The sequence below is a fragment of the Hippocampus zosterae genome, chromosome 9, assembly GCF_025434085.1.
Source record: "Hippocampus zosterae strain Florida chromosome 9, ASM2543408v3, whole genome shotgun sequence".
NCBI lineage: Eukaryota > Metazoa > Chordata > Actinopteri > Syngnathiformes > Syngnathidae > Hippocampus > Hippocampus zosterae.
Genome location: NC_067459.1, coordinates 14,257,261 through 14,516,551, shown reverse-complemented (window position 1 = coordinate 14,516,551; position 259,291 = coordinate 14,257,261). Strand labels below are relative to the sequence as shown.

General features: G+C 41.6%; 2 protein-coding genes and 4 long non-coding RNA genes across 27 annotated transcripts in view; 3 read left to right on the top strand and 3 right to left on the bottom strand.

Moving 5' to 3' along the window:
• Positions 1 to 80,647: 80,647 nt before the first annotated feature.
• LOC127607268 (receptor-type tyrosine-protein phosphatase gamma-like) lies at positions 80,648 to 184,314 on the top strand. The gene is made up of 29 exons (XM_052075411.1): positions 80,648 to 80,997; positions 116,053 to 116,157; positions 138,343 to 138,522; positions 142,952 to 143,100; positions 149,319 to 149,414; positions 152,168 to 152,234; positions 153,938 to 154,095; positions 155,637 to 155,829; positions 159,367 to 159,551; positions 161,858 to 161,966; positions 162,853 to 162,902; positions 162,994 to 163,732; positions 164,751 to 164,889; positions 167,603 to 167,694; positions 170,303 to 170,394; positions 173,829 to 173,925; positions 174,064 to 174,146; positions 174,223 to 174,357; positions 175,262 to 175,396; positions 175,506 to 175,678; positions 175,781 to 175,916; positions 176,677 to 176,823; positions 178,181 to 178,274; positions 178,598 to 178,674; positions 178,770 to 178,898; positions 179,638 to 179,784; positions 179,855 to 179,997; positions 180,471 to 180,606; positions 182,843 to 184,314. Exons 1-29 carry the CDS (start codon positions 80,910 to 80,912, stop codon positions 182,981 to 182,983), a joined length of 4,215 nt encoding a protein of 1,404 aa, XP_051931371.1. The 5' UTR covers positions 80,648 to 80,909; the 3' UTR covers positions 182,984 to 184,314.
• LOC127607337 (uncharacterized) lies at positions 160,001 to 160,278 on the top strand. Its single transcript, XR_007964064.1, has 2 exons — positions 160,001 to 160,098; positions 160,131 to 160,278. It is a non-coding gene; the product is annotated as an uncharacterized LOC127607337 (long non-coding RNA).
• cadpsb (Ca2+-dependent activator protein for secretion b) lies at positions 178,534 to 257,343 on the bottom strand. Of its 22 annotated transcripts, XM_052075422.1 has the most exons (31): positions 256,741 to 257,340; positions 242,173 to 242,286; positions 238,690 to 239,022; positions 230,022 to 230,102; positions 229,473 to 229,706; positions 226,895 to 227,016; positions 225,990 to 226,101; positions 224,374 to 224,513; positions 224,032 to 224,098; positions 222,953 to 223,061; positions 222,658 to 222,870; positions 218,517 to 218,528; positions 215,011 to 215,147; positions 214,753 to 214,940; positions 212,953 to 213,054; positions 212,806 to 212,869; positions 211,581 to 211,704; positions 208,137 to 208,205; positions 205,008 to 205,114; positions 203,455 to 203,484; positions 201,169 to 201,325; positions 200,893 to 201,034; positions 200,067 to 200,228; positions 197,974 to 198,129; positions 197,555 to 197,723; positions 197,011 to 197,085; positions 196,862 to 196,945; positions 195,988 to 196,020; positions 195,778 to 195,885; positions 190,628 to 190,732; positions 189,267 to 190,524 (listed from the first exon to the last, which is right to left on the bottom strand). In XM_052075422.1, exons 1-31 carry the CDS (start codon positions 257,071 to 257,073, stop codon positions 190,348 to 190,350), a joined length of 4,059 nt encoding a protein of 1,352 aa, XP_051931382.1. In that variant the 5' UTR covers positions 257,074 to 257,340; the 3' UTR covers positions 189,267 to 190,347. The 22 variants fall into 22 exon arrangements, with proteins under 22 accessions (XP_051931389.1, XP_051931382.1, XP_051931393.1 ...); XM_052075429.1 differs by lacking the exons at positions 189,267 to 190,524; positions 190,628 to 190,732; positions 195,778 to 195,885 and adding an exon at positions 178,534 to 178,566 and having other exon boundaries at positions 256,741 to 257,341; XM_052075433.1 differs by lacking the exons at positions 200,067 to 200,228; positions 218,517 to 218,528.
• On the bottom strand, positions 184,083 to 184,456 carry LOC127607329 (uncharacterized). The gene is made up of 2 exons (XR_007964056.1): positions 184,419 to 184,456; positions 184,083 to 184,386 (listed from the first exon to the last, which is right to left on the bottom strand). It is a non-coding gene; the product is annotated as an uncharacterized LOC127607329 (long non-coding RNA).
• Positions 188,285 to 189,357, top strand: LOC127607321 (uncharacterized). Its single transcript, XR_007964045.1, has 3 exons — positions 188,285 to 188,552; positions 188,639 to 188,771; positions 188,863 to 189,357. It is a non-coding gene; the product is annotated as an uncharacterized LOC127607321 (long non-coding RNA).
• A 1,912-nt stretch (positions 257,344 to 259,255) lies between the features above and the next one.
• The window catches only part of LOC127607324 (uncharacterized), a 6,814-nt gene continuing 6,778 nt past the window's right edge, over positions 259,256 to 259,291 (bottom strand). Inside the window, exon 2 of the long non-coding RNA XR_007964048.1 lies at positions 259,256 to 259,291. This exon is cut by the window's right edge and continues 554 nt beyond it. This is a non-coding gene — a long non-coding RNA (uncharacterized LOC127607324).

The following is a 259,291-nucleotide window of genomic DNA, read 5'->3' as shown; positions in this document are numbered from 1 at the left end:
TTCACCTTAGACAGCTGGCCAAAATAAAACCTCTCCTCTCTTATGAACACTTTGAGACAGTAATTCATGCCTTTGGCACATCCCGGCTCGATTACTGCAATGCCCTTTACTTTGGAGTCAGCCAGTCCTCCATTAAGCGCCTTCAGCTGGTCCGGAATGCCGCTGCTCGCCTCTTGACTGGTACTCGTAAGAGGGAGCACATAACTCCTACTCTGGCATCCCTTCACTGGCTCCCCATTCATTTTAAGGTTATTTTCAAGATCCTCCTCTTTGTTTTCAAATCTCTGCATAATCTCACGCCACCTTACCTCTCTGAGCTCATTCGCCCCTACACACCTGCCCGGCACTTCAGGTCTGTGGACCAGACATTTTTAGAAGTACCAAGGACTAAACTGAGGCTCAGAGGGGATTGAGCCTTTTCTGTTGCTGGTCCCTCTCTCTGGCATGACCTCCCACTGAATATTCGGCAAGCCTCCTCGCTGCCTATCTTCAAAACCCTCCTCAAAACTCACTTGTATTCTTTGGCATTCGACTCAGCATGACTTAGTTTTGTTCTTGGTTTTACTGTTTGGTGCTTTCTACCGCCTTTATTACCGATTTGTCTTACTGTTTATTGTGCATGTTAAATTGCTCCATGTACAGCACTTTGTATGCAGCGATGGATGTTTGAAAGTGCTCTATAAATACTGTTGACTTGACTTGACATCTTGGGCTGTGAATTCTCAGTGAAAGACAAATGTCTTTGCATCTTGCCTTGTTGACTTCCAAAATGTTCTTATTTCCAAACTAAAACATTTCCATGCCTGTCATAAGGACACAAATTAACTTTGTGGAGGCTATGCTAGAATCCTGTTGAAGAAATCGTTGGATCATGTGGATTGTGTTGTCTGCTCATTCTCAGGCTAGTCGTTTGAAAGAATGTTTTGGGCAATGTTATTTTTTTATTTACCTTTCCCGGACACAGCGCAGGCTTGATTCCTAACCACTGCCTCATCATTGTCGATCCAAACTGGATGAAAAACGGGTGGGCTTTTTGCAGGAAAGGCATTCAGCATGAAACGGTGCCAAACAAATCATTGCGAGTGACTTCCTTTGGCAACCTCCTGACGGGACAATCTGCATTTAGCTATTTAGCTCGCTTCCGCTTGCTAAAGTGAGAACATACACGTCATTGATATTTGTCGCTATCAGTTACATTTATTATATTTAATCACAGAAACACAAGAAAAAAAAGGAAAATATATACATATCTTTATATATTGATCATATACATGCATCGTGTTTGTTGTTCCAACTGGGACTTGGAAATGCTTGACTGACGAACCCATTAATGAAAACAGTTTAATCTCTCATGCTCTTTTCACATTTGCATGCATGACTTCGTCGAGTGCACTTTAAAACTGGAACTTTTGCAATTTAGAGTCAGCTTAAAGCTATATGGAAATATGAAAAGCCCAACCTTGACTGTGCGTCATGTATTTCTGGAGCGTCGAAATGAGTAGAGTGTAAACTTCACAAAGACACATGGTTGTAATCGGGGTCATTCGTGCACCTCGTTCTCTCGATCAGCGGCTCGCAGGACAAACTTTTAACTACTCTGACCTCCTTTTGAATTCCACCAAGTCTCTATCCTTACTTTAAATGAAGCTTTGCACAAAAGGTCCTCATTCATTACGTTCGCTAATTTGCCCCCACAAGTCCTTATTTATTGGATACGGTGTCTGACCCAAGCACTCTATTCATGTCTCATGATTATCACCAAGGTAGCTCCACCGAAATAACTAAACCCCAGCAGACAGTCAGCTCATAGAAAGTCCAGCTTTTAATGAAAACTTTTCCACACAAAACCAGAAAATGTTTAAAATATTGCGTTTAACCAACCCTATGCTCAATTCACCCCAAATCATTGAAATTGTGAAAAACATTCCGATGTTCTTTTTTTTATCTTCAATTTTTATTTTTGCTCCACTATTTCACCGAATTTTTTTCTCACAGTTAATTAGTCTTACGTACAAAATCACGTCTATTCTGGATGTAATTCTATTCGTGACCACTAGATGGTGGCACACAATTTACTCTGAAACGGTGTATATTTCACAGAAGAAGAATGTGAACCCAGAAGTCATCAGCACAGCCTAGTTTGTGCTGACAGTTGTTTGATGTCATCTTCTGTAATGCTGCTTTAAAGCGCTACGGCAGGGGTGCCCATTACGTCGATCCTGATCTACCGGTATATCTAAGACAGGTCCGAAGTAGATCCGAGGAGTGTCGAGGAGAAAAAAAAGAACAACAACCATTTTTGTGTCTTCGGTCCAAAAAGTTTGGGCACCCCTGCGCTACGGAAAGCAACGGCAGAATGTTAATTGTATAATGTAAAGGTATTTTATGAGATGCTAAATTTAATTTGTTACCGTGTCAGAAAAATGCATTGCTTACAGTACTGTCAACACAGAGGGATCGGTACGCTGTTACGCTGTACTGTAATATGTTTTATGTTATTATTTTCTCTTTCTTTCACTCAATAAATTATACTTTTAAACGTGTTTGCATTATGTGTGTTTAAAGACTTCAAAAGTGCCATAAATGCTACAAAAATGTGCCTAGGGAGTATTTCTCAAGGTTGAATCTATATCAGGGATTTTACTTCTTGTATTGGGAGTCTTGAACATAACCCATCAAATGACAGTAGTTGTTGTTACCACAGCAATCCAAGATCATCAACTTTAGTGGTCCGTGTAATATTGATCGACGAGCCTGGACACATCCTATTTTAGCACGAGCCAAAATGCTAACGTTCCTTTTTGGAGTTTGACTGGATGTATTACGCACAGTCTAGTTTAGAATTGGTTGATTTTCTCTGGTGTCATGTAAACGTATTAAATTACTGCATTGTATTTCTGTCTTTGTTCTTACTGGGCTACTTTAGCAAGCTCTTTCTTGCCCGACCCATCAGTTTGAAACTGATATGTTCTGACATGGACCCTGTTGCCCTGCGAGAGCCGCCTGTCAGCTGTCGACTGTCAGAATGTCATCCTGGGATTGTGTTCCGGTGCTGGGTCTTCCAGACCTTCTCCTGATAGAGTTGCATCTCATTTTTAAGAGCTTCCCAAGGCTTTTGTTGAATGTCTTTAATGATCTGTCTTCTTTCAGCCAGTTACGGCTTTTGTTTTCAGGCCATGATGATGGCATATTCCATTTGCTGTGGTGAAACGAAACACAAACATTTAGTGTTGATTTTCGATATGAGATTTATTCATTCTGTCACCACGCTCATGTCTCAAAAACCTGTCTCTCAAATCACCTTTACCCATTGAAATGAATTTAAATGCGATTCATATGCGCAACACAATGGGATGTATTTAAGATGGGGCCAAATGCAAAAACAACACCCTGGCTTCTGCTGTTGGCCACGATACGGCAAGGAATACTAGTGGTTAAAGTAAGTTATTTTCAACTAATAAGGAAAATCTGTAGAATGACACGTCACTGCATCAAAATGATGGCGTGCACTAAATGTAATGCTCTGGACAACGTGTGGTGTAGATAAAGCGCTCTATAAGTGCTCTACATTTACCATTATGATCCAACTACAGTTTTTATTTTTCAGATAGTGATGTGTTTTTCGCAAAAGTACAATTAGTAGCCCATTTGAGTGGGTTCAGGGCTCGTTCTTTAATTCCAAAAGGAATAGTCAACGCAGATGTTCGGTGTGAGTCCGAGCTTTAGTATTAACTACTGTATTTTCCATACTATAAGGGGCATCTAAAAGCATTCAATTTTCTCTAAAGCCGACAGTATGCCTTATAATCCGATGCGCCTTATATATGGATCAATATTGTGATTCCTTGGACGTAGTATTTTAAATGATCCTTAAAGCGCTTGGTTACAGCTGCAGCACTTGTAAAAGCTCTATATAAAGATCGCTGTATTGTATTGTATTCTTTTTGGCGTAGCTCCATCTAGTGGATGCATAATGCAACCACAGCCACTATTGTAGTTTCTATTCAATGCGCCTCATAATGCGGTACGGTGCGCACTGTATATCAAAACACTTTAAAAATAGGCCATTCTTTGAAAGTGTGCCTTATACTCGAAAGCGCCTTACAGTGCGGAAAATACGGAAATACAATTCAAGAATAACAAATTGAGTTATTCGGGTTGTAGGCCACAGTAGTGTTAGAAAATGATTTTGGAATGATTCATCTCAATCTAAATTTCTTAGATGGTAAAAACCTGACATCTAAACATGGGTGTGGAAACTTTTTATATCCACAGTATGTCTTTACTTGTCCAAAACCTCATCCTATAAAGTGGATCACACCCTTAACCCCAACATGTTGCATCTCTGAAACGTGCCATGGAATAATTCCAATACACTGTTGGAGGCACAGAGGCTCCTATGGTAAATGGGTAATCTGCAGAATGGCGTGGACCACGACTAGCGTGAGGAAAATGCTGGATATTGCCTGTCTGATATGTGTAAAGATAGCTTGAGAGCTGTGTAGCAGGTTGCAATGGCAGAGCTCCAGAAAGGAAATGATGGGGGGGGGGGGGGGGGAATGGACTTAGCCGTATCATGTCACCAATGCTCAAGAATTTCGAAAAGTAATCTGATATCATTTTCTACCAGGCGGGAATTGAAAATAGCAAAAGTCAAACATGTTACAGTGTGTGCCCACGCCCTCAGCTCAGACAGGGCCTGTAGAGGGAATATAATCATTTTGCTGTCTGATTTGAAATTCAAAACCATTTCCAATATATTATAGGGGCAGATTAAAGATTGATTTGATTAAAGTTCTCCCCCCCACCCCTCTCCCTGCATTTACAGCTGAGGTGCTTTTGAGCAAGGCAGCACCTCCCCCCCCTCCTAGCATCTTAATTCAGTTATTGAAGGCACGATATTATGAAAAATTGATTTTTTAATTTCTTGTATACAAATACTTTGGTCTCTGGAGTGCTTGCCCACTCCATCAAGTGTGAAATTAAACACCAGACTCAATCTTTGGTTCGCTGCCTATTTCTGAACATGTCCGCAAGCCGCTCTGAACGGATTGTCTCCTATAAATTAAGCTAATTTACATTCTATCACCCCATCCCGAAATTCTCCACCCGTGACTTGTCGTGCGGCCGCTGGACTACATAGCGGCACTATAATGTCAGAGCCAAAAGATAAGCAGAGCTGCAGTGTTTTCACAGATTATCATTAGCCAAGCGCATTGTTGGAAATAGATTCTGATACCCGGCGAATAAGGCAAAGGCATCAACATTGTTGTGTTAGGCAATGTGTGGAATCGGTTGGTTTGTTGATGAAGTGGTGCCTCCACGAGTAAAAACACAAAGTAATGCTTTTGCTTTGGCCACCTGGTGGCTCACGTTTCTGTTCCAATATAGAATTGAATTATTAATATCTGCTTTGTCGATTGCACAATTCAATGCAAATAGTTGTACACCATTTTTGACTTTATTGTTATATTGCAGCTGAATGACTAAACATGACCTTTTTCTCATATCATTCCAACATTTGTCACAACTGTCTTTTTCTTCTAATACAACTTTTTTTTCTTCCAACATTACATATTCTTTATAACTTAAGCAGAAAATGCATAACATATTTTCCTCATTCCTGGATGAGTTTTATTTTCTGTAATAAAACGATTTGCATAAAATTGTGTCATTCTTCTAATATGATATGTTCGAGCAAAATTTGCTGATCACGTTTAGATTTTATTCTCAGCATGTTTTTTCTAGTAATGACTACTCCAATACTTTTAAAAATCACGTTAGCTTTTTTTGTTAAAGAACTATTATAACTTTTTGGGGGGGTTTTGTAAAGTGCTCTATAAATCCAGATGAGTTGAGTTGAGAGTTTTTTGTTATTGTACAATTTTCTTCTCATAACATGAGGATTTCATGCTTGTATGTACATCGTACTTTCTCATTAACTACACAGGATGGCCTATGTATACAAATACATAAAATTACAACTTTAATCCTGCAATAGACACTACTTACAAAAGAGATGAAGATATTTTGGTGAGAGTGCATTTTAGGTTCCTACCCATTCCTGAATTTTAACCAGGAAGCAGAGCAACGTGTTTACTTTTTTGTGTGACTTTTTAAAATGTATTTCCCTTTTCAATCTAGACCAAACACTCTTTAATATGATTCAATTGCAGAGATTCTGAATTGGGGGGGGGGAAAAAAAACACCACACTCTCCTGGATCGCATGTGTTTGTACACAAGAAAGAAGGTGCCACTTGTACCTTTATTGGCACCACTTTTTACACCAAGCAACGGCGTGGGAAACATTTCACACAGGCTGCTGAAGAGAGAAAATCTGCTACCTTGGACTGAATGCGATGTATCCCACCTCATAGTGTTGGGTTTGACAAAAAAAAGAAGGAAAAAAAAAAGATGTACCGTAATTGTATTCACAGTTCTTACTCCCAAAACTCACTCGAAATGACAAGTGCTGGCAACCGCCAGAAGATCGTGTTGGCAAGGCTAATGTCAGGACCTAATTTTTTGGTAAACAGACAGCTAAATGGAAGAACTACAAGTGATTTTGCACATTTTAACTGTTGGCAGTGTCCCACCGGCGTCTTTGTGCATAATCAAATTCACAGTCGTACGTTTAATTGTTTTGTTTTTTTGTCGTTTCAAATGTTTGTTTGACACTTTGTTGTTGCTCAGGTGCACTTCTTGGGGACTTGAATCTAACTGGCTTACATTTGACTCAGACTCTATCCTCAATACAAAAGCTCATACATACTGTTGTAGGCTCTGCGGTCACAACATTAGGCACATCTTCACAGTTTGAAGGCGGCCATTTTTCACGAACAAGCTCACGATATGTATTTTTTGCTCAGCAAAATGGAATCAATGTTCAATCCGTCAGTTTTTGAAGCAGTCTGAAAATAAATAATTGCTGCTGGAACACCCCCTTTTTTTTTAATCATCAAAAGCGCTACACACGCATGTCTTGGGTGTGCACATCAGCGACATACTCTTCAAAGCCACAAACGGCACAAGATATATGACGAGCTCACTAAACCCGTTTATATAAGCGCAAGTGAGACTCCCCCGTTGACGCCTGATGTTACTTTTAGCCAGCGAATTTGTGCTCTCAGTGATTCCGTCTTCATACACGTGGGATTTTGCTCTTTATGCACGACAGTGATCGGTTATAACAAAACAAGCCTACTCAAATGTATGCATCCTCACTATTTGCACTCATTATTATTTGGGAAAAAAAATAAACAACTAACACCTCGACGTTATGTTTGTGAGACATTTTTTTCAGCGTTCAAGAGCATTGAAACTGCATATTTGTTCCCAAAACTTTGGGTTCGTATTGTATGAAAAGAACAGCTAAAGTGAGGGGCACATATCCTGCTGTGGGGAAACAGACTTGAATTCTGCCTCAGACACCAGTCTGAGGTTACAGTTTTCACCCGAAATTTGGCCTTTTCAAAATATGTCCCCTCCCCCAAAAACAACAAAAAAAACAAACAAACAAAAAAACAATGACTAAAAATCTCACCCTATTGAACTCTTTCAGGGACAGCGGTTACTACAGTGGATAACTTCTCATGTTATCCGGTTATAGGGTGCATGAAAGGGTTAATCTGTCATCTAATTCGTCGGTCAGGCAAGTAAAAGATATGTTCAATAATTCAGTGCTGGTTGGTAAATTTCAAAGTCGAAATGATTTCAAGTTTTACTTTTCAAAGACAAGAGACTGCCTCTCCAGAAACACTGCAGTTCTACACTATGTTTAGCATCAACTCGGTGTAGAGTTTTAACACTTTCCCATCTCATCACGATGCGTTCACATACCAACCCCGAGTTTGCGCGTCACCTAAAACCGAACAAGAAAGTGCACGGAGTTCATTGAACGACCGGCCTGCAAATGGCAGACTTCTTTGAATAAAACAATACAGCAACAGCGACCATCACACCATGGCCATGTTTGACCTGCGAACGGAGAAGAAAGAAGAGTAGGCGCCGTTGCCTGCAGCAGTGGGTCATCCGTCAAACCGGGAGAAGAGACTGGCCTCGACAGAGAGAAGCTGCGACCGGCTCTCTCTGTAGCCGCACGACAGGACCTGAAGCGCGCCGGTCACTTCCTACAGGGCCAGCGCCGACATGCTGCACCAAGATCCAGACTGTCCTGCTGGGCCTGCTGGGCCGGATGGGCCACGGGTCAGAGGGGGGGGGGCGGGCTGATGGCAGACAGTGATCTCCCCTAAAGGGAGTCTGGACCTCAAACAATTGTCTAAAGTCATTAGGGAGAAGTTTGGACAAGTGTGCTGATTCGCAGACACACTTTGTGCTATTTACACAAAGTGTCTAGTCTCATATGGAATCTACTGCGTGCTATTTGCTTCGAACTAACAAAAAAGTACATGTACACATTTTTTTTCTCAGTTATTTATAAATACAAGTTACGTTTTTTCAAACTTTACAGTTACATGTGATGTAAAAAAAACTGATTGGGATTTTGAATAATTGATTCTGTCATTGATTGATTGATTGTGATTTTGGTGACTCGTAAAGTGTAAAAGAACAAAACATAACAGTAACAGAAGCTACAGAAATGTAAACCAAGGAGCAATAATAGACGGTTTGCATGGAGACCTTGTTTGTCATTCTGATTAAAATCATTGCGATTGAAGAGCTCTCGTCAGCTATTTTCGTGTGATGTGATCTATTCCGATCTGATGTGACATACGACACTCCCATAATCAGAACAGCTGTTTTACATCCCTGTAAGCTGTTTTGCGCTCAGATCAATGTAAACATCACGTGATTTATCAAAATGGAGCCCAGTTGTCTATTTAGCACATTAGCCGCAATTGTTTTGTTCTTGTTTATTGTTTTATTTTGTATGATAGCAAAAGCTTGATTAAAAACAAGTTAGAAGTCATGTAAAATGAGCTCTCTCGCAGTCTAGCTTTGGTCGGAAGCTGTCATTTTCAAGCGTGTTTACGACAGTGCCACTATATATGGACTTCAAGACAGAGCAGACCGAACGGGCCTGCGGCCTGGCTCTTCCGATTCAATCTCATACATGACGTCTTCCCGCGCTGGCAAAAGGAATGTGCCACACCAGTGAATCGGAATGTAATTCCATTTGGATTCAGCCTATTTTTTCTGACTGGGGTGTTTGTATCGAACTTTTTAATTCTAGTTGGTCATTTGCTTTCATTCTAATTAGAATTCAATTATTCGTCGAATGTCAAAGTACACGGCACATTTTCAGGCAAGCAGCTGAAATGAAATGAAATGTAAAAATATAACATTTTGTCATATGAGGGGAGGAAATTCCCTGGGTTGCTGCATTGATCAATTTTCAAGTCATTTTATAACTGAGTATGAGCCTCTGCTGAAGCAAGCTACTTCTTGAGCACACATGCAAACACAGGGGCTAATTGTCCTGTCCACAAAGGGATTTCTTCACTTAAGAGGCTTGCACTGTCCCAAATGTTTGTTGTAATCCTGCTAATCCTAAATGGTGTAATGTACCAGTGGCACGGTGGTCAACTGGTTAGCAACCTCTTTCTCATAGTGCAGAGGTCATGGGTTCAAATGTGGTCCTTCTTCTGTAGAGTTTGAATGTTCTCCCCATGCCTGTGTATGTTTTCTCCCACATTCTAAAAACATTATATGAATGCTCTATATTGTCCTTAGGAGTGATTGTGAGTGCGATTGGCTGATGACCACTTCAGGGTGTACTGCCAGAAGGCAGCTGGAATAGGTTGTGGCATGCTCGAGACCCTCGTGAAGATGAAGCAGTTCAGATAAAGGATGAATGTATTTTAAGTGGTTAAAAAAAAGTAGTACTTGAAGAGAACATGAAGGTTTGAGAATAGACAATTGAAGTGTGACCTTGTAGGAGATTGGTTTTAAATCCGTGGCTGTTCCGAGTTTATAATGTACAATCTTAGGAAAAACCTTTGGGTTGGGAGACAACCACCGACCGCCGAGCCATGCCGCCCCGTTGAATACCTCTCTAAAATTGTACCTAAATAGAAACCAAGCATGATTATTTTTGCAAAGTACCGTATTTTCTGCACTATAAGGCGCTTCGGAGTTTAAGGTGCATTTTCAACGAATGGCCTGTTTTAAAATTGTTTTCAAGGATTGGGCGCACCACATTACAAGGCGTATAGGATAGAAGCTACAATAGTTGCTGCGGTTGCATTATGCATCCACAAGATCGAGCTACGCTAAAGAGAATACAATACAATACACTAACAGCTTTATTTATATAGAGCTTTCACTACCGCTGCAGCTATAACAAAGCCATTATAACACGCACTGTCGGCTTTTGAGAAAATCGAATGCTTTTCGATGCCCCTTATAGTGTGGAAAATACGGTAGTTAATGCTAAAGCTCAGACTCGCACAGACAATAGGCGTCGACTATTCCTTTTGGCATTAAACAGGCATATATATATATATATATATACTGTAAACTGTGAGTTCACACCAAGTCACCACTGAGAAATCATTAAGAAATCATTAAGGTGGATGTGGATTACAGATTGGAAACATAAAGGTCAGCTAATATTAGGTTTGAAGCTTTGAAACACACAGAGGGCAGGCAGTAAGTGCAATAGGTGAGTGGTCGAAGCAAAACAGGATCAGGACTGGTAATGAAAAGACAGATTATGGCCTGGCTAGCAGAGCGGGCCTTCCGGTCCATTAGCTTCTTCTTAATTGGGCCAGAAGACCCGAGGAACCAAGGTCCAGAAAGCAGAAAGACGGTTTCAGGTGTCCAGTTATTCCTGTAATACATTAGTGAGCGATCTCCTCCCTGCCAGTAGGAGACCTTAGACCACAGACAGCGGTCCTCCTTTCATCATTAACCTTTACCTCTCTCTGAAATGACTGCATAATCGAGAAAGGTAATCTTTCGCTCTGCTTAGAAGACCTTCTGCACTGCATTTAGTTCATCAGTTTCTACTCGCCGTGATAAAAAAAAAAAAAAAAAGTAATTTCTTCCTCACAGAAAGATAAGACCTGGCAGTAACCCTTTCATTTTCTGCTTGGAGACATTTACCACTTCGAATATTTATTGTTATTATCACTGAGTCAGTTATGAATGAGTATTTCAGCCACACTAACAAGAGAAACAAACCAGCGCATTAAGTGATGTCATCCTCAGCAGTCCTCTTTTTAACAGCGGTAAATGTGTATGCTTATAATTTTAATATTACCGGTAACTCATGCTCTGACATGTGCTGATGACGATTTTTGGCAGTATAAAAAAATACACATTGCCAATTAATCGGACGGTGAATTTAAACAATTTCTACGATTGTGATTATAAAATTACAGCTTCAATCTTGTAAGATTCCCTTTTTTTTAAATAATTTTTTTTAATAATCTACAGCTTTCCTTGAAAAATATGACTTTTTCTTAAAAAATATGACTATTTCTTTAAAATAATGCATATGACATGCTGTGGAATAAATGACACATTTTAGAGTGGTCTTTTGGCCTGGACAGTCGAAGGCACTGTGCGTAAATCATGTCGTCTAACCGGCATCTGTGAGGTGGAGAGATTATTTTGGCAAGAAAACGTTCACACTAATACAAGTTTACACAGATTCGTGAACAATATTTGAGAGTTGAAATTGTCCTTTTGAGTTCAGCGTATCATAAACAAGTGTTGCATTTATATTTTGGTTCATTATTTTACTCTCTTCATTATTTTACTTACTTAATTCTCCCAAGATGAGACTGTTTGGTCTCGTATGATTTTATGACTGGCCCTATAATCGTTTCTATTGGTGCATTTATCAATCGCGCCCTTCTTCTCGCTTTTCAGCCGTACCTCCACATGCTGCCCGGTGTTAAATGTGACGGTAATGATTCACTAACTCGAGACCTGAATAAATCACCGCCACAATAAAAGTGATGTATGCGCTGTCATTTAATTTGAAAGAAGGGAAGACTCCTTCTCACAGCTCTTAAGGTTAAAGACCGCACGTCTGACAATTTGCCAGCGCCTTCAGCCATGACAGTATTTTCACGTAGACCTCAAAGTGACTCGTCAGGCCGCGAGCCTGGCAGACGCTTCTCATACCGACTCTTCCTCTAGGAATAGAGTGTAACCACTGGAAAATGACCAAAGAGCCCGAAAAGAAGCAACCCCCCCAAAGCAAGAATAATGTTAAAACAACCTTTGTCGACACTTGGTTGAGGCAATATTTGATTGACTGACTTTTGCTGAATTGAGTAGACAAGGGGGGGGGGGGGCAAAAAGTCTGTACATAACCGCGAGGAGCGTGTGGAACCTTGCAGGCACACAATTTAATTGGCATACATACAAGGGCTCACATGTGGTAAGGTAAAGTAGAAGCGACAAAACTGGAGTGAGCCACGAGATTCGTCCAGAATTAGCTCGGAGATCTGGCTTTGAAATGAAAAGGCCGGACTACAAAATAAACTCAAAATATGACCTCATTAAAAGTATTCGCACAGAAAAGCTCCAAAGCTCCAGAGTGTTCTTGTACATTAAATATTCTTTCTTTAAGTGAACATTTGCCGCAATCGCATTTCCCCATAGGTCATGCAATAATGTGTTCAATCCATACAATGCCGCCTGAAGGTCTGACAAAGAACTTACTTGTTTTATTTAGTTCTACTCCTACTACCAGGAACGAACTTGGATCGGTGCAGACTACTGGGTGTTGTCCCAGTCAGGAAAGTCTATTAGTCAGATCAAATCAGCCGACTACAGTATGTACTAGAAGTTGAATGACTCAGGATTTTTTATATTTTTGCAGTCACATGTGATGCTAAAGTGAAAGTTGATTAATCAATAGTGTCATTGATACGCATAGCAACGCTGTCGCTCACCGTTCTTTGGTGGGACGATCAGTATCACGTAAAGACGTATGTCGACGGAGAGACATAAAAACAAATAAAATCAAATGGAAGAAAAATACATTAAATTGTTCTGCTAACTGTAGTTCGTAGGAGTCCTGTGCTTGTTTCTCTTCAAAAAACCGCCTGATCTCGTCTTGTGTTCCACAATATAGCGTGTTTTGAAATGATGAATGCTTGGCAACCTGTGAGGGGAAAAAAAAGCGACTTCACTTGTGTTTGTATTGGATTTGAGGATGAACCTTTAGTGAACCATTGTCACTGACATCATTGTTATAAAGCTGCACAGTCTACGCTTTCTGTGTGGTAAAGCGACCCAAGTGTCGCAATGTTGGTGTGTGTGGTATCACACCTTATCTGTAAGGAATAATATTCTTGTTATCACACCGTTGTGACATTATTGGACTTAATATTTTGGCAACAAATATGGCCATGTCCCCATTCCTCATCGCCTTCTCCGAGATACCGCACGTATGAATCTGTTAAGACGAGCGGCGCTCAGAATAGCCCAAGCTAGTGAGACAAACCGCAATGCTCTTCCACCACCATCTTAGTTTATACTCTCGGTGCGACACAGATGTAATGAGGAGTGTGTTGTCTTGTTGTCCAGGCATTTAGCACGTCCACAGAGCGAGAAGACGAAATGCAAAAAAAAAAAAAAAAAAAAAAAAAACAAAGCCCATACAATTACTTCTCTTCCTGGACCTTCCTATGATTTCAACTCAAATTATTTACATGGTCGATCGTTACTGCATAGCCACTCGCACCACACACGGTAACGCATACTGGCTCCCTAACGCCTATCCTGTCCTGTCCCATTGTGTCCTGGCCTGTCTCGTCCTGTCCTATTTGCTCTCCGTCAAGTGTCTTCCCTACAGGGTGGAACGCTGCTTTCTCAAGTCATCTATATCACCTCAAAAACTGCGTATTCAGTCCGGGATTTTCTGCCTTTTCCCCGGATTGCCTCAGCGCTCAACTTGCCAAAATCACATGACTAAACTTGACGAACAAATGAGCCGTGATTGATTGTTACTTGAGCCCTTAGTCTTTGTGAAGTCATTTGCAGTCGACAGCAAGTAGCAAAATGGCAGCCCCTTGAGATTTATAAAAAGGATGGATTTTGCTGTATTAGTTCATAAACACAACATTAATTGATGTTTAGACACAGAACATATTCAAAGACTTTCTTTTTTTTTTACCTGACTTCTCCTTCAATTTGCGTCACAATATTACCTCTTCATGCACAGGAAGTCGAGTAGCGCATATAAGGTGGTCACACAACATGAGAGTGGGCCTGGCTGTTCCACCCTTTTCACCCAGCCACCAAAATAGCTAATCTAGAGTCACTATGGCAATGACAGTCGTGCAGCATTTCTTCATTGTATATTGTGCAGTGACTTGCTGTTGCAGCTATTTTTTTCCTCCAAGGGCAGTTTTCAATTCACTGTTCACTTGAATTTGTTGTCACAGATCTGATCGTAATTGTGAATAATGTGAAGCCATAATGAGGAACAAGCTAAATCATCATTATTGCTCTTGGAATACAGGACGGTAGGCTTCATGTGTTTCCTAGTCTGAAGCATGTCCGCTGTCCAGTTGCACACACAATCATTCGAGCACCGTTGAAATCACATTTATTAGCACAATCAGTTACCACTTAAAATTTGTGTTGAGCTATTTCAATTGTCATTGTGTTGTTGGTTGAGTGGAAAACACTGCACGTTTGTACACTCTGCGAATAGAATTTACAACAAGGGTTAAATTATTCTGAGGACAAGGAGGTGTCACTTGTGTGTTTACAGGAAACACGATCGTGTAAACGTGAACAGTATCTGGTAATGTCGTAGCCCTCGTAACTGTGTGCCCCGCTCTAATTGATAATATTCCTGGCCCAGCTTCCTAAATATAGCGGTGCCATTTGGACCAGTATTTCATGTCCACTTTGGGGCAGTTACCTCGAAATTGCCTCTGTGGCCGTTCTCTATCTGTTCTCATCGCGTTTAGCAAATGTAATAAGTGAGATGTCTTTTTTTTGCACTTATTCTTACTCTCGTGCTTCCTTTAATCACAGTGAACTCTTGCCTGATCAGTCCAGTCCCCAACTGTGATTTCACACTTAATACCAAATACCCCTCCCACACCCACCCCCTCCCCGCCACCCTTGAATGGCACTGACTGAGTGCCCCATTATGGCTTTCAATCCTCCATTCTGGTTGCACAAATGAATGGCCTCTTATCGTTTCTGCTTTTGGTCTATCCCGTGGACCAGGGGGGCCAAACAAATTTTTTTCATGGGCCACATTTTGATTCGCTTTTCCCTTGGAGGGCCGTTATGACTGAAACCATATAAAAAAAGTCAATAATAACGGTTCATTTAACTATTGTCTAAGTTCCTGTAAAGAGGGCTTTGGTAACAATAAAAGGTTACAATATGTCTTTTATTCATTACATATGAGAATTTTCAATGTTAGTCGAGATTTTAGCACGCATCAAAGTTGACACGTTTGATTTGCTTTCGCGGGCCATATAAAATGATGTGGCGGGCCAGATCCGGCTCCCGAGCCTTGAGTTTGACACCTGTGCCGTCAACTGTACGTCTCACCTCAACCACCCGCTTGCAGAATTTACTGACATTTTCATATCTACTCCCCCACAGGAAAGCTAATCACCGCTGACATTTCGGCGTCAAATACAATAAATGCAAGCTCGCTTTGTCTACCTCAACAGTGCTCACGCGCAATCTCTTTTGTGCGGCACATTTTGGAGGCACAGTCCCATTATATTTGTGACACGGCTGTCATCACGCAGAGTGTTTTGCATCTCCTCCCATATGGTGCCAGTTTTTATACTATTACTCTTGTTTTTTTCATGTACTTCCCTCCTTTCTGACTCGATCAACGGATTCTGCTCTTTCACCATCAAGAGACATTGCTGCCATCTGCTCCCTCTATTCTTTCACACTGTGAGGCGAATTTCAACGCGCAGACCACTTTCAATTCAGGCCCTTCCTGCAGTCATTCATCACTCCATCACTTCTCGCGTAGCCTTGCTCGGAATTGGCCCCTACCTTTGGCCTGCGTGCTGCACCAGCGAAATTGCCATGGAAGGCTGCACAGAGGGTTCAAACTCTTTCAAATTTTGGCTTTGGTTGCTTCTGACCTTTCAAGATGTGGCTCACAAAGTAACAGCTGTACACAGATGGAGCCAAGAGGCTTTTACACATCAGTAGCCTCGGCTCGTGTCAATTTTCCATCACATGGAGGAGGCCTATAACATGTGCACCATTACAATCCAGTGAGGGTTAGGTAGAGCTTGCACTTTCGGCTCACTTTGGTCGTAAGATGGGCATCTCGTTCATGGTAATGGCAAGGGGCAAACGCTACAAGTGAGAGACATCTTCATGAATCAAACCCTTTCAGGCACAGCGGTTACTACAGTGGACGGTTTATCAGGTGATCAGGTTTATGGGTTATCATGATTGGTGCATGAAAAGGTTAGATCGGGGGTGTCAAATATACGGCCTGCCGGCCGGAACCAGGCCCCAAGGCGGTTCGATCAGGCCTGCAGGACCATTTAAAAGTGAAAAAATGCATTAAAAGACACGGAATGAATGTTTTTAATACAGTGCAATTCCTCCTGGATTATCCGCTAGGGGGCACGCTGTTTTGATCAGAGTAGAAGACAACATGTGGTTTTGATCAGAAAAGAAGACAACAGCAGGGCAGCCTCAGTCTGTCGCTGAGACAGACCCAACACAGCAGACGCTATCAAGGACATGTGAATACTTTATTCTTTACACATTTAATAGCACTCTCCTTAGTTTGTAAGGTGTAGGCAGGAATTACATTTGGATTTTGAATGCACATGTGTGAATGGTTTAAAAATTCCTTTTGTTATCAATCTCGTTTAATCTTAAAGTGCATTACTATATTTTTCGATACCAATTACTTGTTAAGGTTTTGTGCCTTTGCAAAATTAGTGGGATCAGTTGCACTGCATGTACTGAATGTGAATGATAAAAGTAAATTGCACATTTGTCTAAGGAAATCTGTTTCATGAAATGTTTTGTAAATGATATGTTCATTCAATTTCAACATTTTCCTTATGTTCTTGTGCTTCTTCTGACCAAAACAAAGGAAAGGATATTTTGGTTATTTATAGGATAGTATGGTATAATATTAATGGTCCGGCCCACTCGACATCTACCGAGGCCGTATGTCGCCGACAATGTGAAATGAGTCTGACACCCCTGGGTTAGATGAAGAGCGTTGAACACCACTCGTAATGAGCAGGAAAAGCAGATTGGAGTAAAAAAAACAACAGGGAATGAAAATAAACTTCACATCATGTGTCACATGCATTGTATGGCTGTTAATGGAAGAGGCTCGCTAGTGTTTATTGATGATGTGTCTGCTCACAGAAATAACAAGTTTGTGAGATGTATCGAGTTATACTGTACTCCCTTCTCACATTTTGACAAATGCTACAACGTTGAATGGATAATGACTCAACTCAAATAGTTTTTGAAGGCTAAGAAATGGAGGACACCAATGAAAGCCAGAGGCTTGATCACAATTCAGTCCGAAAATCTTTACACTGGCTTCCTGTGTGTCAAATAGGAAAATCTTATCAATATAATCATTCCACGCAACTGTGAATGGTCTTTGGATCGGAATATTTTTCCAAGACCTTTTAGCTCTCGACGAAATTTCCAGAACCCTCAGGTCATCTGGTGCATGTTTACTGAGTGCGTCCGTAAGCACAACCAAACAAAGTGAGGCAGCAAACAGCTCCTCAACTCCAAGGGGAAAAAGAAAAAAAAATCTTTGAATGCCTGAGACCTTCTCAAACCGTCGGTCCATTTTAACCTGGCCTGAAAGTTTCATAAATCGTTAACTGTGGCTTTTTCATACATCCTAAATATTACTCCTTGTTTTCACAGTCTTGCTTTTGTGACTTTGTTTTGTTATTTTACCTGTTTTGTTTTCTTTTCACTTATCCTGTTTTTATGTTGGGATTTTATATTGAGTTGCATCTTTTCATCCAATCGTGTTTGTAATTATTATTTTTTTGCCTCTGTTAAGTGCTATGGATTTGCCTCGCGTATCATTTGGTGCCATACAAATAAACTTGCCTTGGCGCAGTTTTGTAAAACTTTTGATTGGAATCTGGGATTCTACTTTTCGATCACATCTTAATTGTTTAGTGGTGTAGATGAAGGGACTTCTTCTTCTTTCTTTCTTTTTTTTAATCTCCTTTGTATACTCCTGAACTTAGCATGTATGAAGTAAGGCAGCCTTGGTCACTTTTGAATTGGGCCTGATTTCAATTGCATCATGTCATTAGTGGTGCAGTAAACGTGGGAAATCAGGAGCATTTGGTTGTTCCCGACAGGTCCTACGACGATGGATTCTTGCCAAGTACGTATATGCGTGTTATAAACCGTATGTTCTGGCTCGTCTAATGACTCTAATGAAAGAAACAACTATAGAAAATAGATGTGTGGATGGATGAACTTGCCCATGTCCAAAAATACTCATTCATTCAATACCCATTCATCGAGTGTGAAAATTATCAGCCACCAGAGACAATAAATCTTTCAAGATCTGCCTATTTTCAAATATGTGTCTGTGAGTGAGCCAATTTGTTAGATAACAGTCAAGCTAATTTACATAATATGTCCCCTGCACACCGAGTTTCTCCACCCATCGCTTGGCAGCTCGTTTTGCCCACAGAGCCTTCATGCTGTGGGGGTCTGGTACAATCTGGACAGGGAGGTGTGCACTTCTGCTCTGGAAGGGGCCCCAGCATCTTCAGAAGTCTCAAATAATGCAAAACTTATTTGAGACTTCTGAAGATGCTGAAGATCTTCAGAAGTCTCAAATAATGCAAAAAAAAGGATGAATTTGTTTCTAGTCACTTGTTTGAAACATGGTTGGTGGAGATGTCAGTCAACGTCAAAATCACACGATAAAGTTGGCAACACCGAGTAGCCTATACTTAGCCATAGCTACGCCCGTAATTGTCATAGTTACATAAGATTTACTCTTTGTATGATAGACAGGAGTCATTTCAACAAGTGTGGCAAATGAGTCTGAATTGTGCTGTAATTCTCAATTGTTTGTTTATTTTTGACCGAAAAAATGTCAGAGAGCTTTTATCAAGACACTTGAGAGTTGTTTTAAATTGGCATGGCTCTTTTGTCAACAAAACAATCACATCATGCATACCTTTCTGGCTCTTTTTTTTGTTTTGTATCATAAAACTATATATAAATAAATTAAGAAATACTCACCATATCAGGCGGCCCGGTAGTCCAGTGGTTAGCACGTCGGCTTCACAGTGCAGAGGTACCGGGTTCGATTCCAGCTCCGGCCTCCCTGTGTGGAGTTTGCATGTTCTCCCCGGGCCTGCGTGGGTTTTCTCCGGGTGCTCCGGTTTCCTCCCACGTTCCAAAAACATGCGTGGCAGGCTGATTGAACACTCTAAATTGTCCCTAGGTGTGAGTGTGAGTGCTAATCGTTATTCGTTTCTGTGTGCCCTGCGATTGGCTGGCAACCGATTCAGGGTGTTCCCCGCCTACTGCCCAAAGATAGCTGGGATAGGCTCCAGCACCCCCCACGACCCTAGTGAGGATCAAGCGGCTCGGAAGATGAATGAATGAATGAATCACCATATCATTACAGCTGTTGGCAGGCTGCTCTGGTCATTTCCATGCGAGTCATTCCCAAATCAGCCATTTTGCTTTTTTGCTGTTTGTATAAGCATCTACTTGTCAAAACATTTTTGCGTATTTGTAATTGAACTAATAATATTGTTAAGATTGAGTTGAGAAGCCAGACACTTGACTATGCCAGGCATCCTTTTCTGCTCTGTGGTTATCATCATACTTTTCTGGCTGGTCATCGTGCATTGGGCCAACATGAGTGCACTTGTCGTAGTATCTGGCACCATGAGAAGTAGAAACTCTTCTTATTTATTTTTTTTTAATCTCTCTCTTCCATAAGTAACCCAAAAACATGGCCTGCGAGCCATAACCGAAGGGCAAATGTAATGACAGTCAAAAATCACCTTTCCACAAAGAAGTAATGGGAAGGTATATTATGTGAGATTTGCTTTTCTGAATTTGAGCATCAAATGATATTTTTTGTAATGAGAAAACCACTTAAGAGACCATCATGGCACTCTCCATATGTTCATCTACCTCGCATGCCACACAGTGTGTGGGTGATGAAGAAGCCCATCAGCAGCGGATGCTGCCGATGCCTCATTGCTACAGCGACACAGGCAGTGCTACAAACATTCCATTTCCTTCAAATAATGTGCGGTGGAAGATGAACTGCAATGTTTGAGCCAGGGTACTTTTTTATACTCCACCAGCTTTCTCTCTCTCTCTCTCTCTCTCTCTCTCTCTCTCTCTCTCTCTCTCTCTCTCTCTCTCTCTCTCTCTCTCTCTCTCTCTCTCTCTCTCTCTCTCTCTCGCTCTCGCTCTCTCTCTCGCTCTCTCTCACTCACTCCCGCCCCAACCCCACACACACACTTTCTCAAGACAACAAATAGAATCCACACCTGTCCATGGAGACATTTTAGCCCACCTGGCTTGCACAGACGTTAAAGGCAGCTCACCTAAATGAATATTACTTTTGGACCACTGTAGGCCATTATCCTTATATACCGGTATATATATATATATTTTTTAAATTGGAATTCCAGTAAAACATGAATCACAGGGACATTTATGTTTATTTATGATGTGGAGTGAACCTGGCCTGTGGGTAACAGAGTCCGCAAGCGCATTTGATATAACATGCCCCCAAAACATTTACCAGGTTCAGAATATTGACCATGATGAACACTTTTTTGACCATTGCGCCATATATTTTTACATATTTAGTTTGGTCCTATGACTCCCAAGTGGTCTATGTTCAATACATGCCACTGAATAGATACTCTCTCTGCAGTATCAATATTACAAGAGCATTCATTCGACTTTAATTACTCATTTCCAGACTTGGAGAATTAGTTGATTGAAATTTTCATACATATACAATGAGTGAGAGGTAATATATTTAGAGAGGTGCGTGATGAAATGAATACATCTACGCCCTCACTGACAGCAGGTTGTGCTCAACAACAAAAATATTAATTTTCATTTCCTTGAGGTGTGATGGCAGGTTGACAGGTTCCTACCAGGGTATACTAATCTAAACATATGCAGTCAAATGAAGACCATTATGCTTCCAGACTGGGGAAAAAAATACTTTTTCATCAGCATTGCTCCATTTACTGATCAGTTCCTCATTTTAGTTCTGCTGCATGATTTCTCTCTGCATAATTCATAATCTGCAGTTAACATTTGTTAGTAATGATTTTTCATTTTGGTCTCATTCTTTCCACACAATGGAAGCGTGTGTGTGTGTGTGTGTGTGTGTGTGTGTGCGTGCATGTGCGCCTGTGTGCGCATGCGTGCATGTGTACTGACAAAGCCAATTCCAATGAAGATGGGACGTTATGTTAAACATAAATACAGACAGAATACAGTGATTTACAAATCATATTCAAGCTATATTTAATCTAATACACGACAGAGACATTTCATGCCCAAAATACAGAGAGCGAGAGGTGTCTGAAAATAGCCAAACTCCAACCAGCCCATCGACAAAGAGTCTGCAGCATTTGCTCTGTTAGTGCGCAGAAAGATGCAAGAGACAAATTGCGGCTGACTCACTGTGACAATAAGCCCGCACACATTGCCCTGAGCATCTGGCACTTCCTGGCCGACAGTAACATAGCCATTGGTGTGCTGGAGCAACCTCCCTACTCACCTGATCTGGCTCCGTGTGTTTTTTTTTCTCTCCACAAGCACAAGGTGGTTTTCAAGGGGACCCGCTTTGAAGATGTGGGCAATATATAGATGGCTATGACAATGCAGCTGCAGAGGATCCTGTAAAAACCCTTCAAGGAGTGCAGGAAGGTGTGGCAGAGAATGCTGAGAAAGTGTGTTCCACTCCAGGGGGAGTTCTTCAATGGTAAACCTTGTACTGTGTAGATTGGGATTTGAAATATATTATTTATGAAATCAGTTTGGTAACTTTTCTCACACACCTCTTCCAGTATTTCTGCATATAATGTACACACATACCAGTGGCGTGCGGTGAGGTTCGAGGTTGGTGAGGCACTGACTCTTTTAGTGTCAGATTTACAAATATATAAAGCAAAAAGGGTAGCTTATGCAATTGACTAAACATTAAATTTGCGACATGCAGCTATACGGCAAGCAGTACGAGCCAGTTGCATGTATCAACCCAGTTTGTGATGATTGCGCAATGCAATGCGCATTCATATATGCTGTTCCTATTTCTTCATTATAATGCCTTGAAGGGAAATATAAACTCACACTTTTCTGTATGTGTTGCTCACCACACTGAGAACCGAACGGTGCACACGCAGGCATGCAAGGGGAGGTTTCAGAGCGAATGGGTGTCGTTTGGGTATGTCCTAAAAATATTATTAATGAGCCATGTTAAAAAAAAAATACACTAACAGCAATAGTTATGTTGTGATTATCGTTAGTTCAAAAAGTATAATCATTTTGATATGCCAAATAAATCATCCATAAATGAATTAAAAGGCCAAAAGGTCAGACATTACTTACCGCTGAGTGCGATGTGGGATCCACCGCATAAGCCTTGGCAAGTGTCACAAGTGAATGAATGTAACAGCTGCTGTGCTTTATTCGTAACGCTTTTCCATTTCCTGTTTTGCAAGTAGGAAATGAATAGTTCTGGCCATATTTGGGAAATAATATTGTAATGCATACCCACAGCACTGCCTGAATTCAGATGTTTGTATTCTGAAGCTTTGGTTTAATGACAACTCTCGCACTTAGCTTCATTAATTCCAATTTAAAGCTGCTAATGGATGTGTTAGCGCAGCGGGAGATACTTTCAGAGCATTGGTGTTGTTTTGATGTTTCGCCCAACGTTGTATACACACATTTACTCCATTTCTTCAGAGCTAAACATCTGAAGGAAAGGACAAGTGTTCTATTGACATAAATGTGTATCGCGAAAATAAATTCCTAAAAATGACACAAGAATCTAAGTTTGTTGATATTTTTAGCATCAACAAAGGAGTCATTGCAGTTTTACTTGCAATGACTGACTCGTTTACTTGCTCGATTTCACATTCCGGTACCTTAAAGCCTCCACATGAGGACGTCTATTTGCGACCAACCTTCAGCCACCTTCGTACTCGGGCCTCCCCAATGTGTTGTAGCATCACTTTCGCCATTCCGTACAGATTCTTTCCTGTAAATATGACAGTTCGTGAAGTTTAGTGACTTACTGTCACAGAAGTCACAAGGTGTGAGGTCAAGTGAGTGGAGAGCCCATCCAAGGGGAACTCTTTGACCATCAGTCAGGAAACTTGATGTTCGGAGAAATCATTCACTAACCTGGCAAAAATGGAGAGGGGCTCTTTATTGTTGAAGAAAAAACAAAATGTGTGTAAGGTCAGCGGTCCTCATGATGTTTTTTAGTAACAGCAAAATCCTGCAATACCGCGAAGGTATTTTTGCCCCCTCTGTCATGTTATTGGATGCAGTGCAGAAGAGAAATGGTCCAGTCAGCCTGATTCTGCACATGCCAGATGAGCAGCCTTGGCCGGTCATATTCAAGAATTCCTGAAGGGTATGATTTTTTTTTCTTCACTGAATTCAACAGTTGTGTCAATTTCCCTGACTAGAAAGATGAATAAGACTTGTGAGAAGTCGAAAAGTGATTGACACATCGTGAACTTTTGTTGATACCCAGGTCAAGTGCATCTACCTGAATAGATTTGCACTTAGCACAGACGCCAGCTCTAAGAGTTCAATGTTTGGCTCAGTGATGGTAGTAGCGGGGCTTCTGCTGCAGGATTTGTCAATGGAACATGTCCAGTTTTAAGCAGTCTACTTTGGATAGCGTGAATTTTATGATCCAATGGAGCAGTGTGATGGCCATAAAGCTCCTGAAACTGGCACTGGACTGCAGTCAAGGGCAGGAAAACTTCCTGCCAGGCGGGAATTTTGCAACAATGCTCCAATGTCAATTGGTGAGTTATTGCTCCTGACAGAAACGGAAGATCTTAAACTGTCAAATGCAACCCCCCAGTGTGTTGTGTACCCCGCCTTTCATTATACCCTGGTGAAGAAGAGTGCTATAGAAAATGGATGGATAAATGGAAGTTGAGGACGTAAATGTCGTTTTATTGCATTATTTCTAGGCTTCCCCCGCTTGACATGCGGCGCGTCGTCTCCTTAACCGTTTTATTTATTTATATATTGGCAATTGCCTCTCATTGTTATTTTGGAGCCGCTGTTGTGTGTCAACCAAAGAGAAGTGCAGTGATAGTCAGGCTGCAACTTCCCAATGCAAGTCAGTAAAAGTCACCGAAAAGCAGGGTAATCCACTGAATTGACTCGCTAATGACTCTCCGGTCACAAATGATGTCTTAACGTCACCCCGCTGCCATATAACCTCCCCAAATTAGCTCGTGGGGAGTCATCCAATGGTAGAAATAGTCCACTGCTATCATTTGCACTACATGCCCGCACACCTCCTTAATGACACAAACCAACAGATGCTTTTTGATAGGACCAACAGCACCGAATGCATGTAAATGTAGGCGTGGGCGATGAGCGTAAACAAAACAGAGCACAGCGGGGATTACAGCCTGGATGCTGTTTTGAGGAAACGGCAACGCGGGTGTGGAATGGTCGCAGCGTTAATTAAGTGGACTGTGAGGTCACAAAGTGTTAGCGGAAAAAGTAAAAGAATCAGTGCAAAGACTGGTGAATGCACAGGGCTTGATGTACTGCTACCGGGTGGCAGGTGTGCGTGGAGAGAGTGCGTGAGCAGCAGCAGCATCGGAACCGCACACATGCGTGCAAACATATTGTGTACAAAAAGGTAGTGAAGTAGGAGACACAAGGGAATGGTAAACAAACAAGGAACAATGTGTCACCGGTGCTCCTCCAGCAATAAAGACATCCTTGTAAATCAAATAAATGAGGTGAGAAACATAATTCTCACACTGGGTAGCAAAGTATTTGTAATAATATCCTGTTCCAGTTTCTGGCTCCTCAATGCTTGCGAGGCTTATTATTAGCTACTTTTAGGTATGTGATGGATAGACACGCACAAGAGTGTCTGCTGCGGTTCAAACGGAGTACAGTGGAATCTTGTAAGTCTACAAAAGTTGTGCAATTTGGAGTTAACCAATTTCTTCTGGAAAGATCCGCCGGAAAAATCCAACATCACTAAGTTCAAACTATCATCGGGTGTGACTTCATATAAGCTGATGTTGCTTACAACGAACAACTTTATAACATAAACTTCATGCTAATGACCAGATTTTTCTCACAAAATAGTGAAAAAGCCTTCGTTTCAACGAACCGTGCAAGCTAGCAGTTGCCACGATCTTGATTATGAACAAAATACACAGTGTGGGATTCCCCGTCCGTTGCTTAGCAATGCTACTGATCGACTCATACATTGTTGTACTTCCGGAGGCACGGCGCGGTCCTGATGATATGATTCGAAAACATGACTGGTAAACAGAAGCAAATCTTGCTGTCTATGAAGGCAGAAATTGTCTCTCACTTTCGAAAAGGAGTCTCCGAGACAAAGCTCAGTCAAGACTACGAATTGGCAAAGTCAACTAATTCGAAAATCATTCGTAATGGCAACAAAATCACGGCAGAGTTCGAGGCCAACCGAAAAATGATCGTAAACAGCTTCGTGGTGCAGCACATCCTTGTTGTTTGTTTCATGTCTTTTAAAATCTTTTTTTTTCTTCATACTGTACACAAGTATTTGCAATTGACATGTTGATAGTTTAATACATGTTCATGTTTTTACATCTATAAGTGTTGATTATACATCATATTTGGCGGCCATTTTATTGGAAATGGTTACAACGAACTACAAACGTACATATTCATTCATACAGATTCAAGGTGAAGACCTTGAGGTTCGATTGTATATGTTCAACTTGTGTGTAGAGTAGGAAGATGCCTACTCATTTCTTAGCAAATGATAGCCAATGTTTCCTTCCCCATTGATGTTCAAGACATTAGCTTTGGTCAACTCTTGCTGGATGCTACTTTGATCTACAAATAGTTCCTCAAGCCAAGAGACGTTACACGCTTGATCAGAGATCAAAGATGTGTTGTTTTTTACGCCAAGCAAAATATGGTCTCCTCTCTTTGTGATAGAAAATCTTGCTTTTGTTTCAAGCAGCATTGATTCACGGAGTGCTTTGTTTTGTTTCTTCGGGGGCCCCACAGCCAGTCCACAGGTACTTTTATTCTTGCCTTCCGGCCATGTCTCATCCTTTAAAACAGAAAAAAAAATAAACACCCCCCTCCCATTCTCAACATTCATATTTTACAGCATATTCCCTCCTCTGATTTCAGAACACAGAGCTCGTGTCTGTGCATGGAGTTGCAAAGGTCAAAAGCCTGTAGGGTCTTTTTCTTATTGGATCTTCCTGCTGACATCAGGCAGTTTGATTCAGTTTAAGCCATTTAAAGGGGAACTTTAATTTGTCGCTCATTTCTCGAGGCTCAGTACCCTTTAAACTCCCAAAGGAGTGTCCCCAATGAATTTATTAAGCCAAAGTAATTAAAGGTATGTCCTTAAACAGAAAGTAGTACCATTTTCCTGATAATAACTGAATTAAGACAACCTTTGATTCATCAATTATGAAAGAAACGAATTCATCCTGCTCCTCTGGAACACCGTTGAATTTTCATATGGGTAAAATACTTGCTTCATTGCAAGACTCAACTACCGCTGTCCCTGAATCTGTACACATTTATAGTTACACCATCATATCCACAGGAGCCAGGCAGATATGGACACATTTTAAGGGATCTGGATCAGCTCAAATTAAGCGGATCAAAATCCAATCCTGATTCATGTTTATACTCAACAGAATTGTATCCCCCTCAGCCAGCTAATGTTCCAGTAGTGCGGTTCAGAATGTCACTATGGCAGAATTATGTCGTTGTTTCGTTTTGGCCGCCTGCGTCACAGTTGGTATAAGTGGGTCATCCAATGACCGAGAGGTCGATGGTCTGAATCTTTCGAAGGGTCCTTGGGCAGAACACTGAACCTGAATGCCTCATACTTTTGCAACACCTCGATACATTTTTCCGCGTGATCTTTAACTCATGGTCTAAGTTGTAAATGTTGCTCTCATGGTATTTCAGTAATTGTCTTGTGTGTAACAGTCATGTAAAAACAAGCTACGGATGGGCCTTTTTCTAAAAGTGACTTTGTAGACTATGATAAAAAAATGTGAATAAATTGTTTACAAATATTATTTGTAATTATATTGGAGAAATTCTCTGCATTTGACTGCATGATTAGTTCAAAGCGGCCCTGTGGTTAGCACGTCGGCTTCACAGTGCAGAGGTTCGATTCCAGCTACGGCCTCCCTGTGTGGAGCTTGCATGTTCTCCCCGGGCCTGCGTGGGTTTTCTCCGGGTGCTCCGGTTTCCTCCCACATTCCAAAAACATGCATGGCAGGCTGATTGGACGCTCTAAATTGTCCCTAGGTGTGAATGTGGGCGTGGATGGTTGTTCATCTCTGTATGCTCTGCGATTGGCTGGCAACTGATTCAGGGTGTCCCCCGCCTAGTGCCTGAAGACGGCTGGGATAGGCTCCAGCACCCCCCACGACACTAGTGAGTATCAAGCGGTTTGGAAAATGGATGGATTGATGGATCAGTTAGAAGGGGTAAACCGTGTAGTTTACGTTGTGGTTTTGAAATACAATACAGCTTTTGCGATAGAACTCCCAAAACCTTTCCCACCTAGCATAGCCCACGTGTAAATAGAACGGATGTCGTATTAATGGAAACTTCCAGACCTGCTCCATATTTTGTACAAGTAAAAAAAAACCCAATAAATTCATCATTTTCTAATGACTTGTTGAGTTAGCAAAACGCGGTCTTGCTGTTCTTCTTTATCGTCAATCTCCTGCTATTTTTACAGGAGCAAAAACAAACAGCGAACGATCCTATGACCCACCAAGTCACAGAACTGCTCGCCAATGTTAGTTCTTGACATGGTTAGACGTGCGTGTTACGAAGGGACACGTCTATGTTCATCTGTCGCTCACCATCCTGACGAACACACTGGCAAAGGTGACTACACCTCAGCCGTTTAGCGTCGTCTCCTTTTCCAGAGTGATGCAACCTGCTGAAATATTCCTCAATTAATTAAAAGGCCAATCTGAAACGCGATCTATTTGATGTCCGTCTTTAAACATGTTCAAACAATCTAGAAGCCTTCAGAAGTTCTTTTGGTTGGAGGCTATGGCAGCATTATAAAGAAACCTACTCGCGCATAGACTTGCTCCACTTCATTAGGTACACCCTCTTTTAATGTGACTATGCTTACTGCACTGCACTGCATCATAGCGAGATCTGCTTCTCGGAAATGGGCAACCTTATTTAACTTGAGATGTGTCAAGTATTGAGTTGGAAACACCACCGGCACTATGATAGGCTCCATTATTTGTATTTCGATTGTAAAAGCAGATTTTGTTTTCTTTAAATATCATTTGAAGTAATAACAGCCGATTAAGAATTTGATTAAGATCATGTGGAATTGATTGTTGATTAAAAAGAGGCATCCGGATCTTGCATATTTATAGAGATTATCCCATTCTTGAAAATACAGTAATTGCTTGATTAATGTGGGGATGCTCTGGGGGGTCTCTGGCTTCCTCCTGTTTTTCAAAACCATACTTCATTCATGCCCATAGGCACATGAGTAATATGCTAGTGTGAATGGTGCATTTCCCTTGTGCTTGACTGTCAACCTTTCTGGACTTAGGCTTTCACCCAAAGTCAGCTGGAATAGGCTCCAGCTCACCCATGAACATGACCCTCGATGGAATAATGGATGGGTGGATGGATGTGTAATTTGTTGACTGTCAGTTTTTCTCAGAGAAATGGAGAACCCACTCATTAGATTGTTCTGGTGTATTGAATAAGGAATTCTGCGAGTGTAAAACATGCATGAAATGTAACAACGCAAACTATTCTATGTATTTTCTTACCCTTGAAGGCAGGGCTCCACACTCAAACAGTGTAAGAACCGTATTTTCCGCTCTATAGGGCACACCTAAAAGCATTCAATCTTCTCAATATACATTTTCTAATTTGTATTTATTTGTTTTGTTTTTTAAGTGAAGCAATTCTTTCCGAATGCCGAATAAATGGAAGAATAAATCAGGCTTGAATAAAAGGTGATCTTCCACCGATTTCTTATTTAGTTGCGAGGACCCTCAGTAGCTACCATGTAGACGGCGGTGGCCTGAATGTTGACCCTCTCCCTTGATTAAATGTGTCAGGTGTTTGTGCGGCCGCAAGGCATCCGTGTTGGCTTGAGATTGGTGACAGCTGCCTGATCCACTTTTTCATGGCCATGAGCTCAACATTTGCATTATTGGACAGTAGCGGCAGGATGCTTAAAGGAAACCTGCTTTTGCTTTCAAACCTGTCACATTCCAACGCTTTGTCGGGGGCTTTGTCTATCAAATTAGCACTTTATGAACCCCTTAAGCATAAGCAGAGGTTGTGCGCAAATTGTAACGCTATGTGGGGGGTTTTTTTTTGTCATTTGAATCAGTTTTTTAACCTGATCAGTGTAATAAATATCTAAACTGCAATTGTGAGCTGAAAGAATTCCTTCGTTCGTTTCTGGTATCCCCACACTGCTGGGAAGAGCAATTTCATTCTAAACTATTGTGTTAAGTATATTTGGCAAGTGTAAAAAAAAAACTAAAATGGCGAAAACAATGATTAGAAGCCCAGAAAGTGGGTCCTCAATAAACCATTTTACGGTGCACCAATATTTATAAAAAACAGCACATAACTAACTCAAGGTCCTTAAACATATTTTGTGTCCTTCTTTTTCCCTTTTTCAGCATAACCTCATAAATGAAAACGCAAAGCTGTGGTTGGTAAGCAATCCGACTCGGTTGATTATCTTGTAATCTTGTCAAATCGGCTTCATTGCCGGATCGCTTTCTCACATGACCCAAACCACCTCAAGGCTGGCTTGCAACTTGTTGTAAGCTGTCTCTGACTGTTGCGATTTGTGGTTGTCGTGTTGTTCTTATTATAAGTCATCAAAATGGTTTTAAGATCATTTTACAGGAAGGGGAATTTACGACATGTTCACATTGAAAGAGTATCTTGTTTTCCGAACACATCTTGCCTGCACGCAGCTCCCAGCGGGCATAGTTTTTAAGACTTTCTCGTCAAAATGTTGCGTTTATATGATCGGTTACACCTCCAAATAATATATTCAGACAACTGGCTGGCCAGTAAATCATAGCCAGTCTGATATTCCAGTGCCTGGTAGAAATTATGTGCATATTGGAGGGCCGGCCTTCACGTTGTGCGTGACGTTGAAGGGGTACATACGCTTTGCAAGGATACATCTTTTCTAAATGACTTTGCCCGTGAACCGTAAATGAGATTATTTCGAATGTCTGACAAGCACTGACGGAGCAGGAAGAGAGAAGTATGGAGGGAAAAAAAAAATCTTACCGGTTACTGAGCAGCATCCATGAATCCCTTGAGCGAGGTGAATGTAGGACAGAATGTTTTCTCGCGTTAATAGATGTTTTCAACGCGCTGAATTTTAAAATGATACTTTTCGCAAGTTTGACTCAGTATGTAATGATGTGGAGCTCGTTTTTTAATTGACCCAACTTTACTTTTACCATCAATTAAAGAAGCATTTATGATACCTTATCTGATCTTTGGACAGTGATAAATGTGATTTTGCCGCCCTGGGCCGTAATTAACCGTGATGTGTATGAAAGCTTTGATGTTTGAAGATGAGTTCTACTTTCACATCCAGCCCATTTTCAGAAAGCCATGCAGCTCACGTCTGACATCACAAGCAGCACAGATGTTGTTGCCAGTGTTCAATACCTTACTCAACTCCGTATTAACTCTCCCAAGGTCTGATCGCATTCTTTATTGAACCACAGGAGTATTGTTCACATTTATTAAAGGCAATATTTTCTTCAGAAGATACAAAGTCTGATTAGTGTAAAATTCACGTCGGCGGTCACCGTTCCCAGGCGGAATCTCTCGATGGCAACTGTCACCAGCTGATTGAATTTCGCGAGGCTCATTCAAAGGGATTCTGGGAAAAGAAGGCAGCCGGGCATCTCCCGCTTTTCTCTCTCTTAATTATGCTCCCAGTACAGCAACCCTTCATCTCCGCAAACAATCCATCTGCCGTTGGAAGGCCTGTTTTGTCAAGAGTTGTTAGCCGCTTGGCCCCGGGGACGAGAAGTGCAGGCTATTATTAATCTTGTTTGTCCCGTGTTTTTCTGTCTCCGCGAAAATGGCGGGATTGAATGCTCTCGCGGACTTTTGCCTTGCAGACGTATGACGTAAGTAAATTCAGATTATCATTGAGACTTGTGAAGGAGGACAGCCTCCGGCCTGCAGCGGCGTCACCTTCTCAATGATGAGGAATGTTTACGGGAAACGGCCATTCCCCGCGTAGCTGTCATCGTTGGATTAGCGGTAATTAATTTTCATCAGATTTGCATCATGACATTTACAGGAGGTGGGAATCGGAATTACTCGCTTGAGGGTATTTCCATCATATTTTGCCAATGGTTTCACGAAACAGCAATAATAGACATTTATGAGGAATATTTTTTTTAATATCTGGAATGGAGGTAAAACAGATGACTTTCTCATGAGCACTTTGAAACAGTAATTCATGCTTTCGTCATATCCCGGCTAGATGACTGTGATGTACTTTACTTTGGAGTCAATCGATCCTCCATGAAGCGTCTCCAGTTGGGCCAGAATGTAAATGGGACAAAACTCAAGATTGCATCTGTATAAGGCTGCCTACTGTTTGTGTTACGGCGTTCAAATACTCGTTTTACATTCACTGGAAACCACCTGCACAATCTAATGAAATCCAGTCTTTACATTTTACTTTCAAAGACAATATCGTAAAAACGGGTTGACTTGAACCCCACATTTGTATATGTAATGAATGCGGACATGTTGATCCGGCTCTTGTTTGAAAATGAGGAACAGAGAAATAAAATTTTAGCTCACTTGAAGTATCTGGTTCATTTTAAGCCTTTCAGGGACATCAATCACTACAGTGGACAGCATATCATGTTATCAGGTGACACGTTATCATGATTGGTGCATTAAAGGGTGAATGTGTATGCACTAAAAGTGTTCTTTAAAAAAAAAAAAAAGCAGTAGTTATGAAACAACCGGGATGAATGTGAGCATCATAATAATGAAAACGTGGATTTAATGGTGGGAACTGCTGACGGCGTTAAATCCTTAATGATGGTGATCTTGACAGAGAAGGACGGGAGGCCAAAGGAGAAGGACATTGCTGATCCTACCTCCAGCTTTCATCTCGCCGCAGGCAGCGTCCATTTCTCAGCACTCATAATCAATCCCTGTACACCTATGTTTCTCATGTAAGTGAGATCTGATCTGGAATCAATTCTACTTTGGTGACGCCGATGCCTTGCTGACCTCATCTTTTTGCCATCGCATTAGCATTGAACATGTGAGCTTTGAATATCCCTCGCCGCCTTACAGTCCATCAGACAACAATCAATATGCATGTTGGAAATATGAAAATGGTTTATTTTCGTATGTCACTTCCCCCCCCCCCCCACACACACACACCCACACCTTCTATTGCGCAAATGTTTGTGTTGTCTGCGTTTCATTAAGCTTGCGCGGGAGATAACATCAGAAAAATAGCAGCACGTAATCTCACAAATCCATCTCGCTTTCTCGAGAAGTGATTGCGGCTGTCAAAAAAATGACCTATCAGCATCTTTCGATGAGATGGAGGCGGAGCTAATGGCATGATTTAGATGTGCCGAAAACCAGACGTGACCGGGCGCTTGTCAGCAACGAAGGGCATTCAAAGGCATTAGCGCAGTTGCTGTTTGACATCGCCAACTTACCTCTGGTGGATATTGGCAAGCATACAAAACTGAAAATAATTTATCAAAATGACTGCTTGTCAAGCCGGCGCTTTGGAGTATAGATGGGCAAAATAGTCGATGAGTTGATTGATTGTTTAGAATTCTGTCCACAGTGTGGAATTGACTCTTGATGAAGTGCATCTTAAGCAAGCGAAATGGAGGTTTGAGTGTCGTTCTATCTGCCGCTCGCTCTGCAGTTATTTTTCTTCCATTACAAAGCATCCATCCATTCATCCATCAAGCCATGCTTTTTCTGCACCGATTGTCCTGATTAGAGTCGCATGTGATCTAGAGCCTACCCCAAATGTGTGAGAGGCGATTTGCAGCCCAGACTGTTTACCAGCCAATCAAGCAACCATTCACACTCACTTTTAGATCAATGGACAACTTGGGGTGTCCAAACTTTTCTTTTTCTCTGAGAGCTGCATACAGAAATATGGAAAGATGCAAGGGCCACTTTGACGTTGTCCGTCTTCATAAAAAAAAATGAAGGAAATAAATAAATAATTAGAAAAACAGCCATTACACAACTATGTATAATAGTTCATCTAGAATTGTTTGGGGTAGTTGTTGTATTTTTAAAAATTTCTGACACCAGTGAAAGGTGATGGGGCAAACACTTTGTGATGTTTATTTTTTTTTCTTTTTAATGATTAAGGGGTGGCCCACCGCCCTGTATCCCACCAGAGTAGCTCCGACCCTGCCATGAGCAGACATTCACATTCAGAAGCAGTGCAAGAATAGGTAAAAAGATATCCTATTTTTTAAAGCAGGTGTTTTACTTGAGGATCTGAATCAATCATTAATTTGATACCTTCGCAAATCCGACCTTGGCACAGACATGAGTAAGTTTAGGGAAACATGTTTTGCTTCTGAAAGTGAAGTATCTTCATTCATGAGGCATGATAGAGAAATGTTGCAATTTTAATTGTCAATAGTTTCTTTGCTATTTTCGCGAAAGCTCTTGAAGTGACATTTATTAGGATAAGTCGGCGGTAGGTGAGTCGCACCACTGAAGGACGTGGGTGTCGTAAATCCCACACTTGTTCAAGAACCGCACCCAATTTGGTTGCAGACCGTGTCAATCATTATTTTTCAAATAATGTTGAGGGATGCTCAAAAAAGGAGAGCGGGCCCTAAATGGCCTGTTCATGCTTAAAATAACAATAAAGAACATCAGGTAGCGATACTCCTCTCATATTAGGTGTGAAACATTTCAATTTGATTCCAGTAACGTTTGCAGAGCAATTTTGAGTGTTGGGTGATGATCCCACTTTTTTTTATTTTGGTCTTTGTATTAAGCATATATTTATGCAGGGCCACCCCTGTGGGAGCCCCTGCAGGATACCTCATTAAAGTAGGTTTTGTCCAGGTCCCTGGTGCGGCGACTCGACGAATATTCACTCGCTGAACGCATAATAAAAAAAACATGAAAGAGCTTTGGCCAAAATATAAAGGCCTTCGAAAGCGATCGTTTCTGCTGCGCTCCTCACATGAAAGGCCTTTAATGCCTTCGTGTCGTGATGGCTATTGGAGAAACTGCATCAATGATTTTTACATGTCCTGATGAAGGTTGTGGCATTACTCAATCATCGTTTTTTGTGGTTGTTGACCCAGAATGTCACTTTAGAATGCCTTCATCGTGGGTGTACATGGGCAGGCATTTGTCTGGCTGCGTTCATGATGGACACGCTGAGTTGTTCTTTAAGTTGGCGATGGGATGGTGGCTCCCAAGTTATGATGGGCATCTTAATGATATCCCTGGTGATTTCTGTTGTTGTTGTTGTTGTTAAAGTGCATGGTGATTATTGGCGTGTTAAAGCAAGCGAGGCAAAGTGGAGTGCGTTACTGTTGCGCTTTTGATTCCGTCTCGAGTTTGCTGTCTCGAGCGCCGATTCCCAACCAGGTTGCCAAGGCACGCAAGTGCACCGTGAGAGATTCGGTGGTAGCAGGAAATGATCAAATTTCACATGGTTTGCGTGAAATAAATAAATAAAAGTTATTATAAAACAATTCTTCTATCTATGCCAGTGATCTATTGACAAGTCGAAGAAGCAAATACTCTCCCAATATTCAATGGACTGTACAATAAACCTGTTGCCATTCATACAGAAAAATAAATGTCTTGAGGGAGTGGATCAGCTTTGCGTTCAGTATAAACAGGTCCACATTTCAGACGAAACCAATTCGTGACGAAATCCTAATTTCTTTTGGGCTACTTTCACACTTCGGGGCATGACGGCCAATTCAGATTTTTTTTTTTGTTAAATCCAATGGTGATGTGACATGCGTGAGCACAAATGTGTTTCTGGAAAATGTGATATGTGCCGCATATCCCCCCCGTATACCCCCCCCCCCCCAAAAAAAGCTTAATTGAGGTGCAGTAAGAACGTCGTCTTAGTGCCTTTTTTGTGTCGTGTGCGTTTGGCTGAAAGGTTGGGATTCCAATTCCAAATCAGCTATTTTTCTGATTGTCAATAGTCATTAAAAATGATTGAATAAAATCGGGATTTTATGAGAATGTTTGAAACAACATTCCATTACAGCTACAGTCTAAAGCTACATATTTTCTGTATGTATTTCATCCAGGGTCAGCAGCTGTTGTGTCAAATCAATGTGGATGTGGTGCAGCTTATTTGGCGAAAAGTTGACACAGACAATCCAATTTAAAATGTTAATGAACTAAAATCTCATCAGATCAGGCTCTAATTGCTTGTGCTTATGTAGGATCTTGGAGTGCCTTTCTTGCACCCAGAAGACAATTGCAAAACTGGTTGAAACTTTACTACCTCATTTTACCTGGATCACAGCTGTTCCCTCATTGATTTCACTGATGTTGCCCGACGAGCGTTTGCACTTTAATTGATATGGATCGAGTGTGTTGTATTTGCCGCACTCGCCATCTTCCCTTGATATTATCGTGGCTGTTTGTACCGTAAAACAACTTGCTTGGAGCGGAATGCTTTTGGGATTATGTCAGGCCGCGCCTCACCAGCGCAAAAGTTTCTCGACTCATCATCGTGTACCTGCACACACAACCCAAGGCGCACTTTTAATGAGCATTTAGAAAACAAAGAAAAAGTTTACTGTCAAATGGAAAGATAATGTCCCCTCAAGAAATGAAATAATTTGATTTTGTTTTTGTTTGTTTTTTTTGGTGGGATGGTAGCCATACCAATTAGGCATTCACCAAAACACAGAGCCACGCATGACACATGTACATGATAATATATTAATCCTTTCTTGTTATGAAATAATAATGAATCAGTTGCGGTCTTATGGCTGTGGGGACTTTATATTTTCTCAGCACAAGACGAAGGAAACGCAAAGCGAAAGAACCACGAGAAAATATCGCTTCCATTAAAAAGAATAGATCATCAAAAGAGAAAAGTCCCCTAAAGTAAAAGAAAACCTCTTCTTTAAAAGAAACTCATTCCAGTGATTTCTGCAAAGAAATATTCTGGCAAAATTGGAAAGGTGTTTACACCGCGACGCGTTTGCTTGCGAGACCCGTAAGCCGAGCAAAGTAGATACCTGAATCACGTCATCCATCCATCCATCCATTTTTGAATCTGCTTATCCTCACAAGGGTGTCCTTGGGCGGTAGGTGAAGTACTCCTTGATTGGTTGCCAGCCAATCGCAGGACACACAACCATCCGCGCTCACAACCACACCTAGGGACAATTTCAAGCGTTCCATTAACGTGCCAGGCATGTTTTTGTGAATGTGGGAGGAAACTGGCGTACCCGGAGAATACCCACACAGGCATGAGGAGAACAGAACATGTAAACCACCGCACAGGAAGCCGGAATCGAACCCAGTCGCGCTACCCAGTCGACCACCGGGCGGTGGTGAATCAAGTCATCCCAATCATAACTTTCAAAGGGAAAGTAATGATTATGATCTTAATTGAAGAAAAGTCAATTAGGCTCTGCTTCATCAGATGATGTGCAAGCAGGTAGTGCATTATTGCAGGTGGATGGAAAATGGTTCCGGAAAAAATAGCATCTAATTCGTGGTGGATTTGGCATAAGCGTGGCGATCCCACTTACAGCATACTGGGCTCCTCTTCGAATGCTCTTAGTGATAACGTGAGATCCTTTGGAAACGATAAGACTTCCAATTTTGTTCCAGTCAAGCGCTAATGAGGATCCTCGATGGATTTAGCAGGCAGGCTATGCTCTCAAACATTCAACAACAATCCCCAATATTTTTTTTCTTCCTTAATTCGTTCAAGTCAAGTCAGCAGCAGCATAGACACACACAATCAGAATTGAGACAAGATAAACATCAAAAATAAATTCATCAAAAAAGAGAGAAAACGTGACCGGCGTTCACGTTGTCCGCCTCCCTCGTTGTGATTCATTATACATGCAGTGATTCCACCGTTACCATTTGGAGGATCGGCCCCCTCCAATCCCACCCCCATGGACAGCTGTGTACTCAGGGTCAATGTTAAAGGATCACTTTTCAGCGTTCATATTTAAGCAGACTACACTGCGTAGGTGGCGGTTGCTCATCTTTACGACTCAAACACTTTCGCTCACGTTGTAATTTTTCCTTTCGAATACTTTGATGAAATTCAGCTCGGAGTGAGTTAGCCAAAAGTAGCATCTAATGCGACATGATGTTGTGTTCATGATTCATTTTTGTTTGTTATATACTGTAGCTAAGTGGGCTTTAAAAAAAAAAGCCATCTGTCAACCTGCCTGCCAACATCTGTGAGCGCTCGACAATTATCATTACTTCCAGAACAATAAAAGAGGAACAAAAAAAAAATTCAAGATACGACATGGCGATGAAGCGAAAGCAGGGCCTGCTTCCTTTCTTTAAATGTGTCATTCGCAGATTTCCTCCGTCTTTTATTCCCGTTGTATTCTTACATCAAAAGGAAGCTCTCCATTCTTCTCGGGACTCAAATGATCCCTGTGATCAGTCCCTCTCTCGTCCTGCAATCATTTCTTGTTTTCTCGGGCAGTGTTTGCAGCATGAGGAAACTACTTTTAAGGGCTACGTATTGCTGGGCTGCTGTCCCTTCCACTTAGATCATTTGTTCCCCTGTGTGGGCACACATCTTCTTTGTGTCTACAGAGAAATAACTCAGAGCGGAGAAGGGTCCTGCCAGCTGACTCACTCATCATCCATCACGGTGTCTTTTGTGATAGCTCACGCAATGGGTGAGTCAGCAGCGGGTGACACGCGGAGGGTGTGTCCGTCGGGGGTTTTCAGAAAGTGGTCAGGCCGCCCTCTTCTTGAACGCTGCCAAACTCGGCGTGATATATCTCATCCTCGTTCAATACCGCTTTTCTTCTTCACGATGGCTTGGTGAAAACTAATCATTTGAATTAGGGTGGGAGGCGGGGTAGACCCCAGACCGCTCACCAGTCAATCGCAGGGCTGACATATGAGGGTGGGCAACCATTCACACCATCGAGTAAAGAGGAATGCATACTTTGGCTCAGTAAAAATCCATCCATCCATTTTCTGATCCGCTAATCCTCACAATGGTCGCGGGGCATGCTGAAGCCTATCCCACCTTTCTTCGGGGCAGGAGGCGGGGGACACTCTGAACTGGTTGACAGCCAATCTCAGCGCACGCATAGACGAACAACCATCCCCGCTCACACGCACACCTAGGGTCGATGTTTCATTAACCTGCCACGCATGCTTTTGGAATGTGGGAGGAAACCGGAGTACCCGAAGAAAACCCACGCAGGCATGGTGAGAACATGCACACTCTACACACGAAGGCCGGAGCCAGAATCGAGCCCTGCACCTCTCTGCACTGTGTGGCCGACGCGCTAACCGGTCGACCACCGGGCCACCCTCACTAAAAATCAAATAATGAAAATCACTTTGGTCATTCCTTTACCTCAGGGGTCACCAAGCTTTTTCAAACAAAGGCTTCTCTTTTGGGAGAGTATCACCATCACCAACTTGTACAGACTGCAAATTATCACCTTATTTGAATAGAATGGAAATTGTTTTGACAGCCTTTTTACTATTGCTGTCGGGTAGGCAATGGTTGGCCCAGTGAATTGATTACAGGTAATTCATCTTTAAAAATTGGATTGAATTGTGTGGAATTCATTGTTAATTGGGGCAGCACAGTGACCAAGTGGTTTGTCTCACAGCTTCGAGGTTACGTACAGGTTAAAAGTGCCTTCCCAAGCACCTTATTAAGAAGCTGGGGATTAGCATGACATTCATTTATCATTTAATTCATTTTATTCATATCATTTTATTCATTTAAAACATGAACTCCAGGACATTCAAGATACAAGATTCAAGATTTCATGATTTCCCCACATATTTGAGCAAGCTCGTGTTGTAAAATTCCCATCAAATTGAACATTGAAACCATTTGTCCAGAAAAAAAAAGAAAATCCTTACATAGACCAGACAGGGCAATCTGTTTGACAATGACACCTACAATTTAACCAAAATTGGCATGCACAGAGACAGTTCAAATAAAATCGGATGGCTTTTTCTACGAGGTGTTTGCTGAGAAATCCTTAGGCCGAGTCATATGCGCACACATGAACAGACGGTTATCATATCCCTCTTGCAACAGCCCCCCTCACAGCAACGTTATAATACAGTGTAAGCGAGAGAGAGAGAGGGGGAGGGGGAACAAGATCTTATTCTCGCACAAAAAAATGAAGTTATAATTAATATAGTACATTTTAAAATGTGAGGTTATAATTAGCAGAGTACAGTACATTTTATAAGTGCAAAGGCACTTTTTTTAACAACACATGGAACGTGTGACTCATCCATCCATTTTCCGATCCGCTTATCCTCACAAGCGTCACGGGGGGTGCTGGAGCCTATTCCAGCCATCTTCGGGCAGTAGGTGGGGACACCCTGAGCCGGTTGCCAGCAGGCCCAACAGAGAGAAACACCATCCGCACTCACGCTCACACCTACGGACAATTTAGAGTGTTCCATCAGCCTGCCATGCATGTTTTGGGAATGTGGGAGGAAACCGGAGTACCCGGAGAAAACCCAAACAAACTCCACACAGGAAGGCCGGAGCTGGAATTGAACCCGGTACCTCTACACTGTGAGGTCGACGTGCTCACCGCTGGACCACCGGGCCGCCTATCGAATGGAATGTCCATCTTAATTCATAAAGTATCATGTAAGTCAAATCCAGCCATGATTTTAGCTTTATTCATACACGTTCGTGGACTCTGCAAGGCAGTCTCAATGCCCCAAGAGAATCCATACCAGCACAAAGAGAAGATGTCAAAGTCCACATAAGCGTACACAACTTGAAATGATCGTATATCCCCACACAATAACTCTCCCTTCACTTGCATCAACAAATCATAATTTCACAGACTCCAACTGCTCCAAACGGCTGCTGGGCTCTTAAGCAGTCATGTCACATCACTCCTGTCTTGGCCGCTATACGTTAGCTTCCTCCTACAGGATCCAATTTAAGAGCCTTATCATCACTTACTCTGACATCCACGTTGAAGCACCTGCTTATATCAGTGATAGGCTGTGCCCTCGTGTCACCAGCGGGCCTCAGAGGGCCTCCAAAGCGGGACTTAGTCGATGTCCCCGGCAACATGTTTAAAAGTAAAGGTGACAAAGCCTTTCAAACTGAAGCACCCTTATTATTATTAAGTTTTACCTCCTGATTTAATGCCAAGGATTTGGTGTGATGCTGTTGTTCATATCGATTCAGTGGCCCCTTAGAAACGTGAACGGTTTGCTGGTCAAAACACTTGGAGGCCGAACACGTTAAAGGGGACAAACTCATTTTTTTTAAACAGCTCTGCCTGTCAAATGTGAATTTAAGATTAAGATATCCCTTATTTGTCCCGCAATGGGGAAATTACAATCAGAATTCAGAAAGGAAAACGTTGGGTAGGGAGAGGGAAAAAAACCCCACGCTCGAACTATCCTCCTCTGAAGTTAATTTAAGTCCAGGATTAAAAAAAAGACCCTAGCACATAAATAAGCATATGACAGTTACAAGTCACAAGACATAACATGTAATAAGGGGGAGGATGAATGGGAAGGGGCATCCTCCACGGACAGTACTGCCAGGCACACCCGGTCTCCACTTTCTCCATGGATCCAGGGCGTATCCGGCAGCAAGTGTCACTGCCTGCTCTTTTCGTTGAAAAAAAATTGTCGATTACATCGAGAGACCAGCCAACTAATTCCATGGCAAGTTCTTCGGATGAAAAATACGGTAGGAGCCTAGGAAAAAAGTTCGACAAAGACAGCACAAAGACTAAGTGGCGAGCAAGGAAAGTGTGGGGTGAGGGCAGGAGCAGTGCAAAAAAGCGCCCGCCTTCGTCGAGAGCCAAGCAGAAGAATTTACATCCATCATTAAATCAGTTATTTAGTCGTTCTGCCAATTCCCCAAAATTAGTCATAGCAAGTCTTTCTAAATGTTTACCCGTTGTGACACGGTAGTCGTGTTTGGCAGTTTATCTGCTGCATGTGCCATAAGCACAGATCTGCACATTAATTGTATAATTCACAAAGAAGCTTCTAATTTCTAATCAGTGTCTGGTCATCTGACTTCTATTGAACACAACTGCGCTGCAAGCTAAATTCTGACAAATCTGAACTGCTGACATTAAAAATATGGTGTTCACGATTCGCACATTCATAATAGCAACATAGCTGTAATTATTTGCTGGATCGGATCAATCACATCATTGCTCGATCAACAAATTATGACATAACAGCCGATCACAGAATTTTTCATAAATTGCAAAATATAATCCGAGCCGATCCAACCGATCTATGTAACGTCTACATTTAACCCAAGTGAGCACTGTTCAAACTGAAAATGCCCACTTGGATTACAGTAGGAAAGTATTTGTACTCTGTTAATTCCCACCACTATCAATCGATGACCGTTGCTACGTGTTTTACAAATGACAAAAGATACTTACAGCATATAAAATTATCTATGCACTTGGGATCATTACTTGTGCTGTATTAAAAAAAAAAAACATTGCGGGAAACTTAACAAACTGAAGGTCGAATAAACTACTGCAGCAGATGATGTTCTATTCTCAATTGCCCGCTCCATTTTACAGGTGATTTTTGACATTTGTGCAATGCCGACTTCTTAACTTCAGTTTGTAAAGCACTTTGTGACTGTTGATGTGTGAAAAGTTGTACGCGGATAAACTAGAGGACTTCACTAGCCTGTGGCCCAGCGTGCATGTGCCCGAAGCGACAGAGTAATCGCTTCGTGCGCAACAAACTGGAGATAAGTGGATCACCGAAATAGCAGACACAGAAAGGAACTTTGTCACAAAAATGATATTTATTACAACACAAAATCCCCGTCTTAACGGACAACAGAAAATGCTGGTCAAAAAGAGAACCAGGAAATAATTGTAACGAGGCAACAGAAAACGCTTGCGGAAAAAAAAAACAAGGAGAAAATTTAGGCAGAATACTATGATCACTCACGAGGGGATATCTAGGATCGCAACAATTTTCAATAGTCTTTAAGGCAATGTTTTAACCAAGAAGGAATAGGCAATAGCAATGGCACGGCGTGGAATACTTCGGCAGTGAGTTGACTGCCGGAGCGCCTAAATATGGCAGGTGCAATCGCCTACAAATGGGTGGCAAGTAAGAACGCCTGCCCCCTGCTGTCAAATACGGAACGTGATAGCATGGAATATTAATAAAAGCATTGTCGTTGTCGCCCGTGCTGAAATGTCGTTAGCGACGAGGCGTCATGCGTAGCGACATGCTAATCGCCACCATCTTGGAGAGGCTGCGTTGACACACCCATGCGGGGCAAGAGTGACTCGTGCTATCTGATGATTGTTGAATTTATTTCCGTCACTGAGCTGCTGCTGCACCTGAATGCACCGTGACAGAAAGCCCAATCTCTCATCCTGCTAAGCGGATTGATTATGCAGCTGAGGCAAAAGCAGGGGTGCGGGGGGCCAAGCAACAACACTGGTCGCATGCCCCCCCCCCCCCCCCCCCCCATTGAATGGTCACACAGCAGACCAGGCAAAGCAGTTTATGTGATGATTTGCTGAATAACCGATTTGTCACAGAATATCCTGCTGATCCAGGCTGGTTTATTCACTTAAGGGCTATATAGCTTCGATAAAGCCCCCTCCTGCATCGCACTCTGAATGATGTCTGCAAATGAGCATTTTTATTCAAAAACACCAGCGCAGCTCGCCAAACCTCCCAATGCTTTGCACTCTGCTGCCCTGCAAACATACGCACGCTCCGAGAGTAAATGTATACCAAATTAGCAATTTAGAATAAAAGAAAGTGTGTTCGATTTCATATTGTGCGTGGCTCATAATGGATAGTCACTGGGTTCATTTGGCACCACAATGATTTTTTTCCTTCCTTTAATTTTAAAACATGCTGCTTCAGGCCAAATTCGCAAAATATTTCATCTGTGCGATGATTAGGCACAATGTTAGTCAAAGATCTAATAAGCAGTATACGACTCATTTCTGGAGTCTCATCTGATGAACACCAAAATAAAGCCCATTTTTGCGAGGTTATTCTTGCTGTAAAAGCCATTCAATGTCACATTAACCTAAATCTACTGTTGCTGTAATGTAAACAGGAAGAGAAGCCGGTAGTTTCTTTGGCAGAGCTCTCCTCTTGTAGTTTATTTGTCATTTTGATGAGCGCAGACTGCCATTGATCCCCAATAAATGTGTCCACAAAACGAGGTGGCAGTAATGTTTGGCATTTTTTCTGGAGAGGAAGATATTAAATAACATTCCCGGGAGCTGATTGCGCGAAAAGGACAACATGCCGAGTAAGGAAGGCCCGGCTGCGTGTTTCAGTCAAGAAATACATTCAGGTTGCGTTGAATTTTTGATCAATACTGGTCAACAAAGTTGAACTAAAAGTTTAATCAGAGATCAAAGTTAACTTTTCTCGATTTTTTTTTCACTTTTATTTGCACTCTGAGTCTGCCCTTGTTTTTTTGTCCACCACGTTGGGTTTTCATAATAACAATAGCAATAATAATAATAATGATAATAATCAATTAAATAATATTTTTCAAATTGTACACATTTATTAACTGCCTAAGTAACACTATGTTTGATGATAAAAGAATGCTGAAAAACTTAAAGGAAACATATTTTGCATTTTCTTGTTATCATTGCCAGGTATCATAACCACATACCGGTGTTCTGTTTTGTCAAAATTCCCGAAAAATGAATTGTGCGCAAATTTGTACAGTACATTTCTTTTATTTTGGAGTTTTCGTGAAGGCCAACAGAAGAAGTGTTGTAAAAGGACACACTGCCATAAACAAACACCTCTGAGCACTCTGCACTTCTTCAATTACTTCGAAGGCGAAAATTGTCATAATGCTAATCTTTGCATTGGATAATACACCTTGCACAAAGCCCTCATTGTCTAATTTACACCTCCCCCACCAACTCCCTCGCTGCCACACACCCACACACACACAATTAATTGCATTAGCATTCGTGGAGACAACATTTTATGACCAAGTCGTCAAATTGCACTTGTCAATTAATGTCAGGCTCCAGGCACATGACATGGCCCAACACGAATACCCCCGTCCCTCCACCCCCACGTCGAAAAATTTGCCACACATTTGTGTGACAAACACATACATACCAGAAGCTAACGCTGGTAATGCTTTCAGCTAATGCCAATGCTAATTTGTGATAACACTACATCTCTGCTCACCTTTTGGTTTTAAAAGGACAGTTATTTGGCTTCTACGTTCAAGTGGTTCTCTTTCTCTGCATATTTGTTCATCCTTGCTGTCACTGACTAAGGAGCTCAGTGTGGGTTTGGTTGTAATGTTAATTAGCCCACCGTTGCCCGGGTTCACGCCAAGCACAGTCTTCTTTCTCTGATCAAATTAGCAGGTGCATCGGGGGCGAGGAAGCCCTGTATGCTGGAACACCCAGAGAGGCGCAACATGGCCCCAAACTCGGTAGAGCAGATTTGCATCGCCACCAAAATGAAGATGCGCCCACTTTTTTGGGAGAGTGCACGGGCGCCGTGCACTCGGCCAAAGTACGGCCGATTGTCTCGCGAGTCAGTTTTAACATTTGTCCTCACAATTGTAAAATGAAGCTAATCATCTTACAAGCCAATTGGCAAGGTTACTGTTGTTATTGAAAACTAATGAAATAACTAAAACTACACTTGTGATGGACAAATATAATATAAATACAAGAGTGTTTTTAAATGAAAAGATAAATAATTGAAACTACATTTTATGTTCATCAAAGTACTTAAAATATCAAAAATGTCATTTGTTTTCATCTTTGTCAATTAATTTCATCAAACAGCTTTTGGGGTTGATTTGAAAAGTATTTTTCGGTACTCCTGTTCAGCAGTACAGAGAAAAACAGTTGTTTGGGATTTATGGTTTACTTAACTTTATCACCCAATATTTAGTGACCTTGTTAAAATCATGCACTCCACAAATATTCCGCATTTGTTAAAAAAACGAAAACTAATACTTAGCATTTCCAAAATATCAAAACAAGAAAGTCAAAATGAAATAAAACCTAATGAAAATGAAAAATTATTATAACCCTGTCTAATAGGGATTAAAGTACATTGTAGACATTGTGAAATTGTCTGTCAACTCGCATCCTGTGTACGTATATTCCTCTTCGCCTTGCAAAATGCACAAAATTAATCCCTGAATGCTGTTTTTTTTTTTGCAATGTGCTCTCTCTGGATAATTTTGACCTTATTTTTTCTTTGAATACTGATGGCAGCACATTCTCAAGTGGTTCGCTTGTCTGCCTCACATTTAAGAGGTGTGGGTTCCAGTCTCAGCCCTGGCCTTTCCATGTGGAGTTTGCATGTTCTTCCCGTGCTGGCGTGCATTTTCTCAGAGTAAATAGTTCATAAATCGGAGTGGCAGCATGAATGGCCTTGTCCGTGCGTGCCCTGCAACATGGCAGCTGATCAGTCCTGCCAGCTGGAATGGGCTCCAGCGCAACCGCAACCTTAATGAGGACAAGCGCTATTGAAAATGGATGGATGGATCTCTGAATTGTACAAACTTGAGACCGTTTCACTTCTGCCGTTCCGACGTGGTCGACTTTGTGCGCATTGTTGTTCAATGTCGCCGTAAAACCAAATTGTGTGGACCCCAGACACTTCAGGCAATTGTAATGGGGACGGTGTTTACTGCGGAGTTCAGTGTTGACAAGTAATTCTTGATGCAGAACCAGTGCAAGCACAAAAGACTTCAGCGAAGGTTAAAGTCATTACTGTAGGTAACAACTGCTGCAAAGGTGATGAAGAGGATCCTGGCAGGGCCTGTGTCTTATTTTCTGCATACCAATCAGATAGTTAGAGTCGGAGAGAGCTTGTTGCAATGCCCTTTCACTCATGCAGATCGTTTTTAGCGTATTTGTCTTAGGGCTCGTGTTGACGCTCATGTAAATGGACTGTTTGGCTCCTAACTGAGACGCGCGGTGCCTTTCCCCCTGATTAGACCGGGCCCGGAGAGAGAGTGGTCGGTCCTAATGAATCGCAAACACGCAATCAAAGTCGGCACACTTGCCACCGCGTCGCCGCTCGGTCCCATTCATCTCAGCGCAACCCTTCAGCTTGTCGCCGCGATTAATTGGAGCAATCTGAGTAATTACATGTAATTAATAACTTGTGGAGCAACAGAATGTCAACCGCCAGAGGGGCGGGGGGGAAATGACGTTACATTTACATTTTTATTACCAGTAATATAAAATGTACTTGGTTGTTGTGAGTTTCCTCCCAGACAGCTACAATTATCAACATCTGCATTTACATTAATGAGCCATTATACCGCAATTACCACAACAGCAGCACTTCATAACTTAACGTAATGATCTAAAGCTGAAAAACTTCTCTCCCGTGTGGCTCGTCGTGTCCGTGCTCAGGTTTAAATCACGTCGATAAACACGTTCATAAATAATGGGCTAAGAGCAAGGTTGCGCCCATCGGCAGCTCTCGCACTTTTGCCCGTATAATGGCGCTTGCTTATGAGCAGGCACACTCACGGAAAGCCACGCTCCATCTGCTGTGGCGCTGAAGGAACACAAGCTGCTTGAAGCTCACGCGTCTAACTCGGGCACCTGTTAGCGGCCGATAGACGGCGGCTCCCGTTGGCAGCTCTCGCCGCACCATGAGTTAGCTTCCCGCTGCCTCCGCTAAATCCAATCCCCTTCATCAAGCTTACAAAGTAGCGCGGCTCTACTCTGTCATACTACCGTGATTCAAAATGGCACTGACCTTTAAACGGAATAACGTGTCACTTAGAATGTGTCGCCGATAAACTTTCTGCCATTTTCTCCAGCTGAGTTCCCGTGGTTACGAAGGAAAGCAAAAGCTTTTAACATTAGCGCCTCTAATAATTCCATTGTCACACACTGAACCACACGGGCAAGCTGACATACAGTATTTGTGCCTGTAAGCATTACCAAATACATGTTGTGTTAGTAATGCATTTGCTGTAATTTGCCTTGGGAAACATCTAATGTCATATCAAGGCTGGCGCCGTTTCATTTTTATTTATTTTTTTCAGCTGTGGCTGCCTTATCTTCCCAAAGTTTTCTGTGATGCAATTAGTCAAACTTTGAGCTGACGAAGCAGTGTAACAAGCGGAAATGAATCTGCGCTGAGGCTATTATCCTAGGGAGGCATTGTCACGATCTGGTTCTTGTGTGTCTCCTGTAGGTGGCAGTGGAGAGCCTGCCCTCCAGCGTGCACGCTTGCTCCCAATTTGGTCAAGTTAGCCAAGTATTTAAGAACTGCCAACATCCCACGTCTCTGTCGGATTATTGAAGCTCATGCTCAAGTGTTGTTTTCAAGATCTCTTGATCTCGTTATTATTATAACTGTGTGCCTTTATTGTTTTGAAAATTTTATTTGCCTGCGTGTCTCCTGTGCTGTACATGCGTGTAACGTAGTAATACGTTCTCAACGCGGATTGGCTGTTGCCGATGCTACTGTGCGAAGAAGAAGGGCCTAAAATTTAGGGAACGAAAGTAATTTATTAGTGATGGAAACATGATTCCAATGTTGTTTAAAAACAATGGTGCAGTAATTGACTGATGGCAAAAATAACTAAAATTAAAATTGAAAAAAAATGGTCGTGAATAAAATTTTATAAAAACGATAATGCTTAAAAAAGAAAACAAACTTAAACTACATTTTACATTTATAAAACGAAAACTAATTACCATTTGTTCTTTCTTTTTTTATCTTCCACTTTACAATTACTCCATATAAAAGAAGTAAAAAGTAAAACTAATAAAATGTCATCTGAAATCAAGGATTAAAATTTAAAAAAAGGATTTAATAAAAATCTAAATTAAATAAAAACAAACTATAATTGAAAATTCCGAATTATTACCTTGACCTGCATGCTTCTTTCTGTACCAAAACATATGACCATCAATTTTATACAAAAAGAGGCCGAATAAAATACCGGTATATGTAACCTAACTATTTTCACTTGCCGTCTAAAAAAACATTGACTTTCAATCTTGAGGTGGCAAAATGTCACACAGCTCCCACCAAGTGAGGAAGAGGCTGACGTTTACAGCACTTGTCACACAGTGTAGTAGGTGTTCAAGGCAGTTAATTGATTGCTTTTCAAGCCATTTCCCACACTTGAAATTGCTTAATTATGTGTAAAAATAGCAAATAACATAGTGACAGATCAGTAGTATTGATAGTGTGACATGGATGATACAGTGCCAATGTGTTTCGATTGAATAATTGGTTAATTTGTACTACTAAAATAATTTTACATGTTAAAAAAACCCCACACACTTTATTAACATTCGTATTGAAAAATATTCATGAATGAAGTACCTATTTATGAATATTGACCTGACCCATCTGCCCATTTTAAAAATCAAACGTGGCCGTCAGCATACAAAAATAAATAAATAAAATGCCACCCGCTGAGATTCCTCATTTTCCAATTTCTGGTTTTATGTTTATGTTTATGTTCATCAGACTTTTCCACTCTGCCGCCACTGGTACACCAGCATGGTGGCATCACCCCAAAAAAATGACAAAACAACCAAAGAAAAAGCAAAACACAGATCATCTTTTTGATATTCACTGAGCTGACTCTGCCAACTTCTCATCTGACAAGCTTCCGCCGTATGACTTCTCACCACATGTAACACATTCGTTCCACTGGAGCAAAATTACTTTTCTGTAAAACAGCAAAACCTTCACCAAAGTGGGTATTACGGCAGGATAAAGTCTCGCCAACTGCGGGGTTGACAGCGACTGAGTGAAGAGGCTGGTTTGATCTAAAGCCTTCAATAGTTTGTACGGCGTTACCTGACGACACTGTGGAGCAAATGTTTCTCATCCTCGGAGGCGGCGCTGCAAATGTTGAGACATGCAGATGATGCTGACAGAGCTAATTAAGCTGTGGGTGTTAAATGAGCTGGCTAAAGGGTCTAACAAGCAGGCTGTTTTGCGACTTCCTTCCTTCCCTTCGTGCACATGGTGGTGATTTTGAAGCGCTGACAATTAAACCTGCAAACATATTGTAAAACATAGGGAGGAAACGTCCATTGTAGCTTTTGGGCTCATATCGAACACATTTAAGGGGATTCCCTTCTCGTTCCTCTTCTTGCTGTTGTTGAAAACTGCTATGTGGCTCGATCATGCTCAGCAACATATATTTTTTTCCTCTTGCAAAATGTCTTTCTTCTGTGTGAGATATTTCATGTATAAGGACCGTTAGTCCCGTGCCTGCTCGATAGAAAAATGTGCCTTGGGGCAACGGCACTATATCAATATATAAAACTCTACTGAGTCAGAATTATAGTGCTCGTAGTTTGCAGTGGTGTCGGCCTGCATTGCGTCAGACTGAGCAAGTTTGTTTTGTTGACCTTTTGTTACACGAGAGGGTCATGCCTCCTTGAGTGTCAGTCAAATCGAATGTTTACAGTTACAAAATATTGCTTGCAAATTAGTCGAAACTGTTGCTGACCCTATTAACGGAATCTGGTCAACATTTCTTAAGGTACAGATGCTCAGGTGGAAACATCGTCCCCATTTTATATCAAACCGTTCTTAGATAATCATTCCATTACAAGCTGTCTATCCACCGTGGACCGCATAAGCAAATATGGACAGGCTCAATCTCAATTTTAAACCACATGTGCGCCGGAAGTGACATTATGTGGGCTTTGCAGGATGCAGACTGTCGAATTTGGACACATCCATGGATTGTCTTCCACAGTACAAAAAGTGTGACCTTTACTCCTTTACGTTCTCTTTATTTTGGCATTGTGATTTAAATATATTAACGACTTTAAAAAAGAAAGAACTGCTCGTCTTTCTATCCCAGTGGTGGGCAACTCCAGTCCTCGACTGGCCTCTTTCCATTCACTTTTAAATGTCTCCTTCTTCCAACACAACAGATTCAAACACTCTAGATCGTTATCAACCTTCTGCAGAGCTTGCTGATGAGCTGATCATTTGAATGAGTCGTGTTAGAGGAGGGAAGCATGTAAAACATGCAGGGTAGGGGCCCTCGAGGCACCGCAGTTGGTGACCCCCGTTTTATCCAAAGGCACAAAGCGCAGTCAGATTGAAGTGAGAGATGACAAGCAGAAATGGGCAATGAACGCGCGATAATGGTCTGATCTTAATTTTTCCAAATTACTTTCAAAAGAGATTACCCTCTTCCGTCTGGCTCTTCAAGTTCCCTTCTGTTACAGAGGCTCTCCATAAAACTGCACAATTACATTGTATAAGCCAAGATACTAACTACATACCTTCCTATAGACACAGGCGATTATTCCTGTAGTTACCGAAGGCATTGAGAAGCATAACCGTTCCATCAGATAACTATATTTTTCCTGTCTGGCCTTGTTGTTAATATCTCTCTTTTTTTGCATTTTCTAGCTAATTGCATTGATCTGCCCTGTTCCTCACTGTGACTGAAGCGAATGCACAGCAGACGCTTCACCAGAGTTTCAATTAAAATTGGAATATGCGAAGGTGCGTCGTGTTTCTTTGTGCAAGCGTATTCATGTGTGATGTGATCTGGCAAGCAGATTAGCATGGCGCCTTTTCCTTCCGTGATTAAGAAAAAGCAAAACGCCAACAGGGAGCGGGGCCTCCCATGTGTCCATCTTTGCAAAAACATTTGCGACTTATTCCAACTGTCATTCATATTCATCACGACGCACGAGGGAGCCTGGAATTTGCTTTGATAAAGGGAAAAATTCTCTATATTCTTTTGTGCTTGAGAGCAGATTGTGAGCGAATGAGAGCTATTATCTGTTTAAAAGTCAATAGAATAAGTTTCTTCAGGGAAACCTTTATCATCAGGCCAATGCTACAGCTTTGATGTGAGATAAAGGAAATGAGAATCACATTAATACCAAAACATGCTTAGGAGGATTTATCTCAACCAGCTAATGAGCCTGGGAATGTTTCCAGTCTGCATAATCAAATGCAGAGGAAAAATATGACGCATCATTAGCCCTATAGCATAGACGAGCTAAAACAAATCCGCCACTGATGCGACAAAGGAACAGGTAGACCGTGACACTGTGGCGAAGACGAAAGATTTAGCACGGTACAAAGCAGTCAAGATAAACATTCCTCATACATATTTAGGAGCCTTCCCTCACTTAAAACCAAAGGAAACAACGCAAATGAAGAAAGTTCATATTTACTCATTTGGGAAAGAAATGTATTCATTCCTCCTTCTCTCTTGAAGACGATTTTATAGATTTCATTCTTCTTGCTTTTACCACAACTCCGTCTACAAAGTTCATATGAGAAAACAAGCCATCCGAAGAAAAATATGATGACTTACATCATTTGACTTTTTTGACATTAGTGCCCCAGCTCTGGTTCATGTGGAAATGAAATTGGGAAAAAAACAAGTATAGTCTCACAGTTCCACAAATGACTATTTGAGCCAATATATAATAAAATAAGTAGTACCGCGGCTGTTCCTGGCTCAAATTGAGTCAGGGGTAATACCATTCTGATTATTGGCATACAGAACACCACTCCCACTCCTGTTATCCACAAATACTGCAATTGCAGTTCAAATAAAACCCAACTAGCGCAACGTTGGTCGAATAAAACAGTTTTCATGATATCAGAGGTTTTTGAATCTGGGGCGGCTCGCCACTAGCACCCCAGCTCTATTTCAAGTAAAATGACATGGGGGGGGGGGGGGGGGGGGGGGTTAGAAAAAAATCACATTGCAGTCCTGCAAAGAACTGTTGTAGCCCCACTGAAATTAAAATGAATAGTACCAGAGTTTTTCCTGGCTCAGATTGAGTCAGGTGTTCTTGAAATAAGTTGGAGGTGTCCAAAAAAAGTACAGTAAGTGGCAGTAAAAAAAACAATAATGGCAAGAGAGAAAAAAAGGGATTTCTTTGAAGAGAGTTCATAATAAATTGAGAATACAGTATATTAGCATTCCTCATCTTTTGCAGGTCTACAGCACACTATGCACATAACCTTGCATATAGGTGTAAATCCTGTGCGGCATATGGCGAGACTCTGGGTGGGGGTGAGTTATAAACCCGATGTTAGTGATTTCACAGACGAAAGCAAGCCAGCAGATCAGCTTTAGGGAGGGCTGCATGACTGTGGGAGTGGTCAATCATGGCCAATCAAAGCGGCTCCTTTCAATCCCTTTAAATAGGGCACACTAGTCTCGTGCAAAAGAGTCTCAACAATGCGGAAGCACATCGTGCCTCATTATTCTTGTGCCCCCACCCCCAACCACTTAGTTATTCATGCCAACCAGTGGGATGATTAAAAATATATAACACAATGATTACACAACACTACTATTCACATTTTCACGAATGATGTATGTTACATTCGAACAGCCGCCTACCCTGTGCCACCGTTAGACGTCATCTAAGTAGGTTTAATGTTTATTGTTTCTGCCACCAAATTGTCACTCCACCCAAAACAACTCCAAAACTCCTTACGCTGCGCCGGCCCGCCTTGCTTGTGTAGACCGGTCTGGCAAATTGGCAAACACGTGCTGATATGAAAATCAGGATCCAGCGGCATTTACAGATGCGTTGGGCCACATTACTCTTCAGCTTTGCTTGGAAGCTAGCGCTAATTTATCTGCTGGAAGTTAAATCAATCCGGAACAACAGCTAATCTTAAAGTAATATAAGATATCCTTTATTCGTCCCACACTGGGGAAATTTACAATATATATATTTAATAATATAATAATAAAATATAATAATAAAATAATATATTTCTTTCTGCGTGTTATTCCTTGTTGCGCAATGCAGTATTTCTGAAAAAGCAAATCTATTTCAAAATGATATTTCCAAATGCCAGCCGACGCCCTTGACTCCACCCTCCGATACTGTAGATACTTCCTTAAACCGTTGGCGTCAACGTGAATGTGTATGGTTGTCGAGTGAGCGCGTCGCAGTGGCGATTGACTGGCTTTCTGTCGAGCTTCCTGCGACCCTTGCACAGGATCAACGGCGCTGGCGATTAATAATGAATGAATTTTAATATATCATGTCAATAAATTATGCATTTATGGTCTTGAAAAATGTATGGAACTGTTACAGAGTTAAAACAACTTATAAGAGCTCGAAGAAATGAAGTGTGTTCAATGCCTTTGGCTTCTGACCGCTTTAAAAAAAAACATATTCTTAATCAGCATGAAATAGTTACTAGATTTAAACAAACAAATAATATTAATGATTTAATCTACTGAGACTTTGTCTATGAAGAGCGCAAAAGAGGGGCTTTTTTTTGTTGTCACAACCGTTATGTGCCATCATGTTGAGTGAAGGATGTAATTAGACTTTTGCTTGTTACTCGAATGCTCAATTAATGCCCATACTTGTCACTCTGTGTCATGCAAGTAACAGCAAGGGCTTTAAGATATTTCGTCAGATCACAAGTAACTTCTCGCCAGAGTGAGAAAACACATCCGAGTCATTGCAATGATTAGATTAGTAAATGACAGAGAAATGCTTCTTTCAATCAAGCATAAAAAAAGATGCAGCAAAAAACACTCAGAATTACTGATGATCCTGCCAGACATAATTAAGCTGTGGGTGTCGAGCTGCAGTTCTAAATGAGCTGGTTCAGATATTGTCAGCCGTAACGTGTGTAAAGCACAGAATAACAAATGAAAGAGTCTGTACGTCTTAAACGGAGCAAACACGTGTGAGTCTACTTTTAGACGTCTGGTCTTGGCATTGATTGAAAGAGTTGATGTGCTTCCGTTTTACTGCCAGCGTTGGTTGCTAGCTCATTGCAACATGAATCTCAACCATTTCTTCGTTTGTAGTATCATACCGGTGGTTGTGTTATTACTTTGGCTAATGGTCATAAATGCTGTCTTTCTATTAATTTTTACAGCATTGGAAAACGTTAAGAATGTTTTTGTCATGTTTGTCCTCCTACAGAAACCGTATTAAAACAAAACATATTTCCCTCCCGCATCTTTTTCCATTTTCAAAAATCTTTTTTAAAAAACTCCAGGGAGCCACTAGGACGGCGGCAGAGAGACGCATTTGGCTCCAGAGCCGCAGGTTGCCAACCCTGGACAATAACGACTACATTTCCCATGATTCTTAGACACAGAAGCAGGACGTTCTGACAAGAACATGGACGCCTGCTTCCAATTAGATGCGAATGAGTAAGAGAATGTGAAAGACGACAAACTGGAAAGCCGACATCCATCCAAACAAAAGGCACCCTTACATTACAGATCACAAGGCGCAGTGTCGATTTTTGAGGAAATTAAAGGATATTAAGTGCATTTTATGGTCCAACAAACAGTGAGTCATTGGTGTGTGTATGGGGAAGTCGCACCCACTGGTGATGCTGCCCTTTGTAGAAGAGATGTGAGACTTAGACGCAGTTAGCATATGCTTGTAACGTCAGCCAAGAAATACCCTGCAAGATCGAAATATGTCACTCCACACTTCCCTTTAATTCACTCCATATTCCTGGTGGCTTTTCCAACTGCAGTAAAGATATATAATTTGTTCCTTAAAAAAAAAGGACAAAATAAATAAGTATTGACATTGAAGAATTGTATTATCTGGATGCAAATGTACGTTGCACGCTGTACGTAGAGGCTTTTTAATTGAATTCAAGGGCAGAAATTTGACTTGCAAAAATCTCTCTCGCACAAAAGGGAAATTACATTGAGATGAAGGCTTTGCTGTTTATGGCAAACGGGGAGATGAAACATGCACCAAAAAGAAAGGACCATCCATCTGATGGAATTTGATTGAAAATTGTGTTCATTTCAGCATTATCAGCTCTCATTGGGGGATAGTCAACACGCACGCACCCTGCATCATAAGCATTGCTGTATTTGAAATTGTGTAATGCAATTTTCATAGACAAGAATAACACCACGAAATAAAACATGGTTGTACATCGGGATCCTGTAAACATCAAACCAACCTCATTAGCGATGCTAATAGGCGCACTCAGAGGTCGCAGTCGCTGTGACGACCACATTAATGCCGCACAAGAAGACACTTTGAGTCCTTTTGTGATCAGCACACGGCAGCAGGACACCCATCCGCATTTCCACTTGTTTTTATGACACATCTGTACACACTAATTCTTGTTGTGTTTTATCATTATTCTACTGAAGCCGGGGCAGCACGGTGTAACAGCGGTGCATTATTCTTTCCATTTTCAGGTTGAGGGTTCACCTTCAGCTCTGACCTTACTGACTTTGCATGTTCTCCCTGTGCTTTGCATGGGGTTTCTTCCTCCTATATTCCAAACCGTGTGGAGAAAAGGGATGGATGTGCTGATATTGGACATAAGTGCATTAATGGGATCTCTATGTGTATTTTCATCTGGCGCTATGTTTGACTTAAAGCATTAAACAGAAGATACACTGCCAGCACCTTTGTTATTTCAGCAATGCTTTAACATTTTCGTCAACCTGCAAGTCACTATTTACCATATCCTTTACCTGAGCTGCATTCAAAGGTTTTATGACTATGCCTTTTCCAGCTAACTTAAAATGAAAAGTTAATACGGAGTGGGACCTTAAAACATTCCCATAGGAAATAAAATAAGGTGGCTTAATTTGTTTTGGACTTAAGGTGACGACAGCATAAAATCAGCATAACTCCAGCAACAATGTTTTACTGTAACGTGTGGTATCGTATCGTAACTGTATCAAGAGAAGTTAACCACTGTATCAACGAAAATAAAGCACAACTTCTCACCCTGTAAAAATACCTGACAGTCACGTAGCAGAGAAGGGAGCAGGAGGGTTTGTGGGAGACAGTGTTTTGTATGCATAACCGAATTGATACATCTTGTATGTGTCTGTACTCAGGCAGCATACGACCACATTTTGAGCTTTGTGGTTTCTTCATCATTGGTGCGTATTGTAATTTGCTGGTTGAAAAAAAATAGTGCAGGAACAAAAGTGCAAGATATTTGCCATTAATATGTTCCTTGTTTGTCTTATGGATGGATGGATGGACAGCTCACACATACAGTACATACCTATGAATATTAAAAGCTTATTGAAACTGTCAGTATGACCTCACAGTAGTACAGTAATTTAGTTATATGATCTGCGAAAGCAAGTCAGTTCTCTGTGGCCCCATTTTGTACCTCAGATTATACTTTCAAGAAGCCCCCACACTTGAGGAAAACAAAAAAAACCCTACCAATCTGAGAGAGAAGGCATGGCCGATTGCTGTCAATCATTTGCTGTGGCCTCATTCCGAACTATTATATTGGGCTTTTGAAGCTTTGCTGAAACGATGGCGGAATATCCATGAACAAACACAAAATTTGCATTCCTGCCAACAAGTGGAAGGAGTTGGATAGATCCCAATGCCAAACATTATAATCACATAGGATTATCCACAGAATAAATATGTAAAATCTTCATTTTACAATGTTTATTATTGTGGGAGTAGTTTGCGGTGATGCACAACCTCACAGCATCACCCCTTTTCCTAATATTTTTGGTCTTATATTTTTAGTTTTCTCCTCCGAGAGAGATGCTTCTGGTCATTGAGACATGCAGCCAATCCCTTGTACGAACAACGTGCAAAGGAACAGTTTGACCTTCTTACTACCCCAGCGCAGTCATGTCACGTTATGCGAGATGAAAATCCAATAACCTTTGCATCATTAGCGCTGTTGGCTGCAGAGAGCGTAAGGGTGGAAATAATGTTCACCTGCTCTTGCACATCAGCGGCAGCTGTGAGTGTGAAAACATCGGCAGGCTTCAGATCAGCACAGTCCGGATCCGAGTCGCTGCAAAATCTCCATGAGATGTCAAAGGTGAAGCAAAAAGCTCATCAGTCTGGATTTTTTGGTGTAGATTCTAATTGGTTCGCCGCTATTGTTGAACTGTTTGCCAAGCTGTGTTGTGTTCTGGGTCTCTGGTACAATAAATAATTGGTTGGGTCTGTTTCTATTGTTATTTCTTGGAAATTTTGGTTGGGTGGAATAATTGCAATGCGTAAAAAAGATGAAGACAAATGGAAATTACTGTTAGGTGACCTAAACCTAGCATTCTGTTGTTGTTCTTGTGTGATACCGCTCATGCCATGCCTGTCACAGGGAGCTGAAGCTGAGAAATCACCAGCTTGTAGGTGTTTGAGCAAACCCATACGTATTGACATGTCATTTAACAATACTCACAGGCATATATTCCTAATCCTCTGAGAAGAACATGACTGTATTACACTACCACAAGTCGCTAAGGTGCACGTCAGAAGGAGCAGCACATTGTCCATTGAACCGAAGAAACAAATTGTGGTGTTGAAAAGAATGGTGTTCACATAAAAGCAAACCCTTTTTGTCTTGTTTTAAAGTTCTATAAACCAACGGACCTGTTTTGCCAGCCACTTCTTGTTGCAGACAGAGTCAATCACTGTCGATCTTTAATCATGAGACGACTACACATCAGCAAATATGGTCATGCTGTGCCACCCTGAAAAAGGTCCGACCAAATATGTGCTGCTCGGCGCAACTGCAAAAGTTGGTAGCACCGGTGCTACCAGTACAATAATTTGTTACGAGCCCTCGTAGGCCTTTTGTATACTTACTGAATTTTTGGATTTCTATTTCCATCCCATCAAACCATCCATCCATTTTCCAATCCGCTTTATCCTCGCAAAGGTAGCGGGGGGTGCTGAAGCCTATCCCAGCAATCTTCAGGCAGTAGGCGGGGGACACCCTGAACCGGTTGCCAGATAATCGCAGGGCACACAGAGATGAACAACCATCCACACTCACAAAATGGGACAATTTAGAGTGTCCAATCAACCGGCCATGCATGTTTTTGGAATGTGGGAAGAAACTGTAGTACCCGGAGAAAACCCACTCAGGCACTGGGAGAACATGCAAACTCCACACAGGAAGGCCTGAGGGATCGAACCACACACTAACCACTGCGCCACCAGGCCTATATATATATATATATATATATATATATATATATATATACGTGTGTGTGTGTGTGTTTTGTGTGTATATACAGAGAGAGAGAGAGAGCGTACGGGCCGCATACAGTCCACGGGTTGTAGCTTTGCCTACCGTGACCCTCACAATCTCAAAGTGCACCACATCTAATCTGCGAGGTGTTTTGCTAGCCTTATATAGCTACACACTCACCCCAGTCTGCTTTTAAGATTCTTATCACTTGTTTTATGCCTTCAGAATGTGATGATTTGAATTTGAGTTCTATTCATATCAGCCGCCTTCCTGGATGGTGAGAGATTCGGCGAGGCTGTGTCAGTTACTTCACAATGAATATGATAATGTCTAAATGTACGACTGTGACAATCCGCTGCACGACGATCTCAAATGCGGGCTATAAATAGTACTGTGATACAAACTGTTTACAATATCCTGTGAAAGAAAAGATAGCGGCTATTGTCTCTTAAGAAAAAACGTGCCAGATTGGTTTTGGCAGTGGGTTTCATCAGCGTGAAGCTCTATTTCTTCGAGTTACTGTCAGTGTGTGTGTGTGTGTGTCCAGTTTCTAACTTTCTGCCCAAGTTCTATCACCACTGACAGCTTCCCTGAGAATATATTCTCAATGCTGAACGGAGAGAAGTTCACCACTAATGAGTTGGGAAATAGACACTCGCATACACACGCTTAGTCATCTCCATCCGCTACAGTTAGCGTGATGTTGCTTTTCATTGCATTAGCACTCGCTGGGCTTCACGCTTGCATGCTGGATAGAAGGAGACTTCAAGTTTGATTCGTTTCTTAAAATATGCATAAGCTGTTTTTTTTTTTGTTGTTTTCTTTTTTCATAAATGCTTTTCACATTATCCTCCCTCGACGGTGCTTTCACCGCTATGCACGGCATCCCATTTGTTATTGTGCGGGTTGTGCTTATCTTATTTGGGTTGGGCTCATTTGGAAACACTTTGCAAGTGAAAAGAGATTTATTTCGACGCAATAGAAATTAAAAGAAGGGTAAAATGGTCTAAGATTAATTTAATGATAGCAGGGACGGCAACTCTCCGAGGTCATAATAGATAAACAGTTTTGTAATTAAACAAACGCCGCAAGTGTAACTTTCGAGACATTGCTAAATTTTGAGTCACTGCTCATTTAAGTCCTCTGACGTTTTTTTATTCGTTTAGCTGCGTGGTGGATTGTTCGTATTACATCTGCGTTTTCTTCACTTTTCAAGTTAAGCTATGAAACAATGCATCAATCCACTAAAATGCACTTGTTCTTATTCGCTATTCAAACTGACTTTGTGAGTGTGGAGACATACACACTGGACTGTAGGCCGCAGCAGAACTGTGAGGCGGTACCCTTGCCATTTATAAGGAGGGCAAGGCAGAACAAAAATGCACAAATTAACAGCTGCATATAATTAGCACACAAAATATTTTCACTCATAAAAAATTTCTGTAATTAAATTAAAAGTGAGAAGTGCAGACAATATATAGTTGTTTTTTTTTGTTGTTTTCCCCATGGCATTTAGAACCTCTAATCCATGCCTTCGTTACATCCTGCCTGGGATACTGAAATGCACTTTATTTTGGAGTCAGACAGTTCTCCCTCAAGTGTTTCCAGTTGATCCAAAATGCTGCTGCTTGCCTCCTGACTGGAGCTCGTGGAAGAGGGAGGACATAATTCCCATTGTGCCCTCTCTTCACTCTCTCCTTGTATATATTAGAGTTTAGTTCACTCTTATTTTATTTGTTTTCAAATCTTTAAATGCTCTAGTCTAGTTCAACCTAACTTCTCAGCTCTTCCACCATCTCGCACCTGCCCGGTACTCCCTCCCTTTGGAATAACCATCAGTGAAGCATTAGGCAAACCGCCTCCCTGTCTCTTTTTAACACTCGTCTTGAAATATAGTGATAATCTTTGGCTTTTGAATCCGCATGAGATTCGCCAGTGTGTTATGGTGTCTGCTTCATTTATGATTCATTTGCTGTTTTCAGTCTTGCTCGCGTGTCTTTATTTATTTATTTTTTTTACTCCAGGTACAGCACTCCATATGCAACAATGATTGTTTTAAAGCGCTATAATGTATATATAAAATTTATTTGCATATGCTGTATATATATCCTGTATGCCTAAAATCCATCAGTAGGATTCACTCGCTGTCCGAACTGTCAACTGCGAGAGCCATCTGCAAAAGTATTCATTCCAAATTATTGGCGATATGCTCAAAAACGGCCCATCTTTACCATGTTCATTTGTCCATCGCACTTGCCTTTTTTTTTTTAACTTTCAAGGGCACGTAAATGGCTGGTTGATGCGAGCAGCATCTGAATCTAATTATGCTGATGGTTGAAAGACTGTAAAAGCTGTGGGTCATTAGCTCTCATAAAGGTGGACATGGTGCCGTCCCCCTGCCACCCTTCCCCCACCCTCCTTGAGTGACGTACTGCCTGAGGACAGGGAGATCCATCTGATGCATTTTTATTATGGACTCTGCAATGACTGCATTGGGGGTTGGCGCACTGGTCGATGGAACTAAAGCTGAGGAAGTGTCTGGAGTGAATTGTTTTCTTCTTTTTTTTCTAGCTGTCATCCTACAGTTGAGCCAATTCTACACCCCGGGATTGTTTATCTGCATAGTGACGTGCCGTTGTCAGCGTAATGACCACTTTTTTAGCTCGGAAAGGAGCGAGCAAATAATACAAAACATGTCTTTGCCTACTTTATTGTAGTCCCGCAATGCTGCGAGACAGGGGTCAAAGTCAAGTCAGTGCAATTTTGCTCACCGCTCTGCCTGACATATTTTTCAACTGAATTTGCCAGGGTTTGTCCCTGCAAAGTGATGCCTTGTCGAAAGAGGTTTGGTGTCATCTTGCTGCAGACAAACTGACAAAAAGTGGATTCACTTCATTCTAATCATAAGGAATCTTCGTTGCTGGATTTGAATAATACTCGGTTCGAGGCGTTTCAGGGAGATGCTTTTGAAGGTCATTGATTTTGTGATTTTGTTATCATATAAGAAGTGGAACAAAAGACCCAAAATCTAGCCGAATTACACTACACTGTTGGTAGTTTCACGCTGCAGCACTGCATCCCGCTATCACGCAATTAAATGTGACACACCGTGGATATCGAAAGTCTCCACACCCTCTGTTCAAATGCCATTTATTTGTGACGTACGAAAACGAGACCACGATAACTTATTTCAAACCTATTTACACCATGAATATAACCGATAACTTGCACAAATCAATTGAAAAAAAAATTGCATTCATGATTTTGAGAAGAAAATGAAAAGTATTTGACTCCCTGAATGTGATTGGACACAAATAAAGTTCCAATGTTTTAGCAGTCTTTCCATGGCATTGTCTTGCTTTCTCGCTATATAAGTAAATAAATAAATAAAAATAAAAATACCTTTTAAAAATGGTTTTAAGGTTGTCACAAATTAATCCTTGTACAATCGATTATGCAGAGTTGGTCTTTTATTTATTTTATTATTATTTATTATTATTTATTTTTTCTTTTTTACCAGCCCTACTTGGTTATGCGATAATGCCGGCTGGTTTTGAACTGTTCATTATTTGCTCCACTTTTTTCTTTTTGGGCGAACATTTATTGTCTTTACTCCACATGTCAATATAAACCGTGTACATGTAGAAGACACTGCGACAGTCCTTGCATGCAGCACCAAGGATTACTCTTATTGACCCTTAAGTGTTTAAAAGAAATAAAAAATTAGCCTCATTAAAAAAAGTCTTAAGAACATTTTGATTTTCCAAATTGAAGATCTTACCTGGTCGCGAACCTGCAAGCCAAGTGTAGACAACAAGCAAAATATAAAATGGATGGATAAACTTGATTTTTCAATAAATGCTGCTGCAATGAGGAAAAACAAAACAAAACACTCTATCAGGAATAATATTGCGACATTTTTAATAAAAATCCGATTTTTGCTTTCCTGCCATGCAATCAGTCTTACTTACTCCAATGAACACGGATGGGTTTATTTTCATTTGACTGTTCGCGGGCAAAAATGTTGTTGAACGTCATTCAAGACCTGATCCTGGCACATACTGAAGGTAAGGAACACTTCTGTCTGCTCTTGATGTGCTTCCATCTTTTTTTTTCTCTCTCTTGGATGTGAAACAAAGCGGCGAGTTGGACGGGAGCCACTACGCAGATGAGTACCACAGAAAATGATCGGTCTGAGCATCAGTGCAGTGGTGATTCAGGTGCCGGAGAGGCTGACTGCAGCTCCTCTCAAATGTTTTCAGTGCAGAGCAAATTCAGACGTCTGGATAGTTACAACCCAGATTGAAACAGTGAATGTTGTCTTTAATCCTCCAAGTCAATACGCAATAATGTCAACGGTACAGTGTGGCTTTCGAAAAACCCGCCCGACGGTACATGAGTTGAGAGCACTGAACTCATTTATATGCTGATGTCGAATTGATTTTTGTCTTCCATCTACCGTCTAATTTTCTCATATACAGAAATCCAACATCATGCGGCAATCTCGCTTTTGGACTGCCATGTTTGCAACACAATCCTGGGTACAAAGGCATAAAGCATGTCTTGAAGACGAGCGACATATTATTATGACAACACCCGAGTTTTAAAATGATTCTTTTTTGAGGGCAGACCTACTGAACGGAAAGAAATATATCTCTGTCAAGTGTATATGACACAAAAACACAAAAACACTCGGAGCTGGGATTCTGCCAAAGATTTAAATTAGTTAATGATGAGGGACAAATTTAACAACATAAAGCGAACATGATTGTTGCGGTTGTCAATCAGAAGCACTACCCTACATTACATATTCATTTCCAATATTTTCGTTCCATATTTGTCTATTTGTGCCCTGTAATTGGCTGGCAACCATGTTATGAGTGTACATCACCTACTGCCCGCAGACAGCTGGGATGTCTACGGGCACGCCAGCGAACCTCATAAGGATAAGTGGCTCAAATAATAGATGGAAATTGTCATATCTTTTTTCCAATCAGGTTTCAGGTTGCTACGGTGTGAATCTTATCTGTCTACGATCTACAAAATCGGTACTACTATCCCATGCAAAGGAACCCATGAATGATGCAACCATTGGCGCTTATTTCATAGTTCGGTACTTAGAATTCAGGTCAGCAGTGCAAATATCCCTGAAAAAAATAACATGGCAGCGATTGGAAGGCTTGTTTTGTGACAGTATTCAGCAGTCTTAATAATGCCCACTTTCAAGGGAAAGAAGGCGTGGACCAAGCAGAGGACTGTAATTTGCAGCTATCATTTCAATGATTCTTACTTAGGAGCTGAAAGGTTTTGGACCGAGTTTGGCACACAAATCGAAGGATACCTGCTTTTTTGCTTTAGCTTTCTTTTTCTCGCTTTCTGTAGCATTTAAAAAAAATTGATAAGAGAAAAAAATGAAAAGTAAAAAAGAAAACTATTAACCTATACGTATGACATAATCTGACAAACATTGTGAAGCAATGTGCAAGTCGTTTTGTTTAGTGCTACTGAGTGTTTCAGTATCATGGTTGTAGCAGGGGCTCTCCAGGCGTTATGTGGATGAATGAGCATATGTGTGGCTTCTGTCACGTCATATTTAGCTGCTACTGATTTCGTTTTGGTATAGTTATACTTCGTGCTCTTCGTTCTCGTCCCAGGTACTGAATAAAGTCCTCTGTACTATTTTGACTGGTGTTGTATATTTAAGTCTCATTTGTTTGTGCTGCTTGACAAGAACCGCAAAATGAGTACTTCTCCTTCTTGTCCTGCTTTGCTAGCTTCTCGTGCTAGATGCCCGCGCGCAAATAGTTGTTACAATCGCTACTCTTGGATTAGTTTGACAGTCGGTGGTTACATGTTGTACTAATTTGCTAGCTGAATATGTGTGGGGGAGTGATGGTGAAGTGGGTCTTTCAAAAGTTTCCTTTAATTTTCTTTAACTTCCACAAGAGGAGAGAAATCTCATTGCGCCTAATCAGTCCTTTAAGCTGCTTGAATTGTCTTTGCTACCTTCATTTAATGTCCAAACACTGTGAAACACTGCCTCAACGTACACTTAAGTCTATTGTCATGGACATTTAGTTGGAGTTTGTCTGAAAAGTAATGCAGTCTAATTAGTGGAAAGCCTTTTATTATTTCTGTGCAACCTTCAAATTTGAAGGCTTCTCAGGACTGTGTTATGTTACATTTGTGGTTAACTAACCGGTTAAATGACTAGTATTATAACAGTGGCTAACTTCATTTTACACTTTAATGGTCAAGAATGCTACAATTTAACTTACCTTGGATGTTCCACTTCACTTTAGCAATAAAAAATTGATGTCAGTGATTTTGTCGAACCAGAATATACTCGTACAACAGTGGCCACTTTGAGGGTGCTCATGTTTTGTGACAGGGCTCTCTATTTTTAAAATGTTGCTGTGGGAGCATGTCAGTGGAAAGTAAACTTAATTAAAAGTTGAACTTTTGTACTATTTCCGACAATATTCTTAAGAGAACACTTATCACAGACATCTAAGACGTCATGTGTGAAAGCCTTCAACTTGAACTACTAATATAATAGCGTGAACATAATACATTCTATTACCTTGGTTGCGAGGACAGGGACAGAATTCCTGTTAGCAATCGTTTTTTCCTATCTGCATATTTCATTTTTCATAATAGATTTGCTCAAATGGAGCTACAGGCACCTGCCCAGCAGCGCTGCTTGGCTACCGCCGCTTTGTACTCTCTCTCTCCCCTGCATTCGGCTGCATTCCTATTCCTGGCAGTCATTTGTCACGAGCACAATAGAAGTTGAGAAAGCCGCAAAGTCCAATCTTCACTAGTCGCATGAAGCACATCTCATTAATAGCATGCAATGGTGTTAGTTACAGGCGTCATCGATGATACAGTAGATAAGTAATGTGACTACTTCCACTATGTAGGTTACTGCTGTGATTGCCTTTAAACGTATCTGGATGTAAGCACACATGCCAAGCAAAACGCAGTGATCTTGACGTTTTACTCACCAAGCATGTAAAGTCGATGCACATCACCAATTAAGTTTTCACGGACATTTTTTTTTTGTGTGTGTGTAGCAGTCGGATGCAGACTGGATTGAAGAAAGCGATCAGCTGCAGCGGAACGGTTCTGAGAACATTTAATCCAAAACGGAAAAATGTGGTCCAAAAGTCAAACAAGAGTCATGACTCGGCTTAAATATCTCCCTGTTTCTAATTATCTATGGTACTAAAACGCTACTAAAATAGAGACATATTATGCGTTCTTTAATTCACCGTTTTAAATGATGGCTGTCATTCGTGTGTCCGGGTCTCTGGTTGCCCGTCCTGCCCGCCAATCACTGAGCCCCACTTCCTTTTGAATTAGAGAAATGTATTAGTATATTCGACAATGCACCCAAATTAGGAGAGTATGCTTGAAATGCTGAAGTGATGCAACAAAATGTTGCGATCGAAGCGCATCGTACTTGAATTTTGAAGTGGAAATAAAATGTGGGTTTACTGTGAGGTAGGAAAAAAGGCCTGCAATTCTTTCTTGATGATTATTGTTGTGTCTAACAAGTGATCACTACCAACATTTTTACTGGAATATAAAATTATTCAACATGTAATATAATTGTCATTTTCAACCACTTTTTTTACTCGCATAGTTTCATATGACAAAAGAGCAAATACTGCATTGAAGCCTAAATGTGAAATTCTGAATTTACTTTGCTAGCGTCAATGAATTCCCTGCTCTTGAAATTAAAAATTTCCAATGAACGTTCATACCAAGTGAGGGTGGGAATAGTGACACAGGTGTCATTAAACTTTTTTTCAAGTCTGTAACTTTTCCCATATTCTGCCAGCAAAAGCAGTCGTTTTATTTTTTTAAAAAAAGTTGAATTTTCCGATTTACTACTTCAGAGGTGTCCCACTTCAGAGGATCCAGCGTGCGTGACTTGCAAAGGTGTAATAATGCATGTGATGTGCTCCCAGAAAGGATGCAGGCTGCTTTCAAGTTCTCTTTTCTTCTGTTTCTGCAACACAGTGTGGCCATGTGTCCTAACATCTGTCAGATCTGAGACTCTCTTTGCCTTAAACGACACCAGCGACTACCAGGAGGGCGGCGAATCCGGCAAATGTCTAAATTATTGACAAAAGTCTTCATTTTAATGAATCCAATACAAAGGGGACTGCGGGGATTGTCAGGGGGTTTGCCAGGAGTGAGGACACGAATGCATCATCTTATTTATAGGCGCAATTTGTCCAAACATCCAAACAAGCTTACTCCGGTCCCTTTTGGTGATACCACTTGGTCCCTCAAGAGATCACCGTGAGTCAGTGTAGCACGACAGAGCCAAACATGTCCCCGCATCTCCTTCCTGAACTTGTCGCTGCGCAGTGGCTGCAACACAGGAGGAAAGTGCAGCCGAGCGCCGTCACGCTACAGAGAAAACTCATTTTGGCTGTTTGTAGCTGCGTTAGCTCCTTCTTACTTTGAGACAAATGAGGGGAGGAAAATCAGTCAGTTGTTAAAGTGAGAGCTGCGCCTTTCAACCCGGCCTGGAAAAATTCAGCCTTTCCTCATGCCAAGAAATAGAAGTGAGCTCCACAACTTGGTGCGTACTGTGGCCCCTTTTGACTTTTGAGGTAGGGGGAGTATGAGGCACTCCTTTTAAAAGGACACTCTGAGGGCACGGACATTTGTCACCAATCCGATCTTCTGAATTCAAAGAAGTGAACAAATCCTACGTGAAAACCAAAAATGACACATTGATTTGGTTATGTAAGCAAATGAACAAGCCGCGACGACAACATTTTTATTGGTTTCAAATGTGGACATGGTTTGACATTATCGCTTAAGACCGATTTAACGTGAATGAGCTTTGAATCTGAAATTCCAAGATTTTTTAATCAACCCTTTCATGCACCACTAATGATAACCAGTAAACCTGATAACATGATCGGCTGTCCACTGCAGTGACCGCTGTCCCTGAAATGGTTAAATCTACAACATGAGGATGAGCGGCTTGGATAATGGATGATCGGATAGATGTTGTGACGGGATGGCATGGTACCCAAATGGAAAGCGCATCCGCTATGCAATTCCGAGATTAGGGGTTCGAATCTGGGCTCAGACGCTCCTGTTTGGTTTTTGCATGTCTCCCCTAGCTTGCGTGGGTTTTCTGTGGGTACTTCGGCTTCCTCCCTGGTTTGAAAAGCATGCTCCTTGGGTTAATTAACCCTTGTAGTCCACCGCTTGCGATAAATGTAAAATTATGTCTTTGAATCAAAGGCAAAGGCATTCGGAAAAACACCAGAGAGCTGAAACGTATGGGGGGGTTCTAAAATGGCCTAAATTTCATGACGTCACCGGCTGATAATTCTCAGGCATTGCAGCAATAATAAAAAAAGTTTTGATTCCGTAATCTTCACAATTTACAAATTTTGCACCATAGAGACCCATTATAATTCATATTTTTGAATGCATCGTAAACCTAATGTGTAAACATGCATTTCACGCGATTTTTACGTCAATCGCTTTGTTTTTGCTTGGACAGACGTATGCATGCCACATTGTTGGGTTGAGGTCATTCCAATTGTGCAACTTTTAGGTGGCGCCAGAGGATCGCAAATGAGTTTGCCTTTTTGCAGAAGGCTTCAAACCAATGCATTTTACATGAACACGTCCGGTCGGGATTGTTAGTAGGGCTTGGTTGGGACCTCCAGACACAATTTTTTTTTTCCTTTTGCAAAAAATAAGGAATAAAAAATCCCAAAGAACTAATAAAAACTATATATGTATGGATAGCACAGATGCCTCTGAACATTTTGAGTGTTTGAAAAAAAAAAAAAGAATGTTTGTATAACACAAAATGCATCATTACAAAAATTGTAAAATGCGTAACTTAGGGTTTTTTTCATTTGAAGGACCCAAGGGTTAAAACTCATTGAGTACCAGCCAATTCTGGACCAAGTCTGAAAAGACTTTTAAAAGCGTCTTTGGGAGTGAATGAGTTCACGACTTAACATTGTCCATCGGTATGAATGTTACTCCAAATGGTTGTGCTATGCAAATGTTAGGATCCTGCTCACCCTCAATCATAGTAAGGACAAGCGCAGTAAAAAAACTGGTGAATGTATTACGTTTCACGTTAATTCTCTCCAAAATAACACCTACCAAACCGTTTTCATGAGTAGTTTAGTCACAGTTTTGCTTCCCCTCCCCAAGCCACCGCAATTCTGTGATGTCCAGAGGATCAACATGGAGTTTACAAGTGCGGCAGAAAATCACCTGGAATAACATTCGTACATGAATATTCCCAGGATTTCCTGGGTGATATTATTCTATTCTGCGAGAGCGAGATGCACGCCTCAACCGATTTATGGCTTTAGGCAGTTTGTGGCGAGGTGCCGTGCTTCAAACCTCTCCGAAACGGACCGCGGTGCAGACTTTTAAAGAGGATCCGTACCCAAGACATGCTGGAGCAATTTCTGCATCATCGGGTCAAATTCGATTTCAACCCTCTGAGCTCCCTGCAATCTGACAGCATCTGGGAAGGGGAAATCAAGTGTGAAAGATGCTGTGAGTGTAGTACTAAGCAACAGATCTGTGCCTACTGCAGTTCTGCACGCAGCTCTGTTGGAGGTGCGAGGAATCCTGAATTCAACACTTTGGGGACTTACAAGTTACGCAAAAGTTTTCGGACCAGGTTTATAATCCTTTGAGATTTTCCAATGTATTTCTATGTATGTACTTTTCTTTTTCACATCAAGGATTTGGGGTTTGTTCCTTGTCTTACTTTTGTTTTTCTTACAATCTGATAAAGTCTTTTCTTATATGCGGTACAGTATTTGTTGAGTACAACATCAAGAAGAAAAGTCTCAATGAGTAGGGTGCTGTTCCCTCTGAGAATTAGCACTGTATTCCACTCCATGACAAGGCACTTGATTTTATTTGGCAGTTGATAAACAGTCAGATAGAAAGAGTAGTAGGAGTAGGCCAGAACATGTCAGAAAGATTCAGTGCACTGAACATCATTACTTCATAAAGAAAGCCAGAGTTTTGCCAGACAATTGGCACTGTACCATATGGAGGATGACATCTGGCTCACTTGAATGACACGGGCCCCTAAAATGGTCTCATTTCAGCAAAGCAAAAAAAAAAAATATATCGTATACCCGGCCCTAATTATCAATCCTTGTGGTATTTTGAATGTGTTACACATTTGGGAAATGTTCTCAAAATCTAAAGATTCATAATACGCCAAACGCAGCTTTGTCCCGGTCGCCTCTGCCCCTGATATGGTTCTGGTCCTCACTTCCAAGCCAGGAAATTGCTAGGTTGCCTTCTTGCCATAAGTTTGTTTCAGTGCCATTTGAAAAGAGTAAAAGGGCTTATGCTTTCAACTTTCCAATTCTGTGCTGCCGACTTTGTGGGGACACTTTAGGCCTTCTTCTGTTCCCAGTGAGCAAAGCAAGTTCCAGAAAGGAAAGCTTGGATGGGAACATTTAACCTCAACCTTATTAAAACACTGACCTCACCTAACAAAACTTCTCACACATACTTCAAATTCTTCCCAGAAAGAAATGGAAGATGTTATCACCACAAAAGCGGCAATGAACTCCATTTTACTTACATTTCAAATCCTATAAGTGCAAAGGTCAGGTGTCCTAATACTTTTCCACATCACATATCTCCCTGGTGGTTTACGATCCAAATGCTGTCATTCCGAGTTTGTCCCGATGTTGAGTTGCATCAGTCCCTCAAGCGGCACAGAACGCGGCCACCTGGCTGCAAGGAGATGGCGGCATCACGCCCCCAAACTTGGCTCACCATACACGTCTTTTATCAGCCGCCACCTGTTCTGACCCTTGACTGGCTCCTTGTGAGCGCAGATGCAGAAAATGATGACGTCTCCGAGCAGACGTTTTGGGAGCGACTGTCAAAGGAGCCTGCCGACAATTCGTCACGCCACCTCTCAAGCAGGGAATAAATAAAACATTCCTACCTGAAAGGAAGGCATATAATCCACTCATGATGGTGTTTAGGCTTGCTTCTCGTGCTACGTTATTTATTTTCAAGAACCGGTATTCCTGTTATGACTCTCTCTCTCTCTCTCTCTCACTCTCTCTCTTTAATTCCTCGCGTTTATTGCAGCTGCACAGATTAAACCAGAATCAAGAACCTAAAGTAAATAAGGGTTCCATTGCCATTTCACTCTGCTGTAAGGTCTCTGACAATCACTCTCTCAGTATTCCTCGAACAACCTTCGCAACGTTCAACCGTTGCTACAAACTATCAGATGAAAGATTAGAAATAAATTGAATACATTGGATATTTATTTATCAAAGAGCCATCACATTTTTTTTTTATTTTGATGCGATAGAGCAGTATTTTCAAAACCCACCTCTTGCCCAAAGTCGCCCTTATGGGCAGCGTTAGCAAAATGATTCAAGCTCTCTATTTAGGGACAAGCACAGATATTTGGATTCAAAATATTTTGGTAAAAGGGAAGTCCATCCATCCATTTTCCGATCCGCTTTATCCTCACAAGGGTTGCGGGGCGTGCTGGAGCCTATTCCTACTGTAGGCGGGGGACACCCTGAACTGATTGCCAGCCAATCGCAGGGCACACAGAGATGAACAACCATCCACGCTCAAACTCGCACCTAGGGACAATTTGGAGTGTTCAATCAGCCTGCCATACATGTTTTTGGAATGTGGGAGGAAGCCAGAGCAATCGGAGAAAACCCATGCAGCCATGGGGAGAACATGCAAACTCCACACAGGGAAGACTGAGCCTGAATTGACAAAATAAAAACACTGCCCACAAAATAATTTCCCAATTAACTTGCAAAATGCTTTTTCTGTAAATAAAAAACAAATATAAAACAGCACAGTTTTGCTGCAAAGCTCTGACAGGATAATCACGCTAACAGGTCCTGCATGATCCAAAATAAAACGACAACAAATGCTCAATTATCTTATGACAGCAACACAAAAAAAAAGCTCATGACGTTTAGACCGGCACAATTAAATGCCGCACATGATTCATGAAGAAGGCAAACTGAAAAAAAAAAAATCCCTAATCAAGTCATGGATGCGAACACAGTTTCTTGAGTTTTCAAATCTGTTGCATCATTGTTGTGAATGGTCCCTGGTTCACCTCCCGTCCTTTTTCAGGCTGATTAGTCCCCGAGATCTAAGTCAATGAATTAGTCAACCAATAAAGATCTGCGTGACTGAAAATAGGCAGCAAACCTTGATTTAAAAAAAAAAAGCCACAATTCACCAAAATGTTTTGCTGCTGTGAAAATTGGCTCTCTCGGATTTCACAACAAAGACTTCAGAGTTTACAGACCTAATTGTCCCTTGTATAGTCCTCCAGCTTTGACATGTAAGTAAAAACAACTCAGCAACTTGTTGGGGAGCAAACAACTTGCTTGCTCTGTAGCGCTAACAAACATTTTTTTGGAGCATAAACATCAATAATTGATATTTTAAAGTTGTTCGAACTTCAATGACTGTTTTAGGCTGGAAGAACTAGAAGGTGTGCAGTGCGGTGCCAGCAGGAACAGCTCACTAATGGCAAGATCACTAACGACTCTATTTATCTTTACGTGGCGGTGTTTACTGTAGTTACGATGATGGAGCAACACAGTGGTATCAAATGAAATACTGACAATTTTGATTTCTTTGCTTTCAAAGGATCGATTGATGCTGTTTGCGCTCTGATGAACGTATCTGTGGAGCCCGAGAGATTTATGGCAACATGATTTCCGCAGACGTCCTCAACAGGCTTCAAGAGGCAGCCATACAACACTGTCAACAGCCCGGTCATTACTCTTTTTTTTATTTTATTTTTGTATTGCTTCTCGCATTTATTTATTGGATGGTGGACCCCCCGCGTGGAAAGTCGTCCATGTTTCTCTCATGATCGTCGCATCACACAACATTATTACCCACCGTCAAACATTAGCACCGCCGCGACAACATGCGATACCGCAGTGAAAGCGTTCGCATTGTGAGAGCACATCATTACTTTGATGAATGACATCATTTGTGCAACAGTATGACTTAACTGGAAGAAAGAAAAAAAAAACACCATAGTTTGCAGTGAGGGACACATATGAGAAAAAATAATGCAATAAGAGGACGGGATAGTGCCGCAGGCGATATAGTTTCCTGTCTCAAGCTACTATTTGTTTTACTTGTTTGGGATTATTTGCATTATTACTTTTATTATTAGGGGGCTACGTTCTTCGTTGCATTTCGAGTTTAGATTCAAACTTCAAGAAAGTAACAAAAAATAAGAAATGTGCGCGGGCTTACATCCATCAGAGGAATTAGACAAATATTCAGTCCAAGCGCTAGTAGCCTGACAACACGGTTCTCCTTTGCAACCTCTGCCCATTGGCTTATTGACCATTTCATGGTTTCCATTCAGCATTAATTATGCATGTGTTCTTGTATTGCGCTGAGAACATATCACACACCGATATTTTTCATGCACTTTTTGCATGGCGTGGAAATTTTTCAACATAGCTCGGTACATCATTTCGCTCCGAAATAAAATGAGATTATACCAGGACATGGCATGGATAAGGGTGAAGAAACACACAAGTGGGATTTGAGTTATCTCCACACCTTGTGGTTAAAATTCAGAGACATCAGTATGCTTCTCAAATCTTTTCAGCGAAAGAGTTATACTGTACTCCAAAAAGTACTTCTTACATGAGACATCGGATTCAAACTGACTTGAGATGGCTCAAAGAGATGGATGCATCGATAGATGGATAGATTTTGGATACTTTAGAAACAGCAATACAAAGTCATCTTGGATGAAGAATAATGGAAAATAGAAATAAATAGATGTGTCATGATCCAAAGCATGAGACATCCACGCGTATCCGCCTCACAGTTCTAAGGTTGAGGGTTCGAGTCCGGGTTCCAGCCTTCCTCTCTGGGCCGCTCCTCGTGCTTGCGTGGGTATTCTCCTTGTTCTCCAACCGATTTGAAATTGCCAATAGTTGTGATTGTGAGCCTGAATGAGTGTTTTTCATTTGCCCCACCTCCAGCTCACCTGCCACCCAAGTGTTAGATTTGGCCTCTGAATAATTTGATAGATGAACTTTTCACAAATAAGGACACGTGCGATAGAAAATGGAATGATTCGTTTCCTCGTGACAAATTCCACTTTTCATCCATTTTTAAAAATTTATTATAAATATATATGTTTTTTTTAATCACATTGTCCTCACTCGTAGTGCAGGTGAACTAGACCAGCCCAGTCAATCGCAGGTCACAAACAACCATCCACAATATCCAAACCAATCTGAGGACAGTTTAGAGGAGGGCTGCAGGGCAACAGAAAATGAATTTTAAAAAATGTAAAATATTAAATAAATACCGTCTGTTCCTGCTGTGCACAGGTCAGCCCGATTCTGTGCATGCATTGAGTATTTGCTTACATTAAGATCATGTGAGTAGAAGAAGAATGTTGTCACTGATATAAATCAATTGTCACAGGTTCGGAAGAAGATATTCTTTTCAGTACTGTGTGTGAATATTCATTACTTGAAGCGGTAGAACTCCTAGAATTCTATGCTAATTTTCTTTTCGGCTGTCAATAGGATTTTAGATTGTTGCCAGTGTTAGCATTGGCAGAGTTTCTAAAAATAAGCATTTGTTGTACTTAAATATACAATGTGTGTAATTATTTGGGTGGTGTGTTTTGTTTTACAGTAAACTCCGACTGGGGTGTCATTAAAAAGCTTAAAGCACGCTTGTACATATTTCAGACAGGTGCATACATAGGAACTTGTAAACACACACCGCAACATTTGGCACATTCGTTTTGGGGTTTTGTTTGTTTTTTGTTTTTTTTTGCTTGCAATGTTTTAGATGAAAGCGAGAAGCCAAAATTGAAATCACAATTGAATTTCTATTACCATTGCCCAGCCCTAATTCAAAGTCTTCGATGAACCTAACATGTGTTCCCTCCATGCCACCGTGCCGCCCATAATAAATTTCACTTATGAATAATTTCCAACATAGTTTTGCTTTTCATAAAAAGATAATAGTCATAACCCTCCCATGGCGGCGGTGAGGGGGCGGCGGAGCATTTTCACAGTGTGGCCCTCTGGGAGTATGGATAAAAACATTTTGTGTCATCAAAGTTGCCCATCCCTGCTCGCTTTTTGAAGGCGAAGCAATGGAATATAATCAAGTGGCATAGTCGGAGGCCTGATTTCATTTCAGTCGAGCAAGCTACCACTTACTGAAGACGATAGTGAAGGCACCGAGTCCCACAAACAAGCAACAAGAAAAAGTCAATGCGGTACCGGAGCATCACACAATGATGAGGAGCAACAGCAGAGGACAAGGCAACAAAAGATGAAAACGATTTGAGGAGAGTAATAATGGCAAAAAATAGCTTTTGAATTAATAATGTATGAGATTGAGAATCAAATAAATTATATATAGTCATAGCCTGAATTGCATTACATAATTGATGCACGTGGTCATACATTATGCACCAACTGTCAACATGTGAAATGTGTTAGAAAAAATAATACAAGTGTGATTCTCAAACCACTTAAGGGCAAAGAGGAAGGAGATGCCTATGGGACAGTGTCATGGCTGGACTCAGATGAATCATACATATCTCACCTTTTTTTCCAACTTACTGGGGTTTCTTTTTTTCAACTCAGCAACACAATTTAACTGTCAGAGAAAGTGTTAGCATGCCTTAAGGGCTTCAACTCCCAACGGGTGAAAAAGATTAGAATGTCAAATGGCACAGCACATGTTACAATGGCTGCATGAACCTGCCGGCAAGCAGCAGTCACAGCATATAAACCATTTGCCTCATGATCTCCATCATCTTGATGACTGACAGGGCAGACCAAGTTATTACTTTATTTTTATTATGATTTTTTAAAAAAATGTTTATTTCATGGACACCTTTTTGACCAACTTTCACCTCCACTGGCCTTTTGCATCTATTGGCATCATCTTTTAAACAGACTCACAGTGATGCCAAGAAAAAAATAAAAAAATAACATTACCTACTTGGAAACTTAATTTTAGGTTTGGAATGCTTTTTTTGCAGGTTTCATTTTACTGCGTCTAAACCTTTCTGTATTTTTCCCTCCTCCAGTGATTACAATAGCTCTACATATGTAGTGTATTCCGATTAGATATAGCACATACATCCATTCTGACATATATTTAGATACCATCTCATTACTTACATGCTGTGCACGCTGTATGATATTTAATTACTGCTTTTGCACTTCTGGTTGTCGACACTCTTAATTCTGTCACCTTCAACAATCTACAAATGACACCTTGATTGGTAATTACAATAAAGTTGAATGCAATACTTTACTTTTAATGCATTCAAAGTTTTACATTAACATCTGGGACTGTTCTACATATTTGTTAGGGGTAAGTTTTTTTTTTTTTTTTTAAATTAATGAAAGGCCTTTATTTTTACAGTAGTATTGTACTCATGTCCACGGTGAGCGGATGTCTATCCAACCTGACGTTGGCCCGGGGGGTGAGCCACAACCTGGATTGGTCACCGATCAATCGCAGGGCACCTAGAAACAAGGAACCACTCATTCTCACGTTATTCTCATGCTTTAGGCCAATTTCAAGTCTTCGATGAAGTTAACCTGCATGTTTTAAACCTGGGTGTCCAAGCTATAGCCCGGGGGCCATTTGCGGCCCACCATCCATCTTTCAGCGTCACATGATCACATGACATTTGACATTGCCTGCAAAGCTAAATTTAAAAAAAAAGAAGAAGAAGGGTGGAAATGGCAGAGTGAACAAAGAAAGTTTCCAAAAAAATTAGGCACCAATACTACTAATAATAAATTGTTTTTTATCCTGGAGAGCTTTTCTGGATATGAAAAGACTAGCTAGTTCGCCGCCCTCCGGGCGGCTCATCAGCTAGTTCCTGCGGAAGGCTGGTAAGGTGGTGGTTCGCCGCCCTCTGGGCGGCTCATCAGCTAGTTCCTGCGGAAGGCTGGTAAGGTGGGCCTTCGGCCCACAAAAGTGTTGTTGCTTTGTTCAACTTTTTGTTCATCTTCATTGCTTATCGCGAAAATAAAGAGATGTTTAGCTCTACTAAATAACTAACAATTTCATTGCAATGCTTGTGGGTAGACAACATTTTTTCGCTAAGATGCCCGCGCGATCGTAGTGAGCCACTGCCTGAGCGGCGCAGTGGCAGCGCTGTGAAGTAGGTACAGCACAGTAGGTTTGAAAAGGGACAGACGGAAGGACAGACCGCGTGCGGGACGACGCGCAATATATATATATAGATAGATACAAAGTATTTAGTAAAATAACTAAAATGATAATACAATTTATACTCTAAATTATAAAGACACCGGTGATTCAATTTTAGAAACAAAAAAAGTTTCCTCTCGTTTTTGTTCTCAACGTGGAGATGAGATTAGGTCCCCGTTCAGTGCAGGGGTGGATCTAGTCTAGTGGCACTCATGGCGGAGGCCCTCCCAAAATATTGAAAATCTTAAACTCTTTCCCTTATCAGCTGTAACAGAAAGCTGTTATGCAGTGGGTTTTTTTTCAAAATAGCAATTGAAAATATAAACAATATGTAATTGCATACATATTGATTTTAATGTGTTAAAAAAAGGAAAAGATCTGCAAAGCGTCCCTTGCATCCTTCCATTTTTCTGTATGCGTCTCTCAAAAGAAAAAAAGGTTCTAAATTCTACACATACTGTAAAACTCGAATACTCGACTGTCATACTCTCCTGTACTGTAAAAAAAAATCATATGTTTTCTATAAATAAGGGAGGAAAGGATGTGTCAATTCTGGCTGAGGTGTTTAGTAAATGATGTGCACAAGTAATCCGGCCACAAAGTCTCGTTAAAGGACACGTGGCATTATTGTGTCTATTTAAAATCATTGACATGCCAACACTTCTTCTCTTTGGTTTTTATCTGCTATTCACTCTTTACTAATTGCTCATCCATACTAGACAGTGGTTGTATAAATCAAACCGTCACCTTTGAAAGTCATTTCTAAAACCTGTCAATGTTCAGTGACGGTAGCTCATGAGGGTTTACAACAGTGGGTGACATTGAAGAATGGGAATTTTTTTGGATTGGACGAAAGCAATGTCACCTTGTGGTAGGAAGATATGGTTAAGAAAGAAGTACAGAGAAGGGAAGGCACAGCTTATGATCCAAAGCATACCACAACCTTTCTGTGCCGCGAGGGAGTCGAGGGACGCTGGAGCCTATTCTAGCTGACTTCAGGTGAAAGGCAGACGACACTGTTAGTCGCCAGTCAAACAAGGTCACATAGAACTGTTGCCAAAGCATGCCACATAACTTTAAAAAAAAGAAAGAAAAAAAAAAGGTTAAACGGCAAAAATGTAACACACGGTTTCTCATGGCCTCTGCAGCCGCGGGTTTTACATTATTTTGTAGTATTGGACGAGGACTTAATAGGCTTGAGGTCAGCGCTTCGTAGCTAATTCCATCCACTTAACATTCTGCAGAATTTCGCTTGGTGAAAAAAGACCATTTACAGAAGTTAGGAATCAGTCATCCACCCCGTCGGGCTCAAAGAGCTCCGAAAGAGCGGTTCGGGTTAATTGCACTTGATACAGGTCTGTAGTATTGTCAAGCATGGCGTAGTGCTACGTGCTCAGAGGCACTGCAAGCCTGGAGGATCCTGAGAGGATGCCCAGGAGGCGACGGGCACTTTGGAAAAGGTAGCCCATTCTGGAGAGGAAGCAGATGGCCTGCATTAAAAAGCAAAGGGCCCTTGTGACAGTCCTCAATAGCCCTGCAGAGAACTGGATAATTAAATGAGAAATTTAATCAAATTCCTCAAATTAAATGTCCAGCTGGATAGCTTTGCAAAGAACACCACCGAATACAGACTTACCTGAGGGATGGACACTGGTGCGCGCACAATCCTCCAATCAGTCCACTCTCACACGTGATGAGTGTAGGTGATGATTACTGCTAAAGCATTCCATTCACAGTTCTGCCAGCAGAAGGCAAAGGGACATTCGTTTGCGCCCACCGGAGACTCATTTGTGTAATAGGACCTGAGAGAAAGTGACTAAACAGTGGAAGCTTGATTTCAGTTTTTGGGGCACTAGGGTGCACTGCCCCACGAGATTCGTGTCGGGGAGGTTCTGTACCTCTCTGGATTGGTTGCCAGGGCACATTCGACAAACAACCATTCACAGCACGTTCACATATAATGGACACATTTGGAGTCTTCATTAAACCTAACGAGGCAGGAAGCAAACTCCAAACAGGCTGGATAGGGTTCGAACACAGAACTGCTTAACTGTGACGCAAACTTGCTAACCAACCTTGATTGTGATATCCGAGTGAACTTTTAGTGGAAAAAAATACAAAACAAAACCCAATGACAAATGCAGCAAGAACAAAGGCAGACTTGGTGTAACAATAAGTCTGGTCACTCCACAATGCAACAATACAGACATAATCACAGTATTTTTTTTTTCTTGTGGGGAAAAGGGGGGCAATCTAGTTGAGGGAGACCTTTATGACACACCTGGCAATGAAGTGGAGCATGCCGCCTATTAGATGGACGATCTGTAGCATTCGGACTGCGTCTCACTCCCTAGAAATTCCACCGGGGGTGTGGGCGTGGCTTACATTTCTTATCGGAAAATGGCTACAAGATGCCATTCTGATTGAGCCCTGTGAAATCTGCCTGTAGAAAAATGTAATAAATAAACAAACAAATAAATCCATCTCTTTATACAAAAAGAGGACACCATTTTAAATTGACATTGTAAAACAAATGCACAAACATAAATTGATTATGATTCAGAAAATGGGCAAAAATGTTGATCATTGTTTTCCAAAGTAAAGGCAAAAATTTTTCAAATGTGTTTATTTTGATTACAGTATATCGCAAAGATAATCGGTCTTCTTTCACGGAGCCCTACAGAAGACTGACAATGTTCACTGCTGAGAGGCTAAAATTCTGAGGATATTAACAATATTTAGTGGCACAATGTTTCTAAACAATTAATCGATTATCGCTATAGCTATTGATCAATTTGATAATCAATTAGTTATCAATTAATCAATTTATTGTTGCACCTCTACATGTAACAGTGAAAATGATCAAATCATAAATATAAAAGAATCAAATGTAAAACAACATATCCTTACACCATGTCATTAATTTCCCACGAAATCTGTCCAGCAACAAGTAACAAAGTTGTCACATGGCAGTAAAAAAGTTAATCGGCTTTATGTTCATCAGTCTGTTAGATACTGTAGTTAAACGTTTTTGATAATTTCAGTATGAATTAACAAATGTGTGTTGTCTGTGGGATTGGTGGATGATGATTTGAATAATAAAAAAATAGTCAGTAGATTGTAGTTTCATTATATAAAGCCCGATTGCTGTTTTTCATTACAAAAACAAACAAACAAACAAAACGCCACAGGGTTTAAGGCTACAGCCTCCGATTCCATTTCATCCCATCCCAATTGATTCAACATTAAAAAGAGACAGAAAAACACTGCTACATGATATGAAAACTGAAACGACGCATTGGGGACCCTCGCCTCAAAATAAAAACAAAATTGCTACCTAAAATAGTTTGCAATGTCATACCATGTCAATGATATTTTCAAAGAAAATTTAGGGTCCACTGTTTGTCATCAGTGTGAGTTGGTGGCGTGGAGGGCGCAAAAGGGACAGGGCGCCGATCAAGCTCGGACCGCCACTGCTCTCAGGAACAGACCAATGTCTCAGCTCAAACGCGTTTCTTTTTTTTTGCATTCAACAAATCCGAGCACCGCCTCCCCGCCGTTCCTCCGCCCCGCGCGCAGGCAGCCTGTCCGCCAGGATGGGACCAGCAGCCGCCTGATATCCATGCATGCATTCATGACCGCTAGGCCACTTCCTGGATGGAAGAATGGGACAATTCCTCCAGCAGTTTTTCTTCGCACTGCGTGTCGCTCGCAATCACGGATAAACGCCGAGTGATCCGATCGTTACTTCCAATCGATATTATCGGACCACTTTTCCTCCCACCCTTTCGTGTGTAGTTAAGGACAGCCATTGATCGCCGCCTGACCCCTTTCCACTCTCCGGGAATGTGGCTCCGCGGAAGCCCGTCGTGGAGTCATAAAAGCCCCGCTTGGAAGTGTTTTCACACAGCCGTGGCGTGTTATTCCTCGATGCCCAAGGAGCCCCAACTTGGATCAACGCAGACTATTTTGTAACGGGGGAATACAAGACATTTTCTTTTTTGATGCGTGCGTGGCCGCGGCATCAACTTCATTTTTTGGTGGTGGTGGTGGGGGGGGAAGGCTTCACTCGCACGCGTGGGATTGTCACCCTTCCTCTTTGCGAATGACAAGCTAAAAGACTGAAAAAACACCCAGAAACTTTGTCACTCATTGCCTCCTGGTTGCTCTCCATGAGTAGTCTAACATGCAGAGGAGACGGGAACCGAATTGCTGGTGGATTTTATCCGTAATGCTTCTTCTAACATTGCCCGAACACGGCGACTGTCATCCTGGTAAGTAGCGGTGCTTACTTTGCGGCACACAAGCTAGCTTTCATGTTACCAAGCCCCGACTCTACATAGCTGCGTATTTGAATTACTCTCATTCTTGAATGTGTTTTTATGTGTATTTTTCTTGTAAACATATCGACTCTTGTAATGTCGACATAAAACGCGTTGAAAAAGGCGACGCTCAACACAACACGTCCTGAAGCTCGCTTGCTTATTAGTGTGCACGTTCATCATTATCCAGCCGCACTGTGGCGCAAAATATCCGTCACATTATCATCATAAAATCAACACTTTCCTTTTCAATTAAACTTTTTTAAAACGCTTTTTGTCATCTCGCAGCTTGTCAAATTGTTGGTACGGATGCGAAGCATACCACTGTATTCCAGTTGCCACTTTTATGCCATCTTTCGTGTCGTCTTTCGTTTTAATTGATGCCAAAGTTGGAATCAAATTGTCTTAAACGTGTTTGTGTATTTGTGTGTGCGTGTATATCTACTTGTTATGATGAGGGCGACACTTGCCCCCTTGGTATGCTAGACAGCGAGTATAGGACTGTGACTCATTTTACATCCACCGGACAATTTATTAGGTACACCTGGGAGCTGAATCCGTGTTACAAAAAGACAGCATGACAATTTCGTGTTGCAGTGTGACACAAAATTAACCATTGTTGGGTTCAGAGTTCTCTGACGGCATTGATTAAACAAATAGAGAAGTCTAGTTCTCTTGAAGGTGGCGCGATAGTTGACTGGTTAACACGTCCACTTCACAGTGCAGAGGTAAACCGTTTGATTCCAGCTTCGGCCTTCCTGTGTAGAGCTTGCATTTTGTCCCCCGTGCATGCGTGGGGTTTCTCCAGGTACTCCGGCCTCCTCCTATGTTCCAAAAACATGAATGTCAAGTAAATGGAACACTCTAAATTGTCCTTCGGTGTGAGTGTGAGCGTGAATGGTTATTCGTCCATGTGTGCCTCGCGAGTGGCTGGCAATCAGTTCAGGGTGTCCCTGCCTGAAGACAGCTGGGATCGGCTACAGCACGCCCACGACCCTCATGGGGCATTTGCGGTTTAGACAATTGATCGATGGGTAGTTTCCTTTATGCAACTAACAAGAAAATGTGTGAAAATGCCTCAGTATTATTTTATAGTATATTCAACTTACATTTAATTGTGCAACAATCAAATTCAAAGAAGTGCATGCACTGTGTTTGTAGTCTGCAGGATTGAAGAAATAGCTCTCTGACAGTGTCACTCAAAATGGATTGGAATTCTTTTGCAGATTTTTTTTTTAATCTAACGGTGAAGTGGTTCATTCAGATGATGTTCATGGAACCAGCGTAGGTTCAATTCCTTGGTGATGTTCCAAATCGGCACCTCTTTGACAGTGTTCAGTAGCCTTTTTGCCAATTTTTTTTTAATTTTTATTGACACATTTTATCCAGATCTTTTTGATAATGTGCACTCTCTAATGGTTTAGCTGTTCACTCATTTGACATCCATGCAGGCAACGCAGGCTGAATTTCCACTCAGGAACAGTGTGAAAGGTCTGTTTCGATATGTTCCCTGCATTAAGTCTTCACAATTCGGGTGTAGAATTGTGCGATATAATTAAATAAATTGCAGTACTATATAAAAAGCAAAGCGTACAATTTCTTCCCTCTATCGTTGATGATATTTCAACATTTTCCTGTAGTGTTATTTCCTCCATTCAGAGATATGCTTACTCCACCGCCACTAGCTATAGATGTGCGTCCAAAGTGTTGGGTGATCAATGTATCCAGCGATTCACATTAGTGTTTGGAGCAAGCTGTGTTCGCCGACGCACGAGCCGGTCGGTGCGTTTTTCTCAAGAAGCAGTCTTGTGTTTCTTTTCTATCCATTGGATTTTCATCTTGGCACACAGATTTTATGTTAGTCAATATGTATTATCTACAGACCTTGAATGGCCACACGACTACTTTCTTCTGTGTCCTTGAAGTCTTCGTTTTTTATCGACATATTTCTTTGACATAGTCCCTCTATTGTTTAGATTGAGTCACAACAATGGGTTGAACCAGGTGATTCATTGGAATAGGCAAGTACTAATGCACCAGGTATTGTATCGGGACGCTACCGTCCTTATTTAAAGGTATCGCATTCTTCTGGAGGCTGCTGATGGCAGCCACCGATACATGAGACAAAAAAAAAATCTGACATTGAGTAGTAATACATCGGCAGTCGTTGTTGCTAAACTGCAGCAGTTTGACATGCTGGCAAATCATCATCTGTGCCAGAAAGGTTTTTGTTCACAATTTTGTGCCCATAAGCTACATGAAATTTTAACTACAAGAGGTATTGGTACTCCGTATCAGTGAGTACGCAGCGAATACTTGTACGAGTATTGCTGTGGCAAAAAAAATGGGATGGCGCATGCCTAGATCTTCAACATTAGATGACAAAGGTGTTTAAAAGTCAACCTCAGACATTGAATTCATTCACGTTTATTTGTTCACTGCTACACATACTTGAATGTCATTTGAAGGACTTCATGTTATTTCCGCTTTATTGCATTCTGTGAAAACTGGCTGTACCACTATTTTGAGACATATTCTAATTGGCTTTTAGACATTTGTATTTTATTAGAATCTATTTTTATGAATTCATTATTTGTTTGATTGTGTTTTCTTTTATGAAGCATTTGACCACTCATGCACAACTTTTGTGTTATCATAATGGGCAGCCTTGCCTATCGTTTTCACCACAGTCAAAAATCTGCAAGTTTTAGAAAATGCTCTTTATTTTTTTTATTTTATTTTTTTTTGCTCTGATGTTCCTTACCAGTTTTTTTCATATGCTTGGATGACAACAACCATCAAATCAGCAATAATAATCGATAAGATAACCAACTGGGAGCAGTTGTCGGTCATAACTGACAAATTTGTTTTCCCATAGTCGAATCCGCATATTAAAATGAAAGTTAAAAGTAGCAGCGATGCATTCCAACAGCCAAACATTTTCCAGTTGGAACATAATTCAGAGAGTATAATTTGTTGGTGTTGTCACTGTGTGGCCTAAAGCGCGCTCATTTATTTTCCCCCAAACTTTACCATCTCTGATCACTGTTGTTGGTCCTCACCCCCACCCCCAAAAAAAACCCAACAGCAAAAAAAAAAAAAATGCATACTGTTCTTTGATTTTTATCCGCTACTGTTCAGACTGGATCCATTCATGTAGTTTTTTTTTGTTTTTGTTTTTAATTGGCTTTATTTTCTTGTCTGGAAGAAAATTGGTTATTCTCTCATTTATTTGATTTGTTTTTAGCCAGTGCAAGTCCAATACGAAGGAGATGGCGTTAAATCAGGTCATGTACATATGGGCTGCACTGTCAGAGAAAACAGTTGGTTAGGACTTGCCAAATAAATAAATACATGGATGAATAATGCAACCAGCACACTGACAAAGTGACTTCAGACCATGACCACCTCAAGGATGTTGCTATTATTAGAAAGCAGCTGTTACCGCCACAAAATCTTTATTCATAAGAAGTCCATTTCAATTGTTTTTTCTTTTACCTGATTTGTCATCATGATACGAAAAAATTAACTTTTACAAGTGATGGACATTAGGATATCTCTATACTGTATTGTTCACAAATACTATACTGTATTGGGGTCTTGTTCACGAGTGAGGGCAGGAGAAGAGCGAGAGATCGACAGGCGGATCGGTGCAGCGTCTGCTGTAATGCGGACGTTGTATCGGTCTGTCGTGGTGAAGAAGGAGCTGAGCCAAAGGGCGAAGCTCTCAATTTACTGGTCGATCTACGTTCCAACCCTCATCTATGGTCACGAGCTATGGGTCGTGACCGAAAGAACGAGATCCCGGATACAAGCGGACGAAATGAGTTTTCTCCGCAGGGTGTCCGGGCTCTCCCTTAGAGATAAGGTGAGAAGCTCGGTCATCCGGGAGGGGCTCCGAGTCGAGCCACTTCTCCTCCACATCTAGAGGAGCCAGATGAGGTGGCTTGGGCATCTGATTCGGATGCCTCCTGAACGCCTCCCTGGTGAGGTGTTCCGGGCATGTCCCACCGGGAGGAGACCACGAGGAAGACCCAGGACACGCTGGAGAGACTATGTCACCCAGCTGGCCTGGGAACGCCTCGGGATCCCCCGGGAAGAGCTGGAAGAAGTAGCTAGGGAGAGGGAAGTCTGGGCTTCCCTGCTAAAGCTGTTGCCCCCGCGACCCGGCCCCGGATAAGCGGTAGAAGATGGATGGATGGATGGATGGATATACTGTATTGCAAGTTTTATTTGTTATTCTGTTGTCGAGGATTTTCTGCTTGAGGTGACCGGTTCCCCAAAGTATATATCAGTTCTACAGCATTTTCTTTTCACCATTGACTGTTTTCTGCTACTTTGTCTGCCGCTGCTTTTCGCACCGTCAGTTTTGTTGAACACTTGCGACATTTGTCGCCTATTGATGGGGTGGAGGTTGGATGAGCGCGAATTGAACATCCAAACAGCAGTCGCAATGCAGGCATATCCGATTTATATCCACATACAAAAGAGACCTTAGTCGGATTTAAAAAATAAATAAATAGAAAAAAGGAATTATCCCGTTAACATTGACAGGAAAAAAAATCAGATAAATGTCACGTTGCGCAAAAATAAATAAAATAAATCGGTATATACGAAATGACCTGCAGTATGAACTAGGGCTCCCTGCCATTAATGTTTACTTTAATAATCGATTAATCTTTTGCCGACTTTGTATCGGTCTGTCGTGGTAAAGAAGGAGCTGAGCCAAAGGGCGAAGCTCTCAACTTACCGGTCGATCTACGTTCCAACCCTCATCTATTGTCACGAGCTATGAGTCGTGACCGAAAGAACAAGATCCCGGATACGAGCGGCCAAAAAGAGTTTTCTCCGCAGGGTGTCCGGGCTCTCCCTTAGAGATAAGGTGAGAAGCTCGGTCATCCGGGAGGGGTTCAGAGTTGAGCAGCTTCTCCTCGACATCGAGAGGAGCCAGATGAGGTGGCCCGGGCATCTGATTAGAATGCCTCCTGAACGCCTCCCTGGTGAGGTGTTCCGGGCACATCCCACAGGCAGGAGGCCACAGGGACGACCCAGGACATCCTGGAGAGACTGTCACCCAGCTGGCCTGGGAATGCTTCGGGATCCCCGGGAAGAGCGAGAGGAAGTGGTTGGGGAGAGGGAAGTCTGGGCCTCCCGGCTAAAGCAGCAGCTCACGACCCAACCCCGGATAAGCCGTAGAAAATGGATGGATGGATTAATCTTTTGATGATTTTGCCATTAAATTGATAAATCAAATAAAATGTTTTTTACATTTTCATCCCTTTATTTAAAAAATGAACATTATTTCAAATTAACAGGGCAAAAAAAAAAAGATTCCGTTCCTGGTTTGTTATGTAAAATGTCAAGAATCACTCATTGTCTGCTGTCAATTACGATTGACAAACTGAAGTTTTAAGGGTTTGGATAATTTTTAATATAAAAAAGTTATCTAAATATGTAATCGATTATCAATAATAATTAGTGATTACTTTGATCATCATAAATCACCTTAATTTATGAAGATATCCAAAAGAAGCTAAAAAACTCGAGTTCTTCCTTTAGATGCTTACTGAGCAGAAGTCACACATGATGTCCAATATATTTTTCCATTTGATATTGGTGGAATTTGCACTAGTCCAACTGTTCTTATGTTATTATGGTTTAGCAAACAAACATTTAAGAATGGCGACTTTCACGAAAGCTTTCTGGTGTACGACATCATTCAAAACAAAAAGGGTTATCGCATAAAAATAGGACGGTAAGCTCTGCGAGTGTGAAGATTGGGTGAGAATTTTTTTAAATGTCAAATTTGTTTTGTTTTTTTGAACTGCCTTACAATCCATCAGCTTGCCTGCAATGCCACTTAATCAAGAGCAGAGAGCTAAACGCGCATATTCTGTTTTCATCTCGCAACACAGTGAGGACCAAAGTGAATGATTGTACTTGTAGTGAACTGGAATAGCCTGAAATTAGTGCGACCCCCTCAATTTATTATTCAGCCGTATAATTAAAATCCTCAAATGTCATCCTTCACTGTTGATAACATTGGTAGAACATTAAATGCAGTTCTATCCCAGATTGATGTTGTTGCTACTCATATGTGGCACCAATTATCCTCCATATCAGTAGCAGTGGTGCAACAGAAAAACGCTTCTTTCTGTCTTAATCACAAACCTCACGGACCCCAACGCTCCCAAGTTCCCCGCTTCCATGCCCTTAGCCTGTCGTTTTATTGACTTGTCGCCTTACAAGCTGTGAACACAGCAGACTTATTTCATATTGCATACCTCAGTGGACCTCTGACACGCAGCAGAAAGGCTGACTCCCGGAAGAACGAAAAGGTCGGCGGTTGAAAAATCTAGTTCAACTGTACTCTGTTCACGTAATGGTGCTCAGCCAGCATGGTGAGTGTGGCTTTTCAATTCATTACCAGAATCATTTATTTATTTATTTTGTAGCTTTTTAAAAAGGGAATACCGTAAATGGAGAATACATTTCGCTACCCCTCTCTGTCTCTTCACACCTGGTCACCGAGGTAACGGTCTGTGCTTCGTTTTATCTGTCAGTCGATGCTCTTCTTTACTTAAGTTGGTAGCCACTTAAATTGCGCTACTCAACATTGAGATTTAATCAATGTTAATGGGCCCATTAATCCTATATCTTCTTACCTTGTCTGCAGGTAGCAGATGTTACATCAGTTTACTTTGCTCACTCGCTCCTACGCCCCAGTCCTCCTTGCTTTTTGACCAAATATATCTTCCAAATTACATCAGCAAAGTAAACTGGCAGCTATGGGCCCGCAGTAGGTTATGTCACATTTCAACATTTGTGACCATTTGTTCCTCGTTTTGGGAATCTTTCGAGTACCGCGGTTTGCTAGGAGAATACTATGCCAAACGTTCTTTCAACGATTGGCTGCATCACACAATAACTCCAAATCTAAGTATTGAATTTACGGGAGCGTCCCCAATCACTCTTCAACAAATTCAAGGTCACTTTATTGGATTACTGTAACCCTGTTTTCATTTGAATGTTTGTGCCCAGTGTCTAGAGTTGCTGAAATAAATATTTTAGACTTGTTACACAGGCTAGCTTAATACAAGTAGTGCAGATGACAACACTTTGTTTCTTGGTTGATGTCACTTCACATAGCATACACTCGTTTTTCCTGAAATAGGTGCTTTTACTGTTGTTGTTATGAACCCAAACATTTCTAAATCATACATTTCAAAAACAGAATTGCAATGTTGTGGTTGTCATATCGCCAGAATGTGGTACCAGCCTATGGAGTCCACCTTCAGAATGGGCAACACCGACGTACTACTTGACTGTAACCAACAGAATACTGTAGGAGAATAACATTAAGTTAGCGACACTAAGTCGGTGTTACTGTGTTCAATGTGACACCGTCGCTTTAAGACTTCAGGCTACTCAAAGACATTCTCCAAATAAGTTCTTATTTGTTACTCCGTCGTCGATCAAGTGAATGATGTCAAATTCCCATGCATTATATAAATTGAGGTACCTAAGTGCTATTCTTATTTATATCCTTTTTTGCCGAGACAGCATGTTGTTGTCACATTTGTGATTTTCATTAGTTGTAAGAAAAAAAATTCTGTAGATTTAAGCAGACTCGGACGTAATGTCATGTCTAAACTCCAAGTAGTGCTGAGTAGTCGACTTTACTAACAGTGACTTTAAGAGTGTGACGTCGACGAGTCACTAATCACATATTTTTGGCTTGAGAAGGATCACTTGCAACACCAAATGAGTTTGTTGAATGTAATCAGTTTTGCTGGTTTTGAATGTAAGTCAAGGGGGAGAAAAAAAATCCCCCAGAATATAAGTTTGCAAAATGTTTCAGCCCACAGTAAGTGAATGGAGGGAAGGGAATCATTCCACCACGAATGAAGAACGTGATGATTAGCAAATACGTCGTATTTCTACCATGCAGCGCCTGCTGTTGTGGTAGGTCAAAAACGAGGACATGTTCCCCCCCTTTTTTGACATGTTGCACAAATGTTACCTAGCTACCCCAGAGGCAAGCATGCCGGCAGAGAAATTTTTTTTTTCTGCGGGTGGGAATACAATCATGAGACGGTGGTAAAGCCTTCTCCCAGCCTACATTGCTGCTCTTGTATGTTCCGCATAAATTTTGCGTGTGCTTTCCATTTTTGATTATCTGTTCCTGCATTGTATCAATGTCATCAGCTACTACTCGACGTTGAGTTGACTTTCATCACATTAGTACGACTTAGTCCGAATTCGTGCAACCTCGAGTCAAAACAAGGATTTAGATGTGGAAATGTAGTCTAGGTTTCTTGTTCTGAATGAATACTTATGAAGCTGGCGTCTCGTGTTCGTGCTCTCTTCGGCTTGTAAAGAGAGCTAGCGGGATGAAACAATCATCATCATTGCATTGTATTTTGTACGGAGAAATGTACATCATTCAAAAGCTTAGTTGTGAATTGTCTGCCCAAAACGGTAATGTATCCTTGTCAGTTATCATCCGTGCTTATGAATGGAAAGGATGAACAATTAGTTCTCGACATCAAAATGTCCAGTCTTGAAGATATCTTCGTTTCTCTTGACAACAAAGTGAGTGGGCGAGTTGTGGTGGGGCGCACACATCCATGTTTTGAAAGACAGTTCTGGTGACTGCCGGAGACACTTTGTGACACATTTTCACAGTTTGAACAGGATATGTGGGAGAACAAAAAAGAATCTCAGTCAAATCATTCAGTGGACGTGTGAGGTTGTTATAACAATGCAAATTTATCTGCACGTATTTTGCCAAAAAGACTCATTGAATTTAATTATGTGGTACTTGTAGGGATTTTATTCCGCTTGGTGAGTTTGGAGGAAGTAAGCCACACCCCCATTTGAGGGTTTGTGTTTTCAGCACGTTATTCATGAAGTTCAGATTTGACGCCGATCGGACATTTCTGATGTTTGCAGCTGCATGGTGAAGAACTCCTTCTGGAATTTCTCTGGATAATTGGTCCACGATGTAAAATGTAGGACAGCACATCTTGCTGCCTCATGATAATAAAATCATGATGACATTAGGACCATATGCTGTAAGTCTATATTTTGTCTCCGCACTTTGTGTGGTGTCTCTCGACCAGCTGCCCTTACAATTCGCTAAATAGTCAGTTGGGAAAAACATTGCAACTTTGAGCACTTTTCACTTGCGCACATAACCATGTTTGCTTATTTTCTTGCAATGACCATTTAGCTGGTCCATTGGATGGAGGAAAAAAAAAACGTATGATGGCTGTCGGAACTCTCATTATAGAACCTATAATAATGCCATCCTGGGATGTTCATGTTGGAAGAAATTGGCAATGCCCGAAAGTATTATTTCAGGCTTTGTGCTCAGTCGTGCGCAACAGCTAGTATGCTTTGTGCTTGCTTTGCAAAAAGAAAAACTGCATACTAGATTTCCTCCAACGGTGACCTCTGCTCTAATAGACGTGTCTCAATTAATCTCCCGGTGTTTCATCCACTTGAAACAAATTAGCCCCTCTTCCCAATTAGACTCCTTCGATTTTCCTTCGTAAACATAGACACTAATGACTTAACTGCACTGTTGCTAACCAAAAAAGCAGCAACTACAAAACAGCAAAACACTGTAGCATCAGTCAAAAATTGGGACACAGTGCCTCCTGTTATAAATGGTGAGCCTGGAGTTTTCACTGGTTCTGTACAGGGCCAGTGCTTAATATATATATTTTTTAGAGCACCAGTCATGAAAATGACTGAAATGAAGAGACCATCCAACATCTCTATTGCGGACACTTTTATTTTCAACGAGCTCTTGTTGTTTCACCACTTTGAACCAGAATGAGCAATTCCAAAATGAATCTTATCTTTAATACCCAAATTAATCATATGGCATGCAAGCATCCCAGAAAAAAAACCCAAAACAGTTTAATAATATAATTAAATAACTGTAATCAAGAAAAAAAGAATGTGCTTTACTATGTGTTCAGTATTGTTGTAAAACAATAAATTTGAAAATTCATGGATCGCAATAAAAATATATTTTCGCATAAAAATATCATTTTGGATCAGGATTTCTTCATCGTTGTCCATAAACTGCGATTTTGGTAATTACCGAGGCTGTTAACTTTGGGCAGCTGCGACATAAACCTTTCATTGAGTGGTGGTCCAATAAACGTGTTAAGTACCGTGTATATCGTATTTAATATTATAGAAATGTCCTTGTCCTCTTCGCAGTTGGGTAAATGCAGCCACACTTACGCTAGGACATATGGCACTTCATACTGTCACCTTTAAATCGCTTCTGTGTTTCATCTTCATAGAGAGCAAACACACATTGAGCAGTTTCTGTTTTTCTGTGTGCGACTGTCAGAAAAATCTGGCTGCTGTTGATAATAGCAATCGATAAGCTCGGAGGCACACAAATACGGTTAGATCGGACAAATTGGAAGCATTGCTCGATTCCCATCCATACAGCACATCGGCTTAATGGATCAAAAGAAGAAAAAGGCATTACAGAAATGTGCCAGAGGCCACTAGATTTGATCAAAATCAAATTGGCTTGCATGGCAGTGCACTATTTCTGGCTTAATGTGACAAATGGCCGAAATGGCCAGTGGACATAAATGGGGAGTTTGCCATCTGTGGCAACGCGGCGCATCAGATGAGTTTAATTAAAAAAAATATAATGCAAATGTTGTGTCATTTGAGTAGCTGTACGTCACTGGTAAATTTTTGACGTTGTTTAGCTTGCCGAAAACCCGAGGCAATCTGTGTGGTGAATCTCACTCTCTGTTTTAGCAGAGAGACTGCTGGTCACAGAAGCTTTTTAATCAATTAGAAATGACTCACTGCCACTTCACTCAAAATCATTTCATCTGTCCAAGCCACAAAAGACACGCACATACACACACACACACACACACACACACACACACGAACTTTATTGGACAAGGCTGTTCTAAAACAAAGGGAAAACACTGCTTGGGAATCAAATGCACTTATTTCCTTTGCTTCTCGACAAACGTGATGAATGCCCAGGCTGTGAGGCAGTGTCACTAAAGGACATATACTGCTGCACTCAAGGACTTGGCCATATCAATAAATGTCCTGTGTCCTTCAGTCCCCACATCCTCTTTCCCCTTAAACAATCTTGCCGTGATGCGATACCGTGTCAGCTTTGCTTACAGCTGAGCTGTCAGTCAGCGGTGCCCCATGGAGAGTGGAAACAATGGAAACCTTCAGGCTCCTACTTCCTGCATTGTGTTGTTGTGCATCAACGGAGCATGTGTTTGCTTTGTGCTCATTGTTGTTTTCTTTCTTTCAGGCTACATTCACCATGGCCTCAGTAGACGTCCCCATCCATGAGGCTAATTTCCCCTGTCATGAACTATGGAATTATACGCACAGTCCCTAAATGTATATGACTAGGTCATGGGTGTCAAACTCATTTTTGGCATGTATTGTAGTTTCCTTTCCTTCAGAGGGTTGTTATTACTGCGAAATCATATAAATGTGTCATTGCTTCATCATGTTATAATGCTCAGTTAGCCCTGCAATTGGTTTTAATATTCATACTTTTAGCAACAAATTTAATTTTGTGTTAGTAGTCATAGAAGTAGTGTCAGACAAATACCCGACTAGTGTTTTGTATGTGTTGATGCCAACAATGTAAATGTTGCTTGGTGCAATTTTGTTACTTTGCCACTGAAGTGTTAATTTTCGTTCGAGGGCCACACATCTTGGTGTGGTGGGTGGGAAATGGCTCGCGGGCCTCGAGTTTCCTACCTGTGCAGCACATGCACACGAGTTGCTTAAGCGGCCCACGTGAAATGCCTCAAACTCAGTCATGAAATGATGCGGTGGGCCAGAGCTGACCCCCGGGCCTTGAGTTTGACACCTTTTGACAAGGCTTTCAGGTGATTTGGATAACGTGGATTTTAACCTTACATTAGTTTGTTTTGAACAGCTATCGAAAATGTGGAAAATGCACCTTGGCTCTCATTAAGCTGCGTGACTGAATAGAATTTACTGCTGGTTGCAAATGTTCTACACACTGTTTTGATGAAACAAAACAAAACAAAACAAAACAAAACAAAAACGTCACTTGAGCGTCAGGACAGACAGCTGTTGTATTTACAGAATACAAAATGAACTTGGAAATGATGCCTCGCAGTTGTTCATGCTCAGATCTTTTGACTTTCTCTGTCATTCTGCCAAGAAGCAACCACTAAAATACATAAACATTCGAAAATTGTTTCACATTGATACGGTACCGGCAAAAATACACAAGTGAAGTCCTCCGAACACCTGGCTATTCTCTTTGGGGAGAAGTCACTCCGCAGTAGTCACAGCTGGCTGTTTATCATCTTCAGCTCTGATTGGCAGGGATGGAAACCATAACGTACCCCGAGCACTGTGGTTGCGCTTAAAACGCATCCAATATGTTCATTTCATAAAACAGAAACACCGGGGGTACAGTTTGTGTAGACTCCAAACAGAAGGCAGTACATATGGGTAAAAAAAAAAAAAAAAGGAACTAAGGTATGTTAGCTGGATTGTTAGCTGTGGCACAGGTCCGCTGAGAGCAAAGATCATTGAGAGCTCAAGTTTCAAAATCAGTCTCTATACTTTTACGCACGCAGGAAATTAAATGTTATGATCACATTGCATGATTTTGTGAAACTCTTTTGTTTGACTTTAGAATTTTGGGATGAGATCTCATGCTATATCTACTGAACATAAATCCCTTGTTTCTGGAGTAACTCCAGTAGAGGCTACAATTCACGACAACAGCATTGACAAAATGAGAATGTATTTTATCTACAGTGAAACTCCTCTAGAACGAAACCTACATGGGCGAAAATAGCCCCTAATGTGAAAAAATCTTCATGCATTAACACAATTTCCATTCTACTGCCCCCCCATACGTATTGTTTCTATTCATTATTTCATTCAGCACTAAATGCCTTATCGGTAAATGTATTAACTGTGAAAGTATGTTGTATTGTTTTTACTCATTATTCTAGAGGCAAACATAGCAGAGGTTCTTTCTTCTCCTTCACAAGGTTTGTTTCTCCCACATATAAGAAAGCGATAAGCATCAATAGGAAGGGGGTCATTTTTTAATTTCTTTTTTAAACTGTGCTTTGACAAAGCAATCAAAGAACTTTAAGTGACGTGGAGCACCGTACAGCAGTGGAGTGGTGTGATTGCTTGATGTAAAATGGTGCGGCTCCAGAAGAAATCTGGTGCGAGTTAATTTCAGAGGATTTCAAGAGTAGAAGGAAATGTGCTTACTTGGATGCTTTTAGGAGGGAGTTTAAAGACTGCCCCTATCGATCCTGTTGACATGTTTCCCCTTGGGGAATGCAAATGTTTCACTTCCTTTACTCGCATCCAAATCCTCTTGGTCGGAGAACCTTAATTATCTAGGGATTTGAATACCACGGCCTTTTCCTCTGGCAATTTAATTTTCCAGAAACAAATAGTTTCACACTTGCTGAACAATGACCACCCTTCTATTTGTAAGCTGCTGTGACAAGAGACGGTGTGACCCACCTCAACTGTTGAATTTGCTAATTGCCAAGAAAAATCCTGGTTCACTACTCCACTCCTTCCCTTTTTATCCTTTTTTTTTAAAAACAAATGTCATCACAATACCTGCAAGTTTGCTCATCTGTCAAACACTATTGCACACTGAAGCTGTGACAGCTGCTGCATGTTATTGTCACAGCCAATTTAAACCCCAACCCAAGTGTTTACCAGAGCGAGGAGACCTATCCCCAGGTAACTGCTAATCACTCAGGGATTCAACACATCATCTGTCCCACGCTTAATAGTCGGCATGGAACAGGCGGTGTAAGGCAGCGGCACTGCCTGAACAGCCACACGGCTCTCAAGACAACTCAATGTTATGGACGATTGGTCCAATTAAAAGGTTTTGCTTGAGTTGATGACACAGGTGACATTATAGTGCCATTCCTGACAAAATGAGACTATCATTTAGCATAGCCGCTACTTTGAGATGAAGTGTAGATTGGTGTAATTGTGCTTTGAATAGCAAAAGTCACAAGAGCCACAAACATTATGGCAGTAGTCTGAGCATTCCGTCATTTGTTATTCTTTATGTCTAAAGATTAAACTACAAAAAGGAGCCGGTCTCGCTGAAGCTTGTGTCAAGTGTGAAAACAGGGTTGTTGTTTTTTTTCTGTGATCAGTTAATTGCTTTGTCAATGGAAGTATAGAAGTTTTCAATCAAAACACCCGTGCTTTTATTATTTAGCAGCTACGGCCACACAGTCAAACCTCGTGTACACATTTGACTTAACTTACAAATCAACCCACCTCACCTCAAAGTTCAGAGATAGCATCACTCCATACCTGTTGACTTTTCATTGCTGGCAGCTCTTTTGCCTGCGTGTCACTGTTATGATAATATCGCATTTTTGGTTCGTAAGCATTTTTTTGCGTATAGTTGATGAATGCCGTCTACAGTGTGTGTTGACCAAAGTAGAATTGTAGATCAACAGATTACAGCAAATGGAAATGACAGTAAATTCCTTGCTGATGCTGCTAATACTAAAACAAATACTGTACATACATTCCGAGGAAATGGAAAAAGACAGAAAGCAATAAACAGGATACAACGAGTTTTGGCCTAAATCTCTGTGGCTCATATTTGATAGGGTAGATGAGGTATTATAAATGTCTGGTCATATGAAATTATTTTTTCCCCCTTTATATCCTCTATCCAAGGTGAACATTTCCAACCACAAATAAATGTAAAGCCTGCTTGTGGAGGCTTAAGTCAAAATGACATGAATATAAAACGTGAATAATTCCCCAGCATTGTGCAGAAAATGACTCTACTCTAGGGATCTTTTTTTGTGTGGGTTTTTTTTGGGGGGGGGGGGTTTGATGTGAGCTTCCGCATTTGCACACACACACACACACACACACACACACAAAAATGTTTGGTGGAGTTGAGTGGAAGGGCTGGTAGGCTAGCAAATAACAACCACTGTGGCTAACTTTTGTTTAGGCTGCGGAACCTTTTTGAAAAACAGTCCACGGCATCTCTGAAAGGTCACATCTGCCTCTGCCTTTTGAGCCTTTATTATAGGAGTAGAACTTGATATTGGGACTGCTTTCATTGATTATAAAAGTATTAGACAGTTTGCAATTTTAAATTTAGTACAAAGAAGTTTTTGTTCACACCCGCTATTGGCGCCTTCTGGTTCTGGTTTGTTGTGCTGTTGCGTGACTTAATAATTATCAGCACTCCTCAATTAAAGCTTACGCATGTCGGAGTTTTAGGTGTGTCAAACTCATTTGTACAGTGGGACAAAATCTAAAGCAAACATTTACTGAAAAGACTAAAACTCAGTATTTGTCAGTATGAATAGAATCGGACAGGATGCAATGATATCAATCCAAAATCATTTAAAAAAATTAATTCAACATTATACACATTCAGAATATGAATATGCTGCATAAAAACAGAAAATGTTATTAAAATGGTGCTTTTCAGAAAAAGATCAAGTCGTAATTAATCAGCGCTTGATTGCAAATGTACATAACTGATGTGAATCATATGCGCCGTTTTCATTCAAAAGAACAATTATGTGCAACCAAAGATGCACAGTGTTTTAAGCTGCTTGTAGACTGAGCTACAGATGTCTGCGATTAGCTACTCATTAAGTCAGGCAAGTAATTGGGATTTATAGTTTGTATGTGATTGGCGCTTTGTATCATGCCATTAAACTAAAACGTGGCGGGTTAGGAAATTGGAGGAGGAGGCGTTCCCAGCATGCTTTGCTGTGTTTACATTTATGTGTAGTTGTTATTGTGCCTCTTAAGGGGGAAGTTATGCCACAAATGTTCTTTCTTTTTATGTTTTATGTAGCCCGACTAGTCTAGAAACGGCATTCTGCTTATTATTGTACTTGTGGGATATGAGTTAAGCCGTTGAATCTACCCTCTTTTGTCCATCTCAGTGGGCGGCCATTTTGCCAGTTGCTATCAACTGAAAATGGCATCACAGTTGCATGGCTCAGCTTCAGAAAACAGATGACCTGTGATTTGTGGTTACCTGCGCCCTGAGCTACTGTGATGCCACTTTCAATTGGCAGCAAGTGACAAAATGGCCAACCCCTGAGATGGACAAAAACGGGTGGATTTCGCTGCTTAATTCATATTCCACAAACACAGTGTTAATCAGAATGCCTTGTTTAGACTAGTGGAGACGCGCAGAACATATTACTGTCAAGAAAATTTCTGGGTTGCCTCCCTCATTGTTATTTTGTACAGACATGGTATAATACTTTAAGTGGTGGGTTTGTCGTTGTATGTAGCAGTGTTTGACAACATTCACTGAGCCAAAGCATCCATGTCATACTCCCAAATAAATATAAAAACACCAAACAAACAAAAAATGTCTTAAAAATATGAAGACTGAATTTTGAAATAATGACCTCTTCTCGATTCACCTCCAATGTACTTTCCGATATTGAGTGTGAAACCTCAGGCCTGTTTAATTGTACACAAAGCTGATATACTCGCCGGAAGCCATGACCTTTTCCGTTGTCGGAATGGCAACAGGTGGAAGTACAGGTTTGGTACATTCTCCCAATGATTGGAAAATCAATTCATTGTTCTGCCTGTCACCATATGCAGCTGGCATCGGGCCTGTCATGATAACACATTTATCAACAAATTGAATTATTTCCTGCAGCAGCCCTGATGATCTCTCATGGTGACTAGTGTGCCAAGGCACACTTGTTTGTCCAGTTAAAATATTGCTATGTTTGATGTTTGTGGTGTATTCGATATCCCGACCTACAATCCTCGGGCAATTAATGCGATTCTGGTCTTGAGCAGCTTAAATGAAACATGTTTGTGCTGTGTCAGTGACAGATAAAAAGTAAGTGTCACAGTGAACAGGAGAGATGGTCTTTATTCACTCAAGCTTGCCGCACGGGGTGTTTCCACGCTATTTAACAAACAGCTCTGCGGGTTGGATCTAATTGCATAACGTTGGCTGGCAGTTAAAATGTTGAATCTTAAAAAGATGAAAAAAAAATGTGTGTGCATGTGTGTGTGTTGTTATATTTATTATATTATCATATGATAGTATATTATATTTATATATTATATATATATAAGGTCAAAATGGGACACACCTCCAAAGGTAGTGGAGAATGACCGAGTGAAGATCCTGTGGGACTTCCAGATACAGACTGACAAGATACAGTGCACTCCGCTTAATAGAACACCATTGGGCCGAAGCGCTTCTGTTCTACTAAGCGGAGTTTCTATTAACCGGAGACACTTTATTAGGTACACCTTCAGACACGTCGACGACCAAGTTATGCACGCAGAAAAACCCCTGCTGACGAGTTAGAAGAGATATTTTGACTGTGGACGTCCATATCTTTAATCAAACAACAAAACAACAACTTTAATCAACTTCAGTCAAACATCTCAAATCACGAGAAAAATTTCGTTACTTTTGTCTGGAAACAGGAGTCCGTAATTTTGCGGTTGACTTCCCTCTCAATGCGCTGGATAAGAGGGAAGTCCTGGAAACCGCGGGCGTACCTTCTGAGAATCCGGCAATGCATCGTATCGTCTGAGTATGTCCTTCTTATCCGCAAGCGATAGCCCTCGTCTCTTGAATGAAGTTGAAGCCATTGTGACGTGCGTGTGTCTATGTGTGGAGTGACGCGTGCTACCTGTTACTGTATACGGCTAGAACTACCGCGTTTTCTCGCGATAGTGGCACAGTATCGCGATAGCTACACTTCGTCTCTCTCTCGTCTCTTGAATGAAGTTGAAGCCATTGTGACGTGCGTGTGTCTATGTGTGGAGTGACGCGTGCTACCTGTTACTGTATACGGCTAGAACTACCGCGTTTTCTTGCGATAGTGGTACAGTATCGCGATAGCTACACTTCGAAAACCACTAGTTTACAATGTTCATTGCTTACGGCCTGTTCTATTAAGCGGAGATCTGTTCTACTAAGCGGAGTATCTTTATAGGAAATTGCATTAGGCAAATCCGTTCCAGAGCCTTTTGCTCTATTAGGCGGATTACTCTATTAACCGGTGTTCTATTAAGCGGAGTGCACTGTAGTAATGGCGAATCAACCAGATATCATGACTATGGATAAAGGGCAGAGGAAAGCCGTTGTAGTGGGTGGAGCGATCCCAAGTAATGTAAACATTGGAAAGATACCAAGGGCTCAGAGAGGAGCCTGGAAGGTAAAGGCGACAGTCGTGCCTGTGGTGGTCTGAGCACTCGGGGCAGTGACCCCAACCCTAGATGAGTGGTTGCAACAGATCCCGGGAACAACGTCGGACATTTCAGTCCAGAAGAGCGCAGTGCTGGAAACGGCAAGAATACTGTGCAGAACCCTCCAGCTTCCTGGCCTCTGGTGGAGGACCCGAGCTGAATGTGGGATGAACACCACCTGAGGGGTGAGATGAAGAATTTTTAATTTATATATACACACATAGGCACACAGTGGTACCTCCTTTTCCATGTAAATGCCCTAATTCATTCAAAGCCCCCCCCCCCAATTCAGACAAAAATGTTTCTTAAAGCATAAAAAATGAAAATCGAAATATGTAACAATTACATGTTACAATTAGATCATTGCACAGTAAGTGAGCGATGTGCATAATGTAAAAAAAAACACACAGAATAGAGTAAAGAATAAAAATGATGGTCATTTAACTTTTAACTGCCCTCTTTAATCCATGTTCTTTCTCAGAAGTGTTTTTTTGGCAGGCGTTTTGTAGAACACTCATCCAAAGACGTTTGCTTTTGTCGGCTTTTGACAATTCTTCGAAAATGAAACATCAGGAAAACATCAGCACATCGCCCGACCGGTGAACACTTTTTCTGGGTGATTCACTTTTACGTAAAACCTTCGGAACACCTCCTGGGTGAATGACGAGGACGCTGCATAAACGCTTATCTATCTATCTACACACATCGACATATACGATAGAAGTCCCTCTTGGTAAATGGGATGTCAGGATGATGCTCGGAAATAGCCAGTGGCAGAGCAGCTATAAGTATGTTTTGTTCAGAAAACTCTGAGCTGCGAGTAGCATGCCATATTGTGTTTTTACCTTTCGTATCTTGAAATTTATTTCGTAACAAGAGGCAATATTTTCCTGTTTTCTCTGTACAACAAACATGACAATCACATTCAATTTATTATACTCGTATCGTTGAATGTAAAAACCTTGCTCATTCTATTTCAACAACCTTGTTTGAGGAGAAAAAAAACCCAACAACAGTGGCCTACACAATTGAGGCTGTGCTCCGATGAAAATGCCATGACCGTTGCCCTCTGATACCGCCACGTGTTGTGTTGGACATCATTAGTTCATCATGAAATCTGTAAAGTGAACTTGACTTTGGAATTTTAAAAATGTGCTGCTTTTATACACAGCGGAGCATGGCGGAGCAAAACCAACTATTTTGAAAAATACCTTTCTGCGAGTCCGAAATACAAAATAGATGATGATGTATTAATTAGAACACTTTGTATTTTTATTTGTATAGTTTGAATCGACATTTTCAATTTCTAGTAGATATGCAAAAATGCACAGTATATTATTTTTTAAAAGGCATTCATATGTATAAATGTTGCAATACAAAATCTTGGTGCAATGTGTACCAGTGTAAATAAACGTCCACGACTATGGTAACTGACAAGAGGGAATCATAATAATGTTGTGCAAGTGGAAGTATTTCATTGTGTATAAATGGGATGTTTATTTCGAAAGTATTGCAAGTTGAACAAAAGAATTTCTTCCATTCTTAATATTTCCAGGCAGTGGCAGTAAAAGAAAGGGCGAAGGAATGGAATGCAGGCTTGGTGTGACCTTCAGAAAAATACAAACAAATACACTGAAGGAATCATAATGTATGGTGTGACATGTCAACTTCGCATTGTATTCTTGACCGTCAACTCAGTAAGCTCAGATGTCAATACTCATGGCTCCTTTCGACTCACATCTTTACGTTTCTAATGTTTCATCTTCATAGTTCGTTAAACCCAAGCAAATAAGCATGTACAAATCAATCCGAAGAGTGAACAGTGTACAGTCGTTGTAATTATGTGTCTAGAGCAGGGGTGTCCAAACTTTTTGCCAAGGGGGCCAGATTTTATGTGGTAAAATGTCGGGGGGCCGACCTTGGCTGACATTCTTTACATTGAACAACAATATTGTTCAACAAATTTTAGTAAGCCAGTCTGTTTCACATTTCCAATTTTATTTTAATTTCAACAATCTTAAGAATTTCTTTTGGTTCATTTGAAACAGGAATTTGAAATATGACATATCAGTCAATATAAACACGGAGTGATGTCTTGTTAACTCGTGAGTGATGCCCTCTAGTGTCTAAATGCTATTACTCATTTAGTGAATGCTATTACTCATTTAGCCACTAGAGGGAAGCAGTACTCTATGAAACATCACTCACCAGTCTACGAAACCTCAGTCAATGCAACACGTGTTCCATTGCGCCCAACCTGCGGGCCAGACGGCACTGATTTTATGACGGGGGCCGAGGGCCGGATGAAATTCGACCACGGGCCGCATTTGGCCCGCGGGCCGGACTTTGGACATGCCTGGTCTAGAGTATCACATTGCCTGCCTTGGTTTTATTTGTCATTTCTAAATGCAGCCTTCAAGTATTGATCAGAGAGCAGCACCAAAGAGCACTTAAAGAGGAAGCAAAGAGTTCTGGCTGCTTGTATGGCCCTAGGCAGGCGTGAAGATCCTGTTTGGAAGTGATGCATGCAAAGAAGTCCGAGAGCACCCATTATTATTTATGGCTTGCACTGAGTCATTTGGCCAGTGAGCTTCAGGTTTGATATATTTATACATGTATAATCATTTCTTAGTTTTTTTCTTCTTTTTTTTGTAGCATGTTGGTGAGTATTAAAACCTAAGTTGTTCACAGTTGGCTATAACCTTGATGTTACAAAGCTTTTTAGATGCTTTCCAATGATAAATGCGGCATTTGTATGCTTGTCATGTGCCAGCTGTTACGTCTCATTTGTGCTCACCTTGTGTACCAAAATAAACCTCTGCATTTTCAACTGTATAAACATTGTTTTAATTGGCATTACCATTGAGGGAAATTGACAATGAACTCCACTTACAGTCCTTTTGGGTATTCTTAACGCTGCCTCCATTGTGGTGCTACGGTAATGGGTAGTCCACTATCGCAGAAATACAAACAGAATGAACACATTGGACAGAGCGAAGGCTCCTTGCTTAAAGATCCACTAAAGTCAATGTGAAAAGTCTGAGAATTTTGGAGGGTTGAACCGTGGAGACATACAGTTGCATTTAAAGTGTTTTTCACCATTTTCCTGCTTATTGAGGTGATGGCGAGGACAGTGCTGCGTGATGCAATTTGGATTCGAGGATAGAATCCCATCCCCCACTATTTTAGTGCAGTTACCCAACACAATTGTGAATTGCTTCATTACAATTACTTGCCCAATTTCTACCAGTGCAGGTGCTAGTCTCGACCCCGAAAAAGCATCTTCCCCGTATGTGACAATTACCAGAACAGCTCATCGTTGTTATTTAAATTCCCAAGTTCTATGTGTCATTCGGATTACTCTAATATACTGTAACACAAAGGGTATATAACTAGCAGGAAGTATGGGCTCAAAGGTTAGTTATGCGGTGGCAGAATTACACAGTCTGCCGTGTTAAATAACCGGTTGACTGTCCCCTGAAGTGTCTCTGTTACGTGGGCTCACACACCAGTCCAACACAAAGTGAGGAGGAGATGCCATAGGTGAGCCTCGTGCCTAGCTTTCGAGCTAGCTCGTAGTTAGCGCCTCACGTGGTGGTATGGAAAGCCTTGTGAAGGCTTGTTGGGCTGTATTTCAGCCAATTTAGGCTAAGGCTCAGGCATTTAGGTATGTTTACGCCTCAGAACGATAAATGGTAAATGAGTCACAAGGACTCAAAGCACTTTACACTGTTGGCTCATTCACCTATAGATGATGCAACATCAGGAGCAACTGGGGTTTGGCAAGACAAGACACTGGTCTTGCTCAAGATGCTTCAACGTGGTCGCAATGAAACACTAACTTATGGGTGGTGTTTGGTTGACAGGTGAGCAGGGCCTCGTTTCGCCGCATTCAGCAAGCATACCCAAAGCGACTGAGAGCGGAGAGAATTGTTTTCATTTTTCTTGATTTTGAAGCCTCATTTGATACACTTTCAAATTTGGCAAACTTGCCAACACACATTTGTTTTCATTGTGCAGGGCCTTTTACTGAATGTTTATCTAATGTAGAGCACAAATGAACGTTAAGACAGATGGAGTAAGATGTATCCATTATCGATCAAGTAAAATCTGGAGGTGTAATTGACTACCAGATGGGTGCATTTTTTCCCCCATCCAATAACCATTGTGTTCAGAGAAATGACCTTGAAGCGTGTGCACTTACCGTTATCAAATGACTATGCCAGAAATTGCCAGTATGCTTGGTGAAGTTCTACACACAAATATACCCATCATATTTTACTCTGTCAATCAAAACCGAGAATTATAATCTTTGTATAGGGAGAGTTGTTGATACGATCCTTGCAACGGATCATGATTTGATTGGTAAAACGGTGATTCAGTCGTGGCCGCGTGTTTTGATTTGCCACTGTGTTGAGACCTGTTCAAGATTCTATATTGTATTCCCTGAAAGGAACAGGTCTACAAAAGAGGTCAATACCCTTGAATTTGTTTAATTTTGTTAATGGTTTTCATCAGAGCCCCTGATGCACTTAATCAGTGGGCACTGCGGCTATTTAATGCACTTAATTCACTGTAGGAGTGTTGCCCTTGAATTGCAGTCGACAGCAGATTGACACAATTTAGATTTACTGAATCATTTCACCCGTTCTTGAAGAGTGTTCCTCTACTGGAAATTCATCCACTTTTGTAAATGTTCTCTTTCCTCCCAGGAAGTCGGGACATTTTCATTCATAAGACTTGCTTTGAGTCGGACAATAGAACAATGGTTCTTTATCAACATCTTATCAATATAGACTAAATACCAGGATGTGCCCCACCTCCCCCACCTCTTTTTTTTTAAACATTCAAGCTCGATTGAATACACTGAAGATTTTGCTCTGCGCTTGTCATATACGTCATGCAGGGCAATGCACGGGATGTTGTTCAGGCCTCATCAACCAGAATTAAATACAGGACATGAGTGACATTAATCATGATTATTGCAATCTAAGCAGATCCGCTGTCCACCAAGATTTTGATTAAACAAGAACACTTATTGTTTTTTTTGTTTTTGCTCTTACTTTATTTTCGTTTTGTTTTGTTTGGCCAAACACAAGCCCCAAGAAAGATACTTTTGGGAAAAGCCGAAGAACAAATCCTAATCGAGGAAAATGAGGATTCAGACTGTGTACATAGACTGATATTAAAATGTACTTTTTCTCTGTCGTCAGCTTTATTTTTACCATAATAAATTATGCATTAAAAGGTACAGTCTCCATCTCTCAACCCAAATATATTCAATCTGTGCTTTCTAACCCTTTCATGCACCCTGTAACCTGATAACGTGATTACCGGTACCTGTCCACTGTCGTAACCGCTGTCCCCGAAAGGGTCAAAATATCCACCTTGGTCAAAAATATTCAGAAATAAATGTTTTCAAGCTTGACTTCGCCTAACAGTCTCTGAATATAAATCAATACATTGAAACGTTACACGATTCTAAGAATACCAAGGTGGACATGACATGCTTCATCTGATCAAAATCCACCGGAAAGTCTTTGCACACTCTTGAAGTGTTGAAGTGGCCAAATTGTGTATTTGGTACCATGTCCAGCGTGCAATGAACAGATGTAAATGCTTGATGATCCATAAGAGACTTCAGCTTCCACAATGCTAACTAGCCCGTAAGCTGAACACGCGCACACAGACACGCACACACACACACACACACACGCACACACACACAGACACACACACACACGTGCGCAAACACAGATATCTGGCCGAACATCATGTGGTGTTTACGGGTCGCTGTAATCCGGAGATCCCGTCGGTCGATGAGCAAGTCACGCAGGACATTCTGGCAACGATTGGCACTCCGATTAATTGATTTTCAGCTAGAAGCCAGCAGGCAGGTAAAGGAGGTGCGAGCGAATTCGATGTAAAGCTGTTGTTGTCGTTCTTTTTTTCCCCCACTGGTCTCACACCTGTATTCTGCCTGTGCATACCTGGAAACCACCTTTTGTCTAATTTTTCTGTTGGGTACACTATAACATCTCCTACTGATGTAAAATGATGCACCTTGCACAAAATAAATAATGCCTTTCCAAATTTTAGGGATGGAGTTCTTTATGCTTTGTATGTTGTTTGCCAGAGGTGCTACTAAACAACAATTCAACATTATCAAATGAATGGACAATTACAGTTGATCAGCACTTTCCGTGAAAGCAGACTGGCTACCTTTTGCAGATCTTCGTAAAAGTCTTTTTTTTTTTTTTTTGCGAAGATCTGCTTTTACTTTGGAAGATAATGATCAACATGTTTACCTATTTTCTGACATATTCCAGACCAAAATGAATACATATAACATTGTTTACATGTTTTTCATCATAAAGATAAACATAATCATTGATGATTAAAATAATCATGATTTGCAGCCCTATTATTTGCACAATACTCTCAGTTAGCAACCAAGTGTTACCGTACGATCGTATCAGAATGCAGCTGTGCGCTTTTCTGGCTGAGCGGATTCTCCCATCAGTTTAATCACGTCAGCACGCTCCGATTGGAGCGACTCTAAACTGTGGCCGTTGCCTGTCCAATCTGGCGTATTCTCTAATCGATCCAAGTGCTTTTATTCAGGGAAAGTGCCCGAGGAACACATCCTAGAAGACATCCTTGCACTTGTTTGGATGCAGTTAGCTTCTACTTCCTGGACGAATAATATTCTAAAAAGAGACTTCCAGAAAGCTATCAAAGTATTCATTGTGCTACTGTTTCAAATGTAACGCAAATGGAGTTCTGAAAAAGATTGTTTCGAATTTTTATCAAGATGAAACTTTTTATACCGGTACTCTAATTTGAAAACCAGTCGTCACCATAGTTATTTACCTTCGTTTGTATGTAGTCCACTACGCTGCTCCCTGACAAAACAAAACTACATGGTGCCTTTTGAAAAAGGCACTAACACCTCCACCTCTCCATTCTTAAAATGTGGCTTACTTTTAGACACGGTTACTTTCATATTCCTTTGACTAATATGAGAACTTTTATACGTGAATTGGATTGTACTTGGCCCAGTAGCAAAGCATTACCAAGTTCTTAAGATTTTTCTTTTTTTAAATGAAGTCACTCTCAACCACTGTGCGTTGGCGCAGGAATGTGCCATGAAAGATCATCAGCTATGCCTCATGAAGTAATCCAATTTTACCCAATTTAGCCATACTAAATAGTGTTATGAATTTTAACTTTTTTAAATTGAATTTATTTCTTAATCCTTTTTTAAGCATTTCATTGACACAGGTATTGGGAAAACTCCATGTTTATGATTTCCAGGCAGCCTTCCGTTGCCAGAGAAACACGCCTCTTTGATAAGGCTGCCTTCATTCACAACTTAATCACAGCGGGTGTGTTCGAGGTCTGGATGGTAGAATCCAATTAAATGAAAAATGTGTAAGTCCAGTTACAACACCTGATTTGTGACTGACAATGAATTATTTAAAAAAAAATTATGGGAGAGCTCTTGTTGCTCTTGTTTTGATACATAGATCTTGTTGGACTTCTGACAGCAAACGTATCAACGCATCAACTGAATCAACAGTACCCTACAAGTAGTTCACTCCATTTTGCCTTAATTGACAAGACTAATCACCAATCGGCTCCACACGCTCGACAAAATGAAATTGTATTTATGTTACTGTGTGTGGGCTTTTTTTGAAGGGTGGAAGGGGGGATGGGGGTCTAACAAATCAACATGGTTAACTGACGTGTCTATAAAAATATTTAGCTTATATAACACCTTCCCGGATATTGTGATTTTTGTCAGCTTGTCAGTTGATGACACGCTTGGATGAGATTTTAATTAGAAGACCTTATCCACTTCTTACCCGAACAGACTGCAGTGTAAGTGCAGCCTAATGAGCAAGATGAGTGTGCCTTCTTTGCCCTTCCTCCCATTTTGCTTGCTTTGTTGTTCAAGTTCCCTGATGAATCTCGTGCTAAATTGTTTTCTATTTGGACGCTAGTCCAAGGCCGGAATACACACAATGCCCAAGAGGTTGTGTGTGTTTGTGTGTGTGTTCTGGACCTATTTCAAAGTTGGTGTCGCTCATTCTGGCACTATTTCTACTTATTTTCTCAGTGTCTGTTCAGGAAGTTGTGTTTGAGGTTCTCAGCGCCCCAGCGAGGAGTTGAAACAAACATCTTGCTACTGTTTGCAGTAGCACCACCTGTCAATTAATATGATGAATACAAAGCCAGACTGGCCTCAATGGGCCATAAGACTTGGAAAAGACATGGCAAGGTGTACAGGTAAATTTCTAAATGAACTATTGGTTTGCTCCCCCAGAGGAAGTGTTTGAACGCCAGACTACTGGGCCTAATTGTACTGTAATATGGCTTCATTTCTCTGGCCAAGGGGTCCTTGTGTACTCTTTGCTGAACGGGCTCGTTTGCTTTTAGCTGTGTAGGCCAAATTCTCTTCGTTTGGGATTTGAATCATTTTTTAAATTTATTTATTTATTTCAGGATTTGTGAGCTTGATGTTGCACCCCCGAAGGCGACTCTCCCTGCGCCTGATCTTTGGCTGATTTTGGCATTTCTCATGTTGGCGGTTTCCCTGGTGTGACTTGAACACCTTCGGGGATATTGAGCCACATCGCCCACTTCCCCAGGAAAGAGAAACGCATGCAATTCCCACTCCAAGATCTACTTTTTTTTTTTACATATTCCCCTCAGCTACGCATACACTGTTGGAATTTAAAAGTCTTACATTCTTACTCCGACTGTACAATTGAGTTACAACACTCAATCTGTGCGATCGGGTTGTTGCTGTTATGCTTGTAGGCATCAGAAACACCAATTTGACTGTTGTCAAGTGTCGAAATTGATCAAGGAGACGTTTCCGCTGTATGTAGACTCACATTGATCATCCTTAAAATGGTCAAACCTAACACAAAGTAAATGCCCCTGCTGTGACTGCGAGTGCTTTCATCTGTACTGAAAACTCAATAGAACGAGACACAGGCACTTCAAGTAAATGCATGAAACAACATCCACCCTAGCTTGATATTAGCTGGCTCTTTATCCACTTTGCCAGACTCAAAAATTGAGAAATCTAACTCATATCTCTGATTCATCTGTACATGATCACAGTTGCATCCGACCGAATTTCGCAAACGCTAGAAATTCATCCAAATGCTGTACGACTGCTCGGCAGCACCCAATCATTTCTCATTTTCCCTCCTGCGCGACGGCCGACCAGACTTCAAATTGGCTCTCGTTTAAAAGCAAGTCTTGGAATCTGACTGGGAATCTGGCTCCATTCTCACAGTGTAGTCCCGGGGTTCACGTGCAAAAACGCAGAACCGCAAATTCCATATTCTAGGTGGAAATAGAATCGCGTCAAAGCCTGCGCTGAGCATTTGTCAAAAAGTTGCATGTGGTTTTTTAGCGCTTCACAAAAAAAACTGTTCAAGGGAAGCAGATGTCTTTGACAGTTGCCTCAATACTTTGCTGATGAGATTGTACAGACAGCAGCTGTCTCTCTCAGTGTGCATTTTTATGATTTGTTTTTTTTTTTATGCTTCATATGCAAAGCAATTTAAAACGGGAGCCGTTACACACTTGTGATGGCTGTGAAAACCACCCCCAAGCTCACTTCTGTTCGGTGATAATTCAGACAAAATAACAGATCTGGTTTTTTTTGGGCGTTTTTTTTTGGGGTCGGGGGTTCCAATTTCATGGAAGGCCTTTTTTTCTGCCTCTAATTGAAAATTTTGAAATGGTTTGAACCCAAAGGAGGTTTACTTCCCATTCAGTCAAAGTGTCCAAAGTCTGCGTTCTCTGATACATGTAAAGCAGGGGAGAAATGCTGGGCAGAAATGCAAAAAACGGATTGACATGCGAGAAATGTATTGCATTCCTTCCAGATACTACATCTGACATCACCCTTTTTAGGTAAATGCAGGACAAGCGCTGCATAAAGTGCTCACGCATGGCTGTTAAAAGTGCGTGTTAATCTTCACCTTTCGGGAGTGAAGGTGTTCACCTAACAAGGTGAAATGATGTCAAGCCACATGCTATGTTGCTACAAGTAAATTTTCTTCTGCCATTGAAACTGGATGTAAGTGCTCTCAAGATAATGGATGATGACATCACACAGTAATGGCACGAACACCGTAGCTTTTCTGCAGCGATTTCATTCATCCTGCTGCCGAGGTGAAGGACGCTATACGTCACACTTTTGCCCTCCCAGAGCCGGGTGGAGGCGATTTACTTCCAAAATGGCATGGTTTTAACTTGCCGTTAATTGCTCACAATTTATACGCAGTGGTATATGTATCTGTCGACTAAAATAAAACAAGACAAGCTAATAGCGTTCAAACCGCTAATAATACGTTGTCATCCATACTAACTCCTCTCGCATTAATATACTTTCCGCATCATCAACACATCATAAGCAATGACGAGGAACCATCTTGTTGAAATCGTCTCATCTTGGGAAGAATATTCTGTCATGGCTGCCCATCACCTGCACATTTAGCTGAGTGTTTGGGCATTGTTTACTTCTTGTTTGTTTTACTTTCGGTGTACATTGCACATTTGTGCCGCCATGATACAGCTTCACAGCTGGTCACTCTTATATACAGTGTAGCTGCTAACTTGTCTTAGCTGTGTGTGTTGAATGCACAACATGTTTGCATGCACGTTTGCACTGAGGATGGAGAGGAAGAAATTTAATCTATGCTGCATGTCATACATGAAGCATATTTGACAATAAAAATGACCTTGACCTATATCACAGTTCTTGATCATGTAATAATCAAATCCTGTTAATATTGCCCTTTGGAAAAAAATCAATAGTCAGGGGTAATTTGGGAATGATGTATCTGCTCTGGAAAAAAAAGGTTTTTTAAATTGATTTTATTTATTTGTTGTTGTTGTTGCATCTGCATCTCTGTGTGGCTTGGTACCGAGTGGCCAATTCTTCTTCAAGTTCTTATTTTAAAGTTCCCCAGTCTCGCCAAGTTATTGTTGACATTCTTTTTTTTATTAGAGTATCATGACACCAGAAACAACTTGATGCAGTTAATATCTACAACTTAAAAAATTAGACAGTTTAAATTTATGGCCATTTCACATTCTGCATCATTAAGGCTGGCATCATCTCAATCTCACATCATCATCATCCTGTAATAATCACTCGCACAATTTGTGCCTGGAAATGGTCTCAAGTTAGCTAATGTGAAAAAGATTTTGGGCGAGCGTCTCTCGTTTCCGACAGTCGTGTTGGCACAAATTTACCTTGCTGTGTTTCTAATTGTCGTTGTAATTACCAGCAATGGCATTCAGGTAGAGGCTTTCAAAGTGGGAGGTCATAACGTGCTTCCGCTAATTAACGTGAAACCCAAGTGTGCCACATGATGACTTGCCAAAAAAAATGAATGTTGTTTTAATGTGAACCGCAATAGTGGACTGATCTGTCTTGTCAGGTTGAGGCTGTGCAGCCAAATTTTTAGGTATCGCCTTTCTCCAGCGCGAAATATATTATCGTCTCAAGGAATAGAAGCTCCAATCTTTGGATCACAAGGATTGTGGAAAAAGAGGCATCACAATAATTTGGGAAATTACATATTTCTTCTTTAGAGAGACTATTATTTTGCAGGTAATTGATTTTTAATACCAGTCAGTAATAGTCAATTTGAGTAAGTTAGCGCAAGCAACAAAACTGAATAGTTTGTGCGTGTATGTGTGTGTGTTTCAGTCAGCAGAAATTGCCTCTTAACAATTTCACAATGTTTATTATAGCAACAAAGAAAAATATCCTTCCTGGCCTTCACAATATTAATTTCTTTTTGTTTTTGTTTTTTCATTTGCTACGTAAATCTCACATTGGTTCAAACAGTCATATTGGCAAATCTGTTTGTTGCCCTCCGTGGCATCTTAGTTGCTCTAGTGAACCAGTCAGTCCACAGTGTTTGGAGCTGCAATGACTTATCTGCTCTTGGGACCTGTGGGGAGCCTCGGGGGGTGCGGTGAACTTTCATGCCGTCACTGCTGCTGCTGCAGTAGCTGCTGCTGCTGCAGCAGCAGAGAGCAAAAGCTGTGTGCATTTGACTCCCTGAGCATGTAGCTTTGGTTATTATTCAAAGCTAGAGCCTCACAGTGCAGGGGCCGTGGGTTCGGCCTTCCTGTGTAGAGTTTGCATGTTCTCCCCGGGGCCTGCATGGGTTTTCTCTGGGTACTCCGGTTTCTTCCCACATTCCAAAAACATGCATGACAGGCTGATTGAACACTCGAAATTGTCCCTAGGTGTGAGTGTGAGCGTGGATGGTTGTTCGTCTCTGTGTGCCCTGCAATTGGCTGGCAATCAGTTCAGGGTGTACCCCGCCTACTGCCCGAAGACAGATGGGATAGGCTGCAGCATCCCCCGCGACCCTTGTGAGGATGAAGCGGATTGGAAAATGGATGGATGGATGGATGCATGAATATTTAGGATAAACTGATGGCATACTAACACTCGTCCTGAATTAGCACTGATACTGTTCTGTAATATGCCACCAATATTTGGAAAAGTAACCTGAATACTGTATACTATAATGGTATTATCGAATAGATTTTAGCAGTCCATCCAACTGTCCTCTTGCGGTTATTCTGAGGTTGGTTTTCAGGGGCAGGAACCTAAGGGCCCGGACACCCTACGGAGCGAACTCCCTTTAGCCGCTTGTGTCTGTGACTTCATCCCGTCGGTCATGAGCCACAGCATGTGACAATTGGAGCTGGTGGGAACGCGGATCGACCTTTGAGTCAAAGTCGTCGACTTGAAACTAATTCTTCTGGACAATGCACCTATTTTCCGCTCAAAAAAAGTGGGTGGTAATATTTTATAGACACTGCTCTAAGCACACAGACACTGATCCATAAACAGTCACTCATATGGAAATGAGTTTACTGGCGGCCACTCAACGCGTGGTAAATGTTCATCTTGTGGTGACAATGTCTTTTCCAACGATGACCACGCAAGTCACTCCACAGTGTTCATTTCATGTTTCAGGGATGAAAGTCATATTATTGTTTTAAAAACTAGATTGATTTTTTTTATAGAATATATATTACTGTGTAAGATATCCTTTATTTGTCCCACACTGGGGAAATTTACAGTCTACAGCAGCAACATTGGGGGATTTATTGTAATATACAAGTATTCTGATTAAGTCGCACCAGTTGTTTTTGTTAATACAGTCATACCTCGGCTTTCGACCATAATCCGTTCCAGAAGGCTTTTCGAAAAGTGATTTGTTCGAAATCCGGAACTATTTTATTAGCCTATGATTAGAGCAGGGGTGCGCAATTATTTTTCCGGGGCGGGGGCAAATGAGAAACAGAAAATATTGTGGAGGGCCGGGTCAAAAGTTAGAAATATTCATTCATCTTCCGAGCTGCTTGATCCTCACTAGGGTCGCGGGGGGTGCTGGAGCCTATCCCAGCTGTCTCCGGGCAGTAGGCGGGGGACACCCTGAATCGGTTGCCAGCCAATCGCAGGGCACACAGAGACGAACAACCATCCACTCACACCTAGGGACAATTTTAGAGCGTCCAATCAGCCTGCCATGCATGTTTTTGGAATGTGGGAGGAAACCGGAGCACCCGGAGAAAACCCACGCAGGCCCGGGGAGAACATGCAAACTCCACACAGGGAGGCCGGAGCTGGAATCGAACCCGGTACCTCTGCACTGTGAAGCCGACGTGCTAACCACTGGACTACCGGGCCGCCCAAGTTAGAAATAGAAAATAAAGAAGATAGCACAATGTCTTTGTATGCCAGATATAATGTAACATTCTCCTTCACCATCACACTCAGCACTGGTTCTCCTCAAGGCTGTGTACTGAGCCCCCTGTTGTTCACACTCTACACATTTGACTGCTCTCCGACTCTTATTAGCTGTCCAGTTTGCGGAAAGTTCTAGGAAATGTTCATTTACTCGAGCATTCTGAGCATGGAAATTGCCAGAATCGGACTGAGTAAGAATCGGTTCCATGTTTTTCAGTCTCGTAGATCTGAGTCTTTCCAACTACAGGCGTTTCCCGAATGTTTCGTACTTTGTTACCCGCTTCGTTTAATCAGATACAGTACATTTCACTTTCCCTTGCATGGTCGTTACTCTCTCCCTCTTTCTTCGTCTTAATCTCTGTCATTACCAGTCCAAACGAAATGAATGCAATCAAACCTTAATTGTGCACCAATCTTCGGCGGCCCAGATTAAAAAGACCAACGGCCCGAATCCGGCCCGCGGGCCGTAGTTTGCTCACCACTGGATTAGAGGCTAATACAAGATGCAGACATCACACACACACACACACAAAAACTGTCAGATTTGCGTAAATCACAACAAACACATCTGCTCACAATGAACGTTACACAAGGAAGCGTCACTTCCTCATGTACGGAAGCCGAGAGGAGTCAAGTGGCGTATTCTTGTTTGCTCAGTTTGGTCAAGGCGTAAAAATCTTGAATTATTTAGTCAATAACGGAGACGTTCGAAAACCGAGGTTTGACTATAGTGTTTATTCAAATGAAATCCTCCCTTCCTTATAAATGCCTTTTCACAAATAGACCTGGTCCTTTGCGGCCGAGAAACTTAAACCGCGTTCACTTGATGCACCGATATTTTAACTTGACTCCCGGATGTCTGATACAGGTGAAACACTCCTGTGGTGGTTGTTAAGCCGCTGTTGTTTTTTCCAAGGCTCTAGGGAGGTTCTTGGCTAGTTGTTGAGTGTGATATTATGGAACAAATAGCTCAGTCGAGCAGCAGAGGAGATTGCCCTCAGGGCAATGAAAAGGGGGAAAGCAGTTTGTATGCTGAGACATTACATGCACTTGATCCAAAAGGACGTTGAACACTTGTTTCTTCCGAAAATAATATGAGGTAAAAAAAAAAAGACACGCAATGAATTTGTGTTAAACCACTAGATCTACCCGTACAGTATTTAGAATTTGCATGAGTTTCCTTCATTGAACATATAGGAAGGGTTTAAGCGCAGCATGGCACTCCTCCGTCTCAGGCCGGGCACAAAATGCATTTTCTGCTCGGCTCAATCAGCGATGCTGTGGCTTTAATCCTTTGCCCTCGGGGGACAGCTGACATGGATGAGAGTAAACTGTTGACATGGAGCTGTCTCCTATGCTCTCTGATCAAAGCCCGCGCGGCCCTCCTGTTTCACAACCTGCCTTCAAATATGCTCGGGGTCTGTGGCGCAGATGCAGCCTCCTTCTCTCTTTCGCACACATCATTTTAATCCACCGTGAGTTGATCGATGTGATCACAAAGCGGCTATTTATGACGTTTCCGCTGTAGCCTCCGTGACCTTCCTCCGAGTATGTTACGTTCGATTTGGAATACGCTCACGTCGTTGTGAATGCCATTTTTGGCGTCATCAATGTGCTGACTTAAAATGAAAGGGAGAACTTGGCTTGATGCAGTGCAGTTTAATTAATCCCCAGTAATGATGCAACTATTAGTAAGAGCCAAGATTATTTTAAGTGGCTGGAGGGGTGAGATGGTATGGGGTGCTGCGATACTCCAGAGTTACAAGTCGGTGACTTTTGACAGTTTTTTTGTTTGTTTGTTTGTTTGTTTTGCACAATGAAACACGATGCCTGCTAGATTTAACACAATACGTTCTCTAACGGCAATCTGGCATGGACTGGTTACTTTTTTTTTCAAGGTTTACCGCGGGTTTAAAAAGCCATTTTCATACCTGCTGATTTTTCCCTTCAGTGGTTTGAGCGTTATTTTATTTTTTTACGTTTCTTTCTGTAAATAAAATACTTGTAGATTTGTTTTGTCATAGCACAGTTAAGTGACATCATCTGGTTCCACCTCCTGAGCCAATCACAGTTGACCATCACACTCCCCGCAGAGATCCTGATGAAAATATAGCACGCTCTCTCACAAACACACACGCACACAAAAAATAAAATAAAATAAAAAATGCCAATGCTGTCCTCTCTAAGAAAACCCTGCGACCAAACACTGGCGATACCGGCGGGGCGTGTTTCTGTCAGTCATCAGCAAAACGGGCGTCCGTCAGTGACTGACTGTGTGTGTGTGCGTGTGTGCGTTTCATTTTTTTTGAAGTCTGATGCACCACAAAATCCGTTTGATGGTTGTCAAAGTACAACAAGAAAATGTATGATTTAATCCTGCACGATTGACAGTGTCAGTGCTTGTGGCAGCCACGCTGAAGCGCATCAGTGGTGCAGTTGAGTTCCAGGCCAGCTGCTGCAGAAATGGATGTAATTGTTGGTAACGGTTGGAGTGCACAGCACATCTCAGGCTCTGCAGGCTGGCAAATCTTGTTGTCTGCAGGTCTTGATGGTGATGATCATTGCCAGCCGTTCAGGCTTTGTGTCAAACGATGCTTACTGGACTGGAAGCGAGAGGTTTTTGTTGGCGCACGTTTCTTGTTATTGCTTCTAGGGATCAGACATTGGGGTGGTAGATACTGCTGAAGTGTATTTTGATCAGCAACTACCTCAGGGGGTACCACCATGCTAGGAGTTGTAGCATCTTTGATCTGATAAGATACTCAAGCGCTAATATAAAATCCCAAGCATGGAAATTCTACGAACGTGTTATATTTACAACCCACTGGCCATGCACAACATTTGGTAATGTTTTTTTTTTTTTGGCCGTCTCCCTAAATGTTCTCTTCTCCTCACAGTCACATCAGATGGCCAGCCTCACCATGCTGGAGCAAGGCATCATGGGAGCACAGGTCTAATGAGGGAGAGGAGAGCGGCTGGGGACTCCTACTGGTCCTACTCAGGTAAATCTCATTTCAGAATCACAGTTGTTGGTCTTTCTCACTTTATCAGTTCCTCCCTGTGAGGGAATTTGTATGAGTGTGTATTTTCCTTTATTTATTTATTTATTTTTTTAATGCATTCCATCGCCCTCTGAACTCCCCTCTATTTTAACAGGAAGTCAAAGCCATTGCACCAAGATATAACTCTATAAGATTTATCTGCGTTCCTGGCAAATGTTTTCATCAGACGCACACAGCAACAGTTGGCCCGGGATGCGAAAACAGCTGTATTTCTTGGCCTCCCTCTTGCTTCTCGTTATTGTTAGCATACATGGTTTTAATGCCAAACTAAATTCTTTGGGGAAATCAAAACTTGCCTCCTTCATTTCCCCTCCGACTAGAAAAAAAAAAACATTGTAGCCCAAGTGACCACTCATGGAGGCACATTTGTCTTTTGATTTGATTCCATACATTCGGGATGCAGCTGCAGTCAGGTTTACATGTGGAAATACAAGTACAATATTACCACAAATGTTGCCCGCAATCTGTCGTAACTACCTGTAGTAATGCTCATCGAGTTTTCATTGACTCTACAGATAATGTTAACGTAAAGCAGATGGACAAAACAGGAGGTAGAAACCTTTCAAAAATTAAACCGCTGACTGCGCTGAACATTTCTTAATTGAACCACCACTTGTGCTTCGTCATCCACATGGCCACCAGCATTCGTCTCCAACTGTCATGACACTGGAACACGATGCGAGGTTGAAGTACTTGGACACCGCGGCAGTCTTTCTGCCTTGTGGGGTTGTGCTTACCTCACCGTCACACCAATGAAAAAGCAAAACAGAAACATACATAGTTAACACTTTGATGCCGTCTGAAATGAGCACTCGCATTTATGACAGTTCAACGCTTGAAGGTGCGGACAGTGGAATGCTCTTCTGCGCAGCCTTAAAAGGGCAACAACTGATGTTGGGTTCAAAGACTGGAAATAAACAAACAGTGGCACATGTATGTCTGTGTGGTGCAACTACTGTTTAATTTGTGACACCATTAAACCTGAAAGATGTTGCATTCATGACAAACTATTTCTAATACATCCACCCATGAACCTGAAAATCAGCTAGCGCTTGACCTCACTGGTTTACTAGTTTACGAATCCTCGTTCGAGAGCATGGCAAAGAATGGAACACACCTGGAATCCTTAGAATGCATTTAATGGCTCAGAACAGTTCTGCTAAACACACGTTTTAGCTTTTTCTGTTTCTTGAAAGCACTGCTTCATGTTCAGCCACACACATTTGCAGCGGGCACCTGAGGCCCCGTGCAAACAAAGCTGTCCAGCGGGAAATAGAGGTTATGTGCTTTGGTAAAGGGCACCTCACTAGATGGGCCCAGGAGGCGAGAAGCACTCTGTTAAATTGTATTTACAGCTTCCAAGGTCTAAAAACAGCTTCTGGAAAAAAATAACTAACTTGCTCTCGGAATGTAATGCATTTCTGCGTATGATTGGATTCAAGGGGCAGTTTATATTTGATAAAACAATTGCCGAAGAAGCCGGCGTTCATATGCGGGAAACGGTGTAAGTCTGCTCAGTATCCGCGTCACCTTAGGTACAGGTCTTAATCTCGAGTAGTTGACCGGCACACGAAGTGAATGGACTATCCGAGCGTGGCTGCTACTTCACCTCTTACAATATTTAAGAGACGTTAAAGTGGGGGCAGGGGGGCCGTAATCACTTGAAACATGACCTTGTGTTTCTGAGCCACCTCCCTTAAGACTCGGTAAATGATTAAATGCACTCTGAAAATTATTTTAAATCAACAACACCATGACGTTTCGACTTGAGTGAGTTGCAGCGACAGCAAAAAGCATCATCATTTAACGATTTTTTTTAACACGCATCCAATTACAGAAAACAGATCAGAAGCCTTTGTTTCAATATAACTGACAGGTTAACATGAAATTAATTAGTAGATGACCGCCTCTGTATGAATTACCGTGTGAATTCACGCATCTCGTCTATAAAAGTTAATGTTATATGTAATAAAATTTCATTAATTTTTAATGATGACAATAATTTAAGCCCGCCTCTGCTGTGCAGGGAAACCTATATTTGTAGCAGCGGCAACACCATTTGACATATTTTAATTGTGTGTGTGTGTGTTATATTTCAATCCAGCTTAATGAAGACCAAATCGGAATCATTTTCTTGACGCCTTACTGATAACGGAATATTGTTATACGCAAATTATTTCATAATCGGAGCAAAGATGATGTTTGTACCTAATTGTACAGTCCGCTAATCCTTCACCAGTCAGCTGGCTTGACCGCTCGCTGAAAGAAAAGGAAGGCATTGAGGCAACGCAGAAATGTCCATTGCCTTGAAAAGGTAATTAGCAGCTAAGGCTGTGAATGGAGGACCGACAAGCGTGCCTCAGCAGCTAAATGGTTATTAAGGGCATTTGCTCTGTGCAAGTGAGTGGAAAAAGAAATGCAGACAGCTGGCTGAGCCTGAAGCGGGAAAATAGCGAGGACAAGACAAGACTTCAGGACTGAGCTATGCACACAAACACGCAGAGCGTCCCACTAGGTTTCACAGCCACCGTCCTTTGAAGATCCGATAATGAATTACGACAGCGTCTATTCTCGGATCCAAGGTAATGTTTTAAACAAGATATTATTAAATGTCTATTCAGTCCAACTGCCTAGTCGAAATACTAATTTGTCCAAATTGCTGCTGTAGAGCATGAGAACAGTGTCAACCAGAAACTCACATTCGCATGTGGTACCATGACTCTGCAACGCGATCATGTATTCAAGCTGAGCATTATGTAAATGAATACAAACAAAGTTCATGGAGGCAACAAATATCGAGTTATTAAAAACGATACCGTCCTCCCTCAGAGAATGAGGCAACGATTGCAATGGGGGCTCTTATCTAACATGTCACTTTCCTGTGTGCATTGCTCATGAACTTGATGTAAGTAGCCTCAAAACCCACACTATGAAATTTGATTTGAAGTTATTTAAGGCATATGTGTGTGTGGGGGGGGGGGGGGGGTAGAAGCATTTTTCATAAGAGGGATGATATCATACTCACCAAAAGACTCCCACAGGAACAAAGCGATGCATCATTTTTCCTTTTATCTCTGCAGCTTTTACGTCTTCCCAGTTAGTTATTTCTCCTGTCTTCCTTTATGATTTGTTTAATGCTTCAGCAGTGGTTTCATTTTTAACCACGCACATTTGTTTTCTATTATTTACACAAAGGCAATGGATTGTTTGCTATGCCCTTGACCCTTCTTTTCCATGTTGTGGCATTGAAAGCAAAAAGTATTGTAGGCCAATGTATACTGTTGCAGTTTTTTTGTCAAATTGTCGCCTTCTCTAATAGACACCGCTCCCCATTTGAACCAAAAATGTATTCCATAAACAAAATCCTCAAACAAGGTGGACAGCTGTATGTATTACTTTAGAATAAAATCACATTCATTTTAAAACGGCTTCAGCAGTCAATGTCCAGTTGCCTCAGTTCAACTGTGGAATTGGATTATATTGTACTGTTGCAGCACGATGTCTTCGTGGTCAAGAGGCACACAGCGTGGTGATTGGTGAAATAAAAACAATATGGGACAATATCATTGCGGTATGTGGGACAGAACTGTATGCAACGCTGTGAGGTGAGGATGATAAACTGACGTACCCACACATCTGCCTCACAGAGCTGAGGTTTAAGGTTTCAATGTCGGTTCCATCTAAGCGGAAAAATCTTACTGTTTTTCAAAAACAATCACATGAGGTTATATTGAGGACTCGAAATTGTCCATAGGTGCGAATGTGAGCATGACTGGTTGCTGTGCATGACTGCCGACTCGGCCTGGGTATACCCGACTTCTCACCCAAAGCCAGCCAGGATAGCATCCAGCTCACCGACAGCCCGAATGAGCGCAATAGAAAATAGATGGATTATTCTGGTAGAGCGGCCCGGTGGGCCAGTGGTGCAGAGTGCAGAGGTCGTGGGTTTGATCCCAGCTCCGGCCTTTCTGTGTGGATTTTTCACGTTCTCCCCAGGCCTGCATGGGTTTTCTCTGGGTAATCCTGTTTCCTGCTACATTCCAAAAACAAGCACGGCAGGCTGATTGAACACTCTAAATATTCCTGCAGTGTGAGTATGAGCACGGATGGTTGTTCGTCTCTGTGTGCCCTGCTATTGGCTGGCACCCGGTCCAGGGTGTCTCCCGCCTACTGCCTGTCGACGGCTGGGATCGGCTCGGATCGGAAAATGGATGGATGAATATTCTGGCAGAAAACTGCATCTGTACAATTAAAACCCTGCTGCTGCCTGATAATAAATGCCTCACCCCAATTGTGCCAAGTACACTCTGCAGTTGAGTAGCGCCCTCGGTGGCATATTTGACATATGAACTCGTCCCTGAAATCAAATTCAAAGTTCATCCACAGTGGTTAGAAGTCACCACATACGTATGCTCAGAAGATTATTTGTGTTCCTTGAGCGTTCACAGTGAGACGAATAAAATAACTATTGATTAAAGCACTCATCTCGCTTGTAAATGACTGTAAGCTCTGAGCTGCTTATCCGACGCGCTCCAAGTGTCAGTATGTTTGCAAAGCATCAGTTATAGATGTTTGGATTGAAGCCACTTTGACAAGCTGTTTGGGCTGCTGAGAGCCTGTAATTGTGGGAGACGTGCAGATTCTATTTCCCTTGGTCTGGTTGTTTTATTCTACTTCACTCAGGTAGCTCATGATCATTCGCAATCTTTACACTCATGACTCACATAATGAAGCGAATGTCATTTTCAATCAATCGCAGTGTTGATCCAACTTAATTAGTACTTTAGAGGATACAAAGCAAGATTAGCTAACCTGCTGCTCTCGACTGCCAGGATTGTTTGTTTTGGCTTTGACTGAACCTGCAGTTTCATGGCTGCATCTCATTTCCTATCTTGCTTTTCTGTGCCAATCTTTTGTTGTCATGATTTGGATATTTTAATAAAATAACCCCCAGAAGAAGAAGAAAAAATCCCTGAGTTGTTCCCCTTCAATAAAACAATTTAGATGGATAGTTAGATAAAACATTTAAAACGTTCAACAATTTAAGCATCAATAAATTAAAAAAAAAATCCTTTTGGCATTCGTATGTCACAGCGAAATTTGAATAGAACGTGCTACTTCTGGTCCCCGGTACCTTGAGTGTGACACTAGTAGCCTATATTATTCAGGTGTGAGAAGTTTATTTGGTGCTGCTGTAATGTTTGATGAACATCAGGAGGCTCTAAATGATAAGTCACATTTAGGAGTAGTTGGGTAAAAAGAGATGCACTGAGACTTGATGAATAAAACACACACATGCTTGACTAGTAAAGAGAACCCAGGGAAAGTGTATATTTCATTCGGCTGAGCTCTTAGACAGACCCTGTGTAGTTTCCTACAACAGCTGCAACCACCATCAAAGTGGATCAGTATCAGTCAGTATGTGGATAAAGACCGCTTTTACAAGGTATAAACCGGTGACGAGCCTTTGACAATGAGCGCGATCGACTCAGTGATTGCCAGCCCACCGAGCTCCTTTGTTGTCATACGTTAAAAAAAATGTATAAATGAATGCTCACTCTTCCTGAGCACCAGGTTTCCCTGACATGTTGCGCACAAAGCAACATTTGCTACTGCGTTCGTGTTAAAATTTGGAAATAACGCGGTGGTGCCATTCGCTTTGGTTTCCGTCTTTCGTACATACCTGTACCTTTCCAGCACACTCTTTGTTGCTCATTTTCTGACTGAGCAATGACACACGCAAAATCACAAGCGGTCTGAGCCTTAAAATGGCTGGCTGTATGCGAAGCCACCGCACTCAGTCTCTTGTGGTTTGACACTCTTTCCAAAGGCAAAAGAGCAATGTGTGTCGTCATGGTGCCCGACAGAGGTATTGCTGCCTTTTCGAAGTTAATGCATCGAGAGAAAAATTGCTCCCGGTAGCCCCCTGTGTATTTAGTAGCACTTGACTTTAAAGCAAAAATGACCTACTGGGTGGCATTCTTTACAAGGAACCCAGGAGATGCTCCTCAGGGATAAAGATATCCAGCGTCTAAATATCATCAGAGTCCATTTTTCTTTCTTCCTTTCTTTTTTTTTCTTACTTTTTTTTAACAGCATGTCTGACAAGGAAGATAAAGTCAAACGTATATATTAGCGTCATCTTCACAAAAGCGGCTTTTTATGGAATCCGCAAGATGGAAAGAAATGTTAAAAAAAATCAATGTCAGTTCTTGCTGCCATGCGAAGTGCCAAGCAGCTCATCAAGGGCAATTACGGCTCACCTACCTTGTCATTTACGCAGATGACGCAGCATCAGGAGAAATTATGAGCCCACCAGCTCCCTCAAGGACATTTCAACACTGGCCAACACCATGCCGTCTTTGTTACTGCCACTTGGATATGTAGAATTCTTTATTTAAAAAAAAAATGTAGACAGGCATTTACAGACTAATATCAAATAGTCACTATGCATTACAAGGTATGTCAAGTGGGATTGGAGTTTAAAGCTATTATGGAGAAAAGGCAAGAAACAAAGAAGTATGGCCTAGACCTTTATGGACTTGTGCAATACTGGGAGTGATCACATAAGACTCCTGGACTGCTAATATTTGTGTAAAAGACACAAAGACTACATACAACACCACTATCATAGAAACTGCTTAATTTGCTTCAGTGCCGTTGTTTTAATTGCAGTGAATATCCCAAGGCCACACTGTTTTTCTAACTGCACGTTGGTGAGGCAGTCAGCTTTGCAGTCGGGACAGAAGCCTCCGTACAGGTTTCATACAAAGCAACCAAGTTTCATTTGTGGTTCTGTAGATCAGTACACATTTCATACTTGTCATTACTGTAGAAAAAGCATAACGCTTCATTTAGACCACTGGTGTCAAACTCGAGGCCCAAGGGCCAGATCTGGACCTCCACATTATTTTATGTGGCCCGCGAAAGCAAATCAAACATCAAACTTCGATGATGCTGGCTAAAATCTATACCCAAATTTCAAATTTGCATGTGTCAAAAATAAGAGAGACACACATCTTTGTGTTGCCAAACCACTACAGTAATTTAAACCATTTCGGTTGAATAAACCGTTATTCTTGACTTCTTTAAATTGTTTCACAGTCATAACGGGCTTCCAAGGGAAACGGTAACTTCAAACGGTAACCCGTAACTAAACGAGTTTGACACCATTTTTGGATGGTCACTGCGCAAACGTTTCAGGTATGATTATGTTTGACCTTCTGATAATTTTGCTTGATAATTTTGATTGAACTGAAATTAACACATAAAGTCAGATGGTGGGTGCTTGAATTAAATATAATACATATAAGAATATGCCATGAATAAACATCAGACCACCACAATTATCAAGAATGGAAGAAGCACATTTTTATGAGCAAGTGGAGGTTTTAATTGCCAGCAGCAGTTTATAGAGGCAAAGCCAAAGCCCCTTAATCGAGCACTTGGCATTTTATTTGAACTTGACCCAGAAACTGCAATATACCGCTTATCTCTGTCAACCAGCTCCTGATATTTCCTTCAAAGTCGCGAATGTAAAATGTATATTATTTTGCAGTGTGCCTCTACCTGTTGATGAAACGCTGCAACACAATAGCTTCTCTATTTCCTCCACTTTTGCTGATGTCTGTGTTTTTTTTTTTGTCTTCTTCCAACAGACTAATTGTATCTGCACGTATTCCCAAAGAAAAATGAGAGCTGCAGCAGCACTAATTGTTAAAAATGAATTTAGCGGGGGTCCGTGTTGACTCATTATTCATCGTGGTTATTGCTACCCGTTTGGCTCAGCCTACGTGTGCCAGAATGGATCCATTTGTCTCTGTCGGAGATGGGCCCTTGACAGATGTGCCAATATGGCTACCGAAGTTCAGCGTTTGGGGGAGAGGCATCTTAATTCTCCATGATGTATCATGCTGGCAGCAAGCAATGAACAGAATTGAGTTCCAAATCATCTTACTTCCCACTGCCTGCGGCAATCTGTTTCCTTTCTCTCGATGAGGTAAATATATTAAGGATGGAAATAAATTAGGGGTTACTGAGCCTTGAGGTGAGAGTGTATCAGTGAGTTTTTATTGAAGTTGATTGCTTGTATTGTCACATTGGCATGCCCTCGTGCCTCAAGGATACATAAAGCCAGTGCCCGAAGCACACAATGGTGTTTTTGCTTTTTCCCATATAGGCTGGATTGATATGTGGGGCGCACAGGTTTGCTATGTAAACATAATTTAATTTCAGGTATCACATGGTGCCGTTGTGCCTTGAGGGCGGATATTAGGCCTCGTTGGTGGCTCAGGTTCATCTTAATAGATGTGGACAAGCTTTGCCTGCTGGGATTGCAATATAGAGGAAGTGTTAGATTGCCAGTGCACTAGTTTCCTCCGTAATGTGGTTATGGTGATGAGCTGGCGAGCAGCTCAGCAAATTTGTAAACTCATAATCATAATGATTTAGTCTGCAATGAGTGCATATCAGCCCAGAGGAACAATGTTAACTACAGGGGGGTGGGGGCAAGGCTTTGACGGTGGCGACAGGTAAGTATGTTGGAAGATTGGTGAGGCCTTGTTTTAATTCTAAAGCAGCGTTTGATGGATGGTGAGACCAAGTTGACATAAAAAAAAAATTAAAAATGGAAAACTGGAAAGCCTTGAGAGTTGCAAGTAGAAGCAATTGAATGTATTGAGCAGTACATCACTTCCAGTTCATACACAATCCCTGCTTGTTAGGTCGTTTATCCTTTGCCACTATCTGGAGTTTACTGAATTACACTGCTAACTATTGATTTCTGTCCAGATTCTAAATTATTTGGACACTTGCTGTGTAAACATCGGTGTTGGCCATTGTTGTCCCTGCTTAGCTTGCAGAACGATTACATCGAAAACTAATGGCTTCTGAGGGATGAATTGAGATTGGAATGGGGGGTGGGGGTGTAGTTCAGTGTGGGGTAATAAAGGTTTTTCGACATTTGATGTCTTGATTTTACGTTATCAATGAGTGACGGAAACCATAGTGAAATATTTATTGGTCGAGAAAAATGCAAACCTCCATTCATGGGACATATAACCTGAACAACTAAAATGTGACTTTTATTTGGATTTTTTTTTCCTTTTAGGGAGGTTAAGTAAAATACAACCCAACTGAGGTGGTTACAGATATGGACCACAGAATGTGGCCGTGTTCAGAATTATTCAATCACATTCAAAGCGTCCTGTTCATTTTGGAGAAAATGTAAGACTTTTAATGGCGCTTTATAGTTGTAAAAATATGGTAGTTTTGTCATGAGCTGCGTCAAAATGAAAATAGTGAATAAATCATTGAGGATATCAAGAAAGCCATTCTTCTGTACGCCCTCATAAAGCCCATATGAGTCGTTCGTTCACTACCCTGTTAAACTTGCCAAGCTCACATTATCATTTTATTTAATTCACTTACATAGAGGATGTGCATGTGTCCATATGTAGACGTTCGATGCATACGTGTGAGCAAGGGAGTCAGTGGAGGAGTTTACAATTCGTTTTTCATGGAAGTTTTATTTCAAATTTTATGCCTGCATCATTGAGACTGGCCTGCAGCAACTTTAATTATAATATGAATTTAACAGACCAACATTAACTTCTCTTTTGAATACATTTTCTCTGTGTGAGCCCCCTCCTCCCTCCCTCCCTCTCCAAGTTTCCTGCTCATTTATCTTTCTTAATGCTGGCTGCATCTCAATTCTGAGCATTGGATGTGGACGCTATGGGGGTAGTGAAGACGGCAAGACACCAATTGCATTAAGACTTGATTTAAAATGGCCGCTCGCAGCTCTCGGCTCACTGCTCATCTGGAGGTAGAGTCGTGTTATCCTGTCACTCTGGCCTGATGCGTGGATTTCAGGGTACAGGAACATGCTGACGAGCATGTCATATAGGCACCTTGTAGCGAAATGTTACACTGAAACAAAGATGACTTTGATTTGCAGCACATTTTGGCAATGCAGATAAATTGCGGCAAGATTGAATAAATGTACACCTGATAAAATCACAATCATTTATCACACAAATATTTTGTGATATCATTCGCTTCAGTGTTGATCTGTCGTTGAATTTGCAGTGGCAACATTTCCCTTTAATGCACTGTAGAGGGGGGGGGGGACCTTCACCATAGCAATGAGCACCATTTAGACAGTGTCCATAGCTAGCCAGAGTCTTCTCTTTCTGAAAGAGATTGCTAGAACAAAAGGAGCCATTCATATGCAGCACTTTGAACCATGCCCACTTGACACCTACCGATACTTACGTCTCTTCAATACTGTACATGACAACTCATGCGAGTTTGCCTTGTAAGCAGTTCGTTTATGGAACTCTTCGTTTATTTATATATTGCCGTAGGTAGAGACCATTTGTTCCAAGGTTTGGTTGATTTGAGACCTTTAGGGCTTTGTGAGGCATATCATTTAGGGCCAAATGTTGTCATTTCTTGTGTAGTTTGCCCAACATATCAGTTTTTACAAACCGTCATATTCAAAGCTGGGACAATCAAATTCCAAATAATGATCACGTGGAAAGAGTACATTTTTTTTTTCAATCGTGCTGACTATGGCTAATGGTCTGCTTAGTGGTGACCTTCTTCTGTGGGAGCACCATAAGAGATAACCTTGTGTCAACCTCTGTCCCCCAAATGACAGCAGAAAGCCTGTCTCTACATACGTCTCCTGCTGGTCTCTAGGATACAGTGAATTCCTTCCGTTTTGGAAAGAAGGGCTCCCCTGCTGGTATTCGCCACTGCTCTCCATTTCTAGTGATCAGCTGTATGAAAAAAAAAAAGATGACACCATAAAAAGACGACTGCACACAGAGCCAGTTTCCCCTCTATTAAATCTGCAGTACTTCCCAGTGATCAACGTTACCTCTGCAATCATTTACGTGTGTCTTATACATCTGTACTCTTATGGAGGGAATGTGTTTGCCACTTTGAGCAATTTGGCGGGGCGGCTCAAGGGATGGCTCATGGTTGGTTACTTCGGACTGAAATAATGAAGGTCTCAATCGAAATGACTTTCCTGATAGATGCCGGTGGAGAACAGTCGTCGCTTTGAAATATTTTATTAGCTCTCCATTAAACTTTGCCTTCTAATACATTGTATGCATATTTACTGCTGAGTTATAAAGCATTTACCGCAGCGCAGCCTCACAGCTGTTGATGCCCTGTGTTTTAGCCATTGGTTATTTATTAATTTTTTTGGTATGCTATTTAACAAATGTGACGGGTCTCATTTGGTAAATGCGGTTGTATTGTTTTGATTACCTTGAGTTGAGTAAATTGAGTGGAGTAAAGAGTAAATAAATCTGGCTGATATGTGCTCAAAGCCATGGAAATCAAGTCGTGAAATATTTTCTTGAAAGCAGAAAAGAGTTTAAGAACGTGGCCTTGCCCGAGGATCTGAATTACTGATCAGACAAGTTTCATCTTTTCAAATGTTGTAGAGCGTCTGCATTTCAGCAGGGATTTTTTTTTTCCAAACTTAAAAAAGAAAAAAATATCTTCAGCACTAAATTAGGTATCATGGCCCAAGACTTTTACTTGGTCTTGAAAAATGGCTTGACTTTGTCAACCATCTTTCTATTTTCTGTCGCACTTATCGCCATCACGGTCGCGGGTGAGCTGGAGCCTCGCCCGAGTAATCAATAGGATAATCGATTCCCAAAAGATTAGTTTGTTGTGACAGCCCGACCAACGTACCTAAATGTTTTTATAGATGTTTGAGGAACCTGGAGTAAGACTTAGACAAGCACAGGGAATTAAGCGTGCAAACTCCGCACACGCTTACCATTGTCATTCTGATAACTCAAAGTGAATTACATAACTCGGGAAAAAAAATGTTGCCTTAACTTTTCAATGTTATTCTCCCACAATGCATACAATATTCATGCATCTTAGTTTTGGCTCAGTGCAATTACAGGTCAGCTTTACTCTGCTACACTTGATAATGTGATTATATAATTGAATCTTTGATTTAACTGTGTGCTTTTTGGAGATGTTTAGCTGGATGTGTGAGCCCATCTTTAGACACAGTGGATGCACAAAAATAATGAGCGCATTTGTCTGCAGAACACCGCAATTACCATGACAAACTTGAAATTGCTTGGCATTCTCAACAATGAGTTCATCGTGGATTTATCAGAAGCTACCTCCAAGTAACCAGTGTCAACAAAGGCCATTTTTGGCTTGATTCAAAAAATTTTAGCGCAGAAAAAAAATCATGTAAAATATGCAAAAATAATTGCTTCATTTGTGGGCTGAGGAATCTGAATGGAATAATTGTTTTGTTTTCAATCAGAAAAAAAATGAAAGGCCAAAATTAATTTATTTTTTGGATACAGATAGAATTCTCGTCAGCGAGCATTCAAATTGATGTTAGGTTTTGTATAAATTCTTGTGGGCCGGAGTGCAGTTTAGTGCTGTCAGAGCTGACAGCACGAGCTGTCCACCTGCCGCCGCTTCCTCTCTGATCACCCGCATTACGCGTCACCGGCACAACAGCAGCTGTGCCGTGGAGCAGAACAAACCAGGACATGTCGCCGGTGATGGCACACAAAGCGTGCGCATCCGAGTTGCTTGTGTAACACCCAAACGGTTCAAGAAAGACAAAGTTCAGAAAAAGTCTAAGGGCTCCCGAGGGTATTGCATTATTCTGCCCGGGTGTTACGATATTTAAATAACAACCAACTGGCCCGTTTCATCTCATTGACGCACAACTTTGGAGCAGAAACTTTCCTCTTGAAGTTCACTCGACAAGGTTACGCACTCATGCTAAGCAGTGGAGTCACTGTTAACTTGAGACGCATTGGCCCGCTGCCACGTTCGAGGGGAAGCTGTTAACATTTTTCACATGTAGGGAAGCACTTCCTTGCTGGACGGCATGTATTTCTGTCCCTCTCCTTTCTTCACACAAGGTCCTCGAGATTATTTTTACAGACCAAGGGATGTTGTACTTATGCAGCGGCCAACACCCTTGAACAGGAAGCCACAGTTTCTATGAAAGTCCACGAGATGGAAGCAGATAGCGCAGAGGGAAAACAATATTTTGGCAAGGGCTCATTCTGCTGGCCAATTAGACTCCGAGGCATCGATGATTTAGCGCTTCCTCTGCCTGCTTTTATGCGTCGGGGGCTGCTGTGCGGAACACAATGACCCCCTGATTAAAGATTGAGTTTGTCGCACTCGGAGACGGCCTTGGCGCCATTCTTATCAGATGCCTAATTCTCAGGACGCAGCAATGCAACTTGAAATCAATGGTTGTATCCGGTCTAACGTTCGCTCAGACGGCAAAACGACTTTGATTTTTGCGAGAAAAGTGTTAGTCTTGCCCAAGGTGATTTATTACACCCTTCGCTTATGAATGCCAAAATGTGTTGAGAAATTCAAAATCGTTATTGATTTGAAAGTTACTTAAAGAGTCACGTGCTGTGATTAGACCGCTCACTTGCCAGTGGACATGTGCAGTACAGAGTTTAGTAGCTTAGCTCCCCTCTCCTCCCCCTTTTTTTAAAGTTTTTTTTTTTTTTTTTTTTTTTTGAAGGCTTGTGTCGAGACATTTGACAAATGGATTGTTTATCTTTTGCTCCACCCCGTCCTGTAGACATTAGCTGGAAATGGTGGCCGGATCTTGAAAGGCCGAGCGAGTGCTATTAGGTCATAGTGTTAAATTGTGTAATGGAATAATAAGTCGGGGGAAAATTAACACCTCAAAGAAATGCTTATGTAACTGGTACATCGGAACCGAATTTGATTACAATGTCGTACTGGTTTGCTCCTCTGAGGGGGTCATTGTTTAGCACTTCAGGAGTTGAAAATTAAACAGTTTTTCGCTTCAGACAATGCCTTCTTGCTGCTTTCATGTTGTCTGGGAATATTTGAAGATCAAATGTGCGTGTTGCAAGGCTCAACTCGTGTGCGCGAGACCAAAGATAAAGATGTTTTTTAAAACAGGTCTCTTATCTCTTTGTATTTTTGAAAGATGTTTTATTTTTGTGTTTCATGTTCACCTTCAAAGCCCTCTATTTCCTCATTTTACTGTCTTTGTAGAATGCATTATTTTGACCAGAAATACGGCCAAGAACAAAACTTTGTTTTTTTTATCTTTCTGAAATTGCTTTTTATATATATATATATATATACACATACACACACACACACACGGTTTAAGATATCCTTTATTTGTCCCACACTGGGGAAATTTACAGCCTCCAGCAGCAAGAATGTAGGTAGAAAGAAGAATATATATATATTATTATTATTATATTATATAATATAATTATTATAATTATAATATTATATATATAGATATATAGATAGAGAGAGACACCCACACAGACAGACACACACACACACACACACACAAAACCAGAAGTTATTACTGACGTGTTATACACTGACATTTCCCCTTACCTTTTTTGGGACACACTTGTGGGCCCTAATGTGCTGTGTACCTGTTGCCATAAATATTCCTTTAGAAATGAATGCGAGATACTGTTTAAAAATAAAATCCATAACATGGACATAAGAGTTTTGTTCCTTTAAAAGTGGTATAGATTACTGTACTTCAAAATTACATCACCTGCCTTTGAAGCCCACTGACACCCACTGGGAGCGTTATGTCAGACCCGGCAGCCTGGTAAAAATAATTTGCTTAGATGCTCTTTTGAAGTTCTATAGGAATATTCAAACACGGTTGACTTTTATATTGTTGCAAATGATACACATTCATGATTCACATCCTTTTAATGTTTGAAGGAGTCACAAGCACGTTAGCTGTTGTAGGTCAGTAATCCAGCCTCGCAAAAGACGGTGCAGCGGTGTTGTCACATTTTTAAACTCTGCTTTGATTTTTATGACGGTGTGTCATTTTGGCAGCATGACCCTATTTAGACTCGGTTACAGTCACTCATCAAAATTGGCTGCCCCCATTTTGCCAGGGTGATTTTCCTCACTGTGATTCTTGTTCAGTGCAGTCTCCGACAGCTGCAATTCAAAGCCGAGATTCTCCCTTAAGTCACTGCTCTTTTCAAGATTCCCACTTTTGTAGTTTTATCTCAGCGTCATCCCATGCCTCCAATGTGAGCAAGTCTCAATCGTTGCTTGTTCTTCCCCGTGAAGTGGCTATCATATTAATTGTGATTCGCATCTCTTGCAACGTGCTACACTTTTTCTTTGATTTTAGGTCACCCAAACTAGACCTAAAATCATTTTTTAATGTTGGTTACACTCGGAAGGTCTGGAATATGTGACCATTTGTATTAATTACCCTTATTATCGTATTATTATACTGGTTCACCTTTTCAGATCCAGATCTGTAAATTAACAAAACAAAACAAAAAATGCGCGGCAGTCTCATCTATCTCACTTAGGCCACGTATTTGGTGCACCGCTTCCAAGGTTTTACATAATGTCCATACATCATTGTTCTAGTGGTTAAGACACCCGACAAAATGACATGCTCTGCTATATCGTCCATTTATAATCGTGAGGTCAGACTGCAATGCGCACTTGGTATTACAGTTGAATAAAGTGAGTGCTGTGCCGATGTCCACGCTTTACATTTATAGTTCCGTGCCCTTGTTATAGTTATTATTTATGATGATGGTTTGAGTTTCTACCACCATTTTGTTTTTGGGCTACATTGGCAAAAAGATCTAACATCTTGTATTCTCTATTACCCCCGAAGTTCTGTTTCTTGTCAAAGGGTCGAAGCTCCAAAAAATTAAATGACATTCCCGCAGGCAGACCAAGCACATCTCTTGGCGGGGAGGCTCCCATGAGGTGACACTGGAATTAAGACTTTTAAAATGAATATATGATGGATACATGAATAAATTGGTGAGGAGATAAAATGAATATGAACGGAATAAATATTTAGAGAAATGAATAAAACAGATAAAATGTGAAAATTAACAAAAAAAAAACTAGGCCAGTGAAAAGCTAAGATAAATTGGTAAGTCTTGAGCCTCCTTTGAAAAAAATATCAGGTGTCTCTGCAGTGTTGATGCTCTCTGGAAGTCTCTGGTGCGGGCCGTATGCTGCCTCTTCATTTTTTATTTTTTTATTATTTTTTTTGGATACTTTAATTATTTTTTTTACTCTTTTGGGGGAATCCTGGGGATACAAAACATAGACAAAACAAAAAAAAGGTAGGTCAGTGAAACAATACGCACCGTGTAAAATAATAGCCAATGTCAAATTGTCGACCATTTTCAGATTGTACAAAAAGTCCCATTTTCTCCACTACTTTGACCCCTTGTGCTGTTGTCGGCGAAGCGTGAATGTCATCATCTATGCTTAACTGTTCTTAATAATGCCAAAGAGGGGGTGCCTGCTTAAACAAGCACTTTTTGATTGTTTTTTTTTTTAAAGATGGCAGTCATTATACAAAAAAGATTTTTAAAAATATGGTTACATACAAATTCAGGAACCAATCCAAAAAAACAATATAGAGAAATATCATAATTCATCCGGTAGTGGTAAGACTTTAGTTTCAGCCCTTTTTCCCTAAAACAGACAATACCTGGACATGCTCAAAATATATTGACCTGGTCTGCCTGGGACGATCTGCATTTCCCCGCAACATGCGACATCAGCGGAGCACAATTTTCATTTTTGCGTAGGTATAATAAGATAACAGCCCAAACTCTGCCAGCAAAAATCTCTCCAAATAAATGAATCCATACCTTAATATCTAAAATACAGTTAGAAGTGTATCAATTGGCGGTCTGTCATCAGGAAGTACAGTTGAGTGTCATCTGCATCACTGTGGAAGCCGATGCCATGCCTCCTGATGACGTCAACAAGAGGGAGTTGGATTTAAAAAATGATGGACCTAAAATTGACCCTTGGAGCACTCGGTGTGTAACAACAAACTCTCTGATCCGCGGCAGCCGCAAGAAAGTATAAAAATGAAGGCTCAATCGAGCAAACTTTATTCATGTCTTGACAAATAGTGTACAAGTGCTCTGTAAATGGTTGCAACGGTTGGTAAGGGAAGCCTGTGGTCATGTATTGTTTCTAGCATAAGTGTATATATGTTTATAGTACTGAGAAAACGGAATCAAACTTAATCTGTGGATTACAGAATGATACCAAAGCGCTCAAACTGTATGCAGACTGTAGACAGAATGTCATGCATAAGTCTTTCATTCCAGAAGACGTACTTGTACGTCTTTTTAAAATTGGGCCCTGCCGACCAAGGATGTACTTGTACGTCTAAATCTTTTTTTTTTTTTTGCGTCATATAGAGGAGGCGGGTGTGATGCAATCTGTGAATGAGCATAAGTCGTTTGCATTGTAAATCATGTAAAAAATCATAGGTGGCAGTGGTGCCTCACGTGCTCGAAATGCATGCTTTTACAAAAATCTCTTTTTCTCAGTTTTTTGCCCAGGAATCGCCATTTTCATGAAACCATTTTGTAATGCCGATTGCTGAAGAATGGAGAAATATAGAAACATTTTTTTTCTGCTGATAGAAGACAGTCCAAACTTTATTTTGGTAGGCTCAATGTATTATCATGCATTAGAACCAAATATTCCGTGGGCTGGGATTGAATGAGTTAATGGTGTGGTGGGAACAATCCAAGGTGTGTGTGTGTTTTAATATGACAAACACCTTAGTTTTTCATTGCAGTCTGTTGTTTCTAAAATTTCTAAAATTAGACCATCCCATAAGTCATTGAGTGAGTGAAGACAAATGTGGTTGTCATCATTGTTTGTCCAACACAGGCATTTGACACCTCTCATTGTTGCAAACTGTGCGTCCACCATCTGCTGTCGGGTCAGCGTTTTGTACCTGACAGCAGGCGTCTTGTTCAACAATGTTGTGTCATGTCAAGGAGAAAAATGTGGCCTTATTAACAGGACTGAACAGTTTCATCAGCTCAGCCGAATGTTGACAGGGATTTATGACACTGAACACGATAATGTAAACACAGATAGTGATGACACGTTGGAGTGTTGATTGGTTAGGCATATATACCAAGCTGTAGGAATCCTGTTGGATGACGCAAAAAAAATAAAAAATAACTGGAAAACGGAACTGTGCATTTACTGCAAATGATAAATGTGCTCTTGCGTGTATCGCACTTTTTCTACCTTGGAGGCACTTGGAGTGCTTGAACGCTGCCTCCTCATTCACCTACCGATGACGCAGCATCAGGGGCATCCGGTGGTTGAGCGTTTTTGTTTAAGAACACTTCAACATGGTCACAGGTTCAGGACTGAAATCGCAACCTTTAGGTCTGGAGGACGGCCACTCTACCAGCTGAGCCACGTCGCACATTTTTTAGTTCAAACTAAAACCGGGACACAAAGGGAGTGTTTCTTTCAGGCTCTTATTCTCATCCTGCAGTTTTATTGATGTGTTACATGTTCAATGGCTTTGTATTGGCGCAACACAGACAATGTGGATTAGTTTGCTCTCGGAAGGCTCACAGATAAACAAATTCGACTTTTGGATCCAGCGCTTTAATCTGCTTTTTAAATCATAATCCGCTTAAAAAAAAAATGCCATAAAGAATTACCTGTGAGCATCTGGGTAAATAGCTCGACGATAATGTGAGTTTAACATATTTTATCAGTGTTTTGTGTTCATACAAGTGTTGGAGCCGACCGTGTGTCATCTGATCTAAATGCTGATGTATTAGGATGCTGGCCAAGATGAGATGTTTGGGAAAAATCGGTACGTTGGATTACATTACGTCACATTTTCTCAGCGAAGCCTGAAAGAGCGATGTGGCCGCAGGGTTTATTGTAGCCCTGCTGATGGATTGCAAAGAGAGAGATGAATTAAGTGTAATGCAGCCCTCTATTATCTGATTGTTGTGCTGCTCCTCCCTTTTGTATCGTCAAAGCAGAATTATCACGCGGGCAGTCATTGGCATCTAATTTGTGTTTGGATAGCAAATTAGCCGAATGATTACTCTTCTTTCTTGTTGCACTTTATCCTCTGGCACCGAAATGGCCAAAATAAAACACATTTTTGCTTTATATAAGGCCATTTATTTGTCGATTTTTAACCTCTGTGTAATTTTTTTCACCCTTTTCTCAAATATGTCCCCCATTCTTATTTTTCATGGATTTATTTATTTATTTTTGCAGTTTTGCACTGTTGGGAGAAAAATAGACAAGAAATATCGAAGAGTCTTTTTGTTCTTGCGGCCCACATAGAACACTTTGTTGGTTCAGAAAATGGTGCATGTTCAAAGCAACTGCAGGCATTATATTTCAGACAGCCAAAGAGAATTTTGACTTTTGATGAGCTTTTTTTCGTATGTTCTTGAAACACAAATCAGATGAAAGCATGGCATAACTCCAACGCCTTTAAATGTTAACTTCTTTCAACAACATATTTTGGGACCGCATAACTGTGAAGCGACCTCGCCTGGATTTCGATCTGTCTCGGCCCTTGGCCTAGAAACATGAAGTCCATAAAGTAAAACCTAGTTTACTGGTTATAGAAGAGAATCAATATGTTCGATTTGTGTCTGCTTGATATTGACTTTTTTTTTGGGATGAAAAGATGTTCAATCTCAGATCTCAGATCTTTCTCAGAAAAGCATGCTTTTCTGTGGCTACAGTGTGTCGGATCAACACGGTAAAGATTTTTGTGAGAAAATTTGGATTTGAATCAGTCTTGTGTCTATAAATCAATTTTCTAATAACAGCTTTTTCTTATTTTTAGTTTTGAAATTGAAATGAGCTGGACAGTGAGAGCTTTGACTTGTATTGATACATCCACATAATTATCCATAAAGCCATGAATAACAAATGCTTGTCCCTAATGCAGGCATGATTTATTACTGTTGCAGTCCTCACCAGAATCTTCAAGATTTACATGATGATTTCTCTCCATTTCAATCAGACCGTCCAAACCTTTTTGAGTAAACAGAATGGTTAGTAAATGTCAAACCACTGAGATAAGGCTTCCCCAGACCTCATCCTAATGCTAGACTACCTATAATGCAAATATATTAATTGAAACACCGACTCGCTGTCAATACGAGCACTGTGCCTGTTTTCCAGAGAGGAAATGGTCAGAGTAAGGGTCACTGCACATTGCAGACATGTGATGACTCCAGTCAATATGATGACAAGGTGCTAAATTTACCAAACAGTCGCATATATCGTCGCTGTCATGTGAAAAACATGGATGTTTTTTGTCTTTAAAAATAAAGATATTAATAAGGTATCCGCGTTTTGTTTTTCACAAGACAGTGCCACTGTTCACCGAAGGCCTTGAATATTTGCTAGTTTGTGTGTTAATTTGGCCACGCGTCGAGCTTACCTCGTTTCCTGCGATGGGAACCTGGCTTGGAAAATATGATGGCATATTTCCAAATTTGTCAAACATTAGATTTCTAAGATTATATAAATACTCGAATGAATGTATGTACAGTATTTGCTTCTAATCATTTCAAATTCAAATTTTGTTGCGTTGTTTCTGGCACGCAACCCGCACCCCTTTGCTTTAATCATAATAGTGTGTGTGTGTGTGTGTGTGTGTGTGTATACAGTATATACCAGGGGTGGGCAATTATTTTCCACGTGGGGCCAAATGAGAAGCAGAAAATATTGTGGAGGGCCGGGCCAAAAGTTAGAAATAGAAAATAAATAAGATAGCACAATGTCTTTGTATGCCAGTAATAATGTAACATTCTCCTCCACCATCACACTCAGCGACAGTTCTCCTCAAGGATGTGTACTGAGCCCCCTGTTGTTCACGCTCTACACATTTGACTGCTCTCAGACTCTTATTAGCGGTCCAGTTTGCGGAAGGTTTTTAACATGATAACAATCAAATCATTCTAGGAAATGTTCATTTACTCGAGCCACAAGCAATTCACTCTGAACATGTAAATTGCCAGAATCGGACTGAGTAAGAATCGCTTCCTTGTTTTTCAAAGTCTCGTAGATTTGAGTCTTTCCGACTCCAGGCGTCTCCTGAATTTTTCGTGCTTTGTTACCCGCTTCGTTTAATCAGATACATCTCACTATCCCTTCCATGGTCATTACTCTCTCCCTCTTTCTTCGTCTTCCGCTCCCTCCCTGTGCTCTGCAACTTGAAGTAACTTCGCCACCTGGTGTTGAAATACCTGTCATTACAAGTCCAAACGAAATGAATACAATCAAACCTTAATTGTGCACCAATCTTCTGCGGGCCGGATTCGGCCCGCGGGCCATAGTTTGCCCACCCCTGGTATATACGGTATATATATTTTTTTCTCATTCTCAAGACTAGGGCCAGTGTAATTGGAAAAGAATGAGATTATTTCTATGTTGCGTGAGAACAACGGAGACTGCGATGGGTGGGATTGTTCTGGTTGGTTAAACAATTGATAACACCCAAATAATCCCGGATCATGCTGTTGTTTTGGGAGACTCAAGGACAAGGTCTCTCCGGCTGTAAGGTGTTTATACAAAGCAAGAAGTAAATCCATTCTGGATCGAGAGGGATTCTCATGTCTTTTTCACAAGACAGCTGCAAAGTTGCCCTATATCTTTAGGGAATGGAATCATGAATATTGTGTTAACCCAGAAAAAAAAAGTTTCAATCCGTGCATGCTTCCTTGTTCCCCTGATCCTTATTGTTGCATTGGCCCATTGTATCCGAGAAGAGATCAAGGGGACCCCTGTCGGTTTTGGATTATTTCTTTGTAAAAGTGCCACTGTAGGGGATAGAGGATTAAAAGAGCAGACAGTGGATAGGGACTCGACAGGAATTTAGTTTGCTGTACTCACTGAATTGTTTAAGTGGAGTCTTTTCTCTTAGTTTGTGGGGGATGTGAATTGGTTCAATTGTGTATTCTGTGTTGCTTCAACTAGGTGTGGTCCTGTAGGAAAATAACACAAGGGCGCCTTGTAGATGACGACTTTAATATATATTTTTTTTCTATTGAAGAGCGATTCAGCTACATCAATGAAATAGCATTGTCCTACTTTCCGCGGGTTATTTTAAGGGCATATTGAAAACCGAGCTGTCTGTTCGCAGGAATATTACTGTGTCGTTTGCAATGCCGTGTCATCCGACATCCTGAGACGAAGACAGATTGTGTTGATTACATCAGCAGTTTTTACCAGTTCTTGATATTTGTGTTTCCATAGGAAGCCACGGACCACGAGGCTGGTCGACACTATACCCCGAATGCGCTGCAAAGAACCAGTCGCCTGTGGACATCGCGGATGAACAGGCTGTGGTTTCGGACGAATACCAGGAGCTGCAGCTTGACAAATTCAATACTGAGTCCTCCAACCAGACCACCATGAAAAACACTGGGAAAACAGGTCAGCACCTTGAAATAGCTTTCTTAAGAATACACGAAAAATGCGTCATCAGAAAAGGAATGAAATGGGAGGGACAACATGTATTTGAGAGATTTCATTATTCAACCATGGGGGACATAAATTAGTGTTTTTTTTAATATGTATTTTTAGGGTGTTTTGAACTCTGCTTTTTTTGTATTGAGACAAGGAATGTTTCACAGAGGAGCCAGGAAACACCATTTGTGGATGTAGCTTAACTTCCTGTAGTTGACCTCATGCTCACCTTTAGACTAAAAGTAATTGGTGAGTCACATTCGGGCGCTGAGAGTCAGCAGTCGATTACAGTCATTCTTTTCATCCTTTATATGATATTGTTTGACCTCATTTGCTATTTTTTCTTCTTCTTAATCCAAACTGTATAATTCGGGCGTGTCGACGCTATCAGGCTTTTTATCCCTTTTGTTTTACGGTGCTTCACCCGAACAGCACGAGAAGTTACTACCATGTTTGCCTCCATCATGGAGCCGAAGAAGTGTCTCCCCTGAAGGCACAAGGATAGGGATGAGAGCTTGCACTTTAATCGAAGTAAAGTAAAATGAGGGAGAGAATAAAATGGGGCTGGAGATTTGAACTGTTCTTTCCAGTGATCATCTTAGGGACAGAGAGGTTCCTCGCCAATGGATAAACTAACAGTTATTAGAAAATGTCAGTTGTTTGGTCGAATTCAACCTTAAGATGCACATGCCAATGCAAGTGACAAGAAGAAATGTACCGTACTTTCTGTATGTCAATGTGAAGGTTGTATATGGCTCTTCTCTCCTCCCTCTGGGGAATCCACAACTACATTCGCCTTGATACCACCAGCAGGCTGCTGGCAAAGCAGCAGGTGGCCAACATGTGATAGTTTGGTCTAAAGAAAGACACATGAGGCGCTGCAGGAGTGTTAATGTTTCTTTTTTAGAACATCTTACATTACATTATTATTGTTATTTATTATTGATTTCTGTTTATTCAATCAATGTATACCATTTTTCCCTGCTGTGGTCGTTTTTTTATTTTTTGTTTTTTTGTTTTTTTTAAAGTGCCCTAAATAAAATTGAGGTTGAGACTGAATCAAGAGTGTCCGTGCTAGTTGTAGCTATAACTGCACTTATGACTTTAGGATGATTTTCACGAGCAGTTGCATTCATTTGACTGAATTCTAACGTAAATCATTCTTTCATATTATCTGTACGCCTTTTTTTTAGCTACACCAGATGTATGTGTGTTACGTATATCAAAAATGTGACACATACAGTCAAACACCGGTTTTCGACCATAATCCGTCCCAGAAGGCTGTTCGAAAACCGAAACCACGCTCTTTAAAAAAAATCTTTATTGAACAACATCTGCTCACAATGAAATGCTACACGACGAAGCGTCACTTCCTCGTCTACCCGAGGAAGCTTCACTTCCAGAGGAGTCAAGTGGTGCATTCAAGTGCGCTCAGTTTGGTCGAGAACCGATTTTGGGTCGTAATCCGAGGCATAAAAGAACTCGACATTTTTGGTCGAAAACCGATTTGGTCGAGAACAGAGACGTTCGAAAACCAAGGTTTGACTATAATTACATTTCAATATGCAAGAAAAACTAATCTGGATCTTGTACATCTAAATATAACATTGCCTTTTTCTGTACCTCCAAAGCCAAAATTTACTTGTTTCAGTGAAGCGAGAAACAATCAACTCCAACTGTAATCCCTTGTTATTCTTGTAAATCCTTTTATAAACACAAGTCCAGTCTCTCACTCCGTCCTTTTACAGCCTCTATGAATCATGTACAGACACATTTTGAAGCTTACCAAATCCAACTTGAAGCCACTACCTCCACTTTTCCCCCGCTCTGCTTCGCTAAATCCGTAGACCAGTGGTGTGAAAACCCTGACCTGAATTGATATCTTGCGCTTTTGGCAGTGTCTCCCTGAGAGTGCTGTCATCTTTTGCATTTGATCATAATGAGAGTTGTTAGCCTCCATGACAACCAAGGCCACTGGGACAGCTGAGCAATGCTTTTGGCTGCTTATTTACACAGATGGAAATAACAGCTTTTTAACACTTGCCTTGCTGAGACATTTTTTTTTGGGGGGGGGCGGTTCGACTGCTTTGCACTCTGCAAATTCTGGAAATAGTTTTGCGAGAAAATACAGTATTTCTGTTGAAATGGTTTGGCTCAATCTGAATTTGTTCAAAATGTGTCCCTCCCCTACACGTAGAGGGCCACCAAGAGTCCAGCACTGCGTCACTGTTTCGCCATTTTGAGCCCATGACTATGCCAAAGTGTCCTTGAGCGAAATACTGAAATCCCACTTGGGCCTGATGCTACGTCATCAATATTAAATGCGATTTACTGTGGCGACCAGCTGGGAAGTTAGAGGGAGGCTCCAACTTCAGCTCAAGCCTCAGATGTTTTGAGCCCGTGTAAAGCGCACCCGAGGCCTCGTAAAGGGCTTTGTAAAAGCATCAATTGTATTTTCAGTTGAGGAGGCAGCACTTTATAACAAAGCCGCCGCATTGAAATATCAATTAGTGTGGAGCTGCTTGAATGTGGCAAACACAAATACCGCTAAGATCACAGTCACATTCTTTTACATCTCTGTTCGCCTTTTGCAAAAATACCGTGCATTAAAAAGTCGACGACACATACAGGCCGGCGGTAAGAGTCTTCATGCAATTCCAAAAGTCAATACTGTAATCAAGAAGTCAGTCTTAAAAGTTCCCTGCCATTGATTTCCCGATGCTCCCATGTGCCGGCTTTGAGATCAAACTGATTGGCCGCCAGTCAAAGCGCTCCTCAACAAAAACATTTCGGAGTCAAATTTCAAACAACTTTGCACCAAATTCGCGGCGGATCGGATGGCCCCAGAGACATTTGCATTGATCAAGGATTTACTTTCACACACTCTCCCCCTCCTTTCGCAGGCTGTGATTCAAGGTCTTTTTGGCTTAGCTTCTAATTCCCGCTCTGCTGTTGGAGGGTTCAAATACACCCGGTAGCGCATTTCTAATGAAACTCCCAGGGCCAGCTAGCTCTGCCGCTCTTTGACTTTCCTAGTGTTGAGCACAGGATTACAGTGCTTCGACAGCAGCCGTAGAAGGGATTTATCATCTCTGTCAATATTTATGCATCTTCGCAAATGAGTTGCACAATTACGCCTGTGTGATTGGCGGGCCCTCCCCTTGCAGCCTGACCCCCATGCTTTGATTCTTGGAAAATCTCCCACATCTAAAACCCTTTTCTCTGTGAGTTGTGCCGTAATCTTAAGCAGCACTGGCATGTTAATGCTGCCGGCAGATTTCTTTGGAGCCTCGCGACAGGCGCTCAGCTCATCCTTCATCACCTGATGCTCTTCTCTGCTCTTCACTCCCATTTTCCCTGAATGTCAACGTTTTTCAAATGCCTCCCTGCTTTCCATCACGGGGTGAGCCGTTTCGTTTGTCATGATTTCACCCGGTCTCTGTGCACAACGTGTTCTTCCTGTCTTCTGTATTGACTTGGGGTCTGTGTGTGCCTTTGTGATATGATTACAAGTGGGCCGAGAAGCTGTCTAAATCCCCCTGTAACGGGGGATCAGCCGACACAACACAAGGCCTAATCTGGCTAATGATATCAAGTGCAGACAAACTAAAGGGCTTTAGATTCAAAAATGCTTCTATTGCCGTCGTAATAAAACCATAAAGGATTGTTTTTTATTTTTTCGTATTTTACTCCCCCAAATCACAAAGCATTGTTCTTTTGTCACGGTGACGCCATTCGCCTCCAATATTGTGAATTAATGTCCAAGGTGAATGTTTTTCTCATTCCACGTCAATGACGTCCCAAAAATAGAGGAATACTATTTTTTTTTAAACTCAATGATGAAGTTTGTGTATGCAAATGAATGCCAAAGAACACAAAAGAGATGGATTTTCGACAAACATGAACTGGAGCTATATTTACAGTCATACGTTTATTTTATCAGCAACACGAATGGTGTCTTATTCTGGCATTTGGTAACAATAAAATGCTAATACAATCACATAATCAGTGGTATTGGTTTTATTTTCACGCAACACGGAGTTCTAAGCAAACACGCATCACATAATTTTTATTGTTTTAGTGTTTACTCAATAGCATGACATCAAAACAAATGTTTGCCTATAAATTTGAACTAAAACACCCAATACAACAACATCTTCTTGTCATTCTTTCTTCTCAGTTTTTCTGTTGCATTTTCATTTATCTCTCTTAATTTTCAATAAGTACAGAGCATATTAATGGAGCAGTCCTATTCATAAAATAAGGAACTGCCAAAATTAATTGCGTCTCTCCTTGTGATTTTACAAAACAACTTTACCACACAAAATATCTTCTTTTCACTGCTTCATTTTTCATGAATGGTCTTTCAATTTGCTGGTATCTTTGCTGTCCGTAGTTGCTGTGCTTCTGAAGGATGACTACTTTGTGCGAGGTGCTGGGCTACCGGGCCGCTTTAAGGCCGAGAAGATGGAGTTTCACTGGGGCCAGAGTAATGCATCAGCGGGTTCGGAGCATAGCATCAACGGCAGACGATTTCCTGTTGAGGTAAAGCATTCTGTCCACATATTCCCGTGACAAATATACAACACCCCGAGGAAGATTCAAGTGTACAAGGAGAGTCAGTAAATTACCGTTCTAATAGAAATGACATACGATAATCCACCAATATGGCTGTTTGTTTTTTCTGTGCTCTTTCTGAAAGCCTCCATAATATTCTCAAATATATCACCAAACACATGTTTAAATAGGAAAGTAATCTAATAATTGGTGCCGAAAACGTAACTTGAAGCGATTGATGCATCACAACTCGGTGAGCTGCTTAGTTTAGCCCCGATTGCTAGTGGAAGTTACAAGGAGTCATCTGTCAGCCTTTTATTTGAAAGAGTAACGTAGTGTTTTGGGGTCCGAGCGTGTGGTATATTCCTCATTTAAACATTAATATTGGCAGTCCCAAAAAAAAAAAAAAAAAGATGAACTAGCATCGCAAAAAAATAAATACCCCAAACAACACCAGTGCATTACAATAAAAAAGAAATAGGTACCGGTAAATAATAACCATAGGCAATCCCTAACAGGCTCATGCAGATCATTTTTATGTTTTTTTTTCCATTTGTCATTGCATAAATTGCTACAATGCGATTCTCTTGCTCTTTACCTCCTCTCCCAAGCACGCCCGTTTTGTCGTTTCTGTCTGTTGGATAAAACTTCAAAGTGGCTTATGTATCGAGGAAGTGCCAATCACAGTCAATCTGGGAATGTGTTTAAGCATTGCCTTGTTTACAATAATGCAAGCATATGAATGTCAAATATAAGATTTATTCCACACATGGGTATCTATAAGGCTACAAAATGTAGTGTTGATCCTTATGAGCTTCAGTTAGCCTTCATGGAGGGGCTGCATTCTACCTTTATGGCTCTTCTACTGATTTTAATTGAACACCACAAATTCCCCTCCATTATTATTTCATGGAGTTTTTAAGAGGGTGTAGAGGTTTTGTGCAGAAACTGAATAGGTTGAAAGGGACATTGATTATCACTCTGGAAATGTCTTTTGTTGTTTTTGTTGAAGGTTGCAATAGACTTTTAAGATACAAAGGGACAAACGGAAAGGACAAAAAACTAGAACTCATCATGCAATGGAATGAATAGTAATGTTAGTCTGAAAACATTGCTGATGGATTATTAACAAAATGATTGTTTTAATTTTTTTTCTATGTACATTGACTTTTCTATTCAAATGAGTTTTAAATATTGAGTATTTTACAATACTTATCAAAATATTGCTGCTGTAATTGGTTATAAATAACAGGGCGTGAAAGCGGTAGTTATTGTGTGTCCCTTTCGTCTGCAGCTGCGTAGCTCAAGTCCTTGTGCGCGTCTTTCTTTAGCGTCTCAGCACACACAGCTTTTGATCCTGAATGCCTCTATAATTAGATGAATTTTTGCATTGGCATTTTGCATTCAGCCTGCTTGTATACAGCTCAGCTCTTTTGATCATGTGCCTCCAAATAAGTGGCTGCACAGTTGTTAGAAAAAGCTCAAATTGATCATAAATTAGATACTTCATTTCAAATATAGAGTTTTTGGCACGCGGTATTTTTACTGAGATGAGCGTTTTTGCTTGGTAAGGGTCAGGCTTGATAGAATGATGCGTGTTTAATGTGGAACTCGTAATTTACACATTATTAGGTTCATGATGTGTGGGTACTTTAAATACCTCATTAATTTTGTTAACATGTACTGTCCATAAAGCACTGTAGTTGGCTGGACATGTTGCTATAGCCGTTAACGCGATTAAAAAAAAACGGTCACTGAATGGCAATAAAACAAAAAAGTTTCACTCATAAACATTTAATTTAAAGCGAGCCCCAAAATGTTCTTTATGACAATATGCACCTCCACTTGTCCAAGCATTCTGATTAAAACTGCGTTTGTGGAAATATGACTTAAGCAGCAAAGTCCATCCATTTTTGGCCATCTAAGGGGACGGCCATTTTGCAACTTTTTGATTTTGCAGTTGCTCTGGGTTCAGGTAACAACTGGTCAGAGAAGTCCTTGCAATAATTAAATACAATATAAAGAATTAAACTGTGTGTGCATCATTATTAAAATGCATTGCTGATCCTCATGGTGTGTGTGACTTGACCACTGGGGGCAGTATAGTATGTTATGCAGTCATAAACAAAGAAGACTCTCACCACTAAAATACTGTAAACCGCAGTGATATTCGTAATTTTTTTTGCAGAGGATAAAGAAAACATGGTCTATGAGTATCATCTCTGTCTACATGTGTAGAAATAGCTTCAAGTTTTATTAAACTATCAAGGACAATTTGTGCTCGTCGTCTAAGATGCTTTACATTACGTGGTAGCGTTAAACTTATTTTAATTCACCTTGCACACCTTTTGTACTTCTACAGAGAATAAAATGTGGAGTTTCAGCACTCCGTTCCGCAGCCACCTCTAGCCCTGAGACGCGTAGCTCATACTGTAAAAAGCATTCAGATGTTTCTCCCACCTGCCACCCCCGAGCATTAAACCACATGTACATTTATCCACTGCTGGAAAGACAAATTGTGTCGCGCTACTATATGGACCCTGCTGGCTTTTATAACACGGTCATGTAGTAAAATAAACAAAGGGGGCCGCTTGGTTGGTGGCTCCCGAGCTTGACATTAATGCAAACACACAGGCTCTTACATGAGAGTGGACTGGACAAATCGATAGACGGCCCACCTGTTTGTGCGAGCAGCACAATGAAAAATGAATCGGTTGATTTGTTTTTCCCCGAGGGTTCCATCGGGAAATTTTTTCATATAATATACTGTATTAACGTGTCAGGCAGATTCGAATACTTTTACATAGGTTGCAAATCGCACCTCGGAAATGTACTGGCTTGCTCCTATGTACTGTATGTATCTCGTACGTGTAATGTGAAGAACCATGAATATATTTCAAGAGTCATGCATTATGAGTTGAAATGGAATTACAATAAGTCTGTCCGTGTCTTTGACACCACATCAGCATTCATTAGTGCAGCACAAGACTGATTGTTTCTTCTGTTTTTCTGAGTTGGATGTTTTGCATTTGTCTTCTGTCGCTTGTAGCGCGGCCATAACATCCATTCAAGCTCCATCAACACAAGAGGCTAATGCGTGAAGTCGAGCTGGATTGCAATTCTAAGTTGATCTTATTACGGACATTTGACAAACACTCATTGATTGCCAATGCTAGTTATTGTATTTTACATTAATTAATATTGCTGGGTAAACATGGTGTGTAAAACAAATACTGAGCTTTTTCACTTCCCCGATATTGCTGCCTTGATTATTGTCCAATGCTGGCAATGAGACCATATCAGTTCAGTTTCATGTACTACACTATCAAGAGAAATATGTTAACCCCTCAATAGTTAAGAGTAGGTTACCATTTAATAAAAACATGCACGCAAGGAAAAATACAACTGCAAATCCGATGAGTTGGCTGCTCTAAGAGGTCTTTTGTATATTTCTCCTTAGGCGAGGTTTACACACCCATGAACAGGCAGTTGTCATGTGCCTCATGCAACTGGCACAGCCTCAAACACAGATATCTTCCTTTGTCTCACTATCAAGTGGAAGGAATACAGTCTGTTTTTTTTTAATAGAGCACAGAACAAAATGTGACATGCGTTTCTAGCTGGGCGGCATGGTGATCGACTGGTTAGCATGTACGGCACAGGCAGAGGTGCAGGGTTCAATTCCAGCTCTGGCCTTCCCGTGCGAAATTTGCATGTTTTCCCTGTGCCTGCATGGGTTTTCTACGGGTACTCCGATTTCCTCCCACATTCCAAAAATATACGTGACAGGTTAATGGTACACTCTAAATTGTCCCTAGATTTGAGTGTGAGCGAATCTGAGTCTTTCGTCTATGTGTGTGCCCTTCGAATACCTGGCAACCAACTTGTTGTACCCCGCTTGCTGCCCGAAGATGGCTGGGATAGGCTTCAGCATGCCCACGAACCTCATGTGGATAAGTGGATTTGAAAATGGATGGATGGTTTATAGCTAACATCCGTTTTGAAGTGCAAAGGTACGCATTTTTCTAATATGGTATCATCTTATTCTACCCATATGGTACTGCAATTTAAAAACAGGTTGTGACTGCCATCATTTTCAGTTTGATATTAAAATATATTTATTGTTTTGTATCATTAGAGAAGACGTAAGTACAGGTACCAATTTGTAACATCTTACAACTGATGTTGGGGGATAGATGGAGTGGTCAGCTTTGGCCCAATAATTATCGCTATGTGTAATAACTGTCTTCGACCACGTTTTTTTAAAAAAATCGGTGTCATGACACAGTCAAATAATTACATTTCTTTCATTTGGTTGCATTCCAATCAACCAATTGCTGATTATACCCGCACCTACCGCTCAATCTTGATGTATGACCATACTTTATGTCGTCGGCATGCCTTTGAAGCTACTCAAGTAAAAATAATTTCTCAGCGGTGTAGCTGTACGTACAGTATGTTACACTCAATTCTTGGTGAAAATTTAATCCGCTGCACTTTGCCAGTTGGATGCAAAGCAGGATACGTGCGTGGGATTGATGTGAGATTATCATACTGTGTTTAAGACAAAAACATTTAACAACAAACAGCTCGGGTAGCAAGAGTTACAAGGAATGTGAGACCTTGCCTCCCACACACTTATTTCTTATTGTCTTCTTCTTGTGCCTCAACACCTCGCTATCATGGGAAATGATGCCAAGCATGAGAAGCTTTTCATCCATTTCTACTTAAATTGGAATGTAGAATGTGGCTCTGCACACACTTTGGACAAACTCAGACCAAATAATAACTCATGAAATGTGGACATCACGAACAGTTCCATGGAGTGAAGGAGAGAACGAGGGGTAAATAATTGAACTCAAATGTTTGGGTTTTTTTGTGTTTTGTTTTGTAATATTTTGTTTTCTGCCTTTCAGTTTGCGGCTACAATTTGTTATACCTTTTGGAACGATATAGATTCTTCGGAGTGTAGTAAATGCATTGATGAACGCACCATGCCAGAGGAAAAAAAAGTCTGAGTTTGGTTTGACCACCTCGGTCGGCAGCTTAAAATCAACACATGAAATTGAACAGGAGATTAGCATCAGATCATGAAGACGGACTGCGAAATGAAGCATGCAGTCATGCAAGTCAAGTGGCGTGCTTTTAGCAACATTGACTTTTAGGGCCTGCTATGAAAGTGTTTTGTGATCGAATACCCTGTTTTCCAAAGTACACTTGTTAACAAGTGCGGGTCACAGAAGCCCATCTCGTGGCTGAATGAAACCCCAAGGGGCCCCTTTTAATTGTGTGTTGCGGTTAATGCCATGTGACAGCTAAAACCTGGCTCGCTTTCCTTCTTGCAGCGTTCCCAGACAACAAATTAGTTACACTTAAGGTGCAACTGGTGTTAGTCACCTGGATTTGTTTTCACTCTTATTATTCTCATCATTTACACAACCATGGAACCATTTTTTTTCTACGTATGTCTCCTCTACTTTTTGCATGTTGTCAGCACTTGTCGGCCACTTGCAGCACTTTTAAAGTTTTCCTTTGAAAGCTGTGCTCTTAAATTAAATCAACATCTAGGACCTTTTTTCTTATTTGCAATTAACTTGGTTCAGTGACATGAAAGGCTTTTTCAAATTAAAGAGTCTGTAGACTGCGATGACGGATAGGTCCAATTACTACCTTTACAATCATTTGCTGATTTTGATCATCTTCACGTGTCATTATGTGTCTGCTCGGAAATGAAAGCAATCAAATTCTTTTTAATATCAAATGGAGGCTTGTCAGGTGTTCTATGATGGTTTTCACATTACAGCCACACCTTTTAAGCTTTGTTGTGGAACCAGAAACAGTGTTGCGGGTGATTTAAGGTAATTGGGAGCACTGATGAGAAGCGTTTTATTCCCTTAGATCTGCCTGCAGGAAAAGAGCACATTCCTTCCTACAGCCTTGCCTGTCTCTGGAAGCACTGTAGCCCTGAGGAACGGGACGCGGTATTTCTTAAGCATCCTCCAGCAGTGGCGGAACACAAAAAGGAACGGCACACATTATAGGAGATTTATGGCTGTGATAAATACTCCCTTTTATACACCTCCCAAAAAAAAACCTTTCATCAGCTTCCCAGTAGCGTGTAGTGTGTGAGAGGAGGGATTTATGAGAGGACAGTTAGTTCTCCTTGTCCACTCCTCAAGCGATGTATGCTCTGTCTCCCATCCCAGATGCAGATCTATCTTTACAATTCCGATGACTTTGACAGCCTCAGCGCCGCCATCAAGGAGAGACGCATCATTGCCGCCATGTCGGTCTTCTTCGAGGTAAAGCACCAACAAAACCATAATGTGACAACATAAAAAGCTTGTCGTGGCTTTGGAATAGGCAAACCCCCTTCTGATTGAAAAGCACACAAAAAGCCATGTTCCATTTTTATATTTTTAGGGCCGCATCATTCAAAGTGCCACCCAAGTCAAAGCCTGCTCGGAATGTGCCCTTCTTTTCCATAACATATAGTGACATGAAGGTAACTGTGCCAATAAGCAATACATTAGTCTCTCCGATTTAAAAAAGGTCGGCACAGTTTTAGGAAGTGCCTTCGTAAATTGCATTGGTCGAGTCCTCCGAAGGCTGCAGCTGATGATTTGGGGCACTGCAAAATGCTGGATGTCCTCACCTGTCTGTCTATGGTATTACACTTGCGCTTTGTTCAAATTACTTTTTCATTGATGCTGCTCACGCCATCATATGTGTCTTTCCGTGTTTCCCTACCTTTTTTGAGCCGTGGCCTCCAATATACATTTAGAGGCAATCTCCTAGCATACCACTAAACAAAAACAAAAACATATATATATATATACACACACACACACACACACACACACACGGCTTCACAGTGCAGAGGTACCGGGTTCGGTTCCAGCTCCGGCGGTCCTGTGTGGAGTTTGCATGTTGCCTGCGTGGGTTTTCTCCGGGTGCTCCGGTTTCCTCCCACATTCCAAAAACATGCGTGGCAGGCTGATTGAATACTCTAAATTGTCCCTAGGTGTGAGTGTGAGCATGGATGGTTGTTTGTCTCTGTGTGCCCTGTGATTGACTGGCAACCGATTCAGGGTGTCCCCCGCCTACTGCCCGGAGACAGCTGGGATAGGCTCCAGCACCCCCCGCGACCCTAGTGAGGATCAAGCGGTTCGGAAGATGAATGAATGAATGATATATATATATACCATTGTACGAATAGGTTTTTTTTACTCATTATTTACTCATTGTGTTTTTAGCGTAATCGGTCACGCAGAAGCGTGGCTTGACGTGTGTCAAGCGTGACACAGACCAATGTAACGGAGAATCCAGTAATTTTTTAATTTTTTAAAATAAAACATCTTTCGTATCCCAAAATAAATAAAACAGAATTAAGGCAAGTTCTTTCTGTGCGACCCGGTACCAAATGCCCTGCGGACCGGTATCGGTCCGCGGACCGGCGGTTGGGGACCCCTGATGTAAACTGCACTGTGGCTAACTTAACATTAAGCCTGGTGGAAACAAGGTAGTCCTCATCTTTTGAGATAGTGTGTAAACCAATACATGGAATCAATTAACAGACAAAATAAAATGTATTAACTCAATTTAAATGCTGCACCGCGCTCTGCAAGAAAATTGTCGCTTCCACCAGTTTGGTGCTTACAGAGACGCTATAAATTGTTCCCTCCAGGTCTGAACACACCAGCTCTTGATGTATCACACCGGTCCTAATTTCTACTTACTGTAAGAACACCCCCGAGATTTATGTACCTCGGAAAAGCATTCACAAGGACTGACAGCTTCGGGGGTCTGCAGCGGTATTACACACTAATTTCTATTAGCCGTATTTGTGCAATTGATGGAAGGTGATCAATGTGCACTAACGTTCCGCCTAATGGCACACAGACAAAGGTCAGTGATCCGGTGGAGGGGGATTGGCCGGTGGGAGTTGGGGTGAGCTCCAATGAGGACACAGGTGTTTTCAATGTGGGTCTCCAGTGATGGACTGTGTCTATAGCAGGACCTAAATGCCTCGGTTGGATCCTGACAGCCCTATTGCTTACTGCAATTAGCACCCGCATACACATTCCGCTGAATAGCATTTTACTCAGCGAGGGGTTTTAGTACACATACACGCATGCATACACATCTGCTCAGATTTACCATTTCGAATCAATGAGTGGAGTCTTCTTGAGCTCCCCAAAGGCCTATTATTGGCCTCTAAGGTGTGTGTATTATCCACATTCAGCATTCACTTCCACGTAATTATTCTCCTCAGACTGACCTGAATTAATGTTAAGCATGGGAAGATCAGTCCTTGCTTCCCAGCTTCCCAACACTTTTGTGTGTGTGTCTGTTCTCAACGCCCTATGTAGGACATAGATAACGTTGCGCAAAGTGAATTTGAGCACTTAAGGACAGATTTCATAACCATAAAGAAAGGGTAAAATGGCGTTTGTCCCCGTGAGATTTTCACTTCCTCCCTGGTTGTTGAATGACAAAAGTCACATTGAATAACAGCAACCAAAGAAGCCTCATAAAGCCCATAAAATAATGAAATGTCTCCAAGGATGCATAGCTAGACTCAAAAATAGTCATACCCTTGAATTTAAGTGAATTTTTATTGATGACACAGGAAAGTGGCACAAGACTCTGAAGTTGCTACGGATCCTTTAGAAAAGGGTCGGGACCCAAAACTGGGTCATGGACAGGCATTCCAAAAATTCATGAGGGTTTTTGGTTTATGACAGTACTGGCATAGGAGTCAAACTGTTGTTGTTGGAGTTTTTTTTTAAACACCCAAATACATAATGACTGATTTATTCCAACCTATGTGCAAGTTTGTAGGAGAGGAATGCAATTGTAAACCGTCAGGGAAAAATATATTGGTTGTGTGTGACATGACAATGAAAGTTTTGGGTCGTTTTGTCATATTGTCCAACGGAACGATATATTTTCTGACTTTTTTTATTTTGTAAATAAATGTTACCGTGAATCCCTTACTATCAGCAATTGTCCCCGTGTCGTGATCATTTGTAATCTCTTCTGTTTCTTGCAGCTCGGGCAAAAAGATAACCCAGCTGTCGAGCCCATCATCCAAGGTTTGAAAGGAGTAGTACATCATGGTAAGTAATTAAGAGTAAAAAAAAAAATTACAAAATAAGGCGGCCTTGTACGCAATGCCCGTTCACCTCCATAGAAACAAAGGATGCTGCTCTTATTTCCAGCTGCTCAGACATTTCCCCACTTATTTTGATTCCCAAATTAGACTGTGGAGTCAAGATTTGAGCAGCGATTAACATCAAAAGGAGGCAAAAATACCGCCTCTGCCTTGGCTGTTAGTCTTCCCACCGATGTAGTCCTCCTCGGAGCTTCACATGCAGAGGTGGAACTATTTATTACGTACGGGCTTCAGTTAATGGGCACGCATCTCTCAAGTACATGGGGCGTACTGTAAAGGCTCATATTCACATTTAACGATTCATGGCTTGTGTTGCCTTGAATGGTACTCTTAAATTATTGCTTCCCTGTCAGCTTTACTGTATGCACGAATTATGCCGACCACCAGCAAATGTGTTCTTTCACTGCAGCTGCGGGGTGCACCGCTGATTTGCTTGCATTGACGCATGTGAGTTGTCGAACAACCTGCCGTTGATTATCTTTGTGTCGGTACCCACAAGGACACATGCACACGGGCGAGCATGTACAGAGTAATTGTTTCTAAAGTCGCAGAGTCTCTTCTAAATGGAATCTTTTGCGCTCATCAATGGAATTCGACTGCAGTCGTTTACGACTAAATGCCCCCTTGTATTCTCTCTTGACAATAGTATTCTTGGAATGAATAAAATCATATCAAAGGCATGCGCACACAAACGCACACGTACACACCCAACCAGGATGAATAACTTTTTAAAAAGTTGGAGCGAGTTTTCTTCAGAAATGGTAAAATCATGTTAGAATTTCCGCCAACGTATGCAGCTCAACAACAGATGTTCGTGTTGTACTCCAGTCCGCAGTGTTTGTCTTTTCGCCGTCAAAGTGTGGGTGTGGTGTTTTTCGGCTCACTTCCTGCTGGCTACTAAGCACTCCTTTGCCTGCCCCCCCCCCCCCCCCTGCTAAGGCAACTTTCCACGTGCTCATTATCCCACGGCCATCCATCTATCAGCATCGGAGCGGCCCATGAGCGATGGGCACGTACACTGCCTGAACACAGGGTGTGGGGGGTGGGGGTGGGTGGGGGGACTCAGCGAATGCTGAATTTGACTCCATACTTCCAGCACCTCCTATCAAATATAAACCATCGCACCCCAACCTGCAGTTAAGATAAGGTCACGAGCAAATAGATGTGACATAAACACGCTCCTTATATGGTTTCAGAGGTTAGGACAAACCCACTTGGCATAGCCCCACACAATGTGTGGCACACATCGTATTTGCGCCAGATAGAGGGATCTCCTCGTGTGTCACAAAGCTATTCTTGTTTGTTTGGTTTGCCTAGCCTGGTTCTGATCAGATAGCGGCCATCTAGAAATCATTCGTATCTCTTCTAATCCCCGTGTCCACAGTTGTTCCGTGGTGCAGAACAGGCTAGCACCCAGCCTCAGATCAGTGCCAGAGCGTACAATTTTACCTGACTGAGCTCCCTCTGCTCATCTCCCTCAGCCATCTGAGCACACAGCTCTCTGGTGATGGAGCTGCTTTCAAATGAGGGCGAGTGAGATGAAATCAGCTGAAAATAAGCATACATTTAACTCGAGACATGCATGGTATTAAAGATAAGGTGTTTTGGCTGGTAAACAACTCTGTGCTCTTCTTGTGTTGCACCCAGAAAAGGAGACCAACCTCAGGTCATTCATCCTGAGGGATCTGCTGCCATCATCTGTGGATAGCTATTACCGATATACCGGTTCTCTGACCATGCCTCCATGCAGCAAGGTGGTGGAGTGGATCATCTTCTCTAGGCCCGTGTATTTGTCCCACTCGCAGGTTCGTTGAGTCCACACACTTGCATGCCCGGACAGATTATTCTCCGTGCATGGTCAGATCCCATTTGCACACTGCCAGTGGATGCCGTTGAACGCACATGCAGCACTTTCTCTCATCTTACTGCCTCGTTGTCTGTCCCTCCGGCAAGTCTTTTGCATCGGAAACAGACACGTTTTCAGTCACAATCCTTGGGGGACAGCTTTAGTCAAAATTTAGAACTGTGCTCATGTTGGGAAATAGCTGCTAAGTCTCCTTATCATTCTGTGGGTTGCCTTTATCATGTAAACGTTCAGTTACCCACCTTTAAAAAGAGTTTCATTCCGCTGCACTCATGTACACATTATACATACTGCCCTCCTTAATGGGCACAATGGGGCCTTGAGTTCAATTTATTCTGTGAGCATGCTCGTAACTCCAAAAATGCATATCTCAAATCATTTCTCCCCACTGAAATGAGTGGACATGCAAGTAATCTGTTCCAGCCCCCAGAAATCAACAACAAAAACAAATCTTGTAATGTGTTAATATTTGAGGAAACACTCCACAGTATTTTGTTTTACAATGACAAACGGTAATAACTGGAATGCTGCTCCTGTTCAGTGGGTCTCCTTCTGCTGGCCGACTTTAATCATAGAAAACAGACATAGGTATAATTCACTTAGATCTGATTGTGTTGTATCTCAAAGACAGTTGCTTGCAACTAAAATGCAGTAACACTGATAATTTTCCCCATAGAATAAAAAAATAATAATACATGCCTCTGGGTACTGTCATATTGTCTGTCTAAATGTGTTGCTGCAATATTGGTTTTGAAATATACGTATAGCTTATATAGCTATAGCTTGTACCTATACCTCAGGTATAAGTTGAGGTATCACTGTATTATTGAAAGTGTTTTCAAAATGGTAGTTTTTTTTTGTCATCTGTGTATGACCATAAAGTATTTTTCTTGCTTAACCTACCTCAGGCTTTTTTTTGCCTTGTTTTTATTTTGTGAGGTAATGCATTCCAAATCATGTTTTGCACTTTTTACTGATCCCCTGTGCGGGCATGTTGCTATAATTCCTGTGTTAGCCAGCCTAATATCCTCTAGAGTCCTCTGTACTGTCGAAATGTGCGGGGCTCAGTGGAATTTTGTTCTCCAGCAGCAGTATTGACCACGGCGACAATGTTTGTGGCGCCACACGCAGTCTTTTTATGGACCTGTAATTCACCTTTGCAAGCATACATCGGGCACATTGATTCCACACTATCTGTGCGGTGTAGTCATTAATGCATGTGCTAACAGATCAATCATGCCAATCAATGGCTGCAAATGTACCCTATTGAAAAGTCACAACTCCATAGGTGGTCATGATAATTAATAAGGCGTGTGCCTGCTGTTGGCGAGGATGTGAATGTTCCTGGCTAGCATTTTGCCCCTGGTTGTGAGTAGTTACCGAACGGTGAGCAACTACAATTGAATGGTATACTTGCTCCTCTGGCACACAGAAGAAAAATACTCTTATTCTCTCTCCACCCACCCACCCCTCTCAATGCAGCTGGAGGCCTTCTACTCCATATTTACGACAGAGCAACAGGACCACGTGAAGTCTGTGGAGTATCTGAGAAACAACTTCCGTCCCCTGCAGGACCTTGATAACAGGAAAGTGTTCAAGTCTGCAATGACGGATGCCTGGCAGAAAGACTTGACTGACATTCACGGGAGCAGTCATGGCACTGAGGCGTCAAGAGGTGAGCTTCGATCTACTGTACAACTGCATAAGCAGTATCTACAGGGTGTCCATTAAGTCTTGGTACATGGTACAAAAAAACACATACTTCTTCAAACAAAACAATCTTATTCAATAATAGATTAATCCTTCGATTATTTTAGTGACTAACCGATGGACAATTTTAGATTAATCAAGGTCTCTAAACAGTTAACTGATGATCAAAGAGAAAGCAAGCAAATAATTTGTTACACTTTTAGCTAAAACACTAAATGCATTGTAAATGTATTTGAAGACAACAAAGAATAAGCTGTAGAACATAATGTTCATGTGTGTCTGTGTTAGTTGCATGTTTCTTTAGGAGGCGAGGCCTGCTGGGGTGGGATGTGATTTTGGTGAGAGTTGTGGTTGACTACAGTTTTCACGTGCATCTACTTATTGTAAATGGCTGTAAAGTTCATCGCTGTCAGTTTTTTTTCTCCCATATGAAAGGACATTAAAGTACATATACTGCAAAAATCCCTGTAAAACAATTTCTTAATAATATAGCCGGGGTGCGAATGCTGAATTGTGATGTCATTGAATCGATTGTTATAAAAATGATTGTTGTTGGTGCACATAAGTGCACATCGTTAGTCATTCTGCTCCAAACAAAAGGTAAGCGCAATCCAAAAGATCCCATAGCTAAACCGAATTCTAAAACAGATGCTGCTGATCAGGATCATAATTATCTTAAATGATTGCACATTTACGCTGAGAGGTTATCCTAATAGGCCATTTTTTAACACCCATTTTTGACATGCGGTATAATGGCAGGGTAAATACAGGCGTAATTGATCAAATTCAGAAGGGTTCTCATCTATTCCATGTGTCACTGCCTTGCACAATTACAGCCCTGGCCCACCTAAATGGAACAACAAGGCCATATTTAATGTCATTAATTACACGTGTGTGTGTCTTGTTGTGTGTATGTGTGTGCGACCTGCATTAATGTGTCACAGTGACTGCCATGTGCCTCCATGCATGTAGGATGAATGTGTCAAAATAATATGGTTTGCGGTTTGTTCGTGTTGCAGAAGGTTTTCAGTTGTCCTTCAAATAACCTTTGGATTACCCACATTAGCAACAGTAGCGATTATAGTTGCAGGGTTTTTGGGGGTCAGGGGGCAAAAGACAACCTCTGGTAACTTTGAGCAAAATCGAGAATGTTCTACTCAGCTATTCTTTTAGAACAGGATGGATAGCTAGACAAACAGAAATACCTTTTTTATTGTTTTGATTCTAGCTAAATTATATGAACAGTTTTGGGTTTGACTCCAAATCCATTTCACTTCATGCACGTTTTGTAGAGTGGGAGTTATGTGCTCCCTCTCACGAGTACCAGTCAAGATTTTAGTGAAAAAAAGCATTCATATGAGTTATTAAAAAGCTTGTCAGCTGTCTGGAGGGTAGGATCAAGAGCGAAATCGATCAGGAGTGTATATCGCTTAAAAAAACTATTGGCAGTGCAAAATATTATTACATCAAATCAATAATGCACTGTGTGTGTGTGCTGTTGTCTCATCGAGAGAACTCATACATCCGTACTTGATATCACAGGCAATAAAATCAAGCACAGCACTGGAGGGCTTGGTGACTGTGTTATTATCCTTATTTCTCTCACAAGTGTGCATTGTTTTTGTCCATATTTCGGTTGGAGGCTTTCACTGAGCAGTCAGTGCCTTCTTAAAACGATTGTACTCATTTCCAGCTCTACATTTACATTCAGGGACTGCACTGTCACTTTAAAAATCATTTTAGTTCGACTAGTTGCCCCTCTGTTCACCCTTTTGGCTTCTGTCTCAGTAAGGCTTCAATTCCCAAAGCCTACTTTTTTTCTGATTGGCCATCGCCTGGAAAGCCTTCGGGGGAGGCTTTCCGTTATTTTGTGAGCATGCACTTCCTGAAGCCGTCTTGCTTCTCACACAATATATATTCTCTCTACCAACCATCACCTCCCTTTCTGTAATTCCCTATGCACATCTAGCATTCGTAAACAATTTTTTCCATCTAAGTTAACCAAAAATGAGAAGCCGCCTTGAGGACAATACCGATGGAGATTAATGAGAGACTGCAAAGCGTTGTTGTCGGAGAAAATTGATTGGGAATGGTCGTGATGAAGTTGGAGCTCTCTAATGAGGCCAATCAGCCATCATAGTTAATATAGGGCGCAGCTAAAATAGAGGCATACAAATTAAGTTGTGAAATTGCTTTTATGGCATTTGGTCAGTGTGCAGAATGAATGTGGCCCAGCGTCCTTTCATTCTCTACCAAAAGCCAACACCGCGCCCTCACCCTCCACTGCCGCCTTTCCAGCAGCTCCGGCTGACTTGTTTTCTGGTTAGCTTGCTCAGATTTCCTTTTTCTTTCGGCTGCAATACAAGAATGCGACTGGAGAGTCAACAATGTGGATGTCTTACAACAAGCAATGATAGCGGTCAAGGTGTTTGTGTGTGTGTTTGGGGTGGGGGGCGGGGGGATTCTTGGGATCTATTTATCTGAACTCAATTGGTAGACAATGTCGAGAGGCAGGGTACACCTTGGTTAAATTGGATCAACTTTTAAAGCCAAGTAAGCTGTTAGTTGCCTTTTAGGTGGTACAATTTCATTGAGAGCTATGTCAAATTGTAATGTTTTGGGCCTCATAGTATGACCAATCAAAAATGATTGAAAATAAGTATTCCAATACTCAGAAATAAATTCAAATCAAAACGTGTTTCAAGAAACATTCTATTGCAGATTTAATGAATGTCATCCTAGATCTTTGTCTTTCATTAAACATTAAGCCTCTGACACCCAACACCCGACAGGTTCAAATTCAAACACTGTCACACTTCATCAACACTTCCAGAATTCCCCCCTTGTGTTTTCCCCCGTCTTTCTCTAATGCTAGATAGATAGATAGATAGATAGATAGATAGATAGATAGATAGATAGATAGATAGATAGATAGATAGATAGATAGATAGATAGATAGATAGATAGATAGATAGATAGATAGATAGATAGATAGATAGATAGATAGATAGATAGATAGATAGATAGATAGATAGATAGATAGATAGATAGATAGATAGATAGATAGATAGATAGATAGATGGGGCGTGGGTGTGTGAATAAAGACGCCCCCTGTATGTTTTGCAAGGTTCGCTCATTATGCAAATGATTGTGACAATCTCAATTTGTCACAAATCCTGTGTGCACATCATTAGTTGACATTGTTCCTGATTGCTGTTACGCCATTGCACTTGGGGAGGATGTCCAGATTTTGAAAGTGGCAGCCGGCTTTCCTTAGCCTACATGGTGCAGCCTGTACTGCCACCTTGAGGTCGCTCTGCATGTTCCCCTCCCCTACCTGAGTTCCTGTCAGAGATGTTTCATGGTAACAATGGAACTCCTGTTTTGTTGGCGCATATAAAAGAGAGATACAGATATTTGGATACCTGTGGTTAGTAATTATGGTCCAGTCTTTCATCTTCACTCTGGATTGAGATGCTGAAAGCTTTCTTTTCTCACACAGTGTGCAGTAGTGCCCCAGTGAGCATGACGATCCAACCGTTGAACCAGACGGCCCTGATGGTGAGCTGGGAACGGCCCCTGACCGTGTACCACCCGCCCATCACTAGCTACATGGTATCCTACAGCTGGGTGAAACGCGATGTCGCTGATGAAGAGACCTTCACCAAGACGGGGGATCAAAGCATGGTGAGCGCCCTTAGATAACACACAACTGTCATCTCCACAAGAGAATAAGTCATCTCGGTGGATTTTTGCAACATGGATGTTTCTAACAGGATCAGTCAGTGTGAATGTAAGAGGTGACAGGTTATGAAGAACTCTGGATGTAGCCGGTGGTTGATATCAAAGCCCAGACCAACACTCGCCCACCTCCCATGCCTCCCACCCTGTCACTCAAGTTTGGGCAAAGAGACACGCAGGGCTGTCACATTCACTGACAGATTTATCCATAATGCATGTCTGTGTGCACCTGGGCTCTCCCTTTTAGGATGATCTATTACATTTCCGTCAGTCGTGTTAAACATTTAGACTGGTACCTAGACAACTACCTGGCCAATGACACTTAAAAAAAAAATCAAGATAACATGGATTTCCCCCTATGTTAGCTTCTACTCTTCTGGAATGATAAAGGGGCTAAGATAAAAGCAACATTGAATTTTACATGGAGACACATGAAGGGAATTGCCCCTTTCCATCTCCAAAAGCATGGATTGTTCCAAATTGTCTTGGTAAAGTGAGTACCGGTAGTTAACATTTCTAAATTAGGTGTATCTCAGAACTTTTGTCAATATACGATGGATATCCAAAGTCTACAAATAGTTTTGACCAAAATAAATCAGGACAAATTGTTTTCCACCATTAGTATGGCCTATCACCTATTCCAATGGGGAGAAAAAAAATCAAAGGAAAGAAACCCCAAAATATTTTAAAAGGTACAATAACCTGGTTGCCTGAATATCCACTCCTTCAAACTATTACTCTGTTGTAGCACCTTTGCCTTTTAGCACAGCACCCAGCCTGTGTTGATCGGAGCCTTTCACAATACTTGTCCAGTCTTCTTTGCAAAATCTACCAAAATCTGTCAGATTACGAGGGCATCTCCTGCGGACGGATCAACCCACAGATGTTCCATGGAACTGTTCATAATTCCCTCAACCTTGACTGAAGACACACCCAATTCTAGCTTGAGAAAAACTAACTCAAAGCATTGCTCTTGTTTCAGTACGTTTTAATTTTCAAGCCCTCAGTCATCATGCTCACTCTTAACTTCAGATCGTTCCCTTGTTTTTCCAACACTCCATGTACCCACAGAAATCTCTCATGCAGGGCTGATACCTACAGGCATGTCCTTCCACACACTAAATATTCCACTCTCGGCTCATGCCGTCTTCTATTTGTGTGAATTTAACAGCCTGCTGCACCTTCCTTTAAAGCCCGCGGACCCCCCACGCCCACCACCCCGAAGCTCGTTCGCAGAGTGCACCACTGCTTTTTTACACATGGACAGCAACAATGTTTTTTGTTTTTTTTTACTCCCCCCCTAGTTTAGAAGATAGGATTTGCTCTCAGGTGGCTGTTGCCCCACCAAGTGCAGACAGTGAAAACAAGAAACTTCAAGTGCAAACCTACCAAGCGTGAACTTTCATGGGGTGTGGCAAACATTTTGCTTCTCATAATTTTTTGTAAAAAAAAAAAAAAAAAAAAATGGAAGTAGATCACGTAGGATTGCAGTAACCACAAAACAGTTCATCTTTGTTCATGTCATGTATAATGAAACATTTCATTGATTTATTTATTTTGGGGGTTTGGGGGGGGGGGGGGGTGCAAGGGACACTGGTTTCCCGGAACTTGGAAAAGAAACAATACAGCACAGATTGTAATGAATACTTAGATAAACTGGAGCTGTCCTCATTTTGAGGAGCAAAGTTTCTTGATATGCAGACTTTATTAGTTTTCAAAACTTGCATTGAACTCTCTTTGTAGCTTTGCCTGCAGAACGACCTCGGAGTTGTCTGTTGACTGTTTTTTTTTATGTTTGTTTTTTTTTAAAGCGATTTCAATGGATTGTCTCGTTGCTTTCATTCCGTTTAATTAATTTCATGTGATTGTACATTTATAGCACAGACACTTAATTCGTCTGTCAGCGTTGTCGCACGCCGCTGATACATTAATGCTGTCACTTTATTGAGAGCAGTCTCTCAAGTTCCCTTTCAGATGTCAGCCCTTCTTATTATACGCTCTTAAGAACCATTTCAATTCTCAGTTTCTATATCTGTACACCTTTTATCTGAATTGTCTTCATGAAATACAAGCAGGTGTCTTTTTAAAGTGCCTCCAACTCCCAAGTTGGAGACATGTAAGTTAGACTAATTGAGCAGATACGATACTGCTGTATTTTGGCTAATAAATGTATTGCTGCACATTTACACAATCAGCTTTTCAGTACAGAATGATCAAGAGCCTTAAATGTGTTTTGTTTGTTATGCTTGCAGAAAGCAGTGATCACAAATGTGTCCCCAGATGTCCTGTACCTGTTCAGAGTGCAGGCTGTATGTCAGCATGACCTGCGCAGCGACTTCAGCCAAACACTACTCTTCAGAGGTACAATGAACCCTGCGCATATTCACCGTTCACAAGTTCACTCGTTTGCATTTGCTAAAAGATGCTGTCAAGGCTGTCGAAAGAGAAAAGGAGTACAGCCATAAAGAAAGTAACATTAAAGTAATAATCCTGACTGAGTGTTTTTTGTGTGTGTATGTGTGTTTATTTATTGCATTGATTTATTGTAATGTATTTATTTTGAATGGAAATGTTGTATCATAACTTTTAAATTATATTGAACGCATCTGGGATCATAGTGTACGTGTACAATTTAAAATCGGGTTTTTTTCTGCTGATTGCAATCGGACCATCGATGAGATTGAGTGATACTGATTCCTATTCAGACGACATGCATTAACTGTACATTTTTCAATTTTAGAGCTGCTCAGTAATGACTATTCTAATAATTGATTGATCAATAAAATTGTTTTGATTGAGTAATCTGATTGAGAAAAAAAACATCCATCCATCCATTTATGATTCAAAAACACTACTGCAAATTGGCAGTACAGAAAACGCACAAATCAACATTCAGTAACTGGTTTGATCAGTAATATAAAAATAAGGAAAAATCTTGATACATAACTGCATATTTTGGTCTGTCGCACATTTGCACATACACAAGCTGTTCACATACTTGACCGCGCAAATTGCCCGATCACGATCGGTGGCCAATTATTTGGAGCGCCACTAAATTAAAACTATTAGCATGAGCTATTGCTTTTTTCCCTCTCTCCTTCAAATGTGGGGGGTCAATTACATTACCTATGAAATGTACATTCTTTCCATATTTATATTATCATTTGCCATTACTTTTATTTCAGTACAGTCTATTGTACGTAACATATTGGTATCCCCCCCACAACCCACCACCCTTGTGTTCCAGCGAATACCACAAGAATATTTGAAGGTTCTCGTATCGTGAAGACTGGAATGGTGAGTTCACCAGTAGATGGTAGTGGAAGTGTCTTAACAACATGAATCGTCAATCCTTTAGGTAACCTCACATACTCTTTGCCTCTCTCAGCCAACAGTATCTCCAGTGTCATCAGCTGACATGGCTCCCATAAGCTCTGGTTCCTCAACGTGGACATCCTCTGGCATCCACTTCTCCATTGTCTCCATGGCAACAGGCCTGGGCCCCTCCTCTAGCGGCAGCCAAGCCACGGTGGCATCGGTGGTTACGAGCACCTTCCTGGCCGGCTTGGGTGTCAGTGGAGGGGTCATCTCTTCTTTGCCCAGTTCCGTTTGGCCAACGCAGGTACCTCAGGTCACTCAGAGCCCCCCTCGCTCGTCCACCCCATCCGCAAAGCCCAGCACGGAGCAGGCGGTGCCACAGGCCGCGGAAACCGACTCTGCCGCTGAGGAGAACCAGACTGCGCCCAAGGGCGAGGAGGAGGAGGAGGACGAGGGCGATGGAGAGGGAGAGCAGGAGGACAGGGGTGCGGAGAAAAAGAAAAAGAACAAGACGACACCCACCTATGAGCAAACGCAAGACAACAACAGCACTGCGGCCAAAGAGTCCGTCCTCCCCACCCCTGCCTCCACAGCCAAAGAAAGGGCCACGGTCCAAGGCAGCACAGTGGCTGCGAGCACGGTCGACGGGCATCTGATCCCCCCGCAGGAAAATCTCACGGACGTCAATGCAGTCACCACTCAGGAGCCGCGAAACGACAGCGCCGAGATGCAGATTCCACAGAGCTCCACACTCTCACCAAAGATCAGCAGTGATGGCAAAAGTCTTTGGCCATTCTCGATCCATACTGGTGAGGCCACCTTTTCTCACATCTAACAAAATGTCCTCTTCAGATCACAAAGTGTGAACGATGGCTTCACAAACTGGATTCGTATAACACATCTTGATTCAAGGCCTATCTCAGTCAAAGACAAAGCTGCACTGTAGGCTTTCGGAACAACGCCGAAGCCGGAGGGCAGACGCCTGCTGGAGGTGTTGTGCCTCAAGGTTTTCCTCTGGGGCTATTTTGAAAAGAGTTTCCTTCAATCGAAAGCTGATTTAGATATTTTTATTTTGTGTTTATCTTACAGCATTGGAGGTAACATGCCCGGCTTTACAATTCAATTTGTTTCTCGCTACTGGAATCTCTGCGCACCGGAAAGAAAATGTCATATGGAGAGCAAAAAGTGGATAAGTTAGAAAAATGAGGTCGCTGTATGCAAATAAAGTCCAAACGTGCGAAGAAGAAAAAGTCAGTATTTTACAACAAACGTATTGTCACTGAAACCTGAAGCTATTGTGAAGGATGAGCTGTTTCATATTCATGTTCAATTGTTTTTCAAGTGGTAAAACCCCGCTCCTATCTTCGCTCTCTGCGATCGATGTCTACCACCGCCCACACTCTCTGTTCTCTGAAGTTTTTTAAAACTCTCTCCCTTCCCAAAGTACTTTTGGTTGATCTTCTTTTTTTGTTTTGTTTTCCCAATTTTCATCCCCAAATGACCGGAACACTGCAACTAACTCATTCACTCCCAATGACGTTTTTAAACGTCTTTTCAGACTTGGTCCAGAATTGGCTGGTACTGAATGAGTTAATGATAAAAATCACCTAATTATTCCCAATATGATGTTTACGGCCAGGTCGGCATTGCAAATGAGAATCTGTTCTCAATTGCCTTCCCTGGATAAATAAGAGTCAAATAATACATTTTAAAATGTTATATTGCAACTGTGGGGGGAAAAAACAATGCAAAATATGAGTAAAAAATAAAACAGTAGTAGTAGTTTTACTGTAGTTTTACTGAATTTCTATTTGTCCTTTCTTCCAGAAAGGACCACCTTGTCCAACGTGACGCGAACGCCTCACCCCGGCATGGGCAGAATGGTGTGGATTGTCCCACTGGTGGTCGTGTCCGCTCTGACCCTGCTCTGCTTCATCATGCTGCTCATCGTGATGGTCTACTGGAGGTGAGACTTGTACGAGATGAAGGGCCTTATTATCGACACGACGCTGACAAGTTTGAACAAAGATGGTGCTCGCATGCAGGTGCGAGTCTGCACAGCATCACCTCCTGCACGAATAACAGGCTTTTTGCCCTCTCGGGAGTCATCCATTTCTTCACTTTCACCATTTTGGCGGGGTATGCCACCCCCCTCCCACCCCCGAGTACCGCACGCACCTCCTGTTTTTCTTGATTTCTATTCACTCAGACACATTCTGACCTTTCTTGTTTGAAACTACCCATCCATCATTCGTGCTTTAATTTATGTGATGATTCCTTTGTGTGCCTTCTTGCTGCAATGAAGGCCATCGCCGTAAGAGGCTTGAGGCAGGAGACCCGAAGGCCCCGTTATACCAACAGCGGCCCCAGCTGTGTTTTCATCTGCTCGGCTAATTTCCAGCCACGCAAGTGAAGTTCTCGTAATTACCCGGGCCAAGCCACTGGCACATGTGGGATGGCTAATGAGTTACAAATAGCACTACTGGCTATTTCCTCAGCTGGCCTCATGCATATTTATTTATTCCCCTAAAGATTCTGCATTATTATTTTATCGGTAGCGTTTTAATTAGGTATTCTCATAATTATTCTATTGATTAATCTGGTCATCAAAATGACTTTTGCCCAATTAAAGAGTTGTAACGATTATGCAGAGGAGAAAGTTCTCTGCGGATTTGAGTATGGGGAGGGGTGCACAGGTCACAGGTTTTATTTATTTATATGTTCGCGCTTGGATATGTACGAAATGTAACTGAACTTAGATCTAAATTGGAACAGGCTTCTTTAATTGCAAAGCCGAAACAGAGGTCACATATAGTATGACTGCCAAAAACCGTCTGAAGGGAAGCCGTGTCCGCTTTGTACTTCTACGTTTGGAGTTTCACAATTTCATAAACGATTTGGACGGGCTCTATCAACCAAACAAGCTTTGCAAAAGTAAGTTATGGAATGAAGTAAGGCATCAGGCATGAACACTTTGTGGCAACCGACTCGGACGTTTGTGTAAAATGTTCTGAATTGATTAGACTCAAATGGACGTTCATTGTGTTTGGCTTTGACCATGCAGTTCTCAGTTACCTGGCGTCAGTTCAAGTGAGACGTTCAAGCTCGACTGACTTCCCTCTTGAACGTCCTCGTTTCCATATCGGTGTGTAAACCGGTCACAGATTTTGCCGGCAGAATACTTTGATGCAAGGGCACGAAGAGCCAACTGGGCAGACCATCCCGGCGGTTGTTATGACAACTTTATCAGTTCAGACAATGTCAGTTCCCGCAGGGGGAAAGCGGCCATGATGAAAGATGAAATCAGATCATTCGCACTCTTTACTCTTTTTGTTGTTTGAGCCGATCCCTGCTCGTTAGCGTTCCATGCGCTTTCGAAACAAAAATACCACAATTCCTTAAATTCGTACAAGAACGTTTTAGTGAAAAAGATGTAGTCAGCCCAAAGTCTGTGGGAGTATTTGTCTGTTATTTGCTCTTCCTCACTTGTCAAAGTTAAGGTCACAAGCAGAACTCCAACGGGCTTAATTGCAGCACACATCTGGACGCCTCAGAGGCCCGAGCTGTTTGTTGAAAGCTCACAGATGTTTGAGGCCGGAACAAATCCCGTGCGGTGCCGGCACCTCGGCGTGTCCGTGTTGATGCCTCGCTCCATTTTCTTTCCCAAGTGTCATCCCTTCAGTCAAAGCCACGCTCATCTCCGTCGTTTGTCTCCCCTCAAAGCAAGCTGTGGGGAGGCAAGGTCTGGAGGACGCGGGGACCTCGCCGGTTAGTTAGCCGCAACACATCTGCGCCCACTGGGAGATTGATTGGAATTTGGAAGCTGTGACGCAAGCCAGGAAGGCGCCCTCCTCACCCTCAGCCATTTGTTAGCCCCGCCTCCCCTCACCATTCCGTCGCTCTATGTCTCTCTTTACATACCTTGGTCATCCAATCAAGCCTTTTTGTTGTGGTTATCTGTCCATCCGAAAGAATGACTAGCATCTGCACCCTTCTCTGCAAGTACAGGTAGGATCGATCACACCTGGGAAACCTTTTTAGTGACGATGGCTCTGAGATTGGCTCTATGTATGTTTAGTCATTAGTAAACGTTGTGCGTGTCAATGAGAGCGACTCCATGCTGGCCGATGAGGACAAGACTCGACTTTGCCTCTGTGTCTTTTAAGGGCTTCCATAAAGCACAAATCCCCCCCCCCCCCCCCCCCCCCCACACACACACACACCTTCCATTAATTTCTGTCCATTGTGCAGGACATTTTGAATGCATGCACAATTCATTGTCTGAGATTACTTTAGTGACGCTCCAAATATAATTAACACGTATCATGTTTTTTTACGAGATGCCTTGGAAATTGAATGTATAGTTGCCTAAATGGATGAGCTTGCAGACTTTAATATTAAATAACTTTAAATAATTTTTTTTCGCAGCGTGGCTGTTTTCAACACTGTTCTCCTATTATGTTGGTTTGAAAGCATAACGGAAGCTTTGAACGCAGTACATTTTGTCCCTCAGGAGAGGGTGACAATTCATAGCTGCTTACCCGTTCTCTTGTAGCCTCTTTGGCAAAATTGTCATGACGTGTTCAACGTGGTGCAGTTGTGCGCCATTCAAGACAATATTCCGATGCTCGTTGGTTCGATGGCACCTCACTCGACATCTTTTTTTTTTGTATCTGCAGGAGGTTTTTCCAGACAGCTCACTTCTATGTTGAGGAGAGCAGCTCTCCTCGGGTGGTGGCCAATGAGAGCATCCCCTTCATCCCAATACCAGGTAAACAAGCATGGTTCTCCGCAGCAAAGAGATCTATTTTAACACCTTTATGTCAGGTTTTCTTTAATATATTCTTTCTGATGAGTTGGCATGCTTAAATTGCATTATTTAGGTGGGCAACTTATTTAAAATAACACTGCTAATTCAGGAAGTATTCTCAAATCACCATAAACATTTCTCAAATGACTTTCTCTCTGTTACCTTGATGTGCATATTTGCACAATTTAAGTTCATTTACATGTGAAATGACTCTGGGAGTCCCTTTGCAGCTGAGCACTAGAACTGGCTGGCCTTTTTTTTTTCTTCTTCTCGCTTTTAATGTTCCCGGCAGCCGAGGACAGGCTGGCTGCTAGTTGATATCAGGCTTAAGTTTCTCTGTCACAAAGCTCTGTGACATTTGAAGACGGCGATATCGTAGTCACAAAGCGCAGCTGATGTCGCCATCGACTCCTCATTAAAATTCCACTTTCATTGCTTGTCGCCTCCTTTCTTCTTTTATTTGCATTGTAATGTTCCCACAAGCATATATTGTCAGAATAACTGAGGCAGGCAGTGGAATTGCGTCTACTAAGTTCAAGGAATGGGAAACTCACAGAGGTGTGACCTAATGGGCCCTTAAAATGTATAACTCTTAGAAATATATTTAAATGTTTACAATCTGTTAAGAGACGGACGATGAAGCGCTTATGTGCATTCAAGACCTATTTGGCCTTACTCAATTCAAAGTTCCAGTTCTTTGAACATTTTCAAGCAGACTCCTCGCTTCCCCATCTTTAAAACCCGCCTCAAAACTCACTTGTATTCTTTGGCATTTGACTCAGCATGACCCATATTATGATCTTAGTTATACTCTTTGGTGCTCTCTACCGTCCGTCTTTGTTACTGATTTGTTGCTTTACTGTTGTATATGTGCGTTGCTCCATGCCGCAGCACTTTGTGTGCAGCGATGGCTGTTTGAAAGTGCTTTATAAATACAGGTGAGTTGAGACCCGTCTCATAGGCTGAAGGACAGATTGCTAAATGGGTAAGTTAGCAAAGAAGAATCGCCGGTTACTATGTGACCAGGTTGGCTCCTTTAGGTCCCAGGTGCAGTGGTGCATTTGTTTTAAACATTAGCCAGCATCAGAAGGCATGACAGCTGGGGCCCACGGCTCTATTGTCCCTGTGCGGCTGCTCCACCAACCTTATCAAAGATCCCTCGTGTGTGACCTCCAGATGATAGAAATCCACTGAGGCAGATTGCCACCCACCATAAATGCTCAAAATAACTGAGATTTGTGACACCAGTTATAGCAGTTCTTCCCGGTTTTTTTCCCCCCCCTCTCTCTGGACAGTTTTCAGTGATCGTTTCTATTTGAAGAAAAACTTCAAAGACCTGGTAAAATAAATTCAGAGAATTGTTTGTGAGCGTGTTTCGTATTTTGAAGATAATTCGTTAAAAAATGGGCAAGCAGTGAGGAGTACGGAGTACTGAATGGTGGAGGTACAGCATTAAATTCTTTTTGACCATTCGGTAATCAAACATTTTTCAGGCGTGGCTAAAACAAAACCCAGTGACGCAGTTGGCCCTCCCCATTATATAAATACTTCAACGCCTTTTCAATCAGTGGTTTTCCTGCCGCAATTTTGACTGATTAATTATTGTTAAAGGGTACATAACAGGGTGAGTTGAGCTAGCAATGTGAGCCTCCAACAGAATCTTTTGAAACCTGAGAGAATGTCTTCATTTTTAATTTTGACGCCTGATGTTATATACTTGGCAGGTTTTATGAGTTTTTAATTTTTCCAGTTAAATTTTGTAGGCTTGTTAATACTCTTCTTTGTGGTGTGCCCGATTTAAGATTTTATTTTCACGTAAAGGGACTTTAAATTGTGATTGAGAGAGAGAGAGAGAGAGAGAGAGAGAGAGAGAGAGAGAGAGAGAGGAGAGAGAGAGTGAGAGAGAGAGAGAGGAGAGAGAGAAGAAGAGAGAGAGGAGAGAGAGAGAGAGAGAGAGAGAGAGAGAGAGAGAGAAGAGAGAGAGAGAGAGAGAGAGAGAGAGAGAGAGGAGAGAGAGAGAGAGAGAGAGAGAGAGAGAGAGAGAGAGAGAGAGAGAGAGAGAGAGACGAGAGAGAGAGAGAGAGAGAGAGAGAGAGAGAGAGAGAGAGAGAGAGAGAGAGAGAGAGAGAGAGAGAGAGAGAGAGAGAGAGAGACGAGAGAGAGAGAGAGAGAGAGAGAGAGAGATTCTGACCAATACATCTAACCCACAGGTGTCAAAGTCAAGGCCCGGGGGCCAGATCTGGCCCACCACATCATTTTATTTGGCCTGCAAAAGCAAATCAAGCATGACAAGTTCCATGATGCTTGCTAAAGTCTGAACCAAAATTTCAAATGGTCATAAGTAATCCACAATAACAGTCACTGTTCCAGACTTCTGTTTAAAACTAGTTATTCATCAGTTTGTTGTGCGCTGTGTATGTAATATGTGGAAGTGATTAAACATGTGTATGGTTTCCCAAAATTCATCACGGCCCTCCAAGGCAAACCATAACTACAATGTGGCAAGTGACAAATTTGAGTTTGATCTAACCAAAACCTTTTTTCTTTCTGTGTTTTGCGCTCCTTGTAGATGACATGGAGGCCATTCCTGTCAAGCAGTTTGTCAAACACATCATGGAGCTCTACAAGAACAATCTACAAGGCTTTTCAGAAGAGTTTGAGGTAAACTCACAAGTTGTACTGCACATTTAGTTGCTGCCCTAGCTTGAATGGCATCCTCTGCAAGATGCAAAAAAATTGACTTTGTTTACCTACAGTATATGTTTGTTTTCATTTGTTTCTGATCAGATTGGTAAATCTTTCCATAGATGCAAAAAAAAAAAATTCACTCAACTTAAGTGATTGTTGACAATATCAAATTGAACCTGAATAGAATCCTACACCATGAGGAAATTCAAACAAGTAGTAGTCATAGTTGCATATGTTTTATTTGTGCTGTGCTATTTATTTATTTATTTATTTATTTATTTTTTGTAGTTCGTGCAGTGACACTTACGGACCAAGAATCACAAAGAATCGAATTGCGTGTCAGCTTCGGAACTCTCATTCATTCTGTAACATGCACATATTGAGAAAATAGTGCGCCACCATGCGTCATTCTTACAGAGAGCAAGTCCACAAGGGCGTGCAAATTCGATACGAAAGGCCATGAACTATAAACTCTCAAATTTTTAAATCAAGGATGCCATACATTGAATGTCCCAGCACTAAGAAAACACTCAAATACTGAACAATATTGCGTTCGTGGAGTAAAAATTCAACTGAATAATTCGGCCCGGTAGTCCAGTGGTTAGCACGTCGGCTTCACAGTGCAGAGGTACCGGGTTCGATTCCAGCTCCGGCCTCCCTGTGTGGAGTTTGCATGTTCTCCCCGGGCCTGCGTGGGTTTTCTCCGGGTGCTCCGGTTTCCTCCCACTTTCCAAAAACATGCATGGCAGGCTGATTGGACACTCTAAATTGTCCCTAGGTGTGAGTGTGAGTGTGAATGGTTGTTCGTCTATGTGTGCCCTGCGATTGGCTGGCAACTGATCCAGGGTGTCCCCCGCCTACTGCCCGAAGACGGCTGGGATAGGCTCCAGCACCCCCCGCGACCCTAGTGAGGATTAAGCGGTTCAGAAAATGGATGGATGGATGAATAATTCATCAACGTTGTGTAGTGCCAGGTTGGGCGAAAATCTTTTTCAGCCGCAGATTGGAAGTGACATTGAAGCACAAGTAGCGCCTCTCCCACAAATACTGCTAGCTATTGAATTGTGTTGCCTGAGAGATTGTTGAGTGCAATAAATGTCATCGTTTGATGAGACCAATAAGATGCAGCGACCATCCGAGGAAGCGTAGTGAGGAAGGGTGGTGCATCAACTTGTTGATGTCAAAGAGATACACGAAAAAACAAAGCTACATGCTCACACGTTTAAAGTACTGTATGTGTAAATGATGACTTAGATGATCATGGTTTGAAATCTTCGAGTTTTGATATCTTGGGTTTAGTTCACATTCCACAGTTCAAACGCTAAAATTAACCGTTTCTTTTTTTTTAGCATTGCACATATAGAACATGAGATCAGATCCCTCCTTAGCCAAGCCAAAGAGATCCAACTATCATATTGCTCCATTTTGAATAAACAGAAGTCATTTTGACATTATGGAGTTTGCGTAATGGACACGTCAAACACAATTTATTCAAGGATGCCCGCAGACCTGCGATTTATTTTGTATTTCAAAACATTTGTCGCCATCGGAAATCATTTCAGTGTGTAAATGATGTTGACCGCTGAAAAACCAACAAGGACCAAATGCTGCCTTTAACATCGCCATAGTTACAAAACAAAAGCATTGTTTTTCAGAAAAGCCCTTGAATTCCGAATTGAACAACTTCATCTTCCTTTACTTCCGAGTGTCCTACGACGAAAGATGCTTTTTGATCACATGATCAGTATCTGTTTGGCCACTGTGTTAAAATCATGAGTAGTCTTGATTTGAAACGTTCAATAAGCACTGGAACAATAAGCACTGGAACAAAATGAAACATCGACCTCCAACGGGCCATTGTGTGTCACAGGAAAACTATCCAACACAATCATCAAAAAAAAAAAAAGAACACATTATCTTTACAAAAATCAAATATCCGTTCTCACACTTTGCCGATGTCATCTAGTTTTCCACAAATGTACGAAAAAGGTCTGGGTGTGTCAGGACCGGAGCTTTTACTGCAACTCCAGCAAACCGAAACAAGCTTGAAATACACCAGAGCATTCAGCCTGAAACGAACATTATCCCCCAGAAGCCCCCCATTCCCAATTTATTTTTTTTTTCCTCCCCTGAGTGAAGCAGACTCTTCAGCATGATGCCATGTTCAACTCCAACTTTGCTCTCTTTGGATTGGTATTTTGGAAGAACGACACACAGGCAGACGCAGAGTTAATGAGGGTGAAAGCAGGTTAAGAAACAAGACGAAAAGTGTCGCTCCTGAAGGGTGCTCTTTAATTGGGTCGTTTGGCGCCGAGCTCATGCACTCATTTGTCATGTAAACACAACACAGGGAAGGAGGAGGAAAAGAAGGTTGTTTGAGTTCAAGCATGAATAGCATTGTGGCGATGCTGATAGATGAACCAAATTGCTGCTTGATTTTTACTTTGCACTTTTTCCTTCAGCTGTAAACGCAAAAGAGATTCGGTGACCTGAGGTTGGTCTGTATTTTTTTTTCTTTGTTTACTTTTCTTATCAGTGAGTTGATGTGTCTGTCTTGAACCTGCGGAGGCGTGATGGGTTTTAGTACTTTGCAGTAGCCAGCAGAGAGCACTATTATCAATTACGGCCCAACTTGTTAGAAATTGAAACAGAAAGTAAACTAGAAATGAGTGAAGTTCACCCCAAGACTGTTTGGAAACGCATGTTTATTCCAAATACTGTTCCTTACAGCATCGGCTAGTGGAAAGTGGGGTGATGTTCGCAGGAAGGCAAAATGAATGTTTTAATCCATAACCACACATTTGGAGGATTAATTTAGCTGCTAGACCAAAGGTGTCAAACTCGTTTTGGTTGCGGGCCTGATTTTAGTTACGGTTTCCCTTGGGCGGCCGTTTTGACGGAAACCATATAAAAAAGTCAAGACTAACGGATTATTCACCTATTGTTTAAGATACTGTAATGAGGGGTTTGATCACAAGAAAATGCTTAGAGTATCACTCTTATTTATTAAAAATGAGAATTTGAAATTTTGGTAGCAATTTTAGGAAGTATCATGGAAGTTGACATCTTTGATTTGCTATCGCGGGCCACATATCATGATGTGGCAGGCCAGATCTGTCCCCCAGGCCTTGACTTTGACACCAGTGTGCCAGACTGTCTGGATGGTTTCACAAAATGGCATATTTGCCTTTCTCCTGTTTTCTCACATATTGAAAAATAATTAGCTTGGTATTTCAATCAATGGGGAAAAGGAAATGTCCCCATCCATTACCAGTTGTACACACCAACATGCATTCTGCAATAAATTCAATCATACAGTTGAGTGAAATAATCATAATAATAAAGAATGATTCAATCCCATTTTTTTGTTTTGTTTTGTTTTGTTGTTCCTCTCTCTCCCATCCCAGGAGGTCCAACGCTCCACAGCCGACCTGAAAATCACTGCGGAACACTCCAATCATCCTGACAACAAGCACAAAAACAGATACATCAACATTGTGGCTTGTGAGTCTGCTGTGAAATGGGATTAGAGAGGATGTCTACTGCGGAGGAATCCTGTTATGTTTTCCTAACCTACTTTCCTCCCTTTAACAATAATTTGTTCAAATATAAATCGATGATTTTTATTTTTACCCCCCGCAGATGACCACAGTCGGGTGAAATTACGAGCGCTGGCAGGGAAAGACGCCAAACATTCCGATTACATCAATGCCAACTATGTCGACGTGAGTTCACGCGCTTCATGCCACACCGATGTGTTCTCAGCATCACTTTAATGATGACTCTTTTGACTTGTGTCAGGGTTATAACCGGCCCAGAGCATACATAGCTGCCCAGGGTCCACTGAAGTCCACTTTTGAAGATTTCTGGAGGATGGTGTGGGAGCAGAACACTGGAATCATTGTCATGATTACAAACCTCGTGGAGAAAGGACGGGTGGGCCACTCCCCAAAAATCGAAATGTTACCAACATTTAATACTTCAGGCTTGTTCTTTGTCTTTGTATTTCTATAATTCTTGTAGTCATCTCTGTTTTTTAGTAATAATTGATTCAAGATGAAGCTGGTAAAATTAAAAAAAAAACGCTTAAAAGTGTTTTGGTATACGTAGAAACAAATCACAACTCATATATTTGCAGTTCAGTCTTTTTCTTTACTTTTAAATTAACCTCTATTTTTGTGTTCAGGTGAAATCAGTATAAATGTAGCTTTGGCTCTGTCTTGTGGCATCTTGGTGCCAAGAGCCAATGTTCAAGTCAGTTGAGTGGCTGTATTTTAAAATAAAGTGCTTGAGTGCCATCTTTTGGCATCTAAGTGCCAAGGAACTGTTCAAGTGAGCTGAGGAGCTTCACTGAGTTTCAGGTCTTATGTTTTATGTTTGATCAATATTCTGTGCATCGCTTTTGTTACAGCTATGGTAAAGTCAAGTTCAAAAGCTTCCAACTATCATACATTTTTCTCACTGGTTATGAGTAGGTTCAGCTTTAAACTCATTCATACCAGCCAATTCTAGATCAAATCTGAAAAGACGTTTAAAAACGTCTTTGGGAGTGAATGAGTTAAAATACCGGAATGTTGAATGCATATAAATACACTGGCTCCAAGACATTGGTATGGTATTATTAGGCTAATTTAATACTAATTTACTGCTAATTTATTTGTTTTAAGAAAGTACACTTGTTCACTTCTTTCATATATATTTTTTTTCATTTTTTAAAGCAGTATTCTTATTTTTGATTTGTTTTTAAGACCTGTTTTTGCATGTATGACCTCTTTATAGCCAAATCAGCTTTTGTTGCAAACATCAGGAATGGTCAAGGATTATTTGCTGTGTCTCACAGAGGAAATGTGACCAGTACTGGCCGACAGAGAACAGCGAGCAGTACGGAAACATTGTGGTGATGCTGAAAAGCACCAAAGTGCACGCCTGCTACACCCTGCGCCGTTTTCTCATACGGAACACCAAAGTCAAAAAGGTAAAAAAAATAAAATAAAGTCAAAGAAGCAACCTGCGCCGTATTGTTCATGATCTGATCGGCGATACAAGACATGACATCGTGTTCTAAGATGCGGTGGCTTTTTCAGGGTCAGAAGGGGAATCCAAAGGGGAAGCTAAATGAGCGTATCGTAATCCAGTACCACTACACTCAGTGGCCTGACATGGGCGTGCCCGAGTACACCCTCCCTGTCCTCACCTTCATCAACCGCTCATCAGCGGCCCGCACTGCAGACATGGGCCCGGTCCTGGTGCACTGCAGGTACCATCCATTACTTAAATGAACATTAATTATGACCGTTAGACGTTGGAAATGTGCTGACGGGCCTACCAGCGTTCTCATATTGCTTTGTGCTGGCCTCAGTGCAGGGGTTGGGCGCACAGGAACGTACATTGTCATTGACAGCATGCTGCAACAAATCAAGGACAAAAGCACAGTCAGCATCCTGGACTTTCTTAAACATATCCGTACACAGCGCAACTACCTGGTCCAGACTGAGGTAAGAGCCCCTACAGATTCCCCCACACACACAAAAAAAAAAAAAACTCTCAATGACAAAGGTCATCCATGTTTTAAAATGCTTACGGAGAGAAAGCCTTAATACTTCATACTTACTGAGATCACACTTTGGGCTGAGTCAAGTCTTATTTTAGGCAAGCGGAGAGGGATAGCCTCCTTCTTTTGCATCGTCGGCTTTGGTGCTTTGTCCAGTAGAGTATTGGATTTGAAGTCTGTCTTCTTTAAAAGTACGCCACTCTGTCAAGTTTGTTTGAGAAGTAGCCTAAAGGGTTTTCATAAATTACAGTTCCCCCCCCTCGCCCTCTCACACATTTTCATCACCACTGGCATACTTAAATGTTGAGGCAAGGCAGGATGAAGACTAAAATGTGACACAAATATCGATAAGTCAGCCAAAAGCAGACTCATCAGAGTGGGTGTGCATTTCGAATCTTCCAGTGTGCAATTTGGTCAAGCCATGCATACTGTAACCTCTATTTCACCTTTGGTGTAGCATCAAGTACTGGTAGTTATTTGATGGCGAATTGATGTTTCTATGCCAGATCCAACCAGTCTGACCTCTGCCACCATCAAGCTATTAAAAAAAATCTGATTTGATGGATATTTCCTTTTTTTTTTTTTATTGTTATCACTGTTTTCCTACGCACGTTATGTATATTCCATTCATGACCATTTTAATCTGTTGTCTTGGATGCTCAACTCAATTTTTTTCACCCCTTCACATTCCTGCTCTCCTTCAGGAGCAGTACGTGTTCATTCACGATGCTCTGATGGAGGCCATTTTCAGCCGAGAGACAGAGGTGCCCGCCTGGCAGCTGCACGGCTACGTCAACAGCATCCTCACGCCCAACTCTGCGGGCCGCACCCGTCTGGAGAAGCAATTCAGGGTGAGTTTACAACCTTGTGGTCTTGTCACTCGATCCCTAATGGCATTATCCTTCTGAAAGAGGGCGGTCTCTTTATCGGAAGCTTGTTAAAACCGTGTACGAGAACAGCAGTAATCCCATTTTATTCGCGGGGGGATAGAGACCGAGACCTGCTGCCTAAGAGTGAATAACTGCGAGGAGAGGACAGTTATTGGTGCTCCTCTCAAACTGTATTGAAAAAGACGGTATTAATAGTTCAAACAGGAAATATATTAAAACTATGACCCCAGTATAGTGTGATAATAATAATAATAATAGATTTATTTAAAACTCATTCACTCCCAAAGATATATTTATGTCCTTACAGACTTGACATATTAAATCACAGGTACCTAATTATTTTTCCTTTCCTAGACTTAATCTTTAAAAAAAAAAAAATGGAACTCTTCTTCGTTGACCTGCATCACTGCATCCGAGTTCAACTGCCGTATTAGTTTCCTATTAGATGTGACTATGGCGCCATCTTCTGGCATGTCGGGTTGTTATAGAAAGAAAAGCAACAAATGCAACTACTGGATATGGTTTTTCATCCAATAAGTGGTGAAAGATTCCAAAATCTGCCGCAAAAAAAAAAAAAAAAACACACATGAGAAAGCTAGCCTTAAACTACCGCTGAGTCTATTATGAGGAAATGTCATGTACGAGACAATTCCAAGTGCTTTACATTAAACATTAAAAGCATTGAAAGGGAAACCAAAAACACGACATTGCAAAATCCTAATTAAATCATCTCAAATAATTAGAGTAACGTGATTAAAAGCAAACATCATCCTAGATCAATTAAAAGATTGTGGGCAAATGAGGATTAAAATGAGAGAATAAAGCACAGATGCTGTTATAAACAAAAATGTTCTCAGCCCTTATTTAAACGAAGTGACAGTTTGAGCAAGTGTGGAGCATAGTACCTAAATGCTGCCTCACTTTGTTTGGTTTTGGTTCTGGTTCTGGTTCTGGTTCCGGAAACACACAATAGACTTGTCTCACTTAACCTGAGGGATCTGGATGCTTTAAGCGGAGAAACGATTCAGTTGACGTTTTCAAAATTGCAGCCAAATTACAAACAAAATACAAAAAAAAAGTACTTCTTTCCAAATTAGATTGACTGCGAGGTAAAGCGGCATCCCATAATAGATTGCTTTGATGAGGCTGCGCTGTACAGGTCTTCTCGATCATTGTCCGTTGTGGCGCTTACTCCTCAGGGAGCGTGTCTATTGTACTAATTAAAAAGCGCCAGTGTGAGTTTCACAGTCTGTCTGATTGATTTTTTTTTTTTTTTTTTTAGCGCCATGCGATTGACTTCTCCCTTCTCTGTCCCCAGCTGCTGACTCAATGCAACACTCGCTTTGCCGAGTGTTTCAGTGCTCACAAAGACTGCAACAAGGAGAAGAACCGCAACTCCTCGGTGGTTCCATGTGAGTGTCTCGGTCCGTTCTTGCACTGCTCGTTTGTTCATCAAGCAAGAAAATAAATAAATAAATAAGCGCCGGACGTCTCGCGTGAAGAAAAACGGCGCGGCTGTACATTATTAAAGACAATTCACCGTCCCGAATTAGAATCTATTTCCATAATCCCATAAATTAATCGCTCGATGCATTCGTGGCGCCCGGCCAGGGGAGAATGGAGGTTGTCGTTGCTATAGCAACAGCGAGGAGCGGTAATGAAGGTGTACGGTATCGGCCAGCGTGATTACAGTGGTCCGGGTTTCTGACTCAAGTGTGTGTTTCTGCCTCCACAGCCGAGCGAGCGAGAGTTGGTCTCACCACTCTGCCCGGCATGAAAGGAACTGATTACATTAATGCGTCCTACATAATGGTACAGCCTCTTGAGCGCCACCCCTGCCATTTGTACACTGGCTGTCCAAATGCACAACGCGCTCCTTGAAACTGCTTGCTCTTTTGTCTCCTCAGGGTTATTACCGGAGTAATGAGTTCATCATTACCCAGCATCCTTTGCCCCACACCACCACTGACTTTTGGCGGATGATCTGGGACCATAATGCACAAATTATTGTCATGTTGCCTGACAACCAGGGCCTGGTAAGCAGCCTACAAACCCATCGAATACATCCACCTCATGTTTGTTTTTTTTCTGGGGACACTGCACTCAAGTGAAAACGGGAATCTAGTGTCTGCGCAACAACATTAAACAAATAAAGGACTGCTGAGGGAGTCCCGGGTCACTCACTCTTTATTAAATTATCACGCAAATGATCGTTTTTTCAGATTTTGGAATGTTTTTAAAAAACAAGAAAAACACCACTGACAACAGTATTATTTCAAAAAGAAATGATATGCCCTTTTCCAAATGATTATTATTGTACATAGCAGAGAAGTTCCCATCCAAACCGTAGCCGTATCTTTACACCCTGCAAAGGAATTCACGCAGAAGCAGGCAGTACATAAACGTTCAAGTTTAATGGATGCAAGAATTCTAAAGCTGCTATCATTTGTTAAAATGTAACTTCTGATTGAAATCACTTTGGTTTCAGCAAACATGAACTCCGAATGCCGAAAAATCAACAAATAACCATTTTTTTCAGTAACCTAAGAAACTAGAAAGTCTGAGATAATGTAAAGAAACAAAAAAGGAGGCGGGGGGGGGGGGGGACTCAGGACACATCACATTTTTCCAGTCCATGATTTTATTTATTTTTTTGCTCTGATAAGACAAAGAGGAGCAAAATAATATTGAACTGGCCATCCATCCATGTAGGAGTCATAATAGATACACACGCATACACACTTTATTTATATTTTTTTTCACAATTTTCTGCAGGCTGAGGATGAGTTTGTTTACTGGCCGAGTCGCGAAGAGGCCATGAACTGCATTGCCTTCACCGTCACGCTCATCAGTAAGGACAGACTGTGCCTCTCCAATGAGGAGCAGATCATCATCCACGACTTCATCCTGGAGGCCACGCAGGTACTCCGCATTGCTCATCCGCTTGTGTTGTGCCCGCCGTAACTCTCTTCCCGTCACACGTGCACGTCAGGACGACTACGTTCTGGAGGTGAGACACTTCCAGTGCCCCAAGTGGCCCAACCCGGACGCTCCTCTCAGCAGCGCCTTCGAGCTCATCAGGGTCATTAAGGAGGAGGCCATGACGCGAGACGGCCCCACAATCGTACACGATGAGTACGTTCCCCAAAACGCCTGTTGGCTTTTTTTTTTTTCATGCTACAGATTCTCTATTACGGTACTGAAATACAATGTTCTCATTTTTGCTTTGTTTCCGCCAGCTTGTACTTCAATGCATCAGCTTTATAAAATGTATACAAGTACATAGCCCTCAACATCTCCACAACAAAAAAAAAAAATATTCTAACCATTCATTAAAAAAATGCTTACTTCCAGTACTAAAATAAATTTTACGTTATATACTTTTAATACTCAAGTACAGCAAATGTCAGATACTACAAGTAATATTCAACACAGCGACAAACTCCTCCCAAAGTGTTTATTTATTGACCTGTATTTTTACTCATGTATCACTTTCAGGTACTTTATACACGACCGCTTCTTCCCGCACCGTTTCAAACATCACCTTCCTCCCAAGTGGATGCGTCCCCTTGCAGCTCCATGTGATTGATTGTTCCGCCTCCTCGCAGGTACGGCGCGGTGTCAGCGGGGATGCTGTGCGCTCTCACCACGCTGTCGCAGCAGCTGGAAAACGAAGGTGTCGTCGACATCTATCAGGTGGCCAAGATGATCAACCTCATGAGGCCGGGAGTCTTCACCGATATTGTAAGTGGAGCGTGAAATTGTAATAATACTTCTAATGATCTTAATGAGTTCGACTGACTGTTTAGTGAAGCTAATCGGGTTTTAATGTAATTTGCTACAGTAATCACCCGCCTATTCACAGTAGGCTAATCATGAAATCTTTTTTTTTTTAATCTACTCTCCATTACCTAATAGACACCAACTGTTAAACATGCATCATCAAGAAGAAAAAAAAACACAGAGGGTGGTTGTACGCTGTAAAAAATACTGAAAGTCAATTAGGATGAAAACTGTTTAAAAAAAAAAAAGACTGCATGCAAAATTGCACTTGAAAAAAAAAATCTGTGATCTAGCCGGTCCATGAATGATGAACCGCAGTATAGCGAAGGACCACTGTATGTCACTCCGTAGTCTAAGTCACATTTCAGAGTTGTATTTTCTTAAACAATAAGAGACCGAGAAAATAGCGCTTTGACACCGAAAACCCCCATTCCAAATGGCATGCTCCAAGCGTACATTGCTTCACTCCCAGCCATCCAGAGTTGTTCATATGTGTTATTCAGTTTTTCAGACTGAATAACAACAAAAAGGAGTGCTAGAGCAATACTTCTGCTTCTAACTGCTGATTTTTTTCCTCTTTCCTTGTTTTTTAAATGTATTTTTAAATTTTGAATTGCTTAACTTAAGTAGAACCCTGCGTCAACATTGTGGCCAAAGGTAGAATCTGGTGGGGTTTTGCGCCTTTTGCTGCTGCGCATTTGCTGTTGCGGTGGAAGTAAGCCGCATGCTCAATTAGTAATACGTCAAACATTTGTTGCCATGACTGCTACGTTTCCCGTTGCGGTGGAAGTAAGCCGCATGCTAAATTAGTAATACGTCAAACATGACTGTTATGTCTTCTTTGACTACTTTTTTTGGGTGGTTGGCAAATACTGTTCCCTTTGTTAGAATGCGATTAAGAAGGTAGCCACCGGCAGTAATCCATGACTATGCTAATGCTTTCTTCTATTTCTTTTTCTTCTTTCATTTATTCTACTTTCTTTTGGTCAATTACCGCTACCTTCTGACCACCGGCGGCAGTGCATCAAAAGTATATCCCAACAGCCAAACAAATTTCAACACGGAATGGCAACGGGGAATTGGGTACCAATCCCTTGCTCTAATTGCAACATATACAAGTCACACCTGAGTGTAAGTTGTGGGAACAGCCAAACTCTGAAAAAAGTCCAACTTATACTCGGAAAAATATGACGTGTGATGCTGCTTAAAATTGATCCACTTAATTGCTGCACATTAATTTCAAGTACACGTTTTGTCCACCAGAGGGCAATCAAGTGTTTATTTGGACACATTTTAAGAGATCCTGTCCTTCACCCTCCTGAACAACTTCTATTACACGCCACTTCATTACTATTCTATATAACACAATAATAGACTGCACTATAATTGATGTATATTGCGAAGACTGTACCTTACTGCACTGCACTTTACTCTTGTACTAATCTAAATAAAGATTACACTGTACTGTACTACTGTATATGGTAACTATTTAGGACTGTACCATGCTAAGCTGTGTTCTGTACTACCTTACACAACGCTAGTGTGTGCTATAGTGAATGAGAGACTTGATTACTCGAAACTGGAGTGCCCTTTTTCGTTTCATTTGTTTATTGAACATAAAACATACAGTGATAATTTGACAGAAAGTAAGGTAAGTAAAATAGTAAAAAGGAAAGCGAAATCAGTCATCATTCAACCCAGTTATTATGTTCAAGGGAGTAGGAAGAAGTAAGAACTACATGTTTACCGTACTTTCCTGCATGAAACGTCAGAATCAGAATCATCTTTATTGGCCAAGTATGTAGAACACACAAGGAATTTGTCTCCGGTATAACACGCTGCACTAGTATCATCGTAAACAACAAAATCATTGAACCATTTTAGAGTAAACAGTAGTTTTGTAGTACCATTTTGTGGTGCAAGAAGAGTGACTATGTCAGTGACTGTTTAAGGAGTTAATGGCTAGAGGGGAAGAAGCTGTTTAAGTGTCTACTGGATTTGGTGCGCATGGATCCTATACCGGTCGATACTTTACTAAATGTGCTGTACCGTACCCACTTGTACTGTAATGGGCGTGTTACTTTACTCACCTATCTTCAACTCGACTGCACCTATTGGCCGAATGTTTTCTTTGCATTTGCTGTACCTTTGCTTCAAATCATGTTTCTTGTGTGTGTGGTGTGTGTGTTTGGTGCAGGATCAGTACCAGTACCTTTACAAAGCCATGCTGAGCCTGGCGGCTAGCGGAGAGTGCGGCCCCGTGCACACGGACATTAACGGGGTGGCTGTGATGGCTGACCAGTGTGACCCTGCCGAGAGCATGGAGTCGCTCGTTTGAAGAGCGGCGCCCAGGCACTTCATTTCTACAAGAACTACTTCTTCGCCCCCTCCCGAGAGGCCTTTTTTTTTTTTGCCAGACTATTGATTATAATAGTTTTAAAAAAGAAAAAAAACGTACTCTTACTTTTTTTATACTGATAAACATTTTGGGATATTTATGTTTTTGCCCCCTCTTATTGTTTTGGGTTTTTTGTTTTCAAATCCTGCTGAGTGTTTGCGTCCTGTTAACGTGAGGAAGGAAGGAAGGAAGGAAGGAAAGTAGGGGGAAAAAAAGCAGCCCTTGTTCACTTTGCACTCAACGATCAGTGTTACCGCCTAACTCCGCCCAAGGACGTTGTGCGTTCAACTTGGACCTGAGCGCACCGCATGAAGACGGTGGGATGTGGGCCGAGGCGAACGGTTTCCATTCGACATCCCAACGTCCGGTTTGTCAGCAAACTCTGAGGCCGCTGGTCACATGACCCCTCGTGTGACAACACTTCCCCATTCACGTCAATAGCTCATCTAAACAAAACAATATGGCTTCTTTTGCTCGTCACGGCATTCCATGTGAACTTTTTTTTTTTTTTTGCTTTTTACAGGGATTTATATTGTTATACTGTTTTGTAATATATATATATCTATATATTATATCCTTAATAGCCAATCACTCTTTGCCTATTTGTGGACTGGCTGTTTTAGTGCTGTGGGTTTGGATCATGTTCGCACAGCTTTGCCAAATGTTATTATTGTGAAACATTTCAACAAAGGGACGCTGATCAGCCAAAAAAATGAACTAAAACAAAACAAAAAAAAGTTTTAAAAAATATTTCAATTGTCAAAGTGCTGATACATTTCCTCAAGTATATGCAGATGAATATACAAAATAAAAGGTTGTTAAGAAATGCATGAGGATTGTGAAGCTGTTGTACTTTTACTGGTTTGAGGTCAGCGCTCAAATTGGCCGTATAAGACTTTTTTTTTTTTTTAAATACTTCCCTGTGAATTGTGTTTTGTCTCCAGTGGTAACAAAAAAAATCTTTTTTTTGCCACTTCGGTCAACAGGTAACCTCAACAGTGGCTATATTCTTTCTTAAAGGACCTTCTCTTCTGTCTCATGTTTAACCATTTTAGACTGATGAAGACATTCAGCACCGTCTTTATCCATCACCTCTTCAGCTTCTTTTTTTTTCTACATCGATTGAATGGTTTGTTTGTTCTTAATTTGTTTTGATGAATAATGACTTAACTTTGGCACTTTTTTTGTTCTGTTGATCACGATTGTTGCTCCACCGTCGACTGTGACTCGGCCTTCTTAAATATATGAAACATTAAATGGTCCACGCTTTAGCTGCTTTCTGGCTTTTTATTCACCAAAAGAGCACTTTTTAAAAAATGTTTTTTACTAGGGATGGACAAGTACTGATACCAGTTATCGGTATCAGGCCGATAACTTGTTTCAAGTTATCCGGTACTCACCGAGGATGCCAGTCAAAAAACGAGTAAACCCTTCTTTCCCGTAACTGGTGCTAACTGTGGCTGTGGGACACATTAGTGAATCATGTCTGTCACCAAAAAAGGTATGTGAACACACCTGGCATTGTGTTAATTGAAATTTTAGTATCAGTACAGTATCATTGAGTACACGCACTGGTTATGGTCTGAAAAAAACTGGAATCAAACGACCCCCGTTTTTACTTTTTTTTTTTTTTGTCTCCAGAGATGTGGTCTTAGTTCATAAATGTTCATTTTACGGATGTTTCTCTATAATGAAGTTTGGGGAATAGAATCATCAGGTATAAACGTCGATCAAACTTACCTGTTTACCGAAGTACCGTAGATGGTATTTTGAAGATTGTTGTAACTTCTGTCAACTTAATAAAAAATGTTCTTACTTGGGCAGATGTGGTGAAATTTCATCATCTATCCATTTTCCGCCACTGTAGAAGTTGCATTGTGGTATCATGAAATCTCCCAAGCATGGGTGGGCGGGGGAGGGGGGGGGGGTCTGATGTCGATTTGGCACAAACAACACTGCTCATCAAAAAGAGAACACCATACATACAACACCTCACCAGGTGGAGGTGATTATGAACAGTTCCGAATACCGATCAATTAGTCCAAAACGTTCAAGATGCTGTTAGAAAGGAAACAAACAATCAAAGAAAGATGTGGGCGACTACCTGCTAGAACAGCTGAACTTTTGAATTTAATCAGGTGCACTTTAGATCTTGGCACGTGTGGGCTGACTGGTATTTTAACAGTTTAATTTTTGTTAGAATTTTTGCGAAGTGTCGATGTATGGTATAGTAAGGTGTTTTTAGCCGAAAAAAACGACCATGTACAGTAAGGCGTTTTTAGCCCCAAAAAAACGACCATGTATAGTTAGCCGTTTTTACCCGAAAAAAACGACCATGTATAATCAGGCGTATTTTGCCCCCAAAAAACGACCATGTGTAGTTAGCCGTTTTTACTCGAAAAAAAGCGACCATGTATAGTGAGGCGTTTTTAGCCCGAAAAAAACGACCATGTATAGTAAGGTGTTTTTAGCTAAAAAAAAAAACGACCATGTATAGTTAGCCGTTATTACTCGGAAAAAAAGCGACCATATATAGTAAGCCGTTTTTAGCCCCAAAAAACGACCATGTATAGTAAGGTGTTTTTAGCCCCAAAAAAACGACCATGTATCGTTAGCCGTTATTACTCGAAAAAAACGACTATGTATAGTAACGCGTTTTTCCCCTCAAAAAATGACCATGTATAGTAAGGCGTTTTAGCCCCAAAAAAGTACCATTTTAAGTTAGCTGTTTTTACCCGAAAAAAACGACCATGTATAGTTAGCCGTTTTTACCTGAAAAAAACGACCATGTATAGTAAGGCATTTTAGCCCAAAAAAAGTACCATGTTAAGTTAGCTGTTTTTACCCGAAGAAAACGACCATGTATAGTTAGCCGTTTTTACTCGAAAAAAAGCGACCATGTGTAGTAAGGCGTTTTTAGCCCAAAAAAAACGACCATGTATAGTAAGGTGTTTTTAGCCACAAAAAAACGACCATGTATAGTCAGGCGTATTTTACCCTAAAAAACGACCATGTATAGTTAGCCGTTTTTACTCGAAAAAAAGCGACCATGTATAGTAAGGCGTTTTTAGCCCCACAAAAACGACCAAGTATAGTAAGGCATTTTAGCCCCAAAAAAGTACCATGTTAAGTTAGCTGTTTTTACCCGAAAAAAACGACCATGTATAGTTAGCCGTTTTAGCCCAAAAAAGTACCGTGTTAAGTTAGCTGTTTTTACCCGAAAAAAACGAGCATGTATAGTTAGCCGTTTTTACCTGAAAAAAAGCGACCATGTATACTAAGGCCTTTTTACCCGAAAAAAACCGACCATGGATAGTAAGGCATTTTTACATGAAAAAAAAATGACCATGGATAGTAAGGCATTTTTAGATGGAAAAAAAACCGACCATGTATAGTAAGCCGTTTTTAGCCCCCAAAAAACGACCATGTATAGTAAGGTGTTTTTAGCCCAAAGAAACCGACCATGTATCGTTAGCCGTTATTACTCGGAAAAAAACGACCATGTATAGTAAGGCGTTTTTCCCCTCAAAAAATGACCATGTATAGTAAGGCGTTTTAGCCCCAAAAAAGTACCATGTATAGTAAGCTGTTTTTACCAGAAAAAAACGGCCATGTATAGTTAGCCGTTTTTACTCAAAAAAAAGCGACCATGTATAGTAAGGCGTTTTTAGCCCCCAAAAAACGACCATGTATAGTAAGGCCTTTTTACCCGAAAAAAAACGACCATGTATAGTAAGGTGTTTTTAGCCCCAAAAAACCGACCATGTATAGTTAGCCGTTTTTACTCGGAAAAAAAGCGACCATATATAGTAAGCCGTTTTTAGCCCCAAAAAACGACCATGTATAGTAAGGTGTTTTTAGCCCAAAAAAAACGACCATGTATCGTTAGCCGTTATTACTCGAAAAAAACGACTATGTATAGTAACGCGTTTTTCCCCTCAAAAAATGACCATGTATAGTAAGGCGTTTTAGCCCCAAAAAAGTACCATTTTAAGTTAGCTGTTTTTACCCGAAAAAAACTACCATGTATAGTTAGCCGTTTTTACCTGAAAAAAACGACCATGTATAGTAAGGCATTTTAGCCCAAAAAAGTACCATGTTAAGTTAGCTGTTTTTACCCGAAGAAAACGACCATGTATAGTTAGCCGTTTTTACTCGAAGAAAACGACCATGTATAGTTAGCCGGTTTTATTCGAAAAAAAGCGACCATGTATAGTAAGGCGTTTTTAGCCCAAAAAACCCGACCATGTATAGAAAGGTGTTTTTACTCGGAAAAAAACAACCATGTATAGTAAGGAGTTTTTAGCTAGAAAAAAAACGACCATGTATAGAAAGGCGTTTTTCCCCCCAAAAAACAACCATGTATAGTAAGGCGTTTTTAGGCAAAAAAAACGACCATGTATAGTAAGGCGTTTTTAGCCCCCAAAAAACGACCATGTATAGTTAGCCGTTTTTACTCGAAGAAAACATACGGCCCGCGGGCACATTTGACCCGGCCCTCTAACCCTCCTGTTGTCCTCGGGTCAAAATGACCCATGACTGTGTTAAAAACGCCCCAACACCCCCCTAAATGATAATTTTTTAACTTGAAATTTTATGACTTTTCCTAGATTGTCCCCAACTGCAGAAAATTTGAAATGGAAGTGGTACAAAAAAAAGTACAATGGTGATCTTCGGGGCAAAATGACCCATAACGCAAATAGGGTTGAAATCAAGGTCACAAAGTTATTTACACACCATAGAATGTTTCAGTGCTTTAGTTGTGTCTCAGATCAATTAGTAGAACACGTGAACAAGACTGTAGCAGACATAAACAAGACAAGATAGGTGGCGTACTCGTAGATGGCAGAACTCTTTTTTTTGTGGATTTCAAGGGGCTATAAAGAGAGAGAGTTGTTTAGTTATTATTTATTTCCTGTTTTTTTTCTGTGAAGAACTCAGAGAGGGTTATTTAGTTATTTCATTAATAGTGTTATTATTTGTTTCCTGACTTTTTTTCTGTAAAGAACCTGGAAAAGGTTATTTGGTTACGTGTGGCTTTCTGGGAAACAATAAAATTTTTAAGCTCCCCTACGATCGTTGATGTTACAAACTGACACCGGCCCCCCATCAGAGAAGGGAAAAGTTATGTGGCCCTCACAGGAAAAAGTTTGGGGACCCCTGCTATACTTGGTCGTACAGTGTGTGGTTTCAAACCAAACCTTTGCATGCCAGAGCAACAGGTGGTGCTAAGTCTAAAACCGTTTGTGGCTTTTTGCCAGCTATAATCCATAGAGCTGACCATAAAAATCGCAGCACATAAAATATGTGACTCGGCATGTCACGAATCTTGATATTTCTTTTCCACTTTTTGACATGCACTTTGTGGAAAATATTTAGTAGCTCCACTATGTTGTAATTGCCACATCTGTGAAGTGTGGAGACATGTATTTGTTCCTGCAGCCACTGTGCAATGGCAGCTCTCAATGACGTCCGGCAGTACCTCAGTGTTGAGGGAGGACAAGTGGTCGTGAGTTTTTTCCTCCATTCTAAAATGACAAAGAATCTCTCTCGCAGATGCCCGCTCATGTATATAGTCCTCTGCTACGGTTTCAGATATTCAACGCCACCAATACGACAAGAGAACGACGAGGGACCATTGTCAAGTTTGCCGAGCAAAACGGTTTCAAGGTAAGCGTGGAGTCTGTGTGTGAAGACCCAGACGTCATCGCGCAGAACATCGTGGTGGGTTGTCGCGGCGACGTCTCTGTTGACATTCAAACCAACCCGACATCTTCGGAATGTGTGTGTGTGTGTGTGTTTGCCGCGGCGTTAACAAGCGAAGCTCGGCAGCCCCGACGACATCCACTGTGACACTCAATAGGCCATCTAAGACTTTATGAAAAGGATCAAGTGCTATGAGTCGTCATACCAGCCTCTAGACGAGGTTTTGGACAGGTGAGTTGACACAACATGAGGTACATGTGAATAGTCTAAACAGCTGGTGTGCATAAGGAACAAGGTTATTTTATTTTCGTGAGCAAAAATTCTCATTTTGTTTGGGGGGGTTGACAAGGGCTATGTAGCTTTTATATCCACTGTAGTCCCTCGGCCCTCATCAAATTGGCTTACCCCTCACCATATATTTATTCATTTATTCACCCCCAACTTTCATCAACCTATCATCTTTCCTTTCCACCACCTCATTTCGCTCTAATCCACAAATTAAATAAGCAGGCATAGGTGACACATGTACAATAATTTTTATTCGGCGGCCACAGCTTTTGCATATTACAACTGTTGGCGTTCAGAAGGCAAAAAAAAAAAAGCAAGAATGAATCCACCAGCTAAATGACACAGAAAAACGGAGAGAGAAATCAAACAAAAAAGTGTTTTGAAATTGTTGGAACCCACAGGCATGCAAGCGATGGCTCAGAATGCAATGTACAGCATTTTATATTTATATATATATTTATATCATATATACAGAACAACAGTGAGACCCAAGTCAGACATCTCATTCCACACAGTTACACAACAAACACAGACCAACATTTTTTGTCATTCATTTAAAAAAAAAGTCCGCTTTTTTTTCTCTGTAAAAGTGGAAATCAATTAAAATAGAACCTGTTTTCAAGACATCTTTTTCCCCCCTCTTTGAACGTGGAAATAAAAATAGAATCTCCCGGTTTATCAAAATGGAGGGAGAATGGAGAGTATTGCATCTCGCGAACCCCCTCGTGCTGAGGCTGAAGGTCGAAGGTCAACGCGTGTCAAAGATGAGCCGTCAACAAAAGACAGAGGGGTCTTGTTTGTCACTCCCGAAGCAGTTGGCGTTCACTTGAAAACAGACAAAGAGAGGCTCCACACATACACACACACGACAATGTACCATGAATGAATGGAGAGTATGACAAAGAAGCGCCATATACGTACGTAGTCTGCCTTGGACGGACGGAGGGACGGGACACACACACACGCACACTATTTAATCTCACTCAAATGCTTCTCCATATTGCTTACTAACACATTAAGAAATTAATTTTGAAATGAATGAATCGGTGCTATCTTTATTATGACACAGCTAAACTGCCAATCACTGGTTATTTTTTTTCCAACACTTTTATCGTGTTTCCTCAGTACAAGCACAATTATTTTTTTTCCCATTATTATTATTATTATTAGTTTATAGTTCCATCGTAGGCATTTTGAGCTGACAAAGAGGTCCTAGAGTGGCTATCTGAGTTTGGTACATGCATCGGTTAACCAGGCTAAAGTCAAAAGTGTGATTAAGGGCGGGGCTGGGGGGCGGCGTTGCATGGCATCTAGTCGTCCTCCTCGTCCTCTTCATCGCTGTCCTTCATGGAGATGCCCTGCATGCCTCCTTCCCTCACCGAAGCCGTGGCTTCCTCCAAAGTCAGCCTGTTGCGCACTGTGTCGTACATCTTGCTGTTCAGGGTTGAGTCCAGTACGCCCTGCAGGCGGAAGTCACGGTACTTTTTCTGCAGGGAGGAGGGGGGGGGGGGGGGATATCACAGTGAGCAAAGGTTGCTTTCTGACAAACGCACATGATTATCGAGTCGTTTCTATTTTGTCCTAAGTCACCTTGGTGATCCTGATGAGGATCTTGAGCTGGTAGACGTGCAGCTGCTGGTCCATGCGCTCGGTGAGCCAAGTGCCCAGCAGGTTCATGGTGGCAGTGTACCATTGCTGAAAGACATAAACAGCAACACTCTCCAGCAAGAACACACACACACACGCACACACATCGCACACCTTGACACAAGACGGCGGGGAAAACAATAGTCTGACGCCACGTGTGTCCACGTACGCCCGCATGGGGGCCTTCACCGCACTGAGGAGGAGGATTCAATCAGATTTCGACGTGAAAAGGGTCAGCTTGTGAGAATGAAGTCAGACGATTAACAATTTGACGAAACTAAGCCACAAAAAGTTTTCATATTAACTCACACCAATAAGGCCTTGATTTTACAAGTGTGGTTATCCTTTTGTTAGCTAGTATGTGTGTACATTATATGAGTGAATCCCAGCGTAGGCAGAAAACAAAGTTGTAATATTAAGTGTGCAAACAAGAAGACAAGGAGTTTCATTTACCATTTTACAAGATGAGTCATAATATCATTGATTCATCCATTTTGTGATCTGCTTTATCCTTATCCTTATGCTGGAGCCTATCCCAACTGTCTTCGGGCAGTAGGCGGGGAGACACCCTGAACCGGTTGCCAGCCAATCGCAGGGCACACAGAAACCAACAACCATTCACACTCACACCTGGGGACAATTTGGAGTGTTCAATCAGCCATCCACGCAAGTTTTTGGAATATGGGAGGAAACCGGAGTACCCGGAGAAAACCCACGCAGGCACAGGGAGAACATGTAAACACCACACAAGGAGGCCGGGGCTGGAATTGAACCCTGCACCCCATAGTGTGAGGTCAATGCGCTCACCACTGGACCTTCTTAACTTAATAAATTGAATATAAAATGAATAAATGTGCAGTATTTCCATTAGATCTATACACCAAAAAAGGAAAGCTGAGAGATGGAAGTTGTATTTTTTTAAGATAGAAGTACCCCACTAAACTCATAAAAATCATAATTCCCCCACCCCCCCTAAAAAAAACCCCTCTATTTAGAATAAATGGACACAATTTGACCTCATATTCTGTTAGCGTGTCAACGCCAAAAGCAAAGAGGATTATGATGTCATTTCAATGTACTCGAAGTTTTAACGGTGACTTCAACGGGTCCCAACAGCTGCAACAAGAAGCACTTTGCTTGCGTTTTATTATGCGGCAACGACTTCATTGAGTGTTTTTACGGCCCATAAACACTGAAATTCACATCATGTTTTTATGCACGAGCGCATTTCGCGTGGAGCACATCTCAACGAGTCATTGCAGAAATGCCGAGATGCGACTTTTTCCACAAGTGGACCGACCGGCCCCAAATTGGTAGGTTTGTTCAAATCATTGAGATTGCATTGTCGAAGAAAGCAAACCAATTTGTAAAAAGCACACACAAACACACACACACACACACACACACACACACACACACACACACACACACACTGGATTGACCAACAGGGCTGTACGAAATTCAGAATTGTGGCGCCTCGAAACGTTTCCCGATTGGAGCGAAATTCTGGTTGCACCAAGCTGGTTAATTATGCGTGGGCCAATCACTTGATGCATGGGTGTGTGAGTCACCGACGCGCCGTTTTCAATCCGAGTCATTACCATAGCTCAGCGTGAGGCAGACCTGCGTAGTGCATAGTCATAGTCATATGTCATAGTTGTAATAAGCAAATTGGACCTTTAAATGAATTAAAATACATGCTTACTTGGCATTCCTGACTTTGGGAGATATTTAAGAATTCATCGAGCTAAGTGATCCATTCATTTCCTGACGTGCACAAAAAAAAGTGCAAATTAAGCGGCTGGGCTTTGGAAGCGGCAATCAGGGGGAATGTGTTCACACTGCGCCACATAAACGCTGCGTTAGTTTTAGTAGAAATTTGACCTCAGAGGCCTTGGAGATAAAACAACTGGATGCTGAGCTTTTACTGGCAAAAGAAAAGGAGCAATGGATAGTGAGCAAATGGCGCACAGGCGCGGTTGAAGCAGTGCTATTGTTGTGTCCCTTCTATCTGCTTCGTCCCACACTTGGTTTGTATTCAAGGCTACAAGAGAACAGCACTCACACGGAGTTGAAATCAAAACCTCTGACAGCTTTGAAATCAAGCGGGCTCGTCGTATCCGCTGGTCAGCTTTCGTCGGAATTTGCTAAGGTGAATGGATGGACGGTTTTTGGACTCAAGGAAGGGAGGGGGAGGGGGGGGGGGGGTTGGTTGCGCAAGGGAGCGGGTTCCGGGTAGATGCGGATGCCTTTCCACCTGACAGTCGAGTCGAGCGTGCAGTGCATGCAGACCTGGCACAGGTGTGCGCGTGCTGAGGAAGAGACGACTGCCCTACGGTAGTATGTGTGCAAAATGAGCCACAAGTCGGAGGAGTAGGGTCATGCTAGAAGATGTACACAGGAAGATTATTTGACTCCAAAAAAAACATGCCAACCAACATAATGTGAGAAAACAACTCAACACTCGAGATAAGTGCCACTTTTTTTTCCACTCGCCAGGGGCTGTATTGACGTGACCACCATACATTTTTACAGCAGTTCCGCCTGCGCGTGTGACGTGTAGAATCCCGTAAAATGAATGCAGCTGCGGCGACGCAGATCTACCCGGCAACCTGTGATGTCAGTTGTAACATAATATTGACTGATCATAAAACCATAGTCGATTTATTATGATGCATATTAAATTGTCCAGCCATCCATTTTCTATAGCACTTGTCGTCACCTATCCCAGATGATGAGCAAAAAATGGAATACAACCCAGATTACAACCCCACAACAAATCAAATTTTATCCTGATCACAATTTTTGGCGACCTCAATAACAAGCCTGCGCAACCTGCAGTGGATGTCTAATGTTACTTGGTGAACGGATGAGAGCAAGTCATGTCGAGAAAAGAAAGTACGGACAAAATTGGGGCTAAAGATCGTTATGGGAAGACACTAATTTAAGATTTACCCCCACGAAACCAAGGCACTTTCTCTCATATTAACACTTCAAAGAAAAAATATAACTTACGATATTATTAAAATATTTACTGAACACTGGAATTCAAACAATCTACACTTATTCACGCACGCACATGCGTGCGTGAATTACTCCACATACGTTTTAGTGGTTCTAGCCATTTTTCTATGGAGACATGTTTTCAAGGAGCGACAACAAACATTTTTTTTCTTTCAATTATCATTTACCATAACATGCTTCAACGAGCCGGCGCATTCCCACACTTATTACGAAAATAAAGACACGGGTGCTGTAAAGTGTCATGGCGGTTGTTACTAAATGATGAATACGGTTTTCCTTAGCACGCAGGTGTTGTCTGATTTTTTTTTATTTTTAAAAACATTCTTAATAGTCAGTACCAGTCTGCGATGGTAACGTGTTAGCATTCAACGCGAAGAAATTTGCAACAATATATAGTGCATAATATTTAAAATGCAAGTATACTGTTGGTTTCAATTTATTGATATCAACTATAATTTTGTATACTGTATTGTATATTAATATGTGGATGATTCTTTGAAAGTCTTTATTATTACCTACCCGCGACCCTTGTGAAGATGAGTGCATTAGAAAATGGATCGGTGGATGTAACATATGCAATATCCAATATTTATCAATAGTGTGCAAGTCTGCCTTTTTTTTCCCTACATCTACCACTGTCATTAGACTAATGACTTTCTTCAGATTTCTGATTGGCTAAAATGATTACAGTGCCCTCTGTTGCTCTGGCATGCACTTTGCAGCCTTTGAAAGTCTTTCTATTCATTGTTTGTTTGTTTTTTCAAACGGCATCTATTCGGATGCCGCAGCGGATAGAAATAGCTTCTGTGTTGACGTAAAGCACTCTCATCAAAAGTTGGAACTGCTGTAAAAATAGATTTGAAGAAAATAGATTTACATCTCGTAAATAAAGCCACTGCAGTTTTTTTTACACTGGAGGAGGAAGCAGGAATGGTGTTAATAAGAAGAGACCAAAAGGGTTGAAATAAGAGAGATCCAGTAGAGCCAGTGCAACATCGAAGGATGGCTTTGACATACATGCAAAAATTGATGGATGGAAATGCATTACGATGAGAAGCAAAAACAAAAGTAACTAAAAAACAAAGCGGACATCCTAATGTCACTTTAAAAACGCGGCTTCGACTTGAGAAGAACTTGAACATGACTCGTCTGGGGTAGGGGCGGGGGGCGAACCACACAGAGAACACGGGGAGGAAGTGAGGACGCAGACAAGGGAGGAGCCTTCTCACACACAAAAGCAGGGCCACTCCATAACAAAAAAGATAGATAAGAAACATACATAAATCAAAGACAAACAAAAATAGTTTCATCTGGCACGCGGCTCCCGCACAATATACCTGCGTGTTAACCCAACTCACTTCCTCACAAAGGCCAACACGCCGCGGCCGAGACGTGCATCTCAACAGATAGCTTCGCAATGACGTGGAAGCACGCACGCACGCGCGCGCACACACACGCACATAAACACAACACGGCATTATGTGTCGTTGAAAACCACACATGGGGGACACATTGCTGTCAATGTATCCCGTCAGGATTATGTTGGGTTAAGACAGTGCTCTCTTCACCCTCCAACACATGAAAACCTGCCCGTGAGCCCACCGCCTTTACAATTTCTGCATTTCCACTAAAGGCTCCTCATGTGTCTTCCTGAGGAGTGCTTGATGTTCACGAAGCATGCACTATGTTCTTTCCAGAGAGCACTGCTTCGTATAATCCTTTACTTGGGGTGGGGGGTGTGGGGGGGATGCTTTTACGGACTCTTTGTAAATAAAAGCTTGTTGTGCTTGTTTTCTTTTTTTTTTTTTAAATAGACAAAGGCCCAAAAGCACTGTGGCAATGCAGACCGGAATGCAGAGGGCAGCAGCTGAGCTTGAAAAGAGAAAGAGAGAGAAGAGGACAGAAAGGACAGGAAGAAACACTTTTCCTGCTCGCAAAGAAATTAAAAACCAAAAAAAAAAAGGAAACAAAAAACCCAAATGGGACTTATCCCCCTCTGCCCTGTTGTTTTGCCCACATTCTGTAGGGCCCCCTCTCTGCTTGAGCGGAGGAGACGGCATCTTACTTACATCAAATAACCTTTCTATATACACCTCCTCATTGACCTTATCACGCAGCATGTCCTGAGAGTGGCGGACAAAGGTCACGTAGCCGTCAGCCACGTCCATGCCGGGTTTCTGCAACATAAACACACAGCTGGCTGACTTACTGCGGAGAAGCGAGTGTGCGAAAAAAAAAGTCAACAAGTGCGCATGGCGTGAAGGGAGAGTGTGACTTACAGGTACGTCCACGTACTTAGAGGCAGCTTTCACCTGAAAAATGCAATCAAAGGTGCCATTTTTAGAACAGTAGGTTGCTAGGAACGCAAGATGGATTTTTTTTTCTTTTATAAATTGAGCAGCACGATGGATTTTTTTTTCTTTTATAAATTGAGCAGCACGGTGGTTTGGAGGTTGAACAATTTTGATGATCATTCTATAAGTCCCCTTTAAGCAGTTCACATGTTTTACAAGTACCTGGCAGATAAATATTCTTTTGAGGACGAAAATGTGCATATTTGGTTAGATACGATTCTGATTAATTAATCTATTAAGCGGTCGATTAATTTAAGAATGACTAAAATATCATCATTTTTAGTCCCTTAAAGCTTACAATAAAGATATAAAGTAGATGTAGAACATTTGACTCCACGCATTTCAAACTAAATGTTTTAATGTCATTATTTCTTTTTTGTGTTGTAATGCACAGGTGTCAAACTCGACGCCCGAGGGCCAGATCTGGCCCGCCACATCATTTTATGCCGCCAGACATAAAATGATGTGGAAACAGGCATGTCAACTTTCATGAAGCCTGCTAAAATCTGTACAAAAATTTGAAATTGTCACATGGAATAAATAATAGCATTGGGATATAGCAAGCATTTTCTTGTTACCAAACCCTTTAACACAGTAACGTAAAAAAGTTACAAAAATCATGTTGGACTTCCAATTTCAAAACATAGTTGTACAAAGTAAATGTACTGATACGAGGAGCTGCTTAAACATTTACATGATGTGGTTTCACAGTCATAACGTTTGTTTAATGTCCAATTTCAAATCTTGTTCTAGGTACAAATGATTATTTGCAGCGTACCAAAAGGAAGCTTCATCTCACCGTGAACGAGAGGAACGAGGAGAACAGCGTGCCCTCATCGTATCTGGATATCTTTGCCAAAACTCCCTCCAAAATGACGACAAACTAAGCAAAAGACGAAAAAAATTCATGATTTCATTCATTCATCGATGCAACATGTGACCTCGCACCTTTGCCACCAAGAGCTGAATCATGTCCCGCACACTTTCCTCAATCAGTTCATCGATTTGTGAGTGGAACTGTTTCTGCAAAGAGAAATCATCAAAGTCATCGGTTTGTTTTGTACAACATTGTGACATTGCCAGATGCAAATGAAATCTCAACTAGCTGCATTGAGTTTGTCTCACAAGTCATTCACTTCAATAAAAATGATGCGATGTGTGTGACAATTTAATTACTAAATCACAGCATTTAAAAAAAAAATAACAGTTAGCTTAGCTCATTCTATTCCTTCTTTTTTCTCATTTCCAGAAGTGTGAAGACCTTATGGCACCATGCTGCCTCCACCAGGCCAGTCATGGTACTACGACAGGCATTTGATTTGATCATTACTTGTGTGTTGATAATCTCTAGTCCATCACGTTTTATTAAGAGCGGCAAGAACACACGATGATTTTTCACTTGTTATGTGTGGGACTCTTACATTTAAACAAGCGGTTATGATACGAAAAATTAGTACACGTGTACCCCGCTGCAGTAAAAACGCTGATTTACTTTGTTTTTTTCTTTGTTTGCCTCCTGACCCATCTCCATGGCGCACAGTTTGGCCGACTGGTCTTTCGCGTCCACCATCACATTGAACATGGTGCATAATGTCGGAGAAATGCGGAAATCTGTCGACTTGCTGCTCTTTGCCACTTTGGACTCAAACGCCATCCTGGTGCTGTTTGGAAGGCAAACGGGATCTTGATGAAACTGCATGATATCAATGACCTTTATTATCATTCATATAATGCTTGATTTGCAACCACTGAACTAAAAACTAACAAACTAGCTTTAAGAAAAGAATTATTCAAAAGTAACAGAATTTAAAAAGCAACAGTCAAAACAACAAATCTACACACTCTACCACCGACTATATCCATCATCTACTCTCGACATGGTCCCTTGGGTGTCCGAGCAACGCCACATACCGCTTGACGCAGTTCTCGATCATGTTGCTCGACATGAGCTTGATGCGACTCTCCAGATGTTTAGCGAACTCCTCCTCGGGCCAGTGGAGGTCCCGGATGAAGGTCTGAAGGGCGTCCAGCTTCCAGAACAAGTCCTCAGATGTGCCGGAGCCGTTGCTGCCATTGAAGCAAACGCATACATGTCAAAGATCATGCCAGCGGGTGGTAGGAGGGGTGAAAGGTCAGGGAAAGAGGGAAGTGTTAAGGGGTGTTGCTCCTCGCCACCTGAGAAGTCATTTGACTATTTTGGACATACATTGACTGGTACGTCAAAAGTGGTGTGGACAGTCAAGTGTACGGGTGGGGAGGAGCGAGAACTATACAGTAACAAGTCAATCAATAATCCTCCTTTCCGGTATGATTATTGATCGGGGGTGTGAGGTGGCCACATGCTGGTTCAAATTACTGCGGTTAGGGCATTGAGTCACAAAGGGAATGGCGGCATGAGAGAGGACATCTGAGATGGCGCTTTGTGGTCTGATTCTCCCAAATGGTCACGTCCCCTCTCAGCATCTATCCATGTCCCCAAGCTGCTGAGGGCCTCCGGAAGAACTACTAGACATGCCATGCGGACCTCCTTGAGCCAGCCCCAGTGGAGTCTGTTGGGCAAGTGCTGCCGGGATGGACGGTGAAAAATAGCAAGCCAAACATTTTTTTAGACCCATCCCCAGCCCCTGCCCTGCCCGGCCATCTCCATCCGGGCCGCCATTCCAGCACCCAATCAGACTCCCGGAGAGGCGGTCAAGGTCGTAATACCACGAAAACAAACGTGGTTAAGCTCCACATGGAGATGTCTGGTTTTGCAAATGATTTCAAATGCATTGGTTTAGTTTTCTGCATCGTAAATCAGGAGACGCAGCCTCGGGGAAGCATTCAGCGTGTATATACTGCATGCAGAAATGTACAGTATATACGTGACTTCGATCGGGGGCGGGGTGGGGGTGGGGGGGTCCGGCCCTGCAACTGAGTCATCACATCGCAAGCTCAACGGCATGCATGTTGAGACAAATGACCTTTTCTGTTCTCAGAGAATCCTTGGCATGAACATGAACTGTTTTGGACATGAGTCAGACAATAAGTAATGAAGTCATATATATGACAATTTAAGCAGATATATCGAGTCATTTGACAAGAGCTTCAAAAGCTCTGGAGAGTAGTAGTGCAAGGAGAGTAGCCTCAATTCTGGAGCCGTGGTGAGCCCAAATGACCAACTGTTGCACTCATCATGCCATAGTTACCTTGAGATTTCACTAATTTAGTTATTTGACTGATTACTCGCTTTACAAATGAACTAATTTAGATTATAAGTGACTTGAATAGCTACATGCAGCATAGACCGACAACCCTGCTGATCACAAAAATGACTCCCGGTTTTGCCACTGAATTAGAAGCTCTCTTCGGACAGTAGGCGGGCTGACACCTTCAACCGGTTTCAAGTCGCAGGGCACACAGACAAACAAAATAAAGTTTGTTTTGATTAAGAATACAAGAAAGACAACCTTTGTGACTTACTATAATTATTTTAATTTAAAAAAAACATTGAGACTTTTCAGGATTTTACCGATTTTGTTCTAATTTATTTTATTTATTTATTTACAAAATAATCAAAAGACTTAAGAATGATAAAATTTGTAAAGAATGAATACTGTATTTTTTATTTGATTATATTGATAACTGTTTAATTTGTTTATGAATATAATGATGACATTTGGGGACCTCCTGCCCATCTGGTATGACTTTCAATGCGCGCTGCCCTCTGAGTTTGGTTTCTTTGTTTTTTGATACCATGTTATTGAAGCTACAGAGGTAAAATTGTGTGAACAGCACAGAGTGCACCAAACCAGATTAGCCGTTATATCAAGATTCAAATCCTCATTATTTTTCCGCTATCATGTCTAGCCCTGGAGCATAAAAATGGATTACCTGTAGGTCCTTACCGCTGCTTAAAAAGGAAATCTTAATTGTTGCAATCAATTCCTCAATGTGTGCATCTTCATACCAAGGCATTCTCCGTTTTGCTCAGGAAAGCTGGAGTAAACTAGTTGAATACACACTCAGAGTCATATATAGCAGCCATCCACGACGGGGTTGAAAAGCTAGGCATTTGTGGAAGGTTAACTGATAGTCCCGCTACTGGAACTGGCAGATTTGGTACTTTGGGAATTTGGAGGTTGACATTTGGTAGATTCACATTGGGCAGATTACTTGTTAAACTCCTGCAGAGGAGACAGACAAAAAGAAACAACAAGAACAAAAAGAACATAATAATGGCGTGGGAGCAGCGGAAAGCCGTGTGACACTCATCGCTCAACGTAAAGATTTAAAAACAACACATGTAAACAAATGAGCAGACTTACAGCTGGACTCACATATTAAAAAACAAAAACAAATAAATGTCTTACCATCGCAAAAAAAAAAATCTGCATTTTGCTTCACTTTAATACTTTTATCAAATCAAAACACAGAAGTGAAACTGTGAAAGCCATAACAAATGATAAACAAGAGCAACGGACTGGAGGCCTTTTTGGTTTTTTGGCAACATGTCAAAAAGCACAAATTATGAAGGTTAGTGTACACAAAACAAAACAAAACCCAAAAAGAAATATTAGGCATCAGCCTGGCTCCAACGTGCTGCAGAGAAATGGCTCAGACACATACATTAGTCAGAGGTGACAAACTATTTTCACAGTTAATAACGTTTTCCTCTTTGATGTATGTATTAAAAAAACATATTCAGCCCACGCGTGGCCTGTTCATACAGTTCCAAGGAAGCCTGGGTGAACTTCACAGATGCACTCCTAAATCGCCGTCTGCCTCAGATTTAAAAAAAAAAAAAAACAAGTGAAGTAATCCAACAGATGAGCTACAGAGGCTCCTTACTTTACAGGCTCCCAAGACTCCCGCTCAAAGCCCTTGTGAATTGACTGTGCAATGGAGGACTCCATCAGATCCACATATCTAACCACCAGAGGAGCGTACAGATCCTGAAGGTGCTTGTGGAATTTTCCGTTGCACAGATGATCTACATAGAAGAGGACAAGTGGAAGAAGGCCTTCAGTAGGAAAATTGATCATGTATTTCCAAAAGAAGTCTCTCTCTCTCTCTCTCTCTCTCTCTCTCAGTCTCTCTCGGAACAATGCAAATAAAAAATCTTACAGTCTGTTCGGAGGAAATCGTTGAGAAGCTGGAAGAGTGGGAAACTGTCCCAGCTCTCGGGCGACTGGATCTCCAGAGCGGCGTCCATGTCAATGGCGTAGAGGGCCAGGAAGTTTTCGGCGTGCTCCACCATGAGGTCGGTCCACCATGCAAACGCCTGCAGAGAGAGACAGAGGAAAAGGGAAGCAGGTGAAACGGGACACGAGGAGGGCAGGCAAAGGAGAGAGGCAATCAGGCACAATTGCTTGCGAAGAAGGAGACTTCTCGGAACCTGTTCTATTAACATATTTATTGATATTCTTTCATTTTCTCTCTATCAACTTTTGACGCATTTGCAAGTTCAAAAAGGCCCCCACAGAAGCTCTAAAATGACCAGAGTATGAATCCCTAAAGACATTTTGCATTTGCTATCCTGTGAACTCACGCCAAGTCACTTTGCTCGCCACAAATTCCACCTGTTTGAATTTTTTGCTGTAGGGCCGATGCTCAGGAATTCACTGCAAAACTCACCGATTCATGTTTTGCATTCTTTCTACACACTCTGAAGAGTCCACAAGATGGCGCCAAAGCTTTAACATTAATAACTTGTGTCAAAGAAGTTTGCTGGAGTGATACGTTTGGACAGAGGGACCCAGAAACATCTTTGTTAGGAGCTAACTTTAGCCAGGGTTCTTAGTGAAAGTTATAGACAGTCTTTGCATGACTTCTAACAAAATACGGCAAAACCGAAACATCTCTGAATAGTTCTTTGGCACCACATTATGCCACAAGACGCCACTAATGCAATGAATTGACAGACAGTGCTATATCCTGAGCACAAAAACAGCAAATAGGTGAGTTTTTCAGCAAATAACCAAAGCTTAGTTAACCCCCCCAAAAAATTGGTGAACACTGACACGCCAACGTGTGAGGTAAGGCGTATTATCATGATTGTAATTCGCAGTCGTGTTAAAAGTGCACCGCAGCATTGCGGCATCCTTTGAGCGGTTATATAGTTAGTCGTGATGGGACAAAACAGTAGGAACACCTCTCAGTAGGAGAGCGTTAGTGAGATGCTCCATGCTCGTCAAACAACATGCTTCGTCACAGTGGGTGTGCGTGTGCTGAATTTCGAAGGCATTCTGCCTTCCTCCAATTTTGTCTTGCCTAGTTGACGCTTTTACTCATGCTGATGTGCCGCTTCCCTGCATGCTTTTCTGCCAAGCTAAGAACAGATGAGCTGCGCCCCCCCCCCCCCATTCAAAACGGCCACGGACATAACCCCAATGTGTATGCCGCTCATAGGATGCGAGGATCACGATGTACGTGATCCTCGCATCCTTTGCTATAGTGCATAGCATTTCCGATGAGCAAAGACGGACTTTCCATTCAGGCTTCTAAGATCTCTTGAAATAGGCTGTAATGCTTCGGGGCATCCCAATGTGGCTCGGCCACTGCAATTGGCAGCCCTACAATACTTACCTGTCCACTTACCCAGCGCCGAAGGCTAAAAAAAGGCGCTAGCAAGAGAAACGAGTCGCAAACGCAGCTTTTCTAAGCCAAGTTTAAGGAGAAGTGAGAAAAGGGGACTCAAGTTTCCGAAAATGAAGAATACTCAAAGGTGGTAGGGCAGAGAGCCCCAGCCCTGGCCAACCTTTGGTATCATTCGTTCAAGAGTGAGTAGCGGCCCTCAAATTCTATAGCAGCGCCGGCCTCTCTACAGTACTTCGTCAATGCAATCAGTCCAGAGGGGACATGCACATGACGCATTCAGTGTTATTACATACCTCTTTTCCCTGCACGGACAGGCATCAATCACAGTGAGAACACAGGAAAATGAAAAAAGATTGGACTTTTGAGGGAGTTTTTGGTGTGTGTGTATGTGTGGTCAACTTAGACAGCAGAGGGGGTGATGGAGAAGGAGGAGCTTAGTGGGAATGCCTGGACAAGAGCGGACATTAATTGTCGGATGGACAAGGAACACATCTATGGTGGATCAAAGTCGGAGGTTCACATGGAGCATACTCGTTCATACCGGTTCAGCATGCTGTTGGGAGAGCAAGGAAAGCTCTTTATGGCCCGATGAACATGCGTTATGATCACAGTCATGTGGTGCAAGCTCCTCGTATTCGCTTGGTTCCCGAGCCCACCCGTCGCTGCAGCCTCAGCTACAAAGAAGCTGCTTCTTGCCATAGTGGCACGCATGCCATACAAAAGGGGCGGTGGGGAAGGGGCGGTGGGTTGGGTTTGTGCGTGATTGGGACTGAAGAGGGAAGGTGGGGAGGGGGAAAAATCGAAATACTGTACCGATTGATCTGCAGAGCTTGTGACTGCCGCCTGTCAAGCATATTCAGAGAGATACAATAAATCTGCTAGATCCGCATAATGGAAAAGGATCACACTGGATCATCAAGCTTTTTCCTATCGCAGCTGTTGGTGGTGAAGCAATCTTCTTTTTGCGTCACCAAATGCAAATAACTTCCTTCTGAACGCCCGCAAAATAAATTACCTCCGCAAATGCTATATTTTATTGCGGTCTATTGTGCTGAGATGTCCAAACTTTTTTTTTCCCCTCCACTCGCTGCCACATACAGAACAATGGAAAGAGGGACTCTAAAAAATACATTTGGTACGCAACTTTCCTTTTATATTAGCTGTATGGCTACTGCTGTGGAATTATTGGAATATATTTATTGCATCTATTATTTACTTCTTGCCGTGGGACCAGAAGTGAACACATTAACTCTCAGCCTCCTGTTTGGATTTTTTGGGGTATTTTCCCTTGAGGTGCTGCTCAATCTATCTTTAAAGAAAAAAAAGTCTTGGTTATTAAACAGTCATTAATATTAGTGTGGTATCAACATTGTTTAAATGTAAAAAAAAGTTGTAATTTTCATTTCAATGAAAAATAGTTTGCTATCTTGTTTTACAGTTAGTTCCCTAGAATTTTAAATAAAACAATAAAACAATTCAGTCTTGCAACATTTAACTATAGTTTTATTTTGTTAATTAAAAAAACAGTCGATCTTACAATCTTTGCCCATTTCAACATTTTGTCATAACCGCTTGATGTGTGTTGAGTCAAATTTTGAGACTATGCGGGAACAAGGTTACAATAGTTAATTAAAAACAATTGTCACTTGAATTTTACAAAAGATTTTAGTGAACAAAAAAAATACAATTAAAAAAACGATATATATATATATTTATACACACACATATTGTAACTACCGGTAACTAAAACTAACCAAGTATACTCCAAAAGGTCCTTTACTTTTATCTAGGTCAGTTAATTTCACACACACACACACGAGTTTTTGGGTTTGATTTTATTTTGGTATTACCTTGCATCATATGGAAGAAGGAAAGTCTAACATTGATTTGGATATTGCAGTTTATTTTATTACGCCTTTTTATTACCTTTTGTTATTATCTTGCACTTGACAAATACGCCATAAAGATTTTTTAAAAACGAAACTACCGAGACTAAAACGAATAATACCAATATTAAAACAATTTTTGAAAAAAAAAATCGAAACGGGAAAAAAAAATAAGAATAATGAAAAATTCATAGCAACCGTAACTCTGTGTGGGAGGCCAACAAAAATGTGCAATTGCTTGCAAATGGTCCAACCGTGCGGACTTTAGACTCCCCCTGACTGAGATCCTGCCGCAGTCCTTCTGCTCTTTCTTATCTTAAATTCATCTCAGAGAATGACTTTTTTTTTTTTTTTTTTTTGTGTAGCAACACATCGATTCGAGCAGTTTTATTTATAGCAGACCAGTGCTACATCTAAGACCCCCACTCAAGCGCAGAGATTAAAGCGTGTGTGCTTGCAGAAGGAGCAGCTATCACCAACCTCGGCGTGGTGCTCTTGGTTCTGTTGAAGGACCTCAATGACTAACTCCGCCAAGCGAATGGTTTCCTCCAGCTTTTTTGCAGGGGTGACTAAGCGGCCTACATTCTCTGAGAAGAAGAAAAAAAAACGATTAGGGTGAGGGAAGGGTGGTTAGTCAAAAGGTGTTGGGAGGAGGGGTGATTGTTCTGTGACTATGATTTCTTTTTTTTAAAGACCTTTTTAGGATAATAAACTAAGCGCTTGCGCTGTGATAGTTATTCCAAATGACAGGCCCTTCCCACTTTCAGTGCACGTAAAGGGCTGCAGGACATAAAGCAAAATGTGATGTTGACAGGCTGTCAGGCAGATGTGAAGTCGACACGCAGGTGGAGGTGCAATTACACACACACACACACACACACACACACACACACACACACACACACACACACACACACACACGCACACGCACACGCACACGCACACGCACACGCACACGCACACGCACACACACACGCACACACACGCACAAAATGCACACAGAACGGCTGCATTGATGTAGCATCTGTATTTGGAGCTGCTTTCGATAACTAGCCAGGAAAATTGAAGAGGAAAAAAAACAGGATTGGTATCACTTGACCTAGATTGTATAAGGAATCATGGAAATCGGTCTATCCAAAGATCAATATTTCTTTTATCTTCTCCATGGAAGCACTTGTTCACCCACCCCACTTGTTTTGTTACATGTTGCCAACACTTCCAAATCAGATGCTTATTCATTGCTAGGTGGATGGCATGACAACAGTGAAATGATGCACATCATTTTCAATGGTCACATGTAACTCTAATGAAAACACACACGCACACACACACACACACACACACACACATGCACGCACACACACGAAACACGCGACTATTACTATCGTATTTGTAAATGGCCCTATCAGAATATCTGGTTGCGGGAAATTGCTTGTTATTTACTGTACGATGATCAAGTGGGTATGCACAGCTACGTACATTGAGATCTAATGTATATCCGAGACCAAGTTCAAACATTTCAGATCGTCTTCATGACATGAACCCTTTCGGGGACAGCGGTTACTACAGTGGACAGCTTATCATGTTATCAGGTTACAGGTTATCATTACTGGTGCATGAAAGGTTAAAATGCAAAAATTAACAAATTGCATCAAGTAAAATGACACAAATTCTATTTGTTGTGCTTACACTGAAAATAACACTGTCAACAAAAACAATTTAAGCATTTGGAAAATACTTCACTGCCTTACGACTAGTTGTTGTTATTTTATTTGATGTTTGCATTATTCTATTATTCTAAGCGGAAGGATTGTATGGAATGCACTAGTAGTAGTAAAATGGGATTTAAAGTCATTTTAAGGCAAATTGAGTTTGAGTGTTCCTTTGTTAAAAAAAAGATTCTACTTAACTACACTACATGCATATTGCACAGTATGTTCTCAGTTCTTATAATATACCTTATGGAAGATGTGCTACATACAGTATAAAGGAACCACTTATGGCATGCATTCATATATTTTGAGTGTATTATTCAGTATACTGTATAAAAAAATGTGTTTGAGGACATGAGTGGCATCCTGTGTATGTGTAATTAAATGTATGGCATGTACAGTATTTAGTGTTTGTGTGTGTATACGCTGTATAAGTACATGTATTTGCATGTGCACACGGAAGAAAAATAGTGTGTTGAATTCACTCAATTTTATTGGTTTAAAGGGGTGAGGAAAATACTTTGTAAAATCATCTGGATGCAGATCATTTTTCGACTTGGATGTACTGTATGGCCTACTGAAAAAAATATAACAGTCAATTGAATCCAGATGATTTTATTTCATGTAACCACAAGGCATCATAAAATTGAGTAACTTCAACCAATTTTTCAGAGTACAGTTTACCGTATGTGCTCTACAGTGGACTCCCACATACTCGCGGATAGACAAGATATCCTTTGTAGACACCTGCGGTATTGCATATTCCCAGATTATTTTTCCCAATAAGTATATAGATTTTTCTTCCTTATTTCTCTCAATTTTTTCATCGAAAAATAAATTGTATTTGCATTTTTTTTTCCAAATGCATTTCATTTATAAGTGAATTTTTGTGATTTGCTGGCTGGCCTGACCATATCCCCTGTAGATAACGGTGGGGGTCCACTGTATGTGTACCATATGTGAAGTTAAGATGATTATGTGTTTTACATATCAAACATTTACAGATACAGGTCTATACATGTGTATGTACATATATGTGTGTGTGTGTGTGTCTAAACCAGAAACTAAACATAAGTTCACCTGGATCCTTCTGATCCTTTTGACCTTTCTCAACTTGAGCACGAAAAGGGGGAAAGAGAAGATAAAGAGATGTTTAGCATTAGAGCGGTTTGAAGGGAACATGGGGGATGTTTAAAGATGCTCTTGGCCCCCGTCTGGTAATGGTGTGTGTGTGGGGGCGGGGGGGGGGGGGGGGGTGTCGACTCCAGCAAGAGAGGGTCTAGGCGAACGACATGTCACAAACACATAATCAAACCAGACACGCTATAATGGAACGCGACCTGTGAATGACAAAAGTGGTAAGATGCTTGTTAACAAAACAGACAAAAAGCTCAGGAAGATGGACAGACATCTGGCAGGATCAGACAGGACACACTGAGCAACTGGCCAAAGGTCAAATTAGGACAAACCAACGTTGAAAGCGCTTCCGTTGAAAACAGCCTATCATGTCTTCCCATAAGGACTATCCCAGTTGTCACAAGCCTACCTGTTGGGCAGCGAACATCACTGACAAATGATCAGACCACATGACTGGAGGAGATATGTCAGCAAATGTAAAAATGCATTCAAGTCAAAGGAATGTGCATTGAAACCAAAAGAAGCTCACAGACCAGACTGCTCATTCATATCCACCCCAAGCACATGGTTCTAATTAAAACAAAACGGACCCCGGCTGATTCTGTGGTGCTGCTCGGATCTCCCGACTGCTTCTTTGGACACTCAGTCTCACACATAACGGCACAGATATTAAAAAAGAAATAATAATAAGCATGGAAAGAAATAGGGGAAGCCAAGCAGGGTATGAGATGAAAGGAGGGTTTTGGATGAAGGTACTCACGGATGGTTAAATCCATCACTTGAGACGCCAAGCAGAAGACAGGGTGCTCAAACATTTCCCTCTTTTTCCCTACAAAAAAAAAGGTTCGGGGCATGCAAGAGGCTGGGGTCAGACGAGGGAACGCTGGAAGCTGATGGGAGGATGGCTGTCTGCGTGAGACTGGGAGTCAAATGTTCTTGGGGTAATTGTAAAGGGGGGGGAAAAAAAAAGTCGCCTCACGAGGACAGCCGGAGGTCAGCTGACAGAGCAGAGAAAGATAGTAAGGCGGTATCCTTAATATCTTTTTAGCACGCTGAGCAGTTCTTTTCGAGGCATAAAGCAGCATCGGTGCGCACTGGTGTAGTGAGGGCTGATGGAAGGCAGCGCAAGGCAAGCAGGCGACTGGGGGCTCCTATTTTGTTGGGCGTGGCCGGAGGTGGCAAGAGTACTTGCACTATGTACTTCAGTAGAAGCACAAACACTTGTGTTGAAAGAAAAAAAAAAAGGACTGGTGGAAGCAGAATTACTGTTTTCAAGTCCTGCTCTTTTTCCCATCAAGACATATTTCAACAAACGACCAAATAACAACTGATTAAATAAAAAGTAGTTTTGAGGTTAGCCCTGCACAGGTTTTTATTTCTGACGAGTTGGCTGGTCTCATATTGTGCTATAGAGTATCGTGTGGTATAAGATAGGAGGACCAAGTAGCCAGGCTCTTCAAAATGTCTCACTTTGTTTCTATTTCTTGTGTGCATTAACTGTATTTGAAAATGGACTATTTGCAAGGAAACGTGTTACTGGTCTCATTTCTGATCGAATGTTTCAACACGCTGTGGCATAGTACTGCCTCAAGTTTTACTTTGTGCCTCGCCACCAGTCCTGTGGTACTGTTGGTATGAATATCTCAAGATTATCAGCGGTTGGAATCGCTTGGGAGGTTAACCGCTACTCTCATCTACTACGATCTTATTTTCAGATTCTCAGACCCGCACAAATGTATGAAGATTGTCTCGCCTTGTTGGGAGGACATTTTGCCACTCTATAGCGTTACAGTCCAGCGACACAGCAGACCTGCGAGTCAAAAGTCCTCTGTAAATTCGTCCATTGGAGCGCAAGATGCGAAAAAGACGTGATTAGCTTAGCTTAGCTAGCTTACTTAGCTTGTAGCAGATGTGTGCACATTTTCAGCATGACATCTTTGATCCACTGGTGAAAGGACACTTTGATCCGCTCCTTTTTCATATATAACTGCTTCAAACAACAAAGTCTACGCAGGAAAAGTGATTAAGATTGCACGACTGTCTGTGTCTTATGTGTTGTGTTGTGTTATTTGACTTCAAGATGGCGCCGCGAGAGTGGCTGCATTTCCAGCAGCTCCTGCATTTTCTTCTTCTAGTTCTTCCTTTCATAACTTTGCTGCTGTGAATTGGGAATGTTTCCATTGAGAGACTAATAAAGGTTTTCTCGTCTTATCTTATTAGCCATTAGCCAACTTCAAGACTAAAACATCGATATAGAGTCGTGCATTTGATTCATTTGGTTCAACCGCTGATAGCTGGCTCAGCTTTTATGCTATCCCGGGTTCCATTTACTTGACTTCCATTGTAAAATACATCTAAATTAAAGTACAGACCTGGAATTAAAAAAATCTACTTAAGGGATGTAACAAAATTACTGCCCTTATCTTTGTCTAATTCTCTTTCCCCAGTGCCCGAGTGAAACCTTGGACGTCAGATTCATCCATTTATTTTCGATAGCACTTATTGGCATCTGGGGAGAGAAACCCCTCACAAGTTTTACTGTCGTGTCATGAATCGCATCACCACTTGTTTGCTGGTCTTGCCACTTGGTTGCTTATTTCTTCAACCACAAGCACCCAACGCCTGCTGCCACACACTTACGCCAGTGTCATTGCTGTTCTATGCCAAGCAAAGTACCCGCGAGTGGATCAAGATGACGTCTCAAAGCACATGCAAGGTGGCGGATGCTGGCTTGTCGCCCATCAATCCCAGCATCCCCTTTGCTTGGGAAGCCACTTTACTAAACGTCACCCCGATAGAGCGTAAAGCAACCGCGTGGGAGCGGAGAAGTAAGCAGAGTCGACAGGGAGGACAGCGGGAGACAGAGGTGACAGGAGAGCTGTTGGTGTTTTGAGGGAGCGGGGGTGTTAAGGGGAGCTTGAGGGGAGTTTGTAGGGTGGGAGGGGGGGTGCTATTAGTAGAGGCTACAGCAGTGGGAGAGTCCTTTGGGAGCGGTGACTCAGAGAGGACCACCACCAAGTCGAGGAGCCGCCACAAAGACAGATCAGCTTGGACATATTTCGGGGCTTTTTTTTTGTGGGAGTTGAATGCATTTTTACTCACACACACCTCTACAAAAAGGGCAAGTTGAGCTACAGAACAGCACAGAGCTAAAGTGGGCCTGAAACAAAGGAGAGAGTTATTGCACTGAGAGACAGCGAGCGAGAGACACATCATCTCGGACAAAAGAAGGCGTCAAGACAAGTGAAGTCTCTGGTTGTCTTTTCTTGCTCATGTTAACCGCTGACAAGCAGGCTGCGTTTTCAGTGCACTTTGTCTCGGTACAGAAATAGTTAGGGCCCAACCGACATGGATTTTATGAGACAGAATCCGATTCCAAGACTTGGCAGAATAAAATACAATCTCGGCCATTTAATAAAAAAAGTGTATCATGTATATATATATATATATATATATATATATATATATATATATATTCTTTTAAAGATAAGAATTATAGGAAGAACATTTGACTCTTTTTCAATAATTTGTTTTACTTTACAACAAAATACAAACTCGACCAAACTCTACCGCTTTTTTTCTCTTTTTTTTTATGATTGAATGTCATATTCGTGTCTCTCTGTCTCATTCTAAAAATCTGCAAAAATCGGAGGATTAAATTAACAAGCCCATCGGGTCGGGCCCGACAAGAACAACATATTAAACAAACTGGTGGTACAAAGAAAAAACCTTTTGGTGCATATTTAGATAAAAGTGCATATTCCACATCCCTACATCAAGTTCCACACATGCAATTTCAGATTATTAAACACAAGCCCTGAGCAACTGTGATGTCATTTTCAGTCGATAACAACTGGCAAAATGGCCGCACACAGGATGGACAAAAACAGGTTACCGGTAATTTTACGGCTTATTCCACAAGTGCAATATTAATCAAAATGCCGTGTTTAGATTAGTGGGGCTGCATAACACATATTTCTGTAAAAAAATAAAATAAATCAATTGAGTCACCTCTCCTTTAATGCCAAAATTGAGCCATATGAGTTTGAATTGGGTAACTATGAATATAGCGCAAATTCGAACTGGAAGTACGAAGCCATTTGAATTCACTATGTGATCAAAAACAATTCTTTCAATTAAACATGCCATTCTGGATACATCATTTATTGTCATATTCTACCCAGACAGAAGTTATTTCGGTTACCTTCAATTTTAGCATAGTCTTTAATCCGTTGGTAGTTGAGGTTAGCAGCCTGCTCCAAACATCTGCGGATGACCCCTTTAACTTCTTCTGGAGGGACCGGTGTCACAATGTCCTTCATCAGCACCTGAGCATCAAAATTAAAGAGAAGCATGTGACCTGCTCATGTCTGTTCAGTAGGCATAATATCCACGTCAACACTCATGGCATTTAATGAGGTACACTTAAATCATCTAATGCAGGAGTGGGTAAAGTATTGGCTCAAGGGCCACAAACGACCTATTCCGTTCTTTAGCGTCGCATACCGGGCATTTACATCAGTGGTGTACCATTTGCGGCCCACCGTCTATTTTCTAGTGGCCCTCAGCATATATAATTGGGTGCGGGTGTTGAAAAAGCAGGGGGAGGTGCGACGCACCTGACAATTACCACGACTAAAAAATTTGACTTAGTGAGCTTTTTTGGATCGGCAAAGAAATAATTTACAACTAAAATGGTAACATTTTTCTTTATAATGCCTTATGAGTTAAGATATTTCAGTGTCAGAAGCATAGCTCCACTTACTGTGTCTGTCAAAAAAAGATCGGTTTGCTTTATCACCTTTAACAGGGGTTAAAAAAAAACACAAACATTACTGGAATAATTTGTAAATTGCTTGATTGTTTTAGTTGTGTTTAACCGTTTCAGGGACAGCGGTTACTACAGTGGACAGCTTATCATATTATCAGGTTAAAGGGTGCATGAAAGGGTTAACAAAGTAAGAAAATAACAAAATGCCCCTTGCACCCTTCGATTTTTCTGTATTCGGCCCTCGAAGCAAAACATTTGGAAACCCCTGATTTACATTATCAATAGTCTTGTCATATTAAATGCATTTATTTATAGTATTCCTTAAAATTTCGCAGTTTGAACATTAACACTGTTCTTAGCCGTGGGGGAAATACAAAAAAAATCTTTAAAAAATTAATCAATTACAGTTCTTCAAGATTAAATGCAAATGTATTGAATTTAAAAGTTAAATACAACTGATGTGTACTTTGATTTTTTTTCATTACCACTACAGGGAGTCCGTGTACCACTACGGGTACCAGAGGCAGCGTGAGAATTAATGAGATTAATCCGGCATCATTGTGTTGAGTGTCTAATTCAGATTGTGCAAGTGCATCTAATGTTGTAGCTGTTAAGTAGTCCACATCAATTGAAACGAATATTTCAAACGTGTACAAACCCTCTCCAGCAAAGATAACGTGGCCTTCAGTGCACCTTCCGGACGGCCAAAGGGGAAACAATATCTACACGAAGCGGATAAGAAAAGATGTTCATTTCGATTTATAAGTGGAGTAAAGTGCAACGTGTGTTTGAGCGTGCGTGTCACCTGAAATTTACAATCTGGTTTTCCAAGATGACACGCAACCGCTCTTTGATGTTTTCAAATCGTTCCTTCTCGTCCACTTTGACGGTGCTCAGCCCGTCTGGCCTGTGAGGACCACACAAACACATTTGAAGGGGCAAAAGACCAAACTGTGACTTCACTTCAGCGAACTTTTAAAACATGATAATCAGAGAAGTATAATATGACATTTACATAGTTGCAATTAAGGAATTTCTTGGATAAATTGTATTTGTCAGGATAGTTTTAAACCAACATACTTTTTATTTTTATTTGAGTCCTTTTGCTACAGTCGGCTCTCGGATCTATTGGGATCATTTTATTTCTAAAATAAACTTCACTGTTGTCGCTGTCAGACAATGTCTGACATGGCATATTCTTTTTTTTCGATTTGACCATCATGCTCTCATTTAAAGAATAAAAAAAAGATATTACTCACTAGTTCAGTACAGAATTTTTTTTCCCCACAGAATAATAAATCTTACACACGTACTTACTTGGAGGACTACTTTTTAGTTTCACATTTGTACTTTTACTGGAGTATGACTCCACGCAACTCTGATGACAATGTCTCACCTGTTGGACTCTTGAGAGACTTTGGAATCCTTTCTCTTTCTAAACTTGAATATGAGGTGTGCTCGTTTAGAGCCAGTGTCAGGATTTGGCCTTTGGGAGCTCTTTGGGCTCATTAGGGCCTCGTAGCCCAGCGGCCCCCAGTAACTGCGGCCCTCTCTGACTTTAATGGACGCATGAGAGGATGAATAATAAGGACAGTAAGAAACTACGGCAACAGAGGACAGAAAGAAAAGAACACAAAGAAAAAACAAGGAAACACGTGGAGATATGCAAATGGTTAACAACACAAATTTAAAGCAAATGCATTTCAGGAGCTGTCATGTGTTTCCCGTGGGCTATTTTTAGGACTAAATCCCTCTGCCAGTCTCTCTCCAATTAGAGGTGATTGTCTGACGTCATGGAGTCCATAAATCCATTTTACGATCCGCTTTATCCTCACAAGGGCTGCGGGGGGTGCAGGAGCCTATCCCAGCTGTCATTGGGCAGTAGGCGGGGGGCATCCTGAACCAGGTGCCAGCCAATCGCACGGCACACACCGACGAACAACCATCCACGCTCACACTCACACCTAGGGACAATTTCGAGCGTTCTATTAACCTGCCATGCATGATTTTGCAATGTGGGAGGAAACTGGAGTTCCCAGAGAAAACCCACACAGGCACGGTTAGTATATGCTAAATCCACACAGGAAGGCCGGAGCCGGAATCGAACCCTGCACCTCTGTACTATGAGGCTGACGAGCTGACCACTGGGCCACCAGGCCACCGTCATTGAATCGCCACTCTCTAATAGCGCATTTTTTAAATTGTGGAAGCTTGGACACCCCATCTCTTACCATATACAAAATGAGTGGATTTGCTGATGGTATGCTGCGGAATGCTAAGTGCAGTGTGAAAAGGGCTTTATGGAGAGATGCTTGACTTATATCCTACAAAAAGGCAGTTTTTTCACACCACAAATGTGTTAAAATAACCTACAAAAAACACATAACAGTCCTGTAAATCGCCAAGGCATGAATCAAAATAGAAGGACATTAAAATCAAACAACACATAAAAAATAAGAGATGTATAAAGACATAAAATAACTGATGCAATGAATGTTTTCCCCGTTCCTGTGGTACAACTGGTGAACAACTAATGTATTTTTTAAGCAAACTATGTATGTGCCTGTAAAGCAATGGAACATAAAAAAAAGTGGTTTGTGCAAACCTGTTCCCGTGCACGTGGGAGGCACAAAACGCAAAGCTGTAGTGCAGAAGAGTGGGGTCAATAATGGTGCCACTCTCCGCCCGCTCCAGCAGGTCGCGCAGGTAACACAAATGCCTGTGGCAACCTCTGACGCCGTTCCTGGCACAGTATTCGTCCAAGACAAAAACCTGGCCCGGGCTGAACCATCCCTGCGCGGCACAAACGGCGGTCAGTAAATCGTGACACAACCCCCGGAAATCAATTCGGCGAGGTGCTCACCAGGCAGCAGAAGGTGTCGTTGAGCCTGTGGTCCAAGGTGAGCCGCTGCACCATCTCAAAAAGCGAGGCGTGGTCAAAGCTACAGGGGTTAGCCGAGATAAACTCATCCATGCCATGTTTCTGAGCTCTGTCAGCATCTATCCAGCCAACAGCACAGGAAGAAGCACACGGTTGAGAGGAGAGGATGTCAGTGAAGCGCATGCTAAGTCTTAGTCATAACACAGAAACATCAGGGAATATCTGAATTTTTCTTGCTGGTGAAGGGGTGGGTGGTTCTTCTAAGGGCAAATTATAAAACATTAACAGCTTACATTGTCAACTTGCATTGTGTCAGACAGCGTAAAGAGATCTGACGTTATCGGTGGGGGAGCTCAAGCTACGCTAAGAGCGACAGGCGCTTCCATTGTGTGTGCATGCATGTGTCTTTACGGTGTCACAGTCCCTGGTGGTTTGCGAGGCGTCCTTAAAAAATATATTTCTGTCATTGTCGTCAATAGATTCTGCCATTCCTAATCGTTGTTTGACACCCAGTTGTGTGCTACAGGCGCTATAGACTTTGCTAGATCAAATCTGGATGCCGCAGAGAAAGCGGCATGGTTGTAGTTTTGCTATCAATCTCTTCAGTGTCAAAGTCAATGAGGAGATTGTTTGAGGAAAAGTGAAAGGAACGTGGCGGATAGTTGAGTATTAAACCTTTCATTGAAATCCTGTCACATTCCTTGTGCTCAAAGTTCTGCGAAAGGTCACAACACAACATTCGGTGTACTTGCACAATATCATGTGTTGAGATACAAAGGCTGTCTTAAAAACTATTTTAAAAAAGGTATTCTACAGAAATACTCATCAGCAATATTACTTTTGCAATGTATGAGCAGTGGATCGAGAACTTTATTTTCAATTTTCTCCGTTCAAGTCACTGCATCACCCAAGGAGCAGTCCACTCTCGAATGAAAACAATGAAAAAGTCATTGCGTTTATTGTGAATTTCTTGGAAGGGTATAAGTCGGCAATTAAAAAGTGGGTGGAAAAACAAAGAAAACAATGTGTGAGCAATTTCCACAGAAATTTGTGCGCATTGGCCGAGAGCGAAGCCATTATATTTTGGTACGTATTGTTGTCATTTCTCATTTGTGAGCATTGTGGCGGGGGGTTTGGTTAATCCTTAATTTTTCAGGATACATTCATCTCCAGTCAGTCTTGAGGATTTCGGGTGTGTTGCAGCCTATCCCGGCTGACTTTGGGCGAGAGGCAGAGCGCACCTTCTACTGGTCATCAATGAACCTCATGTGCATGTTGAGAGCCCCTCAGCGGGACAAAAACATGCAATCGCCACATCAGCAGGATCGGCCGAGATTCATAAGCGCAACCTCAATATTTGGAGTCACCCCTGCTAACTGATCAATGGATTGAGGAAGCAACCAAATTATGCATCGGAAAACCCCACGTGGGCATGGGCCAAGAAAGATTTCTTTTTCCAATTTTGGCGCCATTACGGATTTGGTTCTTGGATCTGATCTCATGAAATTGTGCAGGTGCACTGAATGAAGTGGTTGTGAGCTCAAATAGGTGATGTGGTCGTGTCCTCTGTGTGAGTGACAGGTTTTAGGTCCGTGACACACAGACAAGGTGATGATGGCTCGGGAGGGTTGTGGGGTTGAATGCGTTGGCCAGATTTGGGGGGGGCTGGGCCAGGCCTGGAGAGAGAGGGCAGGTGACATCCGTCAACCTCCGGGTGGGAAAGGCTGATGGGGGACAGGGTGCAATATGGGCGATCGGCATTTTGAGGCATTCTCTAACCAGGGAGACTACAGAAGGTTACGGTTAGCCTCTAATCTGAGGAGGAAAAACCCGCAAGGCGGCAAGTCAAAATGTGCACGAGGACATTAAGAGCGTGAGGACAAGTGAACTCATGTGGAAAGGAGAGGACGAATGGAGTGTGATGACACAAAGTGAAGATGGAGGACACTGACAGAAGTTAGGATTGAAAAGACAACCAGGAAGTGGACAATAAGAAAAAAGAGGGGGTGGGGGGGAAATAAAGGAAGACCACAAGGAGAGAGTTACCCGTGGCCCAGTTACCAAGAGGCCATATCGCAGCATGTTGGGCGAGTGCGACAACATTCCCAAGTGTGAACAGAAGGCACCTTGCCTTTCTGTCCTTTGTTTCGAGTAAACGAGGACATCACGAGTGAGTGCGATGGGCTCGCTCGACGCCGCGGCACAATTCCAGCTCGCAAAGAGTAACGGCAACAATATAATCGCGTATGTTCGCAATAAAACGAGCACATGCTTGGAGAAGGAGCCGTGTGAAATTTGAGACCTCATGCAGTCCCGTGTTCAGGTTTGCTCTTTTGAAAATGCGTTCCCTCGCTTTTTGCAATTCTCTTTTTCTCTCTCTACGCATTTGCAAGTTGACAATACTTGAATGTGGTGCGCTGTGTTCATGGTTATCTACCGAGCAGACTAGCAGGCATGTCACGACCAAAGAAGTCTAACAAGGGTAGCATTTCGGTGCAAGAATGGGTAAATAGCATGAAGCCAACATAGGCAGAACTCTACCATTCTCTGGGAGATGGGGAGTGGGGGTGAGGGTGAGAGGGGGGGGGGGGTGAATGGAACCTCTTGTTTTGACAGAAACTAACAGACACACGATAGAAGTGTCCTCCTATTCAGGCAAACCAAATGCTATTTGGGATCTCGGCTTTCTGGAGGTGGACCACTGGACTTGCCTTGACGTCTATAGGCCCCTCTCCTGCGGGAGGAGTGGGGAGAAGGGGAAAGGGGTGGAGGGGGGTTCCGGAGTATTTCATCGTAAGAAGGGGCGGCGTGAGCTACTCCTTGTCTTTGGCATTCAGAATACTCCGCATACATATTTGCCAACTCTCGTCAAGGCAAGGTGAAGCAAAACATCAACGTCTACGAGCAAATTGAGCCCTCTATAGTAAAGCACGTCAGCAATGTCACACATTGACTCCACCCCCTAGCATACATCAAATGAATTACACATGTGCCATCGAGCGAATCTTCCAGGTTTGTTTCCACCTCTTTCACATCTCATCAATAATGCATGTGAATAGGTCATATTCCAGGCCAATCTGTCTTCATTCTAGTCATCAAATTGCTTTACTCTTGAGGGATCAGGTTACCAATGTGAGCAAAGAGAGAAGGCAATTATGCAGGAACAACTATCATATCCACGTTAACCAAATACTAAGCCAAAAATAAACAGAAAAAAAATAAACGTTCTTAGAGACATGCATCCTATACTGGCACGAATGGATGCTTCTAGAATTTGATCCTCAAGTGGAGGTTGTCAAAAAGGGAGAGAAAAAAAAGTTCTCAACTAAGATCTAAAGACATGAAGCGAGACATGAAGAAGGAGCAGAGGAAGGAGAAAGAGCGAGATTAAAGAAAGAGAGAGAGAGGGGCAGAAAGAAAGAGCGTTGCATTTGTCAGATAATCGGCGGGGATTATCTGAGCTGTGCCGGCTACAGGGAAGCACTTACCCTTGAGTCCAGCTAGAAGACAGCAGGGTAAGAAGGGACAAACCAGAATAACATAAAGACTAGCAACAAGGCTGGAGGAGAGCAATCACGAGAGACCCTAACTGACCGAGCAGCTAGCGGCATTACTGAAGAAGGGTAGACAGGCAAAGCATGAAGAAGAAAACACAACTGAGAAGAAGAAGGAAAAAAAACAACAACAACAATAACAACAACGACAAAACAACCACCGATACCGACACGAGACCTCGTGGCTTGTGAGTACATGTGAGGACGACGTGTGACAAAGGACGCTGAGGCGATAGAGGAGGAGGGAGGAAGAGAGCGTTTAGCATCCCCGTCACTCCACTGTAGCGTTTGGGTGTTCGTTTGAGGGCGAGCACTGAAGGAGTAGTGAGCTACTGATGAGGTACCGCCCTTTTTTTTTTAAGTGACAACACATACCTGTGAATGCGGAAGGTCATGAAAAGGTCACAGCGTTTGAGAGATGCCATTATGATTCGAGGTATTAGCCATTGGACTATTTACAGTGGTACCTGTACTTACTTGCGAATGTCTCTTCAAATGTTCAAGTTACGAAATGCCTCAACAGGAAAATTATTGCCTCTTGTTACGAAAGAAAGGTCAAAATATGAAAGGTAAAAAAAATTCGCAGCTCCCAGTTTTCCTGAACGCAACATACTTAAAGCTGCTCTGCTATTGGCTATTACTTAGCATGTTCCTGGCATCCCATTGGCTAAGATGGACTTCCCCCTTTTGTGTTTAGATAGGTGTTAGGTGTCGTTAGGTGTCCATGAGGCGTTCCAATAGTTTTACTTATATGTGAATCAACCAGAAAAAGTCTTTACCAATCGGGCGATCGCCCACTATGCTGATGTTTGCCTTGGACATTTTTGAAGGATTGTTAAAGCAAATGTCCTTGGATCAGTTCTTTACAAAACGCCAGGCAAAAACCATTTCTGAGGGAGAACATGAACGGCAAATGAGGGCAAAAAAACGATGAGGACGCAGTTAAGTTAAATGAACATCATTTTTATTCCTTACTCTATTCTTTAAATTTTACATTATGCATAACTCTTATTTATTGTGCAATAATCTAATTGTAACATGTATTTGTTACATATTTTGATGCACTTTTATGGTTTAGAAAACATTTAGGTCTGAATTTTTGGGAAGCTTGGAACGGATTAGGGCATTTACATGGAAAACGCGTCCTTACTTACAACATTTTCTAGTAAAGAAATTTCTTCCAGAACCCTTTAATTTCATAAGAAGAGATACCACTGGATTTCAAATTCGCCTCACGGGGCCTGCAATGACGTCAGCATTTTCCCGTCCTTTGACCGGTTGCTCGGCCAAGTTTGACTAAGAGAAGACATCTATAGTGATCGAGCCACAGTCATAAATTTCACAGTCAGCATCTGTGGTGTGTCTGATGTATGACATTAAAAAGATGAATATTGATTCTGAACCGCTCCCGATGATGTATGTGGCATTGTTGTGTGTCATTTTATTTAGTTTTGGAATAGTATTCTTGGAATAGTATTGATCGGTTCCTCTGCGACACGATCGTGCTGGTATTAGAAAGTCGATTAAGTCAGTCGCACGTACCAAATTCACAGCGGCCCACCGCTGGTTTGTGAGTATTACAGCCTTTCTTAATATCTTCGGGTGTGTTTACATGACAAAGACTTGGTAAAACAGGAATAATAAGTATGCCAGATGCTTTCATGTTTTCCATGAAAACACGCCATTGTATTGGAGTTTCAACTACTTCCCAAATATTTGTGAGTCACCTTTTATTTTCTTTTTTTAACACAATTTTGGATTATTGCCTTGATTGCAAAAAAGAAAACCACATGTACGTGAGTATCTGGATATACATAAACGTGTGTCTCCAGTGGCCGCAGTAGTTTTGGAGACGTGTTCATATGTTCGTACAAATGCACCAACACCACTGTGGTCTGCTATCATTGTTTGCTTTGGGTGTGACACACAGACACATGGTTAGACTGAACACACACACGCACACAGTTTACTGAAGGGTGACAGGATTAAAAAAAATCCCTTTGAGAGCCATTTTTCTTTTTTTTTCATGCTGCAAAACACCATTCTTGCGTCATTAATTGCCACAAGCATACTTGTTTATCCTTCTTCATTTATAATCAGTGTTGTGTAACCAACCCCTTAAGGGAACCTGTCATCGTTTAGTTTTTTTTTAAAACATGACTGAAAAAAAATGTTGGCTGCAAAAAAAAACTTGCTTATCAGTCGATCTGAAATGTGTTCAGAGAGTAAATGCGAAGGATTACAAACTAAAAAAACCTCGCCTTGGTCCTGTTCTGCTTGAGTCTCTCTTGTTTCCACGTTTGAAAAGACATCCGATTCAAACTGGCACGGGGACATTTGCTGTGATGAGTTAAGTCTTCCGATGATATATTGGCTACAATGTGAATGAGGGTGTGCACACTTGTGCAAACACCATTATTGCCGTTTTTAGTTCTGTTTTTAACCTAATTATTTTTAATTAATTAATTTAACCTAATTTATTGTGTTTCACATGAACGATGGGAAAAAGATGTTGAACTACGGTACTTTATTTTCGTGTCATTTTTTTAATATCATGAAAACTTTTCATAACTACTGTACGTGTCCTTTGAACCCATCAGGTGCACCACTTTTACAGATGTTCTTAAAATAAGTCAATTTGTAATGTTATAGGGAACACAGTGCAATGTTTCATTAAATATAAAACGCTTGTCACAAAAATAATTAAAAATAAGCCAATTTGTCTATGCTTGCTGTGATTGAATTTTGTTTGTTGATGTTCCGCTGTTGCTTTGTTTGGTCTGGCTGATTTTCTTGCTTCCTATATCGACTCTGGTCTTGTTTATTTGCAACTCTTCCATACCATGTTAGTATAGCACATCTCAAAAAAAATGGGAAAACGACTTTCCATTTCCCAAAAGTCCAATCAGAACCTACGAGGACTGTTTAGCACTGCAGCGGAGTCAGGAGGACGACGTACGAAATGATCCCGGTGCCATTCAAGACCACCAGGGGGTGAAACATGTTTTGCGCAGCGTGCCACAATGTTTCAGGGGAGGGGTCGAGGGACTGGTGAGGTGGGGTCACCGCAGCGAAGCTTTGAATGGCGACAGCTGGCATCAGAGGAGTCAACTAACCACACGAACGATCACATACTGGACAAAGAAACCAATGAAGAAACAACACAGAATTTACGTGCTAGCGTTCGGAGGGGCCGAGCCAATTTAGGTCAATTTGAATGCAATGATGCGGTTATAAAAAGAGAAGAATACACTAGAGGGGCTTTATTGTGAATTTCTTTTGTTTTCCTGGAATTGAGGTTAAAGACTGCCAAAAGGTTTCTTTTTTCTTTTTCTTTTGTTTTCATTTACACAATATGTTGAAACGATGCACACAGGACTTGATTATTGTATTCCGAATAGCAGGATCTATTACTAAAGCGCAATATCCAGTATTATTACAACTGCAGAGCCAATTGAGAATGAAACGATTATAATTGTTTTGAATGAAAACAATTTGCAGTAAATGTGGATTCATTTGTAAAGAGTGATTAGGGGAAACGAGAGACAGAAATTATAAAAACGGAATCGGGGACAGATGCCACACGGCTGCATTCTTACCTTCACTTTTCTACCTGACGAGGGGTGCTTAGAGTGTAATGGGTACGGTGTATAAAACACATCTGGCCACCATTCAGTGAATAAAACATGCCTACGGTTTGGAACTTGAGCAGGTCACGCTGACGTCAGCTTGAATTCCACCCCAGCAGCCTTGAATGTTCAGATTTCATGTCAAATAGCTGTTGCGATTTCACACAATCTTTCCTAAGTTGCTCGTTGCTTGCGAGCTGATGGGAGAGCCTGTTGGGTCGGCGCCTTTGGAAGTGGGCGGAGTGAACGAGTGCCGGTCCAATCCGTGACAGGTCAAGGCACATGTGTCGGTGTGTGAGTGCGCGTGCTTGTTTGTTAGTTCTACCAGCAGGTTTGTGAGCGCAAGTGTGGCGCGCACGAGTGCGAGACATTCACGAGCCGTCACTGCGTCGTGGATGTAAACTACCTACGGTCTACCTCGGCGTGACGCGCTTCGGCCTACTTACAGAACTGAGAGATGGGAGCGTCCATTTGAGCCGAGGCACCCCCTTTGGAATTAAGTTTCTGGACCTGAGTGGGCGGGACGGGCTTGTGGGACTGGCCGGTGGCGCGATACATGGCCTGAACCCACAGGATGCGGTCCTGCTCGTCATCGCTGGCGAAGATCACAGTGTCGCCTTCCTTCACCGCGTTGAAGAAAGCCCTTCCGCCATCCAAGCCTGTCACAGGAGCAGCAACTCAGAGGCTTTAAATTAAAGAGGGGTGAGGGGGGGGGCTTTGGGTGTATCGATGCCAACTCACCTGCCTGCGGGTCGCTGTAGTCCACAGTGTAGCCATCCAGCTGGAGAAGCTCTTGTGGTTCGGACTTCTTCTCCCTGTAGCTGCACATGGCGAATGTGTACTGACTCACCTACGGGAACCGAGCGCGAAACGTCACTTCAATCATACACAAACGTGCGGTTCAATTCATACGTGGACAAACAATTCTGGGCGACAAATGGATTGATGAGTGATGGTGATTCCAATGCAAAAGTAAGTAAAGATTTTCTCCTTAGCAATGCATTAGTGAATACAAACTCTGGCTTTTTGAAATATAAGCACAACTGCACACAAAAGATCAAATACATTTGATATATAAATGTACTATTTTATCAGTTCTGAATTTAAGAGGAAAGTTTGATGAATTTGAATTAAATACACCAACAACTGTCATTAATTATACCTACAATGTGTGCCCGAATGATGTTTTTTTTTAAGTGAAGCCATTGAAATTATTTTTCAGTGATTTTGAGTACTAATACTATAGTAATTACAATAGTAAGTAGTAATTACTAAGTATAATGTAAGTACTTTATATTTAGAGCAGAAGAACATTTTAGAATTGTAGTTGGATTATTTTGCGACTGTATTTTACTGCACGAGAGAGGCTTAAAAGTAATATTTGTGATCTTTGTTGTCTTGTAAAGACAAAAGAAATAATTTATTTCAGTATTTCACTTAAAGTGAATTTCATAAACGGATTAATTACACACAAAATGATAGCTCATGATTTGATTGATTAAAAAGATACTTTCATTTGACTACAGTTATATCTCAAGAAAACAGGTTATACATCTTTTAAAAAATCAGTATTTTTTTTAGCTAGCCTGTGAACTAATTTCACAGGAGTTAGGTTGCAATATTTTCATTATATCTTCATAAAATGTGTGGTGAAAAAGTTATTCACAAGAAAAAGTTTGAATTTTATGACTTAAATATCACAATTAGCTATCATTTTTTTGTATTCCATGAAAAATTTGGATGGGTTAAAAAGTCAGAATTGTATCTTTTTTTTTTAATTCCATTGTAGCCAAGAGTAAAAATCGACATGAAAAACTCACTTGCACAAGAACAAAGAAACGTTTCTTCCAGCGCTTCCAGACATTCTTCCCAAAAGCCCACAGATACCTGCCAAAACATTCAGTACACACAAAGACACTAAAGCCAAGGAAGAGCCTCATTAAAGTTATTATTATCATTAAGGTGCTGGCTTTGCGGCACATGACACATTTGCAGCCTGCATTCAAGTGAAAAAAAAGTTCATTCTGGTGTCCACTAGAGGGTGTTGCGTACTTCCCAGTATTTTTCCCGCTGACAAGAAACGAGGCCAAAGAGAGCTATGAAGCCTCGCAAAAAAGGCAGTGAAACCCCAACGGCCGACAGCCACCCAGCTGCTTACTTACCCGCAGTGTTTCATGTTTTGGGGTTTGTCCATGCGAATGGCCAGTTTGATCCTGAGGTCTTGGTCAGGGCAAGCCTTGGTCAAGGTCATTTTATGCAGTTCAGACTGCTTGGGGCTGTTTGGAGTCGGGTGAAGGACAACCTACATATCAAGCACATTAAAAAAAACCATGAGGTGAAAAAAACGTTCTGGGTTGGTTTGTTTTCGGGTTGCTCACGGTGCATTCGACTTGTTCTTCGAATGAAAGAATAAAAAGGGAATGGAAGCAGACAAACGGGCCAAGGCTTCCCGCCGCCGCTGTCTAATCTCTCTTTGGTGCATTAGAGAGCTTTGAGGAAGTTTCACTTCCTGCCAGTGCTGCTGCAGCGGGAGATCACAAGGCCTTGTAACAGCCAAGGTCACCTCTACTTCTGGGACCGTAGAAGTGATTGCCAATATATCACCACATTGCTACCTTCCCCAAAGGACCACTACATACTAATTTATCCTTCAATGATAGGTAGAGTGGCTGGAAAAGAAGTACGAGAGCATCTGTGTGTGTTATTGATAGGGTGACCTTGAACAAACAACTTTACTGGTCGAAAGGACTTATGGTGCCTTTTGGAGCAAACTGGACCGTACATTTAAAAGATCCAATTTTTATTCATTCATTCAATTTCCTCACAAGGGTAGCGGGGGTGCTGGAGCCTTTCCCAGCTGTCTTTGGGCAGTAGGCGGGGGCCCTGACCCGGTTGCCAGCCAATCGCAGGTCACACAGAGACCAACAACCATCCACGCTCACATTCAGACCTAGGGACCATTTAGAGTGTTCAATCAGCCTGCCATGCATGCTTTTGAAATGTGGGAGGAAACCGGAGTACCCACTCAGGCCCGGGGAGAGCATGCAAACTCTACACAGGAAGGCCGGAGCCAGGACCGAACCCTGAACCCCTACTGTGCGGCCAACACACTAACCACGTTATCACCGGACCACGCGGATCCGATATTAAGCCAATATTATTATAATTAATTTATTTATTTTATTTCTTTTTTGCAAAGTGCAAACATCTTGTGGCTTCTTGATTTCAGAATAATGAGCACTGTTCATTTGTATTTTGGCTCGAGGGTAAATAACATTGAAAATTTGCTCGCATACCAGTCAGTGAGTGAGAAGCTAAACTCTGAAGTCGGCAAGTTTCTTCAGTATATCGCGGAAGGTAGTCAACCTCATCGACAAGGTGCCTACCACCAACAGGGGGCACCAGAATCACACGAGCCGCCTGTGAGCAGGTTCTAAAAAAAATAGCTCGCTTGTTATGGTAATATTAAGCTTTTTTTCTTGGAAATAGGCAACTTTTGAATACCTATGACATTTAGAAGCACACGCGTTAGGCACGTTTAATTGGTGTTAAAAGGGCATCATTGGGAGAAAAACCAAATCACCTGACTATTGTCTCTGAATTTTAAAAAGTCTGAAGACCCCACATATACTTTGTGACGCATGGCTGGGGAATGCATAGCGAGATTTTCTGTTTCAGCAGTTGTAAAGATGACATGAACAACTAAAAACAGCAGCCATCTACATCTTTCCGCATGATCTGAATGAATGTTTTGTTTTGAGCCAGACCGATGCATTACCCTGCCCAGCTCTTTGTCCTCCAGTGCCAGCACGCCGGTGCTCTCGGTGAACAGTTTCACCTTGACAGCAGGCAGTGGATGTGTGGTGGTGAAGTCCCCTTGGGTCCCCCAGCTGAAAGACACAACGCAGATGACTCCAGAGGTCAGTTTCCATGACATCGCACAACACTGGAGAGTCCATCACTTTGGAACGTTATTTACTCCTTTATGGGAGAAGGTTTCACTTTTCATTCCTCTACCTTTTGTCAAATAAATCAAACAGGAAAGGGAGCTGCTTGGCAATCAAATTAATAAAAAGGTGCGCTCTGTTTGTTTTTTACGCCGTAGCCATCAATCTGCTACATAATTGCACAATAAAAAATTTAAAAAGAGATCAGACAGCTTTATTGTTTATAGACACACACAGACCCTAATACTCCATCTCCCCGATGCTGCTGTTTATTTGCCAGACAGCTTAAAAGCTGAACTTGCCAAGATTTGATGATCACAATCACCGCCCACTTTGTCACACAAAGTGACTTAGTGGCTGTACGAGCGGAAGATGCCAAAGATGTGCGCAAATCAGCTCATCTCCATTCCCCCACTCCCCCACCCTACTGCACATGTTTTAGTGGACAAGGCACATTTCTAACATCTTTCATCACTTTTTTATTCATTTGTTTATTTTTTTGCAAAGCTTGACCTTTTGGCTCTAAGATTCATTAATGGATAACCCGCTCGCACAGCGTCTCTTTCTCCCGATACGTAAAAACCACGCAACGCTCAAGACCAAGTCAAGGGAAGAAAAGGCATTCATGATGAGAAACTTTTTTTTATACTTTCTCATAATTTTTTTTTAAACATCTTGGAAGTGTCAGATTAGGCCGCATTGAACTGACGTCTTCAAGAAGATCTGTTTCGCTTACGTTGGCTTAGATGCTTCCGCTTGGTCAGTCTGGAGCTTCTCTCCTCCCTCCACTTCCATGGTGCAGTAGACAATCCTGTTGGGAGCCAGAGACTTCAGCCCCTGCACCTCCATGATCACCACCTGTAAGCACACATTCCATGTGACACGTTAAAAATCTTGCTGGTTTGTAACAGCTCTGAGGTGATGTTGTTCAAAATAGCAAGGGGCGACGTTAAAAGGACGATCAGAGCCAAAAAGGTTTTCCAGATTTAATCACACCACCTCCTGCCATCAAAGCATCTTTGTTTAAACACTGTTTGTATGCAGTGCACATTCTAAGCCAGCCCGGCGACGGGAATTATGATTATGACCAAAAATTTGGAATTTATGACCTCCTCCGGGGAGGTTCTCATTGTTGTATTTGTCTGTTTATGAGCAGTATTGTGTGCAAGCACAGAGCAAATGTACACCTGAAACAAAGGAAAGAGTTATTGCGGCGAGAGACAGAAAGTGAGCGCGACAGGTCACCTGGGACAAACATGCACCAAGTAAAGAGTAAATAAAGACACTTGCCTCTCCAGCTGGAGTCGTAAAGTCTTGTAAGTGTCACATTTCTCTTCCAACTCAAGTATTTACATCTAACAAGGAGGTTTGCTGTTAATTTAGCAAAACAAGATATAATTGTATTCTGTTGAGCAATCAATTAAGCACGTAATATCCAGTATTGTTTGACATTGCGCTAACTTCTCAGTGAGTAAAAATGAATCTTAAACAAGTTAGCCCGTTCACATCACAGTGCAGAGGTGTACTCCGGTTTCCTCCCAAATTCCAAAAACATGCGTGGCAGTTTCATGGAACACATTAAAGTGTCCCTAGGTGTGATTGTGAGCGCAACTGGTTGTCTATTTTCCGATCTGCTTTGTCCTCACAGGGGTCGCGGGGCGTGCTGGAGCCGGTCCCAGCTGTCTTCGAGCAACCGATTCAGCTGTCTTCACACCCTGAATTGGTTGCCAGCCAATCGCAGGGCACACAGAGACGAACAACCATCCGCGCTCACACTCACACCTGGGGACAATTTTGAATGTTCAATCAGCCTGCTATGTATGTTTTTGGAACGTGGGAGGAAACTGGAATACCCGGAAAAAAACCCACGTACGCACGGGGAGAACATGAATATGGCACACAGAAAGGCAGGAGCTGGGATCGAACCCACGATCTCTGCATTGTGAGGCGCTAACCACTGGATCACCGGGTCGCCCCACCTCTGTACACCCTTACGAAAACATTCAACATAACTGCTACCTACAGTGCATTTTGATGATTTCTCTTGAGCGACCGTGGAAATGAAATAAATCAATACAAACGCAAGAGGTTGTGACGCACATGTCAAAAAGGTCATTTGACATCAAACCACATTTCAACCCAATGCGTTGAAAATGGCAGACTTGAGGAGGTTGTAATAGTCTCAAAATAGCCTGCTTTCATTTTTTGCAGAATTGATCACAACGATGCGCCTTCTTGGGCATTGAGCTACAGACGAAAAGTACGGCATCTCACACATGGCGCACTCAGAGCGGAAATAGCTCGGCATCATGAGGACCGAGCTGTGCTGACTCCCTCTTCCGAGTCGGCAGCTCGGTCACAGACAAGCTGATAACAAGATGACTCATACCTGCCGTTCAAGAGCAGGTAATGCGCACGGCATCTGTTCAGCAGTCTGAAGAAGTCTGCTGTCTGTTTCTAAACTTAGCCTGGACACTGATGAGGAGTCTTCATGGCTTCTGATTCAGACAGCTGCACTTCTGCCCCATGCAAAAATGTTTTTCACACATGGGGTTTACATCATATTGATTGGCGGGGTCCGTCCCGGGTGCACCTTTGCCTTCCACGTTGAGTCAGCGGCGACAGGATGATCGGTGTGTGCATGGAATTTACACACAAGCCATTGACCACTTCATAGGCTGCATTTGAAGGCCAACCACAATATAACACCACTAGTGAAGGCAAACCCGGTTTGAAGGCTGTTTCCAGTGCCCACAAATGCAGAACTTTCTTTTTACAATATCTGTAGGCCATCCATATCGTACGATTCTTTGCACACCATATTTATTTCCATATTTGATATTTCAACCCATGGAAGGAGTGGATTTCCCTTCGAAATTCAAGTGTTTCATTTCATGGAATTTCAGGAGCTTAATAACTTTGGAGCTCACCGTGTTTCAAAATTGCTAGCAAGATTTGAATGTCGCCTCACTCATCTCTGCCCCCTCAAGTCTCTGACAAGATTGGTTTATTGGCCAGTGTCCTTATTTGTACTTTGTCAGCCTCACGTAGTTTTTCTAAGAAATCTTTTTGTACATTTCTATCTGTGTCTATGTTTATAGCGTCCAATTCTGTCCGGAACCTTCCGGACCCCTGACCGCGAATATGTAGCCATAACGTACGGCTTAGGGCAGGAAAATGTGACTCAATCGTGGAAGGTCGCAAAAGCTTACACCATCCCACGGAGCGAAGGTTGCCGCATTTTTTTGTAGGCGCCCTTTAATGCATCACCCTCCATACATACCATGTCAGTTGAGTCACGAAAAGGACTTTACCTCTAAAGTGAAGGACAGGACCACATCAGACTTGGACAGAGTGTTTTCATCCTCCTGGCCCATGTCGATGATGGAGGTGTTGTGTCCTCGCTTCAGCTTCTGGAGCTTGAACTCTCCACCCTTCGACACGGGCATGCTCTCCAGATTGGCCATCAGTTGGTTCACTGAAGACTTGAGCTCCTCAATGTACATAGCTTCCATGTCTTTGGACACAAACTTGGGGAACCTGCCTCCCTGTAGAGTGTCAGAAAATGTGTTTTTAGTGGTAAATTGATTGATTGAATTAATGATTTTTGTTTTCATTAAATTAGCCACCTTGTAAAATCTGAACATAGTTGTAATGGCAGATTTTTTTTTGTTACAGCTCTTAGAATCTCCTTATATTGGAGAAGCATACCTAAAGCTGTGGACAAGAGTGTTAAACTACATGTGCTTTTTTTTTTCTTGAAAGAGTACAGCGCTGCTTTCCGTGGGTGGTAGGCTCACACCTTTTCAACAAATATGGTAGCTATGTTACAAAGGCAAAGCCCCTCACAGCGTCAAACTCACCCGCGCAATCTGGTCGGCCATCTGAAGACGACCATCCAGTTCTCTTCTTATTTGTGCAGCCTGCTCGTCCAAGTTGTCTAGCTGCAAAAAAATAATTATATGGGGAAATTCATTGAGGTCATAGTCAAGAAATATGCCATGCGGTCAGTAGATCAGTTTGGTAAAATAACACTGTAAAAAAATACGTACTGTAAATAAAATAGATTTAAAGAATGAAATAGTGGATCATCATTTCATGCTGCATTTCAGTTTGTTGTGTTGTCCCCTCTGGTGTGCCATGTTGGCCACCAGAAGGCAGTATAATACAGTCTCGCAGACACAAACGAAGAAGACTAAAACTACTTTTACTTATGCACATGACACAGTAAGAGTGTGTTTTTGATACCACTTCATGAAATAAAATGGAGGTAATTGAATATATATGGTCACTCCGTGGGGCAAATTTATACAAACTACAGTACACACAATTCCAAAACAGTCAACAGTGAAAGGACCTTACCACGGCGATGATACAATTCTCCAAAAGACCATATACATCTATTAACTTAATGGAATGTGACACTGGTGTATGCAAATTTTGTTCGAGCAGAAAGTAATTGTATCCTCAAAATGATTTCTGTAACAAGGTAAAGTACCCCCAGTACAACCCATTTGAGGGCTGCAGTTACCAAAAACGATCACACAGCGAGTGATTGAAACAAATGTGGTCGTGGAAACAGTGATGACTGATTGTAGAGCTTTCTCGATTGTTGCGAGTGGCTGTTGTCAAAGCAGCGCGTCGCGATGGCCAGCTTCAATTGAACAAATGACAATGAAAGGAAAATCCCTCACCGTCTCCCATGCGCCACACTGCCATTGCCATAGAGACCAGTGAAAGGCAGCGTTGTTATATTTCTTGTTGATTTGAGAGGCGACTGGCATAAAATACGATCATTAGAGTCAAGCTCATACAACAAGAAAAGATGTTTTGACTCAGATGAAAAACAGAGCGGTGGCACTCAACGGCTGAACAAGGTTAAGAAAAGCTGCAAGATTTGGCCCTGGAGGAATGAAAAGAAGATAAATTCATGCCTCCCGCTCATCAATAATGAATGGGGAGCTGGAATTAGCTGACGCGGGGAAATAGAGGAGAGAGGTCTGATGTCTTCCTTGCTGCCTGAATCTACGTTTTCATGCTTCGCTTCTTCTCGCTCTTGCCAAATGTGTGTGCAGGCACCATTACTTTGGGGCGGTGGGGGGGCAGAGAAACTAATCTTGCGGCTTCGACACAGCGCCAAAACATTTCTTACCAAGCAGTGTGGTAAAAGACAGCAACTTCACCTTCAGTTACCTTGGATTTAAAAAGTCCTCGATTTTAACCGGACTTGTCTCCCTGGCTTCACTGCATTGATTCCTCCTGCAATTCTTTTTCTTTTTATTTTTGCAAGCGAGACCACAGATCTTGGTTGGGTTTCTTTTTTCAAGCCTTCTAGTCATTAACTCAGATTTGATATTAGACAAGACCGAGGTCCAGTGAAGACAGCAAACAGATCCTTTCCTTCTTCTGTTGTTTTGCAGTTGTCCACTACTTGGTATATTGTACTCATTACTGCCCCCAAAAGGACAGGTATTTTTTTTCCTGTCACATGCAGTGTTGCCGATAGGTGGGAAGAATCTACCACTTTTTGGATGTTATTGTTCTAGTGAGGGCTGCTTCCCGACAGAGACTACACATGTTACTTCGTCATCCACAGGTACACATCAAATTCTAAATATAATAATAGAAATTCATTTAAAAAAATAATATATATTTACTACAATTGTATGGCTGAGCAGCTTGCTAGGCCTCACTCGCTTAATACTTGTAAATGTATTTTTGGCATGTGTCAATTTGGCATTTTTATTTCTTGTAATATGCGACTATGAGATACTGTGTAACTGAAAATTTGGAATCGCCACAAAACCACTCTTGCATTTCATGTACTGTATTACTGAAGCATATTGAAAAAAAAACAACAACAACATGAAATAAAAATAATCCGGCTATCAAATTCAAAGTGATCTGTGATGTTGTACAATTTGGATGATTTGGCAACTGAGTGCCATCCGAGTTGATGAATTTTTTTTTCTGCTCCACTACGCACATCAAAAAGACACTCTTCACATGTTTTCGCAGTGACATCATGTCTGGCAGGTGGCATGTCCAACAGAGGAGAGTGAGCGTCAACTGTCGAGTGTGTGGACAGCGCAGGCCAGCGAAGGAGCACACTGCTGCATAACCCAGAGTTGTTATTTAGTAGAGCACGTAATCAGATTCTGCCACCAGCTGCAGGAAAATGTCTGCACTTGCACTGGCGGCACAGAGTGCTGTTGGACAAGCGACCCAGCATCCTGCCGGGTAGAGTCCTCTTCGTCATGTCCATTATTAAAAAAAAATAAATAAATAAAACAAAAACACCCACCCCCGACCTGACCCGCCGCTTTTCTGCCTGAGTGAGTGTCTCCCTTCCTCTCTGCGAGCCATCCCGCGTCGCCTGTCAAGACACTCTCACGAGTGGGGCGCGGCACTCATCCGACACTTGCGTTCTCAAGTGAACTGCTCGTGCCACGCACAGGAAAAAAGCAGCAGTAAAAGCGTGCCTCGATAGTCTGATGCTGCATTTTGACTCCAATGTGTGCGTGCGCTTCCTCTTTAACTGAATTCGTTGGATGGATGGACTGACAATGCAGAAGAGCATAATGATGGGTCAGCTTGATTTTTTTTTCCATCTCTTCAAGGATGCAAGTTCATTCCGCAAATAGTTTCAGCAAGATATGAACACTGATACCAGTAATAAAGTACAAATACTTTGGTACTCTAATTAGGTTGATGTTGTTGATCTTTCATGTATCCATACTTGAGTACTTTATTTTTAGCCCTACATTTGAAAATGATGTCTCTTTTGAGGTTTAGTGGACTGGTGGAAGAAGCTCAGATTGTATTAAGGGCTAGTAGTGGAAAGTCATGGAATACTTTGTGATTGTAATGAAGTCCATTTTTCAATTATCTGCTCTCCATCCATGCATTCTCTGTACCACTTGAAAATTAATTTAGAAGAACTCAGACCTCTGTGTAGCTGAATTGTTAATAGAAGCGGCAAAAAGAAAAAAGTGCAGCTCAATATTGCTTTTCGTTTCTCCACTTCCTGGTTTAACATGCAAAAGGGGAGATCTTAACATTATAATGTGCCATTAGTTTAGAGTGAACGAGTCTGTTGCTACTCAAGTGGCAAAAAAAATAACATTCGTGGTTTGTTCTATTTGTCCCTTTGTTACTGAACAGGCGACGTTGCTCTTTATCGAGAATGACGTTTGTGCTCGAAATAGACCAATGCGACATTTGTATTACGGAGCAGGAAAGAATGGCTCCATGGTGACTCAAACAGTAAAAACAGAAACAATCAAATCAAAAATGGCCACTGAGTGCCTTGGGTATTGTTATAAAACATACAATACGTAGACTGAAATGTGTGGCTCAGTGCTGAAGGGTAAGCACATATTGGTAAATCCCAATATTTTAACAAACCAACAACGATCAAAACAACACGTCTTGTGTCCTGATTGATGGCGATCGTAAATAAGCGAGACACTTCCTTTTGTATGACTACGAAAAGGAGAAAAATGGTGCTGGCAGATGATGAAAGTGAAGCAGCAGGTCAAGGTTGGAGATCAGTGCCTGCGTGAAGCAACAAGCACCCGCTGCTGATCTCTCAACACCCCAATCTTTGCGGACCACCAACTCCTAAAAGGTCATGGATGTCAGCATGCTCGCGGGCTTAACGTAACAAGACAGGCAATCTCACGACAAATCAGAGCCACTAAAAGGCACGTCCTTCGGCCGACACTGCAGTTGCGGGCCAGGCGAACGGCAGGTTAAAGGTAAGGAAGCGGAGGCACGAGATCAGGAGCTCGAATGATATTCGAGGCCCCATACCCATCCACCCCCCGCCCCAGATGAATACACGGACCCTAGCAGCAGACAGCCAGGACAGCCACAGGCGTTTTCATGTGCACAACAAAGGACGGAGCGGGTAGATTGAGAGCTGAATGGCACCAGGATGAGTTCAAGCATCTGCTCTATATTTAGACCTGCAATTTGTGTGCGTGTTTGTGTGTCGGTGGTGGGAAAATGAGCTTCTCTTGTGAAGGGACAAACAAGATGCAGAAATGGCTGACCAAAAAAAAAAATGTCAGTTCACAATCAGAGACTATTTTTTCCTGTTTGTCTCTTCCTTTGAATTGGTTGTACTTTGTTTCATGATGGCAAAAACGCTAGCTGTGACGTTGCGAGATGCAAACCCACTAATTCCTTTCTGTGAGACGTCTCCTCTAGCCTAAAGAGGAAAGTGATGTACAGCTGTGTGTGTGTGTGTGTGTTATACAAATGGCTCATTTTAACGAGCCAGGGCTTCACGATGGCTCTCAGGGTCTGACTCATTTAATCACCTTAAGAATGGGGAAAGATTCTGCTGAGGGAGTGAGAGCATAAATATTGATTATTAAAACACTTAAAGCTGCTGATTAGAAAGTTTGCACGTGAAAATACTAAATGGAGGAAAAAAAGAAGTCTACTGGTACTAGATTGACCTATCTTCTAATATCAAAAGTGGTAGAGTATTATTTATGTGATTTTTTTTACATGATTTAGACTTTATTTTATGTACGACAATTCAAGCGCCAAGATAATTTGCCATCGTCCAACAACATTGATGTAATTTGTGATGACTTAATTGATAGAAAGTGCCAGGAAAAGGAAACATCTGCCATTCTTTATTTTTCCCCTCCATTATAAGGATTATAATCCGCTCAGCTATAATTTTCATTGTTGGTGATGTTAATTTCTTTTTGTGAGTAATATTGGAGTTTAGTCTTGAAAAAGGCTAATAGTGATCCATCGCTATTTCGCGGTTCGTTTATCGCGGCTTCAGTCCATCGCGGATTTTTTCAAACCTATTCATTAAAAAAATAAGAATAAATTAAATCCGCAAAAAGTCCGCGAGAAGCAGCGAAAGTCAGCGAGTCACATAGAGCAACATATACAGTACTCCATGTATATATTTACTGTATTTTGTTATTCATAAACTAACCTAAATTATACATGTTTAAATCTATTTGTATACAGCATTAAGTCATGTTAATTACTTCAAAATTTACTTCTACATGCATGTATACCATTACATTTGGCCTTATAAATATTATGTACTGTACATGTACCTATTTGGGGGGAATGGGGGGGGGGGTTCGCTACTTCGCGGATTTTCATTTGGTTTTGGTTCCCATTAACGGCGATAAACGAGGGATTACTGTATTACAAACAGTGGATAGATCCATTGAGATTGTAAAGCATTGTAATCTACGACTGCCATAATAAACATATGGTGTACTTAATACTTTGTGTGGGGTGTCCAGTGAGCATCGTGTCTATTTATGGCTATGTTTGGTTGTCCTTGGTGGCAACGCAGCACAGGAAAAGAAAAAGGGAGCCACAAATAGTGTCACGGTCATTGATCACACTAGTCGAGCATTCTGCAGAAATCCAGACAGCTCCTTCCTCTCCGCTATTTGGGTGCAAAAAAAAATGTAAATCCCCAATGATAATAAACCCCTGATGGCCTCTGAATCCCATACAATCTACCAAACCGTTCCATTAAATCCCAGCAGCTGTGAGCCGCGCTGACGGAATTGCCTCCTAGTGAGGATTTTATCATTTAGCAGGCAGGGACAATTGATAGCGACTAGTTGCTTACTGAGGGGATGCTGAAAGTTGTCATTAGACGGGTCTAATATATTCATTACGGCTGCAAATGGATTAAGAATAGGCACGTAAAAAAAAAAAAGCTGGGGTAAGCATCTAGAAAGAGACTTTATAAATTGTTTTTTTAATGTAAATTCTGTTCCATTTATCGATTTTCACAATTGGAAATGGGAAGTACTTCCAAGGGTGAATTAACTATGTTCACTACTTCAGCTTTCTCATATTGACAGGTCCCGGTGTTACTCTGTGGAGCCTTTGCGGATGTTCTGGATGCAGATTTGTGACCTCATACTATCATCTTTGCTGGTAGCTCATCCAAAGTAGGTTAAGCATCATCAAAGGCATTCGAAAAGAGGTTATGGAAATGTCTCACAGCGCAACATCAAATTAATGAAGCCCACTGAGGAACAGAGCCCCGTATTGATCTCATCCAAACGAGACGTTAGGACAATCGTGAGCGATTTGTTTGATTTCTACAGGAACGGCAACGCTCAAAGAAGGACATTCGGATTGATTTATTAACTTTTAAGCCTCATTGACCTGCCTGCGTTATCAAGCGGTAGGTTTTGATGCGTTAAATAAACATGTGCACGAGCGCCAGAGGTTTCTTCTAAATACAGCCGTGATAAGACTTTTAATTGCGCTGCTGAAGAAGGAATGCATTAGTGCTGCTTTTAACATTCCCACAGAGAGCCGTAAAGCAGAAACGACAGCAGGATAAAAGAGTTATATGTGACATAAGTCCCCAGTCTGTAATCTCAACATATCTACCCCCCACCCCCCACCCACCCACCCCCAAGTGAAGAATTGGACATTACCAGATACAGATAGTTGACAAATTAAAGCAACAGTAAGGGATTTGTTATTATTATAATTTGCTTTAGGGCTCCCTCAAAAGTGATTTGCAGTCTACTTTGAATGCACCCAGGCAAACACAAATCACAAGTCGTAAACGAGCGTGGGTGTGCTACAAAGACATGACCAGAAGCTAAGGAGGCCAAGCTAATAAATGTCGGTGCTAAATGCAAAGAGGGCCCTTTGTGTTGTAACATCATGTCTTGAAATAAACAATGCCATGCTTTTTCATGTGGGGCAAAGTTTGTACAAACATTGCGTAAGCTAGCACTTAAGCTAACACATTGTGGGAGCGTTCATGGTTCACGGTACCAATTTTATAGCACACCAAAGTGGTTAGTAGTACTTTAGTGTCGTGAGTAAAAGTTGCGATGGCAATGAGAGATGCTATTCTAATAATTAAACAAGTTAAAACGGTTTTGAAGTTGTGATGGGGCAATTTCAGGGATGCATTACTATGCATTAGTGGACAAACGAGATTTTTATGACATTTCTCAAGCAGTTTGTGTTCAAGAGAATTATCAAATTTCCATGCAGCCATCCATTTTCGAATCCGCTTATCCTCACGAGGGTCGCGGTCGTGCCGTAGCGGATCCCAGCTGTGTGCGGGCAGTAGGAGGGGTTCACCCTGAACTGGTTGCCAGCCAGTCGCAGGTTATTAAATTTGTTCTCAAGATATTTTCAACACCTTAAATTGATTAGTCGCACATAAATATAACATAGCACGCGGGGACACACCAATACGTTGTGAGAAGATTTGTGAAATAACATTCAATTGACTGTATTTGGAGATTTCCACAAAGACGATCGATTTCAGGGTCCCCAAAACGTCTCATGAAAGCAATTCAATTAAAAGCCATTATTCATGTTTTAATCCAAATTCATGCGCTTAAATACATGTTAAAGTGCTAATCTGCCATGATTTTAATTCAATGATACTCCTTCCTTTTTCATACAGTGAACTACTCCATCTTACTGCACATCTTTTTGACTTGTGGAGCAGAAGAGATGATAAAGTCAAAGGAAATCCAACCCCCCCCCCCCCGCCCCCAATTAAAACTGCAAAAGGGTTTCAACCTTTTTCACTCTCAAAAAGGTGCATAACCGTCAACACCAACAGCAAAAGCTAGACACTTTTATGTATTAAGTACTGCTGTCAATGTCAGCCAAGGACAATACAGTGAAGAGCAAGTGGAGAGTGATGGTTTTCATCACGTAGACTGCTCAAAATGTATCATATATACAGTACATCTTCAATAATATGTACTGTATATATTAAATGTTTATTAATTTTCTTATCAGTCACAATAAAAAGCATCAATATGGTTCACCTGTTGATAATAGGTCTTTCTAAGAATTGTAAGGACTTAACTCATTCACTCCCAAAGACGTCTTTTCAGACTTGGCCTATAATTGGCTGGTACTGTTAATCTAGCACAGGAAAGAGAGGAGAATCTTCTCAAATTCACACTTTTTAGTTGCTGATGGACAATATTCTAAATATTTGGTGATAAATATTCACTGGACAGGAGAAAGGGAACTTATAAAAATAGTTATTTAACTAGAGTGACTTAAACTGTCAGATCACAGTCAAAGATTTGAAAAGATGTGGAGGACCCCATGACTGGGTTTGCCTCGGGGGACCGAATGATGAGCTACGGTCTTTCCAGTTAAGCAACTGTGAGGTCACCATTTTGTTTTGATACACGTACAGTATAAAAACTTTATGGATGTGGAATATAAAATGGAACAAAACAAGAATTTGCCCCCCACCACCACCACCACTCCTTGCAACAATGGTACAACAGTCTCCACTCTTCTTAACAGACTATTGGAGTGTGCCAGCGCAAGGTTCCTTGAGTAGACATCGCTGATGTTGAACTTGAGATAAGGCCTAATACATCACCATCACTGTTACAGAACAAACATGTGCGATGGGGTTGCAGATAAGGTTCTCAAGGTATTCCACGCCAGACAGCATTCATGTGTTTATGAATGTGGTGGAAATTAAATTCTTGTATAATTGGAGCATAAACATACCTGGCAGGCTTGGTAAAGAAGTTGGTGCTCAAATTTTTTGATGCCCAGGATATTCTGGAACATCTCGTACAGCTGGTCCTTGCTCAGGATGAGCTCGGAGGCGGCGCTGGCCGTCATACGCTGTTGAGCCTTGCGCGGATCCTCGTCGCCGCGGTAGATGGTGTCAAACTTTGCCATCCAGGAGCTGAGCACCGTCTCCTTGCTCAGGCCGTCGATCTCCGGGAGGCTGCGCACCCGCTTCTCGATGTGCCTCTTGAACACATCCCTGAAGTCGCTCGCCGAGAAGCCGCCGCTCTGGACCATTTTAGCCACGCGGTCGCTCTTTAAGAACACCTTTGTTGTACGAGACAGCAGATAAGTATGTAGGATTAATGGTTACTGCAGTGAGTTGAATAGCGGAGTGTACAGTCATTACATTGCTCCTCCGTTGGAATATGACCACCCCCCCCCCCCCCCCCCGTGTATCATTTTGTCCCTAAGGATAGGGCTTTTTCATCAAACTTAATTTCATGCAACAATTGGCAAAGTGTAAATTGCAATTTACCAGCTTGGTTATTTTCGGCACACGATACTTTCAATTGTGCTTTCACCCACTTGCACATGTTAATACAGAAGAGATGCTGAAGGATGACGAGGAGGACACACTTTGATTGTCTGGAACAGATATCACATTCTGGGCCCCCCCGGGCCAAATCAAAGTCACGTCATCATAAAATGTTGCCCACTAAAGCACATAAAGTGTCGGCTTCATCTTTCTCCCTTGGTTTCTTCCTTTTGGCTGAAACTCTGGAACGAAATTGCTTCTTTCTTTTTTTTTTTTTTTTTTTGCTTGTAACAGATACTACAAGCATGTTTTTTCTTCTTCCAACATAAACCTAACAATAGTTACTACACCTAAATATTTGCATGGCAAAATTTTCCATTGCTTCTGATTTAAAATTCAGTCGTTAACATTTTTGGAATTTGAATATTTATCGTCAGTCCAGTGTCCTGTAGAACAATCAATTGAAAGGGCTTTTTACACTAATCTAATAACATACACTCACCCTCTGAGAGAAATCAGATCTACGAGATGGCTCACGTCAATAATGAGATTGACATCCCAGGACTCGACATTGTACATTTACCGGTAGTCGTTCTAGCTGTTAACAAGTAACCCAATTTTATCGACGACACGCAGGGACGTTCAGCAACATGGCCGCCGACTAATGACAGCCGGACAGTGACAGAACAAGATGACAGCACCAACGAAACAACGAAGCCCACCGCTTTGTCATTAGACTGACAAGTAACCGTGCGGGCCATTTGGTACACGATGGTCATAGACAAACAACAAAGCTTTGGTACCATTGATTCGTGCCGAGAGAGGCTTTTAAAGGCACACAAGTCTGTAGTAAAATCAATGATTTAATTAATTTTTGTGTCTCCCACTCATTCGTGCAGTAAAATAGAACACCTATACCCATTGAAAGAATTTTGTCAATCACCAGGAGCAATTCAATTTGCGATGGGGAAAAAAAACGCTCTTGAGCAACGTAACATATGATGATTGTTCTTCATATCCTTTTTTTGGGGGGGACGCGGTCGCAGCCCGTGAGTGAGTGCACCCGCACAGTGCATTACGCTCCAATGCAAAAAAAAACGTCATGAAAAATTCAGTCTTTTTACGGCGGTCATATTTTGTAATGGTGCTGAATCATGATGACAGCATGTTGGTAATCTTTATGCCTCTCTCGCGCGGCAGAATAAGGTTAGCACCATTTTAAAAGACCTCACAACTGCAGCACATCTTGACACCAAAGCAAATTGATGGGCATCTCTTTATTTTTTGGTGTTTTTTTTTTTTTAAACCGAGTGGGACTAATCATGGCACAGGTGAGTGGCGCAGGAATGAGGAAGAGAAAGTCAACCAAAAATTTAAATGGTTTAAATCACAATATGAATATAATTATTATTATTTTATTTAGGTAATTATTTCCTCCCACAATTGAGTTGTGCAGATTATAAGTAAGCATTAACTCTATCATTCCACCAGACGTACTTGTACGTCTTTTTAAAATTAGGCCCCGCCTACAGAGGTCGTACTTGTACATCTAAGTCTATTATTTGCATCATAGAGAGGAGGAGGGTCTGATACACTCTGTGAATGAGAATAAGCCGTTTGCCTTGCAAATCGTGTAAAAAAGCGACCAGTAGGTGGCAGTGGTGTCTCGCGTGATTGAAATGCATGCTTTTTTGCCCAGGAACCGCCATTTTCATGAAACTTTGCCATTTTGTCATGCCGATTGCTGAAGAATGGAAAAAGGAAGACATTTGTTTCTGCTGAAAGAAGAGAGTCCAAACTTTACTTTGGTAGGCTCCATGTTTATATAACATTAGAACCAAATATTCTATGGGCCCCGCAAGATCAGTCAAAAGGATGACTCTTGGTATATATATTTTTCTCAATATGACAAAAAAGCAGGCATTCGAATGGCGGGGAGGTCTTTCATGCAACAGCAAACTGTCGTAAAATCTAATCACAAACTCAATGCACAGTGTAAACGGCACAACCTTTTCTCTCTCCTCTTCATCAAAAGTTGTCATGTCTTTGTTTTGGCGCAACATTTTCATTTGATTTGATTGGGAACGTGTATCTTGCGCTGGGATCGCCTTGTGTAAATTGTCGACTTAACCCACGGCAACAATTTTCCCTCTTTGTGTTCATATCGGTCCCATGATTGGCTGGATGACACTTAAGGAAGACACTGATTTGCCAGCTTGCTTTTTTGACCTGTTCATGTATGTACTGTATATATGCACGTACAGTATGTAAGCTATCTTATCTATCCCTCACCCTCATTTACATGAACATACAGTGTAGCACATTATGTCCGTCCTTCACATGGAGGTGAAGCTATAATTAACCTCTTTGGCTATCTACAGACTGTCAAAAGAGTTATCAGCAGTTTTTGTATTATGCCTTTGCTTGTTTTTTTTTTGTTTTTTTGGGGGGAAGGGGTTCCATTAAAGAATTGACCTTTAATATCCGCAATCTGTCATGTCTCCAGTATGCACGGTAAATATAATGACTTGCTTCATTATGTGGATTGAAGAGGGTCAGGCTTGGAAAGACGGCTGTGTCAGCCACATGGTCTGACTCATAATCTGCACAGTGAGAAACCTCAGCCACCATTTTGTCACTCAGCCGCGTAGATTTCAGCATTTTGACATGGAAACGGGAGCAGTTTTGCGTGAGGTGGGGGTGCTTGGATTTATCGCCCAAAAACCACGCGGCTCGACTCATTGACAGGCGAAATTGCTGAAGCCAGCCACATTTTATTTTGCACTTCCAGATTCAGTAGAAATATCCAGTATGTGAACATGCATTGAATCAGTGATGAATTCAGAAAGTCACCCAGTCTCTGCTAAGCGGGGGGGGGGGGGGGGGGGGGGGATAGCTATGATTGAGCGTGCGCTACTGTGATGATGGTGTGCTGGTACCTCATAGTAGCTCTGCACGGCATTGATGAAGGCTTCATCGGCCACAATTTGCGTGTCGCCGTTCAGGAAGGCCTGGAAGCGATCCTTGGTCTGCTGAAGCTGCTGCTTCATTATCTGTCGGGGCAAGCATACACAAAGGACAAGGCGACTTTAAGGCGAGATTAAACAACACTATCCAAATGGGTGCACATTAGCTGAAACAATGCTATCCGGCAACTTTTTACATGTTCTTGTCAGACCAGAGCTTGGCTCGGCACTCCCAGGCCAGCTGGGAGATGGAATCCACCAAACATCATCCACATTTGGCTTGACAAGCTCTGCCAGTCTGCAGCTTTCAAGACAGGAGCTATTGTGTGCCCACAAAATACACCAAGAGGCAGCTCCCGGCAGAAAGTAGAAAAAGCTCAATGACACGCTACCAAATCTCTCTGCATCCAAAAGACATCACCAGGACAGATATCAAAACAGCCCGTCTTGGTTGATTGGATTCGCAATCTCCTTCTTTCAGGCACCATGCGGAGGTCATGACCTCAGGTGCAAGCAGGAGGAAAGATTGAGTGTTATATCGAGAGCTTTGGTTTACGGCTGTGCTTCGCCTTTGCCGCCACTGCTGTGATGTAAAGCCTGCAGCAGCGCAGCCACACTCACTAGCAGTCAATCTTAAAACATTTTTTTTTCCTTTTGTTTTCCGCATTCCTCATGAATAAAACTCTAAATGTTGCACACTTCTTCCACTCTGATCCCACCCATGCCGAACACCTTAACACCTCCTTGAGCTGAGAGTTGCTTCAATGGATATCATAGGTCACCGTCTGGAAACAAGAATGCGGTACACTGATAACACTGAAATAGAACCTTAGTGGTATCTATTCATCTTTACTAAACTCTGTTACACAAACAAGTCGTCTCTGTAGGGTCTGGAAATGATATTCTTTATTAAAGTTTGACCAAACTTCACAAGAGCCCTGTGAGATTTTTTTTTTAACTTGTAGCAGCAAACAAATTCATGTCATGAAGTTATGTCGGACAGTTTTGGATGACAGATCATCAGAATTGCCATAGAAAACACCTCGGGATAATTTGAGTGTTCCGGGAACCTGCCATGCATTGTTTTTGGAACATGGGAGGAAACGCGCTAGCCCGTCGACCACCGGGCCGCCGACTACATAATTCACTTGCTTAAGTAATATTATTTAAAGAGTGCTCAAATGAATGCCGGCACTTCACTTTAGCTTCAATGTTGAGATATTTTATAGGCGCATAAAGAACCTAATTAAAATAATATGCGCCTCTGATCTCTTCTCCCCTTTGTTTGACCTCATTCAAGTCGAAATGTCCTTCAATTGATTTCACACGTGCTAATAGAGTCAGTGACCTAAAAGTCAATCGAGCGACCATCTCCCTATGACAAAAGTCGTCTACATTTCAAGCTGTTGTGTATACCATACAAGCACAATAACCAGCCGGTACTATATGTGTGTGTGCGTGTGTATGTGTTTATATATATGCGCATGTGTTAGCAAGTGACAGTCTTTGGTGTGGGAGGAATATGCAAACGCATTCCATATCATGTGCCTGTGAGGCAATCTCGATAACATCTGCGTGCCTGTCACCACCCACCAACCGGTCTGGTTTAAAAAAACAAAACATTTTAAATTAAAAAAATGAGAATAACCCATAATCTGTCAGCAGCAAAGCTAATCATAGGATGGATTTTTTGAGACACTGCCATAATACTAACAACTCCATCCATTCATTTTCTGGATCATTCTCATTATTGTCACGAGTGAGCTGAAGCCTGTCGCCCAGCTAACGAGAGGAACACCCGCCAGTCAATCACAGGTAAGTGTTTCATCAAAAAGCAAGATGGTCCCTCACGACTGGTGAGTTACACTAAGAAGGCTAGTTATGGTTTCATTTGGAGGTAAATAAAATATACCTTATTTTTCCCCACTAAAAGGTACGCTGGATTATGAGGCGCAGCTTCAATGAATGGCCTATTTTGTAATTTTTTTCATACATTGGGCGCACCACATTATAAGACGCAATATACAATGCATCCACTAGATGGAGCTGCACTCAAGAAAACTCCCACAGAATGATCAGATGTCATTAAAATTTAGGAGTAAGGAGCCATTTTGGGGTCAAAATATTACCGTTATGACCATAGACAAAGCGCATCGGATTTTAAGGCGCGCTGTGAGCTTGTAAGAAAATGGAAGGCTTTTAGGTGCACCTTTTAGTGCGGAAAATACGGTATTCAAATAAATAAAACAATTTAAAAGGCTGAAATTGGGAGAAAATTACGTTTTTTGCCCATTTTAAAAAGAGCCAAAATCGATTGATTAATCGATCGGACCCCAATTAATATTCACTGTAAATTCACGCAGTGTGCCGCAACTACACTATTAAAGTATGATGACGGTAATGTTATGCCAACAACACACACTGCGGTGCAATCACTAACCAGATTAGATTACAGTTAGGGTTCCAAAACGTTATTTGGCTGGGTTGAACCGTAAATACGGCAACTGGCGGAATAACTGCCATTCTCCACCGTTTTAAAGGCCTCAATGTGTGAGAAATGTTGCTCTTAGCTGGGTGAGGCAGCAGATTGCTGGTTAATGATTGTTGGCTTCCAAAATAAGGTAAACATATTTGTGCAAAACAATTCCCAAAGCGAACTAATATGAGTCAAAAGAGTCGTCAGCCAAAGTGGTTAGTTGCTTTGACTTTCTCCGCGGGCGGTGTAAATGACAATAAAATAAATCCTTAAAATATGGAAGTTTTTTTTAATGCAATCATTAGATTTGGCCCTTTTGTGATTTGCCCGTTGACAGACTATTAATCTCTGTAGCAACATGATCAAATATCGCCTGTACAAAAGCGAGAGACTGTTGATTGGGGAGCTGCACTGATTAGTGACCATATTGATGAGCGAGGGAAAGCGCCTACGTTTTCATCTGATTCCACATTCCCAAGACATATTTTTCCCGACTTGGCGCATATTGATTCTCTCTCTATGGCTGTTATCAAGATTGCAGCAGGCAGGGTGCAATGATTCATTTGCAGCAGTGAAGTAAACATTAATCACCCCCCGAGTATCAATAGAGAAGCCAGGCAAGGGCATTATGCATGGAAACTTTATTACTCGACTGGATGTCTTCGCCCAGATGCTGTTTGTGACTGCGTGAGTCACTATGACCTATTTTGAACATTTAGTCACATTTGAATTAATTTATCCTCAGGTACAGTGGATAGTGTACGTCCGTGTAATTTCACGCCATCCCTTAAGCGGAAGGGTAAGCAGCCGAAGGTGGTGCTTATTCTATGTGACATCTGCATCTGATTTGTATTTTTTTTTATTTTTAAATTGGATGCAAAAGCAAATTAAATTGAACGGTGCACCGTCCCGTGCGCCCTAATCCAACCCTAGGTGCTTATCAATTTATTTATTATATTGTGCATGACATAGTTGTCCTTGCAGCGCTTTGAACGGGTAGATAAATTATCTAAATGACTAAAGCGTATAACCCAGCCCGGGTGTTGTCATGTGTTGAATTATACTTGTAAAAAGCTTCCACTTGAAATTACTGTACATCGCATTGAAAGTTGACGGTGTTTTCCTGAATTAAGAGGCTGCATAGTCTGTCCATCAAGTTTCACATTTATTTCACAGAAGTAGGTGCAAATTTAATTCGACAATAAAATAAACTAAGATAGCTGGGCGGGAAATACAACCACAAAGCTTTCTAGAAAACTCGATAAATGATACACAACCAACTTCATCTCAAACTATTGCCTCATAATATACCCTGGAGATAAAAGTCAATATCCACAGCGAGATTAATTATTCACCACAACGTTCGATATGGCTGAATGAGATTGAAAACAAGAGTTGTATTGAAAAGTTTGCCCTCACAAAGGTAAATCAAAAGAAGAGTTTTCTGTGTTGTGTTGAAAAAGAAAAGACATTTTGAAGGTGACTGCAAACACCTCCGTGACCATTCTCATCTGGTCATCAGGTAAATTGATCAATTTGCTCATGTTTTGAGTGTTGACCCCAAAAACATCAAACGGGAAGCATTTCGTGTTCGGCGGTACTCCATCGTGAAAGTCATGTTTGCAATGTCGCGTGCCGGGGGGGTTCTTTGGGCAAAGACGCGAGGGAAGTGTGGCTAGGTGGGCGTTTGTGAGGGTGAAGCGAAGCTACGTCCAGATCTTGCTAGCAGCTTTGAGACTACATACTGCAGTCCAACTTGAGTGAAGCTTTGTTCGGACTGAATCAGAATCAGAATCATCTTTATTGGCCAAATATGTAGAACACACAAGGAATTTGTCTCCGGTATAACACGCTGCATTATTATCATCGTAAACAAGGACATGACAAATAGGTATGAAAAGTATAACATTTCAAAAGAACTCTAAAAGAGAAGAGAGTTTGGACAACATTTCTGAATCCACATTATTGCTCACATTCCAGCTGCCTTTGATTCCTTTCTGGGTTTTCAATCAGTCACGATCCACGCGAGAGCAAAGTAGTGAGTACATGACAGCTGCACAAAGTCAAATACAGCAAACCCACTTCCATGAAGCCATTATGGTCACAACACTACAGAGACGCAAAGACAGGTGCTCAGGCTATTCTTCCCCCCTGGGCAGACATGTTCACGTTCATTTGCAGCAAAAGACAAACAAATGCAGCATTGTGTGAGTAAACGGCACTCGTCGGGGGGTCAGCAAACAGACAGGTGTGTGCTCTGCAGACACAAAGCAAGCAGGTCGCATCCTCCACTGCGCTGTCATACTACAAGTTGTGGCGACGCCGAAGCTCACAAGAGAACACCATGTTCACCACCAGCTAAGCCGTTTCTCGTCACAGACATCCATTATCACACCACCCACTCCCTCACAGCACCAATCCTGCTCGGCCCCGGTCTTCAGTCATGCAGTTAGCGAGCAGAAAACGAGCCCTTACACAACTATGACATAAATGACATGGACATATGAACTTCCCATGGTTTCCAGACTGAGATCAGCAGGGCACTTTGAAAAGGTCGTGGCAAAATGGAACTATCAAAACTGTCTGGGGGAAGAACATCAAGAGGTTGCAGATGAATTTATGATTTAAAATATCTACGGTATATTTACAACCCCGCATTGGGTGTTTGTTAACGTCTGACATCCCCTAGCTATGTTACCTAATGAAGTCTTATAAACGCATCAGTAAAAAAAAAATAAAACTGGGTTGGACAATTTGAAGATTTATTCAATTGCCAGGCTTGTGAAAAAAAATGAGATGGACTGAGACGGACACATCATTTTTTTCAACCTGTAAAGTGACCAATAAATTCAGATAATGGGATTGCAAAAATATGCACACCCCCTTATAAACCCGGATGGGGCTATGTTCAGAATTAACCAATCACATTCCAACTCATGTTTTTTTTTTTTTTTGTCAGAAGCCTGGCAGTTAGGTGTGAACACAGACTGCAGTCATGATTCTCTGCCTTAAAAAAAAAACGTTTCACGTCACATAACTCGGGTAAATATCTCGCCGCTCAGAATAGTGGCCATTAGCGTCATCGCGAAGTACAAAAAAGATCTTATTCTGACATGACATTTATGACGAGGAAAGGGAAGGCAGCAGTTGCAAAGATGATTCCAGTTTGAGACAAAATCCACCAAAGACTGACGCGCGTTCTCACACATTCATCAGAAGACTTAATTTTATCAAAGCAATTACTGCTGTAAGACTAAAGATCATTTCACGCGGGAAGGAAGGCCATTTCTCTGGCGCCCTTCATAAACACACCTTGATTTTGCACATTTATGTCATGGATAAATTATCAGTACAAACATCTTGTTTACGCACTCAGTTTCTTTTATTGCCGTGTGCCAATTGCAGCCGTGCCGCTTTTTAACAGTTTGACTGAGAATCAGAAGTGAATAAATGGAATTCATAAAGAATTCAGGTTGCAGATGAATGACGACTTTCATATCTTATAATTTGCATGCCACATAGTTGCTCGAATGCCTTCGAATCAAGAGCAGACTTCAACCAAGAGCGATCCTTATTAGGATCAGCACTCAATTACTTTGCAGACACCCACTTCTGTATCTGACTGGAAGATGCATGCGCATTTGAGAAAAACTTTCCATAAAAGTTCATAGAAACGAGTGGGAAATCCAGAAAAAAAATGGCTATATGCAGATTCTGAACTATACGCACTTCCCAAACATTTCATGCATCCATCCATTTTCCGATCCGCTTTATCCTCACAAGGGTCGCGGGGGCTACTGGAGCCGATCCCAGCTATTTTCGGCCAGTAGGCGAGGGACACCCTGAACCGGTTGCCAGCCAATCGCAGGGCACACGGACACCAACAACAATTTGTATCCGTGTCATACATATGGAAATCCGAAGCCGCAAACCCTTCTTATGAACCCGTCTGCCTTTCAATACACAAGACAATGTGGCTACTGTATCTGTCCTAAGTGAGTATGTGAAATACTTGTGGTGGTCTTGGACAACACACGCAACACATTGTACATTTCAAGCGGCATGTTGCCAAAGCATCATCCATTCATCACAGTGCAGTAAAAAGCATGGTGTCCCTTTCTTTGTTTATGTTACATACTAAGAACACGGGATTAGGTTTTGGATACAGTCACATTTATAGATAGGAGAGAGCGGATTAATCGGTCAGGACGTACTGTACATACTAAGTAACCTGAAGGTCCTTTTAAGCTTTGTGGATTCGCTCAATCATGAAACTGTTTTATTCTCGTCAGCGAGGTTGGGCAGGGAGGGGGGATATGGGGGGGGGACCATTGCAGTCGACGTCTAACATTCAGGAACACGTGGGCTCTGCTGGGACATAAAGGTTTAATTAACACGTGCGCAACGGAAATAGAAATCAACCAGTGCAGAGCGAACGTCAGAATGTGAGATGCTGCATTGGAGCCGGCGCCCAGATGCACTTGCAGGTTGTGTGAGGGATGAAAAGAGAAACTCCAAATCCTAAATTGTCCTGCAAAAGCTCCCCGGGGCAACATTTTCATTTCGATTGCTTTTTTTCGACTAACAACAGTGTCCTGGTGTGTTCAATTCATCAGCGACTGCTGTTTTATCACCTGAATCATGGAGGCAAAAGTTCATCTACCGCTGGCAGAGTTGGAAGCAAAATATTTGTAAAGTATGATGATGAGCCATGCCTGCACAAACTGGAGGTCAGGGATTAATTTTTGCTGCTTTTAGGCGTACACTCTTCCTAAAACACATCCTCGCGCAGATGAACAATCCGTCACTATTCACTAATGATGCTAAATCATTCCAAACCCACTTTTGACCTTGACTGCAAAGCCTCTTTTATTGTCAAAGGATGCCCTTTTGCAGACAGAACTCAATTTAAAGCTCTTACCTAATCATGCAAATGATTCCACATGAGCTCCCTTTTACTGACTCGCTCTCTCATGTGACTCTTTAGGAGCCCCATCCATCCTTCCATCCATCCATTTTCTAATCCGCTTTATCCTCACAAGGGTCGCGGGCAAGCTGGAGCCTATCCCAGCGTTCTTCAGGCAGTAGGTGGGGACACCCTGAACCAGTTGCCAGCCAATCGCAGGGCTCACGTCGACAAACTACCATCCGCGCTCACACTCTCATCCACAGACAATTTAGAGTGTTGTATCAACCTGCCATGCATGTTTTCGGAATGTGGGAGGAAACAGGAGGACCCGGAGAAAACCCTCGCGGGCATGGGGAAACACGTAACCTCCAAACACGAAGGCTGGAGCCAGAATCGAACCCTGCACTTGTGCACTGTGAAGCCGATGTGCTAACCAGTCAACCACCATGACGCCCCAGGAGGCCCATCTACATGTTCAAATGTAATCTTGCTAACTTTTTTTCTCTGAAGAGTAATAAAAGTGCCTGGATGAGAAAATGTGTTTTTTTTTCAAACAACTAGTGAGAATGTTCTTATGCAAGAAACAATACAATGCAATTGCAGTTGAATTATATTGTTACAGAGACAAATTGTCAGCATAATGAACTCCCCACCATTTTTTTAAATATAACATTCTTATTGTAGTCATACAATCGCTTATCATAAACGCTGTATGAGGAGTGCGGGTGTGTGAGTGTGGGGGGGTGACATTTAAAAAACAAAATAGAACATTTTTGTGGTCGGGTGTTGCATTGGAACTGACATTTATTTTCCAGGAGTATATCAAAATGGAGTGTTGTGCATTGTGCTCACTCCATGGCCCTTACATCGTTTGACAAATATTCTAGTTCTGAATATAAAGTGCTTAGCCGTCCCGATATAATTTATACTTCTAAAAAGAAAATAAATATTGCATTTGTAGGAGCCTTACATTCATTGATTTTTTTTCTGCTCATCTCCCGTAGGGCCACACGTAGACTTGTCACAATAACACTTTTTTTTAAGATGATGTATTTTACAGATGGTGTTTTTTTATTCCACTGATGTCATGATATTAGAGCATGATACTTCAAATACAGCGTTTTTGAGAGCAATTAACCTTTGATTGTCAAGAGTTTTGAACATTAGCACTGTCGTGTAGAGTCATAAAATATATTTAGGTCTACAAAAAATATGAATGAAACCGACTTTGGCTCTTTAAAAAAAACTGCACTTTAACAAATCTTAGCATAACACATACAACGCACATCTGTCGTGGCAGAACAAAATGAGATGTCTTATTGCCTTCTGAATGTCCTCTTTTACTTGGTTGTACAAGGCTGCAATGGCTGTTTGGGAAATGTAACTTTTTTGAGACAATTTGAACTGCATGTCAAAAGTATGCGGCATTTTGGACCTCTCTCTTTTGCTTAAAAAATAAAAAATAAAAATAAAAGTAGTGCTATCTGTGAATCAAGGGCAGTTCCAGGATTCTCTCCCAGGGCTAAAGGGCGGCTTGACCAATAAATAGGGGATGAGAAAATAAGTCCTAAATATATTTTAGAACATCAAATAAAATGCTAGGGGGCTAAAGTGGGGCTATGAAAATTTTTGACGTGGCTCCAGCCCCCTCGAGCCCGGGTGCATCGCCATTCCTGCCGTGGGGCTTTCTAAATGTTGCTGGCAAATTGACGGCCCTCCATGCCCTGCCGTGTTTTTTTTTTTTGTTCCCATCTTAAGAAATCGGTTTGCATGATTGTTTTCAAGGAACTTTGAGGTGTGTCGCGTTGCGACTTTCATCATACAAACGCGACATAGCGGTTCATTGATGTCGGCAGGCACTCTGCGTTCATCCGTCTTGAATGCAAAATGTTCCCACGCTGCCGTGGCATTTGGCTCGGGAACTAACTTCCATTTATGCCTTTCAACTTTCTGTGATTGTACAACTACAGCTGTCGGAAAACGAAGCCTCGGGTCAGCTAAAACTCACCGCTTCAACCCTGTTAGCGTAGCGTGTCTCTGGGTTTGTGTGTGTGAGTCTCACCTCACACAGTAAGCGATCAAGTTGGCGGCGAACAAGTTGCTTGACAGGAGACGGAAAGAAGCACCGCGACTGAATGTTGATGAAGTATCTCAACTTGGGGTGTCCACTTTGTAGTTAGTGATCCCTAGCTATTTCACGGTTTGTTTATCGCGGCTTCAGTGCATTACGGATTTTTTTTCAAACATATTCATAAAAAATATTTTAAAAATTAAAATAAAAAATGTCCATATATATGGAGTACAGTACTGTATATGTTGCTCTATGTGACTCGCTGTTGTTTTGCAGCTTCTCGCAGACTTTAAAAAGATATCTCATTTATTTATTTATTGATTGATTGATTGATTGATTGATTGATTGATTGATTGATTGATTGATTGATTGATTGATTGATTGATTGATTGATTGTACCTGTATGTGTTTATTGGTCGCTGTTTCGCAGGTTTTCGTTTATCGCAGGTGGTTTTGGTCCCCATTAACCGTGATAAATGAGGGATTACTGTATGGGTTACCTAAGAAGGCTATTTTGACAAGGTTAATGACTTGTAGAAGTTACTGTCAAAAAAAGGGACCAAAAAGTTCTTGCAAAATATCAATTATTTATTAGCCATGACAATTTCAAATTTTGGTACAGATTTTTGCAAGGATTACGGAAGTTGACACATATGTTTTACGTTTGCTTTGAGTTTGTAAAATAGCATCGCATTCATTTTATATTTGGTTTATACCCTAACCTGAACGCTCGAATGATAAGTCAATTATCGTGACAGGCCTAGCCATTTGTAAGCTTAGCCCAGTTGACTTGTGGATGAGAGGCCAAATACTCACAACTAAAGTATGGACAACTTTGATTCTTTTGTTAGCCTACAATGCGTGTTTTTGGAATGGGGGAGAAAGGTGACCTGAGTCAAGATTCAAAGCCAGAAAGTCTCAACTGTCAGGCTGAAATGAACATTATTACACCTTCATGCAATTCTCTTTGTTTCAGCAGCAGTTTCACTCACACGATCAGTGGGAATCTGCGTTGCCTCTTTCTGTTTTGTCATTTTATCCTCCGTCTCACTTATTTCCACTCTTTTACTATATTAGCTGTCGTTCATCCATTCGCCGAAATGCCACGCTTAACTTTATTCATATATCACATCACTTCAACGGGATGAATGAATCAGCAAAGACGATTGGTGAATTTTCCCTTTGACGCGTTCATTCAAAGGAAACACTTCTGCACGAAAATCAATCAAAATCTCAATTTTTGATTGCCACTGTCAGAAGACGGTGGTTGGCATTATGTCGATTTAGCTAATGGTCAATGTGTGCCCACTGTTGTGGCTGCTGATGAGAGTGGACTTCTTCCATATTCTTTCCGAAAGAATATGTTTGAATTCACAAAGACAAGCGACGGGTTCACTCTTTTTTTTTTTATTAATGAGAACTGACTACTCATACTATGCCTTAATGACAGCAAGCTAATGACAAATGTTGCCATGAAAGCAGTTCTAAAGTCCTTTTCTTCCACGCTCCGCAGCGCAGAGGCAACCATCATCCAACTCGCACTGATTTGAATTCACTCTACTTCACATTCACATCAGAGAGGCTCCCTTGCTCAGAGAGGCTGCATGCTCTTAGAAAGTGCTGAGCCAAGAGGCGCTCTATTAGGAGATGATTGGGTCAGTCCAACTTTCGAGAATAACAAATCATACTAGGGAGAGGAAAGCAAATCCGAAAATTATTTGTGATGTATTCATTCATACAGTGCACGATAATCTATGACTCATAAGCATATGAGTCTGAGAGTCTGTATTTCAAACCACCACACAACTTTGTCTTCCAGTGGCTTAATGCTAACACACAAAAAGGAATGGTATCGTTGGTGTTGTTAGAACACTTTAAGCAAAAGCTGTTTGAACATATTCATCACACATGCAGACAGACAGACATAATCGTACACGCAGGTAGGTTTGGGCGATTATATGACGGTGATTATGATTGGGATGAATTTCTGATCGATCGCGGAGATGTCAACCCTTTTCTGCTCCACTTTGGTTTGTGTCGCATGTGGCAGAAAGCACTTATTTGCAATACTTCATACATTTGTACATTTTTGAAGCACGTCATCGTTTCGTTAATTTTAATTACAGATGCAGTTCAAAAACAATGTTTGGAAAAAAATTGAGAATTGACACTGGACAATAAGATTTGTGTGTGTGTGTGCGTGTGCACGTGAAGAATTCTATTTTCCTATTAAAAATAACCATTACAAAAACTGTATATGTATTTTTTGAGAGGCTGGAACAGATTAATGGCATTTACATTCATATCAATGGGGAAAGATGATTTGGGATACATGTGTGAGGAACCACTGTACGTTTGAATGCTACAAATATGGTGGAAGGCAGTCGTTGGAGAAGTTTGGTGATGTGAGAGTAATTGACCTTCACGGTGGTCTCTGACACCTCCTATAAGCCTGTCATCTCCTGTCAGATGCTGTACTATAACATCCATTCATACGTGCACATGCACATACGTCACATCAAAAGCCCCTATTAAACATCTGACCTCTAATCTGGCTTATAACGTGTTACAGAAGAAAACTCATGCCTCCAACAAAATTCAATAATACTGCAGCAATCAGTAGACACAATATTGAGATAGTTGCGATCGAGATTGAAACAGAAGCCTGACTCATCACTTGACCTTCACTGTCATCCATCACCTACAACACTCATAAATACAGTTACATTGTAAACTGTGTTTTACGCACTGCTCAGCAGTCCCGCGCAAAACATGATTTCTTCTCTTGTTCTCGATCGATTTGAATCTCACGGCAGCAACCTGCTCGTTCAGTGAAACATTTACGAGTTACATTTCTAGCGACATCACAACAGTGTCCTATAGGACCAAAACTCGTTCCGCACTCATCATCGTGCTTGCAAACAACACGCTTTGCAAAGCACATTCATGTAATGATTTAGTCATTACGATGCTTCATGTGACCAGTAATGAACGATATATTTTTTTTTATTATTAGACATTGTCCAATTCCACTGAGCTTCCTAATGTTAATGAAAAACGGAGCACTCTAACCCGCAGGAGTAAAATAATGGGCACGCAATCACATTAATCACCAACCTAATCCATGTCCATCAATAACCTCAATCATTTACTCCCAGCATCCTTTCGTGTAGATTGTGCAATTAGTTTAAGCGTGTCCCGAGACAATTAGGCTTGAACGTAAGCATGCGTTACCAGATAAAATAGGGACATTTGAACAGCAGCAGTGCCACGCTGCAGCTTACAGGAAGGCGCCACTCGGTTACCAGGAGGAAACGTATTTTCCGCTGCCCGTCGAAAGCCCATTTCGCCGCTTTTGTGCACGTCGCCCTTTCACAAGGTTACGGCGGCATGTTGAAGACGCAGCAGTGGGGCTGACGTCCTTTGAAGCCCGGTCTGTTTCTCTGTGATAGTCCATCACTGACTGCTGCCTGCGTGCCAGACCCTCTAATAACAGATTACCATGGAGCCGCTCCATATGTTTTGTTTTGGCTTTGAGTCGTTTCATTACAAATGAATTGCTTCATCATATTTCTGTGACTAATCCATAATAGCCTTAATGTAATAGGCTGCATGGACGACACCGCGAGGAATGTGCTTTTGAGAACATGCGAGGCAAGACGGCTACTTTTGGACAAATACCGAATTGCATTGAAAAGACTGCTTAACAATGGCATGCCACGTAATTGACTTACATTTTGATGCCGAGATTGTTGCAGGGCTCCGTGCAATTATTCTCCTTTCATATATTTGACATTTTCAGAAACTTCGCAAGCCTTATCCCCCATTCATTCTCGCAAAAGGACTATTATTCCTCATGAATAATACATTCACTGAAATGTGGATCAAACGAAATTGTGCAGCCTGACTGTCGACAGACTTTCTGGTCTGGATGATTTGCACATTGGATTGTTTGTTCAGGTATTTGCTCAACCACAGCCCAAAGGATTGCGGCTGCCGGAGCTGCTAGATATAAAAGTGCATTACTAAGCATGCATTAGCCTGTTGGTAACCTCTGTCAAATGGGACTACAAAAAAATAATAAATGGAAACACTGTGGTTGAGCTTCCCACATACACTTGTACATGAGTCAGCGTAAAATGTTGAACATAAAGTTTCTAAAAGAAGACATCAGGATAAATATAAACAAAGAGCCACAATTGCAATTTCTGTGATGTTGTTTACAGGGTGGAAAAGACCTGAGGAGAGGTGAATGCTTTTCCTGCAGATTGATACATTTTCACTCTGGATGTTGGATTTTACATTCAGCATATTTAGTGTGAATGTCAGCGTAAAAAAAAAAAGTATACACAAGGTTCATCTGTAGTGACTTTTAACAGAATGGAGTCCGGCACAGCAGCAACCTGGAACCACACGAATGATCGGTCCAAATGTATGGATTTTTAAAAGACATTTAGAAATTGAAATGCATGTAGGATAACTCGCCATCTGAGGGTGGTGAAGCTTAACAAGACAAAAGCTCAAAAAGGTCTGAGTCTAAAAGTCACCTTGGGAGGCCAAACTGATGAAGAGGGATTTATTCATTGCTATTTTTCACGATACGTTTGCTCAAGGCAACAAGTATCAATTCCAAATGCTTTCTTCTGGTTCTGGCGCTCCCTTGCACACTGAATGTGCTTTCTGGGCTGCACAAGTGACCTCACGGTGGAGCTTTGTGCATGTGCAACACTCTTGTCTGTATGGCTCTGCAGCATGTGTCCTCCCTTTCCACTATACCTGGAGTGCTACATCATCATGCTCCCACACTCTGGGGATTTTTTTTTTCTTGCACCAAAAACAAACCGGAGGTGTGCTGTATTCCCTGCTGCTACCCAATAGCCCTTCGCCCCCCCCCCCGCCCCCCACCCCCCGACACATATCCGTACTGTATCTTATGTAGGTCATCAATGACAACATCTGCGATGTGAAAGAGGAGGCGTATCAGCAGCATGTGCTTTGTAACGATGCCCTTGCACGGCGGAGGAAAAGGAAGAAGAGGAAGAAGAGGAGAGTGAGAAGTGGGGGCGGGGTGGGGGGGGGGGTTACCTTCTGTTGTCGCCTCGCCATGTCTGTGGGCTGCTTGGCGTTGAACGGATAGGCGATGCATCGCATGACAAACACGTAAAGCTGCAGCTTCTTCTTGCGCTCCTCTTCCTCGCGCTGCAGCTTCTCCAGGTCGTCTTTCTCTTCGCTGGCGGCCGACGGGCTCGGGCTGGTCGGTCGGGCGCTGCTGCGGCCGCTGCTGGGCGCAAGTCCTCCGGAGCTTTCGCTGGTCCTGCTCGGGGAGATGCGGGATCCGGCCTGAGGGGCCATCACTTCTTTGCTCTCCTCCTCCACTATCCCGTCAGACTCCTCCTCGCTGGATGACGGATCCAACATTTTCCTCTTGAGGCGATGACCTTGCTACTAAAAGGAGCCTGACCTTCCTAATTAGGTCTTCCCCCCCACCGCCCTCCTCACCTCGAGTGCGGCCGCAGTATGAATGAGAGTCGGGGTCGGGTCGGTGGAGAGGCCCAGGTTGCACTCGGTGGCTTGCGAGGAAGTGAACAGTGCGAGCGGTGCTGAGAGTTGATTGCCGCTTCCCACTGAGCATCCTCCGCTTGCGCCGAGCCCGCGTCGATGCTTACGTGTTTTTTCGCTTTTATTGGACAGTCCCTGCTGCGGATGCGAGGGGGGAGGGGCTTAAACCGGGGCTGGGGGGTGGAGGGCGGTGGTGGGGATGAAATAAAAGCAGGCGACGTTCCTCCACGTTCGCCTCTCGCATGCGCTTAGCGAATTTGTCCCGGGTCCTGAACGGAGAGGAGAGAATGATGCTCGTCTCGGCTTCCTGGAGGCGGCGGCGGTACACCTAAAATGGCTGCCGTGTAAGAAATGCTTTGACGGGCAGGCCAGTTAAGAGTAAGAGCAGTGCGCCGCACTGCATGCACGGAGGCAGTAAATGATGAAACCTATTCCGGGGCCATTAGAGTGGCCATAAAAATAAGAATGAAAAAGAGCAGAAGAGGCAAAATAACCTCTTTGGCTGACATCCCCTGACAGAAAATAGAATCCTAATGCAACCGTACACGCTGCACAGACAAAACTGCATGTGACATGATCAATGTCAAAAAGTGTCCATGGCGATTTCAACAGTGTTCCCCAAACCTTATTTTACAAAAGGAAAAAAAAGTCACATCACACCACCAAACAAAAAATTCACAAAAGCATGAATGCCGACTTCAAGATGATTTGGAGTCAATTTACTTACAAATCGATTTACTCCGGCTGAAATCCGTGATTGCAACGTTCATATGGGAAGTCATGACTCATTTTGTTGTATGAAAGGATACAAGTGCATACATAAGTTTATTTTTATTATTTATTTAAATGTATTTGGTTTGTTCCTTGTATATGATACCCTGAACTTTTTTTGATGACTTTGACACTTCAGTGTCCTATCTGCCGCTTCTGGGTCCAAATTCTACCCCTGTATCTCACCTTTTCCCAAAAGGATAAGCTCCATCTTATCAATCTTATATAATATATATATATATATATATATATATATATATATATATATATATATATATATATATATATATATATATATATATATATATATATATATATATATATATATATATATATATATATATATGAAACTTGATGGATTTATATTTCATTAAAGGTGTCCCAGCATTAAAAGTAAAATATTTTAAAAGGCCAACATATTTTCGTGTATAGTTTATATTCAGCTCACCCTGTGAGCCAACACAAGGTGAGCTTATTTCTGTACAGCCAGTTACAGGATGAGGTAAGCGCGCAGCAAAGCCGTCACACTTTCGCAGTCTTGCTTCCTGACACGACCTGCAGCCCGGATGATATGATTAAAGTGACAACGTGTCAGCCTGCGTGAGCTAAGATGACAGAAGTGCACACCCGGTCTCCCTATGGTGTAGAGCAGTGGTCCCCACTACCGTTCCATGGTTTGGTAAGGGGATAGACAAAGCTGCGAGCAAATTTTACTCCATCTGAGGAGGCGGAAACGTGTGGGACTCGCGGCACTCTGAGTCTCCCATCTAACATTGCTGACGAAGTAGAATTAAACAGAATCCGCCAATAACTGGGGAAAAAAAGCATTAGTAAAGAGAAAGTAATACTGTTGTAACAAATTGACCAAACGTACAGCAGTTTATGGTGCCCATGACTTCTGAATATGAAGCTATTTCGACAACAGAAGTTCCTCCGCTGGCGCTATCTCATTAAATAATTTGAACAAGTAGCACTGAAAACGAGAGCAGACTCTACACAGCCTGCCCACGTGAACATTGGCAGTGAAGTTGCTAATAACTAGCCGGTAGCCGCCGGATGAAAGCAGCGATCAAACGTTTCATCTTTTGGTCCGTCATATTTGTAGCAATGAGGCTCACGAATATAAAATCAGAATCATCATTATTGGTCAATTATGGAGAACACACAAGGATTTTGTCTTGTCTTGGCGTACAGGCTGCACTCGTATTATCAATATCAAGTAACTACAATAAACAAGGACATTTGAAAAAGTCTCGAACGACAAAATGCAAATGATTAAAAATCCAGCTTTTATTGAGAAATGAAT

Excerpts from the sequence above, each read along its gene's own strand:
- LOC127607268 (XM_052075411.1), top strand. The coding sequence starts at position 80,910 with ATGCAGAGGAGACGGGAACCGAATTGCTGGTGGATTTTATCCGTAATG. Across the intron at positions 159,552-161,857 it reads AGACGGGGGATCAAAGCATG|AAAGCAGTGATCACAAATGT; the intron begins GTGAGCGCCCTT and ends TTATGCTTGCAG. Across the intron at positions 180,607-182,842 it reads CGGGAGTCTTCACCGATATT|GATCAGTACCAGTACCTTTA; the intron begins GTAAGTGGAGCG and ends TGTTTGGTGCAG.
- cadpsb (XM_052075412.1), bottom strand. The coding sequence starts at position 257,073 with ATGTTGGATCCGTCATCCAGCGAGGAGGAGTCTGACGGGATAGTGGAG. Across the intron at positions 242,287-256,740 it reads TGGCGAGGCGACAACAGAAG|ATAATGAAGCAGCAGCTTCA; the intron begins GTAACCCCCCCC and ends TTGCCCCGACAG. Across the intron at positions 195,886-195,987 it reads CTAAGTACGTGGACGTACCT|AAACCCGGCATGGACGTGGC; the intron begins GTAAGTCACACT and ends TTTATGTTGCAG.